This window comes from Eumetopias jubatus, unplaced genomic scaffold (assembly GCF_037043125.1).
Source record: "Eumetopias jubatus isolate StellerSeaLion01/CBP00866 unplaced genomic scaffold, mEumJub1_p1.0 scaffold_8, whole genome shotgun sequence".
Classification (NCBI taxonomy): domain Eukaryota; kingdom Metazoa; phylum Chordata; class Mammalia; order Carnivora; family Otariidae; genus Eumetopias; species Eumetopias jubatus.
In genome coordinates, this window is record NW_028274814.1 from 117,631,930 (window position 1) to 117,875,722 (window position 243,793).

General features: G+C 40.5%; 2 protein-coding genes across 7 annotated transcripts; one reads left to right on the forward strand and one right to left on the reverse strand.

The window, feature by feature from the left end:
* Positions 1 to 52,413: 52,413 nt before the first annotated feature.
* ELK3 (ETS transcription factor ELK3) lies at positions 52,414 to 119,881 on the forward strand. 2 transcript variants are annotated; one of them, XM_028105430.2, is made up of 5 exons: positions 52,414 to 52,784; positions 79,070 to 79,278; positions 101,826 to 102,605; positions 112,602 to 112,724; positions 119,124 to 119,881. In XM_028105430.2, the coding sequence occupies exons 2-5, from the start codon at positions 79,072 to 79,074 to the stop codon at positions 119,220 to 119,222; spliced, it is 1,209 nt and encodes a 402-aa protein (XP_027961231.1). In that variant the 5' UTR covers positions 52,414 to 52,784; positions 79,070 to 79,071; the 3' UTR covers positions 119,223 to 119,881. The 2 variants fall into 2 exon arrangements, with proteins under 2 accessions (XP_027961231.1, XP_087881415.1); XM_088025289.1 differs by lacking the exon at positions 101,826 to 102,605.
* Positions 119,882 to 124,557: 4,676 nt separating this feature from the next.
* Positions 124,558 to 238,570, reverse strand: CDK17 (cyclin dependent kinase 17). 5 transcript variants are annotated; one of them, XR_003609627.2, is made up of 18 exons: positions 238,333 to 238,413; positions 167,978 to 168,124; positions 161,359 to 161,523; positions 157,278 to 157,411; positions 154,133 to 154,258; positions 145,066 to 145,122; positions 143,897 to 144,011; positions 143,102 to 143,196; positions 142,803 to 142,865; positions 141,710 to 141,833; positions 137,645 to 137,765; positions 135,851 to 135,948; positions 134,874 to 134,979; positions 132,937 to 132,979; positions 131,850 to 131,940; positions 130,143 to 130,220; positions 127,378 to 127,482; positions 124,558 to 126,640 (listed from the first exon to the last, which is right to left on the reverse strand). XR_003609627.2 is itself a non-coding variant. In XM_028105429.2 (17 exons), exons 2-17 carry the CDS (start codon positions 168,093 to 168,095, stop codon positions 127,463 to 127,465), a joined length of 1,554 nt encoding a protein of 517 aa, XP_027961230.1. In that variant the 5' UTR covers positions 168,096 to 168,124; positions 238,333 to 238,413; the 3' UTR covers positions 126,898 to 127,462. The 5 variants fall into 5 exon arrangements, 4 of the variants coding, with proteins under 4 accessions (XP_027961230.1, XP_027961229.1, XP_027961228.1 ...); XM_028105429.2 differs by lacking the exon at positions 124,558 to 126,640 and having other exon boundaries at positions 126,898 to 127,482; XM_028105428.2 differs by lacking the exon at positions 124,558 to 126,640 and having other exon boundaries at positions 127,479 to 127,544.
* Between the last annotated feature and the right edge of the window lie 5,223 nt (positions 238,571 to 243,793).

Sequence of the window (243,793 nt, forward strand, 5' to 3'; positions counted from 1 at the left end):
CTTAAAAAGCTGTATCTTTCCGCCCCCTGCCCCCACCCCCACCTCAGCCTTAAGAGTTTCACTTCCTCTTGGGATGGCTCTACTTAGCCCATCCTCACACTCAGAGCCGCGTGGCCCTATCTGGTGGAGTGCCATGGCTCCTTGCACTCTCCTTCACCAGTTTTCGCCTCTTTCAGCCTATTGGCTTCCATTGGCACGAGAACTTGTCATTCCCAAAACACCTGCTCATGCACTATCTTGGTTGATTCCTGCCACACATGTTAGGGAGCCTGAGCGGCCCAATTATCAAGAGGAAGAAAACAGAGGGACAGGGAGGCTCTAGATCACCCAGCTCGTACATGGCTGGGGAGGGCCTGTAAGTAGGGGTAAGCCTTCTGGCCTCACCTCCAGAGCTCGGACGAGGGGACACCTGTTTTGGTTAGATGGCCTTGGCGTTCCTTTTATAAAGTCTGCCTTTGTACTTGTTCACAATCCTGTTTTGTTTCAACATTTCTCCAAGAGTGCTAGTTTCCTGGGACCTCCCTTCTTAAGCTCCTAGGCTGAGGACGTGTTTTGCACTGGGTTGTCACACAAACCATTAATAACGGCATTGTTTTCCTCCTTCAATAGCACCCCTGTGGTTTTCCTTAAAGATGAATTTCTTTATACAGTCACTCCCAGGTCCAAGGAAACCTGTTTTAGCTGCATCCATGCAGATGATCTCTTCTGCACGCGCCCCCGCCCCACACCAGCACCTCCCCGGGTTCACCCCCATCTCTGCAGCCACTAGAGATTTCCTTCCCCTTCTTTCTGGTGCATATCTGGCCCCGCCCCCCACTCAGTGCCCGCACCTCCCAGAGCCCCCCAGCCACTCCTTACCCGCTCGGTCTCACCCATGCCTATCTCACTGCCCTGAAGTGAGAAATGGATAAAACACGGCATGTGAGCTCTGTAGCCCTATACACAAGAAGGGTATTATGACGAATTTAGTATATGATGTGAAAAGGGCATCCTGTTCGCTCAGACCCTTTGTCCCTTAGATTTCATTCCCTTGGCTTTTTCTTGCCAAAACCCTGAGCTCGAAGAACTGTACCTTCCTGCAGCCTGTTTTCTTTATCTCGCTGATTTCTCTCCTTCCTTCCTTAGAACCCTGAATGTTATCATTCTGTAGTCATTTCCACCAAAGTTCCCGGGCATTCTCCTCCAAGATGGGAGAAATGTGGATATGTTTAGGGTCTGAGCAAGACTCAGGAGAGAGGGAAAAGTTGAAGATATGGGAGACAGGCTTACTGAAAGAACAAACAGCAGAGGAGATAAGAGAAGATGGGGTCCCAGGAATAGGAGCACGGACTGAGTTGGGAGGGACAGAAATAAGACGGGTGGATATGTAGACAAGTTGAAGGCAAGGTAGGGAGGACATTTCAAGGTCATAATCTTGTGCAGTAGGAGGCTTAGGGAAGTTGGATGTTGGGTGAGGCACTGGATGACTTAGCAGTGCTCAGTGACCCCAGTGTAGGGTGGAGAGGGGTTTTGGGTGAGTGAAGGTTGGTGGTTTGGAGGGCAGGTGTTGGAAGGAAAAGTTGTGAAGAAGCAGAGCACCCAAGGTCAAGCTGATAGCTGGTAGAATCCAGGCTTGGCAGGAAGGAATTAAACTAAAGAGGGTTAGTAGACTTTGAGTTCTCAGCAAGAGAGGTGAAAGGCTAGACGTTTGTGGTCTGAAGCCTGGAGGTTGAAGATGGCTGACAGAGAACACTGTGAGGTGATGACAAGGACAGTGCAAGTGAGGGCCACCCCACACAGCTGTGGGGACATGCTCTGCTCCCATAATCTTGCTGGCGCACAAAATGGTGAAAACCTCACCTGTCCTGTCCCAGGAATGAGTTCTGAACGACCTGAGCTGTGCCTTGCTTCATCCTGGCTCTGCTAACCCTCCCAGCTGTCAGTTCCACCAGCTGCACCCTGGCCTTGGCCTCTCCTCAGACATCTCGCCTGTGGTTTACTCCACTTCCACAAAAGGCTGTGACCGTTCCCAACAACGATCCCGCCTTTCCATCCTGGCATTCAGATTTTCTTGGGGGATACCCTCTCCTCAAGGATCTGCCTTCTTCCACACCACCTTGGAGCAGGCTGCTTTCTCCCCACTGTCCTTGGCCTCAGGTGGGATGTGGATAGGTCTCCTGGATGTTGAAACCATCTAGACCATGGCAGCCATCTGGGTAGAGAGGAAGATTCTAAGGCAAGTTCTCAGTGAATGTGCAGAGCTGATAGCATATTATTTTTCCCCAATAAACCCAGCATCCTCTGATAGAAACTAGTGGGGCCCAAGGCCACCTGGCCGACACGTGTTCCATCTATGTCGTTCCAGTGTGGCCAGAGCTTTCCATCATTCAAGAGAAGCCAGAAACCTAGGTTTGTGTGTAAAATCTCCTGGTTTTCTTTTCCTTTTTTTATTAACATATAATGTATTATTTGTTTCAGGGGTACAGGTCTGTGATTCATCAGTCTTGTACAATTCATAGCGCTCACCATAGTACATACCCTCCCCAATGTCCATCACCAGCCACCCCATCCCTCCCACCCCCCTCCACTCCAGCAGCCCTCAGTTTGTTTCCTAAGATTAAGGGTCTCTTATGGTTTGTTTTCCTCTCTGGTTTCATCTTGTTTCATTTTTCCCTCCCTTCCCCCATGATCCTCTGTCTTGTTTCTCAAGTTCCTCGTATCAGTGAGATCACAGGATACTTGTCTTTCTCTGATTGACTTATTTCGCTTAGCATAATACCTTCTAATTCCATCCACGTTGTTGCAAATGGCAAGATTTCATTTTTTTGATGGCTGCATAATGTTCCATTGTATATATATATATACCACTTCTTCTTTATCCATTCATCTGTTGATGGACATCTAGGCTCTTTCCATAGTGTGGCTATTGTGGACGTTGCTGCTATAAACATTGGGGTGCACGTGCCCCTTTGGATCACTACATTTGTATCTTTGGGGTAAATACCCAGTAGTGGAATTGCTGGGTCGTAGGGTAGCTCTATTTTCAACTTTTTGAGGAACCTCCATACTGTTTTCCAGAGTGGCTGCACCAGGTTGCATTCCCACCAACAGTGTAGGAGGGTTCCCCTTTCTCTGCATCCCCGCCAACATCTGTTGTTTCCTGACTTGTTAATTTTAGCCATTCTGACTGGTGTGAGGTGGTATCTCATTGAGGTTTTGATTTGGATTTCCCTGATGCTGAGTCATGTCGAGTACTTTTTCATGTGTCTGTTGGCCATTTGGATGTCTTCTTTGCAGAAATATCTGTTCATGTCTTCTGCCCATTTCTTGATTGGATTATTTGTTCTTTGGGTGTTGAGTTTGATAAGTTCTTTATAGATTTTGGATACTAGACCTTTATCTGATATGTCATTTTTATAACTTCTCCCATTCTGTCGGTTGTCTTTGGTTTTGCTGACTGTTTCCTTTGCTCTGCAAAAGCTTTCTTGATGAAGTCCCAATAGTTCATTTTTGTCCTTGCTTCCTTGCCTTTGGTGATGTTTCTAGGAAGAAGTTGCTGTGGCTGAGGTCGAAGAGGTTGCTGCCTGTGTTCTCCTCAAGGATTCTGATGGACTCCCGTCTCACATTTAGGTCTTTCATCCATTTTGAATCTATTTTTTTGTGTGGTGTAAGGAAATGGTCCAGTTTCATTTTTCTGCATGTGGCTGTCCAATTTTCCCAACACCATTTTTTAAAATTTTATTTTATTATGTTATATTAGTCACCATACAATACATTATTAGTTTTTGATGTAGTGATCCATGATTCATTGTTTTTATATAACACCCAGCGCCCCATGCAATACGTGCCCTCCTTAATACCCATCACCGGGCTAACCCATCCTCCCCTCTAAAACCCCCCTCCCCTCTAAGACCCTCAGTTTGTTTCTCAGAGTCCATAGTCTCTCATGGTTCATCTCTCCCTCCAATTTCTCCCCCTTCGTTTTTCCCTTCCTTCTCCTAATGTCCTCCATGCTGTTCCTTATGTTCCACAAATAAGTGAAACCATATGATAATTGACTTTCTCTGCTTGACTTATTTCACTGAGCATAATCTCCTCCAGTCCCATCCATGTTGATGCAAAAGTTGGGTATTCATCCTTTCTGATGGCTGAGTAATATTCCATTGTATATATGGATTTCCTAGGTATCTTATGGTTTTGGGTCCAATGGTAAATGGGATCGACTCCTTAATTTCTCTTTCTTCTGTCTTGTTGGTGTGTAGAAATGCAACTGATTTCTATTCATTGATTTTATATCCTGCCACTAGCAGGGTCGGGGTGGAGTCTTTTGGGTTTTCCACATAAAGTATCATATCATCTGCAAAAAGTGAGAGTTTGACTGCTTCTTTGCTGATTCGGATGCCTTTTATTTCTTTTTGTTGTCTGATCGCTGACTTCTAGTACTATGTTGAATAGCAGTGGTGATTGTGGACATCCCTGCCGTGTTCCCGATCTTAGAGGAAAAGCTCTCAGCTTTTCCCCATTGCGAATGATATTCGCTGTGGGTTTTTCATAGATGGCTTTTATGATATTGAGGTATGTACCCTCTATCCCTACACTGTGAAGTTTTAATCAAGAAAGGATGCTGTGCCTTGTCAAATGCTTTTTCTGCATCTATTGAGAGGATCATATGGTTCTTGTTCTTTCTTTTGTTAATGTATTGTATCACGTTGATTGATTTGCAGATGTTGAACCAAACTTGCAGCCCAGGAATAAATCCCACGTGGTCATGGTGAATAATCCTTTTAATGTACTGTTGGATCCTACTGGCTAGTATTTTGGTGAGAATTTTTGCATCCATGTTCATCAGGGATATTGGTCTGTAATTCTCCTTTTTGATGGGGTCTTTTTCTGATTTGGGGATCAAGGTAATGCTGGCCTCATAAAATGAGTTTAGAAGTTTTCCTTCCATAAAAATCTCCTGGTTTTCAAATGATGACACCTCATTCAAAAGAAAATTTTAAGCACCTTTCTCGCCAAACCACCTCTGATGGTTGAACTTAGCATAAGGGTTGCCAGTTTGCCTGGGTAATGCCGTGGACAGGGCGGAGGGGAACAAGGAGGAAGCTTGTTTCCAGCCTGAGAACCGGGGGACCAGAGTGGGGATGGGGTGTGCCAAGGAAGGAATTCCTTATGAAGAGTCCAAGCCAGGGGGCAATCAAGGCTTGCCCCCTGGCTTGGACTCAAGAAACAGAGTTAAAAACAAATTTTAAGGTTTTATTTTTCTCTCGACATTTCATTTCTTATTTTTAACCCTTCAAAAAGTCTGTTAACCACGCACAGCCTTGGTTGGTTGGTGCTGTTTAGGGAAACTGAGAGGTAGGCAACAAACGGAAGTTAGACTTCCCTGACTGGGCCCTCCTTTGGGGGAGCTGCACGACATTAAGGGGCCAGTAGGCCTGGAGAACCCACAAGGTGGCGGCAGGTGAGTGAGCAGAGGTGCCAGGCGTGGTTGGGAGAGTGAAAAGGAGCAGGAGATGAGAAGAAGCAGCTGAAACTGGGACTGACCCTGCTGAGAACCACAGGACCAGTGATGATCATCCCCGAAGTCGGTGGAGGCTGACCAATGGAAAGACCTTCACCAGATGCTATGAGGTGGAAAAGCCGATCATAAGAAAATATTACAGAATGATCCCTTTTGTGAGAAACAAATGAATAGTTACATGACTATGCGTGCATGGAAAAAGGTCAGAGGAATTCATACAAAATAGTAAATGTGGCCACTACTGGATAGAAGGACAGTGGGTGAGTGGGTAAAGCTTGCACAATCCAGGGATTGCTTTTGCGGTGGGGTATACGTGGGCTAAGACTCTGCAACTGCTGCTTCTCTCCTAAGAGCCTTACGCTTATTCACTGAACTGGTCCTCACTTCAGCCCTATGCACTTGGTACTGTTATTACCCCCACTTTACTCTTGATGGGGAAAAGAAGGTGCGAGGAAATTTAATAACCTGGCCCTGGGTCATGCAGTTAGTAAGTGCTACAGCCCTTTCTGGAGTGATCTTAAAAATGTTACAATGTTTTTATAAAGAAAGAAATTATCTGCACATTCCAGCACTTATTTGGAAATTTGTGTCGTCACCTTCTTTTTTCCTTCTAGGTGGTAGTTAGGAGGTTCAGAATTTCTCATCTGATCCAAATCTAGTACAAACCAAAAGTTTCCTCAAGTGGAAGCATTCAGGACAAGTACATCTGCTTCCTTCTCGATCACTGATGGTCCAGACCCTGTTCTTAGTCTTCGCTTCTTTCCCATTCATTTATTGGCTGGCATTTTATTATGTGTATAAAATCAGTGTTTACCTCTCTTCTTTTATTCTTCTGCTGTTTACCTCAATATATACTTAATTACGAAAAAGAGTGGGTTAAGATTGAGCACCTTTCAAAATACATCTTATTTAATTCTTATATTGCCTTACCGATTAGGTGCTCTGATGAGCCTACAGATGAGGATTATGAGGCACAGAGAGGTTAAGTCACTTTGTCAAAACCACACAGCAAGTAAATGGTGGAGCTAGGACTCAAACTCCAGTCTGTCTGATTCCAAATTTTGTGCTTTTAAAGTTTACAACACTCTACTGCCAGTTCAACTCGTGGTTCAATATGGTAAGTGAATGAACAAGCCTCCTTTGTCCTGCACCTCAGAGTGTGTGTGGACATCCTTGAAGCGTAAGGCTGCCTGCTTTTCCTGCCTGGTTCTATTACTTTTGGCTAAAAACCATGGCAACCTGGAATAACCCAGGCCTCTTCAGCCCACATTCTTGGCATGTTTGCCAGGCCACTATGTCTCACTTATGCTGATTACATCATTGCCCTGGTCCTGATCTGAGAAGTCAGAATCTCCTTCTCTTCACATTTATATATAAAACTTTTCAGTCAGTCTGTCAACATGAGTTTTCCTTTTGCTTTCTTTTCCCTTTGCTCCCATTCTGGCCCTGTCCTAACTTCCCATGTCTCTTCTGGAGCTTAGTTTTCCCCTGGGCTTGGAAAACCCAGGGCTGACTTTGACTCGAAACCCTCTGCTCCCTTGGTCTATGAACCTGCTCCTGAAGACACTCTTCCCTTCCTTTGGGACACAGAAACCTTCCCTCAGATTCCACTCCTCTAGAGGAATTAGAAACATTCTCCTCCAAACCACTTGCACAAAGAGATACATAGGGTCTGCACACACCTTCTCTCTGCTCCAAGATCTGAAGTTCCTCCCGGTGTGTTTGTTCTGATAAGACTGGTCTGTGTCATTTAGGCAACCATGGGATGGAAGACAGATAATATTCTAGAGGAATACATGGAGATAACATGAAGGTGGGTATTTAATCCGTAGCCTTCCAGATCCGTTGAGTGATGGGACCACCCCCTTCCCCCCGCCAAGCCCTCTGATTTTCCGTTCCTCTTCTCTGGTAAGAAAAGGTATGCTCTTAAAAAAGGCTCCTTTGAATGGGCCAGGACACTTTCTTTTTTAGCCATACTCTTTTAGATCCTAAAGACCCCATCCCTCAGCTGAGAACCACTTGATGCAGTAGGAAGAGTACGGATCAGGACCCCAGAGTTGTAGAGCTGGTTTTGCTGGCTAGCTGTGTGTTTTGAGCAGTCATTTAAACGCTCTGCGCCTGAATCTCTTTTTAGGGGAAATGCTAGTGATAATCCATACAGTGTTGCAAGATGAAGTGATTTGGTCAGCATCGATGGCAACACAGATGTAAAGTCATATTATTCCATTGGGTTTCTAGTCTTGAAGACCCATGCTGTAAGATCTTCAAAACTGATACCTTGACTTCCAGGAGGGAAGTCATATTCCTTAAGCAGTTGGTTTTGAGGGTGGAAGGTATACTAGCAACAGGGTGCAGATGAGGGTGCTTGGGACTGCCTTAGCTCCATCTGTTTCATGATATGGACAGTCACTTTTCCCAATTTTTTTTTTTTTTTAAGATTTTATTTATTTGAGAGAGAGAGAATGAGAGAGAGAAAGCACATGAGAGGGGGGAGGGTCAGAGGGAGAAGCAGACTCCCTGCCGAGCAGGGAGCCCGATGCGGGACTCGATCCCGGGACTCCAGGATCATGACCTGAGCCGAAGGCAGTCGCTTAACCAACTGAGCCACCCAGGCGCCCAGTCGCTTTTCAGTCTTAAAAGTGCAATGCAAATGCGCTTTCAAGACCCCACCCCCACTTCCCTTTTAATTGCCACTTTTAAGCCTCTTTTGTATAGAAGTTCTGAAATTACCACAGGTTGGAGTCTATTAAATTGTAATGTGAAATTGATAAAAAATTTAGGTAACATATTTTTACATGTAAGATATCTGTATGAATAGTCATAGTATTCTTTCAAGTAAGTATTCGTAATAATCACTTCATAAGAAATAGCTATAAATCATGAGAAGCAATCATGAGAAGCATTTATAACAAAACAGAATGAAATTTTAAGCTCTTCCTTAGACTTAACTTTTGCACTAATGCTAAGTACAACCCCCACTACTGCACAACAGAAGCATCTCTAGTGTGATAAAGCCAAGAAGTTAGCATTAAGATGAAGAAGGAGTTGTTTGTCACAGGTCTATCAGGTAGGAATGCTTTCAACTACAAGTTACAGTGGGCCCGACAAAGGGTATTATTTACTTAAGTAATCCAGGGTTGATTTCTATACTTCAACAGTGAAATCAAGGACTCAGTCTTTTGCTTTCTTCTACTCAACCATTTCCTGCATTTTGTTCTTACATTTATCACTTCGTATTTGCACGATGGCTGCCACAGCTCCAGCTGTCATATCTCTACATGAAAGCATCTCCATCAAAAAGGGAGGAAGAGTTTGTTATTTCTAAAAAAAAGAAGGATGGAATGAAGAATGAGGAAAAGCTACAAGGTACAAGAAACACTTTTCTCCCTGTGACCCTCTCAGGGGGGAAAATCTTTCCAGAAGTCCCCAGTAGAATTTGCATTTTTCTCACAGCCCAGATTTGTGTTTACATGTCACCTCTAGTCCGATTATGGGTAAAGAAGTTAGGGGCTTCCATTAGGATTCATCCCGAGGACTGGGTGGACTGCAGCCCTAAGTGGCTGTTGGGTAGACAACTAATAGTATTAGCCACAACAAAGTAATCCAGATGTGGGTATACAGAAAGCAAGGACTTTGGGTTAAGTGAAAGCACACATTTTTCAAATGTAAAGTAGATGTATGTTTTATTCATGAGCTAAAAAATAAGAAACAAATATACAAAAAGATGTACTGGGATGTGCTAGGCAGAGTACATAGATCACCTTTAGCAGAGTGAGTCTGTCTGTCTTCTTTGAGCAGGTGAGACTTTTGAGCGGGTAAGACCTACTTAGGTGGAGCCCATGGAGACAGGAAAAGTGATAATTGACAAACAAGCTAGTGGAGATATCTTTAGGGAGCAGAATTGCCATATCAACTGACAGGTCTCGAAGAAAAATGATCACTGTGGTTCAAGGCAATGGATGTCTGCCTAGTAACCATTTCTTTGAGGATCTGCCCTTCTCTCTTCCATGTGAGGCTCTGCTGTGCAACCAATCCCAAGACTCCAACATCACAGCCTCTAGGGTGGTCATGTGATCCTAGTTGGGCCACCTGAATTCTCTATCCTATGCATGTGAACCTAGAGCAAAAACATGGAAATAAAAATGTAGTTGGAGTTAAGTCATTCATGGTACTACCTACAAAATAAGAGGTTCCTGCTACTGGTCATTCCATCTCTAGTCATTCCTAGGGCTTAATTTTTCAGCTCTTTCCACTCGTTTTTTCACCCCGCAAATCTTTCTGAGCATACCATGTATGCTGGACATTGTCTTAGGTTCTGGAGATAGAGCTACAAACAGGAATAACAATGTCCCTGCCCTCGTGGATCAAGCAGTCTAATGAGGAAGACCAATGACAAACAAGTAAACAAGATAATTTCACACTAGACAAGTGCTATGAAAGAAATAGGTAGGGTGATGTGGTGGAGACCAGCTGGGAAGGCTACTTCAGACTCATGGTCATGGAAGACCTCCATGAGCTAGTCAGGATCCTCCCAATTATCCTCTTTCTTGCTTTATGCAACCAACATCAGTTTCTGTTGCTTGCAGTCAAATGCTCCTAGCAGATACTTGGAACAAAAGGAAATCATCAGGTCCTATCACAGTCTGGAAACCCTGGACTCTAGACCATGAGCTTTTCTTATTCTGAATTCATATGCCCAGGCAATCTCTTGATAACTAATTTTACTTACCAAGAAAAAAATCTAGATAATATATTAACATGCATGTACCATTAATCTAGGGAGAAGATGTTCTGAAGAGCAGATGGAAGTTTTCTTGCAACTGCATATTCATAAAGGAGCTTTCTGGTACAAATCTGACTTGTCTGAGGCTGCAGTATGAGTCAGCTCTCCCAAGGTCTGATCTCATCCCTAAATGGGATGATGGCTTCAGACAGAACTGAGAGGCCAGGGCTAGTACCTGGGCCATGTGGCAAGGTACCATAGCCCATGAAGTCTGGCTCAGAGGGTCTGCACATCTTATCCATCATCTTTAAGTAGAAAATTTTGAAGTCATCTGGGCCTCATGGTACTATTGAGGGAACCTAGACCTGAAGAAGCAAGGGCTGGCCAAAGGTCACACAGCTAGTTAGTATGAGGGGCCTGGCAATGTCCCAGATGAGCAACTCTGGGCAGTCATGCCTCAGTGTTTACCTGGGTCAGGAGACAATGTATTTTCAGTTTGGAGCCCTGGCCATGAACCCCCGCTGCAACAATCGTGGGACAAAACATCTTAAGACAAAACATTTTTCATTCAATGCACGCTGACCAGGACTTAGCATGTGATGGGAGATGGGACAAGAAAAGTGGGTTTGAGGGGTGCCTGGGTGGTTAAGTGTCTGCCTTCGGCTCAAGTCATGATTCCAGGGTCCTAGGATCGAGTTCCGCATTGGTCTCCCTGCTCAGTGGGAAGCCTGTTTCCCCCTCTGCCTGCCGCTCTACCTGCTTATGCTCTCTCTCTGATAAATAAATAAAATCTTGAAAGAAAAAGAAAGAAAGAAAGAAAGAAAGAAAGAAAGAAAGAAAGAAAGAAAGAAAGAAAGAAAGAAAGAAAGAAAGAAAAAAGAAAGAAAGAAAGAAAGAAAAAAGAAAGAGAGAGAGAGAAAGAAAGAAGGAAGGAAAGAGAGAGAAAGGAAAGAAAGAAAGAAAGAAAGAAAAGAAAGAAAGAAAGAAAGAAAGAAAGAAAGAAAGAAAGAAAGAAAGAAAGAAAGAAAGAAAGGAAGGAAGGAAGGAAGGAAGGAAGGAAGGAAGGAAGAAAGAGAAAGAAAGAAAGAAAGAAAAAGAAAGAAAGAAAAGTGGGTTTGAGCCACACGGCAAAGAGAAGAGCCTTGAATGTCAGGCTATGGATGTGGACTTGCCCTTAGGAACAGGGCACCGCTGAAGATTTTTGAATAAGGGAAGCGGTGTGCTAAGATGTGTGTTTTGGAGAGTTGAGTCTGATGGGAATGGGAAGGAAGTGAAGGTCTTGGAGCAGGATCAGGAGGTATGAAAACAGTTCCAGATCGTGAGAGATGATCAGGTCTTGAAGCAGGGCAAGGAGAACAGAGAGGAAGAATCACACTTAAAAGGTGTTGCAGTGGTATCGATAGGCCTTGGGGGAAGGAGGAGAGGGAGAGGTCTAGTTTGGGGGTACCCAGGCAGGTGAGGAGAAGGAGGACGAGACAAGTCCTAGAGGAGGTGAGAAGAAGGAGGGGTGGGGGCAATGGATTTCATCTTAGCCTAGTTTATCCTGGGTGTCGATGGAACATTTCCCCAGGTGTGTAACTGGTGAGCCTAATAAACCACAATTTGTACAGTAGCCTCTGATGCTACACACAGGGAGGAGATGCTGTTTCTCAAAATCCCACTGAGGACAAACGGTAGAAATGAAAGAAAAGAAATGGAACACAAGTGGTTTAAATAAAGCTCCATCGAAATGGAGGGGATGGCCGGGGGCGAACAGAGGAGGGAGGAAGGAGGAAGGATTGCAGGAGGGTGCAGGTTCAAGCAAGCCAGAAATAGACACAGGGCCCGAGCCACCACACAGGAAGGAAGGGAGAAGACGTGAATGTGTAGAGGGAGAGCAGAAAGGTGGGAAATGGGAGCCTGGAGTGTGGAAGTGCTTCTCTTTCGGAACGGCTGCAGGACACAACTCTTCTCTGAGTTTCTTTCCCTGGCTCTTCGAACTACTTGCCTTAGTTATCGCTATGCACAGGGTTTCAGGACCAGGAGCCTGCCTGGATGGAAGCTGGGGGGCAGGAGAGGCGGGTGTCTCGGGGCTCACTTGGTGCTCATCAATAGTCTTGTAAAAGACCACCTCTACCTTAAACCATTTTGTTGGGAAAACGTAGAAGGTCTAGAAGAGGTGCAGATATCAGACCTCCTTCTGGTCTTTTTCTTTATCGTCTTCCTCCTCACTTTCCTCTTGGTTTCCCAGGTCAAAAGGGCAGAACTTCCTGTCTGAATTTCAGAGCCTCTGTCGCCTTGATTTTGTTCCTGGCTCAGGGGAGAGGAATTCCAAGTTGAAGACAAACAATTGTGCCTTGTGAACAGTCACCGTGTGTTGAAAAGACCCCAAGTGCTTTTTTGCAAACCTGTCGCAGGGAAAATTCCCAGTGGGGGAGGGCAGGAGGGTCAAATCCATCCTGGAAGGAGGAACTCCAATTGCTCTGAGAATGTAATTTTCTAAGTGAATTCATAAAAGTAAAAAATGTCTAAGAAGAAAAGGGAAGTAACGTTGACTGCAAAGAGAGAAACAGCACTCCACAAAAACAAAAAACAAAAACTCCCTGAGCTGCAATATTTCTTGATTTTAGAAAAATTGCTCACATACATCCGTGATCACTGCTGGCCAGAGTTATGGTCTCTTCTGAATCACGAGAGGCTCAGTTTGAGGGCTTTCTGGTGTTGTGACATACGGTGTTGTGCAGACATACGGGGTGAGGGCTTTCTGGGTAAACTGACATACAGGGTTGTGCAGATACACTGCTTGCCCAGCCTATGCCTCTCACTTAGGTGAAAACCCACCTCTATTTCCAATCCCCTGGTTCTCGAATTACTGCGGAAAAGCAGAGGTCCTGGATCTTGGAAAGGGGGAAAAAATTCTCTTGTAATTCCATTCTCGGGGTAGAGTCTGCCTCTGCTACTATGAGCACTGACACTCAACAAGAAACATTCATTCAGTATCAGTTATGTTGAGACCAGCCTTCTGTGTTCCTCTTGCCAAGTCTCTGCAGAAATTATTTTCCAGAAACGGATCCTCTTTTCGCCTTTGTTCCTGCTCAAAACAGACCCCAAATAATGTATTTATCATCAACAACAAATACTTTGTGAGGGCCTATTGGATGTCATCCAAACTGTGCTAGCCACTCATGTGAAATTGTTTTACAAAAGCCAAAAGTGATTCGGAATTAGTTTTCTTCCAGCTATTTGAAGTCACCTAGTAATGTTGTCAATTCAAGGATAGATGTCGCTGTCACAGGGAGGTATGTTCTTTTTACTTTTTAAAGTAAAACTGTTTTAAGGATTCCCTCTCCATGATATTATTTGGGGGAGTCCTCTGTTAAATATTTATTTAGTTCATCCAACAGGTGTTTGAAGGGTACACTATTTGTCAGGCACTAATCTAGATGCTGACTAACTCAGTGGTAAGTAGTAACAATTATAGTTGGCATATACTGAGTACTTTCTATGTACTCACTGTTTTAAGCATTATAAAAAGTTTATACATATTCATTAATTTACTCCTAAAACACTATAATGTAGGTATTATTAATTTACTATGAATTATTACATACTATATATTAATATACATTTTAAATGAGGAAATATTACATATTATATATTAATATACATTTTTTAAGTGAGGCACAGAGAGGTTATGGTACTTGCCCCAAGTCGCACAGCTAGCTAATGGAATCCAGCAATCTAGGTTCAGAGCCCTGGCTTTTAACCACTTAGAGAACCCCTGCCCTCATGGAATTTACATTCGTTTAATTCAAGCATATGCTGGTATAGATTCCTTTGCAAGCACACAATGGCCTCTGAGGAACCCACGCTCCAGACTGGGGCAACCAATAGAATAGCAAAAATGGGCACCAGACTTTGAGTCACTCTAAAGATCTGGGCTTGAAACTTCAACAAATTATTTAACCCTTTGAGACTCAGTTTATATATGAGATGACGTATGTGAATTTTCTTTGCAGACACTGAAGCACCATATACCTACAAGGGATTGTGTGTCATTAATTGCTTCTGTCTGTGAAGTCACCCGTTGTGCTGTCTATCACCCTGCATTAGCCGCTGGGGTTCGGAGAATCACTACAAGGGGTTAGAATGGCAATACCAAGTGAGCTCCCATAGTCCTCCTTCATCCAAGTTTTAGCTGTGTGACTAGAGAACACTTTCTGTTCACACACTAATGCTTTTCCATGGGAAGAGAAGTTAGGCTCAAATATGCTCACAATTTTAAAATAATTAAAGCTGAACTGTCAAGTTCACCCCAGTTGACACCCACATTAGTAACAGTGGTCCACATATCTATCAGTACAAAGTTGAGGACGTTTCTGGACGGTCTCCATGTGGGTCTAGGAACAGTATTAACAGTATGACATTCACCACAGATGGTGGACTAACCCTTGTCACCTATCAATAAGGACTTAGAGAGCTTTCAAAAAAATCCATAAACCTTTGTTCACAAACCCCTAGAAACTAATCCTTGTTCTCTTTCTAGTGTGCTTTGGACAAATTATGTACCTCCCTAAGCCTCAGCTTCCTCAACTGTGAAATGGGGAAAAAATATTTTCATTGCAAAATTGTTAGGAGGATTTGAGATGATACTTGTTGTACTAGCTCAGGCTGCTATAACAAAATATGATAGACTGGGTGGCTTAAATTTCTCATAGCTCTGGAGGTTGGTAAGTCCAAGTTCAACGTGGCAGCAGACTCCGTTCTTAGTGAAGATTCTCTTCCTGGCTTACAGACAGCTGCCTTCTTGCTGTGTCTTCACATGGCTCAGAGAGAGAGAGGGCAGAGGGGGCAAGCTCTTTGGTGTTTCTTCCTATAAGGACCTCAATCTCATCATAAGGGACCACCCTCATGACCTCATCTAAACCTAATTATCTCTCAGAGTTCCCATCTCCAAATACCATCATATTAGGGCTTCAACATATGATTTTGGGGAGACACAATTCAGTCCATAGCACATGTAAAAAAAAAAAAAACTCAGTACAGTGACTAATAGATTCTCAATAAATAATAAGTAATTCCAGCTTTTGGGGGGGAAATCAAAATTTTCCCCTTTCCCCAGACATCCCTAGTTAAGTCTGGGCTGCCTCTGTTGGGTTCTTGCTGCAAGCAGTTCATACCATGGTTTGTGGCATTTCCTGTACTTGTTCAATGCCTGAATATATTTTAAAGAGAAAACCACTTAAAGAGTTAATTTAAATAATATTTTGACCAAAACTAAGCATAAAATTATATTTAAACTCCTATGCAAATATAAACAAACTGAATTTTAAAAGACTAAAACTGCATAAGCAGTACAATTCAGAATAACATTAGTATGAGAGACGGTGTTTGTATTAACCTAAATCACTGACTATGAGAAGGCACTGGCTATGATCCCCTGGTGCCAGTTCTTTTGTGTGCGCCCCACCCCTCTTTTCTTGTTTTTATGGTATTCTATGATGTCTTTGGCATTACAGGCATCACTTATGAATCACGTAGGAATTAAGTCCACCCATGTTCCTTTCTCATTAGCTGAAGATAATTACAATGGTACCATTTTGTGCCAATATGACAGTGAATGCAAACACAGATTTGGGCACTGAAATCTCACAACAGTCTCTGTTTATGGGATAGGTGATCACCCAGGATATGCTAATACTTACTTCTAAGGCTATCGCTGAAATTAAGATACAAAATCACCAAGTTTTGGAATTATCTTGGCAAACTCTTAGACTTATAAGGATCTATAGACCTTGGTTTAGGAACATTGATGTGATCCTTAAGCATGTGACTTTTGCCATCAGACAGTCTGGGTTCACATCCCACACTACCACATAGTATTTGTGTGCTCTTGAACAAGTTCACTTATTTAGTCATTCAACAAACATGCAGTCAGCACCTACTACATTCCAGGCACTTTTCTAGGCACTGGGGATATAACTGGATATAAGACAAACATGGTCACTCCCCATACGGAGTTTATATTCTAGATCCAGTGAGACAAAAACCCTTAACCTCTTCCCTAAGCCTAAACTTTTATATCTATAAGTAAGAGTTTAACGAGAGGCTCACCGGAGGACTAGGTGAAAAGATGCACATTTAGAACGTGTGCTGGATTGTCTTGTTTGCCTTCTAGTTTCTTTCTCTCTCCTTCTCACCCTACTCTGGGCTTCTGGCTGGGCTCCACTATGAGGACTCTTATGGTAGAGGTCAGAGGGTGGAAAAATGGGGTTGGGGGATTCATTCCCCCAGCTCCTTGCTTGCTAGGCTTCTGCTGGACAATGGCTGCTCACCTCCACTGATGGCTATAGCTCCTGCAATGTGACCCTCTCCTTGAGCTTCTGCCCTTCCTGAAACTGCTCCCTCCACACCCCCATCAGGTGCTGGGGAGTGGCCATTCCAGCTGATGCTAGCTCCAGGTTGCCTCAGGGTCTCTGGCTGGTTTCTCTTAACCCTGCCTCATCTTTGCAAATCATCCCATTCATCCCTCCCTAGTTACTACATTTGAGAATGCCGGCAGTTTCCTGCTGGAGCCCTGCTTCTGAATCATACATAAAGTATGAATCTTATTTCACAACGTTAAACGTGCAAGAAGGGCCATGTCATCTATTTTTGTTGAAGGAAGTCAACTTCACTTCCAATCTCCCATTCCGTTGGTTTGGTAGGAAATACCACGGCAAGTCTCTGCTGTAGGGTCTCGCGAGAAGATGGAACTCCAGTCTACTTGGCCTCCTGCCTCTCACTGCTGCTGCCAGTTTCCTCATGGTCCCATGCCATCTGTGGGTCAGGCAGTGTACTGCATAGCAGTGTCTCCTCTAAGGGTGCCGTTCACGTTAGGGACCCCTATGACTGTTCATGGGAGTGGGTGGGTGGACATGGAGATTGCAGCCTCCTGGCAGAGTCCTGGAGCGGTAAGGTACATGGAGCGATGTGCACACGGAGTAGCTCATCCACACGCTGTCGCTGGCACGCGGGGCTGCGCCCTGCCCCCCCTCATTCCAGCAGTCGCTTCTTTTCCCCACCCACAGTCCTAGGACGCCCTGCAAGGACTATGTGTCCTCTATGCCCCTTCCTCTGAACCTGACCAGCTCTCTTCCCTGACCGGCGGCACCTGTCCCAGTGTACAGTGTGGACATGCGCAGAAGAGTCTCGGTGTGTGAGCCCGCAATCCGGGCTGCGCCCAGCACAGGTTCTGGAAAGACTAACCAGGGAGAGCTCTCCAGACTGCATAGTAATTGTCTTGGTCTGCAGGGGCTGCCATAACAAAGTACCACAGACTGGGTGGCTTAAGCAACAGAACTTTATTTTCTCACAGCTCTGGAGGCTGGAAGTCCAAGATCAAGGTCTGGCAGCGTTGGTTTCCTCTGGGGTCTCACTCCTCGGCTTGCAGATGGCAACCCCGAGCTGCGCCCCCTTCATGGTCTTTCTTTGCCTGCAGGTTCCTTTTGTCTTTTTGTGTGTTTGAATTTTCTGTTCTTGTAAGGACATCAGTCAGATTGGATGAGGTCCCACTTATGGCCTCATTTTAACTTAATCACCCTTTAAAGGCCTTGTCTCTAAATAGACATTCTGAGGGGCTGGAGGTTAGGGCTTCAACATGTGAACGGTAGGGGGGACAATTCAGCCCCTATCAGTAACATACTAACTCAGCGATAAATTATTCAACATGAGGGAGAGAGTATCTTTTTCTAGTAAGCACAGAGGCACCATAGGGACAAGTCGTGGTCCAGCTGGACGTCCATTAAAGCTCAGTGATTCCAGGGCGTCTGTGTCATGCTTGCGGCAGAGAAGCTTTTGCAAGGGCTGGGATCCTAGGGCTTGGGTCCAGCCTCCCTAGAGACACAGGCAAACGCTCGCCTCTGGGAATCTTACCAGTAGCCCTGCTCCAGGGAATGGGGCTCTGTTTCCACCCCGAAAAAGGACTTTCTGACCTTTTTCTTCTTTTCAGTCTGGGGGACTTGCCTCATTCGCCCTCTGTCCCACTTCCAGGAGAACTGGCATAATCTCCTCCACAAGCTTAGCTTTCTTGCAAAAGACAAGCAGATTTGTTGTCTTCAGTCAACTTTGGCTTTTGGCTCTCTGCAGCAACGATCTCTCCTTATGCACGGGCCAATGGCCACTTTCCTCTTGGATTTGGGGATGGGGAGGGGGAAAAGCCATGAGAAAAAAAGTCACCTTCTCAATGGATCAACCTGGCAGACATGGAAAGACTCTAGCACAGGGCCCGATAGAGTGAGAGCTCAACAATGTGAACCATCATCATTATTATTAATGTAATTATTGCTCTCATCACAACCACGTATGAAGCAGCAGTCGGAGTCTATGGCCTGAGAAAAAAGCACCATGAAGCTGGTATCTAAAACAGCACTGTCCAGTAGAACTTTCCACCATGATGGAAATGTTCTCGACCTGCACTGTTCAGTAGGGTAGACATTAGCTACATATGGCTATTGAGCACTTGAAATGTGGGTAACCCAAGTTTAAGTTCGAGCAGCGGTGGAACTAGCTGCTATCTTATTGGGCAATGCTATAAAAATAAGATTTTTATAGCAGCCAAGATAGAGAATGTTCAAGTATTTTCGTTCCAAATGCCATAATGATTCCCACCTCATTTCCTAGTCATGCCCTGAGCTCCGTTGTGCCACTCTACCCACTACAAAGACCAGGGCTGCACCCCCTACTGTTTCTATAAGCAAGCCCAAAAGCCAACATTTGGAAGCCTCAGAGGGATTTTCTCCCATGTCGAAACCTTGACATTCCCAGTTCGTTGTGCACAGTAGAAATGGCGGAGTGATGCCCATCCTCTTGAGGCTGCAGTTCATAGCCTCACCACCCCTTTCCTGAGTTTTATGGGGCATCTATACAAAAAAAAAGATATCAAAGTGGAATTCAAGATCATTTTGATTCTGTGCATTGGTGCAGACTTTTATGCCCCCTCTCGAGACCCTCTGAGGTGCTGTGAGGCACCACTCTCAGCCAGGCCTGGAGGCTGCACATTCCACACCCGGGTCCAGGCTGCCAAGGTCTATGAAAGTCCTCTGAGCACAATTAGGATTTTTTACTAGATCCTTAATGGTGTGCCCACTAGAAATGTGTACCTTGGCACCCCCGGGCCTCCCGGCTCCTGTCACTTTCTTACTGCAACTGGAATTGGCATCGCAGCCCCTGGAAAATGGGCACCTCTCATCTTTACATTCTGCATGAATTGCCCCGTTCTGTGGAGGAGCTGGGCTCGCCTCAGACGCCTGCAGACATAACAGACAGGCTGATTTTCCCGTGTCGGACTTTTCCCAGAGGCTGGAAAGGGGCCGAGAATCTCTCCTTGAGCCCCTGGAATTTTTCCTCTCCTCATTCTCTGCCCTTTCCAAATTATATAATTTCCTTAAAGCCAGATGTTTTTAAAGTCTCCCCTTCACGCACCTTTGCGAATGTTCTCAAATGATGTGTGTGTCTGTGTGTTTTAAAGAAACAGTTGGCGAATGCATAGAGTTGAATGAAATCTGATGGTGTCTCCCTGTGTGAAACATTTCTCTGACGCCCCGTCACTAACAGAATATAGTGCGGGCTCATTCATCATAATAAATGAGGCCCTCTGTGATCTGGGTCCTATTTCTGCTGACGGCCTGTCTCCTTCTGTTGTTTCGTTTGCTCCAGCAATACTGAGGGGCCCGCGGTTCCCCCAAATAAACCCTGCTCTTTCGCTCCTGCATCCCTCTGCCTAAGCTGTTCCCCAGCCCAGGACACCCTCATTGTCCCCCAGGGAACGGTCCTTCCCTGACACTCAGGCCAGGAGGCACCTGCTCCAGACAGCTTTCCCCTGTTCCTCTCTCACAGGGTTGCCCTCTCCCCCTGCACTGTTTAGGTGCCCTGTACCTTACATGTTTCTGGGTTTCACTTGTCTCCTGTGTCATATTTTATTTCCTTGCCCATATTTCTCCGTTATTGAACTGTGAGACTGTTGAGGGCTAGATCTGTGTCTTTTTCATCTGAACTTCCAGAACCGAAGATGGTGCCCAGCTCATAACCACCAATCACAACCCATTGTTGAATTGAAATGAGTAAAAAAAGCATCTGATGTGAAGAGGTTGTATGTTTTCAATGCTCAACAAAGTTTTGTTGGATTGACTTGAATTGACCCGTCTTTGGATACACTTATCATCTGTGCTTTAAAAAACACACACACACACACACAAAAGATGTAAATTATCTTATGCCAAAACTCAACAAATGAAATGAAGTAGGGTGCTTGCAAGGGAGGAAGGGAGGAAAGGAAGAAAAGTAGCTCCATGTGGAAATGTTTATTCAGGGTCTACTCCGTGGGATCAGACTCTAAAAGACAAGCCAGATGTAGTATCTCCACTTAGTTTTGCCCATCCTGGTCCAGGTCCCCAAGCTCTCACCCAGACCTCCGCAGCAGCTGCCTCTCATTTCCACCTGCCCTGTTATGGGCTGCATGTTTGTCTCCCCCAAAATGCACACATTGAAGCCCTAACCCCCAGTACGATGGTGTTTGGACATGGGGCCTTTGGGAGGTAATCAGGGTTAGAGATGAGATCATGGGGAGTAGAGCCCTCGAGATGGGATTAATGTCCTTATAAAAAGAGGCAGACCAGAGCTCATGCTCTGTGTTGTCACGTGAGGACATGACAGGCCAGGTCTGTAAGCCAGGAAGTGGGCCACCAAGAACTGAATCTGCTGTCACCTTGATCTTGGACTTCCCAACCCCTGGAACTATAAGAATAAATGTCTGTTGTTTAGACACCCAGTCTATGGTATTTTGTGATAGCAGCCTGAGCTAAGACACGTCCCCTGACCCTCCATTTTCCACCCAACAGCTAGAGTCAGCTCTGACCTATATGACAGATCAAGCCATTCTGCCTTAATCACCCATTCACCATTGAGTATAACCCTCACTCCTTTCCCCAACCCATTACCTTCTTTCAGTCCCTCCCAGGCTACGCCCATGCAATTCCTGCAGCCTTCAGGATGGCTGGCCCTTCAAAGAAAGACAGTTGTCCTTGAGACCTTGTCTGACCACTGTACCCTAAAGTCATTCACAGCCACTTTCCATCACGTTACCTGTTTCATTTTCTTTATAGCACTTTTCAAGACTTGATACACTTTCTTGTTCAGGTACTCGTTCCTTCTCTGTCTTCCCCAGCTAGGTTCGTGGGCAAAGCAGCCTCACCTGTTTTGTTCGCTGCTCTCTTCCTGGCACCCAGAACAAAGCCCAGCCTGGGTGGTGCTCAGAAATGATGGGTTACTGAAAGACCAGTGTGGGCCTGGCATGGAGCTAGATACTTCCACACACAGTATTTCATGTAATCATATCCAGAAGAGTCTCTTGCAAAAGTTAGCAAGGAATTGTCAATGATTTCCAGTTTTTTGACATACTTGGTGAGTTCATTCATAATTAGTTTCTTTGAAGTAGAAGTGAGTCAGAGAGTGTGACTTCATACCCAAGTCCATCCACATCAAAGTGTTTATGGATGAATGCAAGGGCAGCAAAATTAATGCGCCCCAGCAATGAAGGTGTGGGCAGCTCCAGCCTAATGTGATGCTTTGGGCAGTGGCAGACCTGCCAGGCTCTGCGCTCGGCTCCTGATCACTCTGGCTCCGATGCACCATCAAAGTGGGCTGATGGTTATCCACCTTGAAAGCAGGTTTCGTCCCACCTGTCCACCCTTTCAATGCTGAAAAGATGAACACTTCCTGAAACTGTGAGATTCTCAGAAGCCAAGTTTAGTGTGAAGGTTAGGTGGTGTTTTTAAGAGAGCATGGTCATAAGGAATCATGGAATTTTCTTCAACTTAAAAAAAAAAGCACCAGACTTAAAATTGAATACCTAGATTTGAACCCAAATTCTAGTGCGTAGGAGCTCTGTGACTTTGGACACTTAAGTTCACCTAATCTCTTTTCTCTTCTGGAAAAAGTAGTACTCTGTGTGCCTCAGAAGTTTGTTCAGCAGGTCGAACGAGAACGGCTCCCTGCAGGAAAGCATAAAACTATGAAGCGCCATGCATTGCAGTTTGTTACTCTAATTGTTATCAGGATCTCCCCATGGAATCAGAGAATGGCAGGATATTAGAAATTATTAATCCAAACCCTTTTACATGATATATGAGTGCATGTGTGTTTATATGTTGCATGCATTATAGAAACAACATGCTTTGCGGGCGCCTGTCCGTCAGTTAAGCATCGGACTCCTGATCCCAGCTCAGGTCATGATCTCAGGGTTATGAGCTCGAGTCCTGCACTGGGCTCCATGCTCAGTGGGGAGTCTGCTTGAGATTCTCTCTCCTTCTCCCGCTGCCCCTCTCCCTGCTGTCTCTCTCTCTCTGTGTCTCTAAAATAAATAAATAGATCTTAAAAGAAAGAAAGTGGTTAAAGACACAGACTTCAGACCCAGACTGCTGGGGCTTATTTCCCAGCTGCGCCGCCCAACGAGCCTGTTAGTTCAGCTCCCTGTAAAGTTGGGAAAGTATCAATATCTTCCTCTCAAGGTTGTTTTGAAGTTGAAATGAGGGAGTATATGTAAAAATACTTAGCATCCTGTCTAGCACTTAATAAATACTTAGGTTGTTCTTCTGACCCTATCACTGGCCTAATGAAAATTTTCTCATGGTATCTCATTTCCTACCAAACAGAGCCCACGGCCCTCAGCAGGGTGTCTTCTTGCCCCACCTCTGCAGCCTACAGCCTCGTCTGTTCCTCCCCTTCACTCCAGCCAAACAAATGAGTGGCTCTCCGTGAAACCCTTTGGTCTTCAGGCTTGACTCGGCTTCCCGGAGTCGGAAGTGCCTCCCCTTTTCTCCGGATTCACAGAACCTCCTTGCGGTATCACAACACTCCCTATTCCAGGCTTCAAGCTCTCTTTACCTTCCTCATCAGCTCTTGCATGGCAAGGCTTGTGACTTCTTTGACTTGTATACTTTGCAGTATCTCAAATAAGCCCTCTGACCTTATATTCACTACATGTTTGTTGAATGAACAGCCTGATGTCATCAGAGGCGGCATCACAGAAGTGAGAATTCCCCTGAAGGAAGAACAGGCTTAAATAATTGTTATTACTTATTTTTTTTAAAGATTTACTTATTTGAGAGAAAGAGCGCACGAGCTTGTGAGCACAAGTGGGGGGAGGGGCTGAGAGAGAGAGAGAGAGAATCTCAACCAGACTGCCCACTGATGGCGGAGCCTGATGCAGGGCTTGATCTCATGACCCTGGGATCATGACCTGAATGGAAACCAAGAGCCAGATGCTCCACAGACTTAGCCACCCAGGTGTCCCCCAAGTTGTTATTATTTATTTTGATTGTAGGGCAGCGATTAAGAGCACACAACATGTAGCTGAACCACGTGGGTTCAAATTCCGGTTTTGACACTTGCTATCTCTGGGCAGTTTCCTTCACTTCTCTGTCCTTCCGTTTTCTTGTCCATTGGATAAGGATAATAAAAATATTTCTTCATGGTGTTTTATCAGGAGGACTATCAGAGGAACTTAGTGGCAGCCTGCTCAACAAACGATAGTATTATAACTATTGTCACAAAAGTAATAAAGGCTTCTTTATTACTAAAGAGGTCCAGGAATACAGTAAAAAGTGAGTTCCTTACTCCACCCCAGCAGTCTTACCCCCACAGACTTAGCCACTGCTATTGGCTTAATGAATATCCTTTCCAGAGACTTTATGAACATAAAATATATTTAGCAACATAAAATCATACCACATATACAGTTCAAGTTGCTTTGTTTACACAACCACATATCATGCTTATCTGTCTGTGTCAACACATATCATTCCACTTCAGTCCTTTTAACACCTGCCCAGCATATCCGTTCACAGTCTATGATAATTATTTAATCAATGTCATATTGGTGGCCAATGAGGCTTTCCCAGTTTCTCACCATGATAAACACTGTGCAGCGAATCTCAGAAGTGCAATTTTGTACACTTGTGATAGTGTAGCTACAGGATAAAGTCCTGGGTGTGACACTGGCCCATAGAGGATATCCATACTGATGTTCCAGGCCCGCAGTTGCACACTGCAATCCTTAGTCCATCTCATGTTTTCGTCATTGGTCCTTGCAATGGCCCTCTTGTATGTTACGTGTCAGTCTATGTTTGCTAATAATAACACAATAATCATGTTCTAAAGTTTCACAGTCATTTCTCTGTTGCTATCTGGAGAGATAGTAGCTGTTACAATCAAAGGATTGGATTTAAATAGGCAGAATCATAGTCATTGCTGCTCTTGTTAGGCAAACAGTGTGAGTACTCCGGGTCGTAGGAATAAATAAGGCTTGTTGAGGGTCCATAGCAAAGAGTGCAGTCTAATTTGAAATGAAGACTTCTTTACTAAAGCTGCGGGACAGAAAGTCAGATTAGAGGAGCAGAGCCAAGGAGGTGGGATCTGACACCAGGCCAAAGGATGAATCTCATAACACAAGAGGTATTTTACAAATATCTACCTGGGGACAGTAGTCAGGATGGACTTTCACTATTGTAGTTCACTGTTTAGTGTGCAAGTAGATTTTCACACTAAGGATACCTGTATCAGTCATGAGAGATTGAGTTATGCTGCAATAACAACCCAACGTTAACTCATTTTTCTTCACACCAACCCTAAAAGGGTTTTCACTATTTCCTTTTTACAAATGAGGAAACTGAGGCACAAAAGGCTTACATAACTTGCCCCAAGGTCACCAAAGATGAGAAGTCAGGCAGTGAACCTCCTAAGATGGATATGATTGCTAGGGCAATTGGTAGGAGAAATACTCTAAAGCATTCCCCACTCCCAACCACAAATCCCTAGCTACCATAATTTACCACAAAAATCTCTGTATTTTAATAAGAACTTTTCACCCCCCAGACCCATTCCCATTAGTTTCAGCTAGTATTCAGTCCAGAGAAATGGCACCACAATGAACACTCATGGAGCCAACAGTTCCTTTAATAGACTTGGTCTGAAAATCTTGCATAAAAATCAGTCATGCTGTCACTTGGTTGAAGACCTGCTTTGTTTTTGCTAACTCATCTGCTTTCATGGTCACTCAGAATAATCCCTTGATGTTTGCTTCTTTCCACTTTTTTTTTTTTTTACTCCAAATGCTTTTATAGCTTCACCGTGAAAAAGATCGCATTTTGTGGTACATTTCTTGTCCCCAGATGGTGGTAGCCTTTGAAACACACACTAACATCCCTATACCTTTAAACTTTAAATCTACTTAATACTCATTTGACTTCAGGCTAATTCGTGTCAGTGATGGTGCTCATTCTTGTACTTCTATAATAACTTTTATCTGAGATCTGTAGAACCCTTTATCAACATTAAGCCTCACAACACCTCTATGAAGCAGGGAAGGGCATGGGGAAAATGCAAAGATGAAAATATGTACATGCCATAAATCAGAAGTGACACTTCCATTCTATGTTTTCCATTGTCATCTTTCAGTGTAGACATGATCCAAGAACTTTCCCATTGAGGACTTACCTGCTGTCCCTGTACCCTTCCTTCTCTAGCTTCAAACCTCAGCTCTTGCCACTTGCCCCTTGAGCCCACTTTGTGACCTTTGGGATCTTACCTCTAGACTAAAGGAGAAGGCTTTCCTTAGGGTCTGGAGCCACCCCTACTATGCTTCCTCAAGTGAAGAGGAGAGTGGGTTTATCCTCAGGATGGTCTAATGGCATTAATCACATGGGAGGAAAGAGTTATGAGAAGGGAACCAGACCAGCCACAGGCTCAACCTGGTTCTATCGACCTAGTACCTTGACTCATCCCAAGTGCAACCTCCACCTTCCGGTACTGACGGTGTGGCCTTGAAGACTCCATTTTATCTGTAACTCACTCCATCTTAGAGAAGATGGGGCACAGGATGAGTATCTTTGTAGTTAGGAGAGCTCTATGGGTGGGATAGATGAGCCCATGAGGAGGAGGGTGGTTTGTGTGTTGGAACTGACACCCTAGTGTAGTTGGAGAGATGAAGGTTGTGCAAACCCTCCTGGCTTGGGAGCTGGGGAGGGCAGGGTTCTACAGTGAGAAGCATGAGAACCTGGAAAATCAGGCAATTACCCAAGATCAAGATCAAGGTCAGGTTTTGGTCAGAGGCTAGGAATGCAACACGGGGTAGAATCACCCAAATAGACCACTGGACCAGCTCTGCGGGAAACAGTTCAAAGATGTTCAACATTCGAGAGCAACGTGGTTCCCTGAAGAAGGCCAGAGGTAGCAATACTTAGGAGAGCTTGGATAGAGGTGAGGCTAACCATGATTTTTGAAAATCTTGAACTGGTTCCAGTCAGCTTTTAATTGTAGACACAGGGACTTTTCCTCCCACTGCAAAATCTTGGTCAGGTGCCCAAGGGCCCCACCATCCTTGCTGGGGGCCTACAAGTGCCCTGAGATACTGTTTTTTGGGTTGGTCACATGGGATAAGTCCAGCTGTGACATCACCGCCAAGTTGGGGCCACAGACAGCTATTATTCCTGCTAAGCAGTTAGTGAGAAATCCTCACCGGAGGGCAACCAGTCTAGCCCATGGGCATGGGTGACGCAGAGGGTCCTGTGAGTGGATTACGGGTGGTCTGTGGATGCTGCTTCTGCCCATGTCCATGTGGCCCCTTCAGGTCTTGCCCTCTTGTCCCAGACTTCATCAGTTTTTTCTCTTCCTTGTGGCTCTCTCCAATTCTTGAAGCTCAGGGAGTAGGGCTGGGGAGGCATTTTGTTCTCACTCATGACATTGCTGCCAAATGTTTTGTCCTTTCTGTGGGTCTTTTCCATTTCCCTAATGGCCTAAGCTTTTGAAACTCAAAAGTCAGGAAGAGTCTTTTCCCGGCTGTTTTCCATTGTAACATCCTTTCTCTGAGGCAGTCAGCACAGAATTGCCCAACTGCTTCAAAGGGAGTTAGGGGCATGGGGGAAGCACCAAGGAGAGAAAGGAAATGTTGGGATTGAGGGAAAGCATTGGTTAATACAATACAAGGATGTCAAATATTTTTCTCCCACAAATGTAATCCCATAGAGGCCGATCTAAAGTTGGTTGTTGTACTTGGGTGGAAAAACTATCTGGGGTGGCTCTTGGCAGATCTATCAGACTTCTGTATCTGAAACAGCAGTTGGGCACCCCAGGATGAGCACAGGGGGTGAGTACAGCTCTGATCAAACAGCCAAGGGGGTGGAGGGGCAGGCAGGTCTGGGAGCAGCGGCCACTCCGTGGGCCACCTAGGACCCACAGGAGGAAAAAGTCTGGAGGGTTTCTCCCTGACGGCCAATATCCTCACACGGCAGAAGAGCCACAAACAACTGTCAGCACGAGCAGGGAGTGTGAGGAGCTGGAAGTTCCATGCCTCTTTGATCAGAGGCAGTGTCCTCTATTGAGGATGATGTGGCCTGGGAAAACCAAAACCCCCATAGAGCAGAATGAAATAGCTTTTTCTAGTTCTCGTGCTCCTGGGGGTAGTTAAGACTGGCTTGTTCCATGATTCCAGCCAGTAGCTGTCCAGGTTCTGTGTCTTACCTCCAAAGTGAAGTGCTGACATTGAAAGGGAAGATCCTTCTGTTTATGGAATACTGTGGTTTCTAGAATTCCTGTGTTTCAACTTTATCTATAGACACTAACACAACCAAGCCCCTCAAAATAAAATCATCTGAGGTTGATTTTATATGAAATGAAGCATCTAGATGGACCTTGATTCTTGTCCAAATTGACTGAATTGGCTGAACTCAGTTAAATGGGAAATCCTGGGTCAACCATAGACACAGTAGGATTCTTGAGGAACTGACTTACCTTCTCCTGAGCTCTGCATTGCTCATCGGTAACATATGCTCCCAGGCAGGTGTTAATGTGAGCTGTCCTAATTCATGTGAAACTCTGTGTGAAGGACTTCAATTCTCTGAGTGTCTATACCAGTGATACCACACACACACACACACACACACACACACACACACACAAACACGCACATTTGTTGAAGTCAGCCAAAGTCCACAGCCCCAAAAGGCACTTTACAAAGGGGTGGATTAGAAGATAAAACAAAACTGAGATTCTCTGAGGCAATTTTCGGCAATCACCAATCCCTAGCTCCCCATTTAAATTTGACTCATTTCCAATTTTGAAAGATGTCATTTGTGTAAATGCAGGACACATTTGCTTTAGGGTGAGCAGAAATGTCCCCAACTCCTGGTGGTGGCGGATACATCTGAAAAATGGAATCAAATCAATTTTACTCCCAAGAGGGACAGGTAGAGGACTCCCATTTCCTGCCAAATCAGTTGGAAACAATGAGGAGAGAGAAAAAAAAATGGAGCCCTCCCTTCTCTTTCTGGCCTTAGACATGAACTCTTGATAAGATCCTGGAAAACAAGCAGCATTTTTAACAGCCGTTTGCCCTCTTCAGCTGAGAAAACAGCACGAGCCAAAACTAGGAACTGGGGCCACCTCTATTGTGAATGTGGCCAGGCTGACTTATTGTGGCCAAACAGCAAATCACGAAATGACTGAGATAAGAAATATAATAACATTTTCACATGAACCTTACATTCTTACCTCTTCTATAGGAAAGGATATCCCTGCAGGAAGGAGGAAGGTGGGGCCCTGCCCATGTCCTACAGTGGTGCTGGGACTGCATTGTCCAGGCCTTTTGTAGGGACACAGGAAGAGGGTACGGAAGTTTCTACAGGAAAACAGAGAAAAGTTCAAACATAAACAGCATCCAAAAAAATTTACCAACAGTGAACTAGATTTCCTCTTTGGGCCTTCCATGCTTCCATGCACCACTGGGCTGGCAGATTTTAATCTTGGATTCTGTTCACCTTGGTAACCTCCAGCGTGTGTGATTGTGTTGTTTCCCTACTTAATAAGTTAAGAGGATGTGTTTTCTATGGCATTGGAGACAAAAACAACCTCTTTCCAGAGACTGTATCCTGGCCTGGCTGGAGTCCGTTCTGTCTTTTCCATTTGTCATTTCTGGGGAGGGCACAGCTTCCCTGAAGTCCCGGGTAGGACAGGGCGGCTCCCTTTTAGGAGGCTTTGAACAAAAGCTGAAAGTGGCCAAATCTCTGCTTCCCACAACAAAGCAAGGGTTTGGGTTCAGCTTCCCCGATTTGGCCAGAGATGTGCCTGGAGAAACTCACTCTTGAGGGATGTGAGAAAAGTTGTATCCCCACTCTAGTGAAGGCTGGAATTTTCCCCTCCCCACGCTTCTGCTCTCTTCTACCTGCTAGGGCTCAGAAGTTGCTACGAGAATGTCTGCTGCCCACCCTGAGGCCACAGAGCTCTCTGGTTTTAGGATTGAGTTATGAAAACCACAGTTCTAACCGGGAAAGGTAATTCCATGGTTAAATCTGAAAGAAAAAGCCAAAATGAAACAAGAGAGTGGCTTTGGGGAAATCCCTTCCCCCTCTTCCTGGTCCTTATATAGGAAACCAAAATGACTCCCCTTGGCCTCAAGCTGCAGAGATGGGTGAATGATAGAGAAAATCTTACCAGATCTCTGATGGGAGGCTTGAGAGAGTCTTCTCAAGGACAACCTCTGAAATGCAAGGAGTTGCCTTCCACTTTTCCCACTGATTGAAATGCCTTTAACTCTGGCCAGGAATTGTGGAAACCACTTCTAAACTGGTTTCACCGGGGGCCGCCGGGCACTAAAAGGAGCATCCGTTACTTCTCAGACAGGGCCAATCGCACACTGCAGGAGCAAATGGTTACAGTGAATAGACTGACTTCCTAGATGAGGCCATTATGGGAAATTAAAACACTCCTTACCCCCAGAAAAATAGCGCTTAAGCCCAAGAATCTTTCACAGCCCAGCAGAGGAGAGAGTTCTGAGTGGACTGCTCTAGCTTTTTAGGTGATATCTTTTTCTGAATTGCTTTCTCCAGAACAAATGACTTCCATTATGTTCAGCCAGGGACCAATTCTTCACTTAAGTATGTAAAGCAAAATATGGCTTGTGCTCTCTGGATGTGTTCCTCACAATAGAGAGCTGTTCTGACGGTTGCCCCAGGTGATTGAAGCCTGTTATATAAAAGCCCAGTTAACAAGTAAGAGGGTGACCTTGACTTCTGAAAACAATTTGAAACGCTGATTAAGATGTAGTCAGGATGTTCTGCTGCATGTGAGGGATACCTGCCTTTTCAGAAAACAGTGGACAGAGAGAACTCATTCATGGAACACAGATTTATGGAACAGCTGTTGCCTGCTTTCATTTGTTCGTTCATTCATTCATTCGTGTATTCATTCATTTATATAATAAGGTGCCAAGGATTGGGTTGTATTTTATGGACAATCAGCGGTGGTTTTCAGTACATTTCCCAGCAAGGCATGGGTTCTTGGAGAACTTGCAGGACATTCTGTTGGAGCTCCTCCATGTCTGTGCCCAGTGTTAACCCCCCAGCTGCTGAGTGTATCTCAATGTTTTGGTAACCACTACAGCTGGGCCAGTGCATGTCAGCTGTAGAACAGCCCTGAATAGGGTGATATACTAGACATAGTTCCTCATCTCTAGCCACCAACAATGCAGGGCCAGTGGCTCTAAACTGGGATCAGCTCCCAGAGAGACATGTTGAAAAGGTCTCTTAGTCTCAAGCTGACCTGAGCCTAAAGTCCTCATAGGCTCCACTGAAGGAGACTTCATTCCCACTGAAGGGTAGCAGCAGGAGTGAGGAAAGGCCCTTCAGATCAAAGGCCTGCTGTGAGATGGAGCTAGAACACACACGGGAATTATGTTAAGGATGATGAACCCGGGGAGGGACTGTGCAGCTATCCGTTGGTGCTCTGTTTCCCACCTGGCCCGGTAGGGGTGTAACTGCCTCCGGAATCAGACCCACCACGCTCCAAGATCAGCAGATGCCTGAGCAGGGGTGGGACTAGGGGGTCTCTAAAAAAACCCAGCCAAGCAGGACCACTCAGTTCCAAGTTTCCACCTCAGTGCTGAGGACGTTTTCTCATTGGACATTGAGATTCTATTTTGTTCTATTCCCATGTATACTCCTGGACCTCGACTCCCCGTCTTTCTTCCCCACTCTACCTTCCCAGAAACTGAATTCTGATCCATGGTATCTGCCAGCCAACTCCTGGTTAGCAAACACCAAGCCTGGGTCTCCCCTGGGCTCTAATGTTCTGTGCCTGCTTTCTCCTCCGTCTTCATTCATTCATTCATTCAGCATTTGTGCATTCATTGAATAAATAATTATTGAGTGCCAGTCATAGCCATGTACTCTGCAGGTGCTGGAGATAGAGCAATAACCAAGAAGGACATGACCCTGCGCTCAGGGAGCTGTTAGTCTGGCCAGATGACAGAAAGGTGTCAAACTGTACTTGATTCACTTGAAAATTTCTTCTTACATAATCCTATTTAAATATGCTATTTAGAAGCTGGTGTTCTAGATTGGTGAGATGTTAGATTTTCTCCCCCATTTTCCTTGTTGTCCAAATTATAATGTGTTTCTATGCTTCTATAATTTACAATAATAAAATATAATTTTACAAATAGTTATAGATGTAGTTATATATAACTATAAATCATAGGCCTTGACTAGCAAGCCCATCTGAATGAGATTAAGCCTTCCTGAGGCTACTGGGAATTCCAGGCATGACCCTCAGCTGGTGGAATAGTACCTAAATTAGTACCACTGACAGCATTTATGGAGAGGGGGTTGGCGTGTTTCAGGCACTGCTAAACACTTTATGTGAATTCTCTCATTATCATAACAAGAAATAGTTACTAATATTATCCCCAACTTACAGATAAGAAAACTAAGGCTCAAAGAGGTTAAATAACAGGTTTTAAGAAGACAAACCTTTTACCGGTTGAATCTGCAACTTATTTGGTTCGCTGCAGCTAAGTGCAGAGGTGATAAACAAGATATTTAACAAGCAGTATGGAGTGGACGCTAAGCAATCAGGACATATGTCATGGAGCAGAGTCAGAGGGCCAGGGGTCACTGGGGGAGAGGCTGGGGTGGCTGGGCTAGCCCAGTCATGGATGGGATTGCTGAGGAAAGCATCTGTTCATGGATCAGTATGGCGGTATCTCATTCAATATGTTAACATGTGTTAACAACTCAGCCTACCATACCTCTAGAGCCCTGCCCAGGTGAAATGGAAAGCTGCACAACCCCTCCCCCAAACCCTGCCGTGGATCAGCTGAGTGACTACTGTGTTCATCAGGAAATTGGAGAGTTACTAAGGGTCAGATTGACTTTTACAGCCTATTCTAAACTCTTGATGTGCTTTGGAGTATGCTGAGATAGTGAGTATAATTTTATACAAAGGGTCTTAGGTTACCAAAAGGTTTCTTTCCTGTTTCTAGACCATAATGCCCAAATTGGAAATCTATGAGCTGAATTCAGCCTGCAGATGTGTTTCATTTAGCCCACACAATGACTTCTCATTTTAAAAGAACAAAAACCAACATTTCTGTAGCACTAACTATAGACCAGGTATATATATATATTTTACATATATCAACTAATTTTATCCTCACATCAGACCTACGAGATTGGTACTACAGGACCATCCTCATTTTACAGATGAGGAAATGAAGGCCCAGAGAGGTTGAGTAACTTGCCTGCAGTGGCACAGTTAATCAATGGCAGAGGTGGAATTTGAACCCAAGCAGTTTGGCTCCAGAACGCAAGTTCTTGACCATCATGCTCCTCTGCCTCTCTGGTGTGTTTGAATTATTGGTCGACATTTAAAAATCAAGGGAAGTAAGATAAAAACCCAGATTTCCAGCTTATCAAAAGGAAAGATCAGATGTTGTAATAACCTTGAGTTCACTCCCCTGGGGTAGAAGTTAGCCTCCTTTGCGTGGAGGTGTGTCCCCCCCAGTCCCCACTAGTCCCAGTTGCCTTCCAGCACTGAGGCTGCCCGTCATTCGCCTTTTGTCATCAGGCAGGCACTGTTCTTACAGACACCCTCTTCACTCATGGTTATGTGACCGACCTGGCCCCCGGAGACATTTGTGCCCCCTCAAGTGAAGCCAGGATGAATTTCTGCTCCGATAATATGTATCCTAGGAAGTGCAGAAATACACGAGAGGCTCACTTCTCTTGTGAATTGTTACTAAGTACCAGCAAATTAAAGATGGACATTGAGAAGCAAAGCAATAATGCACAAATTCAAAGCAGCTACTGGGAGAAAGCTTGTTGCAGCGGAGAAGAAACTCCTTGATCGCCCCAGCCCAGATCGTGGAAGACCTAAAAAGGTTTACTTAAAAACAAAAACGAACAATCTTATTAAGCTAAATTCCCTACAACTACAGTTTTCTGTAAGAGTCCGATATTGTACAAAACTATTACTATAAACCAATCTGATTGTCTTTTAAATGCCACCTACTGGAATTTTTACATTCAGATGCAAATCATCACGTTCTAGGTGGTCCCCTTGGAGGATAGGCACCGCTTCCTGTGATGCCCCTGCAAGAAACATTTTGGGACTCCTTGTGGGGGCTAATCTTCAAAGCAATTTATGAGCAGGTGTATGGCAAATGTCAATCTCATTGTTTTATATTCACATCTTGCTTTTTATCCAAAACAGTAACACCCAACTTTTTCACCATTATTCCAATGATATTCCTGTTGCAAATAAAATCCATCAAAGGAAGAATATTTGTTCATACTGAGAATAAAATAATTAGCAACAATCTTGGAAGACAATTCCATGCGTGTATTAGCAACAGTAACATCATTGAAATAAGAATATCGTCTCCCCAGGTGACTTCCTTGAACGGACTACTTATTTGAATCTGTTTTGCTGTGTTTGTTTAAGGAATCTGGTAAGAGAAAAATAAATATCTAATCCTGTTTTTATTATATATGTACAAATAGAAAGCACAATTATGCATGATTTTTTTTTCTTCACTCAACACAATTCAGTGCTTACCAGCACTATGTTAAGTGCTAGAAACACAGTGTAAAGATTTCTTTACAGATTTTTTTTGTTATAATGAGAATGTATGAATTTTGGTAATCATGAAAAAATAAACTATTTCCATTCTGAAAATGACATATCTCTATGGGCTAGATGAAGACAAGGAGAAGGGGAAAGAAGTTCTGTTTCCATAAGCCAATCTAGCAAGGCAACTAGTTCTCTATGAAATCACCTAGTTTGGGTTTAGAGACGTAGGCAAACAAAATGCCATGCAAAGGCAATTGGCTGAATTGGGAAACGGTAATAACTTGGGGGCAGAAAAATGAGAGGTTCAAGATCCACACAGGCCATTATTTCTGTGACTTTGAACAGTATGTTTAATCACTCTGGCCTTAGGTTTCTTCTCCTAAAATAAAAGCATTAGACTAAATGATCTCGATGGTCCCTGACAATTTGGACATTTTATCATTATTATAAATTATATCAATTGGCTTAAATCATGCAACAAAACCTGTTAATCGCACGTATGTGTATTAGGCACAAAGACAACAACAGTCCTGAGCCAAAGAGATTATAGAGGTAGACCTTCAACAAAGACTCACACAAATTACTATAAGAAGTTCTTTTGGGACACCTGGTGGCTCAGTTGGTTAAACGTCTGCTTTCGGCTCAGGTCATGATCCCAGGGTTCTGGGGATCCCAGGGTCCCAGGGTCCCTGCTGAGCAGGGAGCCTGCTTCTCCCCTCCCTCTGTAGCTCCCCCTGCTTGTGCTCTCTCTCTCTCTTACAAATAAATAAATAAAATCTTTAAAAAAAAAAAAGTTCTTTTTTAAAGACATTAACCTGAGGTGGTTTCTGTTTCCTGAAAACCAGGTGGCCCCGGCCCATGAATGGATGGATTCGGTGAGGGTGGACGCGAGTTAGGAGAAAAAGGTCACTGCTCAGCTGTGGGAATCAGACTTGGTTTTTAAATCCGAAAGCAAGTAATCCTAAAAGGCAAACTGTGGGAGAAAGAAAAAGTGTAAGGGGCGTGGCAGCCAGGGGAAGGTGGTGTGGTTCATTTCCAAACCTTACTTTTCCATATGGAGAGGCAAACCTGGATCATGGGCTTCATTCAGCGTGAGCCAAGCATAATCCACAGAGACCGCGTCACGGGTCACAGGGGCCCCTGAGACTGGAAAGAAAGGGAAGACCCTGCTCCACTAGCAGGAGAGTGGAGGAGGAGAAAGACGCGGGTCCCTCCCTCCTGAGCAAGCCTCAGCGCAGGGATGCAGAACTGTCCAGGTGGCAGAGGGGGAGTCAGATCGCAGGAGACTGGGCTCTGCCTTCTGCTTGGACATTAGAGGAAATTCTCCCTCTGGGCACCCCATAAACCACGGGGCAGTCACAGTGGAGTTGAAATGGTAGTGGGTGTGTTTCCACGGAGAGGGCCCTGAGATGGCTCCCCGCTTCCTCTTGGCCTGTGGGTGGCGTGTAGGGGATATAGAAGTTCCTCAAGACATACTCCCCTGGCAGCTGAGAACGCCAGCTTGTGAGCTTGCCCCAGCGAGCCCGAGATGCCGCCTTGCCAGCAAGGGCTGGAGGGTGGAGCTGACCCCCATGTTGCAAACATGGAGGTAATGGTGGCCCAACGTGTCCTGATAGTACCCAAGGCCAGCAACTTTCAGCCTTGAATTGACTGACTGTTTGGGGGAAACAGATTGTTTTAAACTGGAAGAGGCTGTTACTTTTCACTGGCACGTTGAAGGTCCCCTCCCCCCCACCATCAGCAGGAGTGGGAGCAAATGAGACCACTTATAGAAATAAAAAAATTTAGCAAATCATTTAAAAAACCCCGGAGCCATGGTGCCTGTGTTTCATCCCTGCCGGGTAAGTATGTCATCATGACTGAATCCTATGAAGAAAAAGTCCCTAGTGCTTTGAATACATTGAATCAGGGTATCTACCCATGACTGGCAGGCAGCCCTCAGGGACGGTTTCTAGAAGGAAGTGATATTAGAGCCAGGACCTGAGCGAGAAGTTCGGTAAGCAGGGGAGAGCACCGGGTCTGCGGGAGGAAGGCGGGCTGGTCTGCAGCAGCGGGAGGGTGAGTGGTAGCAGGGGAAGAAGTAGGCAGGACCCAGTGCCCCTGGGCACCTTGCGGCTCCTCTTAACAGTTGGAGAATTCACTTCAACTCAGTTTAATGAATGTGAAACACTTCTCTATTTTGTGGGGGAAAACAACAACAGTAACAAATTGTGTGTGAGCTGTCAGGGCAATAGTGAAACGCTTACATAGTCTGAGAGTAAATCAAGTTAGGGACAGCAGGGGCACCTGGGTGGCTCGGTCATTGAGTGTCTGCCTTCGGCTCGGGTCCATGGTCCCAGGGTCCTGGGATGGAGCCCCACATCGGGCTCCCTGCTCTGCCAGAAGCCTGCTTCTCCCTCTCCCACTCCCCCTGCTTGTGTTCCCTCTGTCGCTGTCTCTCTCTGTCTGTCAAAAAAAAAAAAAAAAGAAAAATCTTGAAAGATAGGGACAGCAGGCCCAGGTCAATGGAGTGGGGCTCTACAGGTCAGGCAGCAGGTCAGAGCCAAGACCACCACAGCTGCTGCCCACACCTGCTGCATCCTGCAGTGTCTCAGCTTTCAGGCATTCCTGTGCCCTGCCAATCTCTCCAGACCTCTGCAGGGCTGGCACTGAAGCAGTGCTTCCCTTCTGGAGGGGCTAAGCCAGAAGGAAAGGGGCCAAGGAGACAGTGAGAGACAAGAGAATGCGGGCTGTTGGCTAACTCTGGGTGTTTCTCACCCATAGCACAGGGGTCTCTCCTGGGCATGCCGTGGCGTCGCTGAGCACTCTCCCGGCTGGGTGATGGTTCCGAATGGTAGTGAGAGCTGACAGAATGGAGCCAGGTGCCTCCAGGAGTCTTCTCCCTTTCCAAAGCCAGTGCCTGCTCTCAGCCCCCAGCGAACTTGCCCAGACCGTTGCAACAATCCTGGAACTGGCAGGTGTTAAAGCCATAGAGCACAGGAGAGCTCCCAGGGAAAGCATATGGAACCAGAAGGGAAGAAGGCAAGACCCAAACCCTGGGGGAAGAAGGGATGATGGCGGAAGCAGGACTGGTGAGTTCACCAACAGAAAGAGAGGAAAGAAAGAGCTAGGAGGAAAAATCCCCGGAGGATGCCCGGGTTTAAAGGGCATGTGGAGGGAAAGGAACCAGTGAAGGAGTGGTTAGAGAAATAAGAACTAGAGTCTGGAGAGTTTCAGTTACCCGAAACCAAGGGAAGGAAGACTCCTCTTTCAGAAGGCTCAGTCTTGGGACCCTGAGATCATGACCTGAGCCAAAACCAAGAGTCAGACGCTTAACTGACTGAGCCACCCAGGTGACACCCTCCGCCCACCTCCCTCTTCGCAACCCTCAGGCTGCTGCTTATTCAGTGCCTATCCATCTCCCCAGACAAGAAGGTCCATGAGGGCAAGAGATGTTTTTAACTTGCTTACTGTGATTATCACCTACACAGAGACCAGGTCTCATCACCCAACAGAACGAATGTGGGGATAAATGACTGAATAAGTATTCTCAAATTATGCAGAGTTGAAAAGGTGAAAGGCTATAAATAAGATCTTGGATTTGGCAATTGGACACAAAGGTGACATTTAAGAGAGCAGTTTTATGAACAAGGGTAGCAATAATTCCTATGTCATGTGGTGGTTATGAGAATTACTGAGCTGGTACATGTCAATGCTGAGCCAATGCTTGGATGTAGTTAAAGCTCAATAAATATCAGATGATGATGATGATGATTCCCTCAGCCTTCGTTTTCAGAAGCTGTTCTGGTGAACTAATCCTTGATAGTCACATTGTGTCTAACAGATGGGTTTGCTACCTTTTCAAGATATTCTAGGGACATATTGCTTTAAAAGCTATAACAACAAAGTGCTATTGCATTAAGTGACTGTAACAGAGTCCAGTGAAATGAGCTTTTGCTGTCAAATCTACCTGTGGCCTGCGGGCCCAACAGGCACCCAAAGGACCAGAAGATGGACTGGGATCTCCTTTTCTATTAAGGAGATTCATGGCATGAATGCAGCTGTAGCCTTGGAAAAGGACTCAGTTCCTACATCTGCCACTGGATTGGTCTGCAAATCTGAAGCAGGAAAGCTGAGAAGTGGGGTGCTTCTGAAGACTGGCTCTGTCAATAGGTTTGGATAAAGAAGATAAGGCTGCAGATAGAAGAGGTTCTTGAAGGCATGGAACACTGGATGGAGACGGAGGTCCCCATCCCTCATGTGCCACTAACTCTCTGAATTTGACCAAGTCACTGCAACTGTGTGTGTGTGATGAGGGCCCTGCGTGAGCCTCGAGTCTTCTGCAGTAGATTGTTGGCAGAGATGGCCACGATTTCTTCCATCCCTACATGTTTGTCTCCTTTGCAATGTAAGTTGGCTCCTTCTCTTATCAGGAGGTAGTGTCTGTCTCCCCTCCCCTTGACTCTGGGCTCATGCTGTGACTTGCTCTGATTAATAGAACGGAGCACAAGGGGCACTATGGCTGGGTCTCAGCACTAAGAGGCCTTCAGCGTCTGCTCCTACCCTCTTGAAATGATGCTGCAGCCATGCGAATAAGCCCAGGCTAGTCTCCTTGAGGATGAGAAAGGCTCAGCCAGAAGCCAGCAGCAACCAGCAGACATGGAGTTAGACCATACAACCCCAGTTAAGTCGCCAGATGAACACAGTCATATGAGTGATCCCATGCAAGAGCACAGTGGAACCGCTCTGCTGAGCCCAGCCAAAATCACTGACCTACAGAACTGCAAGCAAATAAAATGGCCATTGCTTTCACCACCTAAGTGGTGCTTTGTTACACAAGACTAGATAGCTGATACAGCCCCTTTTATAGCTGACATTCTAGAAACTGACTTGATTGTTCTGAAAAAGGAATCAGGCTGTATGATCTTTTAGCTGTATGTTAGGGTTTGCTGCTAAGACCTTGAAAGGTTAAATGACTATTTTGTTTCCTCCCCTGCTCCCCACACCCTTGACCCTGAAGGGCCTTCTCTGTGTGGCACTGTTGCATATAGACCCACTCGAGCTTAAACTCTGTGCCACCTTCCCACTCTGTTAGGACTTAGTTTGGTAGACACTGAGCAAGACAGGAAGTGGCTTGGTGATTCAGTGGTCCTTCCTTCTGAGTCACTGAACTGTCAGTGCCCCCTCTCTGTGGTTCCATTCATTCACTCAGTCAATACCTCATGAGCGGCTGCCTTGTGCCCGGCCCTGTCTGGGAAGGAGGCCCTGAGGGAAGGGCTGGCGCTGGAGCGGATCCGAGTGGGTGCCCACCGGGAGGTACCCACTAGTCTCTCCCTCCTCCACTGCTTTGCTGTAGCATCTCATGCAAGTACTTTTCTGGGCTACCACAGAAGTGGCCCTGTCCTAAAGGCACAAAGTTGGGGAACTTGTAAGGCCAGTTAGTTCTGAACTTTTTTTTATTATACATAGGAAGAGACTAAGGCCTGAGGAGTTAAGGATTGGGGTAGCTTGTGGTAACATTCGGCCTAGGGCGCCTGGGTGGCTCAGTCGTTAAGCATCTGCCTTCAGCTCAGGTCATGATCTCAGGGTCCTGGGATCGAGTCCCACATCGGGTTCCCTGCTGGGCAGGAAGCCTGCTTCTCCCTCTCCCACTACCCCTGCTTGTGTTCCTGCTCTTGGTATCTGTCTGTCAAATAAATAAATAAAACCTTTAAAGAAAAAATTTGGCCTAGTATTCAGACCTCTTAGCTTAAAATCCAACCGTCTCTTTATTGCACTGAAAGAAAGGCCCCCTCCAGGCCTACGTTCTTCCTCCTGATTCCTGAGTTTTCCACTAGTCCTCCTCAGCTTTGTGTTTCCAGCATAAAACTAGTTTCCTCTTCCGGCTCAAGATTCAGACATTACCCGAGGGAATCTCTTCTCAGATAAATTGCAGCCATCAATGATAATGGTAATAATTACAACAACAACAGAAATTCAAAAAATACTCATTGAGCACCTATTATGTGTCAGGCATTGTCTCTGTTTTGGGGATACAGTGAATGAAACAAGGAATCTACCTCTGGGGAATTTATATTCTTGAGGGAGACAGGGCAGACAATACTCCAGGAAGCCAATAAGAAAATTTGGGGCTGGCGTTACAAAAATGAAATGGGAAAATGTGCTAGAGTGACTGGACTGAGGGTGTATAGACACCAAAGCCCTCTTTGACCGTATGACCTTTGAGCTAAAATCTGATTGGTGAGGAACCAAGAATTCTTCAGGTAATGAAAAGAGTAAAGGTCCTGAGGTAAACTTACTTATCTGAGGGCAGAGAGGAGGCTTGTGGTCTCTTGGAGGGAGTGGTGAGGGGCGGAGGGAGGCAGAGGCCAGATCATGCAGGGCCCTGGAGGCCACCATATGCAGAGCTGAGAACCCACACGCCTGGGTGGGCACATGGGAGTGTTCTAAGTGATAGGATACAGTTTACATTTTTAAGATCAATAAAAAAATCAGTCTGGCTGCCTGGATGGAGAATGGATGTTGAGGGTCAAGAGTGAAATCGGGAGAGGCGGTTTACTGAATGCTTACTATGTGTGGGGTACTTTGTGCATTTTAGCTCTAATCCTCCCAGTGCTTCAAAGTAGATCGATCTTATTACACCCCCTCTATAGAAGAAGAAACGGAGACTGAAAGTGATAAAGGAACTTGCCCAGGTCATGGAACCAAACTTGAAACCAGGACCATTTGCATCCATGGTGGGAGCCCTTCCCAAGTAGCATGTGGCCTTACTAAGCTGGTCAACCTACCCTTGTGCTAATAAACTTCTCTGATTATCATCGTATTTTGAAGCATGAAATTTTAGAGCTGGAAGCTATCGTTGGAAGTCCCTTAGAGGCAGGAATCATATCTTCCTCATCTTGCCATTTAGTGGTGGCACAGCCCCTGACACCTAAGAGGCACTAATCATATCTGATGAATGAATGAATGAATGAGTTCTAGTCATGAGAAGTTTTCTGAACCACCTCCCACCTCAGGCCCACCATTTTCAAGATAGGAGGCTGAGTGTCTTCCCTAAAATCACAAGACAGGGCTAGAAGGAAAGCCTAGGCTGTTGAATACACGGGTCTCTCCACCAAACCACGCTACCTCCAGTTTATCTGTTTAGGACAGATTTCTTTGTTGAACCCACCATTTTAGCTTGGTAAATCCTCAAGGTCAGGCACGGTGTCTGTTTTGTTCCATGTCAGGTTGGGAGTGTGTGGTGTCTACAGGGAGGTTTGACCTGGGGCTTGGAAGTGAGTTTTCTCTTGGAAAATTAAACTAAACAAATTAACTCTACATGTGAGGGGAAGAAAACGGACAACGTCAAGGCCTCCTAGAACAGCCACTTGACTAGAGTTTAATGTCTGAAGAAAGAATGTTCAGTCCAAACATGGTGTGGTCAAGAATGGAGCACAAAGAGAAAGGCCATCTTTGGCCTGACTGTCCAGCAGAATGTAGAGTTGGGGCAATGTATTTGGGAAATGGGTGTTTTCTGGTTACCAGCGAGCACCCTCTATGATAAGATATTCACTTCATGGTGCTTTTATTGTGGATCACCAAGCAACAAATTCTCAAATGTTAATTTGGCTTTCTGGTTACTGAGGGGGTTCTCTGGCAGGAGAGACAAGCATTTCAGTCACTCTGAGAAAGGAAATGTTCTCTATTATAAGTGAATTCACTTGCAGATATACCAAGAAAATTGTGTCACCAAAAATCTGATCTTCCCTGCAGGTGGGGCCCCTCAAAGTTGAGAAAGGCATAGGCCACGACTATTTTTTGATGTTCTGGGTATATTACAAATTGAACAAATGCTGAAAGATAGTTATAAAACTTGTGGTGTATTTTAATTGTTTGCCTTGGACTAATTTTTACAAAGAAAACACAATGCAAGAATATTGTGCTAGCAAGATATAAATTAGGGACCCACAAAAATATTAGTGCACTTTAAGCTGTGTAGTTGGAGAACAGGATGGAAATTTAAGGATGTGTGATGAATGCCTTCTATCGATTTTGTCTGGCTGTCTCTGTTACTGCATAAGTAAGATGATTTGGTGATACCATCTGAGCTATGTAGGAGGCCTTGTGTGGTGAGGCCCAAGACCAAAGGGCCACACTCAGAAGTATAGACCCACTTTCTCCCCCTGCTAGCTCAGGCTCAGACCATCACCAGGGTGATGCTATCCACAGAGCACTAGCTAAATCAGCCTTTACCTGGTGAACCCCTGGCCATGTCATGCGCTGCCCCCCTTAAAATATCACATGTCCCACCATGAAAAGGATAGCAGCCTGCAACGTACACAAGCGAGTGCTCCTCAAGCAACTTGTTGACTGACCAGCTCCTAAGCCAGTGATAAACCAAGCTAGGGCATTCAAAAGTACCCTTTAAATATTGCATTTGGGGAAGATACCTTCATGACAGAGGTGGGAAGGTGCCTGGGGAGACAGAAGGCATATGTGAAAGCATGAGGAGATGTTTAGAAGGACACTGAGTCACACTCACGCGGCCACATACTTTCCCTTGGCATGACAGCCAATTTTCCTAGTTGCCCTCTCTGGCCTCTGTGATCCTGTCTTCCCATGCTCTGTCCCACCACCACCACCTCTCAATTTTCAGCTTTCCAATCTGTGTGTCATGGCTCATAAGATCAAATTGGTGGGTGACAACCAACATTTGCTAAACAAATAGAATAGAAAATATCAGAAAGTATCATGCAGTAAACACTAGAAAAGAAGTAAAAAAAATTGTTTTCTGAAACCTGTTTCAAGTCCATGTATGTGTGCATTGGGTTCAAATATAAACTTAATTTCCTACCGTAGGTTGGAGTGAAAGTTTTCCATTTGTTGCTCTAGGTGGCAGATGGAAATGCCCCTGTCTTCCCCTGAGCAGATCCTGTGCATGGGCTTCTGAAGCAGAATTGCTTTGAGTTACTGAGATGGGAGGTGAGCTAATGCTAAGAACCATGCAGGACCTTCACAGCATGTTAGAGTCTTAGACACTTTCTGCTCCAATGCACTCAGTTCATGGTTTTCCAGGGGAAGGGGCTGAATCTAAGGAAGGTGGAAAGACAAGTTGGTGGGAGAACCTGCACTTCCAGTGGTTTCCCTGCCTCTCCTTCCTGGGCTCCTTTTCTTTAGGTACTGGGGTCCTCTGTTGTAACACAGCAAAGATTAAGTGGAAAGGATTTAGATTTTTACCAGAAAACCTGGATTTTAATTGCAGTCCCTCATTTACTGTGTGAGCTTGAGCTAGATGATTGAATATCTCTACTCCTCAGGTTGTATCAAATATAACACAGGATTCGTGCTATTAGGGGCCAATTGAGTTCATCTATTCAATGGTACTTTCTGGACTGAGGCATTATATACATTTTCTAATAACAATTTTTCCTCCCTGAGTATCCATGGCATTTATTCAACACATATATGTTGCTATGGGGCTGGCTGAAGGGGGATGGATGTAATATTATCAAGTCTCACCCCTTGTTAAGAGTATTTACTGACATTTTCCAGGGAGGAGATGCTACTCCCCTTCATTTCACTCTAACCTCGATCCTCAGAACCCTCACAGGGCCCTACAGAAGTGGATTAATTTAAAGCTAGTTCAATAGCATGACATCACCCAGCTTCCTTTACGTTCAAACCATGGTGCCTGCTCCCAGACAGCAGCCTGCAGAATGGCGTTTTTCTTCTCCTCCATCTTTGGGTTATGTTCAGAGCCTCGTCAACTTGTGGGGATGCATGAGGCCCCTGGGACCAAGGATGACTCATTGATGACATTGTTTAACCTCTGCCTGCTCCTGTGGCAACTCATCCCTGCAAACACAGTATTCTCCAGCTATTGCTCAGAGTTCCAAGAGTGGTGTCGTGCATGAGCTGGGCAGGTAAACCCCCAGCCCAATAAATACCACCTCTGTTCCCGGTCCCATTTCAGAAACAACTCAGAGAGACATTGGAGCCAGGTGGATGGAGAGCCAAATACAGTCTTACTACTGAAAAAGCTAAACTGGACGATGAACCTTCCATGAACAGGCACAACTGGCTAGATGTTGTCTCATTCCCAGATTAAACTTACCTACCTAGGCCAAGATGGAAAACTGCAGTCCTCCCCCAGCATGGAGAACAGAGACCGTGTGTTCTTGGGACAAGCGGGATCCCAAGAGGAGGAAGGAAGGAGCTGGGCAAAGTATTCCTGTTTTTCTCCTATGCTTGCCAGTGTGACACCTTCCCTCTCTCTTTCCTACTGGACATGAGGGAATCAGCGTGTCCCACAGGGGTCTTAGGAGCATGTTTGCCTGGGTTCTTTATTCTCAGGCTCCCTTGTTCAGGGGCTTCCTCACGACGGCAAAGATTACCAGGTTCAATGCCAATGTGGGGAAAACACCCTCTCCCCATCTCTGTGCTGGGCCGCAAAGGGAGCAGGTGCTTGGTTTCAGAATACCCTGAAGTTTCACGTGAAACAATTCCATTTATTCTGATTTGGTATCCAAACCCTCACGGGGCTCCAGCCTCCCTAGACAAAGCCTATCAACCCAAGCAACTGGCCCCTCGAGAAGGGATTGGATCATTGTGCTTGGCCCAGGAGCTTCTACATGTGCTGAAGACTCCTATTCTACTATTATCTCTGGCAAGCCTGGTTGTGGCCCCAGGCCTTCCTTGGCTGCTATCAAATTACTATTCTCTTTTGAGTTTCAGGGATTTTTAAAAGGTGATAATCAACCTCTTAGCTTTTTCTACCGTTAAGGAGTTAGTTTTGAAACCCCCTGAATAGCCGCTTACCTATCTTGGTCATTACTGCACAGCATGACGTCCTACCCACCGGTGGTTCCTTCCTGGGCCTCCTCTGTCTGATGCTGCCTAAGAAGGACTGCAGCTTCCTACCAAGGCTTATGCAACACCTCGGATCCAAACAAGAGATCAAATACCCTATGTTCTCAATTGACGCATTTAAAATCCAAAGCAGTAGTTTACACGGGAAAGCTGGGTATCACTGAACAAGAAAAGGCCCAAGACCATTTGCATCTTTCTGGACATCACATTTCTATCATGCAGGAAGCGATTTTGACCAGCGGCAGGTCGGGACTGTGTCTCACTCTACTCATTCTGGAAATTACAGCAGTGACTCACAGTTCGTGGAGTTGTGACACCCGAACGCTGTGTTTTATTCTCCCTTCCCCTCTGCTGGTACAGTGGAAATTTGGGGTGAGTATGGAGGTTACAGGGTTAATGAATTTCAATCAGTTTTGAAATTAAAAAAATCTGAGGCTTGGAATCCGTTTTAATGCCCTTCCAAAGTCATTGATTGTTTTCCCTTCTGGTGATGGTTCACATCTCAATCAGTACTGTCCAACATCACTTACAAAACTTTATGGTATATCATTCCTTTTATTATCAGTAAATTGAGTGATCCAACCAAAATATCATTACTGATGAATTGATTGATTCAACAACAACAACAATTTAACATGTTTTGGCAGGCATTGGTGATCTAGAGGTGGAATGTGTGTGGAGGGGACAACAGTCATATGAATAATGCTAAGCCATAAAGTTCAAACACTATGCTCTGGGGGTTTAGGAGAAATGGCCCATGTACTTCATCTGGTGGGTCTTGGAAGACTTCTTGGAAGAGATAGGGTTTGAGCTGACTGCAAAGGATGACGAAAACATTTACAAGGGTTTCATGGGGAGAGAGGATGCCTGGGTGGAGAAATATGGATCCTATGCTCAACCTTAAGACTCTCAGGGGAGCAGGGAGCCTGATGTGGGGCTCGATCCCAGGACCTTGGGACCATGACCTGAGCTGAAGGCAGACACTTAACCAACTGGGCCACCTAGGCACCCCATGTTTTCAACAGTTTAAAAATGTAAATTCTTATGATTCATGATAGCCAAGGGGTGGAAGCAACCCGAATGTCCATCAACAGATAATGGTTTTTAAAAAAGTGGTAGCTACATACAATGGAATATTATTCAGCCTTGAAAAGGAAGGAAATCCTGTCACATGATACAAATGGCTGAACCTCAAGGACATTATGCTAAGGGAAATAAGCCAGTCACAAAAAGATAAATACTGTATGATTCCACTTATATGAGGTATCTAAAGTAGTCAAATTCATAGAAACAGAATGTAGAATGATGGTTGCCAGGGGCTAGGGCAAAGGCTGTGGGAAGCTATGTTTAATGGATCTACAGTTTCAGTTTTGCATGATGAAAAAGTTTTAGAGACTGGTTACGTAACAACGGGAACACACTGAACACTACCACACTGTGTACTTGGAAATGATCAAGATGGCACAGGAAGACCAAGTAGGAGGCTATAGCAATGATCCATGAGAGAGACAAGGGTGACTTGGATTTCAGTGATAACAGCAGAACTGGTAAGAAGTGATCAAATTTTTTCAATATCTGTTGAAGGTAGAGCAAGCAGAATTTGTGGATGGGTCACACAGATATTCTGAAGGAAAGAGAGAGGAGAATCGAGATTAGCTACAAGGGTTTTGGCTGGGACACATGGATGAATAGAATTGCCACTTACTAAGATGAGAAAGTCTATAAGAGAAGCAGGTTTGGGGGAACTTTGAGATGATTTTAGGACATGTTACATTAGAAATGCTTATCAGAAATCCAATTGGTGACATAAAATAGGCACTGGATTTACAAGGATGGAGTTAATGGGAGGGGTCCACGCTTAAGTTATCCATTTGAGAGAGCAGCAAGTAGAATGTGCTTAAAAATCATAAGCCTGGATTACCTTACCAAAGGAGAGCGTATAGATAGAGGAAAGGAAACCCATTACTGCTTTCTAAAGTACTCCACCAAGGGGGGAGTCAGGGAAGTGGGGAAGGAGAACACAAAAACACTGGGAAGCAGTGGTCAGAGAGAGAGAATGCAAACCAGGTACGTGTGCTGTCTAATGGCAAGTGGAGAAATTATTTCCAGGCTGCTGCTGGCTCAAGGAAGGTGAGGACTGAGAACTGGCTATTGGCTTAACAACACTGAGGTCACTGAGACATGAATAGGGTAGTGGGTTCAGGAGAGAATTAAAAAGGAGAACATAGTGATGGCATGCATAAACTGCCCTTTCAAAGAGGAGAAATCAAAATAGAGAAGTATCATGGGGGAAACGAGGTCAAGGTAATTTGTTTTTTTTAAGATTGGAAAAATTACATGTTGGCATGCTGATGGGAACAATCCAGTACAGGGTAGAAACCGACAATGTGGAAGTAAGAAAAGAGTAGCTGGGGCAATGAATTTGAGAAGGTGGAGGCAATACGATGTAGTAGACAAATGAAGGGGTCAGCCTTAAGTAGGAGTGTGGGAAGTTAATCCAAGGGAAGGTGGCATATATGGCTACAAATGCAGGTAGGTAGGTAGGTAGGTAGGTGGGATCCCTTGGGACTTCTCTTCTGATTGTTTTGATTTTTTTCCAGTGAAATGGGATGCAAGGTCATCAACAGGGAGTGGGATGGGATTAGAAGAAGTATTGGAGGCTGAAGGAGCATAGAAAGCATTAAATACTTGTGAGAGTGGAAAGCATTAAATACTTGTGAGAGTGGAAGAGTGAGTTAAAACTTATAGCATTGAATAGTTATTGGGTAGGTTATCCTAATGTAAAAACATTCATCATCCTTTCCTCGTAGTTCCTCCTTTTTTTTTTAAAGATTTTATTTATTTATTTGAGAACGAGAGAGTGAGAGACAGAGAGCACGAAAGGGAAGAGGGTCAGAGGGAGAAGCAGACTCCCCGCTGAGCAGGGAGCCCGATGCAGGACTCGATCCCGGGACTCCGGGACCATGACCTGAGCCCAAGGCAGTCGCTTAACCAACTGAGCCACCCAGGCGCCCCCTCATATTTCCTCCTTACCATGCTTTCCCTGTAGGGGCATTACAGTCCCATCCCACTGATGTTACGCTTGGCCAGATGACTTTCTTTGACCAATGAAATATATTAGCGGAAGTGGCATGTACCACTTCAGAAGAGAAAAAAAAAGAAAGATTTAGGTGGTAAATGTTATGTTGTTGTTGTTTGTTTGTTTGTTTACCACAATTAAAAATTTTTAAAAGAAGTCAATTCTTCTTCACTCAAAGGTCATACAGAAACAGGCAGCAGACCCTGTGGGCTATAATTTGCCAACCTCTTGCCAATGGGTGGCCAGTCTGAGTGCAAAAAAGATGGTCCAAATCAATGCTTCTCAAATGTCCCCACTGAAAGACCTCTAACAGCACAAAAGGAGGAAAGCAGACTCCCACATGGGTCTGCCTACAAGTCTATAAAATTCTTTTAAGTACTCTTTCAAATGAAGTTCATGAACGTCTTTGAATCTTAGCCTATAACACATGTTGTTTTAATGTAAAATTGGCATTCACTGTAAAAATCTGTTCATGCAAGCTCAAAGAAGGTGAGTGGACCTAGTCAAGTCACATAGCTAGAACAAGTCAGAGGTAAGGGACTGGATCCCCAAATTCCTGATTTGAAATGTATACTTTCCACCTGAGCGGGCTGTCTTCCCATCAGGCTTTGGCTCTCCATTCCCAGCCCCTCGCCATATTCCTCCATAACTGATGCAGTCTTCAAAGTAGTGATGGCAAACCACTTTTGAGTTTCTTCCAAAATTTATCGATTCATGTTTAATACCATCGATTCATAAGTTTTATATATGATTTGTTCTGCTATATTCTAGAATATTTTAGTTGATATTTTCTAAAACTCGTTTTTATCTCTTGCCCTAATTATGTTTCCTCATCCATATTTTATTTTTTTACTTTTCATAGCATCCCATTCTGTTATACATTGTGAAATGTTAAATTATGAAGTACCTGACAGATTTGCTATTTTTGTATATCCAGCATCCATTTTTTCTTGTGGTAGATTGTATTATTTGTTCAGAATTCTCCTTTCCCTCCCTGTCCTTCCCCCAGTCCCACTGACTTTGGACTTGGCCATATGACTTGCTTTCCCCAATGGATTGTGAATCAAAGTGAGGGGGTGAGAATTCTAAGCAGAGGTTTAAGAGGCGTCATGTGTCTCCACTCACCTCTCTTGAGCTCCTGCCTTTCTAGAGAACCATATGTCTCAAGTCAAATCTATTCCTTCAGCCCAGGTCCCAGAATGAAAAGATATGTGAGACAGACCAAAACCCAGCCAACCCAGACCCATTTGTTGTAAGTCACTGGGTCTTGTGGTTGTTTGTCACATTGTAGTATCCCTGCAAAAGCTGACTAATACGTCCCTTCTCCTGGAACCAGGGCTTCTGTTTTCTTCTGGAGACCCAGCCCTTCTCCACTTTTTATCCATAGGGTTTGGTTAGGCTGGCCCTCCTCCCCTGGGCCCCAGGACCCTCCGACACATCACGCTGCTAACTCCATCTCTGTTGAGATCTCAGCTCTTCTTATCAAAGCTGAGAGAGCCAAACACTCCCTTGGCCAGTGGAAATGAAAGAGCCTGGGCCTTGTTACTTGCTCAAAAGGGCTCCTAAAGAATTCTTACTCACAGCCCATGCAATCTTAACTCCCATTCATTTTACAACAAAAGCATAGAAAGAAAAGTGTGGATCATACAATCCTAAATGCCACACCTCTTGGCTACTTTTTTATAGTGGGCAGGAAAGCATGGGGAAAAAAAATAGCAGTTGTTATGGCCTGAAAGTTTGTGTCTCCCAAAAATGAATAATGAAGCCCTAACCCCCAATGTGATGGTATTAGGAGGTGGGGGCTTTGGGAGTTCATTAGGTTTAGATGAAGTCATGAGGGTGAAGCTCCCATGTGGGATTAGTGTCCTTATGAGAAGAGACACCAGAGGGTTTGCTTCCTCCCTCTCTACCCACACGTGTGTGAAAAAAGGCCGTGTGGGAACACAGAAAGAGAGGGCCATGCTAGGAAGAGGGTTCTCGCCAAGCACCAAATGCGAAGGCACCTTGATCTTGGACTTCCCATCCTCCAGGACTATGAGAAATAAAGGTCTGTTATTTAAGCTCTTCAGTCTATGGTGTTTGTTATAGCAGTCCAAGCTAAGACAGCAGTTTTCCCTTAGAATGCAAAGGACAGATGCTGGAGACACCTAAAAGTAAAAGTTATTCCCTGTGCCAGGAGGAAGAGCAGAGTCAGCTCTGAATTACTCATTCATGTGGAGAGCTGGGAGCAGTGGTGTGCACAATCTCAAACACCAGGAAAACTTAAGAGGCCTTCATTTGACCAGAGAAACCCTAGGGGGGCCCATAAATGTTTCGGGAGTGCTTTAAACAGGGGCCTGTTTCCTCAAAACAATCCAACTGCCTGATGAAGACATGTACACCTTTTCTGTCATACATATTAGGATTCTACAAAGATTTATTGCAAAAAAATACAATGAAAATCACGAAAGCCACTGGTTTAAAATATACTTGTGTTTGGCTTTGGCATATACTTTTTAAAATAAAGCAATATGGTGTTCTCAATTGTGTGTGTGATTTTCTTTCCTCCCAGAGAAGGCTAATCAAGTCAGTTTACATTCTCCCGGTCCACAGATCACTGGATCACACGGGGACCCGGAGTGAGCTCTCCCGAGTGACAAGGGAAGCCAGCGAGGGATTACAAGGATAATTCCTAATGTGTAAAATTAGCTGTAGAAAATCAGGGGTTGATAAACAGCTCTTTCCCCCATACCTTCTCCTCCTCTGCTCTCCTACGTTGCCCCCAGCTCTCATACCTCATGCTTTCCCACCCTTCTCAGGGATTTGGCAGGCCTCGTCCCACTTCTCCGTGAACTATCCATACCAGCCAGGAAGCAAATGCTGGGAAATGGACTGTCCTATGCCTCAGGTGCTCTGACAGGCACTTAGGGGTGGAGAGCTGGTACAAACTTGAGTAAAGTACAATGCCTACCCTTTAGAAACCCACAGTTTAGTAGACGTGAAAGATTCATGAGCAAATAATCTTTAGAAAAAAATTGCAAAAATAAGAAACAAAATGTTGGGCGAGGGGGCGCAGTCCGTTAAGCATTTGCCTTCTGTTCAGGTCATGATCCGCGGGTCCTCGGATAGAGCCTCATGTCTGGGCTCTCTGCTGGGGGGAGGGGGGAAATTGCTTCTCTCTCTCTAGCTCTGCCTGCTGTGCTCTCTCACTCTGTGTCAAATAAATTAATAAAAAAATCTTAAAAAAAAAAAACCCAAAACAACAAAATGGGGAATCTGACTTGATTGGTTTGGGTTGTGCATAGAGACCAGTAGTCTTCAAAACACTCCCCAGGTGATCCCAAACAGTAAACCCCGCCTGAGAACTGCCCCAGATCTACTGAATCAGATATTCTGGCAGGTGAGGCCCAGGCAACCAGTATTTTAACAAGCCCCCCTACGTGATGCTGGCGCACACTCAAGTTTGAGAACCATAGGTCAGCCTGGCTAGGGCGTGGAGGCACAGTAATGGAGGGTTCCGGAAGGTGAGCAGTTGGGGTTGGAGCAGAGGTGGGGGTGAGGGGCCCTTCCAAAGGCCCCCTCAGCCTCAGGGCAATTGAGTCCTCTGGGTGGGCCATCCCCGAAGGACGTCGCGCTGTGTAGTCCTGCCTTGCGACCACAGAGCCTCCTTCTGAAGCCCCAGTCACTCAGCCCCGGGGTGGCTGCTCATTTCCCGCTGGAGCTCCTTAGAAGGCAGGAAAGGTTGGGCCTGCGGTAGGCCATAGTGAATGGCCAGAAAGATCTCTTCCTGGCGAATCCTGGCTTCCAGTTTATGGCTCCTCATTCTTTTCCCCATAGTGGGCCCCCCTACTCTGAGCTCTGGCTTTTTTTTTTTAAAATCCCAGACAGAAACCGTGCCTCCTTTTCAGCACATCCAACATCTCATCCTAAGCAGTCACGTCCCCACCCACGATAAAAGCAGCCCTGTGCCTAGAGCCATCTAACGCTGCACCCCACTCTCCGTGCCCCACTGCCCCACAACTCAGCCATTCCAGCTAACAGAAAACAGCCAGTCTAGCGGCCTCTCCGCTTCGGGCCTTCCCGCCCAGGCCAACTGGGCAAGGCACGACCCCACTTCAGTGCCCCGCGCAGGGACTCTGCGGGCAGAGGAGGGATCCCCGGGTCCGCCGCCGCCCGGGGTCGCCATCCGCGCCCCGGGTTGGGGTGGGGGTGGGGGCTGCCGCTTCTCTGGGTTTCTGGCCGAGCAGTTCCCCCCCCCCGCCGCCTTGGGGAGGGGCTGCGGCCGCCCGGAGTCGCAGAGGGTCCGGAGGCTCCTCCCCTGGGGTGGCCGAGCAGGAAGCGGGGCGCGCGGCGGGCGGGGGCGCGGCGCGGTGCGGGGCGAGCGCGCGGGGCGCAGGCGGCGGAGTATGCGCGGGCCTCGGCGGCCAGCCCCGGCGCACAGCCGCGGCCGGGGCGCGCGGCGCGGGGCGGAAAAGCCTGTTTACACAGACTGCACACCGCCTGGGGAATAATGCAGTAAAGGAAGTGAGCCGGCTCGGCCTGACTGCTCCAACTTCCTGCTCTCACACACACACCAGAGGAAAAAAAAAGAGGAGCGAGAGAAAGAAAAAAAAAAGGGGGGAAAAATCAGGATCTCATTACAAGAGCAACAGACCGTCTGCAGACGCCTGTCAGCATGGAAAGTCGGGGGCTTTCGCCCGGTTCCTCCTAGAAATTCCCCCGAAGAAGGATCTTGAAAGCTCCCCCACATCTGGGTAGGTAGCAGTGTTTCTGCCTGTTGCTCGGACAGTTGCAAAGTTTCGTCGGGGTGCTTTTTCTTTCTTTTCTTTAGCTTGGTGGGGGTGGGGCTGGTGGGGGCCGCGGGGTGGGCTGCGGCCCTGGGGAGGGGGCGCCGCGGGGATGCTCCAGCGCCCGCGCCGCCGGCCCTGCCGGAGCTCCGCGCCGCGTCCGACCCTGCGCCGGCGGCACCCTGCCCTGGGGCTGCGCTGCAGCTCGGAGGAGGGGGCGCGCGGGGGGGCGGAGGGCACTGTGAGACTTAGGGTCCCTGGGAGGGACGGCGACGGGGCAGGCTGCGTGCCTGGATGCTGGACCACCGCCGACCTTCCAGCTGGGGCCGGGACTCCCCTGGGGTGGCAGTGGGCACCGATGCTCCGATTCGGGGAGAGGATGAGGGTGGAGGGGGAAGCCGAGGGCGTGGGGAGCGAAGACGCGGGGCTGGGGGCCGCGTCCCTTCTCGTTCGGCAGGTGACCCCCCCCACCCCCACCCCCGCCCGGGTCATCGCCCCCAGGCGCACGCCCAGGTGGACCTTTAAAAGCCAGCGGAGTCCTTACTGGACACGATTTTGGCGAAGGACCGGGCGGGCAGCAGACGGTCTTGGAGCCCTCAGCTCTTTAGGAAGGGGCTCTTAAGCTTGCAACTGAACGTTGGCCTGTAATGCTACTGTAACTTTTGGGAGGAGGAATTAAAATTTTGGAGAGTTAAAAAAGACAAATAAGAGGTCTCGGTTTTGTTATATTTTTCTGAACCGAATCATCCTGAGGACAAGCTGCATTTAGGTGGCGGGTGGGGGTGGGAGTAAGAAATGTTATTTCAGAAACTGCAAAAGGGGCTTTTTAGAAAAAAAAAAAAACGAGTGTCGGGAGAGTTTCTGGCTTGTCTGGAAACGGCAAGACTAATTGCCATGCGCTTCCGCTTTGAAACTGGCAGCAGACAGCATCTTGAAAATGACTCACTAGAGGAGCTCACAAAGAAACTGGTTTGCTCCTTCTCAGGTTTATGTATTTGTGCCTTTTACAGTTTCCTTTGTAGTGTTCGAGGGGTCCCCCGCCCCTTCCCCGCCGGCCCCCTCCTACCCTCCCGCTTTTGGAAGCCCCTGGCCGGTCTTTAACTACCCCCCAGCACCCCAGCCAGAAGGGGGCTGGGGGAGGCTGAGTTGTTGTTGGAGTTGGCTGGGGAGAGGGTTACAGGGATTCTGCTGCTGCTGGGGGAAAAAGTGCCCTGAATTTTCCACTGGCTGCTGCAGGAAGAGAGAGCCCCTTTAGTCACTGCTAAGTAATGTCTGCACACACACCAACTAATCTCATTAGGAGTTTCCGCTGCTCGGCACAGGAGGGGTTTTGTGCAACCACTGTCAGCCCCGGGGTGGGGGGGGGTGCGGTGGGGGTGGGGTGGGGGGTGCGCTGCAGAGGGACACAAGTCACCGCTTTATTTACTTAGAGGTGCAGCTGCCCGACAACCTTTTTCAGGGCAGTATCTTGAAAACTTTAAAGTCACTTGGGCCATTTTGGATTTCGGACTTAACAGGTTTTTCTTTCCTGGTTGTGCGTAGGGTGTGGGTGTGTGAGTGTGAAGTTTCTATTGCCCAAGCAGCTCAGACACCCCCATTCCCTCTCATCTGTGTTTGTGTCTTTGTTGGAGGGGGTCTGGGGAATGAGGGAGCCAGAGGAGGTGAGAAACTAAAGCGAGTTCCAGGCATCTATTAATGAGCTCAAATCGATTTCTGAGCCTTATTGCTTTATTGCCAAACAAAATACCCTCTGATCTCTCTCCCTTTTTCTCTGTCTGTGGCACACATTTATTTGGGATAGGTCAGTTATGAGTTTCATTTATGGGGATTATAAAATTACAAATTGTGTTAGGAGGGCATGTGGGTCAGACAGTGAAGAAGACTGTCCATAAGTGTTTTTAGAGTTTCCAGTAATGATCCTGCCTACAAAAACCCTGATGGTCTTTCTATGCCAAATATAGCAAAGGCCTTATGGCCTTACCCTCCCCCCCTTTTTAAACTTTTAAATGTTGGAAATGTGTAGAGTTGCTTAAAAGGGTAAAGAATTTTAAGGAACCTGATTGGAACTGTGGGGTTCCTTTATTGACAAGGACATGCTGCTGGAGGACATACTCCTTTTTTTTTTTTTTTTAAGATTTTATTTATTTGAGAGAGAGAGTGAGCGAGCATGAGCAGGGCAGAGGGAGAAGCAGACTCCTCGCTGAGCAGGGAGCCTGATGCTGGGCTCGATCCCAGGACCTTGAGATCATGACCTGAGTCGAATGCAGACGCTTAACCGACTGAGCAACCCAGGCACCCCAAGGACATACTCCCGAGGGGTTTTGAGGTGTTGGTATTTCTCTTCTGGTGGCAAAGCATGTTCTAAAAACAGCCCACCCAGGATGTGAGTCAGTGGACGTGAGTACAGGATGTCCCTAACACACTGCTTGGCACAGAGTAGATGCTCAATAAATTGTTGCATTGAAAGCTGTGGGTAGGATCCAGCACTTGTAACAAATAGATAAGAAAAAAATTTTTCCAGATTGCAGGAGAGGCCCCTTTGAGTGAACTACAAACCAGTTTGGATGAACAGACTTCGGGGAGTAATTTTGTCCCCCAGGTCACATTTGGCAATATCTGGAGACATTTGGTTGTCATAACCAGAGGGGGTGCTCTTGGCATCTAGTCCGTAGAGAGTTAGGCATGCAGCTACACATCCAGCAAGGTACAGAACAGTCCCGCCCCCAATAAATTTCTAGCCCCAAATGTCAGTAGTGCCCACAGTGAGAAACTCTTATTTACAGTAATGTGATGATGACTCTTTTACCTGTATCCATTCAATGAATAGGACATTTACAAATTGTCAGTTGCACTTTTCTGCCACATATGTAACACTGTGCATGAATTTTCTCTCCCTCGCTCTTTCTTCTTGGTCAGTAATATGCCATAGAATGACATTTAAATGATGAATTGTGATGGTTTACCTTTTTGAGCTGAAATAGACTATCTCTGAACCTCACTTACTTGGTACTAATGCTTTTCAGACTAGAATATCAATAGTCCAGATACGGGAGAGCAGCGATTTTTTTTTCCAACCCCATTTGAATTTTGAAGTTTCTTAAAACATTTATTAAAGATCTCCTCTTCTTATTTAAAAAAAATAATAATTTAAAACCACTAATATACAGTAAGTGTAACTCTGAGATCATATTTTGAAATTTATATTTGTAATAACTTTTTGGAACTTAAATCTTTTCCTGAAATCAGTTTTAAAGTCCTTCCAGTCAGTGCATATAAATTAAAATATTCCTTTCTTAGTTGTCAGATATTCGGTTTTGTGTGCTTTGTGCTACCCAATTATGTTTATACATCTATCTGATTCAAAACACCAATGTTACAAAACATTACCTATTGACAAACCCAAAACTAAAAAAAATTATCCAAGGATGTGACTTCCTGGAGTAGAGTCCTTTTCTTTGGCGGGGCGGGGGGGGGGGGCGCTGATGGTGAATTATTGCTTCTGAATTAATGGCTTTGCTCCTTTGCAGTCCTAGAGAATGATTCAGCCATCTCCCTGTCCCCCAGAACTGGGCTTCCTCATTAAACTTTAAAAGCAGTGGGTTCTCTGTTTTGGCTGCACCCTGGGTGTAGGCAGCTGGCTTCTGCCTCCTCCTAAGGGCCTGCTCCCACCTACCCACCTACTTACACACACACACACACACACACTACACACACACACACTACACACACACACACACACACACGGGTCATTTGAATGAAAGACGCCACTGCTGTCAGATTTTTCTGTATGTTTCAGGCAAGAGCTTTTTATATCCTGGTTATCCATAGCTCCCTTTTATCTTTGTAGGTTGATTTATAACCTATTTGAGATTGCACTAGCATGACCATATTTTATAAAGGTTAGCTAGGTTTTTTTCTGTTTTGAAAAAATATTAATGTGAGTCATGTTAGGAAGATTCAGAAAACCACGAAGAAAAATATAAACATCTCCCATAATCCCACTGTCAACATTTTGGTGTGTATTTTTTCAGTCTTCTAGAATGTGTGTATGTGTGTGTGCACACATACACACACGCACACACATACATAAAACTTTTCATTGGAGTCACACTATACTTTGTTTTGTAACTTATTTTTACTTAACATACCATGTAACACATTTTCAAAACTAGTACCAAGACCAAAATTACTGCACATAGAGCATGAATTTATTGATCTAATAAATGTGTTGACTCAACAGTAGATTGACATAATTTTTTACATGGACTTGTTCAGTGTTTTTGTCTCTGTGGCTCCAAGTAATGTTCTAAGAATGCTGACCTCGTAGAAGACTGAATTCATATGTGCTGTGAAATTTGGGATTTTGATGAGTTTCTCTATGATTTAAGAATGAGTCATGATTTGCAGTAGAATATCAAGATGTAGTAACAGGAAGTCCAGGGCACTACACATCAAAATAGAATGTTAGATGATGAAAAAGAGAAGCTAGGTTAAACTGAAAATGTGTCTTGAACTTTAACTATAAGGTGGGAGGAAGGTGCCTCTTGTACATTGTGAAAATTCTTAGTTATTGCTGTTTCATTTTATATCCGAGAGTTTCCAAACTTTGAAACTGATGTTTTCGATGGCTTTCAGCTCAAGATGACTATTGCCCATGTCCAGTTTGAATTAAGATCATCCAACTTTTTGGTTGAAATCGTGGCAGAGAGACTATGGTTTTGTGGCACAAAACTCTGGTTTTGCCACTTAAAGTGCAGCCCCAGTAAATGGAATTATTTGTGTGTGTGTGTGTGTAACCTTCTGTTACTGAATCCTAAAGGCCTTCAAAAATGGTAGATCATTCAGTCTTTTAAGTAATTGCAGAAATTTGACTCCTACCTATAACCAAAATAAAAATGGCCTTTCATCCATTACTGGAAACTTAACGTATGTGTCAGCAGTTTAAAAATAAACCTTGAATTGGTTATTTCAATAAATTGTAATTTGGCTTGAATTGCCACCAGCAATTATTAACTCATCGATTATGTGTTTTAATTTGTATTTCCTGGAAAGTAATTATTAAATTATTATAGAATTAAGTGGGATTATTTTATAATTTGTCTTTGAGACTTATTTGTATATTTTTAAAGAAATTAAGATGATGGGCGCCTGGGTGACTCAGTTGGTTGAGCGACTGCCTTCACCTCCAGTCATGATCCTGGAGTCCCAGGATCGAGTCCCACGATCGAGTCCCACATCGGGCTCCCTGCTCAGCGAGGAGTCTGCTTCTCCCTCTGACCCTCTCCCCTCTCATGGGCTCTCTCTCATTCTCTCTCTCAAATAAATAAAAAATCTTAAAAAAAAAAGGAAATTAAGATGATGGTTTTACTAATATATTCTAATTTGAGTTAGACTAAAATTAACTTACCTGCTCTAAAAAGAGACTCTAAAGCACATGGTATCATAGTATTTTTAAAGCTACCATATCTAAGAATAATTCCTAATTTTCCATGTATAAATATGGAAATGATGGGGTAGGTATAAAACACACTTATCTAAAACATGACTTCTCTTAGACTAAGGTCAGGAATCCTTTAAACAGTAGAACAAGGAATCTGAGACCCTTGATGTCTTTTTTTTTTTCCTCATTGAGGTATAATTTCATACATGGAAATGGACAGATCCTCAATATTTTTGTATACACCCATGGAATCCCCACCCCTTACCTCCAAATAGAGATTATTTTCATCACCTGAAACATTCCCTAGCTATTTCTTTTTATTATGGCAATTTCATGATTCTACCATGTAGGTTATTAAACCCCAGAACACCTTGATAAGATACTGCAGTATTTTTATTTAATCTGCTTGATTAAAAACAAATCATTAGGATGTGGGGATTTCCTCAGCAATACCATAGGAGGAAAAATCCCTTCTGCATTATTTAATACTGCATAAGCTAACCCAAAGTAATATGTGTGCTGCAGAAAAGAACAGATTCCCTTAAAACCAGTTGTGTTGAGGGGCTATCTCTTAATCTTCCTGAACCTCAGTTTCTCTGGCTGGATGGTGAAGTGATGGAAGTGTAGAGGCTGGGATAATCCCTTTCAAGTCAAAAGTTCTATTGTACTACTATTTTGGAGTAAGGAACTTGAATTCTTCTAAGAGTTGTGAAAATGTGATGTGAATTTATGCTGTCCTCCCCAGACAGCCAATTTTCAGGCATATACAACAATTTAAGCGAAGTATTTTGTGGTGGGAAAAGGGGTTCCCCATAAATTTCCCCTTCAATCCCATTCTGGCCCCTTGTTGAATAAGGAACACTCGAGGGAAGCTTGCTATTCACTGCTGTGCTTCATTTCCTCCTTTTTGTAAGGTTTGTGGCAAGCATCACTCATTTCTAATGGCCCACAATCACCTCATTCTTGGGGACACCAGTGACTGTCTCTGGATTGGATGCTGAGTAGGCCAAGATAAGATTTTGATCACCAGGTTCAGTCCCTCTTCCCTCCTTTCTATAGTCTTTGAAAAGGCTCTCCATCTTCCACTGCTGTGTGTGAGGGGTCCCTCATTCCCTCTGGCCTTCTTCAGTTCCTTGTCTGCCCACAAGCTAGAGTGGTCCTTTAAACACAGGTCTGACGGTGTCACACCTCAGCTTAAAATCTCCCAGTGGCTTTGACCAGGGTAAAGACCAAAATCCTCCATGTAGGTTGCATGCTGTGATTTGGGCTGGCCACCCTGGCTCTTCTTCCATTCCTCACAGGTGTCCTGTGCCCTTTGGCTTTTCCAAATGCTCTTCTTTCTCCTGAGAATTCCCTTTCCTGCCCCCACTCCCATCGATTGTGCTCACTCTACTTGGCTAGTTGGTGACCATCCTCCAAGGCTCAGCCTTTGCTGGGCCCCCAGGCTGGTGCTCTAACCATCATCCAGTCATCTGTCCTGGCCTTCAGAGCCCCTGCCATATTTATTAACAGGTTTCCTCTGTGTACCCTCTCCAAATTCTCCCTCTCCAGATTCTCACTATCCAAACACAGGTACTAATCAGTTTGAGATCTCTATTTCCAGAGATAGGACTGGTGTCCCTCATTATTCCTTAATATTCATTATCCCAAACTCGGGAACGTAGAGTTGATAGCCCAGCCTCCCTTGTTATCCAAAGCCTCTGCCAAACCCTTGAATCCATTTGACTCGGAGAGTGAGAGGTACCTGCCCACTGATGCGTCATGATGTGTTTCGCGTCTGTCTCGGCCCTCAGTCTGGAAGCTCCCTCTGGGCCTGCTGTTTTTCTCACCCCCATATTTATCCCAGCACGTTGTCCAGTACCTGGCATTTATTGAATTATAAACAATCTGAAGGGGGAAAGCTTGCCGTTGGACTTGATAAAGCACCTCATTACCATGCATAAATCCAACCCTTTGCTAGATGGTGAATTACTTGGATTAATAAGAGGCCTATCTCTTGGTTAAATCATAAAGACATCCAGGAAGAGCCTCTATAAGAGGACATGTAATTTTCCAGAGTTTTTGTCCAGACTTGCAAGAACAGTAGATGTACAGAAACAAGTTTGTTAATATCTGAGAGGACAAACGTCAGCCTTGTTGCTACCAGTGTTATACTGGGAATGGTTGGTTAACAGTTAAGTAATTCATAGGTCAGTGCAGCTTGAAAGGATCTTGATGTGAAATTCTTTCCATGTTAAAACTGATCATTCTACAGCAACTAGCATTGGTCTTTCATCAGGACTTCAATTGACCAAGTTTTCGTAGTTCCTTTGGGCTGCGTTCCATAGTATTTGCTGTGAAAAGTCCTTCACTTACACTAAAACCTGTGTGTAGCTTTTGTCTATAACTTCTTATAATTAGTGAATGATGTTTCTGATTGATTTCTGATTGATTTTGAGAATAACAAAAGACTCTGTGTATTTGAAAGGATGACTAATACCTACATTGTTTTTGGTGAAGGAGGGCTGGGTCCGCTGTGAATTTCAGCTGGGTTTTGCCAAAGAGCAGTTTGTTGATAGTCAAACCTTGATTTACCAGAATGTATGATTAAGCAGATTTCTCTCCCTACATTTCACTGTCAGAAGAGAGAGAGTAAAACAACAACAAAACAAGCCCCAGAATTTATTCCAGGATGTGCTCAGGAATTCTCTTTAAGAATTAAACAGCAAGGGGGCACCTGTGTGGCTCAGTTGTTAAGCGTCTGCCTTCCGCTCAGGTCATGGTCCAGGTTCCTGGGATCAAGCCCCGCATCAGGCTCCCTGCTCCGCGGGAAGCCTGCTTCTCCCTCTCCCACTCCCCCTGCTTGTGTACCCTCTCTCACTGTCTGTCTCTCTCTCTGTCAAATAAATAAATAAAATCTTTAAAAAAAATAAAAAATAAATAAAATCACCATAAAAAAAAAAGAATTAAACAGCAAGGATTCTCTTACACTGTCGGCATCTGTAAGCTCTCATCATCCTCAGAATGATGATCCTAAGGCCCAGGAAGATCAGAATGCTCGATTGAGCGAGAAAAGGGGTGTATGGTCAAACGGTTTTCTAACACAGTTAAGAAGAACTCTTCTCTGGTTCATCCTCAGTGAACTAGAAATGTAATCTCCCCACTCTCTCCTTGTTGGAGTTTGGAAGGTTTTCCTTTCGAGGCTAAAATATAAGTCCTGGTTGTTGGAGTTCATTTGAAAGTGAAGAAGATAAGCATTGACAGGTGTGTGTGTGTGTGTGTGTGTGTGTGTGTGTGTGTGTGTGTGTGTGTGTGTGTGTCCGTCCGCATACGTAGGCCACAAGAGGAATGCATGAGTCGTAGAGAGTGGGACAATATGATCTCACTGTTTGCTCCTCCTACCTCCAGAGGGGCTGTTCTCATGTAGGAATTGAGCCCTGAGAGAGGATGGGAGTAGAAGGGAACATTTGCTAAACTTCTCACCCAAAAGAACCATTATTTCACTGTGAGAACTCAGAGAAAACTTGAATTTTTAAAAAATACAATTTATAGGAGAGGAGAAAGTGGAGATTCCTAATTTCAGCAAGTCCCATTAAGAACACACAAGAAGGGAGCAAACCTTTTAGTATTATTTGGAAGAGCATATCTGGATGCAGTACCTCCTTGTGCCATTACGGTTTTGCATTTTGAAATCTTCTGGAATCTAGAATCCATGTGCATTGGTAGGGAAGTTATTTCTGCTAATGTCTCTGTCTGTTTTCCAAGACCTAGAAACTGATCACTTAGACCAGAAGGTGTTGGGTGGTAGAACATTGCTTTTTATTTTTATTGCATTTTTTCTTTTTAAAAGTATTTTAGAACAAACATCTCCAGATTCTCCAGGTGACATTCTGAGTTCAGGATTGGAATGGATTAAACCCCAGGCAGAGACATGTCGTCACATCTTGTGCTGAGCCTCTAGTGGAGGGCAGGAATGCCTGTCGATGGGCCAAACTCATCTTTGATAATAGAGGCAAAAACATCACTCAGGCAGCCCCTTGATATTCCCTGACCTTTGCTTAATTCACTTCTTTGGATGCTTTAGTGCGGATTCCCAATTCTGCATTTATGATACTTGGGTAAATTCAGCAACTTTGAAGAGTGCTAACATTTTCTTAAAGTGAATTACTTGTATTACAAATGCATATGCTTTTAGAAGATGCCTTGAATCAAACAAATGTCCCAAGTACACTGGGGTTCTCCAAAGCTTAGAGTCACTGCTCTTAAATAAGAGCATTGCCCTGCTTTGATTTAAATCAGAGCTGAACCACAAGAACAGCATCCTCTGCCAGCCTTAGCCACATCCTTTGCTTTTTTTTTTCCCTTAACCTAAATATTAAGACCTAATTTGTCTTCAGGAAAAGTAGAAACTTTAAGACGTTGACATAGAAGACCATACATGCTCCAGACGATGAAAATGTAAAAAGGGTGACTTTCTTTAGCTAGGGGGAAAAGATCCTCTAAAGCAGGATCCAGCTGTTTTTTGTTTTTGTTTTTGTTTTTGTTTTTACAGTTAATATAGTCTTGTGGAACAATTATCGGAAAAGTGGAGTATCACGTTGTATGAGACATTTCAGGGAAGGGCCAAGCCACTTTAGTGGACAGCAGATTCCCGAATGGGAAGTAAGGGCCATGAGGGCACTTTGGGGTGTGCATTGGCTGTTTGATGCTGATGTACCAACAGCCAGTCTTTTCCTTCAGATGCTGTTGCAGGCTTCTCAAAGGACCTAGGCGTGCACATTAGCCAGACACAAAAGAAGAAACCATCGGTCTTCCATGTGGTGACCGTGTTCATGTTCTTTTGTTCATTTATTCAGTGCATGTGGGGGGTTAGTAAATAGGTTTGAAATACAAGTCATTGGGAGAGTTTTGAAATCACTCTCTATTTTTGCAACAGTTTTCTTAGAAGTAACTGTACTCACCATGAACACCAAGATATTTTAAATGTGCTCCACTTACTGGAGTTGGTCGACAGGTCAGGCTCGATTTTTAAATAGACATTCGGTGGAAAATGAGATGCCTTTTGTGCGCCACTTTACCGTTGCGCCATTATATTTTGCCTCGTGTTAAAAAGAACTCTATGAGAAGTTATTGAAGTTTAGAAGAACCCCTGCATTTGGTACCATAATCACCATATGTAGCAAAAGGCGCAAAAATGTGAGAGAAACATATGCATGTGGAGACAGTAAAACCATAAAAGGACTGGTCTACCTTCATGACTTGAGATGCAGCTGAAATCCCCCACAGGTGTCCACCACATGAGCAGGTGATGACATCTGGAAGACTGCAGCGTCACTGTTTTTTTTAGATCCCTTGCAAAGTGAGTATATTATCATACCAGATTATGTAAAAATGTTGATGCCTCGCATTTGCATTTCCTAAACCGTGGAAGAGTTCTGCTAAGAAGAGCACGGAAGGAAGGAAGGAAGGAAGGCGCAGCTGAAGTACGCACAGAATATAGAAGCCCTTAGAAGCCCAGAGGAGTCCATTTCCTTGCTTAGCTAGCCGTCCATGTGAGGCGGCACTTGGTGCTTCTCAGCAACCTCTAAAGAAGATGTCCTAGGTACCAGCAGCTCCTAACCATATTTGCAGCAGTGTAGAGCAGGACCCAAACACGAGCTCGTGTCCATATAAGCCCGCTGAATCTTGACCTTTCCAGGAGCCATCCCATTTTGACATATGTTAAATTTCAGAAAAAGGAAAAGGTTTATCTTATTATGAGCCATTCATAAATCGCCAGCTCAAAAATGCTGTATTACAAAGTTTTAACACTGATCATATGCCCCTCAAGAACCTTAAGATCAGGTAACGAGTATCCTTTTTCTCTTAAGGTGGTTTCAGTAGATTTACCCCAGGAGGAGGGAAAACTAACTTTGCCAGGAGTGCTGCTTGGGGGCAGTTTTCTTCGGGGACTTAACCATCTAGAAATGTTGGAAGAGATGATACTTTATTGTTTTAAGTTCTACAGAAGAGACAAGAGAAGTTTCTCTGGGAAGACAAGGACTTCTCTCCCTCTCTGGGCCACTACTAGGGCCATGAAGGAAAGCTGGAGGGGGAAGGTCAAGGGTTCCTAAGATTAGCAGCCTGATGTGTCATGCATGCATGAGAAGCAGCCACTGGGGAAGAGAGACGTGTTCTAATGCTCGTAAATGAGGTAGAGGGACTGAACCACGCATGGGCAGCCCGCGGGACCCACGGTGGCCTTGGTAGGATGGGGGAGCAGAATGGTCACACTGGAGAGCGATTTGGAGGGACCGGAGATGTGGGCCATGGGGAAAGGCTCTGTACCTTTCCCGGGGGGTGGTACTAGGGAGATAGGGTTGCAGGGCAGATATTGGAGGTGGCCCAGCCAGGGAAGGGGAAGGTGCACAGATGGTTACCTTTCTGACCGGAAGTGCCCAAAGCTATGGCGGGACTGGGATGCTGAGCACAGCTGTGCAGATTTCCCGGTCCCCAGGGTCCCTTGGGAATCCTTCTGAGAGGAAGAGATGGTGTCGCTGCCCACACCTGACCCCACCCGGGCCTCCTTCCTCCCCCACCCTGGCGTCCGCTCAGTGTGTGTGCACATGTGTGAGAGACACGGAGGACGATGTCGGTGATCCTGTGGGTGGGCGGCATTTGAGGAACGGCCCCGGGGGAAGAAGGGCCCTCGGATTAAGCAGAATGTGTTGCTGGTTGCCACTGATGGAGGAGAGCAGTGTCCAGATTTTTAATTGGAAGAGCGAAGATGAGAATTTTCTTTGACGAAACGTATTTTATCTTGCATTTTTTTTTTCTAACGTTTCCACTGGGTGGTGCTGCGGGAATTCCTACCTTTTGCCTTGGATCTACCCTTCCCAGAAAGACGCCTCTAGAGCATAATAGGAGGAAGTCCTGATTTAGAAAGATTTTACAGTTTCAACACAATAGAAGGGTTTGGAGGATGCTCTGGCAGGAAATGTTTTAGTTTCTGGATGTGGAAAATCCACCATCATTTTGTATCATGCAGAAGTTTTCTTACTATGCTGGGTATAGACTTTTTGGCCTTCACCAACTTCTTATTCTTTCAAGTGTATCTGAGAGATTATGGTTTCATTCTAGTGGAGGCAGTATGTAAGATTTCCTTCATTTTTGATTTTCGTAAAACTATCATAGCCAAGTGAGCAAACAAACATTTCCTGACATTAAGACAACCATAGATTTAAAAAATATCTCTGCGAAGGTTTGATTTGAAGCGGAAGGCATTGTTCCATTCCCATTTTAAAGAGCATTTGTGCAGGGCATTGACCAAAAGGAGAACTTGGATTTTTATTTTCAAAATCCTCCTACAGAGTTTTTCAGTCTGATAGCACTCCTGTATGCAGGAGGAGAGGGTTGGCCTTATCCCCTTTTCACAGATAAAGAAGTTGAAACAGAGAGAAGTTGACCTCCCTGCCTGAGATCATGCAACCCGAAGTTGCATGCGGCTGCAATGGGATTTATGTTCCGATTTCCAGCTTTCCCCCTTGTGCATAGGATCAAGTTTTCAAAATATGAATAGTACAGAAGTTCAGGTAAAAGATTTTTCATCCAAAGCCCTACAAAACAGAAGAATCACGGGGAGTATGGGAGGAAAAAAAAAGTACCCACTGGTACTGAGGGAGCTCATCAAATGGAAGTTCACATGTAGGGACCGTTAGCAAGATTTTTCAGTAAGTTGTGCTGAATGCAAGACAGCATTTTGTTTTCATGGGCTTGCCACGGTCCCCCACAGAATCCCAAATGTTCCCTTAGAACCCGAAACAACAGGGCCTCCCCGGAGGTGTTTGTTTTTAAAGGGACAATTCTGAGCTCCTGCCGGGTGCCAGGTGCCGTGCTGGGTACGGTCATGTGGTTTCCGTGGGGTTCCCAGTCTGTCCCTATTCGCAGGTGAAGTGTCGCCCATGATTCCTTCTGTTGTTAGGAGAAACGAGCAGGCTAGATCTTTCACATTTCTTTTGACTTTCATACTCTTGTTCCGCTGCTCTGTGTGCCTACATGGAGCAGCAGGATGGTCTCTCCAGCTGAAGGGGAGCTAAGGGAAAGAAGGGACTGCTTCTCATGTCTTGTCTTCACAGTCAAGAGTCAACCTTGATTTATTTAGCATGGATTGAACCTGGAGCATGTCTAAACCAACATACAGATCTTTTTAAAAAGGGAAATCGGTTTTTAAAAAAATGATGGAGGCATGGGTTCACAGTTTCTTTCTTAAAACAGAGCTGGTTGGAATAACTGGAGTCACAGATGAGGCAAAGTCAGAAATGAACGAGGAAATTTCCTGATTTGATTCGTAGTGGGAATGTGACATCTCCCCCTGAGTTCAAATGAGGCTTCTCTCTTAGAAGCAGTGAGGCATATGAGAAATGAAGCCTCCGCTGGAGGAACTCAGTGTGGTGATTAAGGACCTGGACTTTTGGAGCCATATGCCCCTGGATAGGAGTCTCTCTTTGTCCATATTACTCCTGTGACCACGAGCATCTTATTTCACCTTTCAAAGTCATGACTTCCCCATGGAGTATTAAATTTAGATGTGTATCAAACATTGAGCACAAGGCCTGGTACATAATAAATGCTCATCAAATGTTCACATTAAAAAAGAAAAACTCCTATTTAAAAGTAACAGATTGGGGGGGCGGGTTTTAGCCGTTTCCTTGAGAATTCCATGGAATCTCAGTATTTCTGGTCAGGGAGGATATACCTCATATTTTGTTTAGAATAGGGCTCTTTATTTGAGATTTATAAATTATCTTCAGTGTTTTACAAATCCTGTTGAAATTATATGTATTTTGTATGAGTTTACCTCCCCCACCTCTAGAGAATTTCCGATTCTCAAAAGAGTCTGTGGACCAAACATGGGAAGAAGATACTACCCTGGGGATGTGATTGTGTGTGTGTGTGTGTGTGTGTGTCCTCTGTATGTAATTATATGCTTTAAGTTGACTCTATGAGATTGTGGGTATTTGGCTGTTTTGGACCCATAAAAACAATTTCATATAGTTCAACCTAATGGTGATAATTGTTAAGAAATAGGATTTGAAATAGTGTCATAGTGAAAGAAATTATGAGGTGTGAGTATAGCTTTTTTTCATACGTTATTTATCTAAAGCTCATGAGGTAAACTTTGTCAGGGAGCCTTGGACCACTGGTAATCCAATTGATCTAAAATAACTTCTGTGTACAGTACTATAAAATAGTCTTGATTTTCGCTGGGATTTATTGGTGGCTTTATCACATCTAATGAATCATTTTTCTAGCTCCATATGCTTTTGATCCAAATGGCTACTGTTGAAGGAGAATTTGCTTAGTATTTTTTTCCTCTGTTGAATTCATAGGGTTAATTATTCTGGGGAGGAAACAAAAGTCTCAGTGAGTTTTCTTGGGCAATAAGAATAGCAGTGTTCTTCCAGAAAGGAGAGTTTGGCCATCGTGTTGAGGGTTAAAACCGAGCTGACACACAAAGCAAAATGAAACCAGAGCTGCAATTACAAAGTGGGACAGATGTAGGAGGCCAGGTTTCCTGTGGCCCATTTTCCAGTTTCCTGCCTGCAACCTGCAGAAGAGGAAGCTGAATGTTACCAAGTATGAGAACTGAAGGGGGACGTGCTTCAGGCCAGAATTAAGATAGGCACAAAAAACACGGGCAACAAAAAACAATTGCAAAGAAAGTGAACATTTGGGTTTTAGTCCAGAAATGTCTGGGAAGGAACAACCCGTCTGTTTCAAGAAAAGACGTTGTCAGTAGAGCTGTGCTTCCCCAAGAGACTCTGTGGAGAGGGACCTGGGGACAGGTCCAGGTTGTTGGAACCTCTTTTATATTCCTACGCCTCTTTCAAGACGTGGTCTGCTCTTTAAATACAGTGGGTTACCTGAAAAGATTTTTCCCTGCAGTGCCCAGGATTTCTAAATCTGTTTCCTGGGCATGTTGATATACGAGGGAAGTGGATGTGGTTAACCAAGTGGCTATAATGAACTACAGCCTCATTTTGGGAAGGCTGGGTGACCAGTTGGCTGCTTTGATCTAGCAGGCTTGTGTTCCTTTAACTGCCCAATAAAATTGTGTGTGATGTTTTCAAAGAAGAGATTAAATGGTGATGTGTATGTTTAAGACTGCAGAACGCACACTCTGTGTGTGTGTGTGTGTGTGTGTGTGTGTGTGTGTGTGTGTGTGTGTGTGTGTCTACCTGACAAGCCACATGGGGAGAAGCAGGGCTCCTAAAGTCAGAAGACACTGGAAAAGTGGACAAGTCCATCTTTCTTTGGAGATAAAAAAGAGAATAATAGAATTATTCTGTGTGTGGGCTTATTAGCACATTATAGAAGAGTCTCTGAAGTCTGATACTACAATCACCACCTTAAGGGTAAAGAAATTGAGATTCAAAGAAACTTAGATTCACTGCACACCTTTTTATAGAATGCCTGTTGTCTGCCAGGTGCCATGTTGGAATTGCTGGGTGGCACTCCAGTAAGGATGGCTAACACTAAGTAGCTCCACTGGTGGGAGCCTTGTGGAAGGCTCCATGGAAGGCACAGACGAAAACAACAGTAAGCCTTGCTGAAGGCTCATAACGGACAGGGCACTGTGCTGAGCTTTTCCTATACGTGCTGTCACTCAAATGGACTTGCCTCTTGGAGGTACAGAGAAATAGGTCTGTGCTTCTGGGGCGACCAATTATTTATGAACCCTCTGGATTGATTATGGTTTTTTCTTCAAGCCCAGAAAATTTATATAATGAAACTGTTTTTGCCCTTTCTCTTGGACATTGATAATATAATGGTATACAAACACTTAGTAGGTGCTGCTCTGGACAGGAGTGGAAATTAAGAGAATTTTGAATGTTAACAAAGTGTTAATATTCAGCCTCCTTTCTCTAACCATTCAAGTTTTAGCAAGCAAAAAGACATACTTATGGAGCGCCTGCTTTGTTTGCTTCTTACACAGGAGTTTTTCTCCTTTCCTTGAGCCCTCTAATATCTGACTAAAATTGTTATTTTTATGTTGGCCCATTTTTTTAGTTCCCAAATATATAAGCTTTAGAAAATCAAAGAATTCTGTCCCCTCAACTCCCACCTTAATGTAACTTTAAAAATGAAACCAGGAACATGCAAAGAGAAGTGTTAGGTTGCCATCAATAGAAAGAAGAACAAATAAGTTGGTATTTCGACTTCTAAGAATGGCAGCAAAAACCTCATTCTTTGCATAGAGAGTCTGGGCAGCCCCATCTCGCATCAAGTTGTCTGGCGCCACCTTGTGGCAGACAGAAAGAATGCCCACTTCCGAGAGGAGGAGACGCAGAAAGAGGCAGCGCTGAACAGAGGGTCCCCCAGGGGCCCGTCTAGGTTTTGTGGGGCTTGCAGCTTAAGCAGTTGGAAGAGACCGTCTTTGTACCATCCCCTCCAAATTAGAAATACAAAATTACCAGGACCCCTAGCAAAGAGCTTGTCCCTGAGCATTAACTTACACTATTAACTTCACTGTGCGTTGACCTTAGAGCGAGGGTTCCAGGTGCCCAGGCATTGCTGGCGGTGGTGGGTAGAACCGAGTCTTCTCTCAGCCCAGCAGCTGCTGGAGGCTTGGGGGACCCGGAAGGAGCACATAACCCCTGCTCCTGGGTGACTTCTGTTCTTCAGGCTCAAGTAGGGGAGGTTGCCTCTGGGTAAATTGCAGGTGCATTTCCTTCCAGCCCCCCAGCCTAATTCTTGCTTTAGCCTTTGCTGATGCTTTCAAGCCTGTTGTGGGGGACTTCTGCCTCTCTCCTCTTACCCCTTTAAAATTTTACCCACCCTGTAGTTTGAAGGGTGAGTGCTCTCACTCCCTTCCCTAGATAGCCTTCTCCAAAGAACCTAATCCTAATTCTCATGCATGTTCCATGCAGTTTTACAGAGCAGGTAAGGGCACAGGCTGTGGCATGTGCTATCCTCAGTTTTATATATTCATTCACTCATGAAACAAATGTTCGTTGGGTGTCTAGGGTGACCTGTCACTGATCTAAGCTGGGGATATGTCAGCAAGCAAAACAAAGGTCCGTACCCACTGAGTCAGCATTTGCGACCAGTACTTCTCAAGCCATCAGTAGAAAAGAACTAGTTTTTAAAATTTCTGAGACACTGTGGACTGATAATTTTGGGACACACAAGAAAAATAAAAAAGATATCAAAATAACAGCCCAATTTTTAATGATAGATTTTACAGGCATGAAATGACATTTCAACAAATGCAATTAGAATAAGTGTAATGAGAAAAATTACAAAAAACTGCATAGTCATTGAAAGTGCATGCAAAGGCAATTAATATAGAAGATCATTACTAGTACTGGAAACTTTTTGCCATGTAGTAATTTTAACCAAACAAAACGTTTGCAAGTGAGCTAGAGATTCCCTGTATTAAATGCCTATAAGCACACTTTGAACAAACACCCTATTTGTCAACACTGAACTTTTCATGGAGAAAGTTTGCTTCTTGCCGACTAATGATTTAATCTAGGTTGGATACAATAATGCTACCTGCAGGAGATGATGTATCTAAACTATTTTTGTGTTTTGTTTCAATTACACTGGAGAGAAGCCAGTCTCACGGAGGAATGTTGTCCGCACTAGAAAAGAGATTTTGAAACCCCATTTCCACAAACTCAGGATATTAATTTTTTTAACGTTCATCTAAAAGCAAGTATTGCTGTATTTAAAGTAATTCCTTGGTTAGTTGCCAGTTCCCACAATTTTTCCTATGAAGTTATAGTTATATTTAAATCTTTTAATGAAATCAGTGAATTCTAGATTTTTGTATACTTTTGGGTTACAGGTGAAAAACCTTGAATATCACACATTTTAGCGTGGTCCCACTTCATGACTCTGACTAGTGCATCGCCTGTGCTAGTAAGATGAATCTACATTGATCACATATGTGGATATAGTGATAATGACAAATTGCAGGAGAAGTCTCTATACACTTATTCTCGATTTCTGTACTCCTCTTATCATGGACCGGTGACCAGCAGTTAGCACTGGTGTGTTGACCACACACTGAGTAGACTGTTCTAGGGGGCCCCTGCTCTTCCACAGCTGGTCCTCCATTTTCTCATCTACAAAGTGGGAATGGTAAATGTATTTAACTCCTAGAGATGGTGTACGAATTAAATGAGATAATACAGGGAAAGGGCTTGACAGAGGGTGAGGGCTTAATAAAAGTACCCAGTGTGTACAGAGTAGGCAAAGATAAGGCTCTTAGGATTAGAAAAGACAGATGAATGAATGAATGACTGTGTGAGGCAGACCGTGAGAAATGCTGAAAAGCTTCCTGGCATGCGTGTGTCTGCACCATGTACGTTGCTTTCACATGGGAGGCGCTGGGTGGCCTTTCAGTCTCCTTGGCCCATCATGCCTACTGTTTGAGCCCCGATTGGCGGTTGGCCAGTGCGGGTCTTTCCCAGCCCTGGGGAGGAGGCAGCTCTCTCTTCCTTGTGCAGGGTGTTCATCAGACCCCCAGGGGCCAGAGGAAGTGTGCCAGAGGTGAGTTAGTGTGCCGGGGCCTCGGGGCTAGTGCCCTTGACTTGAGGGAGAGCTGTGGAGAGTCTGAAGCTGGGGTAGAGCCATGTGGCCCACGGAGCCCCAGGAGGCAGAGGAGGACACCAGGCTAGTGAGCATGATCGCGGGGGCTAGTCTGTAGCATCCTTCTCTGTGCGGCTCCATCCAGATTCGAGAATGAATCGAGGATATGGTATTTGTAGTCTTCAAAAGCAAAAGGGTTGAAGACACAGAATGGGGGTGGAAAGTAAGGCTCAGTCCACCTAGGTGTGTCTCCCTGTTGCCAGAAGACAGGCCCTTTACTTGTGGCCAGCTCTGCCCCTCTCCTCTCTGCACCTGTTGCCCTGACGGGCCTGTAGCAGTCATAAGCATGTTGTCACAGATGTCCCTTGGGATGTCACTTTAGAACACTTCTCTTTTTCTGACCCAATAGCTCTCATCTGCGTGACTTCTGGCCCTCCCCCCTCCAGGAGCACGAGAAGTGGGGTGGAATTAGCCCCAAGGGAGGTGTGGGCACCCAAGGGCTCATAGCAGCTGGGAGGCCTCAGGCTCAGCATTTTGAACCAATGTTTCTTAAGCTGGAGTCAGCAAGTATGTGCCCAGAGATCCAAGTTTTCTCAGAATTAAAAAATTTTTGTCCTGGGGCGCCTGGGTGGCTCAGTCGTTAAGCGTCTGCCTTCAGCTCAGGTCATGATCCCAGGGTCCTGGGATCGAGCCCCGCATCGGGCTCCCCGCTCGGCGGGAAGCCTGCTTCTCCCTCTCCCTCTGCCCCTGCTTGTGTTCCCTCTCTCGCTGTGTCTCTCCCTGTAAAATAAATAAATAAAATCTTTAAAAAAAAAAATTTTGTCCTTTCATTTTTGATGATAGTCTGAAAAACCAAACATAAGCATATTTCAAGTCACTTCATAAACAGTCACCAAGGAGCTGAAGATTCTCTTTGGATTCCAGTGACTTTATTGGGGTCATTGCCTAATGAACAAAAAACCAAGTGTTACAATATCTAAATGAAGCCTTTGAGCTAGGTGAAAGCCGAATGACCTCACAACATGCTCTGTGAAGAGGTTTCCTTGTTGCCTAAAAAATAATAGTAAACATATCAGTAACACCAGGTAGCAGGTGTAGTTCAAGTGTATTATGAGTAATTTGAGTGATCCTTACAACAGCCTTGTAAGAGAGATACTTTTATTATAACAGAAAGGTTAAGGAACTTAGGCAACGTCCCACAGCCAGGCAGGACCAGTACTTGAACTGGAATCCAGAGGGACTGGCTCCTGAGTCAGTGCTTACCTGCTCTGTAACCTTCCAAACAGACAAAGTGGCTCACTCTCTCACTGCTGCGGGTTGTAGGGAATAATTGTGCTTCAGTGAAAAACTCTGCACTCTCTGGGTGATGTGGTCCTGATTTTCCGGGAAGCTAATTTACAATTCTGTTAATTATAGATAAGTGACAGCAAAGTAGCTATTGTCTATAGACATGCAAATTATGTTCCCTCTCTCAGTGCTCAGTTGACTTCTCTCCCACCCTCGGGTTTGCCCTATGTGTGCATTCATTTCAGTGTTTTTGATCTACAAATGCTTCTGTTGTTCACATATTTTTTAACTTGTTGTAAGGTCTGCCTAGTTCCTTCCTTGATTAGTGAGTAAAATAAAATCTTTACCATGTCTTCATTTTTATGTCTGTATGAGAGCAATGATTTTACCCATTTTGAAAATTGTTTTTTAAAGATTTATTGACAGAGAGTGAAAGAGTACATGCAGGGGGAGGGGTAGAAGGGGAGGGAGAAGCAGACTCCCTAATGCAGGACTCAGACTGGATCCCAGGCACCTGGGATCATGACCTGAGCCGAAGGCAGCCGCTTAACCGACTGAGCCACCTAGGTGCCCCAAAAATTGTTTTAACAAAGGAATTTCTCAACCCATAGCTTCTCAGTGAGGCGCTCCATGACCTTCTGCTCACACCCCGCCCCCCCAGGCTCCCACCCCCTTAACCTGCTCTGGCTGTGTTTTTCCATAGCCCTGTTCTTCCGATGCTACAGTTAATATTCCTGTTTTTGTTGTTGTTTATGGCCTGTCTTCTGCTGGAATGTGAGCTCCATGAGGACAGAGGTCTTCATCTCTTCTGTTCACTGATATCTCCCAAATACCCAGATGGCGTCTTGGCGTAACGTGGACACTCAAAGAAAAAAAAAAAATGAAAGAAGTGGGGAGAGAATTGAATCTTTATAGGGTCTAGTGGTATAAACACATCTTACTCAAAAGGGCTACATTGGCTCAGTCATTGCCATAACCTTTCCATGAATGTGGGACATCTTTGAACAAAGCATCATCTATCATATGTGAAATTACTCAGTAATTTGGGACACAGGAGGCATCTAATTTGTAAACTTCATTTTATCATTATATAAGAATCATAAACCTTGAGTTTATATCCAGTCTTGTTTATATCGAAGGGAGAATATAATAAAAATTTTAATGAAAATATTTGTCAACACGGGGAACCTATTTTTTCCCTCACTCCTTTAAAAGGAAGTATGCATATTATTCAAATTGGACAAGCTGTTTTAAATATCTAACGAAACTCCAGTGTGGCAAGATCTGGGCTGTAAATTACAAAGGGAGAGGAGAGCAGGGGACAACCCACTGGTGGCTTTGTTCTCTGGAGTGGCCTGGAGGTGGGTCTGGCCAGGGTGTGACTGCCGTCTTTGAGGGGGAGCCCGCAGAAGGCACAGTGTCTAATGCTGAGGGGCACCTCTTCTTGTAAGAGCAGAAGCGGACTGATCCTCCTAAATCTCAAAGTGCAGAGTTTGATTTTTGCATAAAGAATGGCGTGACAAGACCAGACCAAACTCTATACACTCAAAATAAGGTCTGGGCAGGGGAAGGGGAAAGAGAAGCATTTTCTTATTAGCAAAAATTTGATTTGGGGAATATTTTTAAAAGCTTTGTAGCAATTTCTTTCATGTGTTCTGTATATTTTAAGCAGGGGATTGTGGGCACGCGGCTACAGGAGGTCAGGCTGATGAAATATTTTAACTTAAAGCAGGTCTCCGTTGGCATAATAATGTATCAAACATCAGTTTCAAGTATCAACACTTTCTTGAACTTTTTGCTTAATAAGAGCCACAGTGTGCAGTCTGAATCACCCACGTTCCTAATGATGGCAGCCAGATAAATCGGACTTTATTGTACCTGCATGTTAAGACCTAGCACTTCATTAAAGATTCTAGGCGTCAAAGAATTAAAAAAGAATTAATTTCAAAGCTTTTTTTCTGGTGATAGAAATACTCATTTGGATGAATTTGCGAATATGTTGGTCATTGTTGGAAGGGCATGCTTCCCGGTCCTGACGTTAGAATCTTTTCCAGTGTCCCAGAGGGGGCAGAATTTGTTGGAGGTGGAGAGGGGATAGAATGTGAAGCATAATTGTATGTGGAAACAACTGTGTGAATGATGAGTAAACGTATTTAATCATAATTAAAATAAATTTAGATTGGAACTAAAAGCACGGTGAGTGCCCTCGAATGGAGAGAACCATCACGGTGATGTCGGCTGGGGCCTCTGTCTCCCGTTGCCCACATATGCTCTTGCGTTTTAATCACCTGGATGGCTCTGGCCAGAGGTGGTGGGAGGGCCCGGAGTCACGTTGGCCCCCCCTGTATCCCGGAATTACCTCGGCCAGTGTAGAAGGGGGTGACCGGTTCGAAGGTGGGATTATAAACTCACAGGGACAGGTTTCTGGGACGTGTGTCTGAGTAGCGTGTGGCTGGGACATCCAACAATAAAGGTATGTGCTCCACAGTCGTCGACACCGGACTGGCCGGCACAGGGCTGGCCAGCAGAGCTGGGGAATGGGAGAATGAAGACCCCAGCCCCGGCTTGCTGTGCTTTCGGCAGGGGTGGCTTGATGCCGAGGTCTCCTCCTGGAGGGTGGTGGCCGTCACGCTTCTAAGGAATCCTCCCGTCCTCAGCGGTAGCCTGACTGTGACACCTCGGTGTGGGCGAGGTGAGAGGGACGGAAGGGAAGGTCCCAAGGCCCACCCAGCTGGGGGCTCAGCGCCGCCCTGCTGGTCTCTAAGCACTTGTCAGAGGTAGCTCTGTGATGCCTAGTTCACAGCCCCATGCCTTCCCTTGGCCCAGTTCCTCTAATTCCAGAAATCCAGGGGGCCCCTAACGGCCCCACACCCCCCACTTGCTCCTCTACTCTTTTTCATCTCCCTTGTCTTTCCTTCCATCCTTCTACCTTTCTCTAAGGCCATGGCCGTAGCACCCACGGTTGTCCCTTGGCCGGCTGGTGGCCCTCAGTCAGCCAACGCCCCCAGCATCAGGCAGCATGATTTTTCATGTCTAGACTCACCTCATGATTGTGAATGCAAGCCCTGCAGTGCAAAGATAATGGCACTCGAGCAAAGAGAAATTTTTAAAGCAAAGACATTGGACGTTGTCATAGTCAACTTTGGCTGCATTGGTGCCACTTAACAAACCGCCCCACACGTCCTTGTTGAACCGCGCCATTTATGTTTCTTGCAGCGAGCCTCAGGGATGCTGCCTTAGCCTGTGGGTCGTGGGCCTGGGCTCCAGGCTTTGGGTTGAGCTCCCGTTGGCTCCATGCATCTCATTTTGGGTCAGTAGCCTCACAGCAGTGACAGGAGCATGAGAGGAAAAGTGCAAACACGTGGAGCCTCTTAGAACTTGGCTCAGAATCAGCATGGTTATCCCTTCTAGTGAACATTGCGTTGGCCAAATGGAATCGTATGGTCAAGCCCAGATTTCAGTGGGGTGGGAAGAAAGCACTCCATTCTCTTGCACTGCTGCACGGTCACTTGAATGGGAGAAGGAGGGAAAGCTCGAGAACATTTCATCCTCCTAAGTTATGCCCAGAGAACATGGTTCTCATACCTGGGGTGGGAGTGCCATGAACAGGGATCCAGGCAGCATGAGAAGCTCCAAGGAGTCCTGGTTGGTAGAAGCAGTAAGTGTAAATACATTCAAATACACGAATAGGTTTCTGTTGTCCCATCTGGAACATGCTGGTTTGAGTCCATTAATGTGCAGGTGGCTGACCGCCTTCCTCCTTGGTGCATGAGCCAGAGGCCCGGCCCACCCCTTCCCTCCAGACCTCCAGACCCACGGGCAGCCTTCTGCCCTTTGGAGCAGGTTCCTCTGAGCATCTGCTTAAAGTTTCAAAGATATTTTAAAGCTTACTGTCTGAAGCCTTTGGCCAAAAGAACACCCCCCAAAATTTGAGACGACTGTTAGCAATTCTTAGTGCCAATGATGAGGAGCAAGCTTGTGGCTCATCCACAAATAATCGGAAGGGTGGTTCATATTAGGAACCCAGGCCAGCAAGCTGCCACACATCATAGCAGCTGTGCTTACAAGACTCATGAGATGCAGGGGCAGTTTTGATCTAACAGTGACATGATTTACTGTCTCACAGACCCAGTGGCCATTGTGGTGAACATTGATTTCTGTAAAGACTGTCTCGTTTAAAGAGCCATAAATAAAATGCCTTATGGGGTTTTGGAGAACATTCCTAATCTGCTTTCCTTTAACTGAAGAGCCCATGGTTGCTTAGAGAAAAAATAACACGTATTCTTTTGGGTAAACGTGTGAAAAGGAAGAAGGAGGTGAATACTTATTGGATGGCGAGGTGCTTTCACATCCATCCCCATGCAGGAGAAAAGTAACTTGTCAGTCTGAAAGCTGCCACTTTAAGAAGAATGCATGGGGGGCATTGTGGAATTAACACAAATATTGGCCCAAAGGGGTCCTTGAAGGAAGTTATGACCTGGCTACCAGGTCTCCTGGGCTCACATACCTTGCTCAGTGCACCTCAGCTTCGGCGTCTCCTTGTTGCTATCATTGGGGGGTGAACCCTAATTCTCTCTGGCTTGGTCCCCACTCCCAGCTTGCCTTTGAAGCTTTCTCCAGCCAGAACCCAATTTTCTACCCTCTGGTTGTCCCTGGCATCCTCAACCCAGCACCCCTCAACTCACTCCCATCCTGCCCAGATTAAGAGCCAGGGCACTTGATGTGTCCAACCATGACAGGTCACCTGAGGTGCAGGTTTCGAGGCCAGACCAACCACCTCTTCTTTCCTCATGTAACGAACGTGTGGTTTTTTTTTTTTCCTTCGTTGAGAGGATTTATTTTTATTTTTTAAATTTTATTTTAATTCCACTATAGTTAACATGCAGTGTTAGATTATTTTCCGGCATACAATATAGTGATTCAACAACTGCAGACACACTCAATGCTTATCATGATGAGTGCCCTCCTTAATCCCTATTACCTACTAACTCAATGACTGTGGATAAACTAAGTGCATTAGTAGTAGTAGAAGAATCAGTACCCATTGCCATGAAAGTCCTCAAATGTCTGAAGATCAGGAACCGACTGGGGGGAGAGTGGGGAAAAATTTCTTTAAGAAGGCTCCCTTAGGACTGGGTCGTCACAGGTAAGTAGGAGTTTACCAGGCTTCAAGGATAGGGAACAGCATTTTAGACAGAAGGAAGAGCACTTACAAAGTCCACACCAGAGTCAAAGGAAAAGAGAGTATTCTCTAATCCTCTCATAGCAGGGAAAAAATGCTTTTCCCGTCGGAGCAGGTGTGGCTGTGGGTTTGATCTGCCGCGTGACAAATGTCTGGGGAAGCGAAGGGCTCTTCACATGGCAGTGGTGATCCTTCAGTTCACAAACCTTTGTCCATTGGGCCCCTGTGACATGTGGGCACTGTGCTCGGTTTCAAAGTCCTGGGGAGACACCGAGCAACCTGACAAAGACCCTTCCCTGAGCAGCAGGGCAAGTAGTTAGGCTGACTGATGGAGCCCAGCCGCCTCCCTAAACGCACTCATCATGGGGTCCAGATTTCACAGCAAATCACGGATGCAGAGACTGACCAACAAAGGACTTGAGAGTCTGAGTGGGAACAGACTCTTGTGTTAAGAGGGGACTCGCTAGAATGGGGACTCATTGTGCAAGTGGGAGGTTCATTAATCCCTCTTGCATGTTCCTCCGATGCCGCAGCCGGAGGGGATGTGTGTCGTGACTGTAGGGATCACAGGGCTTCCCTGTATTTCTGAGTCGTGGCTGTTTACAAAAATGCATCTAGAAGGCACCCGAGTCCGAGTGGCCTGTGGGATTGAAGCTCAAGTGGCCTTTTGTTGGGTTCCCTGGGGGAGGGAGGGCAGGAGCTGAGGCGTGCGTCCCGAGGCCCCCTCCCTGCCATCCTGGGTGGGCACCTGTGCTGATGGCTCTGACCTGGCCCCCTTCCCCCCAGGTATGGAGAGTGCAATCACACTGTGGCAGTTCCTGTTGCAGCTGCTGCTGGACCAGAAACATGAGCATCTGATCTGCTGGACCTCCAACGATGGTGAATTCAAGCTCCTCAAAGCAGAAGAAGTGGCCAAACTGTGGGGCCTCCGGAAGAACAAAACAAACATGAACTATGATAAGCTGAGCAGAGCCCTTCGATACTATTATGACAAGGTAAACCCTTGACCCTCCGGGAGACAGTCTCGGGTGGGTGGCGCGCCACCTGCACATTTCCCTGGTGAAAGCAGATAATCGTGGGCCATGAAGCAAATTAGAAACATCAAATGGAGGCAGTTTTCTGGTAGAGGGGAAAGCTGTGCCATAGGGATTTTTTTTTTTTTTCCTAGAAGCCCTTTGGGTGTTCTGGTGGGTTGAATTTTGTTCCCTCTGCATTTTCCCTTATGGTTGCGGCAAACCTTTGCTAACAACAGAAATGAGTTGTAGAGATTCTCGGGCCTCCCTCATGGTCAGTTGCTTGAGTGACAGAACAAATGTTAAGATCTAGAAAGTCTGTGTGTCCCGTCTGGTTTGTAGTTGATTCAGACGGGTCTTTCCTGGGAATTTGGTAGCTGGGGCAAGTTATTTAACAGCTCAGGGCCTTGGTGTCCTCCTTTATATGAGGAGGATCATAATAGTACCATCTCGGGATTCTTATGAAGATAAACATGTTCAGTGCTTAGAACAATGCTTGCTACCACCCCAGGGTTTTCACCTTCGTGGGAAATTTCCCTAATTAAAAGAAAAGCCATTTTCCTTTTTAAGTCACAGAGAGGAGTCAGAGTGCTTTGTTAAGTGGTAACACAGCCCAGTTGCCAAGCAAGGACAGTTGGGGTGAGTTTTAATGCATTTCTGAAAAAGCAGTTAATGTGCCTGCTAGGGCAAAATTATTGCTATTTAGAGGTAATCATTTCAGGCCTGTAATTTTGGCCATCTCTGCACGGATCTGTTGTTGCTGTATATTTAGCTTCATAGACATAAAGACTTAGAGTCCTAATAAGGGTAAGCTTTTGTTCTGGTTTTGCTGTTCATATTGAAAGGTAAATTAAAAGCTGATTTAAATATTAGTTCCTGATCTATATTTAGTGCCTGCCTTTTGCCAACCTCTTTGGAATTCAAGACAGAAGGATTACACATTTCAGGAAGTGGAGACATCATTAATTATAAAGTGTTCCTTTATATGATCATAATTACATATGATTATGTCATTGAAATGTTAAAGGTGCTTTCCTTTAATGTAGCAATTAATTAGTCCTGGCTTAATGCAGAGTCCTGTGAAGAAGTAAAAGCACTTCTTGCAAATTGCACTGTCTGAAAGACTTGCAGCTGGTTTATTGTTTTGCATTTTCCCCCAGGTTCTAAGTTACACAATGGGAATTGGGGCCCTCTGAAGGGAAACAGTCATCTTGCCTGTTGGCAGGGTGCCTAAAAGCCTGGCTTTGAGACTAAAAAAATGTCATTGTTTTAAATCAAGGCGTCAAAGATAAGGGGCCCTGCCTCAGAATCTGTGACTTGGTTCCACCTCTCCTTGTACCCCGCACACTGGGGCTAAGGATGGTGGGACTTCAGCAGGAAGGGAGATCGTGGGCTGGAAGTGACCCCTCAAAAGACCAGTAGAGCCATTGCTATGCAGACTACACCTGATCTCCCTTGGGCAGGTTTCTGGGGAGAGCAGTTTCAGGGCCTTCAGTCCCCTGGCGTGCTTTTTTTTTTTTTTTTATTATTTATTGAGAGAGAGAGAGAATGGTAGAGAGAGAGCATGAGAGGGAGGAAGGTCAGAGGGAGAAGCAGGCTCCCTACTAAGCAGGGAGCCTGACGCGGGGCTCGATCCTGGGACTCCAGAATCATGACCTGAGCCGAAGGCAGTTGCTTAACCAACTGAGCCACCCAGGCGCCCCCTGGCGTGCTTTGGTACCTTCTGTGTCTAAGGCTCGGTGCTGCGGGGCGCTTCCCACTCTTTGTCCCATTTAAACATAACAGCCCGGAGCTGGACCCACTGCCTCTCCTTTTACACGCGAACACGGGACAGCCGAGGGCCTCGAGGAGAAACCTGCCCAGGCTCCTGCGGCCAGGAGGCCATAGCATGGGATTTGAGCCGGACTTGTCGGCCTGCATTCCTGGCCACAAGGACATGGTAGGGTCATTCGTTTTCTTTGCCCCCTGAACACCTGAGTTGCAGGTAGGCAGTCGGGTAGCACAAAGGGGATTTTCGTTTATTAACAAGCACTTCCGTATCGCAGAGCCCTGCCGTGCACTGTGACTCCGGTTGAGCCCAGGGCCCCGGTGGCCGCTGTGGCCTCCTCACCCCCTTGTCTCTTCCCTCTCCCACCAGCGCTGAGCTTGAGGTTTGGCCGCATGACCTTTGAGCAGCCAGCTGGTGAGAACGGTGAGGGTGGGAGCCGCCCTTGTCCAGCATGTCACGCAGGCGTGGCCACCAAGGGAAGACACTTTCTGTCCTTCCTTCCACGTGAACACAATACCCATGTGTGTACACGGTATACTCACATGTACACAATACACATGCATGGACACTATATGTGCGCGTGCTACACGTATATATCATACGCGTATGTGCCGTGTACACATGCATGCACACAATGTACATATGCATGCAGTATACGTGCACACATACACATTATATGTGTGTACACAACAAACGTGCAGCCAGTATATGTGCGTGTGTGCAACATAGACGTGCATGTATGCGATATACATGCTAATGTGCATATGTGCACACACAATGTGCATGTGAGTATATGTAATATGCACGCATGTGCGCACAGTACACATACATACACAATACACGTGTGCACACGGGCATTTGAATCTTTCTCATGAAATGCTCTCAAGTGATGAGTAAGTGTGATCATTAGCCTCCTGATACTGTTTAAAATACAAAGGGAGGAAAGGAGAGGGGGCAGAGGATAAAGGAGAAGAGAGGAATGGGGGAAGGAGAGGGGAGAAGGGGAGAAATGGCAAAGGTTACAAAAATTATAGGTGATTTTACATTTCATGATGAACGCTTTTTAAAAAGATTTTATTTACTTATTTTAGAGAGAGAGCGCCCGCATGCGAGCAGGGGAAGGGGCAGAGGGAGAGGGAGAGAGAGAATCTCAAGCAGACTCCCTGCTGAGCATGGAGCCCGATGAGGGGCTCGATCCCATGAGCCTGAGATCACGACCTGAGCTGAAATCAAGAGTCGGATGCTTAACTGACCGAGCCCCCCAGGCGCCCCCATGATCAACTCTTCTTTCGACTTTGCCAGTGTTACTCTGGGACTATGTATATACATGGAACCCATAAGAAATTGCCAACATATGATCATTTTTGACCCACAGAAATGGAGTCTCACATGGTTTGGTTTCTAACCCGAGAGGCAGGACGGAGGAGGGTCTGTGAAGGGAAGCTCCTGGCCGCATGCTCCTCCGTGTGCCCCATCCTGCTCCGCAGGCGCTCCTCATGGTTCCCTGGCTCTCAGTGTGACCCTCTCTGCCTCTCAACATCCTCCTCAGTCCCCTCCTCCATCCTCCAGGCCTGTCCGTCTGTCCATCCCCCCCATCTCCCAAAGGACACTGATCCAGAGCCTGCTGTGCATGTGGCATAAAGTTGGTGACTCCCTAACTTGACGGCTGTGTTCTTCTCTCCCGTTGGCTTTTCTGTCCATTGCTAGCTAGCGTCTCATCACCGTTGGCTGAAACTGCCCATCCGTTGGTGTGTCCTGATAGGGAAGTTTTCCTGCAAGAATGAGAATATCATTATTTTGTGTTGTTGTTGTAGGTTATATTTTTAGCTCATTCCAGAATATTAGAAATGGACAGAGGGAAAAAAAAAACGTGGAAAATGTGTGCAGTACTTTGTAGAAGACATCGGAGCAGAATGATGTCTGGGCTAATTGTACCTGCTGGGGGCTGAGACCTGATCTTTCATCATCATTCCTCACCCCCCCCCCAATCCATCATTAGAGCAAAGTGGTTAATAGCATGAACTCTAGGTTAGACTGCAGGGTTTAAATCCAGCTCCAGGACTGTGAGTGCTTTGCCTGATCCCTCTTGGTCTCGGCTTCCTTCCTCAAGTGGGTATGATAGTAGAGCCTGCACCATGGGGCGGTGGTGGGGGTTAGCTGAGTTCACACATGGTCGGTTCTGAGAACCGTGCTCAAAATACAGTAGGTGCTACAGAGTCTTAGCCAGAGGAATGATCCAGATGATATTTTCTTCATCACTAATTTGAAAAATTCAGACCTGTGTACCACCTTCCTGAAGGAACACACCCAGAAGTCAGGTGAGGTCAGATCCTGGGTGACTGAGGATGGATGACCACAGTTTCTTTACCCCACTGTCTATCTTTATATATGGAGGCTCTTCTGAAATTCAATGACTAAGACGCTTGAATATTTAAATGATGCTTCCTTGCCCCTCTGAGGGGCACCTTTCTCTGAGCACCCCCAGCTGTAGCAGCCAGCAGGGGCTTTGCACTCAGCGCTGTCTGGGCTAGAGTCCGGCGGTCCCTCAGCCTCTGAGCGACCATACCCCCGTGGGAAAGGAAGCCTCATAACAGCACCTTCCCTCAGCGGGTGGTGTGAGGATTAAATGTGAGCACATGTACGAGGTGCTCAGCACAGTGTCGGGCACCTGCTAAATACATCCCCAGTGCTTGTCACTTCTGTTATCTGAGTTTATGAAACTCCCTGCATTGTGTGACAGTCGCCTGTTTATATCGCCTCACAAAACCGTTTTCACCGTGGTCGCCCAGTTTACCCCCTTTTGTTGCTCTGGCACCTTCTATAGGGTCTGGTGCCTAGGAGTTGCTCAGTAAATGTGAAGTGAAAGCAATTGGGTAACCTAATGAGGTGGACACTACCCAAATACAAATCACTTTTATAATGAAAGGTGACATTTGGTAACTGCTAGACTTGGAAACACAGTGTCACTGCCTTGTCCTGGATTCGTGTCCTCGGATGGTTGTAACCACAAAGTGTGTGGCTTAGAACAACAGAAATGTATTGTCTCACGGATGTGGAGGCCAGAAGTCCAAGATCAGTGTGTCGGCAGGGCCGTACTCCCTCTGGGACTCTGGGTAGATCCTTCCTTGCCTCCTCCTAGCCCCTGATGGGGGCCATCTGCCCTTGTGTCCCTCGGCTAGCACCTGCATCACTCGTCTCTACCTGGCTTGTCACGTGATGTTATTCCTGTGTGTCTCCGTGTCCGAATTTCCCTCTTCTAAGAACACCAGTCCTACTGGATTTGGGACCACCCTCATGACCTCCTCTTAACTCAGTTACGTCTGCGAAACCCGATTTCCAATGATCACATTCACAGGTACGAGGGGAGGGGGCTAGGACTTCAACATTTCTGTTGGGGGGACACACTTCAATTTGTCATATGTATGTATATTTCAGACACTGCTAGGCTTTCATTTAGATTTTCAGAATTACGATTGATGCCACACATTCTGAAGGAAAACTGCGTGACATGGAAGACAGCTAGACTCAACGACAGGTGTGAAACTAGGTTCTATGACGAGTGCGTCATGCCACACCTGCCACATGCCAGGCACTGGGCCAGGTCCCCAGGGTGGAAGCAAAGATGAAGGAGTCACCTCCTGCTCTGGAAGAGCGAACGACTCAGAGAGAGGACTTAGTTGGGAAGCAAAGCCCACCCTGATGACTCCAATCCTGGCTTAGCAGAGGCTGTGATGGCCTCTGGGGTTCCTTCCTCCGCCTGTGTGTCTGTGGATCGCCCATCACACATGCCATTAGGGAAGGCTGGAGGGTCAGGAGTTTGAAGCTAAGCACTGACAAGGACCTAGGTCCTCCACTTACAGCTTTTGAAGAGGCTGCTGGGCAAACCCAGGTAGAATTCCAAGAAAGGAGTGATGCCCAGGCCAGGACGTGGCATGTTTTATTCCTCGGGGGTGGACCAAAGGCCCCCCGTCAGCTCGGAAACATGCATGTTGAGGGAGGAGGCTGCACCTGAGCCTGTGGCACAGAAAGCAGAGCTAGTTTGAGCCTGCGCAGTTCAAAATCACCCTCCCCAACCAGCTTGTTTCCTGCAGTCACACTGTACATCCTGGGACGTGGCTTTGTTCATTGTAGTTCTGATGGTCGGAATTTGGGGAGGGGGGTACGGTTTGTTTTTCTTTTTATCTCTCTTAGAGTGAAACAGGGTCTTCCAGAAGGTCCTTTTACACTCCGATGTAATAGTAAGGATCTCTTTCAGAGACTGGCTTTGTTAACGAGATTGACAACCCTTTTTCATTCCTTAACAACTCAGACGTGGTTCTTAAACCTCTCATGGTGGAGTGGAGAGGAGACAGGGGTCAAAGCCCAGAGCTTGCCTATTAATGGCCCCATGAACTGCCCACACCCATGGCCCCAAGCTTGAGGGGCATGAGGCGCTGCTGGGATCCCCCGCCCTGTCTCGGGTAGCTTCTGAGAGGTTTTTAGTTCTACATCTCTCTCTAGTAGACATTGTTTCACTCTTTCTTTCACCTCTGCTTTTTTTCTTCCCGGGTTCAGCCATACCTTTGAAAACATACCACCTGCCCTTGGATGGCTCTGTGGCTGGTTGGGGAGACAGACATGCACAGGCAGTTATAACAGAGTGCTAGCCTGGCCATAATACCAGCATCTTCCAGGACAGGGGAGGGAAGTAAAGGCAGAGAGAAGGACCCTGGAGGTCAAGACACCTGCCCGGGCCCAGAGCAGTGAGAATGGGTTTACCGGACTGAACCAAGTTGGGAAAGGATGTGCTGCCAAAGGGAACAGCATGTGCATGAGGCAGGGAGTTTGACTTTTGGCTTCCCAAGGGAGTTCCCAGGGTTCTCCAGGGAATGAGGGGGACATGGCGTGGGAAGAGTGAGGGGGGCATGGAGTGTGGAACGTGTCATGTGGAAGAGTTGGAACTTCATGGCGATGGCTGAAAGCGGGAGAGTCCCGTGGTCAGATTTGCATTTTAGAAATAAAAATCTTTATGTCCCCATGATCTTCTTGGCATTGATGGTGTCCCGCTCCGCCCCCCGCCTCCCCCCGCCCCCAAGCCCTGATCTTTTTGGCCGATTAGCACATACAGATTTCTTGGGGCTGGCTGAGCTGGCCCCGAGCTGGCCCTGTGGTACCTTCAGGTCAGGGCATGTGTGCCCCTCCCGGGATCTGCCCACGGGTGGGGCTGTGGCTTGCACGGCTTGCACGCGGGGCAGCTGACTTCCCGGAGGAAGCTCCAGCCCCAGACTCTGAGCGAGCTGCAGGAGACCTGGAAGCTGACGCAATCCCTCATCCTTTTCCGTCCAACGGAGCTTTTGTCCTTGTTGTTGTTGGCGGTGAGCATCCGTCCCAGGGGGAGGCTGAAAGCTCTGCCAGCTCTCTTCTCATCAGGAGATTGCAAATGGCGATATGATGAAAAAATCCTCCGGTCTCCACAGCAACATCCCGGCTTATCCTCGCAATGTCCCGAATGGTCTCTGCTTAATTGGAAGAGGTTCAGGGGAGAACAGTCAAGACAGAGTCATTGGCAGCATATTCCTGGAAGTAGACCGCGTCACCTTCTTAACTTAATTGGATAATTCATTTTAAATTGGGTGTGCAATCACGACAGGAAAATGTTCGTGTTAATAATACATATCTGAGATCGCCTGCCTGTGCCAAGAAGCCTGGCCCTGGAAGAGTTCTCTAATTCCCCAAAATAAATTTTATGAAGATAAAATGATGTACTGTCTGTCAGAGTGGAGAAAGAACAAAAGTCCAGGAAACATTTGCATCCTGGAACTTTCTAGAAGACTTCTGTTGGTGGTGAAATTCCACAGAAGACCCATCTCTCCTGGGCCCTGCTCAGGAGTGTTTTGTTCATCAAAGCTGCCCCCCCTGTGACCAGCCCTGGCTCTGAGTGTTAAGGGTCTGGTGTTTTTGTTAGGTGTCTTTTTTTTCCCCTTCCTGTCATGTCAGCTGCTTAGCTGGTTTGAAGTACAACAGATGACAACTGCACTTTTGCTTGGGGGCTGAGGGGATAACCAGGGCCTTTCTGGAAGCTTTTGGTCCTGGAAGCTGCCCAGTGATCTGGGGGGTGGCGGGGGGAGCGGGTAGCTGATTGCCTCGTGAAGGTTTTCTAGTCTGGTCACACTGCCCTGGGAGTGAGTGGCTGTGGGGGGTGGGGGGCACTGCATGGTGGTTGGGGGTGCTGCCTGTTTTGCACATGCTTCCAAGCTAGCTTCGTGATGGCACTCAGTGTTCCCCCAAATAGGGCAGTTGCTAAGAAACACCCAGAGTCTGGGGAGTACCTTCAACACTGTGTTGATGGGGCTGCTGGGCTCGGCGTTGTGCTGCCAACGCTCCGGCAGCCTAGCCAAATCCACTTACGTCAGGCTGTTGCCCAAGCCCACACTGGTCTGCCGGCATGGGTGTTCCTGCTTCTGGGCAGCTTCTAGCTGCGGGGAAATTCAGTGGCTGTGTAGACAAACTGACAAAACCCGTACCATGCACATCCTACCGCCCACCGCCCACCCACTGGCCCAGCTGCTCCTCTGGGCCGCCTCCCCCCCCGCCCGCCACCGCCTGTGCTCTGACAACAGTTTACCTCAGCTCCTACCCCCGATCTGTGACATAAGGAAAGGAAGCTCACTTGTATGGAGGATTTGTCTTAAGCCAGCACTGTGCTAGATATTTTTACATTTATTGACTCATTTCCTAACATGTGAAATGCCTATCGTCATAGTTGGTAATGGGCCCATTTTAGAGGTAGGATACTGAGTTTCAGAGAGATTAAGTAACAGATCCAAGATGAAGCCGCTGGTGGGCAGCAGAGCATTCTGTCTACGGCGCTTCGCCCCAAGGTCAATGCTCAGAATCATGAAGCTGGAGGATCACACACCTACAGAGCCTTGGGCCCACCCGTGAATCCCCCATTTCTAATATTGTTGATTATCACCCAAGGGCAGGCAGAGAGAGGAGACCAACCCCTGTTTGTTCAAAATGACAATGGAAAAACGGCTGGCAGCGTTCTCTGAGCCAGCTGAAAATGGGAGGTTTGGCAGCCCCAGGAGCCCCCCCCAAACTTCCTAGATGGCCAAGCGACACTTCCTAAAGAAAGCCAGATCCGAGCATGGCACCCCTCTGCCTGTGTGCCTGCCCAGCATCCTGCAGCCTCCTGGAAAGACTCCAAACCCCCTTACCATCTGGCCCCAACCAGACTGCCTCTCCTGCACCACCCCAGCCTGCCACCCTCTCTCGGCCTCTACTCAGACCTCCTCCTTCCCCAGGCTCTCCCTCTGCCTTTCCTGCCTGGCCCGCTCCAGCTCATCCTCAGGCGCCTTCCCGCTTCTCCTCCACCCCGATGTCTGCACTTGGTGTTGCCTTCACTCTGTCCACCATCCTTGTGCTTGCCTTGCTGATCAGGTGCTGGCCTTCCTTACCGTGCCCAGCTCTGTGCAGCACCCGCAAGCAGTGGTGCCAAATGAATGCAGGATAGATGCGCATGAAACAAGCAAACAGGCTTCCCTGTAGCATAAAAAGAAGTCTGTCATCTCGGAAGGTCAGCACTTGCAAAGGAGCTAAGAAACCTGCCCTGCTTGTCCGTCCTTTAGCAAGTGAGGACCCGAGCGGGGAGGTGAATGTGCAAGAAAATTGGTGGCCAAGCCGGGGTGAGAATGTGCTCTCAGACCACCTGCGTCTCCCAGCACCGCCCCCCCCCCCCCCCACCAACCTGGAAGTGCCTGCTCAGAGTCATTGTGGGCAGCTTCCTGCCCAGCCAAGCATGTGCTGGGGGAACAGTTTTAAATTTTGTCTTATTAACACTCCAGAGGCCTTTAATAAAAATACCCTTGAGTGTTGAAAGCGAGCCAGCAGCGAGACAAGAGTTTCAGTCCAGGAGAAGCAGCCACGAGCCCGGAGGGGGTGGAAAAATGCTCTTAATGTCCAGTCCCGGGTTGGGCGTCCTGCCAGGCTCCTTTTGTGTGCCGGCCTTCGGGATAGCACGTTACTCAGGCAGCAAGGGTGAGCAGCCGTGCCATGTCAGGCTGGCCGAACTTGGAGAGATGGTTCACACTGCAGTCTAGCAGTGCCAGGGAATAAAGAAATCTCAACCCAAACCACAGAGAAACCTCCCCCAGGAGTCAGCCAATTCTAAGACAGAGTTGGAGCTCTTTATTGGCAGCACGTTATTCTTAGAAGCTGGAAGTAGGGTGTGTGTGCATGTGTGTGTGCATGCCTGTGCTGGTGTGCATGCTCCAGACTTAAGCTTCAGACAGAGGACAGCCCAAGTGTCACCTGTCTCGGCGGCTGCGTGCGGGAGGCCAAGCCCTGGGGAAAGGCCGTGCCCCCTGCCCCGCTGGACAGAGTCTTTGGGGGAGGACATGTTTCCTAGTGTTGCCGTAACAAAGTACCACAAACTCGGTGGCTCAAAACAACAGAAATTTATTCTCTCAAAGTTCTGGAGGCCAGAAGTCCAAAATCAAGGTGTCCGCTGGGCCATGCTCCCTTCGAAGGCTCTCGGGGAGAATGCTTCCCTGCCTTTTCCGGCTTCCGGTGGCCCCGGCAGCCCTCACTGTCCTCGGCTGGGGCTGCAGGGCTTCAGTCTCTGCGTCTGTCCCTCTCTTCCTTCTGTGCATTCTTCCCTGTGTGTCTCCCGGAGCCTTTCCTCTTGTGGTGAGGGCACTAGGCATTGAACTTAGTGCCCACCCTAACTCTGTGCTGATTCCATCCCCACATCCTTAACTGGTGACATGTGCAAAGATGCACATTTAGTTTCTAAATAAAGTCACATTCTGAGCTTCTGAGTGGAAATGAATTTGGGAGGGCGGGGGTGGGTACCGTACAACTCCCTGCTGACGGGAAAGACTGGCCCAGGGAGAGGCAGCTTAAGTTGCTGGGTTGGAGTCCTTTGAGGAATGCTCCTTAGGGTGGCAGGTGTGAGGTGAGCCTGCCCACAACAGATTCATAGCAGAGCTCAGTATGGCCCCAACTGCTCTGTGTCCCCATGGCTTCGGATGGCAGGGAGTGGGGGGAGGGGGGGCAGATGCAAGCAGAAGTCACATGCTTCAAGGACACAGGCCGGATTCACTTCCTTTTCTGTTCCTCCGAGCCTAGCAAGGAGCCTTCCATATGAAAGCATCTTAAATGCTGTTGAAAGAATGCTTGCTTGTTACAGAGGAGGAACTTGGAGCATGACTCCTACAGTGAGGACTTGTTCTAACTTTGGAGAGAGGACAGTCAGGTTTTGTGTCGGAAAGAGTGAGTCAGCCAGTGGTCTGGACGGGAACCCAAAACGAGGAGCTGAAGCCAGGGTGTGGCTGGGAACCCGTGGCCTCGAGACTCATCACTGCTACTTTCTAGTTTGTGACTTAAGCTTGGCGCCTCAGGTCCCTCATCTGTAAAATGGGTATCAAAGTGTTGTAAGGATTGCATGACATAATGTGTAAGCCTTTGGGAAGCTATGAAGTGAATATAAGGAATTTAGACGATTTGAGGGGCGCCTGGCTGGCTCAGTCAGTGCAACTCTCTCTCAGGGTTGTAAGCTCAAGCCCCACATTGGGTGTAGAGATTACTTAAAAATAAAATCTTAAAAAAAAAAGGAATTTAGATTATTTGAAGGCAGAATACAATGAAAAGACAGTGTGATATGAGGATGCTATACAATTAGATCATTGCTTGCTAAGCAGAATTGTACTGTGTGAGGTTCATGTTTGGAGGACCTATGTGAGTGGGGCACTGACATATATTAATTTTTTTAGAGAAAAAGACCCTGTGCAGTATTTTTGTTCTGCTCTTAGAGGTGAGCAAAGGGAGGCCTCTAGAAGTTCAGTACCTTTCCCAAGGTCAGAGGAAATAGAGAAACTGGGATTCGGACCCAGGTCAGTTCACCCAGTGCTGGTTCCATTTAACGCCTGGCCCATCAAGACCCAGAGGTGCTGGTCCGTGCTCTCCGTGCTCCCCTATGAGCACTCCCGCTGCTCAGCAGGGGCCACAGCTGGGCTGTGGATGTGGATACCAGCTGCCTGTTATTTTCCCATCCGCCTTGTCTCTCGAATGCCCCCGACTTACAGGTGGGCTTTGATGTCTGCTGCTGTGGAGCTGCTGGGTCCCTGGGGCCTCCTGCACGGCGCTCCCTCAGAGCAGGCACCGCCTCTCCCCCCAGGGTGGACAGAGGCGGCTCTATTTCCAGCAAAGGAACAGACTAGGGAAAGCTGGTCTTCCTCACGAGGAGCTGGAAGGGACGTTCCTGAGCACGGACCTTGCTTCCTTAGCACAGAGCTGGTTTCCCAAGCACTCGGCAGTTACCCCACAATTACTCTGGAACGCAGAGCCCCGGGGTCCTGGCGGACTGACTTGACCAGCAGCTTCTGAGGCAACGGCAGCTGCTTTCTGGGAGAGGGTGTGGCGGTGGGGCAGAAAGGGCTCCCACGTTGGCGTTCGCTCTGTAGAAGTGGTTTAGCTTCAGCTCCGCCTGTGACAAGCTGCGGGGTCTGGGGCTAGGAAGCTTTTTAGAGCCTGCTGCTTTTTTGAAAAGAAAAAAAAAAAGCTTGTTTTGACAACTAATGCATATTAAACGCATATTATTTAACATGAAAACGCAGAGAAGCAAAAGAGAAGTATTACAGATCACTGACAATCCTACCACCTTTACATCTTTTAAGGTTAATTTTTTCTTCTTTTATTCAGTATATATAATTGTTTCATTAAAACAATGGGTGCCTTCTTTGGAAAAATGTTTGTTCATGTCTTTTGCCCATTTCTTGGTTGGATTATTTGTTCTTTGGGTGTTGAATTTGATAAGTTCTTTATAGATTTTGGATACTAGCCCTTTTATCTGATATGTCATTTTTATAACTTCTCCCATTCTGTCAGTTGTCTTTGGTTTTGCTGACTGTTTCCTTTGCTCTGCAAAAGCTTTCTTTCTTGATGAAGTCCCAATAGTTCATTTTTGCCCTTGCTTCCCTTGCCTTTGGCGATGTTTCTAGGAAGAAGTTGCTGTGGCTGATGTCGAAGAGGTTGCTGCCTGTGTTCTCCTTTAGGATTTTGATGGAGTCCTGTCTCACATTTAGGTCTTTCATCCATTTTGAGTCTATTTTTGTGTGTGGTGTAAGGACATGGTCTAGTTTCATTCTTCTGCATGGGGCTGTCCAATTTTCCCAACACCATTTGTTGAAGAGACTTTTTTCCATTGGGCATTGTTTCCTGCTTTGTCGAAGATTAGTTGACTGTGGAGTTGAGGGTCCATTTCTGGGCTCTCTATTCTGTTCCATTGATCTGTGTGTCTGTTTTTGTGCCAGTACCATACTGTCTTGATGATTACAGCTTTGTAATAGAGCTTGAAGTCCAGAATTGTGATGCCACGAGCTTTGCTTTTCCTTTTCAACATTCCTCTGGCTCTTCAGGGTCTTTTCTGGTTCCATACAAATTTTAGAATTATTTGTTCCATTTCTTTGAAAAAAAGTTGATGGTATTTTGATAGGGATTGCATTAAATGTGTAGATTGCTCTAGGTAGCATTGACATCTTCACAATATTTGTTCTTCCAATCCATGAGCATGGAACACTTTTCCATTTCTTTGTGTCTTCCTCAATTTCTTTCATGAGTATTTTATAGTTTTCTGAGTACAGATTCTTTGCCTCTTTTGTTAGATTTATTCGTAGGTATCTTATGGTTTGGGGTGCAATTGTAAATGGGATCGACTCGATGAGGAGAAAGGGGAACCCTCCTACACTGTTGGTGGGAATGCAAGCTGGTGCAGCCACTCTGGAAAACCGTATGGAGGTGCCTCAAAAAGTTGAAAAAAGAGCTACCATACGACCCAGCAATTGCACTACTGGGTATTTACCCCAAAGATGCAAATGTAGTGATCCGAAGGGGTATGTGCACCCCAATGTTTATAGCAGAAATGTCCACAATAGCCAAACTATGGAAAGAGCCAAGATGTCCATCGACAGATGAATGGATAAAGAAGATGTGGCATATATACAATGGAATATTATGTAGCCATCAAAGAGAATGAAATCTTGCCATTTGCAACAACGTGGATGGAACTAGAAGGTATTATACTAAGCGAAATAATCAGAGAAAGACATGTATCATATGATCTCACTGATATGAGGAATTCTTAATTTCAGGAAACAAACTGAGGGTTGCTGGAGTGGTGGGGGGTGGAAGGGATGGGGTGGCTGGGTGATGGACATTGGGGAGGGTGTGTGTGCTATGGTGAGTACTGTGAATTGTGTAAGACTGATAATCACAGACACGTACCTCTGAAACAAATAATACATTATATGTTAAAAAAAAAAAAAGAGAGAGGAAGATAGTAGGAAGGGAAAAATGAAGGGGGGGAAATCAGAGGGGGAGATGAACCATGAGAGACTATGGGCTCCGAGAAACAAACTGAGAGTTCTAGAGGGGAGGGGGGTGGAGGGATGGGTTAGCCTGGTGATGGGTATTAAAGAGCGCGTGTTCTGCGTGGAGCACTGGGTGTTATACGCAAACAATGAATCATGGAACACTACATCAAAAACTAATGATGTAATGTATGGTGATTAACATAACATAAAAAAAAACAACAAGGGACGCATCCTGTGACTGCTGCTTTTTTCACCTAACATGCATTGAAAGGCATGGGGAAATGTTAACGCTGTTTTGTCCTCTAAAATAGCTACGTGGTTTTCCACTCTGAGGCCCTCCCGTTATCTAACCCACCACTGTGGGACAGGAAATTGGGTCTCACCTCCCTCCCCACCAACAGCCTTGACTTCTTCATCTTTAAAATGGGATCCCAGCGCCTGTCTTGCCAGGTGGCTGTGCAGGTTTGGTATTTGGTAGGCACTCATAAATGTTTGCTTCTTTCCCTGGCCCTTTCTGGCCATGGGATCCTTTCATGTGGGGTCTCTACTGTGATGAGATGAATATCCCTCAAAATCAATCCATCCCTCTTCCCCTGCACAGGGATCTTGGTGACGGGCACTCAGGGCCAGCAGCCCGCCCGTGTGGCCCTCCCCCTGGGGCCCCCCCACAGCAGAGCCCGCAGAGCTGGGCTGCTCCCGCCTGTCTGGGCAGTGCGTGTCCTGCTCTGAGCAGTGTCGGAGAGCAGTGGAACCCAGCTGGGGTGTCTGCTTAGTGTCCGCACCACTTGCCGGGCTGGACGTGCTGCCTTTCCGCTAAAGCTGCTGTGGCCTTTGGAGCAGGACACTTGGATTTCACATATGCTGCCCCCAGGGCTGGCCCCCTCCCCTCCCCCCGACGCCTAAATTAATTGGAGTGTGTGAGGTTTCCTTCACAGTGCGTGTCAAGCGCTGGCCACGCTAGGCATGATATACGGTAAGCGTTGTGTCTATTTTTTGTCTGAACCCAACTAAATAAAACATCATGTTTCCCCTGTTGGTCAAGGTATATAAACCAGATGTCATTCTGTCTGCCATACGTCCCAACATGGTACCTAGGACCGTGGAGGAAGTGAAGGGAGTATGCATAGCCTTCTAGGAGGTTTAATTTTGACTATTCACTTGCCACTGGAGTGGATAGGGAGTGGGTTTTTTGTTTTGTTTTGTTTTTGCTTAAATGGGAGGATAAAAATACGAATACTAAGAGCTGCTGTGTAATGTGGGCTTATCGTGTGTGGCTGTATCAGTGTTCTGCTGATAAGCTTTATGTGGAGTATCTCATTCAATCTCAGGCATGTGGTAGATCAGTCCCCATGTTATAGATGGGGAAACTGAGGCACGTGGCTGGTAAGAGGCAGTTGACTCTAGAACCACTCCTTATACTCCCCCTTGGCAACCTTTGTGACAGAGTCAAGCGGGTATTTACGGAAGGATCTACCACTCTCCTCTGCAGCCCCTGCTGCTGTGGGATTAGGAATAGGCCGGGCTGTTAGGAAGAATCTCCTGCACCACCTTTCCTGCTGTGTTAGCGAGCCACTGACATTTCTCCGTTTTGAGACCAAGATAGGAGAGTTGCAGAGTCAGAGGGCAGGGGTCCTGCGGGTCCTGGAAGGTGGGAAAGCCAGGGCACAGTAGCCCTGATGGGGAGCCCATAACTAGTCTGGCTCCTTCTGGGGCCACGAGCAGCCTGGGGAGAAACTTGAGAACTGGGATGAGACGTCTGGGCGCTGGAAAGTCCAATGCATGACCTTAGATCAAAATCGGGGTGCCAGGGCAGAGCCCACACAGGTGGCACACATTTGCCACATACATGGATAGGTGAAATCCAAGTTTATTAAGCTATCACAGGAGGTATGGGGTTGTAGGGTTTTGCTTATGGCCCTCGGTGTCTGTCTGGGAATTTTCAGTTTGAAAATGCCAACCAGAAAGCACATGCAGTTAGACAGCTGGGACACATTCACGGGGCGCGAACCAGCCTGGGGATCAGTCAGTCACAGAAAATTGTGTCTCTCATGGGGTAAAGCCTCTGGTTTCCTGCCTGGGTCAGTTCTCATTATAGTACAGGCATTCATTCAACAAACGTGGAGTTAGGGGCACCTGGGTGGCTCAGTCATTAAGCGTCTGCCTTCGGGTTGTGTCATGATCCCGGGGTCCTGGGATGGATCCCCGCATCAGGCTCCCTGCTCCGCGGGAAGCCTGCTTCTCCCTCTCCCACTCCCCCTGCTCGTGTTCCCTCTCTCGCTGTGTCTCTCTCTGTCAAATAAATGAATAAAATCTTTAACAAAACAAAACATGGAGTTAACTTAGTAGTATTGTCGTAACATCAAAATTAACAAGGTAAATTGAATTCCTCGAGCATCTCTTCATTACCTACCACTGCATATAATTTTTTTTTCAAGATCACAATACTTAATAGACACATTTCTAATTTATGCACCAGAGCGCATTATTTACACAGGCTCCTTCTTTCTCTTCAGTGGGAGGAGACAGCAGAGTTGCTTGTGTGTATATATATTTAAACACACTTACAGGCACCTTTATTTTTGCCAGGAAGCCTGGAACCTGTCAGGGCAACAGGCAAGGGAGGGAAGCGGAAAGTTGGCTTGTTCTCTGTGTTTTCCATCCTGTTAGCGGGAAGTAACGAAGGGAGACTCTCACTGGTCCCTCCGTGGCCAGGGGTAGCCGGTGAGTCGGGAAGGGTTCCTCTGCCCAAGATGGCCGCCATGGTCCTGCCCCTACCAGGCTGCTTGCCCTTTAGGCTCCTGCGATCTCAAGACCCCAGCTTGGAAGTGGCCGTGGTGGGAGTAGCTTCTGCTGTCACCTGGAACTGCCACGGAGGGTGTGTGAGGTGAATGTTGCGTTTCCTCTCCCAAAGTCGGTCGTCCTCGCTGCCTGTGACCTCACATGGAATGTGGGATCAGGAGTCCAGCCTGGTTGGTGATACACACTGAATGGGAAATGACGAACAGGGAGGCTGGTCCCACATGTGTAAAGTGAAGCAGATGTGTGCAACTGTTGGTCTAAAACCGTGCCGGAGAAGTCACTTAGCTCAGCTGGACACAGACAGCATTTGTCAGGTTACCAGGCAACTGTAAGCAACACATACTTGTGGGTCTGGGAAGAAGGGGTGAAAAAACCAACTTTCTGTAAATACCCTCATCACTTTTCATAATAAGAGCCTGTCCCCAAGCGCTCTTGTGTCCTGGGCGGTCTCAGCCCGAGTCTTGTATTCCCCTTCCATTGTGGCCAAAGGCTCTGGAATCAGACTGCCCACGTACTAGCTTGTGGGCACAGGTAATTTATACTCTCTGAGCCTCAGTTTGCCCGTCTCTAAGATGGGGATCCTAATAGTTCCAGTCTCTCAGAGGACTAACTGAGTTAACGGTGGTCAAGTTCTTAGTACCCAGCCTGATAATATGTGCTCAGCAACTACTATCTATTATTCCCCTATACTGTGAGTTTTCTCAGCAAACTCCTCGCAGGACAAACTCTGTTTTTTTTTGTGGGGGGGGGGGGGGTTTGACCACACTTTTTATTTAGTATTCTGTAGTTGCTTAACACACACTTAAATGGTCTTATTGGGGGAGGGGAAGGGAGGTTCTGCTAGATTCCTAAGGAAATGTCAGAAAGGCAAAATATGGCCAGCATTATCCATTTGTTTTTTTGGGTTTACTGGGTGAATAGCACTTTCCTTACATAAGCATCTGATCTCGGGTTTTTCATACTGAGAACATTGAGATTTCAATTTGAAGACACCCTGAAATCCTAAGAGCATACCCCAGCTGCCCTCTAATAGCTAGCTTGTTTGTAGAGGCAGAAGGATTCACCTTTCCATTTTAGATGGCTAGATGTTTGTGGAAGGTCTTAGAATTGCTTTGCCTCATTTACTGGGAAAAATCAGATATAGGAAGTGGCATTTAGGGACAATTTTAACTTGAAAAAATTACAACAGTAGTATACAAGTCAAGTCTTAACACATTTAACATTTAGTTATTGAAAGCAACGTCGTAAAGTCAAATAAGATTAAACAGGTTTTACTTTTTTTTCGCGGGGCAAATCCTTGAAAGGCAATCTCCCTTCAGAGACCACAGAGAGTTAGTTGAATGTACGTGCCACCCATGTGCTCCCAGGGTCTGCCCTGGAAGTTGAGAGGCTGTGATTTCGGCTGCCAGGCATATACCTCCTCTGAGTCTGCTACCGAGGTCTCAGGCTGTGGGCATCCTGGTGGGAGGGCTTTCCTTACCAGCTCCCTTCCTATGAGCAGATTTCCCCCGTGCAGGGTTGGGCTCTCAAACAGCGGGGCTACAGTGCCCTGACCTCCTTCCTGCACCCTCCACACCCCTTCATGCCCAGATTGTCTGGGTAGCCAGATCTACTCCATCTTTCCTGTCTGCCCTGGTTCTTTCCAAAGGTTTCTTCCTCCTTTTGGTCAGCTCCATCCCTGCCACTGTACCCTTTTCCTAAAAAGCTATGGTGGTGTCCTGGTAACTCTCCCCCCACTCCCCCCCCCCCCCCCCGAGAGAGGCAGCAGCTACTGCGGGGCCCCTCTTGCTATGGCTGAGTTCAGTGTCCTTTGTGGAGGCTCCTTTTTTATCTTCACAGTAGGGGTATGGCAGTCACCATCCAGCCATAGAAGGTTCCTACCATCTTCCATTTAAACACGCAAATGTTTTGGATGGACCTCGAGAACATTATGCTAAATGGAATAAGAGAAAGACAAATACTGAATGATTTCACATATGTGTGGAATCTAAAAAAGCAGAACTCCTACAAACAGAGAGTAGAGTGGTGGTTACCGGCCACTGAGGGGTGGGGAAATGAGATGTTGGTCAAAGGTACAAACTTCCAGCCACAAAATGAGTAAGTTCTGGAGATCTAAGGTATGGATGGTGACTGTTGTTCACAATACTGTATTATATACTTGTAAGCTGCCAAGAGAGTAGATCTTAAATGTTACCACCACCACCACAACAAAATGGTAATTATGTGAGCTGATGAATGTGTTAACTAACCTTATTGTGGTAAACATTTTGCAATGTATATACATGCATCAAATCTTCATATTGTACATCTTAAACTTCACAATGTTATATTTCAGTTACATCTCAGTAAAGCTGGAGGAAAAAAAGATTCTCATGTTCTTTTAAAAAAAAAACAGCTTCCTTGAAGTATGATTCATATACCATCCAATGGACCCTTATTAAAGGTATACAATTCAGTGGCCTTCGAGAATATCTACAGAGTTGTGCATCCAAAACCACTGTAAATTTTAGGACATTTTCACTATTCCTCCCAAACCCTTAACTTTTTAATGTCACCCCTCAATTCCTCCATATCACCCCCAAATCCTAGGAAATGACTCTTTTGTCTCTCTAGGTTTGTCTATTCTGGACTTTTGATAGAAATGGAATCCATCACATACGCGACCTTTCTTGCACTTAATGCGTTCAAGGTGCATTGATGTGGTTTCATGCATCTGTACTTCATTCCTTTTTATGGCTGATAATACTCTGTAGTCTGAATATACATTTTGTTTATCCATTTGTCAGTCGATAGTCATGTGAATCGTTCCTTATGTTTTTTTTATAAGAGTTTATTTATTAGAGAGAGAGAGACAGCGGAGGCAAGGGGGGTGGAGGAGCAGAGAGAGAGGGAGAAGCAGACTCTGTGCTGAGCATGGAGCCGGACGAAGGGCTCCATCCCATGACCTTGGGATCATGACCTGAGCCAAAATCAAGAGTCCGCCTTCACTTAATGGACTGAGCCACCCAGGCGCTCCTTCTTTGTTCTTTTTAACACATCAAAGCCCAGCTCTTTGACTACCTTTCAGTTCCCAACCATTTTCAGGAGGAGGGGCCTTTTTGTTATTTTTATCACAGCCCCAAATCACTCCTTGGTTTGCTTATGCATATAATTCCATCTCAGAAGTTACGTTCTGAATACCCATAATAAAATTAAAGGTTTTAAAAAAAAACTTTACAAGAACGTGCCTTGAAGAAATGATTCAGACCATACAGTTTCTCTTTTCTTCTGTGTAATTATTTAGGCTCTAATAACTCAGTCAATTTAGATGGATGTTCAGACTGGCTGAGGACAAAATAAAGTTTTCACCTAGGGAGAAAAATATTAACAAAAGCCAGAAATACTTGAGAATTGTAGCAGCGGAACAGGCCGGGCAAGCGTGCTTTCTTTTTACTGAGAACCCACCCGGAGTCAGGTGGTACCAGTGACACCCTTATTTAACCCTATCCTGCCCGGGAGTGGATTTCTCTTAGGCATGTTGTCTACCCACGCCTGGTGGGACGCCCGCTGAGATGCTGCCAAGGAGGCCCAGGTGGAACTTGTAAGTTTCCCAAATTTCTCTGAAGGTGTGTAAATGGTAGTCAGCTTTGCTAGTGTTCAGTGTGCAGTTGAGGTCAGATGGAGGTAAATGGCATTCAGTGGGTTAAATTTGTAGTCCCAGCACCAGGCTGCCAGGCACTAGAACTGTTCAGCCTCGAATCTAAAGAATCTAACATGCTCAGGGTTGGGAGCCTCCTGTGGGCTGGTGCTGAGTGAAGGTTCGCCAGGATTTGCGTTACTGGGATTTCCGGTGCTGAATGGGGACATTGTGTGTCCGTCCCTTCGATGCCTGCCCGGAGGGATTCTTGCTCAGAAATCTCAGTGGCATAGTAAATATGCCCTCCCCTCCGGATGGCTGGATAAATTCACTTTTGGGATTTGATGATCTGTTTTAAGGAGGAAAACTGCAAATCGGCATGCTGTAATGTAACAAGAGGGAAGGCAAAAACATAATATGCTTATAAACCAAACGATGATCACAGAAGGAACATCAAATTTAATTAAATTTCATCTCTATGGTATATTTGAAAGTTGCTAAGAGGGGAGATCCTAAAAATACTCATCACAAGGAAAAAAAATGTTACACTCTGTGGTGATCGATGTTCACTAGACCTGTGATCATTATGTGGTACACCTGAAACTAATACAATGTTACCTGTTAATTCCATCTCCATTTTGAAAATTTCACCTCTACTAAGGGGTTCTTTGATTCTTTCCACCCAAATTTTTGTGGAAATGTGAAAAAGCTGAGGCTTCAGAAGGAGTAGATCGTGGTGGGTTTTGGGCAGATTACTCCCCATCTCTGAGCTTGTGTCATAAGAGGACACCTTCCACCCTCCAGGAGGGTGAGTGTGAGAACAGATCAGATAGCTTGTGCACAATATCCGGTATGCAGTAGGTGCTCAATAGGAGTTACTGCTTCTAAAGTTCTTTTCCCCCCAGATGATTTTTTTTTTGTTTTACACCCTCACTCACACCCAAGTTTGAGGAGGAACAGTTTGTAAGGAAACATTTTGAGTCTTTTCCCCACAGGATGGTGCTGCTAGCTCTTTGTGCTTGAGGAAGACCATCTTTGTCTCGGTGGAGGGCCTTTCACCCCACAAACATTTGATAGATATTTGCTGACGTTCCAATGAAATAAACCTCAAGAACAGTAGAGAGTCTTTCCAATGAAGTCCGTTCTCCCAAAGGGGTGTGAACAGTTTTGCAGTGATTCTTGGCTCTCACTGACATCCTAATGTTTGAGGACTTGGAGCCATAAACTGAAGAGCCAGAGGTAGATACCAGCAACTTAAAATACTGTAGGAGTGATGTAAATATCAAAGTAGACAAGTTGTTTTTCCTCCAGTGGCTTTCTTGGCAGAAAATTAAAAAGGAAAAAATGGCTACATGACTTAAGAAAACATTGTGGTGGTGGGTGATAATAACTTACGTTTCTATAATGCGTTCCAGCTTACAGAATGCTTTCCCGTTATTATTTCATTGAATTCTCACAAGTCCCAGAGGTAGGTAAGACAATACTGCATTATGGTGAAGGAAATGCTGCTTCGACCACTTACCTACCGTGTGGCTCCTGTGGCTTATTTAAGCGCTCTAAGCTTATTTTCTTAAGTTTTAAAACGGGAGTTGAATCATTAATTTTTAGGTACTGATTACCTTCCTTTTAGGATTACCGTACAGATGCCATGGGATGGTGCCGGGACACTGCCAGCCACGTAGTAAGTGCTTAGCAAAGGGCGACGGCTAGGATGTTATTAGGTAGACTAACCCTTAACTTCACAGGGGAGGAAGCCAAAAAGGACCATCGCTGTGCTAAAGAGCACGCCGTTCGTCACAGCAGGGCTGGAAAGCAAATCGAATTCCGCTGCCTCCCACTCGAGTCCCCTTTCCATGGCACCTTAGCCAAGACGCGTCAGTCAAGAGGACTATTTCCATGCGGCTGCTGGCAGAATTCCCCATGACAACGAACGTCGTTCTCCTCCATTTCTCTGGTGCACTGATCTTTTCACTGTCTCCTCTTGTATTCACAGAACATCATCAAGAAGGTGATTGGGCAGAAGTTTGTGTACAAGTTTGTCTCTTTCCCGGAGATACTGAAAATGGACCCTCACGCGGTGGAGATCAGCCGGGAGAGCCTTTTGCTGCAGGACAGCGACTGCAAGGCGCCTCCCGAGGGCCGAGAGGTGCACAGACACGGCTTGTCGGCCCTCAAAAGCGCAAGCCGCAACGAATACATCCACTCAGGCCTGTACTCGTCCTTCACCATTAATTCCCTGCAGAACCCGCCGGAATCCTTCAAAGCAATCAAGACAGAGAAGCTGGAGGAACAGCCGGAAGACAGCCCTCCCGTGGAAGAAGTCAGGACTGTCATCAGGTTTGTGACCAATAAAACCGACAAGCACACCAGCAGGCCCGTGGTGCCCCTGCCCTCCACGTCTGAGGCCTTCCTGGCCTCGTCGGCCTCAGCCAAGGTCTCCTCTTTAATGTTGCCAAATGCCGCCAGCATTTCGTCCGCGTCACCCTCCTCGTCTCGGTCCCCGTCCCTGTCCCCCAGCTCGCCCCTCCCTTCTGAACACAGAAGCCTCTTCCTGGAGGCCGCCTGCCATGACTCCGATTCCCTAGAGCCCTTGAACCTGTCATCGGGCTCCAAGACCAGGTCTCCATCTCTTCCCCCAAAGGCCAAAAAACCCAAAGGCTTGGAAATCTCTGCGCCCCCGCTGGTGCTCTCCGGCACCGACATCGGCTCCATCGCCCTCAACAGCCCAGCTCTCCCCTCGGGATCCCTCACCCCAGCCTTCTTCACTGCACAGGTAAGAGCCTGTTCCCGCGGCGGGGCTGCACTCAGACTCGGTGGCATAGCGGAAAGGAAGAGCAACCAAGGCAGCTTCCTTCTGCCCTTCAAAAGATCACCTTAGGGCCCATAGACCAAAGTCATGGTGTAAGTGTGAAGGGAAATTACTTTTCCATCCCCAGGCCAAGGTGTCCACAAGAGAAAAGGTTTGAGATATTGGTTACAGTGGGATGCTTCACTGGTTTCTTGCTTTCAGTGGCCGAAGGTGATCATAATACGGAACAGGCACCCTGGTCATCAAAGCAGATCCAAACAATATTTTCCTAGGGAAAGTTGAATGGGCCAAGTGACATTTCAGAAGGTATTTGGGCTTTATGGAAAAAAAAAAATTTTTTTTTAAGAGAGGGAGAGATCGGGCAGTGGAGGGGCAGAGAGAGAGAGAATCTTAAGCAGGCTCTGCCCCCAGCATGGATCCTGACGTGGGGCTCGATCTCACAACCCTGAGATCATGACCTGAGCCGAAATCAAGAGTCGGACGCTTAACCGACTGAGCCGCCTGGGCATCCCTGGCCTTCATGACGTTTTTATGACTGAGTCCTCTCTGGGGGAAACTTGATAAGTAGCCATTTGCTTTCTGTTACTAAGAAGATAGATGTTCCGCCATTGCCTTCGTCTGGGTGGATCTGTGAAACATCAGGGCCACATCAAGCGGTGAGAAAGAATTTTCAGTAAAAGCAGTGCGACTCTGAGAAAACCCAGCAGTAACTCCCACGAGAAGGAAGCCTTTTCCCTTAAATATGATATGCAGATGCTCTTTCTCGTCTGGCTGGCATTTGCAGGGCAAAGGCAGAGCCTGGGCTGGTAAAGCCTATTTCTGCTTCCTCTGGAGAATTGGACGCACTTTGGTGGCAGAGTTAAGCACATTGGCTTTGGGGTGACAGACCGGATTCGGTTCCTGGCTACACCGGGGGGCAGTGAGACGGTGGTCACTTGCTCTCTGAGCCTGTTTCCACGTCTGTGAAATGGATGGTTGGGAGGACTGAATGGGAAAGATGGCCATGGTAGGAGAGCTAGCTACACCTGGCAGGTATCCTCTTGGAGCCGTGAGGCACACGGGAGCTCCGTCACCCGCCCCTGTGCTCATTGCCGTCACTGTCCTTGCTGTAACCATCATGAGGGGCACGTTTGCCGGTTCCTGTTCTAGACACTTTGCACGCACCCCTCCAGTCATTCTTCGTGGCAGGCCCATGAAGTGGATACTGTTATGTCCCATTTTTCCAGCTGAGGTAAATGAGGCACTGAGGTAAAGTAACTCATCCAAGGTCACACAGCTAACAGGTGGTAGAAGCAAATTTGAACCCGGTTTTCCTGCTCCAGAATCCATGCTCTTAAGTAAAATGTTCTTGGCGTGCCCATTGGGAAAACACCCAGTTGTCCCTGATCATAACCACCCGTGGAGTCTGCCAAACAACCGAAAGCAGCTCTTGGCCACTCTCCTCTCCATGGCTTCTCCCAAACTGATTGTGTCCCCAGGATTTTGTGTCTCCCCAAGCTTGTGAGCTGGTGGTAACGAGCATGCCGCCACGGAGGGGAGAGGGCTAAGGGCTCAGTTACTGGTCAGAATGAGCACGTGTGCTTTTAATCAGGCATTTTTGGACCAAACAAAACTGTCCAGGGACGAGGGACTGCTGAGTAAGTGGCTCAGAAACAGCAATTCCTGAAGTAGCTCAGAGAAGTAACTTGAGAAGTGGGCCAGGGTGGATGATCTGAGCATCTCCTCCCCTGGCCTCCTTTGTGTTTACAACCGTAAGGTTTAGAGAGGTCTCAAGCCAGACCGAGGCCAATTCCGATTTCCGTATCTGCTTTCTCTGTGAGCCTGTGTCACCATCTCCGAACAGACGGCCAGTCCTGTTGTCCAGGAAAGCAGCTCAGGCTAGCCCTGGGGTTTTGGATCTGGACACAGTGCCTTTAGGGTGGCTCTGCTCAGTGGGACTGAGGAGGGTATGGCGGGGCTGAGGGGAGGAGGGACCTGGACATGAGGTAGGGATAGAGCACAGATGTGAACAGGGGGATGCTAAACTCGGGACTGGGTGACAGGACTCACCCGAACAGCCTCACACAGGGGAGAGGGAAAGCATCAGAAAGCCAGATGCTTTAAGAGAGGACTTGTGCCTTGGGCAGATGACAGTGAGTGGTCCTCAGCCAAGCTGCAAGAGTAGGACCTTGCTTGTGAGTTGGTGTCAGGAGGTCCAAGGATTGGGACCAGGGCTTCCCAAGGAGAGAGAGGCCAAGGGCAGGGTCTGGTTCCATGACAGGAGAGTAGAAGTAAGGTCTCGGGCTGAGAGTGCCTTTGGATCAAGCTGAGGGGCCCGGGGGTGGCTACCAGGTAATGCTCTGAATGGATTCAGAGGAGTTAAGGTTGGCTTTGGGGGATGGTCTAATCTCGGGACTTCCCTCGCCTTCTAGCAGTGTCAGCCCTGCACCCAGTGCAGTCGAGGTGGCCAACAGGGAGGGAAAAACCAGAGAGCGCAGAGAAAGGGCAGGACTCGGGTGTGATATTCATTCACCCAAGTGGTTTCTCTGAGATCAGACAGGACAGTCACACCTATCTGGGCTTGACAGTTCTCCAGCTCTTTAGGCCTGGAATCGAGGTAGGGTTTGGATTCTCAGAGATTCCTTCCCCCGGGAGCTGGGTGGCTTAGAAACTAACCCTGGAGCCCTGGCTCTCCCTCAGTGGACAGTCAGATGCAAAGTCAGCTCCCAGCAGCTGGCCTCATCCTGAGGGGTGAGCCCATTTCCCTGAAATCCCCCCCAGGGGGCAGGAGTGAAAGCCTTCCCTTTACTTCCGGGTCAACTCTGGGGGTTTCCTCTCCTGAAGGAGACTTGGGGCTTTTCTCTCCCACAGGCAGCTGTGATGTCTTGTTCCCACAGCTCATTGGTTTCCCTCCTACCTGAGCACTTTCGATTGCAGAAATTACTTTCCTCTGTGAAGAGTGCTGTGTGCAACGTGACACTGTTTGTACGTAAACATTTTGTTACCGGTGGGAACCTCCTGTCAACTTTTCTTAACTGTTGGCTTTAGAAGAAATGAAAGGTGTGCTCTAATAACTTGATACCCTGAAAATGAAGTTCCCAGGAATTTAGTTTATCCCAAGAACTGTCTGTTTATATTTTACTAATTTATCCCAAGAATAATTCCCAGTTATTTTCAGATAGAAATATGGCAGAAGGAAGGGTAGGATTCGAGTCTTGGCATGAACAGGGTCATGTAAGGTTACATTTCCCCCCGGGGATCATATTAAACCACCTACCTTGCATAGGCCCAAATTCAGATTTGAAACGTCATCCACAATATGGTGTGCATGAAAAAATGTTCGTCATTCTGCCACTCGTCTAAAACCATAACCTCCATTCCCATCAGAAGTATTTGTGGTGCATCTGCTGTGATCTGTACAGTGCAGTTGAGATTACTCTTGATATTTTAAGGAACCAAGATTACGAATATAGGCAGACATGATGATCACCCAGACGCCCCTCAAGCATGGACTGCGAGGACCTGAAGACAGAGAATGCAAAAGCCAGCTGTGTACCAAGAAGTGATGTAGTTGGAGTTCAGCCACTGAGGTCATATGGGACTGTTGGTAGAAAAGCAAGGATGATCTCTCTCATGGCATGAGCTACAGAAATTGAGATGAGGGAGGAGCCAGGATGCGAAACCCTTGTGGTTCCTAGCCAGGCACCATGAAAGCCTGAACAGCGTCAGCTGGAGCTCCTGATTCTCTGTATGTTCTGCACGTCGGTATCCTCTGTCCCTCTTCCTTCCATTTGCCGCTTCTGTTCATTGTCTCGCTCCTCATCTCTTAGCAATGTAAAGTTAGTTCAGAATTAGGGGTTGGCACATTGCTTTCCCTTTATTCATGCCAAGGCCTCTGTTAATCTCCCGTGTGATGTTTAAGATGCTGAACTTGGATATGTGCGGGCACTGGGGCATGAACTCACCGTCGAGTCTGAGCACGCGGGCCCCAAGGCTGTTGTATTAGCGGCAGCCTTGAACAGCACGAATGAGTACACATAGCTGGCAGCAGACCGAAATGCGAGAACCTCCTTTCATTTACTGGTGGATGTAACAACTTTGGGCCCAAATCATCAGGTGGGGATTTGGAGTAAAATGGATGTGTACGGTGAGGAGCAACCCAGGTATACTGCATCCTGCCCCAGCTCTGGAGCAGGTTCGCATCTTACTGTCTCCTGGGCCATTATCCCAGGAGGAGAAATGTTTTTTCCCTTCATCCCACTCTTTACAACACTTTTCCAGCTTAGCTTCCAGCTTTCTCTATACTGACCCTACAGGGGAGAGGTGGTCTTTTGAGAAGCTGTTTGCAGTAGAAGATGTTGCTGGTAGAGTTTTGTGAGACTTGACGTTCCAGCTGACGGTTCTTCCTTCCCTGGGCTCTGGGCTGCCCAGGATAAAGAAACTGTGGTAGTGCCCTTCCTCTTTCCACCGTGGGGTCTGTCTCATCGCCACCTGTTGCCATCATGGTCCCACTGCCTCCTCCCCAGTTCTGCCCTTACTCCCTTTTCCCCTCCTACCACTGACGACACCTACCTTAGACTCTTACGGAATTCTGCTTTGTGCCCCTTTCGTTAAGATCGGCACAGTCAGTGCTACGCAGACTTATGTGTGATTTAACTTCTCTTTTAAAGTCCTTAAAGTCGATGTTTTATTGGAATTTGGGCAACTCCAGGAGTCTCCAGAGGTAGTTACCTTTTTTGAGGATTTGTTTTTAACCCCAGAATGGCACAGTCATGGATTCTGTTGGTGTCCATGAGAGACTAAGATTTCTGATATTTGTTGGTACGACAAAATGTTAAACGGACATCGTGATTTCCTCTCCTGTATTTTCTAAAGCTCAAAAGACCAAATTCTTTGGTATCTCAAATTACCAAATCAAATAATCTGCAGATACCTCTTGTTGAGCAGCTCATGCATGTCCTTTTTAGTCAGTAAATGGTTACATTAATTAATTCATTTGGGAGATAACCGTTAAACACCTACCATTTAGTTGTGATTGGGGTATACAGAGGCGAGGAAGATAGACAGTCCCTGCTCTCATGAGCTTATAGCTTGCTGTCCAATAGGTGAAGAATATGGAGCAATATAACTTAGGGTGATGTGAAATGACAGAGGTCCCTGAAGACTGGATGAGGAACTTTTAGACTTGTTTTGATAGGAAATTAACAGCTTGCTGGGGTTTTAAATCAAGAGATACAAAAAATTCCTTTTAGAGTCTTTCAACAAATAATTATCAAACATTTTTTGCAAATCATTGAAAGGATACCAGAAGTACGTACAGTGCCTTTTAAGACCTTAGGACCTAGCCAAGACAAGGCATACAGACAGACAGTGGCACATGGCAAGAGTCAAATACACAGTGCAGAGAAGCACCTTAGGAACAGAAGAGGGGAAAGATCATTTAATTCAATTCAACATATAGGAACTGAACACCTGTTATGTGTAAGCTGCTGTGCTTGGAGCTGGGGATATGAACGTCAGCTAGATAAGTCCCTGATTGTTAATAGCTCGTAACTTGCCTTAAATGGTTTAACATACTATCCCAGATCAGTACAAAAGAAATACTAAGGAAGATGGTATTTAATTTTGCTGGGGATGGGGCAGGATGTTGACAGGGCTTCATGGGAGGCATGTTCACACTTGGGCAGGTGTTGAAGGATCAGAAGCAGTCATCTGGCACATAAGGTGAGGAGGGCATTGTAGGCAAAGTAGCATCTTGAGCCAATTCATAAAGATGTGAAATAGCTTAGTATATTAGGGGCAGTACAGTAATTCAATAAGGGATGGAGGGATAAATTCCAAAGGTGAAGGACGCGGTGGGAGATGGTGCACGAGTGACAGAGTTGTGTTTTAGAAATCATCCTGATGACGTAGATTGGGGTGGGGTGAGGCTGGAACCAGTTAGGATACTCATAATATTCCAGATGAAAGACAAGGAGGATCTAGATCTAAGGCTATGTTGGTGGGATGGGGCCAAAGGAAACATCGAAGAGAGAGACATAAGGAATTGTCCATAGACTTGGTGACTAACCAGGTGTGAAAGTTGTAGGGGACAGCCAGGATTTGAGTGTGAGGAGCATGGGAGGAAGATTAAGCTCATGGTGAAAGGTTGGTTACAAGTTCATTTTGGGCCTGAGAAGCCTGTAGGACAGAAAGGAGCAAACATCTATCTACAGCCAGAGCTAAGGAGTTTGGGACTGGAGATAAGTTAGGGAGTCACCAACATGTAAAGGGTGCTTAAAATCATGGAAATGGATGCGATCACCCGTGGAACAGGTCTAGCGCAGGAAAGGATGGGCTAGGTAGTTAGGGAAGTTCTGGAATGAGTGCTAAAGAACTGGCAGGTTGGAATTCTATAGTGTTCTGGACATATCAAGCCAAGTAGGAGGGTTCATATAGAGAAATTAAGGAACATATGAAACCAGGTTATGGGGGAACCTAGAATTGTGGCTAAGGATTTTTTTTTCCCCTTGAAACAAAGAATTTCAAAGGAACATAGTATCTTAGGGTGATTGATTTGGTGGCAGTGCTCAGAATAGATTGGAAGAGGGGCCAGAAGTACGTGGGCTGGTTTAATGGCATTTATTGAATGCCATCTCTAAGGTGATGGGGCCTTGAATGCAGCAGGAAAGGAGATGGGGAAATAAGAGTCAGTTCAAAGAAGGATCCACACAGACCATGCCCAGAGATTGTAGCAAGTGGGAAGTAATTTTGCATCACAGTGATGAGGATGCTGGGTTGTAGACAGGGCTGTAAGTCCAGGGATCATGTCTTGTTTTATCATTGTATCTCTGGCACCTGATACATATCATGCATTCAGTATCTCTTGAGTGGATAAATGGGTGGTATTGTTGACAGAAATGGAGGAGTCATAAGAAATACTAGACTTGGAAAGAAGGTGAGTTCTAGTTTGAACATGTGGGGCATTCCAAGTGGACATATCCAAGAGGTGACATGTGAGGGGATGTACCTAGAGCTACAGATTGCTTCAGCTCATCAAGTATTTAGAAACTGGGTACTTATAGGAGGAATACAGATGAACAAGATACCTTGAAGGCTACTGAATGAGGTATAAGAAGAATATGCAAATTACCATAATATGAGGCAGAAAATGTTAAGGAAAAAGTGGTTATAAAGTGTTATAAGGATTCAGGAAAAAGAGGGAAAAGCAGAAAAGTCTCCTTTGAGGAGGCGGGATTTTGATGGGCAGAGGGAGGCAGGGGTAGGAAGGAGGAGGGGGTCTGAGGGCATGGTACAGGCAGAGGGCCATGAACCAGGGCACTCAGGTGGGGCATGTCCGGGCAATGCCAGCTCACCAGGTTTAGCTCAAATGTGCAGGCTTTGTAGGAGACTGTATTATGTGGAAGAAGAAGTGAGTTGAGGGGGATGACAAGATCCTGGTTGGATGGTCTTTCTCCTTGAACATCAATGTCCTTTGCCTCAGGTCCTAGGGCATCTGCTCCATGCAGCTGAAGGGGTCAGGAACTCCCTGTCTGCCATTCAAAAGGGCCCATTTGCTAAAATATTTTCTGGTGAAGGAAGAGGAAGCATGCATTTTGCTTGTGGCTTCTTTCTTTAGTGTCTAGCCCTCAGGCTCAGCCCACCTTGCCTGACTCCAGGAGATTGTGGAAAGAGGCTCTGAAAACTCACACTGTACTGGAGATTACCCAGGGTGAGCACTAATAGGAACATTCCTTAAAAGAGCAACCAAATGGTTTTTTCTTTACAGCCACAGGATCTTCAGGGAGAACAGGGATGGGGGAGAGAAGAGCGAATGAAGTCATTTCACAATATTTATTTGCATATGTTATAAAAGATATTCCAAATGATTAAACATGTGAAACAGAAGACTACTGTATTCTGAGTATGTCCTGTATCCCTTTGAAACAGATGTGCAAACATCTCACATTCAGACCTGGGTGCACATTTTAGACTAAAATAAAACTTCTACACTTCCATGTATTGCTCAAAGGATTAAAACAGAGTGGGTGTATATTTATGGCCACAAATAAGAGAAAGATAGGTTTTGTAGACTAGAAGACTTTGTTTAAGAGCTTTGGGACCTTCATTGGTAGGTAAACTAGGAGGCCCTGAACACACTGGTTTTTGAACGTTAACTTGCATACTGTGGCTGGAATTTGGTTCCAGAGTAACGTCCAAATATGTTAGTTCTCAGATGACCTGAGTTTGTGGACTTGAGCCTAATATGACTGAGAGGAGCCTTGAAGGTACTGGCGGACTTGATTGGTTTCAGAACATGGAGTACTTTTATACATGCATTGAGAATTACTCCCATGAACAGATGAAATTCACTGAATAAGTATATCGGGTACACTTGTGACTAACACTTCTTGAGCATTTGCTGTGTGCCAGGCACATATTAAGAGCTCTACAGAGATCATCTTATTTCATCTTCCAGCAATCCTATAAGGTAGGCAGTTTTTCCTCCCCATTTTATAGATTTGGAAACGGAGGCATAGGTAGTTAAGTAGTGGTTCTGAGGTTGGAACCCTGGCATGCTGAACCATTAATTCTTAATCGCCAGACCAGATGGCCCGGCATATTTGTGAAACTGCCTTGGATTAGAAGTGGGAACCTTATCCAAAACATGTATTTATCCTAGTCACCTCATAGGTCATTCCACGTGTAGGAAATGCTGTGGAACCAAAGACTCAAGATGGTATAAATTAGTTTACCTTTCAGCAGTTTCACAGTTTGAGAACCTTTGGATGTTTGTCTCCTTTCCGCTGAACAGAGCAGACCTTTCACCTTAGGTTTATGCCAGATATTCTCGATAATTAACGAAGCTGCTGGGGCCAATTCTAGGAAAAAATAACACTTTAGCATCCAAAGTGATGCAATGTGCAATGCTGGCGCCTTTGCTGTGGTTCTTCTTACACAAAGCACCTTATTGACATCACAAAACCACTGTGGGGCTCCTTCTAGTCAGCAAAGGTGCAAAACCACCATGGGCCAGGGAGTTTGCCTCAGCTGAGAATAAAAGCCATGCAGACATACCAGCTGGGGCGAGTTGTTTCTTCTGTCCTCTAGCTAGCTTGCAGGCCAGGATTCCTGCTGTGTGTGTGCAAGCAAATGCAGTCCTTGGCACTCTCCTGGGAAACACAGAGTTTTGGCTTTACACCCAATCTAACAAGAAAGAATTTTTCCCCCCTCCAAACCATTGCCAGGGAGATGAATTCTCATCAGCCCCATATCTGGAGTGGAATCTGGAAAACCCAGTTCAGAACTTTTGAAGAAGCTGCTACAGAGTATTTTAACAACAGATCCTAAACTTTTTTTTTTTTTTTTTAAGATTTTATTTATTTGAGAGAGAGAATGGGAGAGAGAGCATGAGAGGGGGGAGGGTCAGAGGGAGAAGCAGACTTCCTGACTTGATCCTGGGACTCCAGGATCATGACCTGAGCCAAAGGCAGTTGCTTAACCAGCTGAGCCACCCAGGCGCCCCCAGATCCTAAAATCTTAAAGGGCCATTGATAACCATGAAAGTGAAGTTTGAGAGGCCCTTTAAAACAATGTGTGTTTGTAATGGATATCCAGTGTAGGAAAATAAAATATTGATAAAAAAAATAAAGCCCCTTCAGGGAATCCCATTTTGTACACTAAATCTTGTTTAATGTGGGAAGGAAAACAAATTGAAAAAACCACCTGGATGAATGTTGCTGTAAACTTGAGTTTTACAATGTTTAGAATGTTTAGGGAAGGTAACTTGTCCATACTTTTCTCCTTTATAAAGTTGCTAATACAATACAATCAGCATTGAAGAAAGTTAAACTGTGCACAGCCTTGCAGAAATTACACAGTTGTCAGATTTTACTAAGATGGTAAGGCTTGTTTCTTGGTTCATGGCTGGTGTACCTAGCCACACTGCTCAGAATCAGGTGATATCTTTATCAAAATCTGTGTATGTGCTTTCTTTCCCAGACACCAAATGGATTGCTTCTGACCCCGAGTCCACTGCTATCCAGCATACATTTCTGGAGCAGCCTTAGTCCAGTTGCTCCACTGAGTCCTGCCCGGTTGCAAGGGCCAAACACGCTGTTCCAGGTGAGCATTTAGAAATGAATGTTTAAACACTGAGCTTCTAAGGGGTGTGTTTCCCCAATAAATGCTGCAGAGGTAACAGAGTTCTACCCTACATTTGGTTAAAATATTAAGTTTCCAAAGGGAGTTAATGGTGCTGCAAAACCCAGCCTTCAGAGGCAGACATTTTCATCAAGGCAGAAATGGCATATTCATGTCAGATATCAACAAATGGAACAATTAATTCTCGAAGTGCTTGGCTATCTTCATTGACTATGAAAACTGGAAAGTTATTAAGGAAAAGGGACTTTAGAAAATTAGGCAACATATTGACATCACTTGAAATAAACTGAAAAACAAAAATAGTGAAGAATGTCCGTACTGTAATAGAAAAGTTATCTGTATAATCCTATGAATCATAATCAAGTTCTCCTTGTTCCATAATAAGAAAGGAGTGTCCAGGGCATTTGGTTAAAAACTAAGTCTTAGCTGCTTTATCCTGCACAACTCCTGTTACTAGGTAGGCACATTTATTATTCATTCACACACTAGAATCTTGCGGTAGCACTGCTTGCGATCATGTGGTAATCAGTATTTCTTCTTTGAGACGTGAAGACTGTTCCTCACAAAGATGTTACTAAGAGAAAAATACAAAGGGTCCTAGGGACAGGAGTGAAGCAAAACTGGGGCAAGTGAAAACCCCCTCTAACTCTAGCATGTCTCATCTACCCTGAATCCCACGCCTGCCCTCCAGTGTGGCTCACCCAAGCTCGTTGTTCTTTTGTCCCTGTTGCATCTAGCACTGACCACTTTGTATTATGACGGCCTGTTCACCTGGCAGTCTCCTCCACTAGACTGTGGGTCCTCAAGAGGCCAGAACTACGTCTTGTTTCTTGTTTACTATGGTGCCCATTCCCCCACCCCATGTCTGGCCACATTGCTTGGCATACAAATAATGCTCAGTAATTATCACTGACTAAATGAGTGGGTACCTAAGAATTCACCAAGGAATTGGGGCACCTGGCTGGCTCAGTTTGTAGAGCACGTGACTTTTTTTTTTTTTTGAAAGATTTTATTTATTTGACAGAGACACAGTGACAGAGGGAACACAAGCAGGGGGAATGGGAGAGGGAGAAGCAGGCTTCCCGCTATGCAGGGAGCCTGATGTGGGACTCGATCCCAGGACCCCAGGACCATGACCTGAGCCAAAGGCAGATGCTTAACGACTGAGCCACTCAGGCGCCCCTGAGAGCACGTGACTCTTGATCACAGGGTCATGAGTTCGACCCCATGTCTGTTGTAGAGGTTACTTTAAAAAGAAAAAGACAAGACAATTAAGAAATATAATTTAAGAACCTAAGTGTTAAAAAGATCAGGTCTCTGTGCTTTTTTGAGTTGGTCATTTTGCTTGTAAAGGTTGGTATTGAACTCTGTGCCAGGAGCTATACATGCTGGGATTTAGGGTCTCGAAAGAAGGGTAGAGCTAAAGAGGTTTTGATTGCTATCTTGCTTCTCATTGCTATCTTGCTTCTCTGGTTCCTAGTAAGGTTGAGGTAGGGTTGTCATGATGTGACTGTATATCCCTAGGTAATCAGGTTTCTCTTCTGGCCCATCTTCTCATCACAAGAAAATTGAGCTATGGTCATGCACAGCCAACATGTTGATTCTCAGCCCTTAAACTCTGGCAGGGAAGTAAAAAAAACTAGAAGCAGTGAGCAAATGTAGTACTAGGAAAAGTTTTAGGTTAGTACTCTTTTGGTGGAGAGCTGAAAGACCTTATTTCCTCAGAGTATTCACAATGGAGCAGCAGTATTCTAGTATTAGAGCTCCTGAGGAGAGCAGTTGTTTGGTGCCTTGTGTATGGTAAGCTCTATGGGCACAGGGACTGCACTATTACTTTAGTCCTAGAATCTAACACGGTCTCTGGAGGGTTCACTAGATATTTGTGAATAAAGAATGGAATCTCACTTCCCTCCTTACTGGGAATTCTGCCACCTGATTGATACAAGGCTTGGTGATCTCTCAAGGAAGCATGGAGAACTGCTGTTAGGGAGTTCTTTGGGATCCCTTGCCGTGGATACTAAACCTTTTCCAGCCTATCACTCCTCACAGTAATGGTTCGTGTCCATAGTGATTGTATACATTAGCAGGATATTTGGAGCTCTGGGTGTTGGACACACATACCCTTTTTTCTTCAGTCACTACTGTAGACCAGTGGCTCTCAAAGGTAACGTGCAACAGAATCAGCTTGGATGGTATGTTAAAAGATTCTGCTGGGCCCCAACCCCAGAGTTTCTGATTTAGAAGGTGTGGGATTGGGGCCTGATTATAACATTTTTTCAAGATTCTAGTGATGCTGTTACTCCAGGAATCTACTTTGAGAACCACAGCAGACCAGTGGTTCCTAATTTATAACTAGAATTCTTCAGAAGAAATTGCTGCATTTAAAGGCCACCTGCTCAGAATTTTAAATTTCACAATGTACCTGTCCTCTCTACCAGAGCCATCCAAAAACAACAACAAAAACCACAAACGGGAGGTAGAAATGGGGAAAACAATCATGTTTAGATCGTTGTTGGCAGGGCCTTGTGCCCTCTTTCTGTGACTGGGGTCCATGAAACTAAGGAAAAACAACTTTGTACCTTTTAAAACATTACTCTTCCTATGTAAGAGCAGTTGTGATAGTTGAAACTAGCAGTTTTGAAAATAGTAAATAAAACATGGTAAGAGGAATATTCAAAATTCAGATTATCAGCAGTGCCCCTTTTGAACTAATAATTTTCTTTAAAAATAAACCTTTCATATATACTAGACATTGAGGAAGAAAAGAAATACATTTGGGCTACAATAAGTTTTAAATGATGCTGGCAAATTTCCTGTTGTCAGGATTGAAAAGTAGATCAGAATCCTTTCGGTAACAGTTGACAGAGCTGAGGACTTTTTGCACAGAAGGTCCACTCATGTAATTACTGTGGCAACTTACAGCAGATATTGAAGAATTTAAGGGAAGGAGAGAGAAGATATTAGCGCCTTTCTGGAAGAGGTATATTTAAAAATAAAATGAGATGGGTCTGAACAGTTTGGCATTTTGAGCTTATCTACAGGGTGTCTGTTCCACTTCTGAAACAGATTTTCATCAAATTTGGCATAGGTACAGATAATATCTTGAAACAAGGCAGGATTAATTTTTTTTTTTTTTTTTTAAGATTTGATTTACTTGACAGAGAGAGCCAGAGAGCATAAGCAGGGTGAATGGCAGAGGGAGAACTAGGCTCCCCACTGAGCAGGGAGCTCTCCGTGGGGCTCAGTCCCAGGACCCTAGGATCATGACCTGAGCTGAAGGCAGATGCCCAACCGACTGAGGCACCCAGAATTAAGTTTTCAATTGAGGATGTTTTCTGAATGTTTTAATCCAATGAATCTAACCCAGAAAATATTTGCAGTGCTCTGTTATCAGGGACTGTAGGGGAATATACACTATGGGAATAATAGATACATAAACAAAAGGTTATAGGAACCCAACAGGGAATAGCTTTCTAGCTAGGGACTAGATGAAGGCTCCGCCGGAAGACGTGGCACCTGAGCTGGTAAGAAAGGACAGGGTTTTGGCAGAGAGAAAAGCACCTTCTAGATAATCTCCATGATTTGGATATGCAAGTGCACAGTCTGTCCAGGAAGGGACTGGGTGATTAGAAGAGTGGCTGTGTAGGCCTTGAAAGCTATGCTCAGGGTTTTCCACCTTAGTCTCTTGATAACCATGGAAGGTTTTCTAAGCTGGATATAAAAGAACAGATTTAATTATACTATTTTTTTAGATTTTTAATTTATTTGAGAGAGGAAGAAGCAGATTCCCCACTGAGCAGGGAGCCTGACACACCTTGGGATCATGACCTGAGCAGAAAGCAGATGCTTAACCGACTGAGCCACCCAGGCACCCCTAAATTCTCTATTTTAGGAAGATATTGCTGATACCAGTGTGGAGGAAGGACTGAAGAGAAAGCAGAAAGTATAAGGTGCAGGAAGATAGGAGGAATATTTATACTACTGCAAATACTGAGGGAAAAATAATCTTTTAGAATAGTAGAAATAGGAATATATTTAGAAGACATTCCAGAGGTAAAATTGAGAGACTTTTAGTTGGGTTTGAGGAGTAAGAGGTAGTGAAAATTAGGAAGAGGCAAAGATTACTTATGTGATTAAAAGACTGGAAATGCTATAAGTAAGAAGTTAACATTTACTGAGGGCTACTGTATGCTAGACGTCGTTCAAAGCACTCTTCATGGCTTCTCATTTAATACATTTGACCCTTGAACAAAGTGGGGATTCGGGGTGCTGACCTCCCCCTTACAGTTGAAAATCCAATGTATAACTTTTGACTTTTTAAAAACTTAATTACTAATAGCCTAATGTTGACCGGAAACCTTTCTGATAACAGTTGATTAACACATTTTGCATGTTATATGTATTATTATGCTGTATTCTTATAATAAAGTAAGCTAGGTTAAAGAAAATTGCAAGGAAAATATATCTGTAGTACTATACTGTGTTTATTAAAAAAAAATCTGCACACCTGTGTTGCTCAAGAGTCAACTGTACTCCCAGTAGTTCTTTTTGAAAAGATAAGATAAGGAAACTAAGGCCCAGAGATGTTGCTCAGTTTACCCAAGACCACGTGTTCGTAAGTGGCAGAGCCCTGACTGAAGTTTAGGGTCCTGCTCGTATCACCACTCTAACCGACTTCAGAGTGAACACGGAATAACAGGTTTTTGGTGAAGACGCACTGATGGGGACATCTAGCTAACAGCAGGAAAGGATTGTTGAGTATAGGAGAAAGGAAGGCTGAAAACAAAACTTTGGGGGGAATGTTGCAACTTAAGCGAGTGGAGGTGGGGAGTCAATAAAGATGAAACAGGCCAGAAAAGCCAGGGAAGAGAAACTACAACTGAGTGTATAGAAATAAAGAGCAGAGGGCAGAAATCAATAATATACTTTTTAAAACAGGAAGATTAACAAAACCAAAAGCTGCTTCTTTTGAAAACACCAATAAGATGGTCAAAAAACAAAATGAGAAAAGATTGCAAATAAGCTAGGAGAATGAAAATTCAAAACCTGCTCTTCATTCTGTGTTCACTCTTAAGTCAATGGGAATAGTAGTTAGGAGCGTGGATCTTAATAAACTATATGCAAATAGATTTGATAACCCAGTTGAAATGGATAAAATTCTACAAACAACTCAAGTTCCAAAGTGTCAGAAAAGAAACAAAAACCTTGAATATGCCAATGACCATTAAAGAAACTGAAATAGTATTTAAAGAGCACACTCACACCAAGCCCTGCCAAAAATAAGTTGGGCAGTTTGGTACAAAAAGCGCAGGATCTTTCAGAGTTTAAAACTTGGCTTTATTGCCTATTAGTCTTTAACCAATCAGAAGTTATTTGAATTCTGTTTTCTATAAAATGGGGATAACCAAACTTACTTTACAGGCTTCTAGATACCAATTGAAATGACAACCACTGATAAACTGTAAGGCACTACACATAACAGTTACTGAAACAGTTTGAAAATTGAAAAAATATATTCTGTATTTATTGTACTTCTAACTTGTGCTAGGCTCTGTAGTTTGATATTTAGTGTTGAAATTTAATATTAACTTATCTAAATAGAAATTAAACTGGAAGATAGCCCAGGAGATCATTTTGACACATACCAATCTAGACAACAAAAATCTAGTTGTGAATAGTAATGTATTAAAAGGAGGCCTTTAATTATTCTTGTTGAGTTGGGAGTATAGTGTGGTATTTCTTTTAGACCTGAAAGTTATCAAAGCATATACTTTTATCCCATTTATCATCTTATTTACCCACACTACAGAAATTAACTTTACTCTTTGTTTTGTCACTTAAAGGAGATTAGTTTGGTATTATCATTGTAATTTAAAAAAAAAATTTCCTCAGCTCCAAGATATATTCTTGCTTTCTAAGTCTTTTAAGCTAAAACATTCTTCATTTTTAGCAGTTACTAAGAAGCATTTTTTCTTACTCTGGAAAAACAAGTGGCCATTTTCAAAATACAGTATTAGAAATTTTACGTGTGAATCAGTAGAGTCAGTTGTCTGTGGTTTTCAAAATTACTTTAAAGCAAATCAGCATTCTAAGTAGCTTGGAACCTTTTAAAAGGAGTATTTGAACATGCTTTAGCACCATAGGTACATTTTTTTCTAGTGGCTAGGCATATAAAATAGGGACATTTTCTGGGCCTTCTCCCTTGTTTGCTATATGTAACCTTGATCTCATTCTGTAAAATAATTTGCAACCTCTCTGTCCCAAGGGTGATCCACTATGGTCTGTCTAGGAATGTAAAGAATTCAAGTTTGTCCCAATGGGTCTGCAATAATTATTTTAAAAATCTTCTGTCCCCTACAGTTTCCAACACTGCTTAACGGCCACATGCCAGTGCCAATCCCCAGTCTGGATAGAGCTGCTTCTCCAGTACTGCTTTCTTCGAACTCTCAGAAATCCTGATGACATCTGGCCACAGTTAAAGACTTATTAACTGATGAAATAAATTTGTCCCCATGGGCTAGTTTACCTGTGTCATGAGAAGGACGTTGTGAAACCCTGTTAATTTGGTTTGCACTTTTCATAACATGGATGGTCTAGATTTATGTTAGCATTTTTAAAACCTTTTTTTATATTCAAGTATATATGAAGATCTGTTTGGCATTAAGTGATTTTTTTTAATGTTTTTTTTTTATATTCTCTTAGCTCTTAAGTGTTGAACACTGTTGACAGTGAAGAACTTTTCTTAATGGTTTTCAGTGTAACTAATAAGGATGTGAAGCTTTTTTTCTTTCTAATTCCGCATATGCTGAACTATGCTTATAGACACTATAACCAGCTGTGCCTTCCTTTGCATTTAGTTTTATGTAAATGGTTTATATATTTTTTAGTATTAAGAGAAAATGTTTGGAAGACAAAAATTAGTATCAGCTCTCTAGTAGAATCATTATTTTTCACAAGTAGGCAAAATGAAAGCTTATCCATATTTTTCTTTTTCGCTTTCAATTGTATAAGAATTGCCTTAGAACCTCTTTTGAACTGAAGTTCAGTAAATGTCCAATTTCATGTTTTTATAAAAGAAACTAAGCCATATTTAGAAAATAAACATTCACAAAAGAAAATGTTCTAAAGTGCATTTTTTAAAAAATGAAGTTTGAAAGGCTAGCCACCTAGCTGTTTACAATCTTTTAGACTCCTCCCAAACAAAAACCTGAGATGGAAATCTACATCAAGTTCACTCTACCCATTCCCTTGGAATATCTCCTATGTAAGCATATTCTTATTTCAAAAAATTAGCTGTAGTTCTCCCAGTTTTCCACAGCGAATCACACCCCTGATACATTTCCTGTATCATCATGAGTTAGTTAGGGTTTCACTAAACCCCTAGAACTATAATTAACATTTAAACATCCTATGAAGAGGCTCACAGACTGGTTGATGAACACAACAATTCTGTAACATCAGGTATCTTCAGGTGTATAAGGCATAGCCTTGTTTGTGGACACAGGTAGGATACACTGCTTTATGTATTAACTAAGTTTATGGTGAGAATGAAGGAAATTGGATATAAGAAATATATAACTCTTCAGGAACCTCACTGTGGAACTGAACTACTACATCTGGAGCACTCAGCAGTAAATTCTTCTGCGTAGTGTAAAGCAGTGGTAACAGAAACAGCAGGGGCCACTCTAAGGCATTGTTCTGTACATGAAGTAGCAAAGTTCTAATGTGAAGAGAACTGGAAAGTGCCCAGTGCTTTCAAGATCAGATTATCATCCTTAACTGTAAGTAACAAACCAATTTGAAATGCCAAATAACTGATTCCACATTAGGTGTTAAATGGCAAGATTATGAAAAAGGGGTAAAAAATAAAGCTTGTAAAAGCAAACATCTCTTGAGTTTTCAAAGACTCTAAAACTCTGTTATAATGCTTAAAATCTTGAGATTTTCCATTGGAATTGTCTCTGTGTATGGGGAGGTACAAATCTCTAATATACACTTTTGGATATAAAGTAAATTCCAAAATCCAGACACTACTGTCACTTTCACGTAAGCTGAGGATAATTCTGTACTAAAATAAAATAGCTGGTACAGGGAACTGATATTTACCAAACATGAAATGTTAAAGGTAGAGGGGGCCTTTGAGAATGCTTCTTACCACGGTTTCCAGATAAGGCAATTACACAGAAGCAACTGGGAGTTGCCTAAGGTCACACGGCTCATTAAAGGTAGAACAATGATTGGTGCTCAGTCCAGTTCTGTTTTCCCATGCCTAACTATAAGTAACTACTGGCCCAAATCTGTTAGGTAGGAAAAAACCACATAAACCAAAGGAAGTTAATCAATGTACAAAAATCTCAACCCAAAATATTTTTAAATGTATATGCTGATTGGAAATACTCTAATGACTATAAATCCGATTCTTGTACTTCCTTCCTTGACATACTATGATTGACATACATTCTAGCTCCGTTTTTAGAAATGGAAAAACGCCATACATTTTATGGATCAAAAAACTCACTAGGACACAAATACAGAACTGGAGGTATTGAAGTATAACTCATAGCCCTGCCTCATTCTGTGTGTGTGTGTGTATTTTAACAATTTTAGTCAGAAAATAGGTTTCAAAGGACATATTAAATAACTTTTTTTCCTTTTTATATGTCTGCTTCATCAGTGTTAATCTGCTATGGCTAAGGTTTTATAGAACTATAACCTAAACGTTGTTCTCTTTGTACACATCTTTTCTATGATGCATATCTTCATTCATGTTCATATATGTATCAATTTTATTATTTTTGTTCAATAAATACTTTGTGATAAAAGGTGTGAGGAGGCAAGTGGGTTGGTTTACTTCCATTTACTTGGGATGATCCAAATTTTACTTCTCTGTATGGGTACAGTTGGAAAATAAGTCTTGTCATCTAGCCTTAAATATGATACATCAAAACATATTACATATATTTTATATATGTATATATATAAAATCTGCTTTAAAAAGATATTTAAGGAAACACAATTACTGAGGTTGACTTAGGGGAGGGAGTGGGGGAGAATGGGTTTGAAAAGTGGTCCTCTGATCTTTTAAATCTTAAGGTCTACCAATCATTCTATATTGAAATAGGGGTAGGTGAGGAGGAAGAGAAGAAACAAATTATCATTTATTCTTTCAGCTGCAACTAACACCATACTCAATGGTGAAAGACTGAAAGTCCTAACCAAAGTAATTAGGCAAAAAAAAATAAATTCAAGTAATAAAGTAAAGCTATCTATTCAGATGACATGGTCTTATACGTAGAAAACCTTAAAGAATCCACAAAAAAAATAAAGTCAGCAAAATTATAGGATACAAAATCAACGCAAAAATCATTTCTATTTCTACACACTAGCAAATGAAAAACTCAAAAAAGAAATTTAGAAAATAATTCCACCTACAATAACATCAAAAAGAGTAAAATACTTAGGAATGAATTTAAGGAGGCACAAGACTTGTACACTGAAAAACTACAAAACATTGCTAAAAGAAATTAAAGCTATCCTGCATTCATGGACTGGAAATCCCAATACTCACAAAGAATCTACAGATTCAGGGTGCCTGGGTAGCTCAGATGGTTGGGCATCTGCCTTCGGCTCAGGTCATGATCCTGGGGTCCTGGGATCGAGTCCTGCATCAGGCTCCCTGCTCCTCGGGGAGTCTGCTTCTCCCTCTACCTCTCTCTCATGAATAAATAAAAAATCTTAAAAAAAAAATCTACAGATTCAATGCAATTCTTATCATAATCCTAATGGCATATTTCCTGAGAAATAGAAAAACCCCATCTTAAAATTTAAATGGAATTTCAAGGGACCCTGAACAACCAAAACAATCATGAAAAAGAACAAAGTTGGAGGACTCACTTCTTGATTTCAAAACTTACAAAGCTACAAGTAATCAAAACATTGTTGTACTGGCAGAAAAAGAGAAATGTAGACCAATAAAACAGAATCAAGTGCCCCAAAATAAACTCACATTTATGGCCAACTGATTTGTAACAAGGGTGCCAAGACCATTTTGAGAAAAGGACAGTCTTTTTAACAAACAGTGTTGGGAAAACTAGACATTCACATGCAAAAGAATGAAGTTACTTTACACCACATACGAAAATTAACCCGGGGTGCCTGGGTGGCTCAGTTGGTTAAGCGGCTACCTTCGGCTCGGGTCATGATCCTGGGGTCCTGGGATCGAGCCCCACATCCAGCTCCCCGCTCAGCAGAGAGCCTGCTTCTCCCTCTCCCTCTGCCTATTTGTGCTCTCTATTTTTCAAATAAATAAAATCTTTAAAAAAAAAAAAAACCCAAGATGGACCAAAAATTAAAACGGATTACCTAAATGTAAGCATTAAAACAATAAAACTCTTAAATAGGGGAAAATATTCATGACCTTAAATTTGGCAGTTTCTTAAATATGCCACCAAGACCACAAGTAAAAAAAAAAAAGATATGTTGGATGTCTTTAAAATGAGCAATTTTATGTATTAAAAGGACACCATCAAGAAAGTAAAAGACAACCCACAGAATGGAAAAAATAACTACAAGTCATATACCTCATATGTGTCTAATATCTAGAATATATAAAGAGGAGTGCCTCGGTGACTCGGTTAAGCGCCTGACTCTTGATTTCAGCTCAGGTCATGATGTCATGGTCATGAGATCGAGCCTCTCATCAGGCTCCATGTTCAGCAGGGAGTCTGCTTGGGATTCTCTCCCTCTCCCTCTGCCCCTCCCCCTCCTCGTATGCGCTCTAAAATAAATCTTAAAAAAAAAATGAATATGTACAGAACTATAGCTTAAAACAACCCAACTCAGCAACAACAGTTTAAAAATGGGCAAAGGACTTGAACAGACTCTTCTCCAAATCAGATATACAAATGGCCAACAAGCACATTTTAAAGATGCTCAATATCCTACTCACTAGGGAAATGCAAATCAAAACCACAATGAGCTACCGTGTCACAAGTATTAAAATGAGTATAATTTTTTTAAAAAAGGAAAATAAGTGTTGGCGAGGATGAGAAATTAGAACTCTCATACATTACTGCTGGGAATGTAAAATGCTGCAGTTGCCATGGACAATCATTTGATGGTTCCTCAAAAAGGTAAACATAGAATTACTAAATGACCCAACAATTCCAACTCCTATGTATATAAACTCAAAGAATTGAAAAAAAGGACCCAAATAGATGCTTGCACACCCATGTTCATAGCAGCATTATTCACAAAAGTCAAGAAGTGGAAAAAAAGCTCATGTGAAATCAACAGATAAATGTTTAAACAAAATGTACATTTGAAGAATATTATTCAGCCATGAAAAAAAAAATTCTGATACATGCTACAACATGGATAAAACTTGAAAACATCATTCTAAGTGAATGAAATAAGCCAGACACCACTATGGTACAACTCCACTTACATGAAATACCTACAATAGGCAAATTCAGACACAAGAAGTACAGGCATACCAGGGGTGCCTGGCTGGCTCAGTTGGAAGGGCATGCGACTCTTGATCTCAGGGTTGTGATTTCAAGCCCCATGTTGGGCATAGAGATATACTTAAGTAAATAAATAAAAAGAAAACTTAAAAGAAAAATTACAGGCATATCTTGGAGATATTGCATGTTCAGTTCCGGACCATTGCAATAAAGCAAATACCGTAATAAAGTGAGCCAAATGAATTTTTTGGTTTCCTAGTGCATGTAAAAATTATGTTTATGCTATACTGCAGTCTATTAAGTGTGCAATAACACTAAGAAAAAGTACATACTTTTGTGGAAAAAAAAATTCTTTATTGTTAAAAAAATGCTAACCCGTCTGAGCTTTTGGTGTGTCAACAGTCCTTTTGCTGGTGGAGGGTCTTGCCTTGATGTTGATAGCTGCTGACTGATCAGGGTAGTAGTTGCTGAAGGCTGGAGTGGCTGTGGAAATTTCTTAAAATAAGACAACAAAGTCTGCGGAAATGATGGAAGAGTCCTTTCATGCTATTTGATAGCAATTTACCCACAGAACTTCTTTCAAATTGGAGTCATCTTAAACCCTGATATTGCTTCATCAACTAAATTTATTTATGTGATATTCTAAATCTTTTGCTGTCACTTCAACAATCTTCACAGCATCTTTACCAGGAGTAGATTCCATCTCAAGAAACCCCTTTGCTCATCCATAAGAAGCAACTTCTTATCATTACAAGTTTTATCATGAAATTGCAGCAATTCATCACATCTTCAGGCTCCACTTCTAATTCTAGTTCTCTTACTATTTCCACCACAGCAGTTACTTCTGCTCAAGTCTTGGAATTAGCTTCTATCAAATTCCTGTTAATGTTGATATTTTGGCCTCTTCCCATGAATCATACATGTTCTTAGTGGCACCTAGAATGGTGAATCCTTTCCAGAAGGTTTTCAATTTACTTTGCCCACATCTATCAGAGGAATCACTACTATGGCAACTATAGCTTTTGAGATGTATTTTTGTTTTTTAAGATTTTACTTATTTGAGAGAGGGAGAGGGAGAAGCAGACTCCCTGCTGAGCAGGGAGCCCGATACGGGCTTGATCCCAGGACTCTGGGATCATGACCTGAGCCGAAGGCAGATGCTTAACGACTGAGCCACCCAGGTGCCCCATGAAATGTATTTCTTAAAGAATAAGACTTGAAAGTCAAAACTACTCCTTGATCAATGGGCTCCAGAGCAGATGTTGTGTTAGCAGGCATGAAAACAAGATTAATCTTGGTTGTCCATCTCCATCAGAGCTCCTGGGTGATCAGGTGCATTGTCAATGAACAATAATAGTATTTTGAAAACCTTTTTCCTGAACAGTAGGCTTAAAATATTCAGTAAATCATGCTATATAGAGATGTGCTCTCATCCAGGCTTTGTTGTTTCACTGACAGAGCACAGGGAGAGTAGATTTAGCATAATTCTTAAGGGCCTTAGGGTTTTCAGTATGGTCAATGAGCACTGGCTTCAACTTACAGTCATCAACTGCATTAGTGTCTAATAAGGAGTCTTTTTTAAAGATTTATTTATTTCAGCGGGGGGGAGAAAGAGAGGGAGAGAGAAGGAGACTCTCCGCCAAGTGTGGAGGCCAACGCAGGGCTTGATCCCACAACCCGGAGATCATGAGCCAAAAATCAAGAGTCAGATGCTCAACCAACTGAGCCATCCAGGCACCCTAGTCCATCTTTTGAAACTCTGAAGCCAGGCCCTGACTTCTCCTTTCTAGCTATGAGAGACCCAGATGGTATCTTCTTCCAAGAGAAAGCTATTTTGCCTACACTGAAAATCTGTTTAATGTAGCCACTTTCATTAATTATCTTAGCTAGATCTTCTGGATAACTTGCTGCTTCATCTTGTACTTTTATTTTATGCAGACATCTTCTTTCCTTTAAAATCATGAACCAACCTCTGTTAGCTTCAAACTTTTCTTCTGCAGCTTCTTCACCTCTTTAAGAGAACTGAAGAGAGAGAGGGCTTTGTTCTGGATTAGGTTTTGGCTTAAGGAAATGTTGTAGCTGATTTGATCTTCTACCCAGATCAATAAAACTTTCTCCGTATCAGCAATAAGGTTGTTTCACTCTATCATTTATGTGTTCATTGGAGTAGCTCTTTTAATTTCCTTCAAGAACTGTTCCTTTGTATTCGACAGCTTGGCTGACTGGAGCAAGAAGCCTAGCTTTCAGCCTATGTTGCCTTTTGACACGACTTCCCGACTAAGTTTAAATTATTTCTAGCTTTAATTTAATCTCAGAAATGTGTGACTCTTCCTTTCACTTTAATAATTAAAGGCCATTGTAGGGTTATTAATTGGCCTAATTTCAGTACTGCATCTCAGAGAATAGGGAGGCCTGAGGAGAGGGAGAGAGATGGAGGAACAACCTGTTGGTGGAGCAGTCAGAACACATACAACACTTATCAATTAAGTTCACTGTCTTGCATGGGTGTGATTTGTGGCACCCCCAAAACAATTATAGTGGTAATATCCAGGATCATCACAAATCACCATAACAAATATAATAATAATAGAATTTGAAATACTGTGAGAATTACCAAAATGTGACACAGAGACACAAAGTGAACAAATGCAGTTGGAAAAATGGCACTGTCAGGGTTTCCACAAACCTTCAATTTATTAAAAAATGCAGTATCTGCAAAGCACAATGAAGTGCAGCACAGTAAAATGAGTTATGCCCACACATTAGAGGTTACCAGAAGCTGTGGGTAGGGGGAAATGAGGGAGGATTTCTTAATGGGTATAGCGTTTGGAGATGAAATTTTTGGAAAAAGATAGTGGTAATTGCTGTACAACACTCTAATTAATGCCACTATATTGTGTACTTACAATGGATAAAAATGGCAAATTAAAAAAAAACCAAAACAGTAAAAACAGAAGCATACAAAAAAACAACTTTATGAATTGTCCTGGATCCAAAAGATAAGATTATGAAACATGTTAACAAGTAGTCTTTCAAATGCAATAAAGCATCAGATAGAATGGAGCCACTTCTATACACCTAGAGCAACATATTCAGTGTGTGTTAACAACATCACTTGGAAGGAAAACAAAAAAGGCATCCTCTCTTACCTTTAAAACCATGTCAGTTTAAGATGAATTCTAAGTGTTCAAGGTTCAAAATTTCTGAGTTTCAATTCTCTTCATTGCAAAGTTTTCAGGATCTGAATGGTGGTGCTCAAGTATCAAAAAAAAATATCAAATTCCTTAATAAAATGAAGAAACATCCCTAGGACTTCCTAGGAAGAAGAATTTTATATAACTACTGGATATATTTCTTCACCTTTTATATGCAAGAATATCAAACTTATAGATAACTATAAGAAATTTGCAAAACATCATTTATCTAACCTATGAAATGAAAAATCTGACAGCTTTATAACTGAGTACTCTCCTATAAAATTACATTAGAGATTACTAAATAAATGGCCAGCACAAATATAAACTAAATATCATTACTGGCACGGTAAGACTTCATGATCTTAAAAATGAAACCCATAAAGGAAAATGATACCATTTTGCACAGCCTTCTTCCCCCAGAAAGAACTATGACTCAACAAAACCACATTTTAACAACATGAAGATCTTATTATAAATTTCAAAACAAAATGGAGGAATTTCCACATAATATTTATAACCTTCAAAGTACAATATTAATACAGGTCTGTCAGTTAGAAATAACAGCAGTTTGTTAGGCTACAGGATTTAACATAAAACCAATTTACAAATGTGAAAAGCAGTAGTGGTCCAATATTCACCATTACACATGAATCTGTTTCTTCCAGAAAATTTTTTTTAAAAATTAAAATTTCTGTATCATGAAATATTAAAATAACACCCAAACATGCCACAATCACTATTCACAAATAAAGTTAAAATGAAATATACAAAAATTCACTTAATACTGTTAAATAACAATAAACTACAAGATTTCCTGAACAGAAATGGTAGGACCCCTGAATGTTTTACAGTGAATATCAGGAAAAAAAAATTAAGTTATGATTATTTTCATGATATATAAGCCAAAAATTTACATGACCATTTCAAAATATACCAATTAATATTTGTAGTTCGTAAGATGCACTAAATGAACAAATAGTCCCTAAAAGTTAACACAAATGCTTAAAACACTTACCAACACCAAGGTGTGTTTATGATGTTCAAAGAGATGCATAATTGAAACTGTAATATTTACTATCTCTGATAAACACATTAATACCTACAATGCTTTAAAACAATCCTCTAAGTTCTTGTTTCTCTCATTTGTATTTATCATGGCTCATTTCAAAGACATATTACAGCTTTTAGCTGATTCCAAGTGAATGTTATTAAAACATACATATACACACGCAGCCCCCCAAATGAAATAAATGGCTCCCCAAAGAAGTATCATCCCTTCTAATAAAAGAATCGTATTTAAGACAAAAACAAGACCTCACATATTTCAATAGACTTGTATGGTTTAGTTTTAACTAAATTAAAGCACAATGTAAAATAGGTAAGTGTATTAGTATACACATATCCAATAATATGCAGTAAATATTTCTAAAATGAGGAAAGGTAAAAATAAATAATTTTGGTGCTTTAATTTACTGGTATCTAATGTGAGATCCCTATAATGTCAGGTGTTCACTTGCTTGAATCAACTTCTGCATCACATGCTTTCCTAAACATGTGCTCATCAATTTCTTAGCTACTCTACTTGCGGATGTTCAATAAAAAATTATATAGCATGAACTTAGAGTGTTCAAGATGGCTCACTTATTTTACTGTTAATAAGCAAAGCTAAATTTACATTCCAGGAAACACTGCAGTTTAATTTTTAAAACAAACAAGAAATGCAGCAGTAAAACAATTCGTGAGGAGAAACAGATGCATTCACATCTAATAAAGCCACTGCAACTTCTTCAGGCATTTAACTGTTGTGTTAAATAAACAGACAGTAGTTATTTAGCAGCAATGATTCCGCAATAAATAATGCACTGTGTTTCTAGTCCTGCACAAAAATTGCAGCTACAGTTACATCAACAGCTGTAACCTACTGGCTCTAATGGCAGAGAAGACCTTAAAACCAACTGTACAAAAAAATTGTCACACTGTGACAACAAATATAAAAACAATCTGTAGGTCTGAAATAAAAAGACTCCACTGTGAAGAGGACAGTGTAGACAAACGGAGATTCCAAGTCCACCAAAAGAAATAATTGCCTTCAGATCTGAGTCCTTGATTGATAAGAAAGGCTGGGGGCTGGGCTTGAAACCATTTTATCAGACTTAAAAGAGCATGCTCTGTCTTCTGTTCTTCCCATGTCCTAAAATATAAAGTCATTTTATGAGGCAGTTCAAGGTTCAGTTTTATCCCACATACAGTATTTGGTGACTCTAGGAAGCTAATGTTCCCACCAGCAAAAACTAATGTTCCACGATAAGAGTGATCAGCACTGTCTTAAAGACCCTTTTGTTGATGGGGTCAGTCTATAGCTTCTATGCTTCGAAGTGATGAACCTGAAGACTAGGGAAGCACAAGGTGTGTCTTCTGCCTCAGGTACCAGGGATGGCGTGTGCAGTGATCAAGCCAGGCCACTTGTAAAAGGTCTTTGTGCCATCTGCAGCTTTCAGGATCCCTGACTTGACTGAGTCAGATTTCTCTCTGAAGAATTACTGAGCTGCCCACATCATACAGAAAAGTGAGTACGTGCAATGCTAAACATACAGTTGTGGAATGCACTGTACATTGGTTTTTACATCAATAATTTTACTGATCAATTTATAAACCAAAAACGTGGTTCCACGCAAAATTTCATGATCGACACGTGAAATGGTTTATGACAAACACACCTGTCTCTGGATAAGAAGAGTTTCGAAAACCCGGGTCCTTTTGCAACTGAATCTCTTTCAAACTGAATATTGATACACCTAAAATGCATAGACAAAAACTGTCAGGTAAAGGTCTAACATTATTAAAACAAATATAACCCAACTACAGACAGAATGTTTAAAAATGTATATTGATTCGCAGAGCATGTTAACATAACAATAAAAAAATTTAAAGAGAAAAAAATGTATATTGATTCAACATGAAACATTTATGCTACATTTACAAGGTTACAGCCCTACTGAACTATTTTCCCCTTTGTCCCAATGTTTTGAGAAGGAAACCAAACAAAATAATCTCCCCTCAAAAACTTTCCCCTGCAACTCTGCTTTGAATAATGCTTCTAATATGTTTCTCCTCAAATATGTACATATAGAGAATATACACTGTCTCTTTCTAGGACTTACTGGGGTTGGGAGACCTAATCAAAAGATATTTCTTGACTTTTATTCTCTCTGTCCTTTATGTCTCCTTATAATGGCAGAAGGTATCAGGGCCTCAAAATAACTGCAGATTTTCAGAAAAAAAAAAAAAAACAATAGGTTTGTACACAACCATAATTGCCTACCTCAAACTATGAAACTTGGTGTTAATAATGAAATGTAAATATCATCTTAAAAAAACACTTGTAATTCATCTTTCTCATTTCCATCTCTGCCAGAGAGGTAGTCTTTCATTAAAAAATATCCAGGTAAGTTCTAAGTGAAAAGTCTTAAAGATTCTTGATTCCAGTTAGCAAACCTCAATGAATTAATATTCTTTAGTGGTAAATGAAATGGGAAATTAATGAAAGCTTTTGGAATCTCAGTTCCTAAATATTCTAATTCCCCATTCACCTTACTCAGTTTTAAAGTAAAATGTTGGGGTAATCTTTTAAAAGGTTATGAGTAAGATGAAGCAGTTAACTCAGACATGAGAAATCAGCTCTTTTAGTGACTGACAATACAATCACCACTGTCATGAGGATAGTAAAGTCAGTGACCATAGCAAAGAAAAATCATCTTTGCATCTTGAAAAGGAAATCTACTTTCACAAGAAAACAGTTTTATGTTTTGGTTGTGTTTCATTACTCTTTGCCTGAAATCCATTTTCAGAAACTCTGAATCAAAGCAATCCAGAATGGGCCTAATGACAACGTCTATCATCAAAACGCATTTCCCAATTTAAGTCTAATAAGATTAATAACCCATGCCTAAGTACTATTGATTTCTTACAGAGCAGTGGCAATGTGTTCAGTGTTAAAAGAAACAAATTAAGGGGGTGCCTGGGTGGCTCAGTCAGTTGGGCATCCGACTCTTGGGTTTCAGCTCGGGTCAAGTTCTCATAGGTTGTGAGGTCAAGCCCTACTCGAGCCCCACTTGGGCTCCAAGTTCAGCAGGAAGTCTGCTCGAAGATTCTCTCCCTCTGCCCCTCCCCCTACTCACAGGGGAACGTTCTCACTCACTCACTCTCTCTAAAATAAGTCTTAAAAAAAAAAAGAAACAAAATGAAAACATATGCAAATCAACACTTCCCTTCAAAGAATTCTGATCTGGTTATAAAAAGACTAAAATTTTATGCTTAAAAACCAACAACAATCTCTCCCTAAACCCCTAATTCACCCCAGTCTCCAATACTGGACAAATGAAAATGGTGGTGGTGGGGGGGGCAGACTTTAGAATTTCTCTTACTTTCAGGTAAAGTATGTATTCTTGGTCCCAGACTTCGAAAGTATACATGTTTCATGGCCTCTTCTGCTGAAACCCTTTTCTTAGATTCGTACTGTGAAAAAGCAAAGAACTGCTTCATTAACTTTTTCTCTAAACATTATGAGGGGAGGCAGATTAGCATTTAGAGCTACTTTTATTTGTAATACAATGACTGCTTTTTAAGAACCAATTTGGAGTACACCAGATATACTCAAATGTGAGTTACTATTGAGATTATGTAGTAATGACTATATCTCAGTTCCAAATTTCCAAGATAAAGCTGGATATTCACTAAAAATTTAGATTCCCTGTATTTTCTGAAGTGATTAAAAAAAAATTAAAATATCTGACCTTTGGCATTCCTTTTCCTCATGAACACCAAAGGATCATTGGAAATATATCCAACACTTTTATGACAGACATTATTAAATTACCTACTGGATACCCATTTCCCTTTTTTCCTTGATGAGATAATCTAGATTTGTTTAAGGGGTCCATGCTTCCAAATCCAGCGGATTAATCATGAATCATGACTGTTTTAAGTTTAGGCTAACTATGATAATCTTGCTCGCAATTCCCAGCCTCTCTTACAATTAATGTTCTGGCCAATGAGACTTAGGATGAAGCTTTGCAGGGGTTTCTGGAAAAGCCTTTGCTTTCCAGATACAAGTGGGCGATAATGGCTGACACCCTTATCCTCTCTTCTTACTGCTTTGAATAGAAGATATAAATGGTATTTGTAGGTGCAGCAGCCTGTAAGGCTGTTAAGTATAAGGAAAAGAAAAAGAACTTAAGAGACTATGAATTGCAGAGAACATGGCCCTGACATAGTTGATCAATGCCAGAAGGTGACTACCTCAGAGTTCTAAGTCACAATGAGAGACCCATATACATTAAGAGAAACCATCATTTATTATTTTTTTACTTACACATATGCCTTAAGCATGCCAGATACTACAATAATCTTATTTAACTATCATGACAAATACTTAAGCATGTTATTATTGATCCCATTCTATAGATGTAGAGAAACTGAGGCTTAGTGATTACAAAGTAAGATGTAACTTACCTGAAGAAACTTTGTTATTAACTCAATTCCCTCAGAGTCTAACCTAAAAACAACAAAAAACAAGTGGCAATTTATTCATCTTAGCTGACAGCAACTTTTCAAATAAAACTATTTCCCTAATGTTTTAACCTGCTAACTTCAAGTGCTCTAAAATAGCCACTCTTGTTGCTTTCAAATAGACTCAAATCTGTTTTATCCTTAAAAACTTATCTTGCCACTTGTTTAAGAAGAAACTATAAAAAACTGGGCTTTGACTCAAATTTTCAATAATGAAGAACAAATTAGATAATTAAAGAATTTTTTAAAATCACCATTCTGTCTCAAAGTAACCCTTATTATCACAAAAGCTGAAGTTACATGTATCATTTTCATACTGTTCCACTATACACAAGATACAAAATCACCATTTTCTTACTGTATAGGTGAAATAAAGACAAGTAACTCAGAATGTATCACTGTGGTTCACAATAAACACAGATGACTCATTCAACATGTTTTTACAGGGTAGTCTACTGAGAACTGGGTACTAGAACCTATAAAGTTCAATGTACATATGCCACAATGACATCATAAAACTTAATTAAAAATTAGGGCTACAAAATCAATGAGGTAGTCAATAAAGATGATAATTATAGTGATGAAATCCATTTAGTAAGTAAGCAGAGGGTTTGGGGACTATTTTAATGGGATAATCTCTTGATCAGAAATCACAGGTTCTATTTTGCATGCCTTTCACTGGCAAAAAGCACAATTATGAATAAAGAAATATTCCCAAGTGCTCTTAGTGGGTATGTGGATGCTGTAGCCTAGACATTCTCCAGACTACTCCTTTGTAGTTTGCCATTCTGACAAATATCCAGAGCTCCTTGGGCACAGACAAACTAGGGGCTAAGGTCATGGAGAACCTGCTTTAAAGAAGAGATTCAACCTTCTGCACTGGACACTACAATAGTAAGCAACATATAAATGACAAAAATAGGATTTATGCTATTTAGAAGGAAGAGATACACACAAAAAGCCCTGCATATAGTATTATTCTGCCTAAGAAAGTCTACTTAGAATGTTATTAGTTGCTATAGTAACAATAAGAACATCAATTCACATAAATATTTTAAAAATATTTTTGGTATCAGAACTGTTTTTTCTACTCTCTCTAGCTTGAGAATAAATGAACTAGAGCCAAGTGTGTTACGTCGTGAGCAATGTTAATGGCTTTTGATTAAAAGACATTGACCTTATTTGGTATCTGAGTATACTCTATTTTTTTAAAGGAAACATGAAAAAAAAACAAAGGGGTTATTCTTTGTTACTTACTGAAAATGTAATAATTCCATAAGTAGAAATGTTCTGACTGAAATTTTAATGGGGGTTTTAAATGGACCTGGGGGTAGATCTGAGAAACATTAATGAAATGACCAACATTTAGGATATGAGGGGTCAGAAAGAGTTTACATTCTTCAAATACAAATCATGTCATTAACATTGGCCAAATACTGATGGATCATCTTGGGTGAGAGTCAAGATTTTACTTATAACGCTTAGGTTTTTGTAAGTAAATACAGAATAATTCCATAGGAAGCAAAACAAAAATTTTATCACGGTCCTCATGGTACTGAATATGACATTAACCAATGTCTTCTTTCTGACAGAGGGAACAATCTACATAAACTCTAGAATTCTAATATGGATGTTCTATATTCATCTTATTTATAGCTCGATTCTATGATTTATGTATCTTGGTCTCTGAATTATAAAATTAATCTGACAAAAGGAAGAAAGAAATTCATTCAGATTCAAATCAGATCCTAAAATATTTAAGAACTCTGTATGTGTATTATATATTTTTCCCTGAATCCTTACTGCGGCTAATGCTTCAAGAGACTAGAAAGAATCATGTGGGTTTTCCCCCTTTAACTTAAAGAAATGAAAAAAAATACCTGGGTGCATGGTTAATGAGAGGCTGTGGTTTGTATTTTGGAAAGTTGTAGTTCTTGAACTCATCATTTGAAGAAACACCTGGCCAAGTTTCCTGAGATGGTGTTCCTGAATTTAAAAAAAAAAAAAAATTTTTTTTTTTTAAAGATTTTATTTATTTATTTGAGAGAGAGAGAGAATGAGAGATAAGAGAGCATGAGAGGCAAGAGGTTCAGAGGGAGAAGCAGACTCCCTGCTCAGCAGGGAGCCCGATGTGGGACTCGATCCCGGGACTCCAGGATCATGACCTGAGCCGAAGGCAGTCGATTAACCAACTGAGCCACCCAGGCGCCCCAAAAAAAAAAAAAATTTTTATTTGTAAATATATAAAAATTTATACATACACAAATATATAAAAATAAGGAGAACTAAAAGTGTCTTAAAGAAAAATTTACATTTAGTAGCTGATTTTACTATTTCAACTGAAAGCAAAATGACAGAAATAGTAAACACATACTGACTTTTTTGGGACTATGCAATCATGCCATAAAAATGCCATAGTGCCTAATTGATACCTAACCTAGAAATATTTCCTAATAATATGCTAAAGGTCAATTTTCAACAATATTTCTCTTCTCTGTTCTTGCATACAATTTTTAATGCAAAGGCAGAACTTAGTAAATGAAAAGGAGAAGTTACATAGAAGGCTCTATCTTTATAATTATGCTAATTATAACTCTTTTCTTTGTAATCAGGTTTTTTTTAAGATTTTATTTTTAAGTAGTCTCTACACCCAACATGGGACTTGAACTCACAACCCGTAGATTACTAGTCACCATGCTCCACTGACAGAGCCAGCCAGGTGCCCCAACTAATTATAATTCTTATAACAGCTATCTTAGTCTCAGTACCAAATTTTTAAATATAGTTTTTTAAATATATAGTCTTATCTAGCTAGTCACAATTGCAGGAAACAAATTACTGGGAAAATATTTGTTACCTAGCAGTCGGAAAATCAAGTGCAGTTCATCTTCCACAGTTGATCCTGGAAACAGAGGTCTTCCAGAAGCCATTTCAAAGAAAATGCAACCAACACCCCTTTAAGATATATCATAAAAAAATGATGAGCAATCCATTTACATATTATGAAGGACAATTATCTTTTCCTTAAGATTGCCTCTGGAGATGGAGAATTTTATATTAGTCTGCTAGAAAACCTCCTACAGAGATTTTTTTCAGCTCCAACTAAGCTAATTTGTTAATATGTATCCTATTTGTCTCCACTTCCATGTTGCTAGATCCATTCCTCCATCTCCCCTCTTCTGCCCTGCCTTAAAATGTCCAGCTTTCCTCTGGATGACCCTTGAAGAAAAACATACCAATAGCTAATAGTGATTTAATGCCTATTATGTCTTAGTGGGTAGCAGGGATAGGAAGAAGCAAATAATTCAAGATACTTTTATGTCGGAAGCAGAGATAGAACATACAGGTGCAGGGTGGTGAGTGTGTATGAGAAGGAAAAGAAATGTATGGGGATTCAGTGAATAAATACTACCTTCTAGAATCTGTGTCAATACCCTTAAGAAACAGTCCCTTCTGTTAAAGGGCTCACTATCTAACCACTGTATGTAAAATTTTACATATTAAAATGGTATACAAAAAGTTACAATGATGGAGCCACTATGGAAAATAGTATGGTTGTCCCTCAAAATAATTTAAAAGAGAATTACCATATGATCCAGCAATTCTACTCCTAAGTATATACCCAAAGGAACTGAAAGTAGAGTCTCAAAAACATATTTGTCACCTAACCTATGTCTATAGCATTACTCATAACAGCCAAAAGGTAGAAACAACCCATATGTCCATGAAAAAATGGATAAACAAAATGTAGCATACATATACAATGATTATTCAGTCTTAAAGATGAAAGCAATTCTGACTATATCTCTACAACATGGATGAAACTTGAAGAAAATTATGCTATGTGAAATAAACCAGTCACAAAAGGACAAATACTAGATCATTCTACCCATATGAGGTGCTTAGAAATGTCAAATTCACAGAGATGGAAAGTAGAATGGTGGCTGCCAGTGGCTGGTGGGAGGAGGAAATGGGGACTTGTCTAATGGGTATGGAATCTCAGTTTTGCAAGATGAAAAAAGTTCTGGAGCATTAAGGTTGCACAACAATGTCAATGTACTTAATGCCAAAGAACTGTACAACTAAAATGGGTTAAAATGGTAAGTTTCATATTATGTATATTTTACAATTTAAAAAATAAGTTTAAAAAAATGTTATACAAAATTATATACAATTGTTCAATGCAAGACAACAGAAGGAAGTGTATGACTTATCATTGCATTATATAGTCAATAAATCCAACCACAGTAATTTGAATAAGGTCATTACATAGTTATAAGTGGCAGAACTGGTAAACCTAAGTAATCTTACTCATGTGTCAAAACTTTTAATTATTGCTTATATTGTCGTTTTTTTTTTTAAAGATTTATTTATTTATTTGACAGAGAGAGGGAACACAAACAGGGGGAGTGGGAGAGGGAGAAGCAGGCTTCCCGCTGAGTAGGGAGCCCGATGCGGGGCTCGATCCCAGGACCCTGGGATCATGACCTGAGCTGAAGGCAGATGCTTAACAACTGAGCCACCCAGGCACCCCTATTGTTGCTCTTTAAAATATTATCTCCTTAAAAGTCAAATATCTCTCAGTACGCCCTGTGTGAACAGCTACATTCTTTCAAAATTATAAATGGCAATAACATCTGTATGTATTTACCACATGTCAATCTGTGTTGAGTACTCTGAAGAACCGAGAAGCACATCAGGTGGCCGGTACCACAGAGTGACGACTTCATTGGAGTAGGTCTTCGTGGGAACTGACTTGGCTCTGGCTAGCCCTTCATAGGGAAAAGAGAACAATTAAGAAATGGCTATAATGGATTTCCCAACCCTTATCTTCACCATGACTTCAGTCACAAGTTTTTATGTCTGAGACAGCTACTCTCTAGTTTCCTGAAGTTTAAAAAATCAGTTTTATGAATTTTTTTTTGAGTGTGCGTGGTCTTGGGTAAGCAAATCTTTATGTAATTAAATAATAACAATTCCACAATCAGAGACTATGTTTATTTTTATGCATGTGAATGCACCTGATACAGTGCCTGGGTTAATCTAAACTTAAGATACTTGCTTTCAATGAATCATGGTGCCAAAATTATTTCCAAGTGGAACTTAAATTAATGCCAAATATGCCAATGAGACAGAGTTTCACTTCTTATAGCTATAGGCTTCTGTTACCTTTTTTAACCTGATTCCAACTTTCATTTGCTATACCAATTTTAGTTTTCTTAGACTAAAATTACACTGCTATTGTGTACTTTAAGTTTTAAGTTATATTTAAGGATAATTTTAAATAAAATGGACCATGCTGCCTTTGGCTATTATTAATGTAAATGATGAAAACCCTGTGCCACTCCTTTGCCAATTGAAAATGGAATTCACTGGTTATCCAGAAATAAAGGCAAGAGTTACAACTTCATCTCTTGAGCCACCCGCATGAGAGTTGTTTTTTTACTATCTCTAAGCCTCCAAATTCTGATCACTTGAAGAAGCAACTCTAAAAGATACCTGAAGAAATATAAATTTATTCTAACATATAGTTTATTTCAAATAACACAGAATAGTTCATTTTTAGGCTGTGATTTGTTATGTATAACTTTATATATTTGATTAAAATATTAAATATGAAAAATGTAATAAAAGGATAATTCAATACTTTATTAAACTGGATAAAAGCACTAAAAACCAGAAACTTAAATAGTTAGGCAGCACTCATACTATTTTTGTTTAGTATAAACAAAAAGCTAAACGGTATTAACTGGAACAACGTTGATACTAGCTTATTTAATTACAAGTCTTACTCTACCAACCCAACTTGATAAAATAAGTTCAACAAATTATTTTCCTACCAACTTTGATAATTAGCAAGATGTGGAGAGCTTTCTAGTATCTCTTCCTGATATTAACAGTGGGTTATGTGGGAACAAAAGACAGGGCCACAAGTTTGCTTGTTCTATAACCTATAAGCATAGCATCAAAGCAACTGCAAGTTACAGTTTCCTCAGTACCTTACTCTCCTGCTCCTGAGAGAATTCTGAACTAGGGTGCTTGTTCAAACAGACTCCTGGTTCACAATTAGTATTTCAGTATTGGTATGAAATGAAATAATCTCTTTCAAACCAAATAATTGTGATATGGTATAATTATAGAAGCCATTTTCTATTATTAATGAAAATGTTTGTCTATATTAGTACTTCCCTAGATCTGAATTTCATCAATCACAGGAAAAAGGATAGAATTTTCAAGATCAATTTACAATAAAATACTCAAAGTTATATGACCCTCCCTTACTTGCGGTCCTTAAGTATATTTACTATACAACCAATAAAAAAATAACTAAAAGCAGAGACAAAACTGATTGTACTATCTCATGGAATAATCAGAATTTCTCGTTGGCGTGTGAAAAGATAAATTTGCTTGGTTTGCTTTGTTAGAAGCAAAATTTAAAGCACTTACAGCATTTCCCCCAAAAAGTAAATTTTTCATTTCTAATAGCCAAGCAGGGCTTCTCTATCCCTGCTATTCATTTTAGGATTAAGGAATAAGGACCAGTAAATGCAGCTCAGCAAAAAAAAAAAAAAAAACAAAAGAGAGAAAATAACAATTATGAGGAAAGTAACAACATAAACTGTGCCCAAGAGACTGTATAATGTACATGAGCATATGCAAATAACTCGTAAGTTTAAACACATGTGACCTATACCCATTTCCTTTTTTTAAGGAAGGAACAATATTAACCTACTTTCAAATAGTAAAGTTAAATGAGTAAAAGTATAGGAATTTCCTGAACAAACTCACCACTTAGTGAGTTTTTAATTATTAACAAAGCAATACTTGAAACATATTTTCAAATTTAGTGCAATACTCCAAAAGTAAAACTACTATTATCACTTATGAAAAATGATGAAGTGCTAATTGTAAAAACTGCACTGGCTTTTTAAAATCACATTCTATTAGAGTACTGAAACTCTCAAAATGTGGAATATTAAAAAAAACAGAAACAAAAAATAAAGCTACTATAGAAAGTTTCTTTAATGTAAAAAAATTTACTTCCTAGAAGCAAAAGGAACATGTAATCTCATTAAAATTGGGTTAGCTAAAGAGAGACAGATAAATAGCATTCATTAATTAGTTAATAAGCATATAAAATACAAAGTCATGATGGCAAGAATATTAAAGAACCACCTTTCACAGTAGTGGCATTTAAACTCTTTAGTCACAGGACCCCTTTTACTAAAATTTAAAATTACTGAGGACCCAAACAGCTTTTATTTATATAGATTGATATTTGCCATATTAGAAAAACTGAGAAAAATTTAAAACTTATTCATTAAAATCACCACTTATTATATATTAACATGAATTTTTATGAAAAATATTTTTTCTAAAGGAAAATAAAAATTAGTACAAATGGTCTTATTCAAATTTTTGTAGTCTATTTTAAAAGAAGACTCTTAGATTCTCACAACTGCTTTTGCATTCAATATGTTGTGATATGTTGCTTCGAAGTATAGGGAGAGAATCAGATCTCACACATACGAAGTTGGAAAGGGGAAGAGCATTTAAACAGCCTTTTCTGAAAATTGTGCATATTCTTCTTTGACACTACATCAGATTTAATTTCTTAAACATTATGTGGTAACTGAAATTACATTAGTAAACTTCTCATACTCTTGGTACATTAAAATTCACTGGTCTATCTTGTACTTTAAGTGGATCTTTTACCCATGCATGATTCTGTAGTATCATGTAAGTACTAGTCATTTGGAAAATATTGATTCCCTAGGTTATACAGATATTCCAAATGCTTAGATTTCTAAACATATCAAAAAAAAAATATTTGTTAATATCACCACTGATCTCACCAGTAAAGTCTTTTAAGTATGGGAAAATATCGAGCTCAAAGTGGCAGATCCAAATTTCCAAAATTTAATTTTTGCTTGAAAACTCAAACCTTCCTATTGGCAAGAAATACTTTCAGTTGTTTTCCTTGAAGTGACAGGCTCACTTATTCCCAAGAAAACATGCGCCAAAATACCTAAGTCTGAGTACCCATGGTTTGTCCGTCAGTCATTTTTTTTAATGAAAATGATGTTCTTGAAAAAAAGGGTTAATTCAGTTTGCATTCACATAAACACTATTCCTTGAGAAAACCATAGTATTTCCATGTACAGCAAATAGGTTTTATGTATACTTCTCATTTCATTACATAAAATACTAAAAAGACATGTACTTAAAGATGGAGATTTAATAAAATTACTAAGTTTTACTGCTTCATCAAATATCTTTTTATATGTAACTGACACTTTTTTCCTCCAAGGGTATATAGTGGTGAAGAACATGATGACTACTAAGTACAATTTGGTGCCACTGCCTTAACTTATATTAATGCACCAACCAGTAGCTTTACCCCTTAGTGCTTCTGGACCATCACTGCAAATATTAACACAGTGAAAAAGGCAAGTAACATTTAGTATAATTTTGATAAAATACACCTTTGGAGATGCCCTGAAAGGGTCTGAGGATGCTTAGGGGTCTAAAGACCATACCTGAGAACTGGTGCCTTTTGGCATTCATGAACATAACTCACCCACCAAAGTTTTATCAAATATCTTATTCCATGGGCTACAGAGAAAATTTCCAAACTCACATAAAAGCAATCACACAGTTGTTCTTATAAATGTAACCACCTGGAACTACTTATAAATATCTTATACATCCATACCAAAATCTGCTAGCTTTAATTCTCCTTTTTCATTAATGAGTAGGTTCTGTGGTTTCAAGTCTCGGTGCAATACCTTTCTTCTGTGGCAATATGCCAAACCACGTAGAATTTGGTACAAAAACAGCTACAGAAACAAATGAATAGAAATTAGTCTTACAAATAATAAGACAATGCTTTGGTAAGCATGTTATGGTAAACAAAAAGCAACTGGCCTAGAAGAGTTAAAGAAAAAAAAACTCGCATCCTTAAGTACAAAGCCTTTCCTGATATAGTTGGTTCTCTGAATTTTACAATTTATTTTATTTTTTTATGAAAATAAATATTGAAAAGAAAGTGAAATGAAACTCTGCATAGTAATAGTCCATTTGTTATAGAAAATGATTTAAAATAAATATATCCTCATAAGCTCACAGGCCTACTAAGGCTTACAATCTGATTATGATATTCTGGCAAAACAACTAACCAACATCTACCCCCACCCGCCAAAAAAAACCTGATCTGGGACAGTGTTGTTAAAATAAGGCATTGGAACTGGTGGTTTTATAAAAATTCTGAGGTGTCAAAGAGAATGGTGCTGCATAGCTCTGGCAAATTACGTGCTATAAAAATAACCTAAACCAGCTTCTATCACCCACCCTCTGGGTACTTTACTTTCTGCACCTCCTACTCAGCCTTCGAAATCTGCTATGATTCAGAAAAGGGAATTAGCACTGTAGAGCTCTGAATGACTCTCTGAAAAAAGCAATTCCTATAAAGCTAATGGTAGAATTTTTTGTACATTTTGGTAGAAAAGGGGATGTGGAACACAGAAGGTCTTCAATTCTCTGGAGTTGACGAAAAAGAGCCTCAAGTACAGAGGATTCAAGAATGTATCTTCAGCTTACATGTAGGTGAAAAATAGAGCATTAGGACATTAAGAATAAGCCAAGGCAGGAAGCTGAACAACAGGCCTGAAAAAATTCTAAGCAGCAGTTTCCACACACTACATATTTATATGTTTTGAAAACTCTAAAATTACTATTTCTATATATTCCTGTTACTTTTTATGTCTGAAAAATATAAGCGCTATTTAAAATGACACACTAAAACATACCTTTACATTGTGCATACTCATGATGTTTCCACAGTCATCCATGTACTGTTTTAGGTCTTTATCCTGAAAAAATACAGTACTTTACTATGTGATACATACTTCTCAGAAGGCATGGCTGATTTACTTAACAGTATATAATTTTTAAAAGTGTTTTTTTTTTCTTGGAGAAAAGATATTGAATGCACCACACATAATTTAATTCAATACCAATAACTAAACAGCAATGCCCTGGGGCTGTGAACTCAATTTCCTGTTTTATTACAGCAAAAGTAAATACTGAATTTTTGTTAAATGCTTACCAGATACTCAAAAACCAGAGTCAAAGATTTATCTGTATGAACAATATCATGTAAGGTTACTATATTTGCATGTTTTAGATCCTTTAATAGTGAAACTGCAAAAAAGAAAAGAAAGTCAATTATTTAGTCTGTGGTAGCCAGACTATAAAAACCTGAAGTTTAACACATGAACTGAGTGTAAGATTCTCTTAAGTGTAAAACAAAAATTCACCAATGGGATCTGTAGTATAAATTTTAACAGAATCATTTTTTCTTTTATTTAATGGCTTTGGGCTTGTTTTTAATATTTAAAACTATTCCCAATGTTATAGTAATATTCTCCATAACATCATCTTCTGTTTTTTTCAAATATTAACTTATTGAGACTTACAAGATTAATTTAGATATAGTTTAAGATACCATTTTTTCCCTCCAAATTGCTCATGAGTTGCTTTTCAAGCCATTTTCTGGATAATCTAGCTTTTAAAAAAAAATGGTATCATGGTATTTACATTCTGCATATATCAATTTATAGTTTGCTTTTCCCCATAATATATAACATTTCCCAATGTCAAATATTTATCCATGACAATAATTTTTAGTGACTTCATAGTATCTCACTATAAACTATACAATAATAATACTGTTAAATATTTTGACTTTAAATATTAGTTCTAATGTCTAAGTATATCTCCAGTCCTCTATATCTGAGCTCTTTCTACTTACAAAAAAATGAACTCTTGTTATGCAGCTTTGGTTTTAAAACATTCCATATAGACTCTTTCATACATTTTGCTCACAAAGATCAAATTTTACCTTCTCTTATTGCTGTGCAGGGTGCACCTTCTTCATGTTCTAACCGGATCTCTTTTAATGCCACCAAATTCTCTGTCAATTTACTTCTTCCTTTATATACTGTCGCATATGTACCCTATGAAATATATTTTCGAAAGACACATCAAAATATCCTAAGAGTCTGTCTATAGCATCTATTCAAAAAAGAGCCCTAACTAAATTCCTAATTTGTAAGCATATGTTAAAGTCCATTTTTGCAAGGAAAACTCTACCATTGTAGAGTTTTAGTCTTGGTTTTCTTACAGCTAAGAGGACTTTCAGTAGTACCATATGCAGAGCCTCCATATTCTTATAACCCTATGGAATGCCTCAAAGTATGAAAACATAGAATATTTAATTTACTTTTTGTACTTTTTATCAGATTAACAACGGGATCAGTAGCTTTAGAGTCAAAGGTACTTTACCTACAGTGGTATGCGGACTTTGAGGCAACTAAGTGAGCATATTAACTGAAAACTGAAAATGTAACTGACACAATGTTAAATTAGAAAAATTTTATCAGTTCTCAGACTTTTCAGAATTTGTGTACCTTCACTCTCCTTTAAAGAACAAATATGTTCTACAGGAGAGTTCTTCTACCATTGCCAAGATAGCCCACAAATTCTCTTAAGCTTCCCTGTTAGCTAATTCCATTATTTTCTGGTTGGCCCTCTCACCCTGGAAGACAAACCACTTCAAAATCAGTCAGTACTAGTAACAAGTTCAAGAAAACCAAGGTCTTCTTAGCCAAAAATTTCCTTAACCTTCAATGAGATGTGTTTTTATCTTTAGAGATAAAATTTTGATTTTTCGCAGGTTTGAACTCATTCAATTTCCCACATGACGGCCAGGAGGCTAATAGATGCCTATATTGTGTTACCAAGAAAGCACAATATTTTTTGCTTCAATAAAAGATTACAAGCTATAAAAAATACTCATTTCCTCTCAAATTGATGGCATAATTTCAAGAATTGAAGGTTTTCTTCCTTCTAACATTCTGTTGCCTTTTTGGTACAAGATATAATCTTTTAGACAATAGTGCTTACGTTTTTTTTTCTAGGTTGGTAGAAATGGTGGCCTAACTGTGGAGTTTGGATAATGAACAAGAAAAAAAAAGGTGCTTTATATTTTTGAAATAAGTATCTGCTTACCTCTCCAAGCTTTTCCAATTTGATATAGGTTTCCATTTTTCCAAACCCAATTTCTGACTGAAAGCAAACAATAAATTTAGTATTCTTAAAATTTCAATCCATCTCTTCCTCAATTTCTTTTTTTAGATATTATTCTTTTTCTTTTTAAAGGAGTGCACTTTATTTTTATTATTTCTTTTAAGGTAAGCTCCATGCCCAACATGGGGCTTGAACTCACGACCCCAAGATCAAGAGTCGCATGCTCTACCGACTGAGCCAACCAGGTGCCCCCCTTCACCAATTTCTGAAACTTTCCTGCTCAAGAGTGTCTTGAATAGAAAAATCTGATTACAATTAAATTGTTGAACATCTGTCAAGTTTTAAAATTTACCCAATGTTGGAACATTCAAAGGTTCTAAAACATCAAAGTTCACAATTAAAACTGCTGAACCATCTTTTTATATAGATTGGTTAACATTCTAAGAAAAAATGTTTAAGGCCCTGAGATTTTAAGATACTAAAGAATTTTATAAAAGACAACTACATGATTTTCTTTCTAGCAAAACTGAGAATTAAGTAATTTTCCTACATATGTTATTCCTTCACCAATTTTCGACTTCTCTAGGACGGCCTGCAAACAATAAAATACTACTTGTTTCAGGTTTTCTAACCAAAATGCAATGAAAAAGACAAGTGCAAGTCACACTCCATTACGGATCAGGAAACACAGAAGTAGTAAGTCTAAATCTGACACCCCCACACTTTCCCAAAAAGTCTTTAAAAGTAGGTTCTCAAAACCACTGCTTTTAAACTTTGAGCTTGTTTGCCTCACTTCTGTATGGAGTCAATAAATGAAGTAGATGGAATACACCCAAATATGTAATGGAAACCTAATATTTAAAAACTAAAAACAAAAAGCCTCAACACAAAAGATTTAACAAAAAAAATACAGAGATGAAAACTTAGGGATTGAGAGAGCAGCAACAGAAAAAAGATAAACAACAGAGGAGTAAGAATCTTCTTAAAATTGCTTTCTCGTACTCCTTTGTAGATCATGGAAAAGGCAATAATCTGAAGATTCACTTCTGAGTGTGGTGCTCATGCCCTTAAATGAATAGCCAGTGAAAAGAAACAATGTTCTTTTATACATAATTTCAGCTCTCAAAGTTATATAAATAATACTGGATCCTTAAATACTGTGTTTTAGTCCAACTGTGAAGGTTCAAATATGCAATTTTTCCAGAGGTGTTGAATAAAATAAAAATGGTACTTGACAATTTGACTTAACATTTTGAACAGTAAACTGCCCAAAGTTGAAAGGCCAAAAATAGCACAGGTCCCTCAAATAGACTTTTTTTAATTAAATTTTATTGTTTTTAGTAAAGCAAAGTTGACATTTTTTATCCTTTTGTTATAATGATTTATATCCTCTTAAAAGCCAGGAGGAAAACTGTATGTCTTTTAGTACTTAATTCAACTTTGCTAAACTAGTAAAAACTTCGCTCAGAGGTGGTATTAATGGATGACTGCAAAAATTTGGGGAATCTTTAAAGTTTTTCTCGCTATGTGGTATTTTCAAGCAATTTTATCTAAAAAATGTGATTTTGGAACTGTCACACACCATCCACCGATGTGCATTGTCTTATATGTGACTGAGAGATACTAAGAGATGCTTTCTATTATCAATAACTATGGAGAATAATAAGGTGAAACTACAGTAGGTAACAGTTTCCAATTACAAATGGAGAAATGGAGTTTTTTAACTTTAATAGGGAAAATGTGGCAAATAGCCCACTATTTGGTACATGAGAACCTGATCCTGAATAATCTTTTACTATATGTATAATCTATTTATAGCCTATTTAGATAGGATCTTAAATAACTACTTTGAAAAAACGCTAATTGCCAGTGTCACATAAACTATGGTAGAATGTGTTTATTTTCTTATACCTATCTCTAGAATTCATTAAAATCACAAATATGGAACTACTACACTTCTGCCATGAATTTTAAGTCTTGTGCCATATCTTAAATGAAGGGAAAAAAACTGTATTGATAGTAAATGGAAACTAGCATAAAGAAAACAATCAATGTGCTCAGAAAAATGAAAATATCATCTATAATAATGAGAACCACAAAGAAAAATATGACTGCAAGCTCATTAAGAGCTGGGAAATTTTCTTATTCATTCTTTTATCTTAAGTAAACAAATACTAGCACTCCTTTAAGACATCAAATATACTTTGGTCCAATAGTCCAGTGGCTATGACAAGAATGCTGATATTTGCTTTAAAGAGTATGTAAGTGGACTACAAATTGACTGTAAAGATAAAAATGTTATAGAGATTACTGTATCATATGAAGTATATAAGGAATAAACTAAGGGATGATCAAATATTAATATCATAAAGTCAGTCTTCAGAGAATGACATTTAGTGAGATCATTAAAATATGCTGAAAGTCTACTTTTTATTTTATTTTTTAAAAGATTTTATTTATTTATTTGACAGAGAGACAGCGAGAGAGGGAACACAAGCAGGGAGAGTGGGAGAGGGAGAAGCAGGCCTCCCACTGAGCATGGAGTCCAATGCAGGGCTCGACCCCAGGACCCTGGGATCATGACCTGAGCCGAAGGCAGATCCTTAACGACTGAGCCACCCAGGTGCCGTGAAAGTCTGCTTTCTAAAAAGGTAAATACTGTACTATAATTATAAAGTTTAATTTAAATTTGAATAATCTATAAGATAAAGAGCATTACTGAATTTCATCATGCAGGCAGGCAGAGAATTCAGACAAAAGGCATAGTTATACTAATGAAATTATCTGCCAGAATAAAGTGTAACCACCTCATTTAAAAATTTCCAGCCTTAAGGCTTTAATAATTACATGTAAATATTACTTAATCTTTAAATGAAATTTTTAGAAAATTTTGCTTGCATTTTTATCTGCTGAACATGACAAGATTAACAATAGATATAATGACTAGCTTGTTGACATGCTCTCCTACAGAAATTATTCAGAGGACAGAGGACAAAGTTCATTTATCCAGCATTTACCAAGTACAATGCTAGGTACTAGGGATATAGTAAAGAAGACAGAAATGATTCCTGCTTTTGTGAGTTCACAATCTAGACTGAGTTCCATCATTAGATTATTTTAAAATAGTTTAAAAGTTTTATAAAAACAAATAGCTAAAGGAATCAAACAGTAAGCTTTATATTTTATTTTTTAAAGATTTATTTATTTTAGGGGCACCTGGGTGGCTCAGTCGTTAAGCGTCTGCCTTTGGCTCAGGTCATGATCCCAGGGTCCTGGGATTGAGCCCCGCATTGGGCTCCCTGCTCAGCGGGAAGCCTGCTTCTCCCTCTCCCAGTCCCCCTGCTTGTGTTCCCTCTCTCACTGTCTCTCTCTCTGTCAAATAAATAAAATTTTTTAAAAAAGAGAGACTTATTTACTTTATTTTTTTAATAATTTTTTATTGTTATGTTAATCACCATACATTACATCATTAGTTTTTGATGTAGTGTTCCATGATTCATTGTTTGTGAAGACTTATTTATTTTAGAGAGAGAGACAGAGTGCAAGCACGAGCAGGGGGAGGGGCCGAGGGAGAGAATCTCAAGCAGACTCTCAGCTGAGCACAGAGCGGAACTTGGAGCTCAATCCCATAACCCTGAGATCATGACCTGAGATGAAATTAAGAGTCAGATGCTTAGCCAACTGAGCCACCCAAGTGCCCCAACTTTATATTTTAATAAAATATAAAAATCTACTTAGTTATACTTTCCAAACAAATGAAGATAGTTTTTTGTTATTTCACTGCTCCAAGAGAATACCTGGCTTTTTTTTGGCAGCCCCAATCAAATTCCTGTTCAGATGACTCTTATGGCATAAGCACATGAAAACTTTTTAAAAATCCAAAATAAATTATAATTTATAATAGCCTTTCTATAATTAAATGTAACCTGCAAGTGGTATTGAGCATTGTGGGAGATTTCTGGATTACTCTGGCTCTGCCAACATAATCACTGTATCATGGTTGTAAAGATTTTTTTTCCCAAGTTTTTATTTAAATTCTGGTTAACATATAGTGTGATATTGGTTTTAGGAGAATTTAGTGATTCATCACTTACATATAACACCTAGTGGTCATCACACAAGTGCCCTCCTTGAGAGGTATTAACATGCTAGCAATGCAGTCTGAGCTTAAAAACAAATGAAGTATGTGCAAAAGTTCTATAGATGCCATACTAAAAGTGAATGCATATATAAGAAACACAGGCACAAAGGGAGATTTTTTCAAACATCCATTTTCCTCCTTGTGAGATTATGGAGTTACTGTTACTGTTAGAAATGTCCGGGGCAGAAAAGAGATTGAGAACCTTTATTCTACTTGCTAATCTTGTGTTCCAAAAATTGCTGTTACCATCAGTATGATATGATCTTAATTCTGTACATAATATACCAAAGGTAAATTAAATTGTGAGTGGACTTTGAGCCTCACTTCCACACCCCATGATATATTTACTATTTCTAAGAGACATCAGGACTTGATACACTACTTTTTCACCTACTCATAGAAATAAAAAAGGACTACATATGATATATATTGCTCAAGCCATGAATGAGGAATCCAACTCATTGTTAGGAACAAGCAGATTCTGTAAATGTGTAAAACCTATAATTTCAATATAATGAGGTAAATTTTTTATATAAAGACTCTCAATCTACTAGAGCTGCACTTAACAGTCACAAAAATTCCACTGGGCATGCCATCATTCTAAGTGAATCAATGTTCTAATGAATCTTGACTACTGGCATGTGGGCTTTCCACTAATCTAATGTGTAATTAAATATGTTAAGAGTTAGAACATCTCACTTCTAATCAACCATAATGAATATTAAACAGCCTTTCACCAGTCCAATAACCAATATCTTTAACATGAGATAAAACAACTAAATGTAATGTGGTGTCCTAGATGGGACCCTGGGACAAAAAAAGGGCATTAGCAGAAAACTAGGGAAATCTGAATAAAGTATGGAATAGTAGTAATATACAAAATGCTGATTTCCTTAGTTGTGACACACTAAAGTAATGTAAAATGTTAATAATAGTAGTAACTGGGTATGTGTATAGGAATTCTTTATATTATCTTTTAAATTTTTCTGTAAATCTAAAATTATTCTAAAATAAAAATAGGAAGAATTTAGTCAAGAGAGGGAGACTGAATATATACAAGTGTACAAGGATGACAAAAATATTCTAAAGCATCCTGAGGAGATGGGATAGGAAGAAAGACAATTCCTCAATATTAAAAGAGGGTGCCTGGGTGGCTCAGTTGGTTAAGTGTCTGCCTTCGGCTCAGGTCATGATTCTGGTGTCCTGGGATCAAGTCCCGCATTGGGCTCCCTGATCCGCGGGGAGTCTGCTCCCTCTGCCTCTCTCTCTCTGTCTCTCATGAATAAATAAATAAAATCTTTAAAAAGAAAAAGAAAAAGAAAAAAAAAGAAGGATGAAAGAGCAGAATGAGTATAGGTGTAGATAGATTTGCACATCTGTTATTCAAAAAATGAGGGGGTTTCTGGTTATGGCTTTTCTCTTCTTTATCATGTAGGAAAAGAGATCATCTGCGTATATTGAGAGGGGAAGGGTTAACCAGAGAAAAACAATATAGGGTAGCCAAGCAATTCTGAAGGTTCATTTTAGGCTGATGATGATGATCATAAATTTATAGAAGAACCAATTAGCCCTACTGTAGGTCTTTCTTCATCAGAAGTTGTGATTTGTTTCTTAATTCCTACTCAAAGGATGTATGTTATTTTAACTACTCCATGTGTTATACATTGCTCTTGAATATGCAAAAATATAAAGTTTTATACTTTTAGAAAGACAAGGTTAAAATTTTATATTTTATCTTGAAAATATTATTTTATTTTTTTAGATAAAGAATACATTATCCAGGGGTGCTGGGGTGGCTCAGTTGGTTAAGCATCTGATTCTTAATTTTGGCTCAGGTCATGAATCAGGGTTGTGGGATTGGGTCCTGCGTTGGGCTCCGTGCTCAGCACGGAGTCTGCTTGAAACTCTCTCCCTCTCCCTCTCCCTCTGCCCCTCCCCCCACTTGTGTGGGCTCTCTAAAATAAATAAATCAATCTTGGGGTAAAAAGGACTATATTATCCATGGAAACATGAGCTCTAACACATGTGAAGAATATATTTCTTCTCCCATCTCCTTCCATCCACTCCCTAATCCTTCCCCTTCATACATAGACCTAGGGTAGTGAAGAATAATTTTCTAATATACTTCAAAAGAAACCAAATGCTTTAGTTTAGCAAGGTAGATGAATAATGAAAAGGGTGCATTAGTAGAAACCAAAACACAGCTGGCATAATTAATCTGAAATCTATAAACCACTTTAGATCAAAAACCAAGGAATATGAGTAGGAATACTCAATCACAATAAAAACTCCATCACTTAACATTCATTAGAGGGCACTGTTTTCCTTAATTTCATGTAGACTGAAAAAGATAGCTCCTAAAGAATAGCTTTAACAATTATGTGGTGATTAAATCATACCTTTAGTTCCAATCTGAACACTCAATAACTCCAAAATTTATCTTGAGTACTAATCTTAGATAAAAATCGATAGCCAAAGAACACTTTCAACCAGGTAATCAAATGGCAAAGCTATTTAAATAAAAATGTCTTAGGCAGTGATGCAAAACTATGATGATCATAAACCTGTATACCAAAATCCAGTTGGCGCTATACTTTTACTTTATTATACACTGATGAATGTCAAATTAACAATGTGCTCATGTTATATACAGCATAAGGTAATTTTATTCTTTAGAATATGTAACCCAACAGAAGTTTTCGGTGGATAAAAACATTCCATGATATAATATGTAAAAAGGAGAATAACAACTGCTAGCAATCCAGGAATCCTCAACTGCTCCTTCTTCAGACACAAAGTTCAGCTGAGTACCAGAGGTCCTGCCTATTTTATCTCTACATGACCCTGAGGATCTGGATTCTACTTCCCATTTCCACATGACTGTTGCATCATCCCTAATTTTGAATAAATTCCTAATCCATCTTCCTGCCTCTAGTCTTTCTCTCGTCCTACTTCATTTACACTTTTCCTGAAGCCACTGTTATGAAACAAAAATGTGATTACATCAGCCCTTGTTTATATCAATACCTCTGAGGCCCATTACATGGGATGAATGAAGTTCAGGCTCCTTGCCTGGCCTGGTAGCCAAAGCTTTTCACAGTCTGGATTTATCCTATTCTTTCAAGCCTTATTCTTTAATCTTATTCCACATTTACCCTTCATATCAGTTATAATTTCCCCAACATACCTACATTCATGCTTGTGGGTATTAGTACATCAAGTTTCCTCTGCTTAGACCACCCTTCTACCCACTGTCAACCTGAGAAGTTCCTACCCGTCCTTCTAGAGCCAGCTAAAGCACTATCTCCTCTGTAAGCCTGTGATATGCAAAGTCATTTTACTTGCTATCTTGTCTGTTATCCCACAGCACTTTTTATGTACCTCTACTATAGGACTATAACCATCCAAAAGAGATCCTTACATATACAATCACCTGAACTTATGTCAAAGGTGACACTGCAACAGGGAAAGCTGACCTTTCAATCAGCAGTGCTTAATGCAATTGCAAGGGTCAACTGGTGCATGGTAGAAGATATTTGCAAGACATATAACTCACAGTTTCTTTATATAGAATGTATAAAGAATTTCCATAAATCAATAAGAAAAAGGCAGAAAAGAGAAGAGACGACAGACTTCAGCAGTTAACTCACAAAAGAAGGTATATCTAAATGGCCAATAAGCATTAAAAAGGTGTTCAGCTTAGTCATCAGAAAAATGCAAATAAAACCACAAAAAGGTAACACTACACACTCACCAGAGAAGTTAAAAATTTTTTAAAAAAGAGACAATATCAAAAACTGGCTAAGAAGAACAAACAGAACTGTAAAATACTGATTTGAGTGTAAATTGGTATGACCCACTTTGGAAACTCTTTCGACAGTGTTTAGGAAAGCTGAACATATGCACACAATCCGATCCAACAGTTCCACTCCTAGGTATGTATTCAACAGAAATGCTTACATATATTAACCAAAATACATGTACAAGAATGATGACAGAACCACTGTTTTGTAATAACCAAAAATTAAAAACAACCCAAACATTTAAATGTCCATCAACAGGGAACTGATAAAGTATAGCATACAATGGAATACCATGCAACAGTAAGAACAAATTAACTATAACTATATGCAACAAACTAGATGAAACATGAGCATAACATTCAGCAAAAGAGGCCAGCCAAAAAAAGAATACATACTCTATTCTTCCATGCATATTGCACAATATAAACTTGAATACACATTTTTATATATTTGTATAAAATGTATTTTAATAATTTATATAGTCATAATTCAAGTTCAAAAGTTTAAATATGAATAATCAGAAATAATAAAAGTATTTTTAAAATAAGAATGTGAATGTAAATGAAGATTTTAAAAAGTCTTTTGCGATATTAAAATATACTACAAGCATTATATAACCAAAACAATGGGAAACAGGTAAATCTAATCTTTGGCATTAGAAAGCAGGGATGTGGCTACAGTTGAGGAAGTAAGAGTAGAAAGTAAACAGAGAGGGTGGCAGGAAGGGGATTTTGGGACTTCGGGCATTTTCTTTTATTGATTTGGGTACTGGTTACACAGGTATGTTAACTTTGCAAAAAATACACTGAGCTATATACCACAATAGTTTATGTACTTTTCTGTATCTGTAGTATATATTTAATACATATTATATACTTCTAGCATATATTAATAAAATTTTTCCAAAAAAAACCCAGAATATAGCTTAAATTGTATTCCAACATGCATCTTTAAACCCTTAAGAACTGGAAAACAATAAAATCCTAAAAGCAATGTAATAAAATTTAGTTATTAAAAAAGCAAATATAAAAATTAATGTAAAATGTTTACACCCAGAATATCCAAACAGATTTGATGGCATAGATATAGGAGACTGAAAACTTACTAAAGAAGCTCTACGAGACCTTCGGCTCATTGGTTGATCAAACGGTGGACTGTTTATCTGCAATTTTTCAAGATATCCATCAGGTATTCTGATATCTGCAGGCAGTGATAACCGCTTATTTAAATCCTTTATTTAAAAAAAGGGGAAAAAAGGTATTTGTAGGTAATCACAAATAGAAGAGACAAGAGCATTTCATTTTTGAATTCATGGGCCCTACTATATTATTTATTAATGATTAGTGGCTGTAAGTTTTATTACAGTTTTAAAGTTATACATGTTGATTATATATAATATCTGAATGCAAACGCACTTACTGTAAGCAAAAGTATACAACATAGTTCTACAGAAATGGTACCCTCAAACCCAGTTATTTCTGAGTCCTTTCACTGGTAAATTCCACATGGAATTTACTTAGACATTATTATACCATGTAGGAAGATGCAAAGACTACCAGAAAATGTGACCAGTTTAATAACTAACCAAGCAGATATTGTAAGGTTTTGTATGCAACATAGTGAGACAACTGAAATCTTTTATTAGTGCTGTATCAACAGAAAGAAGTAAAAAGCAACAAAAATCTCAACTAAACAACCTAACTTTACACCTAAAGAAACTAGAAAAAGAACAATGCCCAAACCTAGTAGAAGGAAGGAAATGATAAAGATTAGTATAGAAATAAATGGAATAGAGATTTAAAAAAAAAAAAACAAAAAGGAACAGATCAATGAAACTAGAAGCTAGTTCATTGAAAAGATCAACAAAATTGGGATGCCTGGGTGGCTCAGTTGGCTAAGCATCCAACTCTTGATTTTGGCTAAGGTTATGATCTCAGGGTCAAGGGATCGAGCCTGGTGTTGGGCTCCGTGGTCAGCAGGGAGTCTGCTCAAGATTCTCTCCTTCTCCCTTTGCCTCTCCCCTGTGTGTGCATGTGCATGCTCTCTCTCTCAAGTAAATACATCTTTAAGAAAAGGATCAATGAAATTGATAAACCATTAGCCAGACTCATCAAAAAAAAAAGAGAGAGAGAGAGGACTCAAAATCATAAAGGAAAGATGAGAAATAACAACCAACTCCACAGAAAAGCAAAGGATTATAAGAGAATATTAGGAAAAATTATAAGCCAACAAATTGGACAACCTAGAAGAAATGGGTAAATTCCTAGAAACATATAACAACCTCCCAAAACTAAATCAGGATGAAATAGAAAATTTGAAAAGACCAATTACCAGCAATGAAATTTAATCAGTCAGTTATCAAAAAACTCCCAACAAATAAAAGCCCAGGACCAGACAGTTTCACAGATGAATCCCACCAAAAATTTAAAGAAGAGTTAATACCTATTCTCCTCAAACTATTCCAAAAATAGAAGAGTAAAGAAAGCTTCTGAATTCATTCTATGAGGCCAGCGTTACCCTGATACCAAAACCAGATAAAGACACCACAAAAAAAAAAAGAGAACTGCAGGCCAGTATTTCTAACATAGATGCAGAAATCCTCCACAAAACATCAGCAAATCGGATCCAACAATACATGAAAAAAAATCAGGGGTGCCTGGCTAGCTCAGTTGGTAGGGCATGCAACTCTTGATCTTAGGGTAATGAGTTCAAGTTCAATATATTTAATAAGTATTAAATATATTTATATAAAAATATACAAATATATATTTATTATTATATTAATATTTAAGTGGGATTTATTCCAGGGATGAAAGGGTGGCTCTTAAGGGGGGGGGCATTTCTATTCCATTTAGTTATAAAATGTGAACTGGGAGAAATTAGAAGGGAATCTTGCCTATATTGTCACACCAAGAAACATAAATCCTATAAAAAATAAATCCTTACTATCTGTAACAGTAACCAAACCATAAAACAAAATTGAGATGTATAGGGACTATGTAAACGTTTAATGAGAAACACATAACTCAAGTACAGAAATATATACCATATTCCCAAATGGTAAGACTAAGTAATGAAAAGATAATCGTTCTCCCATATTAAATGTTTTACATTTTACATAATCCCAAACAAATCACAATAACTTTATTAGAACAAAATATTTAAAATTTATCTAGAAGAATACACAGAAAGTAACATCCAAAAACATTCTAAGTAAGAACACATATGTGTGTGCAAGATGTGGAAGATGTTAAGAAAGAAGTCTTTCAGCTATTATAATATACAAAAGTAAGAATATCATCAAGGGACTGTCACCTTTGGGGCAAAAAATAAATACAGCTCAATGGAAGAGAAAGTTCAGATAAAAATCCTAATAGTAAAAAAACTTTTAAACATATGATAGAAGAAAAATATATTTTATTATGATATAATTATAGTGATATGAACAGATACCAAGTTGATCTCAAGAGTTGAAAATATTAATTTATCATTTAGAAAACTGATATTGTTTTTTAATTGATTAAGAAGCAATCTTTTATCAATAAAAATGCAATCAACCAACGGGACAGATACCCCAAGCACTGTAATCTCAACTCAAAGGCACCAAAAAAAAACAATATTCTTAATTCAAAACATGTTCAATTGTTTTGGAGAAAACTATTTTAATCTATAGTATATAGTGAAATAACATGCATTATCAACTTTGATCTCAAGGTTATATATGAGCCATTAATTTTTTTACATGAAAACATAACTTATATGTTCTACAGAAATTAGTAGGTATAATAAGCCATAAAGGAAATGATACCCATATTTATAATATAAAGCAAAAAAAAAAAAGCTGGTGCTTATTTTATGTATACATTTTGAAATCTGAAATAAAATATTTATAGAATAAAATACTAAGTATCCGGATAAACCTCAAAAATATAATTAAAATCATATTTTCTAAAAAGAAAACTTGGCTAAAGTATCATTCTGAATTTCCAGTATTTTTGAAAATTCACATTTCCCTTACAGAGACCCTACATGGTTTTTGCGGATTGTTAAACATAATTAATGTATACTTGCCTTGGGATAGTATATAATTAGAAAGAAGGAAATATTCACAAGACTATTCATTACTAATGCAAAGAAACAATTTTCTTACAATGTCATCTGCCTTCATGAAAATTTTCAAATGGTCATTTACTGTTTGATGTGTATGTGTATTCATACACACAAACACACATACGCAGGCATATGGTTACCTCCATTGAGATCCGTCTATGTATACGATTTCTAAGACAAACGCCTGTAGGTGACTGTACTTCATCAGATGATGTCCCAGAAGCTTGGTCACTCTCACCATCTGATCCCATTTTTAGATTTTCATGAACAATATCTGTATCACAAAATGAAACACCATTTATCTTCAAAGACATGCATTATACCTTACTATATCACATAATTTATTATCACTACAAATAAGATATAGATAGCCAACACATAAAAATCATAAAAGTTTTTTACATTCTGGTTGCTCTGTGTAGCTAATAGATCAAAACATAACTCAGATGTCTTGAAAGAGTAGTGACAAACCTTTCACACTCAGATTATGAAAAACTATGAAAATAATTAACATCCAAGTTATTATCAAGGGCTGAATAATAAAATTACAGACTGGAAAGAACATGAGGATTATTTAGTCAGTTCTCTGATTTTCCAGATCTGGGAACTGAGACTTTGAAAGGTTAAATGATTTTCAAAGGTTACACAGCTTAGAGGCAGAGCTAAAATAGAAACCTGGTCTTTTGCCTTTTATTTAGTTTACTATTTTTTCTGTAAAATAATGTGCCACTGGGTCTACAGCCAAATGATCTACTACTTTGAATATTCTTAAAAAATAAGTTTTTAAAGCCATTAATGGAGCTTCCCCTCTCCACAGTGTTAAAAATTTAAAAAAAAATCAAAAATTATTCACTGAATATCTATTTAACTACAGAAACAAGCTTGTGAATCTGTATGGAGGAAAAAATATATTTAAATTACAAAACAAAGAGGTGTCGGGTTTTTTTTTTATTATTAAAGATAAAAGTTAAATGGGAGTAGAGAGGAGGAAGATTAATTCCATCTGGGAATATTAAAAACAAACTTATATAACTTGTATAATACCTGCTCTATATTTGCATTTGTCAATCATCCTGTAATTCATCTAGCATGAATTGCACACCAGAAACAAACAAACGCTAAATATCAAACACATCTCTTACCACTGGTTCTCTTTATACAATTATTCATTCCCCCAAAAGTATCATATTGTTTCATGCTACAGTGCTTTAACACAACACACTTCCCCCTCCTTTTACCCATAAGAGATGCCTTTCCCCAATTTAACAATTTGGTGAACTCATACTTATTTTTTCAAAACTATATTCATTTGTCATCACTCAGTAAAATCTTCTCTACTCCCAGACACAGATGACTATTGTGCCCACACCTACCACAACCACTGCACTGAAGTGCATTTTTTGGTTTCAGATGATTTTATACCAAGTTAGGAGATCCCTGGGGGGCAAGATTTAGCTTACTCACTTTTATATTCCCCACACTGAACAAAGTACCTGGTGTTTAGAAAGTGGTCAACAAATAATCCCATAAATTAAATATTAACTAAAAATCAAAGAATGCACTAGGTAACTATATCTCTTCTTTCAAATGAAATGTTATATGAAATACCAACATGTAAAAAAAATAGTATTTTATAGTTACAAATTTGTATTTTTAATGAATGTTTGCTGATGAAAATGAGAACCATTTAACAAAAAACTGAACTCAAGGATCTTATCAAATCAGTCTTAAAATTTCTATATTTTTGTTTTTTGTCTTGATAACACATTATTTTTTAGAGAGAGAGAATACATGTGCATGAGTCGGGGGGGGGGGCAGAGGGAGAGGGAGAATCTTAGGCAGATTCCACACTCAGCGTGTAGCCCAATAGGGGGCTTGATCCCACAACCCTGAGATCATGACCTGAGCTGAAATCAACAGTCAGATGCTTAACCAGCTGAGCTACCCAGGTGCCCCTTGATAACACATTGAGAAAATTCTTACACTGATAAGCAGTTGCAAATATGATAGTTTTTAATAGACTGATATGTAATTTAAGAGTATACTTCAATTACATAAAGATTTCTGGAGAAATTTTATACTAAGATCTGAACAAAAAATTAACTTGGCAATAAAAGTCAATGTATTGGTAACTGATTGCTAATCTGATGGTATACAACACATCTGAGGTCAAGTATTCTTTTCTGTCACACTTTTAAAATGTTAAAGATAATTTAACCATGCCTTCTATTTCCAGCAAAATCTGAAAACCTTCCTTCCTCAAAGAAATATTGAATAAGATGTAATAATATTTTAAAATGCATAGCTGAGTATGAAAGAATATGTGCATGATACCAAGGAAGCAAAGACAAAGAGAACTGAGAGCCAAAAGATGTTATGTATAAATTGACTCCGTTACTCTCTCAGGGAGGGGTTGTTGATCTTGGTAAGAAAATGCTTGGGTTTAGCTGCCACACTAGGACAAAAGAGGAAGCGTCAGGTGTCCAAGGTACAAGTGAGAGTTTCCTAAAGAAAGGCACAAGACTCTTAAAGTACTATAAAGGGCAGACTTAAATCTGTTCTACTGCACAAGGACTACAAAGGAGCATATGAATCTCAGACTATAAATAAATACTTGAGTACCGTCGGACTCAACCAAGAAATTGTTCATGTCATTAATGAACAAGTGTAGTTCCAACATGAGTATCCGTATTTTCATTTCCATTATTAACACAAAAGTGAAACAATGAAGACCATGTCAAAACTTCACTCATTTGTCACTGGTGTGAGCAACTTCTTTGCTGAATCAGGTAATAGTTTTTGAGTACTGGAAGAATATTTACTTCTCAGATGGCTCAATTTTGTGCCACTCACAACTGTAAAAGCTACAGATACAACACACTTTTAATCTGCATTACTAACATTTTCAATATTACTTTCTTAACTTCAGACCAAAGATCAGCAAATGTGACCTGTTTTTGTAAAGTTCCTGAGCTAAAAATATTTTCTGCATCTTTAGAGAGTTATTTTAAAAAGAAGAATATGCAACAGAGATCATATGTGTCCCACAAAACCTGAAAAATTTACAATCTGGACCTTTGCAGGAAAGTATGCCAATCCCCAGTCTAGACAACAAAACAATATATCAAGTCCTGATCTGAAGTCTTTTCCAGTTTCTCTGAGGTGAATACTCCCTCCATGGCCAAGTTCAAGCTACAACATGACCATCACTAAGCATGTAGTTGGGAAGAAATGTACATACTATTACATAAAATTTTGACTATACAGATACAACAGAAATAACCCCCAAAGCAGAGGTAATAGTAAAGTGTAGTAAAATAATTTGAAAATAATGACTTTTGAGGATTCGTTACTTTTGTAATTGGCTTACTTAATTATAGGTTTTTAACACTTAAACTTTAATAATGGCTATATTTAACAACCAGCTTGGAAAACTCCTGAAAATTTAACAATCATCTCTCATGAACCAGTGTGAGACAACTATAGCACACCATTCTGTAGGTTTACACCTATAGGGATAAAGGCTACATACATTTCCCCATAGGTAAAACCCCACTATAGATAAGCTCACACTCCCCAAATTAACAAAACACATGAGGAAATAACCTGCCAAGGAAGCAGATTAAGCAAGGAGTAAAATAAAACCCTCAGAAACTTCAGTAAATATGTCATGAGACTATAAGATCATTTATGCTTAAAATGATCTTAAAAATCAAAACATGATAGTAAGATGCTATCAAAAAAGGCCAGAGGAAAAAAAGACCAGAGAAATAAACAGAAACTGGCAGGCATATATTTTTCCTAAATATTTAGAATGACATAGTGATGTAAGAATAGCAACTCAGGTGACAATCATGTATATGAATCATTGCACTGGACTATCGTATGGTGATAATCCGCAGTTACCAGGGTATGACCCTAAATTAAGCACCATCTTGAAATGCCATTCATCTTGAAATCTTGCATCCATCTCCTAGGGGTTTTGTTTTCTTCCTGGTGGACAGGTTTTCAAATGTTACTCCTCTGTATTGTCAACACTAGTACCTCTCTAGAGCCTTCCATCTTTCTGCTATCTCTGTTATTTTCAATTTGATTTTTATTTTATAAAAAAAATCAGATAATAAAGGCTGGCTGACTTCCATACCACTATAACAATAGCTACTACATGTATGACTTACAGTCAGAAAGTTTAAAAAAAAAAAAAAAGGACTGTTAAATTACCTAATCTGCTTCCATTTCTGGGCATTGCCATGAAGGATCCAAGGCTTCCTCCAATAACGCTATGTGGTCTCCGCAATGGGGGCTTCTTGAAGGACCCTGTGTACTGATGGAGGAAGGAATGCATACTGTGAGAGGTTGGAGGCCTGCCATTCTTCACAATAGGCTCTGTGGTTCACAGTATCCAAAATCATTCCATTAACAGCCCAAGATCCAGGATCACATGAAAAGGATTGAGAAAGCAAAACAGAAAACAAAACAAAAGGTTTATAAGATCAGTAACATTTAAGAATTCTTTGGCTATCTATACAAAGAACCAGAATTAAAATAATTTCCATGAAAAAATACTTACAGAAAATACTTTAATATTTGAAATTGGTCTAATCACTTAAGTAAGTACTTCTTATATAACCAAAATTGATTAGCAATCACAAAACTACTAACCTAGCCCATAGATTTTATCCATTTGCTTATTTTAATATATCCCAAGTTTGTTTCCAAACTACTCCTACATTTACTAACTGTCTCATATATGCCTTATAATTAGGCATGCTATAGAATATAAAAGACATGGTCCTGGCCTCAAGGAATTTATATCCCTATTTGCTAGACATTCAAAAGGTATGTCAGTTAATGGATAAACACAGAAGTACTTAAGCATATATCAATATAGAGGTTCTGAAATTTCTTACCCAAAATTTGGGACTTTTAATATAAAGAGTTTTTTTTTTAAAGAAACCTCAGACTTATAAACAAGCAGAAACATTTAAAAAATACAGAATACTTAAGTTATTTAATTATAAATGGGAGAAATCCTGTTTTGTAATGCTCATGAGGAATTTCATGATTCCTTAAGAAGAGCTCTAAAATAGGTTAAAGACACGATGAAGTCTTCTATGACAAGTAATTAGTCTTTTGTATTAGAATTATGTTTTACTGGTAGCAGCTAAAGAATTTTAAAAGGAATTGGGCTTCTCTGAATGCCTTTTCTCCTCTAAAATGGAGCCAGCTCTTTTGCAGCTGATAATCAGGAGTAAGAATATCTACTGATGTGGTTTCCCCTACCTGTTAAGGTTTATCAGACACCAAGAACAAGAAGACCACGTGGCCTGCACCTCTACTAATAATGGCTACATAAAAGAAGATGGGAAAAGGAGGATGGGGCCAAAGGGCCCTTGGGGCTCAGAGAGAGCCCAAGTTATCTAATTTGGGTAGAACACCAGACTGGAAAAAGGAAAAGTGCCTAACTAGTAATAGATAATATCTGTCCAAAGCTTCCTATGGCTTATACATTCCTTGGCAATAGCTGGCTGATCAAAGATTTGGGGGATCTTAAAATAACCAATGATTTAAGAATGAATGGGGAAGAGGTATCTGAAAAAGTGCAAAAATTAAATAGTCAAACAGTGTAGGATACAAGTTAGAACATATAAGAAAAAATTTTCTCTTTCTAGGTTATACTATTTCCTATCTAGAATCATAATAAAATACAGAATTATTCTGCCTATAGACAACATGTTTTAGTTGCTCTGTAAAGTTATCCTAGGGATTAGAGCTTTACAGTCTTGAGGAATATAGGAGAAAAAAAGGAGATCATAAAAAACATTCAATTATTCAGAGGCCATTTATTTATTGTGTGCCTACTATTCCAGGTCCTGGGCATCAACAGGTGAACAAAACAAGCAAGGTACTATTCTCTAAGATTATAAGATCTTATGGAGGGGAAACAAATAAGAAACTAATGAATAACAAAAACATCAGATAATGATAGGCAATATGCAGAAGAGAGATGACGGAAAATAAAGGAGTAGCTATTTTACACTGGATACTGAGTAAAGTTCTCTCCGTAGAAGTATTTTTGACAGAGATATAAATGCAATAAAGAGCCAATCTTGGGAAGATAGGTGATGGTGAGTTAAAAGATAGTCCAGAGGGTAAAGCTACTGCAAAAGTTGACATGTGGCAGGGGTAAAACTTTAGCATGTTTCAGTATCACCTTCAGAGACTTGTTAAAATACAAGATTGCTGGGCCCTACCCACAGACTTCCTGACTCAGATCGGACATGGAATCCAAAAATTTGCATCTCTAACAAATTCTCAGGTGCTGCTGATATTGCTGGTCTAGGGGTCAAACTCTGAAAACACTGTGTTAGAGGAACACAAAGAGGGCAAGTGCTGTACTATATATATGTTACTTAGTGAGGACAGAAAGATAAGCATGTTTGTATGTAACCATAAATGTTCCAATTTTATTCTGAGATTGGAATCAGTTATGGTAGCTTTGAAACAGGTAGTAATATGATCTCATTCATGTTTTAAAAATATCACTCCTAGGGGTCAGGGATGGTTGGAGATAAGAGGTGGAATAACTATAAAGAGGTAGCATAAAACGGATCTCTTTCTGGTAATGGAATACATCCTTATCCTGATTGCAGTGGTGGTTATACGAATCTACACGTGATAAAATGACACAAAACTATACTCACACTTTATTCCAGTGTTAATTTCCTGGGTTTGATAATGGTTTATAGTTAAGAAAGATGTAGCCAAGGGAGGGAACAAAGAAAAGGGCACAAGGAACTTCTCGGTACTATGTTTGCAACTTCCTTTGAATCAATAATTATTAAAAATTAAAAATTTGGGGGCACCTGGGTAGCTCAGTTGGTTAAGCGACTGCCTTCAGCTCAGGTCATGATCCTGGAGAGTCGCAGGATTGAGTCCTGCATCAGGCTCCCTGCTCAGCAGGGAGTCTGCTTCTCCCTCTGACCCTCCCCCACTCTCATGCTCCCCCTCCTTCTCTCTCTCTCATTCTTTCTCTCTCAAATAAATTCTTTAAAAATAAAAAAAAATTTTTTAATTAAAAATTTTAAACATCACTCTTGGTACTGCTGGAGAACAGATGAGAGGGAATCAACAAGAGGGGAAACAGAAGGAAGAGACTATTATAGTAACCTAAACAACAAATGGTGGTGGCCTGGACTAGAATGGAGAGAAGTAGGCAAATTTAGGATATATTATAAAGACAGAACCAAACGGTTAGCAGACATGGCTGCAAAATTACTTTCATATATACTCTCCCCCATCCAGCTTTTAGTGAGGACCTATATTAAAAACATCTATCTAAAGAAAAATTTTAAAGCTACAGCAGAGCCTCTGTTAAAAATAAATAATACATAAAAGGACAATAGCTGGAAACATGTTATCAAGCATATAAATTACTATCATTAAAGTGAGTTTTTAAAAATTATTTACATTGTAAATACACAGGAAACTAGAATGGCAGAAGAGGGGAGAAGGGGAAACAGAACAGTGAAGGAGAAAGAAAAATCAAGGATAACTCCTGGGTTTTTATTTTTAAGTGATTCAGGTTAAATGAGGAAAGTTGGAAAAGAATCAGATTTGGGGGGAAGGAAATCAAGAATTCTGGTTTGGTAATATTAAATTTGACTCTTATTAAACATCTATGTGGAGAAGCCAACTAATATTTGGATGTGAATCTAGAGATCCAGACAAAAACCCTGACTAGAAATACAGATTTAGAAGCAGTCAGCATATACACAGTAGCTGAAATCATAGGATTGGATAACGTCAGCCCATGGAGAGTGTACAGAAAAGAGAACGGGGCTCATGAATCGTAAAATATCCCAACATTTGAAGAGTATGATAGCAATTGACTGGGCAAGTCAAGAAGATAACATGCTGCATTTTAAAAAATGGAAACTTTAAAGACATCATGCTAAATGAAAGAAGTCAGATACAAAAGGACAAATATTGTAGGATTCCACTTATATGAGGTACCTTGAAAATTCATGGAGACGGAAAGTAGAACAGTTGTTACCAGGGACTGAGGGAAGGGGAGAACAGAGAGCTACTACTTAATGGGTATAGAGTTTCAATTTGGAATGATGAAAAAGTTCTGGGGATAGATGGTGGTGATGTGATGGTTGCACAACAATGTGAATGTACTTCATGCCACTAAAACCAGAAATTTCAAAATGGTTAAAATAGTAAATTCTACATTATGTATAATTTACCACAATATTTTTTAAAGTAATGGAAATCTATATGAAAAACAGATCTTTCTTATTCTATAAAGTAGTTAGTTCAAGTAAGACTTCCCCATGATTTTTAACATCATAACATGGCAATCACTATGATTTTATGCATCTTATTCATTTGGGTCTTCTGATTATGTGAACTATTCTGATTAGAAACATGCAATTTTTTTTTTAAAAATTTTATTTATTTATTTGACAGAGAGAGAGACAGCGAGAGTGGGAACACAAGCAGGGGGAGTGGGAGAGGGAGAAGCAGGCTCCCCGCTGAACAGGGAACCCGATGCAGGGCTTGATCCCAGGACCCTGGGATCATGACCTGAGCCGAAGGTAGACACTTAGCGACAGAGCCACCCAGGCGCCCCAGGAACATGCGATTTCTTAGCCCACCCTGGACTCTTTGTCATTCCCTACTCCTAATCCCACTCTTATAAACACTATTAATATCTGATCCTAATCATACCCTACATACATCCATAGTCTGTGCTTTCAACCTCATCCTCTCATGGACCTTTGCTATTTGTAGGAGTTAGCACTACTTACAACCTCCTATATGTCATCCACTACTGTAAAAAAACTGTCACTGCTATCATGTAACAGATCGTCAGAAGAAAGGAAAAAACCTGGGAGTATGACAACGTTTCACAATATCCATCAACTAGGCTTGCTGACTCTAAACAACATAATAAACTGACCCAGTGCACAGACTGAGTAGTAAAGAAAAGAAACTGGAATAGCTGGAAAACTACATCATTTCAATCTTTGCCTTTTAAGGTTTCTTCAGATTCTAAATAATCATGAGAAGTGGCATTCTGTTAAGTTTACATAATAACATAAAGATGCAGTTTTCTTAGTTGAAGAATTTCAGTTGTCAAAAAAAGTAATTTTTGTTGTAGCTGCAGTTGAAAGGTCCAAATAATATATATAAAATAAAACTCATTTTTGCTTTTTTTTTTTAGTGTAACTGTGATCTATTTTCTCCCTCATATTTAAATTGCCACCTATTCCCCTCATCAAATTCAGTAATTTTAATATATCTTCTCTTTAGAGTAAGGTTAGCTACTTAGACAAGATCCTGAAATAACTTTCTGTGATATGTTTAAAATACTATTAAGACATTTATTGGGGTGCCTGGCTGGCTCAATCGGGTGAGGCATCCAACTCTTGATTTCAGCTCAGGTCATAATCTCAGGATACTGAGATTGAGCCCCACATTGGGCTCCACACTGGGCGCGGAGCCTGCTAGGGATTCTCTCTCCCTCTCCTTATGCCCCTCCCCCCGCCCTCTCTAAAAGAAACAAAACAAAACACAAGGCTTAATTAAAATACCAAGAATTCAAAGGGGATTTGAGAGAGAATTAAGGATTTTGCTCCTGGCACAAAGAAAAAAAGTAAGACCTAGAACTGTCTTTGAGTTTTGACCCAAATGCAAAATGTGTCCCCCTCCGACATAAGTTATATCCAAATTATTATTTTTTAAATTTTCTACTCATCTATGTCTCCTCTCCCCTACTACAACTAGCCAGATAAACTTGAGTAAATGATGATCCTTCTGAGAAAAGAGATAAACTGAAGCTTGAGTAAGATAAATTAAAGTCATATAACTAATTAATAACGGTATAAGTGTGTTAGAGTATCCCAAATTCTAATCCATGACTTTTAACTTAAAGTTCAGAGCCCTTTATATTATACCTTTCCCTCTCTCACAACAAAGACATATGCATTCAACAGAAGTGGGTAGGGGTATTCATGTTTGAACCCACTGCCACAAATTTCTAACAGAAGAATTTCAGGTACAGGAAAGAAAGGCTTCCCAGACAATGTGTACTTCATGACATACTAGCAGTCATTCCTATAACTCCTTCCTGGTTATTATTATGACATCCCTAGGGTTACTTCAGTTTTGAATATGTAGCCTTGTTCTATAAATTTCATCAGGATTTTACATTTTAATCCACTCAATTAAACAAGTTCTCTTCATTTTATATCAACCTCTGTGTAAAGAACTATCAAACGTGAAATGCTGTATGCCTACCTACTTAAGTGCTCTCAATATTATGGATAGACTCTGCAGTAAATATAAAATAAGGAAAGAGTAAGATTCACTCACATCATGAACCTTCTCATCTATAGTCCATATGCATATATAATGTTATAAAACTATGATGAAGCCTCAAAAAAGAATTTCACAAACTTACCACACTTTTAAGCTGTATTAACTTAGGTTAACTCAAAAACAGTTATTTAACAACTAGGATATTATATAAGGTATTCTTATTTAAGAGACAATAAAAAATAGAAAGATAAACGGGATAGGAGAATCTGTAAGGGTTAGAGACCGGGTACAGTAACACTCCTGGAATAAGAGTGAAACATTCTAATAATTAAGTAAGCAAAAGTCACATAGTCTTCTGTTTCCTAAGAACCAGAGAATAAGACAAAGAAATAAACAAAAGGAAGCTATTAGGAACTTACCAAAAAAGTAAATTCACATTCAATTTATAAAGTAATTAAAAGGCGGAAGCATCTCTCCTTCCCTCCTCCCCTCCCCAGCTCCAAATACTTACCATTATCCTTGCTGCTATTTTCTTCAATAGTCATTTGTTCCGCCAATTCAGACAATGATTCATCAATAGTTTGGCTTCCCCGAAGAGTGAGGGATAGCCTTCTCTTAAATTTTTTCATCCTATCAACTGAATGTGACTTGAAAAATCCTAAAAGAACAGAACAGAATGAACACAAAATTAAAGCTCTAAATATTTTAATGCTCAAGAAAAATGTCATTCTGAGTTTACTGGGAACCTTCAAAATAGGAATATAAACAGGAATTCTCATGGCAACCAGCATCACAAAATCCAACCCCTTCAAGATTCAGTCACTTTGATTAATGCTGTATTTATGCAGTATCATCAGTAGAGCAGGGATTCTACAAAACTAAATAAAAATGGAGGTTTCAGCATCACAGCTGAATTTTGATTAGAAATTTTCCTAAAATTTGCTTTTTAAAAACCAATATAGTAAAAATATCAACACGATTTTGATGCATAGGTCACATCATTATAAATATCAATCATCACATTGGAAGCTGTCAGTGATATCTTTATATATAAATGGGGGTACAGGAGAAGTGAAGGGGGCTGGAGAGAGAATAAAGAATGATGTTTGACACTTTATTAAATAGCTCCAACAGGAATGTTTTAAGTTCTTATTTAACCAATACATTGCATTTTTGTTTTGTTTTTTTTTCCCCTGGTTAGCTGTTAGGAACCTCTTCCTGTTATCTTAACAATACCAAGTTTTAGAAGGAAGAAATGAAAGCCAAATTCATAGTATTAAATGCATACCCAGTACTACAAACTTTCATATCGCTTAATTCATTTAGTCTTTTTAACTCTAAAGACTAGACTATCTAAAGCAGCTATACTACCCAATTTTGACAAATAAACTAACAGCTTCAAAGAAGTTCCCTGACCGAAGTCAAATGAACAATAAATGATAGAACGGAGATTTAAAACTAGGATCACCTTTCCCCCCACATTTTAACCTCTCTGAAATTAGAATGTAGTTTATAATTAATGGGATGTCAAAATATAATTGACAGCCTCTTTTTCTTAGTGGTACATACAGCAATGGTATGATTCATAGTAGAGTCTCAAAATCAAACAAGGTATTTGCCGCCAAAACAAATACCTCAATAATTTACTTGCAACTTCTTTTCTAATTTAGTAGTTCTTAGTTGGGATGAGCAACTTTACCAGATTACAAACATATTATAACCATTAGCCCAACTAAAAGTAAGAGCCTTGTAACTCCCCTATGCTAAAATACATGTTTTACCATCCAGCTCTGGGTGACTACTTTGAATCTCTAAGTATTTTGCTTATTTTCTCATTCTATTTTCGTGAATAGATTAGTTATAGTACTCTAAAGCTCTTGTCTGTAATCCGGAGTCTGCATAACCTATTTCTATTGTTGATTTAACTCTGTTGGTCCCATGTACGCCTAGTAATTTTTAATTGAATGTTACACATTGTATGTAATGACTGTATAAAAATATGTATGAAAAAGTGTAGAGGCTCTAGATTATGTTACCTTCTTCCAGAGATGATTTAATTTTTTCCTAGCAAGCAGTCAGAGTAGGAGCAGATCACCGCAATCCAATCAAGGACTGAGCTGGCATGAGACTGGGTTTCAAACACCATTAACACCATTAAAACTGGCCTATCTCTGATCTGTTCCCATTCCTATGGTGTGCCCCCCTTCAAAGGATTCCAGCCACAAACGCAGGGCTAGAAACAACAAAAAAACTACTGAAAGCTCCACTCAACTTCCTCAGTTGCTTTTTGCTCATCTCTTCTATAATGCTCAGCTTTTATCGTCTTATCCAAAATAACTTGAGCTAGAAAACGCCTCAAGAGGAACACCAGCACAGAATATATCTCTCCCTTCTCTCCTGAATCTTGACTCCTTAAGGTGTGACTAACTTCAAAGCACTACGATGCCTTCAAACTCATTTCTCCCCCTACATGTCAAATAGTTCTCTGCAGGATATTTAGTATAATACAAGTTGCTCTATCATAGGCAAAAATGGAGATTTAGGTGTGGATTAAAAGCGATAATATATTTGTGACAGCACCATACTGTTTGATTATTACAGTTTTTTTTTAAAGATTTTATTTATTTATTTGACAGAGAGAGAGACAGCGAGAGAGGGAACACAAGCAGGGGGAGTGGGAGAGGGAGAAGCAGGCTTCCCGGCTAGCAGAGACCCTTATGTATGGGTCGATCCCAGGACCCTGGGATCATGACCTGAGCCAAAGGCAGACACCTAATGACTGAGCCACCCAGGCGCCCCCTCTAGTAGATCTTTAAATCTAGAATTGTGATACCTCCACCAGCTTTGTCCTTCTTTCTCAAGACAGTTTTCACTATTCAGGGTCTTTTGTGGTTCCATACAAATTTTAGAATTATTTGTTCTAGTTCTATTAAAAAGATGGTGTTGGTATTTGGATAGGGATTGCACTGAATCTGCAGACTACTCTGGGTAGTATGGACATTTTGACAATAGTAATTCTTCTAATCAATGAGTATGGATTATCTTTCCCTTTGTTTGTGTTGTCTTCAATGTCTTTCATCAATGTTTTATAGTTTTCTGAGTACAGGTTTTTCATTTCCTTGGTTAAGTTTAACCCTAGGTATTTTATTCTTTTTAGTGTATAGTGTATTTCTTGCAATAGCCAAGATTTGAAAACAGCCTAAGTGTCCATCAATAGATGAATGAATAAAGAGGATGTGGTATGGGGGCACCTGGGTGGCTCAGTCGTTAAGCATCTGCCTTCAGCTCATGATCTCGGGGTCCTGGGATCGAGCCCCACATCGGGCTCCCTGCTCCATGGGAAGCCTGCTTCTCCCTCTCCCACTCCCCCTGCTTGTGTTCCCTCTCTCACTGTGTCTCTCTCTGTCAAATAAATAAAATCTTAAAAAAAAAAAAAAAGAGGATGTGGTATGGAATATTACATAGCCATAAAAAAGGATGTAATCTTTCCATTTGCAACAACAATGGATAGACTTAGAGGATATTATGCTAAGTGAATTAAGTAAGAAAAAGACAAATACTGTTTAACTTCACTCATATGTTGAATCTAAAAAACAACTGAATAAAAAAACAAAAAGCAGAATCAGAACTACAAATACAGAGAACAAATGGATGGTTACCAGAGGGAATGGGGGGGCTGCAAAATGGGTGAAGGAAAGTAGAAGATACAGGTTTCCAGTCATGGAATAAGGTTGTATGGTGACAGATGGTAGCTACACTTGTGGTGAGCATAACATATCATAGAGAGATGTTGAATCACTATGTTATATATATGAAACTAATCTAACATTGTGTATCAACTATATTCCAATTAAATTTTTAATACAAATAAATAAAATAGATAATATATGTATTTCACCAAGCAAGGTGAATTTATGGGAGGCAGTAGTAAAATGTAAGAGTTGATTCCAACTAAGAAACCTGTTACTGTAGGGCTGTCCTACATGCTAGATTCTTTACTTCTTGGTCAGCCCTTATATAGTTCTACCTTGTTAGTAATCCATGCCCCTTGTTAGTAATCCATGCCCTTTGTTTAAAACATATTAGATATTTAATGTAAATTGAGCTATGGCCAATCTCATCTACCTTCTGTCACTGTAAGAATTTATACTAGAGACACACTCTCCTATGTAAGGATCCAAATCACCCTGCGCAATAAAGGGGTAACTCTACAAGGCTGGTGCAGGGTTGGGGGGGAGGGAGCTCAAAGTCTGCACATTCCAAAGAAAAGACTTAACTGTGATAGACTCCTGAGAAGTAACTTTGAGCCCCTGGAATATCCTGCCTGGTAAGTCTCTTTGTTTGCCTAAGATCTTGGGCCATACAGTAAATGTCTGTTTTTCTATGCCTACGGTTTGAGCCATACTATCAGATGGACCTTGGAGGAGAGGAAGCATAAGGAAAGCTGGTGGAGACAGAGTAGCTAAGATAGTTATATGGGTACTTCCGTGCCTATGTAACTGATCCCCAGTGAAAACCCTGAACACCAAGACTCAGGTAAGCTTCCCTGGTTGACAACACTTTGCACATGTTGTCATACAAGGTAGCTGGAAAAAGGAAGCACTGTCCATATAACTCCACTAGGAGAGGGTAACTAAAAACTTGTACCTGGTTTCTCTTGGACTCCATCCTACACACACTTTTCCCTTTGCTGATTTTATTCTGTTTCTTTTCACTGTAATAAATCATAATCATGAGTTTTTTCTCTGCTTTTCTCTGATTTGTGTGTCCTTCTAGCAAATCACCAAGCCTAAGGATGGTCTTCAAGAAATCTGTATGCCCAAACAGAAACTCTTAAAGAGCTGGTAGCTCACAACTACCAAGTTTTCAACTCCAATATTCTCAAACATAGTGGCATGATCACCAATGTCTACTGAACTGTATAGACATCACTTTTGAATTTTGCACATCATGTTTAAAAGTTTGCTGCCTCTTGTTTCAGATGACACATAAGGACTGAACAACAAACTACAACAGAATGTTATTACAGAATTAATTCACACAGTACACCCCATTCTGACCACTTGAGAAGTGGTCAGTTCAAACTACCTTATACTGTAAATGTAAAATACAAACTGTATTTTAAAAACTTGGTATTTAAAAAAAAATACTCAGGGGCGCCTGGGTGGTTCAGTCATTTAAGCATCTGCCTTCAGCTCAGGTCATGCTCTCAGGATCCTGAGATCGAGTCCTGCATCGGGCTCCCTGCATCAGTGGGGAGCCTGCTTCTCCTCTGCCCACTGCTCCCCCTGCCTGTCCTCTCTCTCTCTCCCTCGTTGACAAATAAATAAAATCTTAAAAAAATAAAATAAAAATTTAAAAAATACTCAGTATTTTTTTATTTTTTTAAAGATTTTATTTATTTATTCGAGAGAGAGAGAGAATGAGAGATAAAGAGCATGAGAGGGAAGAGGGTCAGAGGGAGAAGCAGACTCCCTGCTGAGCAGGGAGCCCGATGCAGAACTCGATCCCAGGACTCCAGGATCACGACCTGAGCCGAAGGCAGTCGCTTAACCAACTGAGCCACCCAGGCGCCCAATACTCAGTATTTTAAAAGAATATAAAAATCACTCATTAACTGTTATATGGATAACATAAAAAAAATTCCAAACATATTTGGTTATGTAAAATGTATTACTAAAACTAACTCTACTTTTTAAAAAACATTTTTAAATTAAGTATGGGGGCCACATATTTCTACTGGACAATGCTGGTATAGAGCACCTAACAGATCTTGGTAGTTTTAAGTGGGTACAATTTAAAAAAGGAATCACATAACTTTTAATCTTTTCTTCGTAAAATGCATTTGAACAATATATTAAGAGATATTATATGTTTTTTATAACAGAATATTTTCTATCAAGATCATTCTGGTCTATAAAATAACTTTAGGTATTTTATATTCTATCAGCAATAAGAAAACCATTCATTTCCAGCTCATATTAGCAAGAGAAAAAAAAAAAAACACTTCATTTATAAAGCTAAATCTTTACTACAAAATTTTCAAAAACCACATCTTCAAATGATTTATCTGCCATGTATAACTGTAACCTTTTTATTAAGTCAAAATGATCAGTAAACACAGAAGTTAAAGAATTTCATTGTCACAGTCTAGATCAGTATTAAAGAAATAATACTCCCAAATTAAATAGACCCCTTGACATTTCTCATTACCTTTAAGTAGAATTACACATGTCAACATTTTCCCTCATTAGGTGAGGACAAAAACACATAAAATGCTATAATAAAAACACCTTTTAAGAAGTAAAAATTATTTACATTATCTTTAAGGTTGATTAGTCTCTACTGTAATGTAATAAAGCAGTGCTAAATTACTGATTTCCTGAAATCAAAACCCTCAAGAGTTTGTCTAAAATATTTTACCTAGTTTAGTAAAAACTTTCATTTGGGGTTGTTAGGATCTTAATCTACCTTAATATTTCTGAAAATGATAGTATAAACAATGTGATTTACGGTAAATGCCTAAATTTTTAGTTTAATATTTAATTCATGACATTGAAAAAGCTATTTTCACATTAAAAGTAAATGTACTGTAATTTAAAAAAAAAACCTAAACAAAAACTCCACAATTGTTTTGATATTTTAAAGACTTAACTACATAGTAAACTATTATAAATGCTCAAATTTCAGCATGTTAATCTCCAGAGAGCTTTTTCCTGACTCTGACCCTCTCTATTCCTTTATTCTTAGTTTTTTTTTTACTCACTGTACTTATCACGTATATACATGTACACATATATATTCCATATATATACACACATATATATCTCCATTCAAATATGTACATACATATGTATGTGTGTATACAATGCAAAATGTTTATGGTTTTGTAGCTTTCAAATATATCTCAAGCTTTCTGTCATAGCTAGATCAAATTAAAAAGGTAGGGGCGCCTGGGTTACTCAGTCCGTTAATCGTCTGTTAAGCGTCTGCCTTCAGCTCAGGTCATGATCCCAGGAATCCCAGGGTCCTGGGATAGAGCCCCACATCAGGCTCCCTGCTCAGCAGAAAGCCTGCTTCTCTCTCTCCCTCTGCTGCTCCCCCTTGCTTGTGTGCTCACTCTCATGCTCTTTCTCTGTCAAATAAATAAAATCTTTTAAAAAAAATTAAAAAGGTAAAAGGGCAATAAATGTTACTCAGAATGACAGCATGTAACACTACATATATACATATGAGCTGAAAAAGTTTAACATCAGTTTCCAACTACAAGTGCTTAAACCTTACTTTATCACCTGGGGCTAAAATGGATCTGGGACTGTCGGCTGTTAAATTAAGAAATTTTTTTTTTTAATTTTTTTGTTTGTTTGTTTGTTTAGTGGAAATGTAACCATTCTGTTTACTTACAGAATACAGAAAACCATTCTGGAAAGCCAACTCAGTTTTGTCCTAAGAATGGGAAACATACACCTTTTTTTTTTTTAAGACAACACAGCTATAAAGTTGTAAACATTCCCAAACTAGATCCTCTAGTGTATTTACCTGCAAAAATGGTGTCATATTGTGGCTCTTTTGGCATATGTGGTAAGAAATTCTTTAGATGTAAATTTATCTTATAATTCAAACTTCTCTAATATTAAAGGATTTATTAGAGTGGCAATTATCTGCTTATGTCTTTGAGATATTCTCAAAACAATTTGTTAAAACTGCACAAAAAGTTGAGGAAAAAGCTGAAGAGTGTTTTTAAAATACCTAAAGGTAAGGAAGCAAAATTTACAGATAGAACAATTCGAGCATTTAAAGCTTGGATTAAAATCCAAGTTCTAATATATCAAGTAGAGTAACATGACTTCACAATAAAGACAGTTTCATTTATTTCTTTATAACATTTTCTGTAGTGACTATGGCTTTTAAATTAAACCTATTGCAAATAAGGTAAACTCATTAAGTGGCTTGTAAGCAAATTTTCTATTATTTTTCCTTCAATAATTAAATCGTAATGAACATCTAATGCTTTCTAGGATATGTAAGCTAACCACTTAATGAGGAATAACTAACATTTAAAAATTAAGTTTTTTCACTAGACACATAAATTTCTTATTTACACAAAACACAAAGTTACTATACAAAACACTGACAGAGCACTGAAATAAAAGTTCACTCATGCTTATAGGAATTTTTCCCCAAAACACTTAAATATCTTAATCCTTTATGTGTTAAAATCTGAAGGTAATCCTTTTCTTTTCCTTTTATAGTATAAATAGTCAAACACACAAACCAGAAAAAAGAAACCTATCAAGGATTTTCCTCTATTCATAAACATTACATTAGAAAGCCAATATAAGACTACTGTAACACTTGAGATGAAAAAATGTAGTAGGAAGCTATTGGGGTTGGTCCCCCCACCCAAAACAACCAGTAAACTGGAAAAAACAACCAGAATCAACTATTTCAGAACTCTGGAACCTGACGGGACACACAACAACCATGAGTGTTTGCTAAAAGGGCGAGGCTGCTAGAACCACATGCGCAAACCAGTTAACACTGCCCATTCCTCAGCCCTGTCCTGCATTCCTGGAGCAGCTGGTTGGTGCCAGGGGAACCTTGATATCAAAAAATTGGAGGTTGCACATTTGATCAGTCTGGCAGATCAGAGATTCACACAAGGCAGACAAACTTGCCTTCCTTAAGGCCCTTTCAGGCTGCAAGGGCTTCCCACAACAACTACTGGAAGATTAAAGAGACAGCAACATTTTTTTTTTTTTTTTTTTTTTTGTCGTTTGAGCCAGATATTAAAGAAAATCTTCATCAGGTCACTAGCGAACTGCAAAGATAATGGAAAAGAAACTTCAGTGACCACACACAACCAAGAATACATATTTGCAAAAATAGTTTGGGAAAGTCACAAACAGATGGCAGCAGCCTCAACAATAAACACCTGTGAGTCAGAGAATCTAGCTTCCGGAGTTACTACATTATAATGCAATGTCCGGGTTTCAACAAAAAATTACAAAGCACACAAACAAAAAAACATGGCCCATTCACAAGAAAAAAAGCATTTAACAGAAACCATTCCTGAAGAAGTCCAGAATTTGGAATTAGTAGCCAAAGATATTAAATCAAGTGTCCTAAATATGCTCAAAGGGCTAAAGGAAACCCAATGACAAATAAATAAATTAAATAAATAAAATAAGGAAAACAATGTATGGGAAAAATGAGAATATCAATAAGGAGACAGAAAGTATAAAAAGAACCAAACATCTGCCTTCAGCTCAGGTCATGATCCCAGGATTCTGGGATCAAGCCCATCATCAGGCTCCCTGAAAGCCTACTTCTCCCTCTCCCTCTGCCTGCTGCTAGCTCCCCTTGCTTGTGCACTGGCTCACGCTCTGTGTCAAATAAATAAAATCTTAAAAAAAAAAAGAAAGAAAGAAAAGAACGAAATAGAAATTCCAGAACTAAAAGGTATAATAACTGAAATGAAAAATTCACTAGCAGGGTTCAGTAGATTTAAATAGGCAGAAGAAAAGGATCAGTGAACTTTAACATAAGAAAGTCAAAATTATCCAGTCTGAGGAACAGAAAGAAAAAGAATGAAGAAAAACAGAGTCTGAGGGACCTTTTTACCTACACAGGCATCACAGGAATCAAAGAAATAAAAAGGAGCAAAAATAATGGTAATTAATGAAACAGTAGCTGAAAACTTCCAAAATCTGATGAAAAACATGAATACACACATCCAAAAAATCTCAACAAAACTCCAAGAAGGATAAACTCAAAGAGATCCATGTCAAGATATTTTATATTCAAAGTGTAAAAACCCAAATATAAAGAATCTTGAAAGCAGCACGGAAAAAGTAACTTCATACATATAAGAGACCCTCAATATAATAACAGCTGATGCCTCATCAGAAACCATAAAGATCAGGCAACACTGGGAATGATGTGTTTAAAGTCTAGAAAGAAACAAAAATCTTATCTGGCAACACTATCCTTCAAGAATGAAGGAGAAATTAAGACATTTCAAGATAAACAAAAGCTGAGGAGATTCATTAGTAGACCTGCCATACAAGAAATGCTAAAGGAAGAGCTTCAGCCTGAAATGAAAGGACACTAGAGAGTAACCCAATGTTACAAGAAGAAATAAAGAACATTAGTAAAAGTTCATACGTAGTTATAAAAGATGGTATAAGTGTATTTTTGATTTGTAACGTTTTTCTCCCTTTTCCTATATGATTTAAAAGGCAAAGTTACACATATAAAAAAATGATAAATCCATGTTAATGGGCATACAATGTATAAAGAGGTAATCTTTGACAATAGCAATATAAAGGGGGAATGATAGTGATGTACAGGATCAGTATTTATATGCTATTGAACTAAGTTGGTATTATTCAAACAAGGCTGATGTAAGTTTAAGATGTTAATTGTAATTCCCAAGTAACCATTAAGAAGTTAACTAAAAAATATTACAGAAAAGGAAAAAAGGGAATCAGAAAAGTACACTACAAAAAAATCAACTGTGCAAAAATGCAATAATGGAGGAACTGAGGAACAAGAAACAAGATATATACAGAAAGTAACTAAATCAAAATAGTAAACCCTTATTAGTAATTACTTTAAATGTGAGTGGATCAAACTCTTCAACTGAAAGGCAGAGATTGGCAGAATGGATTTTAAAAATATTGTCTATCTACATATTGTCTACAGAAGACTTAATTTAGATACAAAGACACAAAGAGATTGAAAGGAAAGGAATAAGGTATTCCATGCAACAGAAACTAAAAGAGCTGGAATTACTATATTTTTGTCAAACAAAATAGACTAAAATAGGAAAAAAAAACTTACTGGAGATAAGGAAGGGCACTCTATATTAATAAAGGATTAATATATAACAATTATAAACACATACATACCTAACAACAAAACCTGAAAATATATTAAGTAAAAAGTAACAGAACTGAAAAAAGAAATAGATGGTTCTATAATAATAATAATTGGAGATTTCAATACTCCATTTTCAACACTGGATAGAAGAACCAGACATAAGATCAATAAAGAAATAAAAGACCTGAACAACAAAGATACCTAGTGTACTAGACCTAACTGACATATATAGAATGTTCCACCTAACAACAGAATACACATTCTCCTCAAGTACAAACAGAACATTCTCCATGATAGACATTAGTAGACCACAAAATAAGTCTTAATAAATTTAAAAAGATTCAAATCATGAAAGGTATGTTTTCCTCACAATAAAATGAAATTGGAAATCAGTAATAGAAAAAAAAAAAAAAACCTGGAGGGGCACCTGAGTGGCTCAGTCAGTTGAGCGTCTGACTCTTGGTTTCAGCGCAGCTCAGAATCTCAGTGTCGTGGGATCAAGCCCCATGTCTGGCTCCATGCTCAGCAAGAAGTCTGCTTGGGATTCTTTCTCTCCCTCTGCCCCTCCCCCTGCTCTTTCTCTCTCTCTCTCTCTCTCTCTCTCTCTCACACACACACACACACACTCTCTCTCTAATGAAATCTTTAAAAAAAAAAAACTGGAAAATTTACATATATGTGGAAATTAAACAGCATACTCTTAACCAATGGAACAAAGAAGAAACCACAAGCAATATTACAAAATACCTTGAAACAAATGAAAACAAAAACACAACATATCAAAACTTACAGGATACAGGGAAAGGCAGTGCTAAGAAGAAATTTACAGCTGTAGAAACTATAAAAAAATAACCCAAATCAACAACCTAACTGTATACTTTACAGAGCTAGAAGAAGAGCAAATGAAACCCAAAGCTAGCAGAAAGAAAGCATAAAGATTATATTGTAAATAAAATAGAGATTAGAAAAAAACAATGGAAAGTCAACAAAACCCAAGGTTGGTTCTTTGGGGAAAAAAGTCAACAAAATCAACAAACTTTTAGCTAGATTAAGAAAAAAAGAAAGGACCTAAATTACTAAAATGAGAAATGAAAGTGAGGACAACCTACCAATTATACAGAAATAGAAAGGATTATAAGAGATTACTATGAACAACTGCACACCAACAAACTGGATAATGAAATGGACAAATTCCTGGAAACATACAAACTACCAAAACTGACTCAAGAAGAGAGAGACAATCTGAACAGACCCTCAACAAGTAAGCAGTTTGAAACAGTAATCAAAACACAACAGAGAAAAGCCCAGGACCATATGGGTTTACTGGTGAATTCTACCAAGTCTTTTAAGATTTTATTTATTTATTTGAGAAAGAGAGAGAACACAAGCTGGGGTAGCAGCATAGGGAGAGGGAGAAGCAGGCTCCCCACTGAGCAGGGAGCATAATACAGGGCTTGATCCCAGAACCCTGGGATCATGACCCAATCTAAAGGCAGATACTTAACCCACTGAGTCACCTAGGAGCCCAAATTCTACCAAATATCTAAAGAAGAATTAACAAAAAACCTTCTAAACTATTCCGAAAAACGAAAGAGGGGCACCTGGGTGGCTTAGTCGATTGTGCATCTATCTTTGACTCAGGTCATGATCTTGGGGTCCTGGGATTGAACCTTGCATCAGGTTCCCTGTTGAGTGGGGAGCCTGCTTCTCTCTCTCCCTTTGCCCCTCCCCCTGTTTGTGTGAATGAACTCTCTCTCTCAAATAAATAAAATCGTTTTTTTAATTAAAAAAAAAAAAAAGCCTAAAGAGAAGGGATCACTTCCAAATTCATTCCATGAGGCCAGCATTACCCTGATACCAAAGCCAGACAAAAACACTAAAAGAAAATTACAGGATACTACTAATAAAATACTGAAACTAAAATAATAAAATAGTAATACTAAACAGTAAAACTATTAGTATCCTTTATCAATTGCAGAGTAAAAATCCCTAACAAAATACTAAGAAACCAAATTCAACAACATACTGAAAGACTCACTTATGACCAAGTGGGATTTATCCCCATAAGGCAAGGGAAGGTTTGATATGAGAAAATAATCAATGTAATAACACCACACTAAGAATGAAGGACAAAAACCACATGAACATCAACTAATGCAGGAAAAGCATTTAACAAAATCCAATACCCTTTAATGATAAAACACTCAATGAAGTAGGAATAGAAGGGAACTGCCTCAACATGATTAAGGCCATATACGAAAAACCCATAGCTAACATTATATTCAATAGTAAAAAACTAGAAACTTTTCTCCTAAGATCAGGAACAAGACACAGATGCCCATTTTCACCACTCCTATTCAATACAGCTAGAAGTTCTAGCCAGAGCAATTAGAGAATAGAAATAGAAATAAACAGCATCATAATTGAAAAGGAGACACAAAACTATTTCTATTCACAGATGACAGAATCTTATATGTGGAAAACCCTAAATGAATTCAGCAAAACTGAATGAAAGGACATTTACATGGCATAAAAAACAATGAAATACTTAGGAATAACTTTAAACAATGAAGCACAAGACTTGTATACTGAAAACTACAAAATGTTGCTTTAACAAAAAGACCTAAATAAATGCAAAATATCCTATATTCATGTACTGGAAAATTTAATATTAAGATGACAATGTTACCCCAAATGATCTATAGATTCAATACAATCCCTATCAAAATCCCAATGGTGTTTTTTACCGAAATAGAAAAACACACGGGGCACCTGGGTGACTCAGGTCATGATCCCAGGGTCCTGGGATCCTGCTTCTCCCTCTCCCTCTACCCCTCCCCCCCAGCTCCTGTGCGCTCTCTCACTCACTTGCTCTATCTCAAATAAATAAAATCCTTTAAAAAAAAATCCTAAAATTTATATAGAATTCCAGCCAAAACAATTTTGAAGTAAAAGAACAAAGCTGAAGGAATCACACTTTTTGATTTTAAAACTTACTAGAAAATCACAATAATCAAAACATTATGGTACAGGCACAAGGAGAGACATAAATATCAATGGAACAAAACTGAGCCCAGAAATAAACCTTCATCTCTATGATCAATTGATTTTCAACAAGGTTGCCAAGACCATTTGGTGGGGAAAGGATAGTGTTTTCAAAAATGTTGCTGGGGTGGAGGGGAAGAGTGATGCTGGGAAGGGGTGTCTGAGTGGATTGGTCAGTTAAACATCAGACTCTTAATTTCAGCTCAAGTCATGATCTAACAAGGGTGGTAAGTGTGTGTGTGTGTGTGTGTGTGTGTGTGTGTGTGTGTGTGTGTGTGTTCATTCATGGATCAAAAGCCTAAATCTAAGAGCTAAAACTATAAAACTCTTAGAAGAAAGCATGGGAGAAGAGAAGTATTCATGATGTTGGATTTAGCAATCATTTCTTAAATATGACACCAAAAGCACAGGGAACAAAAATAGATAAATTAGACTTCATTAGAATTAAAAACTTCTATGCATCTAGGGATAGCATCAAGAAAGTGAAAAACAACATGGAGAATGGAAGAAAGTATGTGCAAATCTTATCTTTGGTAAGGATTTAATATCCAAGATATATAAAGAATTCTTATAACTCAATAGCAACAAAAAACGAACACGATTAAAATTCAGGCAAAGGCCTTGAATAGACATTGCAAAGAAAATTTACAAATGGCCAGTAAATGCATGAAAAGAGGCTCAGCATTACTACTCATGAGAGAAATGCAAATGAAAACCACAATGAGATACCACTTCACACCTACTAGGATAGCTACTATAAACAAACAGAAACAGAAAATAACGAATGTTGTTCAAAAAAATAGAGAGAGAAAGCAAATAACAAATGTTGGTGACGATGTGGACAAAATAAACACTGGTGTGTTGCTGGTAGGAACATAAAATGAGCAGCCACTGTGGAAAACCATCTGGGGATTCCTCAAAAAGCTAAACACAGAATAACCTTATGACCCAGCAATTCCACTCCTAGGGATATACCAAAAAGAACTGAAAACAGGGACTCAGACATTTGTATACTTGTATACTAATAGCAGATTTAATCATAATAGACAAAAGGCAAAAACAACATAAATGTCCATTAACAGAGGAACGGATAAAATGTGAAAAGACACACACATAGAAGAAAACACATTTCTGTCGTAAAAAGGAAAGATGTTCTGACACATACTACAACATGAATGAACCTCAAAAACATGCTGGAAGAAATAAGTCAAACACAAAAAGAACAAATATTATATGATTCTACTTATGAAATATCTAGAATAGGCAAATTCACAGAGACAGTAGAATAGAGTTTACCAGGGGTAAAAAGGTGAGAGCAATGAGGAGTTGTTACCTAATGGGTACAGTTTTTGTTTGGGATGATGAAAATGTTCCGAAAATAGACAGCAGTGATGGTTTCATAACATTGTGAATGTCAATTGTACAATTTTATGGTCTATGTATTTTACCTCAATAAAACTTTTATTTTGTCAGCACACATTTATAATTATATCGGTTTTTCATCAAACCTAAATATGGCCAATACCTTATTTTAGTAAAATTTTATTAAAAGAACTGGCTAAATAATTTCAATGTTAACTGTCAACCTATACCAATTATTTTGAACACAAGAGACTAAATTCTTGGATTACTGCTTATAGTTAGGATGCAGAAACCCACAAAAGACTACCGTTGCTCCCACCTCCTCAACAGGAAGAACAAGCCAGAGAGACTATAAAATCATAGTTTTTAAAAAAATTCAGAGAGGTGAGATGCAAAGAAACGTAAGTGAACTAAATTCCTGTAGAAACAAGCCCTTTCCAGGAATCTAAACATGGCTGGGGTCATGGTGAAAAGAAGAGTGAACCTGCTACAAAAATGGAAAATTAGCCCAGTGTTTAACAAACTTTTACGGGGAGCATAGGGACTGGCAAAACAGATTTAGCAGCCACATTCCCAAGGCAAATCTGTACTTTCTCAAAAGGGTTGCTGGAGGGGAGGGGGGTGGGGGAATGGGGGTAATTGGGTGATGGACATTAGGGAGGGCACATGATATAATGAGCACTTATGTAAGACTGATGAATCACTGAACTCTACCTCTGAAACTAATAATACATTATATGTTAATGTAATTGAATTTAAATTTAAAAAGAAAAAAAGGATGCTTTCCAAGTACTGGAGCTGCAAGAGGGGAATGGGGAGGTAGGGCTGCAAAATGCTGGGAACAGGGCAGCAAAGCTAAGAGAAAACTGTCCCCAAGGGGCACAGGGCCTTCACCTGTGCCTTCACAAGTGCAAGGCCACACCCACTACTGGACGCCTTGAGGGTATTAGGTAAATGCTTTCTCCAGGAGAGAGAAAAGCTAGGGGTGGGGCTAAAGAGAAAAGAAAACTTCTCAGCTGCTCAAAATACCAGCAGCTGGGCTGTGAAACAGAGAGATCTCTTACAGTTTTATTAACTGTCGGCTGGGCTATAAAGTATGAAAAGATTTCTTGAGTCTCACAAGTGCTCAGATCCCAAGACATAATGAAGGGAAAGTCATAATGAAGGGAAAGTCTTGATTCTGCGCTCAAAACATCTGATACCAGTGGTGAACTAAGTAAAACTAAAGCTGTAACAGAGTCGGGACCCAAATTAGGCTGTTTTCCTTCTAGTACTGTATTTCCGCTTTTCTCCTTCAACTATGTCATGGAGATCTATTTATGTAAATGAATGTAACTACACGTCATCATTTTAAATGACTGTACCATGCAGCAGAAATGTTTTATACTACCTTTTTTATCACACAGAATATTAAGACATGTATCTAAGGGGCGCCTGGGTGGCTCAGTTGGTTAAGCGACTGCCTTCGGCTCAGGTCAAGATCCTGGAGTCCTGGGATCGAGTCCCGCATCGGGCTCCCTGCTCAACAGGGAGTCTGCTTCTCCCTCTGACCCTCCCCCCTTCATGTGCGCTCGCGCTCTCTCTCTCTCTCTCTCTCTCAAAGTCTTTAAAAAAAAAAAAAAAGACATGTATCTAAGGATAAGATTTAAGAAAATTAATGTATTTTACTGCTTCCTCAAAAACCTTAAGTGAAATTGTTTCCTTCCCTGCAAATGCAGATAGGGGACGAATGCCAGTGCTGTGATCTGAAATAAGGAGCCAGTAGTTGTATACACCACTGCATACGTACCATCAGAGCAAATGTCCACAGTTTTAAAAAGTCAACAATGTTTTAGTATTATAAAAATTAAGTTTTGATCTTGCAGGCTGCCTGAAAGGGTTTCAGGATCATGGATCACACTGTGAGATCTGCCAGGTTAGTTTCCCAAACTTAATTCCAATTAACTTATCTTAGCAAACTGAACATTAGTAATTAAATAAGGTTAATGATCACCTATTAATAATAGAAATCATATAACCAAAACTACCAATTGCGAAGCACAGGAAGAAGAGCAAGTTTAGGAGAGAGAAAATGAATTCAGGATTGAACTTACTGGAGCAAATTTAACAAATTAATGAATTTAGCGAATCTAGAACTCAGAAAAAAGTCAGTTTAAAGTATAGATGTGAGAGTTTTATTTATAAAACTGATTAAAGCCAGGAAGAATATGGATGATAAGAGGGAAGGTCAGAAATATGGGGAATGCCTATAATAAGTGGATAAAGGGGAAGTCATCAAAGCACTTCCAAAAATAATGAAACAGACACAAATTGTGACAAATTTTCGAAAGGATGTTAGAGACCATCAGGGTCAACCAATTCATTTTTCTGGTTAAGGAAACAGAGCTTGAAGAGGCTCAAAAAAATGATTTGGCCAAGTCTCTGAAAGTGAGAGCATCAGGCCTTAAAATGCCGCTTTAGGGATCCCAATTCGGTTTTCTTTCCATAGTACCAAATTCCAGAGTTAGGTAGCAATTCTTTCATACTTTAGCTAGAGAATTAAAGCCTAGCATCAGGAAGAGAAATCAAGAAAAAATAACACACGTATTTCTACTTCCTCTAAACCTTGCTTCTCTTAACTAGCCTTACCCCACTATCAATGCATCACCCAAACCTGTAGGATCTTCCTTCAAAATATATCCAGTCTGACCACTTCTCATCACCTAAACTGCTAAATCTTAACCCAACCCTGATCATCTCTATGCCCAGAATATTTAGAGCATCCTACCTGGTCTTCCTGCTTCCACCCCACCACCTTCCCCTCACTCACTACTGTGTATTTTCGACACAGCAGCCAGAGCAAACAGACTAAATCATAAATAACATCATCCCTCTTCAAAATCCTCCAACTACTGGCACTTTACTCAGTAACTAACCCCAAAGTCCTTAAATGGCTTACTAGGCCTTATATGACCTGTCTTGCCATTCTCCTTTTTTTAACCTCATCTGCTACTATTCTGCTCCCACCTACTCTATTCTAGCAGCACAGCAGTCTCTTTGCTGATCCTGCCTTTGTACTTGTTCTTCCTTGGCTTGGAATGCATTTCTCCCAGATATTCTCACTTCCATCTGGGTTCTACTCAAACAGCACTTCCCTGGTCACCCTGTATAAAAGTGACAACTCCGTATCCAGGTTACACTCTATCCCCCTTCCTTATTTTAATTTCCCCTATAGCCTGCCTGGCTTGACATTCTAAATACTGGTTTTATTGCTGATTTCCTCCACTAGAATGTAATCTCCTTTAGAACAAGGACTTAATGTTTTGTTCATTATTGTATTTAGTACAAAACCCAGCATTTAGTATAAAATCTGGCACTCAACAGGCACCAAACTTCTTGCAGGAAAGAATGAAAGCAAATAATAGAGATTAGTAATCTTTTATAACTAAGATCTTCTTATTTAAAGTCAATCTATTAACTGGCAAAGTTTTAGATCACTGTCCCATTCTAATGGTTCTGCTTCGGCTTTCACTTTTATGTTTAAAAGTTTTTATTTATTCATTCAACGAACATTCACACACATGTCCTATCATGTCCCAGGCAATATGAGACACTGAAGGCAGAAAGATAAATAAAACATGAACTCTGCCCACAAGAAATTTAGTCTTACAGAGGTGTTATATCATTTCCAGAACAATAAAATTGTAGTACTGCAAATGAGGGTAACTGCGGTTTAATACACTATATGTTGTTAAAATCATTACAAAAGCCAAACAATTCATTCAACAAAGAAAATGCTCAAAATGTACTTTTCATGAAAACCGCTTCACCAATTTGACAACTTATATAAAATTTGATTGGCTAAAAAGATCAAGACATTTAGTTCACTGTATTGGAACATGAAATGATATCCCCCTTATTCATCTTTACTCATTATCCCTTGGGTTCAGCAGCATCTTAGACAAAACCTAAACCAGTCACCAAGAAACTTGTAACAGGCTTACTAATGTTGCATCTCAATAAATAATCCTCAAATCCTTCTGGCTTTTCACTAGAAGTTATTTTAGTTATTTTCTTTAAATGTATATTTTTGCTGGGGCGCCTGGGTGGCTTAGTCAAACGCCTCTGCCCAGGGTCCTGGGATCTAGCCCTGCACAGGGCTCCCCGCTCAGCAGGGAATCTGCTTCTCCCTCTCCCTCTGCCCCTCCCCCACCTCGTGCTCTCATGCGCATGCGCTCGCTCTCTCGCTCCCCCTCTCAAATAAAATCTTTTTTAAAAAAATGCTTAAACTCGGATTTTCATTTACATTGTCAGGCAATACTTGAAAATTCAAAATATGATTAAAATCTGATTTTTAAAAGTCGCTCAAAATGTAGATATTTTCATCACAAATAACAATAAATTGATCTGCAGATGATAAATGCCCACAGAAAGGGCATTTGTCTGAAACAGCTGTTTGGTTTCAGTGAATTCAGAAAGTCATCTATTAGAAATGTCATATGATGTTTTTGATAATAATGGTCTTACTCACAGCAGAACCAAGAGAGCAATTGTAATCATTTGAGGTAGTGCCTCATTCTGATACACAAATGGTTATATACAAAAAGGGAAAGGCCCACCGAAAAAGCAGCAAAGATTTGAAAACAAAATGGTATCTGAAAAATGTAAGACTTCATTAATTTTTATTTATTCTTTCATAAATGGATCAAATTATTTTATTATTTACTCAGGTAAATTAATTTTACCAAATTCTCCATGATTAAATAAAAAGCTTTAAATTAAATTACAAAACCAGGGGTTGCCTGAAAGATACAAACTGTTTTTTCCTTTTTCTTTTTTTTAATTTTAATTTTTTAAATTTTAAGTAGGCTCCATGCCCAACATGGGGCTTGAACTCATGACCCAGAGATCAAGAGTTGATGGCTCTACCAACTGAGCCAGCCAGGTACCCCTAACAAAGTGTTTTCAAAACACTTGCTCTGCCAATTATCTCCTACACCCTTGAAAATCAATCATCTTTGATAACTAGTGAAAAATCACTACTGTAAAAAAAATTTAAACTTCCCCACTGTAATTCAAAAGCAAAGAAAGCAATTCAAATTGTCATTCTATATCTCAGTTAAGTGATGAGAGCTCCTAATTATGGATTTGCATGTAAGTACTGTATTTCTCAAAGCAGAACTACAGAAAGATTAAAGTAGACTGATTATTCTGGACTTCAAATTACTTAGTCCCTTGAAAACTAATACTTTTAAACAATACAGGAAGCACTGGGAGTTTACAGCTTTGTGTTGTACCTGACCTATCTTCTTTCTAGAGTAATCCAGCTTATTTTATTTGGTTAAGAGTCAACAGTGATAATATTTTAGGACAACAGTTTCAAAGTCCTTCTTGAAGAAGGTAGTTTATATAAAATGTTTCCCAAGCATTAGAGGAAAAAACAGTATCTCTAAAAGCTTTATTTCTAAATAATAGAAAATAATGGCACTGAAACTAATGAAACAAAACTGATCTAGGCACTTTTCAATTACAAGATCAGACAAAGTAACTATATTTACACTCCTGATTCATATACAGGCCAGAAACTCAAAGATCATTCTTTACAATTTCCATTTCCTCAAATGCCGTATCAAATTGGATCATCAAATCAAACTGTACTACTTTCATATCCCTCACAGTTCCCAATCCCATCCCCCTGTATCTCCACTGCTAAGCCTGAGTTTAAACCATAATAATTTATTATCTAAATCATTACAACAAGGCTTATAAATAGCTTCCCTGGTTCTTTCAAAACGTTGAAAAAATAGGTAAAACTCTGGCAATCCTGGTCAAGAAAAAAAAAATTACCGCATAGTATTATTATAACAACGGTGGAAATTAATTAAGTACCCTTTTGTAAAGTTAAACACTACATTCCCTATGAGCCTGTAATTCTTCCTCTGGCTGCATATCTGAGAGAAATTTTAACACATGTTTACCCAGAAATATGAGTAGATGCTCAAAGCAACATGTCTATAATAGCAATAATACCGGAAACAACCCAAATGTCTATAGTATGGAAAATGGATCAATTATGATAAGTTTGCAGAATGGAATATTAAATACAGTGGTAAAAATGAATGAACTACAACTACATGCAACAAGAATGAATATTAGTAACACAATATGTGTCAAAAAAACAAATCCAGAAGATTACATTTTAGCATATTCTTTTTATAAAAACAAAACCAGGAAAAAAAATACATTGTTTAGGTAAATGTATTTATAATAAAACTTTTATAAAATGTAAGAGACTGAAATACAAAGTTCAGAATGATAGCTACCATTTAGGAAGAGTCAAGGAGAACACATAGGAAGATGTAAGTTATTGGCAATGCCTGAGAAGTTGGATTCACAGATACTATTTTACTGAAGTATAAATAGATCCTATATGTAAGATTATGCACAAACCAGCAAGAATAATGTGTCAAGAGCCAAGAATTGTGATTAACACAATTCTGGGCAAATGGGTGGAAAAATGTTAATTAAGTTTAGGGGGAAAAATTAGGACTGAAAGGCATAATTAAAGATTGAGTGGATTGGGGGCGCCTGGGTCGCTCAGTCATTAAGTGTCTGCCTTCGGCTCAGGTCATGATTTCAGGATCCTGGGATCAAGCCCCACATTGGGCTCCCTGCTCAGTGGGAAGCCTGCTTCTCCCTCTCCCACTCTCCCTGCTTGTGTTCCCCTCTCTCGCTGTATCTCTCTCTGCCAAATAAATAAGTAAAATCTTAAAAAAAAAAAAAAGATTGAGTGGATTAAAAATCTTAAGAGAATAAGTGAAATGTTTTAATAATAAAAAGGACATAGGGCTGGAGTCAAAAGGGTTGATTTTATTCCCCCCAGTCCTGCCACTAAGTAACCGAGTAATCTCAGGCTAGTCACTTAACTCACTTAACAGATACACTTCCAAAATAGACTATGCTCAGATGTATTTCTTTCTTTTATTTTGTGAAACAAATGGCCTGTATTTAATGTTATCAGGTATGAAATCTGGTCACTTCTGAAGGACTTACCATTCCATTCTGGGCTTCCCTTCTTTTCCTGGCCTACCAGCATTATCCAATACCTATCACTACACATGTGCCCACAAAAGAAAAATAAAGCACCTAACTAATCATCCCAGCAAATTCTCTTTGTAACTTCTACTGATATTACAACCACTTACACTGAACTTCAAAAGATACACCCTGGGAGAACAGTTTTCATCTGAAATGTGTTTGCTCAATAAATGTTCCTACAAAAAAGTCGTATTGATTAACACCAATTATATAAGTCATGTTCGAGTAGGTTATGCTACAATAACAAACACCAACAAATGTTGGTGGCTTAAAATAACTAAGATTTTATTATTTTATGCTATATGCTCATTGAGAGTTGACTGGAGTTCTCCAAGTCTTCAGGGACCTAGGCTAAAGTAGCAGCGCCATAGGAAGGAGACAGTGTGGAAAAGTATATACTGACTCTTAAAGCGTCCTTCTAGGAGTGTCACACACTACTTTTACTCACACTTCATTGGCTAAATCAAGTCACATAGCCATGCCTAATTTTAATTTGGCAGGAATACCTACCATATTCCCAAGAGAAGAGTAAAAATATATGTGAACAATTTTCACAATTTCACAATTTGGAAACATCCAATGAAATGTTAACATACTATGATGTATTAAAAATTCAAGAACAAAGAAATAATCAATGTACCCAGTTTTGAAAAGATTAACCAACACATATATGCGAACAAACTGGACAACCTAGAGAAGATGGTTAATTCCTAGAAACATATAAACTACCAAAACTGAAACAAGAAATACAAAACCTGAACAAACCAATTCCCAGCAAAGAAATTGAATCAATAATCAAAAAACTCCCAACAACCAAAAGTTCAAGACCAGATGACTTCACAAGCAAATTCTACTAAACATTTAAAGAAGAGTATGCCTAGTCTTCTCACACTATTCCAAAAAACAGAAAAGGAAGGAAAACTTCTAAATTCATTCTATGAGGCCAGCATTGCCAGCATTGCCAGCATTGCCATGATACCAAAACCAAATAAAGACACCACCACAAAAGAGAACTATGGGCCAAAATCCCGGATGAACACAGATGCTAAAATCCTCAACAAAATACTTGCAAATCAGATCCAACAATACATTAAAAAATCATTCCCCACGATCAAGTGGGATATATTCCTGGGGTGTAAAGGTGGTTCAATCTTCACAAATCAATGAGTGTGACACATCACATCAATATGAGAAAGAAGGGGCACTTGGCTGGTTCAGTAGAAGGAGTGTGCAACTCTTGACAAGTTTGAGCCCCATGTTGGGTGTATACATTAATTAAAAAAAAAAAAGTCTTAGGGGCGCCTGGGTTCTCAGTCGGTTAAGCGTCTGCCTTCGGCTCATGTCATGATCCTGGGATCTAGGCCGGCATCAGGCTCCCTGCTCATTCTGCTTCTACCTCCCCCTGTTCTTGTGCACACACTCTCTCTCTTTCCCTCTCAAATAAATATTTAAAAAAGAAATAAAATCTTTAAAAAGATAAGAGAAAGGATAAGAACCATATATCATTTCAATAGACGCAAAAAAAACATCTGACGTGGGCGCCTGGGTGGCCCAGATGGTTAAGCATCTGCCTTCGGCTCAGGTCATGATCCCGGGGTCCTGGGATCGAGTCCCGCATCGGGCTCCCTGCTCCTTGGGAGCCTGCTTCTCCCTCTGCTTCTCTCTCTCTCTCTCTCTCCCTCTGTCTCTCATGAATAAATAAATAAAATCTTTTAAATAAATAAATAAATAAATAAATAAATAAATAAATAAATAAAAACATCTGACGGAGTACAACACCCATTCATGATAAAAACTCTCAACAAAGTAGTTCTAGAGGGAACACAACTCAACATTATAAAGACCCCATATGAAAAATCCACAGCTAAGATCATCCTGAATGGAAAAAAAAAAAAGAAAAAAGAGAGCTTTTTCCTCTACAGTCAGGAATAAGACAGGGATGTCCACTTTCATCACCTGGATTCAACATAGTACTGGAATTCCTAGCCACAGCAATCGACAACAAAAAGAAATAAAAGGCATCCAAATAGGTAAGGAAGAAGTAAAACTTTCACTATTTGCAGATGATATGATACCATACATAGAAAACCCTAAAGACTTCACCAAAAAACTGCTAGAACTGATAAATTCAGTAAAGCTGCAGGATACAAAACTAATGTACAGAAATCTGTTGCATTTCTATATATTAATAATGAAGCAACAGAAAGAGAAATTAAGAATACAATCCCATTTAGGGGCACGTGGGTAGCTCAATCCAACTCTTGATTTCAGCTCAGGTCATGATCTCAGGTCATTAGATCAAGCCCTGCACTGTACTCTGAAAACTATAAAACACATGAAAGAAATTGACAACATGGAGCACCTGGGGGAGCTCAAGGGACTCTACTGGTTAAGCTTCTGCCTTCAGTTCAGGTCATGATCCCAGGGTCCTAGGATCGAGCCCAGTGTTGGGCTCCCTGCTCAGGGGGGGTCTGCTTATCCCTCTCCCTCTGCCCTCCCCCCAGCTCATGCTCTCTCTCTCAAATAAATTATTTGGAAAAAAGAAAAAGAAAAAAAGAAATGGAAAAACATTCCATGCTCAGGGACTAGAAGAACAAGTATTGTTAAAATGCATATGCTACCCAAAGCAATGTACATATTTAATGCAATCCCTATCAAAATACCAACAGCATTTTTCACAGAACTAGAGCAAATAATCCTAAAATTTGTACGGAACCACAAAGACCCTTAATAGCCAAAGCAATCTTAAAGAAGAAAAGCAAAACCAGAGGCATCACAATTCCAGACTTCAAGTTATATTACAAAGCTGTAGTAATCAAAAGAGTATGGTACGCACACAAAAACAGACACACAGCTCAAGAGAACAGAATAGGAAGCCCAGAAATAAACCCACAATTACATGGTCAGTCAATCTTCAACAAAGCAGGAAGGAATATGCAATGAGAAAAGTCTTTGCAAATGGTGTTGGGAAAACTGGACAGCTACATGAAAAAGAATGAAATTGGATTGCTTTCTTGCACCATACACACAAAAAAACCTCAAAATGGATTAAGGACAGAGCACAGGCAGTAATTTTTCTGACACTGGTCATGGCAATGTCCTTTTAAATAGGTCTCCTGAGGCAAGGGAAATAAAAGAGAAAATAAACTACTGGGACTACATCAAAAAAAAAAATCTCTGCAAAGCAAAAGTAAAAAAGACTAAAAGACAACCTACTGAATGGAAGAAGATATTTGCAAATGACATGTCCGATAAAGGGTTAGTATCCAAAATATATAAAGAACTGATACAGCTCAACACCCCAAAAACCAATAATCCAATTAAAAATGGGCAGAAGACATGAACAGACATTTCTGCAAAGAGGATACACAGATGGCCAACAGACACACTTAAGACACATGTAAGACACATGAAAAGATGCTCAACAACATGCATCATCAGGGAAATGAAAAATCAAAACCACGATGGAAATCATGTGAGACATGTCAGAATGGCTAAAATCAAAAACAAGAAACACCAAGTGTTAGCAAGGATATGGAGAAAAAGGAACCCTTGTGCAATGTTGGTGTGAATACAAACTGGTACAGACACTGAGGAAGACAGTGTAGAAGTTCCTCAAAAAATTAAAAATACAACTGCCCTACTTAGTTGGTTAAGTGTCCAACTCTTGGTCATGGCTCAGGTCTGGATCTCAGGGTCATGAGCTTGAACCCCGCACTGGGCATAGGGCCTACTTAAAAAAAAAAACAAAAAAACTGCCCTATGATTCAGTAATCATGCTACTGGGTATTTACCCAAAGAATACAGAAACACTAATTTGAAAGGATATATGCACCCATGTTTATTGCAGCATTATTTACAACAGCTGAACTATGGAAGCAGCCCAAGTGTCCACTGACAGATGAATGGATGATGGATGGATATATATATATAGAGATATATATACATCTATAACTATATATATATAATGTGTGTGTGCACGTGCACGTGCAATGGAACATAATGGAATATTATTCAGCCATAAAAAAGAATGAAATCTTGCCATTTGCAACAACATGGATGGAGCGAGAGAGTGTAATGCTAAGCCAAATAACCTAGTCAGGGAAAAACAAATACCACATGATCTCAATACCACATGATCTCACTCATATGTGGAATTTAAGAAACAAAGGGGAAAAGTAAAAGAGAGAGACACAGAGAGAGAGAGACACACACACACACACACACACACACACACACACACACACAAACACAAACCAAAAAAACAGACTCTTAACAAACAGATGGTTACCAGAAGGGAGGGAGGTAGGGAAACTGGTGAAACAGGAGAAGGGGATTGGGAGTGCACCTGTTTTGATGAGCACTAAGCAATGTACGGAACTGCTGGATCACTATAATGTATACCTGAAACAAATATAGCACTCTATGTTAACGACACTGTAACAAAAAGATTTAACATAAAAACTCAAAAAAGCAAATAAAGAAAAGGCCAAATGACCAAACACCCATCAAAATTCTGAAAGATGAAGCAAAACAATCCATACCCCTCAACAAGTATAAATACATTTCGGGGAAATACTTACTTTTTTCCCTAAAATCTCAGTATTGTAGGCCAAGACATTCAAATTGTCCAGTTAGCTGATCAACAGATCCTCTACTACAAGTAAGTAGGAATAGAAAGATGTCCCCAAATCTCTCATTCTGGAAAACAGTAACTATAGATTTAAATTCTTTACTTTAAACTGAGGGGGGAGGTCACCTACACTAAAGATTGTAACAATAGGAATGACATGGGTACAAATAAGGTGTACCATGATGGAGGTAAGGGTCTGAAACTGGGATATTTGTAGGTCAGGATGACCCCACTAAATACTGAAGAGAAAGTGTACTGCAATCAAAATAACTAGAAGACTTGGAAACCCTCTGGGTGGTCCGGTATCAAGCATTGATAATGCACTAATAACTAAAAGTACAGTGAAGTACAGGGTTCACTCCATGAGCACAATGAAGGTACAAGGGAAAGGCAAGCTTAAAGTCTTAATTAAAAGTGAGACATGACAGGTGGAGGCCTGATAACCTGAGAAGTATCATGATGAATGGATCTGGATTCTTCCCTAGAACAGAGCTATATAAGAGTTGGTGAAAATGTAGTTGAGATAAAGCACATTCAATCTCACAAACAACTGAACTAGAACAATTGAACCAGAAAACCCAAATCAAGCCTTAAGTATGTGACTTTTAGAAGAGTATTAAATAACCTTTTGATGCCATATTAACATCTGGTTTAAATATCTCAGTATGGGTGCCTGGGTGGCTCAGTTGGTTGGGCGACTGCCTTCGGCTCAGGTCATGATCCTGGAGTCCCAGGATCGAGTCCCACATCGGGCTCCCTGCTCAGCAGGGAGTCTGCTTCTCCCTCGGACCTTCTTCCCTCTCATGCTCTCTACCATTCTCTCTCTCTCTCTCTCCATAAATAAAAATCTTTAAAAATAAATAAATAAATAAATAAATAAATATCTCAGTATCTGAGGACCTTCAGATGCCAAAAATAATCAAAATAAGATCCTTTCTTTTATCAGATAATTTTTGTCATGACTTCTGCCCTTTATAACCATACCTACAAGCATGTTCATTAATTAAAATATTTATTGAACATCTAGTTTATACAAATATTGTGTTAGGAACTAAGGACAAAGAAACAAAAGACATTATCAATTGGCCTTAAGGTGAGAAATATAAAAAAGCAGGCAGTGACAATGAAGTGTAATAATGACATATTCTCAAGCAGCTCTGGGACCACAGATAAGGGAGGACATCTGACAGAGAATACAGAGAACAAAGAAAGGCCTAACACATTGCAGAGGTCCAATAACTACTAAATGAAGAATGTCCTAATGTGATCTTCAGGACTTTGGTTTGCAAAGGTCTATTATTTAGACCAGTCTATTAGTCAGGTATCAGTCAAAACACAAAAATCACACCAGTAATTTTAACAGAGAATTTGGTGTAAGTTGTTAACCACAAATTGGAGAAATGGAAAGGCAAAAAAGGGACTCATTTAATCACAAAGAAAGTAATTACAGGAAGCAGCTATTCCCCAGAGCCAAGGGAAAACAAAAGGAAGTGAATGGAATTATTGAAACTCAAAGGTTTGGAGAAACCCTATAAAACTGGAGCCCAGATCTCTAAAAATAAAGCACTCCTTGAAGAACACGAAGAACCAAGAACTTGAGGAGGGTCCCTGCAAAACTGGGACACAAATCTCTGAAAGGGAACAAAAGGCTAGTTGATGTTATCTAGGAGGGATGTAATGAGAGTTCTATGAGTGTGGAAAAATGCAAAATGGAGCCATTTGCCACTACTATTCTTGCCAGGGTGAAGTCCTATTGCTGTGAAGATACTGATAGGAACAAGTGAACATAAAGGAGCAAATCCCTTGCCCCTCCTCTTGCTTTCCTATTTCCCATCCTCCTACTGGCAGAATTTAATACAGAACCAGGTGGTAAACAAGAAATATAGTTTGTAGGGTCTCAGCTCCGACACCACAAAAAAATTTAGAAGGATGAGTCTGAAGCTGATAAAAAATACCTTAAAAGCCAGCATCACCTATGCAATGTCTCCTCTCTATATACTTAAGGTAATATTCTGTAAATACTTAGAATTACAAAACTCTAAATTCAGCAATTTTTTCTCATGCCTTCTGAGGAAATTATATAAATAATCAACACTAAAATAAGGGCATCTATTTTAACACCCCAAACTTTAAAAGAACAACAATCCATGCTATACTCTATAAATTAGGCAATGCGCAGATCTTCAAAACTAAATCAGAACCTCAAGAGTCGGAAACAATCTTAAGGCTCAAATTTAGTGTCTACATGAAAACTTTAAAACTCTCATGTATTCAAAAATCATCACAAGATTAATGTGGATTAATGAAAGGCCTGAACTGCTAAAATTTTAGATGAACGCTATTTTATTACTTCGAAAATTAAGTAGCTTTTCCTTTTAGACCAAATCTTTTCCTAGTGATTAATTTTAATATTTTTATTGTCTGAAATGTTTTGAATCTTCCTCTGGAATAGCTGGCTTACGAATACATCATTTCAACATACATATTTCACGAAATTTAAGATGCCATCAATTATAGAACACAACATTATTGCATAAATCACTAAGGGGAAAAATGCTGTAAGTTAAACTATGACTTCATGGGTTCTTTCATGGACTCTTAAAAATTTCTGAAAGAACTCTACCACATTAATAATCTAATGTACTGGGGCGCCTGGGGGGCTCAATTGGTTAAGCGTTTGCCTTCAGATCAGGTTGCGATCCCAGGTCCCGGAATGAGCCCTGAGTTGGGCTCCCTGCTCAGCGGGGAGTCTGCTTCTCCCTCTCCCCCTCCACTCGTGTCCTCTCTCTAATAAATAAATAAAATATTTTTAAGGGGATTATCTCAGAATATATTTTAATAACTTTTTTATTGCCAATTGCTATTATACCAGTTCTTAGAGTGCATATAAGTATTTTGGTTTAACTTTTATTTTTATTTCCTTTGTAGTTTTATCTTTTTATTTACTCAACAAATAGCACAAATATTAACCTTAGTTCATTTCTGCTATTTCCAACTGGTGGGCTAAATAATTTCATTCAACATTTGCAGGGCTAAGGCAGGAGATGGGAGAGGATAGAGAAGAATGGCTGTAAGGTTTTTTGGGGGTGGTCACAAAAATGTTCTAAATTAAATTATGGTGATGACTGTACAAATGTAAATATATTAAAAATCCCTGAATTATACATTTTAGAGGGTAAGCTTTACACTGAAATTATATTTCAACAATGCTGTTAAAATTATATTTATGATAAATTCTACTTTCTTACATCAAAACAGTTAAAGAAAATATTTACAGAATATTCCTGAAATAACTGTAAATAAATATAATAGAAGATTCTCTAGTTCAGGTGTCAGCAAACTTTATCTGCAATTACTCAACAGTAAATATTTTAGGCTTTATAGGCCACATACACAGTGTCTGCCAATTTTTTTAAAATAACCTTTAAAAATGTAAAGCTATTCTTAGCTCTAGAGCTATATAGCTTGTTGACCCCTAATCACATACTACTTTTTTTCTGGAAAAAAAATTTTTTTTCCAGAAAGCAAGCAGTCAAATGTAACCCATAATGATGACAATATTAACGAGGAGACACTAAACAACAGCAGTTTTAGTCTTTGAGAAATTCATTTCACTTCTCATGTACTGCTGCTGTAGGGGACATAGGGGAGGTAAAGACTAACAAAAATTATTTTCACTCTAGAAATCAAATGTTCTAAATGTATCTTCTCAGCATCCAAGGTACATTAATGGACGAAGCCAGACTTTAGACATGTATCATTAATAACTCATGTGCTATTCACCTCCAAAAGATTTGAGGGGACAAAGACTCACAGATGTATACACTATACATCTAAGCAAAATCCACATTATTTCCAGTTTTGCAAGGAAATAAATATGTTATCGATTAGTATTACTAATTAGAACTCCCAGGACAGACTTTTTCAACTGGGGTTCCACAGAATCCTAGGGTTCCATGAAGCACTACTTATTCAAGAGATCGTGACTTAAAAAATAATTAACAATTGTTTTTTGAACTTTGCACTTTTCAAAGAGAGGTCAAAGTGCTGCAAGGTAATCGAGCAGCTCCATTAGCAGCTTTGTGTCAGCTCCTTAAGGTAGTACATTCTTTAGAAATTCCACATAAAATGGAGTTATGTAAGAGTAGTATTTACTCTTACATGCGTGACTTCTTTACTCAGCATGACGAATCTGAGATTAATCCATGTCGTGTGCATCCACAGTTTCTTGATGTTGCTGAAAAGTATTCCACTGTATGGATATACCACATTTTCTTCATTAGCTTGTTAATGAACACTTGTTTCCAGTTTCTGAATATTGTGATTGAAGTTCCTAGGAATATTCTTATACAACTCTTTTTTGCTGGGTCATTATAGTAGATGTCTAACTTTCTAAGGAATGGCCAGTATTCCAAAGTGGCTGTAGAAGTTTTATATTCCCACCAGCAATGTATATGTTCTGTTTACTCCACATCATCATAAACACTGGTATTATGTTTTAATTTTAGCCATCCTGATGCATCTGTCATTTTAATTTGTGTTTTCCTAGTGACTAATGATGTTGACCACCTCTTTCATGTGCTTAAGATCCATTCATGTAACTTCTTCAAATCTTTTGTCCACTTTTAATAGAGTTGTCTTAAGACTTCTTTAAGTCCTTTGTCCGACATATGTATTACAAATATATTTTTCTGTTCTGTGGTTTGCCTTTTGTTCTCTTTTGTTCCTTTTATGGTTGGTTCTCTTTGCATCCTAAAATTTTTGGTACGAGTATACCACAAACATTTTTTCTGTTTTTTCATCTTCAAGTTTTATATTTTTATCCTTACAATTTAAGACCATTAACCATTTTCAATTATTTTTTGTATTTGGTGTGAGGTAAAGGTCACTGTTCATTTCTTTCCAGATTTTTTGGTCTACTTGTTCTATCAGAGATGTCTGTGAGAGACGTCTACTAAATCCATAACAATAGTGGACTTATCTGTTTTTCCTTTTAACTCAATTTTGCTTTACAAATTTTGAAGCTATGTAATTAGGTGTATACAAATTAGAACTGTTCTATCTTCCTAATGAATTGGCCCTTTTAACATTATCCCTTTTTATCTCCAATAATGTTTCTTGGCTAAAGCCACTGTATCTCCTATTAGTATAGTCACACAAGCCATTTGTTTTATTTTTATTTTTTAAGATTTTATTTCTTTGACAGAGAGAGACACAGCAAGAGAGGGAACACAAGCAGGTGGAGTGGGAGAGGGAGAAGCAGGCTTCCCGCGGAGCAGGGAGCCCGATGTGGGGCTTGATCCCAGGACCCTGGGATCATGATCCAAGCTGAAGACAGACGCTTAACGACTGAGCCACCCAGGCGCCCCTTAGTTAGCATCTGCATGGTACATTGCTTCCCGTATTTTTACTCTGAACTTCTGTTTATGCTTTGTAAGCAGCATATAGTTGGGTTTTGCTTTTTTTGATTCAGCCTGGTAATCTGTCTTATAATGGAAACATTTAGTCCATTTGCATTTAATTACTGATGTAGTTGAGTTTAAGTCCATTATCTTTCTATTTATTTTCCATTTGTCCCCTTGTTCTCCGTCCTTTGTTCTTCCTATCCTTCCTTTTCTATTAATCAACTATTTTATTATCCTATTATCCTATTTTATGTACTCTACAGGCTTATCTTTTAGCATCAATTTTTCAGTGGTTACTGTAAAAGATACAAAAACACATTTTTATTTTCTATCTTAAATTAGTACTCTTACCATGTCCCAAATGAGAGATTCTTATACTTTACCTCTATTCACTTCCTCTTTTTGCTACTGCTGTCATATAATTACTTCTACATGTTATGCTGTTTTCCAATATAACATTTCCAATGGAATACTGGACATTGTTAAAACTACTGGTTTAAGCAATTAACAGCCCTGCCCACCGTATTTAGCTATTCCAGTACTCTTCATTCCGTCATGTTTCTACCTCAGAATTTTTTTCTTTAGCCTGGTATACTTCCTTAATATTTCCTGAAGTGTGGGTATGCCGCTGATGACTTCTCTTAGCTTTTGTTTACCCAAGAATATATTTATTTCATTTTTGGTTTTGAAGGATATTTTCACTGGTTATCAATTTTTTATTTCAGCACTTTAAATGTGTCATTCCACTGTCTTTTGACTTAAACAGTCGGTTAAAAAGTCATCTTTGAAAATTCTTATTATTTCTCTGTAACTAACATGTCTTTTCCCCCTTTTGTTTTTAAGATTATTCTATTTATACGTAGGTTTTAGCACTGTGATCTGGAACTATGTGCTGAGGGAAACATACCAAGAGCAGGCAGACACAGTACTACAGACTCCTACTTAATAAACAGAATCATTAATTATTTCTTTTGGCTTAGTGGTGCTATGAAAAAGTTTCTATCAGTGAGATCACATGATACATGTCTTTCTCGGATTGACTTATTTCGTTCAGCCGAGGAATTCTTAATCTCAGGAAACAAACTGAGGGTTGCTGGAGTGGTGGGGGGTAGGAGGGATGGGGTGGCTGGGTGATAGACATTGGGGAGGGTGTGTGCTATGGTGAGCACTGTGAATTGTGCAAGACTGTTGAATCACAGACCTGTACCTCTGAAACAAATAATATATGTTAAAAAAAAAAAAAGAAGAAGAAGATAGCAGGAGGGGAAGAATGAAGGGGGGGGAAATTGGAGGGGGAGATGAACCATGAGAGACGATGGACTCTGAAAAACAAATTGAGGGACCTAGAGGGTGGGGGGGGTGGGAGGATGGGTTAGCCTGGTAATGGGTATTAAAGAGGGCACATTCTGCATGGAGCACTGGGTGTTATACGCAAACAATGAATCATGGAGCACTACATCAAAAACTAATGATGTAATGTATGGTGATTAACATAATAAAAAAAAGTTTCTAAAACACTAAGGGTAAGTGTTTGTTATTTATCCTGTTTTGGGTTCACTGAGCTTCTTCCATCAGTGGTCTTAACAGTTTTGAAAAAAGCCATTATGTCTTCAAATATGGCTTCTGTCCCTTTCCCCTATCCATTTCATCAATGTCTTAATCTGCTTGGCTGCTATAACAAAATACCATAGACTAATCAGCTTATAAACAAGAGAAATTTATTTCTCACAGTCTGGAAGCTACAAGTCTGAGATCAAGGTGCCAGGATAATCATATGAGGACCCTCTTTTGTGCTGCAGACTTCCTGCTGTGTTCTCACACAGTGATAGGGGCTAGGGAGCTTTCTGAGGATCTCTCTTATATAAGCATTAATTCCACACATGAAGGCTCCACCCTCATGACCTCAGCACCTTCCTAAAACTTCACATCCTAATACCATTAAACTGGGCATTAGGATTTCAACATGAAATCTGGGGGAACAAACACTCAGACCATTACACTTAGGAACTGCAATTATACATACGTTAAATCATCTGGTTATGTTACTTGTTTTTTATTTTGTTTTGTCTCTTTCCATCTTGTTTCCTTAGTGCTTTAAACATATCTTTGCAATAACCCTCTCAGTGGGTACTAGAAAGAAACACTGCAAGTATTTTAGGAAATCATCTCAGTATGCTTGGTCTACATTACTTCCTAAATGGGAAAATGAAAATATTTTCCTCTATGTTTCACAAATAAACTAAAAACTGCCTTGAAAATAAATTAAGATTAGCAAATTACTCCTCCCTTTTAGGGAAAATGCTGCAAATTCAGGTCTACCTTCAGTCTCATCCATGAAAGCTATTAAATATGTTCAAGAACTTAGGCGGTCATCAAAAACAGGAGATAGAACAAGGTATACAAGGAAGGTGCTTAATTTGCAGAAAGTATCACTTGGTTATGATAAAATCTTTTTCAGACACTGAATCTTTGTCTATTTGCCACAAATACTTTTTATTTTTTTAAGATTTTATTTATTTATTTGACAGAGAGAGACACAGCGAGAGAGGGTTAGAACACAAGCAGGGGGAGCGGGAGAGGGAGAAGCAGGCTTCCCGCTGAGCAGGGAGCCCGATGCGGGGCTCGATCCCAGAACCCTGGGATCATGACCTGAGCCGAAGGCAGACACTTAACGACTGAGCCACACAGGCGCCCCTGCCTCAAAAACTTTTTGCTAGTTTAATAATCCTCTGAATGTCTATATATTGTATTATTTATTATTTATCCATAAAAATTTTCAAAGCTTTAAAATTATCCTTAAATATATCTAAATGAAATTACTTTTCCACTATTTACTTAGCCCTATGGAGTTTATAAGCAGTCTCCACTTATTTGATTCTTAAAATGATTCTATGAGGTAAAGTGTAATTATTTACCATTCCCGTTATACAAATGAGAAAACAAAAGCTCAAAACTTAAGTGATTCACCAAAGAGTCATTAAGCTACTAAGTAAATCCTGATAAAATAGAAATTTAAAACCTATGTGCTCCTTCCATTAATCTGCTCAAAAATAAATTGGCCCATGTGCAGATAACAAGTGAAACACAAACTGCCTTTCCTTTTAATTTTTGTACCATTCTTGAGTAAAATTAAGTCAAAGCATGCATGATTATCTTTTTCAAAAGAAAAACCACACCTTAAAGCAATTTTAGCAGTATCAAATTATGTGTAAGTCACCAAATTTCATTTACTGTTACACCAAAATGTACTTAACAAATTATTTCCTAAATGATATTTTAATTGACAATTTTTTAAAGTATTTTTAGAACTAGATTTATACAAAGTAGATTAATATTATAAATATTACCTTTGCAGGAGACCTGTAAACATGCCTCTTTCCTCCTTCAGTAGGCCTTTGAACATTTCTCCTTGGGGAGACTCATAAATACAAATTCCAGACTCAATACCACAAATGGTTAGGAAAAATTTTCAACTATTCCTGGTTTTATTTCAACACTTCTAAGAGGTTTCTGACAAAGTGAAGGACAAAAAAACCTCTAGCAAACCCTCCACTGCCATCCAGCCCTTCTAGATTAGCTGGTGTGTGTGTGTGTGTGTGTGTGTGTGTGTGTGTGTGTGTGTGTGTGTGTGTGTGTGTGTGTGTGTGTGTTCTTTATCTGTGATGACCAACATATAAAGGTATATGCTGTATCAAACTTTAAACTTCACATTACCCATATTTTTCTTAATCGACGGATTTGGCATCCTTTAGCCTGCCTGTGAGAAGAAAGTCCTTGATTTCTTCCATTTTGCGAGGCATGGCTATGAGGGGTGCAGCAGAATGTGCAGCTGGCACCACCCAAAAGACCTACCCAGTATATTTTTAAATAAAGTTATTTACAATTATCAATAAACTCTTTTTGAGAATAGTACTGTCAAGTGTTAGATATTCCATCAGAGAAATGGCCACACTCATTTACTGTATGAACACAGATGTTACTTTCCTACATAGCAAGTCATTTCTGTGTTACTCTTATGGGCAGTATAATCCAGTCCTTCAAATACGGGAAAGAAAAATAAATATCCATATGAAAAGTCCCTTAGTTCTAAGAATAATAAACCACAGCCACTAATATGTTAAAGTAACATTATATAATATCTGTTCTTATTCTACTGTATTGCAACATATAGGACAAACAAGACATGAAGAAAATAAAAATCATCTCTGAAAAATAAGTAGAATTATAAGCTGCTATTTAAATTCAACTATCCAGTGGCGCCTGGGTGGCTCAGTAAGTTAAACATCTGCCTTCGGCTCAGGGCATGATCTCAGGGTCCTGAGATTGAGCCCCACGTAGGGGGCTCCCTGCTCAGCGGGGAGTCTGCTTCTCCCTCTCCCTCTGCCTCTCCCCCCTGCTTCTGCTCTCTCTCGCTCACTCACTCTCAAATAAATAAATCTTTAAAAAAAAATTTAAATTCAACTATCCGAAAAAAGTCAGTTAATGGTAACTCATGCTTGTTTAAAGTAACTGGCTATGGCTAAGATCCATAATTTGATCCTTACATAAGTCAATTAACTTTGTGCTACCAGGAATATCACTTATTTTTTTTTAAAGATTTTATTTATTTATTTGAGAAAGAGAGAATGAGAGACAGAGAGCATGAGAGGGAAGAGGGTCAGAGGGAGAAGCAGACTCCCTGCTGAGCAGGGAGCCTGATGTGGGACTTGATCCCGGGACTCCAGGATCATGACCCAAGCCGAAGGCAGTCGCTTAACCAACTGAGCCACCCAGGCGCCCCCCAGGAATATCACTTATAACCCTGGACACTCAGAAATAGTCAATATATATTACTGGTCTTATGAAGATTTAGCCAAGATGATAGGTGGTTCAACGCCATCAATCATTGGGAAGGTAGGTCCTGCTGTTTTTTTTCTGAGTAGAAAAATACTTAAGTCAACAAAATTATAATACTTATAAAACACCTCAATAAATTTTATTACCTCCATATTTCCTTTTTTCCTCTCATTTCATGACATTTTTTAATGATTTCTGCTCTTCCTCCTTCTTTTGTTCCAACTCAATACATCTTCCAAGAGTCAAGCACAGAGACTTCTATCGTGGTGGGTAGGTAGTTCCTTTCGTATCAGGCAGACTTACAAAGTAAAACAGTAGTTCTCAATTCTGTAGTTAATTCTTGAATTTGAATTTCTTACTAACAAAGTAAGAAATATGTAACTGTACTTAATGTACTAGAGTAGATTTATGTCATTTCCAAAAATGAATGGGATAGAAAATGGCTTTGTAGTTTATGAGATAGAAATTGCTCACAATTGGGGCGCCTGGGCAGCTCAGTCGGTTACATGTCTGACTCTTGGTTTCAGCTCAGATCATGATTTCAGGATCCTGGAATTATGCCCCTGTTGGGCTCCTCACTCAGCATGGAGTCTGCTTGTCCTTCTCTCTCTGCTCCTCACCCTTCTCTCTCCCAAATAAATAAAATCTTTAAAAAAAAGTTGCTCACAATTTTCAGTCCCTCTTATCTACCAGCAACTTAGTCTTCCATATATGAAATTATCTATTCTGTCCTGTGCAAAATAGCAGAAACAAAGTTGAGATCTCTAGAAAATAAAGCTCAATAAAATCTGGTTGGAATATGTGGAGAATAATGGGAGGCCTAGATTTACCAAGAGCAATGACCTGAAAATGTGTATATCAGAAAACAATGATCTGCTGTCTAACACAGACAAAAGAGTTGTCACACTCTTGGTATGCTATTTACAAACACAGTCCCAGGTCTATTTCATCTATGCTGCATCTATAGGAATGGTCTAGAAAGATTTCAATAGGAAAAAAATAAGTAGGAAAGGGGAGGGATTATTTCTCTGTACAACAAAGAACAGGTTAAGATTATTGTTTCTTTTATTATTCTGAATCCATCTGTATAAAGGGTAAAGAAAGTCAAAAGGTCACAATCTTTAGATGTGGCTATATGTTCCCATGCAATTTTGTGGTTACAAGTTAGGGAGTGACTAGAATTGTTCCTGTTTCAAAGGTAGGAAATGAGAGGTTATCCTGAGGTCAGGATCTTCTAATGTGGCTCTTGATCTAAATTGTGTTAACTTGCTCTGCTCCAGGATGAAAGCAATTATGACCAGATCAATGTGCTCTGCATCTGGTTAGTCAGCTGCTCCAGAGTAGGCAGCCAGCAAGACAGCTTTGGGGCCCTCTCTGGGCACTGTGCCTCCTAAGATTTGAGTATAGGCCAATCCTGTTGCCCAGTAATTCTTAAAAGATATTCTCAGATCCCTAAGATAAGTAAAATAAACATAAATAGGAAATACCCTCCTTTTAATTTTCCAAGTAAGCTGTAACTGAAGTGTTGCACATTTCTATCTAATATTCACTAGAAAATGAAATATTTTAACGACTCTATATGAAACCTATATACTGGCTCAAATGTCTGCCTTAGAAAATCAACTGATTCCTTGGAAGAGGAAATTTAAAAGGAAGCCACTGTTTTTGTTTTTGTTTTTTTTAAAGAGGGGCAAACAATGCTAGAAAGGAAAAGTGGGTCCCAAAACCTAAGTAACTACAAAATCTTCTTTAAAAATGGCTTGAATACAAAATTTTATAACTGTTGCTATAACTACAAGTGATCTTAAGTACAAAATCCTACTCTTATTGCAAATTCCATGTTAAAGTTTGAAAAAGTGCTTCAGTCCCACAATTAACTTTCTTCCAAGTTAGAGTTCAAGAAAAATGTCTGCAATAGAAGGTACGTTCACTGAAAATAAGAACTGGTGAATCAACCAGTCTGCTAATCAAGTTGGTAATACAGGGAATTACAAAAGGGAAAAAAGTACACCTATGTACTCTAAGCATTTTAGCTTGAAACATTCAAATGTGCTTACCAATCTTTTGCTATGAGACCAAGGCCATTACACAGATTCCTTAAATAAACTATGTCATGCCAACATGGACTCTACAATTTCTAGGCAATTTCTTTAAACATGAAGGTAAAAGTTAAAAACACCGGTAAAGCAATGAATGCCAAACTCTTCGAGATTTGTATGACCTTTACAGACTTTTAGATGTTTTCCTTACATCCTTTATCAAGTCTTTCCCAAGTTTTCACAGAAATGACTCTCCTTCAATATTTCTCCATTAATATTTCATTGGTTTAGGTAATATTTGATTAAATTATGTAATTACAACAAAGCTGGAATACAATTGTTAAGAAAATGTAAGTTCCAACTAAAGAAAAGCCTACTAGCTACCAGTTAGTATTAAACAAGCCATAGCCATCAGTCAGTAATCTTACAGAGGGAATGAAGGCCAAATTAGTCAGATCTTCTACTACATACCCTCACTTGCTTTCTTAAATGCTATACAAAATTCTCTGCAAGCATGCAACCATCTATGACATCCTAAATACTGTATACGTTAACAAATTTCTAAACTGCACTATAGGATGATTTGAACTTTCCTTTTTAAATGGAGTGATGAACTATAATAAAATTTCCATGCAATTTTAAGTAACATTCTTAACCTAGAGAAGAAACAAACAGATAAAAGGGAAGAACTAAACTCAGTATTAGAGTTAAATGAAAATTTTGTCACATAATCTTTTTCTATTAATCACTGGACCTCTTGTACCTTTTTATATCACAAAGATCACTTTGTTATCTTTTAATTCCCTTCACCTATTTTGCTTATCCACACAACTCCCCTCCCCTCTGGCAACCACTAATTTGTTCTCTGTATTTATAAAATCTATTTCTGGTTTTCATGGGTTTGTTCATTTGTTTTTTTTTTTATATTTCACATATAAGTGAAATCATATGATATGCGCCTTTCTCTGTCTTATTTCCCTCAGCAGAATACCTTCTAGATCCATCCATGTTGTCATGAATGGCAAGATCTCATTCTTTTTTAAGGCTGAGTAATATTCCATTGTATATATTTACCACATCTTCCCTAACTGTTCACTTATCAATGGGCACTTAAGGGGAGTAAGTCGGAGGGGGAGACGATCCATTAGAGACGATGGACTCTGAAAAACAAACTGAGGGTTCTAGAGGGGAGGGGGGTGGGGGATGGGTTAGCCTGGTGATGGGTATTAAAGAGGGCACATTCTGCATGGAGCACTGGGTGTTATGCACAAACAATGAATCATGGAACACTACATCAAAAACTAATGATGTAATGTATGGTGATTAACATAACAATAAAAAATATTTTTAAAAAATGGGCACTTAGGTTGCTGCAAGATCTTGGACGTTGTAAATAATGCTGCCATAAACAAAGGAGTGCATATATCTTTTTGAATTAATGCCCAATCATCTTATTAGCCCATCTCTGTGAATGTGATATCTTTTTTTTAAAAAAATAAACCTAAATTCCATATGAAAAACCTTCCCAGGGTGCCTGGGTGGCTCAGTTGGTTAAGCTGCCGGCTCTTGATTTTGGCTCAGCTCATGATTTTAGGGTCCTGGGATTGAGCCCCACATCAGGCTCCACACTCAGCGAGAGTCTGCTTGAGGATTCTCTTTCTCCTTCTCCCTCTGCCCCTCCCCCTTGCTCTCTAAAATAAATCTTAAAAAAAAAAAAGAAAGAAAACTTTTCCTATTTCACTCTTACAATATTGTTTGAAATATGTAGGTGTCTAAGATTTGATTATTTTATAGAAGTTAAAAATAAATATTTACTACAGGATTTGATCTAATGCTTAAAAATCAGTTTGTTTTTTTTCATGCCTTAGGACAAGGTTTATAGTGAGTTCCTAGGCACTTGAATACATGTTCATTTATATGACTGCTTTCATAACAGCAGGCTAAAATTCTGATTAAAACCCAAGTCATTAGGTGTGCAAACAATAGGAAAGAAAACCTAATGGTACTCACCAAGGCTCTCCACTACTCATGAATAGTAAGAGACAGTAAAATGGGTATGAATTAATCATTACTGAACTCCAGAATGTATTTTACTCTAATTAACTTTACTCAAATATTGGGGGGTAGGGAGAGAGAAATCATCATGAAATTACAGTGAGTGAGAATGTTCAAGGTATTAGATTTAAAAAGTGCCTAGAGCATTAAAATTCTTCTCACTGAGTTCAAAATAGACCCTCTTTGTGGTTCCAACTGCTTCCAAATATATGGATTCTTTTACCAAGAGGAAACAAAAAGGTCTTTTTTGACTCTGAGATTTGATTTTTACCTGGAAATTAAAAAGTGGCAGCATTAAGTCTCTTGTTTTAAGCCTATCACTCCAATTAAGGTTTTCCCTGGAGCCCTAATGCGTATTTACTTTCTGTGTACACATTTCGTTAGCATTAGTATCTATCTCTCTGACATCCTAAGTGATACAAAAGGGCAGAGAAAGTTTTCTAGTTTTTCTATTCTTTCTGTATACAAAAAAGATTAAATTTAATGATTTTCACTGATGGTTCAATAAGACTTAGCTCTCAATAATCAACACCCTAGAATGCAATAATATTTATAGTTTATTATAAAACCCGACACTGGTTTTGACACAAAATTTATTAAGGACAACTTGAGACAGATTTATTTGAGCAATCTCTTAATATTAAAATATGAGCAACCTTTTGTTTATAAAGTTAACCAGGCAATTCACAAGTTTATGTCCCTATATACTAGCAACCATGTCCTTCAAAAATGATTACAAATGTACATAAAATGACTAGTACCTAATGATATCAACAACTTTTTTTCCTCAAATGAGGTTTAAGTTTACGTACTTCCCTACCCATTAATTTCTCTAGCAACATCATGTAAGAAGGTGTCTATCATGAATTTAAGGGGGGGAAAATACTTTTAAAAAATCATTAATGTGAATTTAGGTAAAATGCATTTTAACTGCTAAGAGATCTGTTTTTATCAATTGTCTCCTCTTATACAAGTGAAAGCACTAAAATGTGCTATAACAATAACAAGGGAATAAAAACAATTCACCTTCCACATTATATAATTTTTCAGCCATCATTTTAAAATATAAGATCTCTATAAGACTACCAGAAGTTAGTATAATCAAGGAAATAATATCTTTTCCCCTTTTTATGTAATAAAGTAGTAAATAGAACTATGTGCCAATCTGTTCTAGCACTCTACTTACATTAACTCTTTTAACCATCATAGTAACGCTATAAAATTATTTAAATTATATACTCATTTTACTTATCTAAAGAAATTTAGTCACTGGTGAGTTAAAAATTCACTGTTACAGCTAGTAAGCAGAAGAGCCAGTGGGAACCCAAACAGTGTAAGGCCCTACCCAAGTCCATGTTTTTACTGCTACATAACATCACCCATCTCACACACAGACTAACTCAATAAATAAATGCCTGGCTGCTTAATAATTTTTCTTCTAGGAGTTATAAAAATCAGTGACTGAGAAATAAGGTACAAATTAATCCTTTTTCCTTGGGGCGCCTGGGTGGCTCAGTTGTTAAGTGTCTGCGTTCGGCTCAGGTCATGATTCTGGGGTCCTGGGATCGAGCCCCACATCAGGCTCCCTGCTTGGCAGGAAGCCTGCTTCTCCCTCTCCCACTCCCCCTGCGTGTGTTCCCTCTCTCACTGTGTCTCTCTCTGTCAAATAAATAAAATCTTTAAAACAAAACAAAAGAAAAAAAACAAATTAATCCTTTTTCCTTTCCTTTTCCTACTTCTCTACCTACAGAATTAGGTATTCCTCACACTATGCTCTCATAATCTTTACGCATATCTTTTATATAGCAGCTTCCTACCTAATAAGTTTAAGCACATGATTATAAACACTTTCAGAGAAGGAAGGACATGTTGCTGTTTGTGTTTTGAAACCCCACTCATTTCCTTGTGCAGGGCCTAGCTTTAAGAAGGACCAAGTACTGGACAGAACAGAACAGAGGGCAGTGAAGAAAAAAAAAAAAAGGCACTCTTTAGAATAACTTATAAACAAGGGAGACCCACATCTTATTGAGTTTAAAATATTTTGCATATTTAATCAAATAGTCCAAAATGTATGCAACAAAACTGGAACATTTTCCAACAAAATTGGAAAAACTGTTTTTCACTAACTTCTAGTAACATTAAGGTTTTATTAGCAACTGAATATAACTCTTATCATTTTTGATCCCCATGAAAGCCTTATGAGTTGATACTGCTCTGCCCATTTTACAAATGAGGAAATAGACTCAAAAATTTTAACAAATTTACCTGAGATCACATGGCTTGCAAGTCTGGCCATTTCCAATTGATAGTTCCAAGTGACATTAAAAAGGAGGGACGGGTACAAAAGAACCAAAGCCTATAGCTCTGAAGCTATTCAAAGTAGAAGATACCCAGGAGTAGATTCCAAATTAGAATTTGTTGAGTTACTGGAGCTTAACAAAAATTGCCCCTAAGAATATCCAAGTGAGAGAGGAAGGTCAAGTGCAGGATTAGGATCCAATTTCATTTTGATCTAAAGCAGAGGTTCTCAAAGTGTAGTCTGTGAAATCTTTACAAGAGGGTTGGGTCCTGAGATCAAAATTATTTTTACAATGATTCTAAGAAGTTATTTGCCTTTTTCACTTTTCTCTCAAGTCTTCAGTGGAGTTTTCCAAAAACTACACTGCATGGAATATTGCAACAGACTGAAAAGCAAAAGTAGATGTGAGAATCCAGCTGTTTTCTATTAAGCTAGACATGAAAGAGATTTACAAACATGAAAAACAATGCTAATATTCTTGCCATGTTTTTAAAGTTATTTCTTATTTAAAATATGTGCTGTGATATATTAATTTGTAATGTTTCTTAATTTCAAGTAAATTAACATTAAAGAACATAAAGTCCAGAAACCAAAAAGGTTGAAAAGCTGCTGCTCTAGATTGAGGATGGAAGATGGTGGCACAGGATGAAAACCCTAGGCTCACCTTGTCCCATGAATACAACTATGTAACTATCAAGTCACCCTAAATACCCCAGAAACTGACCCCCAAGACTGGCAGAACAAACTCCACAACTAAAAGTAGAGAAGAGGCCACACTAAGAAGGTAGGAAGTGTAGACACAGTTTGGGAGAGAAACAGATCTTAGCCACTGAGGTGGGAAGGGAGACACAGCTGCAGAGAAGGGTGAAAGACAGCCCAGTACCCAGGGGAGCACACAGGGAAAATCAATCCCTACAGCAACTGGCTTGGAAAGCAAGAAGGGCCAAATATCCTGAGTTCTTGCAACTAACAGGGTTAAAGCCTGGAATTTTAATGGTCAGCAGGCTTGGCTGGGATAGAGCCCTAAGGGCACTGTGCTGTGCTTGGAGAGAATGTAGGCAAACAACCCATGGACGTACAGCATGGAAACAGCGATCTTAAGAGCTCCTGGGGCACACAGTGGGAGTTTATTTGCTCATCTTGGAGCATGTCCCAGAGAGGCAGCCTTCATGGAGAGGCTACATTTCCCTCCCCCACACTTCAGTATAAGCAAAGGCCCCCTGAGGAGATCAGTGCAGTACCACCACTGGCTACCTAACTTGCTTACACCAAGCCCTGCCCTCCGATGCTCCAGTGGAACCGCCCTTTCCAGTCTCACTTGCCTCAGTCTCAGCAAGGTGGGTACCCTCCCCAATAAGACCAGCCCAAATTCCTACCCACACCCAGTCTCTCAACCTAGGAGTTTTGTGCGGCCTCAGTTCTGGCGGCAGTGGCAACAGGTCTCATTTCACAAGCAGACCAGAGTACACCTAGTTAAAACTCACCACATTCTGGTCAGGGACAAACACTGCCCACAGCAGGCAAGGAAAGCTTCTTCACACAACTGACCTGAAGGATAAAACAGCCAGAACACAACAGCAGAGTGCACACAACACACACTGGAGGCACTCCCTAAAGTGCCAGGCCCTGGGAAACAGGGGACACTACATAGCAGGGCATTAGAGAATCTCTTTTCCTAAGGCCATTAACTTTAAAAACAGGAGACCTAAGCTGACTTTCCTAACACAAGAAACAGACACAAAGACTTAGACAAAATGAGAAGACAAAGAAAACTGTCCCAAATGAAAGAACAGGAAAAGGCAATGGCCAGAGATCTAAGCAAAACAGATATAAGTAACACACCTGATGCAGAATTTTAAAAAATGATCATAAGGACACTCACTGAACTTGAGAAAAAAGTGGAAGACATGAGTAAGACCGTTAACAGAGAGATAAAGAATAGCACAGCAGAAATAAAGGGTTCAATAAACAAAATAAGCAACACTTGATGGAATGAATAGCAGGCTGGAAGAAGCAGAGGAACGAATTACTGACTGAGAAGACAGAGTAATGGAAAGTAATGAAGCTGAACAAAAGAGAGAAAAAAGAATTATGCAAAATGAGAATAGACTTAGGGAACATAGTAACTTCATCAAATGTAATAACATCCAAATCATAGGAGTCCAAGAAGAAGTGAGGAGAAAAAAGGGGACAGAAAATTCATTTGGATAATAACTAAAAACTTCCCTAATCTGGGGAAGGAAACATATATAGGAGGCACAGAGAACTTTGATCAAAATCAACAAAAGCAGATTCATACCAAGACATATTGTAGTTAAATTGGCAAAATATAGTGACAAAATTTTAAAAACAGAAAGACAAAAGGAGGCAGTAACTTAAAAGAGAAAACCCACAAGGCTAGCAGGGGATTTTTCAGCAGAAACGTTCCAAGACAGAAGGGCCTGGCATGATACATTCAAAGTGCCGAATGGGAAAAATCAAGTCAAAAAGACTATTAGCAAGGCTATCATTCAAAATAGGAGAGATAAAGAGCTTTCCAGACCAAAACCAAACGAAACAAAATTAAACTAAAGGAGTTCATGACCACCAAACAAGCCCAGCAAGAAACATTAAAGGGGACTCTCTTGAGTGGAAAGGAGAGACCAAAAGTGACAGAATAAAGGTAGGAAACACAAAAGCAGTAAAAATGAATATTTCTGTAAAAAAAAATCAGTCAAGAAACTCACAAAATAAAAGATGTAAAATATAATAATATATACCTAAGATGTGGGGAGGAGAGGAATAAAGAATGGGTTCAAACTTAAATGACCATCAACAATACAGACTGCTATATGCAGAAGAAATTATATACAAACCTGATGGTAACCATATATCAAAAACCACTAATAAATATGCAAAGAATAAAGAGAAAGAAATCCACATGTATCACTAAAGTAAATCAGCAAACCATGGAAGAGAGAAAGACAAGAGGTTCACAAAAAATCTTAAGAAAAAAACATAAAACAATAAAATGACAAATATGTATCTATCAATAATTACTCTGAATTTAATTGGACTAAATCCTATCAAAAAACACAGGGTGACAGAATGGATAAAAACACAAACAAAAAAAACAAGACTCATCTTAAAAATGAGACTCATTTTAGACCCAAAGACGCCAGCAGATTGAAAGTGAGGGGATAAAAAAACATTTATCATACAAATGGATGTCAAAATAAAGCTGGAGTAGCAATAATTATATCTGACAAAATAGATTTTAAAACAAAGACTAACAAGAGACAAAGGACATTATATAATAAAGCAGACAATCCAACAAGAAGATATAACAATTGTAAATATTTATGCACCAAACACAGGAGCACCCAAATACATAAAACAGTTTAACAAACATAGAGGAATTAATCAATAATGATACAATAATGTAGGGGACTTTAACAGCCCACTTATATTAATGGACTAGATCATCTAAACAGAAAATCAACAAGGAAACAATGGCTTTCAATGACACATTGGACCAGATGGATTTAACAGATACATTCAGAACATTCCATCCTAAAACAGTAGAATATACACTCTTTTCAAGTGCACATAAAACATTCTCCAGAACAGATCACATATTGGCCCACAAAACAAGTCTCAACATATTCAGAGCATCAAAGTCATACCATGCATCTTTTCTGACCACAAGGCTATGAAACTAGAAGTCAACCACAAGAAAAAAATCTGGAAAGAGCACAAATACATGGATAAAAAACATGCTACTAAGCAATGAATGGGTCAACCAGAAAATAAAAGAAGAAATAAAAAAAGTACAAGGAAACAAATGAAAATGAAAACACAATGGTCCAAAACTTTCGGGACACAGCAAAAGCAGTTCTAAGAGAGAAGTTTATAGCAATACAGACCTACCTCAAGAAGCAAGAAAAATCTCAAATAACTTTACACCTAACAGAGTTAGAAAAAGAACCAACCAAAACCCAGCAGAACAAAGGAAATAATAAACATTAGAGCAGAAATAAACATAGAAACTAAAGAAAACAACAGATCAATGAAATCAGGAACTGCTTCTTTGGGGAAAAAAAAATCAATATAACTGATAAACTTCTAAACAGACTTATGAAGAAAAAAAAGAGAAATGGCCCCAATAAATAAAATCACAAATGAGAGAGAATAAAAAAATACCACAGAAATACAATTACAAGGGAATATTATAAAAAACTATATGCCAACAAATTGGACAAACTAGAGAAGATGGTTAATTCCTAGAAACATATAAACTACCAAAGCTGAAACAAGAAGAAATACAAACCCTGAACAAACCAATACCCGGCAAAGAAATTGAATCAATAATCAAAAAACTCCCAAAAAACAAAAGTTCAAGACCAGATGGCTTCACAAGCAAATTCTACTAAACATTTAAAGAAGAGTATGCCTAGTCTTCTCACATTCCAAAAAACAGAAAAGGAAGGAAAACTTCCAAATTCATTCTATGAGGCCAGCATTGCCATGATACCAAAACCAGATAAAGACACCACCACAAAAGAGAACTATGGGTCAAAATCCCGGATGAACACAGATGCAAAAATCCTCAACAAAATACTTGCAAACCAGATCCAACAATACATTACAAAAATCATTCCCCACGATCAAGTGGGATTTATTCCTGGGGTGTAAAGGTGGTTCAATCTTCACAAATCAATCAATGTGACACATCACATCAATATGAGAAAGAAGGGGCACCTGGCTGGTTCAGTAGGTGGAGCATGCAACTCTTGATAAGTTCAAGTCCCGTGTTGGGTGTATACATTACTTAAAAATAAAATCTTAAAAAAAAATAACAGAAAGGATAAAAACCATGTATCATTTCAAAAGATGCAGAAAAAGCATTTGACAAAGTACAACACCCATTCATGATAAAAACTCCCAACAAAGTAGTTTTAGAGGGAACATAACTCAACATTATAAAGGCCTCATATGAAAAACCCATAGCTAAGATCATCCTAAATGGGGGAAAAAAACAGCTTTTTCCTCTACAGTCAGAAATAAGACAGGGATGTCCACTCTCATCACCTGGACTCAACATTGTGCTGGAATTCCTAGCCACAGCAATCAACAACAAAAAGAAATAAAAGGCATCCAAATAGGTAAGGAAGAAGTAAAACTTTCACTATTTGCAGATGACATAATACCATACATAGAAAACCCTAAAGACTCCAACAAAAAACTGCTAGAACTGATAAAACAAATTCAGTAAAGCTGCAGGATACAAAACTAATGTATAGAAATCTGTTGCATTTCTATACATTAATAATGAAGCAACAGAAAGAGAAATTAAGAAAACAATCTCATTTACAATTGCACCAAGAAATACTAAGATACCCAGGAATAAATCTAACCAAAAAGGTGGGGAAAGACCTGTATTCTGAAAACTATAAAACACTGATGAAAGAAACTGAAGATGACACAAAGAAATGGAAAGATATTCCATGCTCAAGGACTGGAAGAATAAATATTGTTAAAATGTCTATACTATCCAATCTACACATTCAATACAAACCCTATCAAAATACTAACAGCATTTTTCAAAGAACTAGAACAAACAATCCTAAAATTTGTATGGAACCACAAAAGACCAAATAGCCAAAGCGATCTTGAAAAAGCAAAGCAAAGCTGGAGGCATCAAAATTCTGGACTTGAAGTCACATTCAAAGCTGCAGTAATCAAAACAGTATGGTACTGGCACAAAAATGGACACATAGAGCAATAGAACAGAACAGAAAACCCAGAAATGAACCCACAATTATATGGTCAATTAATCTTTGACAAAGCAGGAAAGAATATCCAATGGAAAAAGTTTTTTCAACAAATGTTAGGAAAACCAGACAGCAAAGTGCACAAGAAAATAACTGGCCCACTTTCTTGCACCATACACAAAAAGAAATTCAAAATGGATTAAAGACCTAAATATGAGGCCTGAAACCATAAAAATCCTAGAAGAGAACAAAGGCAGTAAATTCTTCAACACAGGCCAAAGCAACATTTTTCTAGATATGTCTCCTGAAACAAGGGATATAAAAGCAAAGATAAATTATTGGGATTACATGAAATTAGAAAGCTTTGCACAGCAAAGGAAACACTCAGCAAAACTGAAAGGCAACCTATGAAACGGGATAAGGTATCTGCAAATGACATACACAATAAAGCCTTAATATCCAAACTATATGAAGAACTTAAAAAGCTCAACCACCAAAAAACAAAAAATCCAATAGAAAATGGGCAGAAGATGCCTGGGTGGCTCAGTCAGTTGAGCATCTGACTTGGTTTTGGCTCAGGTCCTGATCTCACAGGTCATGGGATCTGACCCCGTGTCTAGTTCCATGCTTAGTGTGCGTCTGCCTGGGTATTCTCTCCCTCTGCCCCTTCCCCTGCTCATGCGTGCTCTCTCTAGAATAAATAAATCTTAAAAAAAAAAAAGAGAAAGAGAGAATGGGCAGAAGAAATAAACAGACATTTCTCCAAAGACATACAGATGATCTATGGACACATGAAAAAAAGATGTTCATCATCACTTAACATCAGGGAAATGCAAATCAAAACTACAATGAAATATCACCTCACACTTGTCAGAACAGCTAAAATCAACATCACAAGAAACAACGTGTTGGCAGGGATGTGGAGCAAAAGGAAACCTCTGCCTTGTTGGTGGGGATGCAAACCAGTGCAGCCACTGTGGAAAACAGTATGAAGAGGCCTCAAAAAGTTAAAAATAGAACTACCCTATGACCCAGGAATTGCACTACTGGGTATCTACCCAAAGAATACAAACTAAATCAAAGGGATACATGCACCCGTATGTTTATAGCAGCATTATTAACAATAGCCAAATTATGGAAGCAGCCCAAGTATCCACTAATAGATAAATGGATAAAGAAGTGATATACATATATGTACATATATATAATGGAATATATATATATAATGGATGCATATATATATATAATGGAATATTATTCAGCCATAAAAAAGGATATCTTGCCACTTGCAACAACATGGATGGAGCTAGAGAACATAATGCCTAGTGAAATAAGTTAGTCAAAGAAAGACAAATAACATATTTTACTCACATGTGGAATTTAAGAAAGAAAACAAATCAGCAAAGGGAAAAAGAGAAAGACAAATCAAGAAACAGACTCTTAACTATAGAGAACTGATGGTCACCAGAGGTGAGGGAGGTGGGGGGATGGGTTAAATAGATGATGGGGAATAAGCAGCACACTTGTGATGAGCACTGGGTGGTATGTGGAATTGCTGAATCAGTATATTGTACACTTGAAACTAGTATGTATGTTAACCAGCTGGAATTTAAATAAAGCCTTAAAGAGCCAAAAACATAAAAAATAAATAAATAAAACACACTTGGATTAAAACAGAAAAAAAAAAAAGCTGCTGCTCTAAGGACATTCTCAACCAATCCTCAAATCTAAAATCTGGTCTTCCAGGGCGCCTGGGTGGCTCAGTTGGTTAAGCGACTGCCTTCGGCTCAGGTCATGATCCTGGAGTCCCTGGATCAAGTCCCGCATCGGGCTCCCTGCTAGGTGGGGGGTCTGCTTCTCCCTCTGACCCTCCCCCCATCTCATGTGCTTTCTCTCTCATTCTCTCTCTCTCAAATAAATAAAATCTTTAAAAAATAAAATAAAATCTGGTCTTCTAAATTGATTTATTCACCAGAATTAAGTGGGTTATGTAAATGTAAAGTTCCTGGGTTTCACCATATTATAAACTCCTTAAGGACAGAAATATTTAAATCTTTGTGTCCCTCCCTACCCCCATCCTATCACTCATATCCCCCCAAAATTGGCTATATCAAGCCAGATTATTTCTCACTGCATCTTTCTAAATTAATGCTATACTTTATCCTTAAGCATATTAAGGATTCTACAGTCCCACATCATCTCAAAATGAACTGTACAGGAAACTGAAAAGATGAGACTTTACCACATGGTGACGCATGATGACCCAATATAAAGATACCCTGTGAGGTTCAGCTAGTCATTCACTCTTTTAAACACCTCCTAACTCCAACAATAAGAAATTTAAAAAGCATTATGGGAACTTCAATAGAAAGAGGTAAAAATATTTAGATATTTAAAAGGTCATATGACACATTTTTCAATTACCACAAAATAAAGGATTATTTGTCTTCTATAGATTTTCAAAGCTCAAATCTCACAAAATCTCCCACTTTGTAAATATTCATGTAGGTTCACTGAAAATGTTCTTAGCCATGCCCAGTACAAGGTAAATATGAATTTGCTCTTAATGTTAAAAAAAAAAAAGCATGTAGGCAACTTTATAACTTTTCTCACCAAAACATATCTCAACAACTGAATGTGCTACTCTGTCACTGATGACACAATAACAGTTTATCACATTTTTAAAAAACTAGCTCTTTATTAAACTTTTCATAAGACAAATCCTACTGAATAGTGACCAACTTTCCTTGCAACAGTGGAAGACTTGGCAAAATGTTAAAAATGCCAGGACTCTTCCACTTTTTGGTAGTTTTTGTTTCTATGAAGTGCTAAATTAGACTAAGATGAAATGAAGAAAAAAGAGGGCAAAATGTGCATACCCATTAATAATGACTTTTTAAAAAAGATTTCCTATGAGGATAGAGAAAAATATTTAAAAACAGTAATGTCTGAATTAACCAGACTTCTGTCAAATAGGATACTGTTCTTCAACCTGAATTGCTCCCTTAAAAGGAATTAAATGGATTCTAGTTAATCAAAGATTGAGTATACGGACCTAGATCCTTTCTTCTTTGTTTCACTATTGCTTAATATCTGTTAAATCTTGTTCCTCAAAAGCTGAAAGGTAACATATTCCTACATTTAATTAACATCTGGTAAAATGTGAATTACATACAACCGCAGCATTGGTTGACCAAGGGTTTGTAACATACAGGAAGTCCATTTGGTTCAGCAAAAATTGAGAATAAGCCTAATTCGATTCAAATCCTGACTCCTTCATATAGACACTGGGGAAAGTGAGAAGTACGACACTGAGAAATCCAACCTTAGTTATTCCCTCTTTGGAGAAGGAAATAAAAAACTACCTCAAAAACATGTGAGATATAAATTAGAATGTATGGACTATACCTAGCACACTGTAGGCATTCAACAAATGTTACTTCTTCCACTAAACACTCCCGAAGTATTAACACCAAATACATGTACTGTATATAAAATTGCAGTCTATATACACCACTGACCTCTCCTCAATCACAGTCAAAATGAGAGATTAACTTTTATGGGGTAATGTGGGAGCAAGTTAGTAAAATTATTTGTAAGAAAATATTCTCAATTTCAAATAACTACCCTGCAAACAGAATTTCCCATCAGGCAATTCTTATGTAAAGAATGTCATGATAAACTGACTAGTTCTGTGAACAGTCTGTATTTTGTACAAGCACAGAACTATTGAATGAAAATTCATCACTGGGGTCAATAGGTCTTTCTCCACCCAGACATATAAGGCCTTCGTGTTCTGACCCCACTACTTTTCAGCCACGTCTTCAGAGATCACATTACAATATCCTGGTTTTCTTCCAACCTCTCCAGCTGCTCCTTTACAGGTTTGCACACGCATGTGCATGCACACATACACCCCACACATAGCTATTAGGCACTAGAACTTCTAAGGCCAAAGTATTTTTCTTCTCACTCTATACTTCTTCCTCAGGCAAACTCATCTAGGTACATGGATTCAATATAAACAGTAACTCCCAAATTTCTATCTCTGATCCTTTTATAGCTCTTTTCTTAGCTGCAGGCTCCTGTATCCTACTGCCTACTTAGGTGTCTCAGACACCTTAATTATAAAAGTTAGGCCTCATTCTTTAGGGGAAATCATTCAATGTCAAACCCCTCACCAAGGGAATATATTGTCTGAGTGGCTGGTCCTAAGAATCATACTTTTTATAATTACATTTTCAAGTTTATTGTAGTTCTGAATGGTAGTGAGAACTGAAACCAACTAAATCCAGAGTTTACAGTCTACATTAACATCACTATTCAGTTGTCCTGGACAACATGACTTTACTATTCCAGGAAACTCTTGTCCAGGCAGATAAGAGTTGCAAATAACTTCATTGTTCATTTCAGGAACTTCCCCCAAAACCCCATATAAACCAACAGCAGACTATTCAACTTTTTAATAAATAGCGAATGATTGTTCACTTTCCAAGACACTTTGAAAATCTCACCTCAAAACCCTTGCTTTGCTATATCTATCAATCCTAAACTATTATATCGTGATCCTAATTCTAATCAGCTCCTGCACTGAAATAGCTCTCTTAAAGACTCCAAATCCTCAATAAATATCCCAACTTTGCTCTCCCTTCCTATTTTGCTCTTCTTTTCATTCACATACCCTTCCCTTCCCCTAGCAGATCCTACCAACTCTGTAAAGGTAGTTCTCTCCTTTATGCAATAAATTCACCAGGTGGTTTCTGGTGCTATTTTCTAAGAGTCAACATTCCACAGCACTACCAGATAGTTTCCCAAATATCTGTAAATTCAGTTCAGCAATATTAGTTTCATCACAAGTAATGTTAGGAAAATATGAATGCCTTTATAAAAGGGCATAAGAAATCATCATCTACATTAGGCAGCATCTGCTGACACTATTAGTTCCATTTTCTTAATGAGTTAAAACAGATATTTAGCCTACAAATAAAATTTCTAAATAATACCAAATAAAGAGATTACTATCAGAGCAGCCATAAAACAGTAAGGAGTTCTGAGGACAATAGGAGGTAAATCACAGACAGGTTTAATAATTGAAGCAGAAGTCTTAGGAGAAACAGGATGGGGAATAAACTGAATACATGAATAATCCACAACACTAATAATCAGTAGAAGAAAAAAATACTGCTAAATTTACTACAATTTAACAGTAAAAAACTTTAAAGCAATTTTCATTGCTGTAAAATTATTTTTAAACCATGATGTGGGATTAAGACACAATACATTTTCCACAGTTGAGACTTTTTATCCACCAAGAGTAAATGTATAAGCATTTCTTTTACTATAAATCATTTAAAGCACTTATAAGCCCACAAGGATGCTTACAATGGAGTAATTTGAAAGAAAATTAAGCATTTAGAATGCCCCAATGCTTGGGAGGAACTGAAGGATTCAAATATTAAGATCTAAATGTAAAAATTAAATCTACCAGGGGAAGAAAATATAATTCCTTTATAATCTTGGAGTGTTGAAGACTTTCTAACTAAGTTTCAAAGTCCAGAAACATAAAAGAAAAAATAATATCACCATATAAAAAAGGAAAAATTTTGCATAAGAAACATTGTAAAGAATGAAAAAATATATTTTTTGCAACCCATATTACAAAAAGGGCTAATCTCTCTATAGAGAACTCCTGAAACCAAGAAAAGGCCAAAACCTAACAGAAAAATAAACAAAGAACATGAGTTCACAGAAGGGAGAAAAAAGGTAAAATGTCCATTAAACATATAAGAAAATACTCAACGTCATTCATAATGAGAGAAATACAAAAGTCTGAGTTACCCCAGTTCTAATCTATCAAACAGGCAAAATTCCAAAAGTCTGACAACACATTCAGCTGGTGAGAGCATGGGAAAATAAGCCTCTCCAATATTTAGGTACATAATGGCAATATGACTGACTACACCTAACAGAATTACAGAAGCATCTATCTTTTTTAGAAAAATATAATAGTTTTAGATTTTCAGAAAATTGCAAAGATAGTACACACAGTTCCTCTACACCAAACACTTAGATTCTGCAATTAAGATCTTATATTACTATGGTATAACTGTCACAATTAATGAACCCAAACTGATGCATTATGGACTAAAGTCCACCCTATTCAGATTTCACTTTATCGTATTGTCTGTCACCTCTTAAGCTCTTCTTGGCTGTGACAGCTTCTCAGACTTCCCTTGTTTCAGATGACCTTGATAGTTTTAAGAAGTACTGTTCAGGTAGAATATCCCTTGATTAGAACTCACCTGATGTTTTTCTCATAATTAAACTGGGGTTATGGTTTTTTGGGAAGAAGACCTTAGAGGTCAAGTGCTTTGGTCACCACATCATATTATCAACATGACTTATGACTGCTGATATTAAGCCTTAGTCTGTTCAGGCTGCTATAACAAAATACCTTACACAAGGGTGGCTTAGAAGCAACAGAAATTTATTTCTCACAGTTCTGGAGTCTGGGAAGTCCAAGATCAAGGTCCCTGCAGATTCAGTGTCTGGTAAGAGCCCACTTCCTAGTTAATAGATTGCCATCCTCACTGAGTCCTCACATGGCAGAAAAGGTGAGGTAGCTCTCTGGGGTCTCTTATAAGGGCATTAAATCCATGGCCTCCTGATATAAGCACCTCCCAAAGGCCCCACCTCCAAACACCATCACATTGGGGACCTGGTTTCAACATATGCTTTATGAGGGGATACATTTGGTTTATAGTATTAATACTGTATGTTTACAGTATTTATAGTATTAAACCTTGGTCACACAGCCAAGGTAGTGTTTGTCAGGTTTTTCCTATGTCAAGTTACCTTTTTCCATTATTTTTCCACTCCTTAAGAGTCTTGTTATACCTCTTTGAGGGCTGAATAGCTACATAAATCATTTAGAATTCCTCTGCACAGAAGATCTGTCTATTCTTTACCATTTATTTATTTATATCAGTATGGATTCATGGATATGATTTTATAATTGAATTATAATCCAATTTTTTAAATTCTATTTTATTTTGTTGTTCAAATTATTCTATTATTAGCCATTGGGAGTTGAGTTGGCTCCTGTGTGCCTTTTACATACCTCATTCATTGTTTTTGTTGGAGTACTTTCTAACTTTTCAGCATTATTATACTTATTTCCTGGCCCAGTACTAGAATCAGCCATTTCTCCAGAGCTCTGGTTCCTTTTATGGGAGAACAGTATTAGAAACCAAGATCTGGGCACTAGCTGTGCTCACTGTGATTGGAGTGTCATTTTCTTCTAGACCCTCCCAACTGACGCGCAAGGAAACATGTGTACAGATGTATTAATCACTTGATTGATCCTTGTTCTTTGAATCTAAATCATGCATTTGCTTATGTAAATACAAATGTTGTATGTATATTATTCATTTGGTATTGTAATAGCAAAAGGTAAGGAACAAGCCAAGTGTCCACACAGGACTGAGGGACTTAACTACCATATATCCACAGAAGTAAAATTCAGCTATTAAAAATAAAGGAAGATCTTTAACTAGACATGGAAAAATCTCCAAAATAAAACATACATGTATTTGTTTATATTTGCAAAAAACACACTGGAAGGATAAATAGGATACAAAAGGAAATGTCTACCTATAAAAGGTATGGGAGGAAAAACCGGTTGGAGAAAGCAAAAGGGAAAACAAGACTTCTCTGTATCTCTATACAGTTCTAAGTTCTTCATCATATCACCTATTCAAAAAAATTAATTTTTTAAAAAATGTTCAATGCCTACAAAAGTGGAAGGATTTGAAGAGTTCAAATTAAGAAAGGAATGGGGCAGGGTGATAATCATTTGTGAAGAGTAAATACAATGAGAAAAGGTACCTCCATCTTAGGAACAATTATGTATCAAAAATTCTTTGTAAGCATTAGTAAAATAGAAGTATAGCTGACCCATGAACAACGCAGGGGTTAGGGGCACTGACCCCTGTGTGGTCCAAAACCTGTATTTAATTTCTGACTCCCCAAAAACTTGATTACTGATAGCCTACTGTTTACTGGAAGCCTTACCAATAACATAGAGTCGATTAACACACATTTTGTATATTCTCTCTCTATATATAATATATAATATGCTGTATTCTTACAATAAAGCTAGAAAAATGTACAGTACTGTAAGAGTATTTTCTCTTAAGATTTTTTTCAATAACACTTTTTTCTAGCTTTATTGTAAGAATACAGCATATTATAGATAGAGAGAATATACAAAATGTGTGTTAATCGACTCTTTATTCTTTTTTCATACCCCCCGACAAAAAATCAGTGTATAAGTGGACCAGTGCAGTCAAACCTGTGAGGTTCAAGGATCAGCTGTACTTTAAAGTCGACTTTAAAGTACTGAAACACTGTAGCTGCTAAAATTAGCCTATTCTTGGTACCTGCATATAACTTAACTGAATTACTGTTAAATGGATAGTGTTACATGGTTACCTATATTAGCACAGAGGTAAAGTCTAAAGAACTAAATAATCATTTGTAGAGGCACAATTAATATTTGTATCCTTCACTAGTATGCTGATATTCACAGTTAAATAAAAGGACTGTTTCAATGTCATAAATTTACTATTTTTATCTATTTCCCCGACAAAATGGTGAAACCAATTTCTAACATGTGGGATCGCTTCCTCATTGGAAGATAAAAATGGCAGGTTTGCAAATACACATTTCTAAATGCTCCTAAGAGACAACAATTTTCATGTCTCTGAGGTGAACCAGAACAGAAAAAAAAAAAAAAGGTTCAAGTAGCTCTTTTTAGCATTCCCAAAGTTTAGCACTCCCAATCCTTTGAGGCTGTTTCTGAAAGATCAACATATCACAAAAGGTTGTCCATTCAACATCCAGAAGTAGCTCATTTTAGCTGTTCACAAAACTTTCCCAGTAACTTCAATGTAGAAAAGAGGACATTCTGCCTAAAAACTGTTCAATGGCTCAATTCTATAAATGAATAAAATCCAAGCTTAACTGGTATAGCTAGCTCCCTCTTTGATTTCATCTACCACAGCTTCTACATGCAACCTCTATTTCTCTATTTCTACTAATGGAAATACTTAATAGGCTGGAGGAGAATTACAATTATTTTAAAAGAATGTAAAATCTTTTTTCTTTTTTTTTTTTAAGATTTTATTTGACAGAGAGAGAGAACGAGAGCAGGAACACAAGCAGGGGGAGTGGAAGAGGGAGAGGCAGGCTTCCCACTGAGCAGGGAGCCTGATGTGGGGCTCGATCCCAGGACCCCGGTCATGACCTGAGCCCAAGGCAGACGCGTAACGACTGAGCCACCCAGGAGCCCCTAAAATCTTTTCTCATACCTCCTTTTTTACATACTGCTTTATCCTCGGAAGTGCTAAAGCTAATTATCTTTAGCATCATCTCCTCCAAGAAATCTACCCTTGGCTGAGTATCATTCCCTCCTCTCCAGGACAACTGTTGGGATGCCTGGGTGGCTCAGTCGATTAAGCGTCTGACTCCTGATTTTGGCTCAGGTCATAGTTTCAGCGTTGTGAGATTGAGCCCCACATTGGGCTCTGTGCTCAGCAGGGAGTCTGCTTGAGATTCTCTCTCCTCCCCACTGAGCGCATACAAGCATGTGCGCACTCTCTGACATAAATCTTTAAAAAGAAAAAAAAAAGGACAACTGTTAAGTCCATCTTCGGTGACAGCACAAATAAATGGATAAAATCATAGGTTACCTAATTTTTACTGAGATGCTCTTTACATGACAGAACCTGGACAATGAGAAAATGGAAGTCTACCCTGATTCCTGATGCAACTCTTACAGATGCACTGACATATCTGGATTGCAGTTTTATAGTTGGAGACCAGCTTGCAAGAAAAAAATGGAGACACCTATTCTACATCTTTTTTGCCTGCTGTTTAAAAAATATATAAAAGTAGAATAAAAATAGATATATAATCAAAATTCTTTAGAGGAAAAACTGTTTGCCACAGCAGATATTAAGATATATTATTACAAAGCAGTGATAATTAAAATCAGCTGGAGTTAGAATAAGAACAGATGGACAACCAAAACAAATTATCTCAAATTAAGAAAAAAAACCAAAACCCATCTTATACATAGCAATAGGATATTTAAAAAAAAGACAGTATCACAAAATAATGAAAAATGAAGCTGTCAGGATTCAGAGAATGGTAATCATTACCTCCTAAGCAACCCAAGGGGAGAATACAGAATAAAAAAAAAAAAAAAATCCAGCAATCAAAGAAATCCAAACACAAGCAATGACCTCCTTCCACAAATTATCTAAAGCAAATATTTTAGAGTAGACGTGGCACATTACTACAGCACTGTCACAACAAGCATTACCTGAAAAGGTTTACAGGTTTGATGTGGGAATTCCACTTCTGTATATCTAGTTACCCTAAGGAAATGTAAAATGGGGTGAAAGGATGGTGTGGTCACATGCTACAGCCTGTCCCAGCACAATTTAAAATAATGAAAAATGAAAAGTAGTTATGTTAATAATTTTCAAACAGTATGAAATGCGTAAACTTTTGATAGTTTGCTATAACAACCGAAAATGATAGCCATAAGAATTATTTGGTAACTTAAAAAAACTGATATTATAAAAAGGATCTTTTTTTTTTTTAAAGATTTTATTTATTTATTTGACAGAGACACAGTGAGAGAGGGAACATATGCAGGGGGAGTGGGAGAGGGAAAAGCAGGCTTCCCGTGGAGCAGGGAGCCCGAGGCGGGGCTCGATCCCAGGACCCCAGGATCATGACCTGAGCCGAACGAAGGCAGACACTTAATGACTGAGCCACCCAGTTGCCCCTATAAAAAGGATCTTAAACAAAAATATTAAACTCTACATATGAAAAAAGACAAAGGGGTATTTGAAGATGATAACCACTGCTAGGGAATTTAGATTATGGTCTATTTTCTACATTATGTTCTAATATTTAACAAATAATTTTCAAAAACATAATAACTGAGGGGCACCTGGGTGGTTCAGTCAGTTAAGTGTTGGCCTTCAGCTCCGATCATGATCCCAGGGTCCTCGGATCGAGTCCCATGTCGGGCTCCAGTCCCATATCGGGCTCCCTGCTCAGTGGGGAGTCTGTTTTCCCTCTGCCCCGTCCCTGCTTGTGCTCCGTCTCTCTCTCCTTCTCTCACAAATAAATAAAATCTTTAAAAAATAATAACTGAGACTGCACAGATAGAAAACAATAAGACACTCAAAGAAATTGTTATTAAAGTATTAAATAAGAAGGCCATCAGACTAAAGTGGCTCCAATGCCTTGGCACCCGAGGTAAGCAAACCAAAACCTAAGCGAGAGTCACTGCCCAAGAATCTGAGAAAACAAAACTTAAGAACAACCAATCACAAACAGCCAACTAGGCTTTCCAAATAAGACAAATGCTTAAATTATCACCAATCAAATAATTCCCTTTGCTTCTGTGTCTTCTCTATAAAAACCTCCCCCCTCTCCCAGCTCCTGTTGGTGGACAGGTAAAAACCTCTGGCTTGGTGCTCCCTGATTCAATCAATGTATATGCTCATTAAACTTCGAAAAAAACTTTTAACATGCCTCAGTTTACCTTTTAACAAAACAAACTAAGAAAGCAAAACAGAAAGATACTAAAAGGATAAAAAATAAGTAATTGGAACATAGGACTTCTATACATAAAGAAAACCCCCAAGACATAAAACTACAAAATTCAAAAGAATAAAAAGAGAAAAAAATAAGATGCAATGATGTAAAGTTTTAATCACTTTGCCTTTACTTTAAATGTAATTTATATGCATGGTTGCTCCCTTTAACACTATGCTAAACCTTAAAACAGTATTTCTAAACATTGCCTTTAACATTTTATTTTATTATTTGAGAGAGAGAGAGAGAGAGAGAGCGCAAGCACAAGCAGGGAGAAGCAGACTCCCTGCTGAGCAGGGAGCCCAATGCAGGACTGGATCCCAGGACCATGGGATCATGACCTGAGCCAAAGGCAGAGGCTTAACCAACTGAGCCTCACCCAGCTGCCCCGCCTTTAACATTTTAAAAAACCAAGCTCAGAGATTCCACTTCAGTTGTTCTGGGACAGAGCTTCAGATTTTACATCACGTACACACGTACACACATGGAGGCATCTAGTTGGTTTTTGTTCATTTTTTTAAATCACAAGAGTGCCTCTGAAGTTCAGGTTAAGGCCACTGACCTAGAAGAACATAAGATAATAAAAACCTAAAATAATAAATAGTACATACCCAAGCAGACTTTATGACAAAAAATAAAATGCAAAACCATTTTTTTTTAAAGATTTTATTTATTTATTTGACAGAGAGAGACAGCGAGAGCAGGAACACAAGCAGGGGGAGTGGGAGAGGGCAAAGCAGGCTTCCCGCTGAGCAGGGAGCCTGATGTGGGACTCGATCCCAGGACCCTGGGATCATGACCCGAGCCGAAGGACAATTAACGACTGAGCCACCAGGCGCCCATTTTCTTTTTTTGATGGATAAACTATATGACCGATTACTCTATTTTGGGACTTCAGAATACCTGAGTCACACATAAAAGTCATTAACAAGGAAAGCAAATACTGTCTAGACTGTTAAGATGTCAAACAAGCAGTACAGCATAGGTCTAAAGAATGGAAACAGGGCAAATGGTTTTAAGAAAAATCTGGTTGGTCCTAAGGAAAAGCTTATCAACATGCTTATTAGGAAGATTATAACAGCTTTATTCCCAATGGGCATTAGATAAGAAACAATGAATATCCGATATTATTTGGTCCAGTAATCTATAGTATCCTCCTCCCCATAATGTACCTAAAGGATGCAACACACACCAATTAGTAACACTAACACTGATTCTCAAATTAGGTGGGAGCAGGGAGGCATTTGAGAAAATCCAGGACGTATGTAATTTTAAAAGTCAAAGAGATGATTTTGATTCAACTGTCCTTGTGAATCACTTATTTTACCTAAAGGAATCAACCTGAAGGGATAGATCAGCAAAACATTTCTAGTACCATTACCAATAATTCTTCCTATTATATCAAAGAGTAATATAAAAAAAATTGCCAGCTGTGAGTGCTAAGTGCAAGGTACTTTGCAAAGTGCTTTACACATATCATTTAATTCCCACAACCCCATGAAGAAGGTTCTGGCATTTCCCAATTTTACAGAAGAAATTGACCCTTAAGAGTTTAAGTAACTAGCTCAAGATCACATGATTATTAGTTACTACTGAAGTAGTTTATGGAAAAAAAATGAACACGTATAACCAATTCTAACTTCATATAATAAAAATGAGAGTTCACACTTTTTTCCAAAAAAATTCTACATAAAATAAAAAATTGTCAACAACTTTGTAGTTTCTTGGGAAGAAAAGGGATTAGAGGAGAATAGAAATGTAAATAAGAATATTTGGAGAAAGAAGGGAAAAATCTATGCTCAAGAATTTATGGCGGGGGCACCGGGTCAGTAGAGTGCAACTCTTGATCTCAGGCCCTACCCTGGGTGTTAGAGCTTACTTTAAAAAAATTTTTTTTAATTAAAAAAAGGTTTATGGGGGGGCGCCTGGGTGGCTCAGTCGGTTAAGCGTCTGCCTTCGGCTCAGGTCATGATCCCAGGGTCCTGGGATCGAGTGCCACATCGGGCTCCCTGCTCCGCGGGAAGCCTGCTTCTCCCTCTCCCCCTGCTTGTGTTCCCTCCCTCGCTGTGTCTCTCTCTGCCGAATAAATAAATGAAATCTTAAAAAAAAAAAAAAAAAAGATTTATGGGCAAAAAAATCTACTGCAAAATACAGTGCTGACTCCACTGTTCCTAAAATGATAAAATGTCATTTAAAAAAATCATGACCATGAAAATGTAGCTGATATAAAATGTTTTAATGTTTTAAGACCATACAATAAGTTGAGAAATATGAAAAGGCATGGAGTCTTACAAATTGTGAAAAATTCATTTTTAAATGTCACATCGCAAGATGTCATCAAGCCATAATCTCTGATTTCTTAAAATAAATCAGTTCTTACACTGTAACTACAACAGAGGTATAATTTAATTTTAAAAAATGAATAAAATGTCTTTAAATTGTAAAAACAGACCATAAAGCAGTTTTTATTTAATTACAGTAATCGCAATAAAAACAAAATTCCTGGTGAAGTGTATACATAAACTATCAGGGTAACAGGGATGACAATAAATGCACTGTTCTATCCTTTGGGATGCAATTTTGTACTTTACTTCAGTAAATGCATTTAACTCTAGTACTACATAGCTAAAGAGCTCAATTTCATTAAGGATGAAATTTTATCAGCTAAACCAAATTTTACTCTTGATATTGACGAGTTTTCAGATCTTCTGAAATACGCATTTTATTTACATATAAATATTGTAATTTTATATTTCCAATTTGTCTAAGATAACAAGTTAGTACAATTCATATGAAACTAAAAAGGCCCAATAATGCCAAGTTACTGCCTCTCCAAGTTCGCCTACAAACCGCTTCCAGATTGCTCACACACAAATACCACCTACATGTAACAATAAAACTCAAAACTTTTGATGACTTTTTATTTTCTCCTGTATCAGAACTGACTCTTGACTCTTTCACTCGATGACTAATCTGACCCTAATTTATCAGTTCCCCTAATCCCATCACTTCCTCATTCAATTAAGCAATACCTAATTTGGAGGGAATACCAAAAAAGCATGGTCCCTCTGGAGCACAAAGCCAACCAGAAAAGAGAGAGATTTAAAAATAATTAATTACAAAACAGTGTGTTAAGTACTATGGTAAACATAAATGCTATAGTAGAATCACCATAACTCCACCAGAGTAGATCAAAGATGACTTCAAAGGAAGAGACATTTGTCCTCAAAAATGAGAATTTCTCTCAAGTGTCACAGCACTAATACACCAGTTTCCTCATCTTTCTTTATATCCTAGCACTGACCATAAATGCTAGTATAGAACAGACAAGCGCACTTTAGACATGGATACGTGGATGGAAGACATGGATACGGACAGACGGAAGGAAGGAAAGCAAGGATAAAAATATATATATAAATGTAAAGAATGAGTAACTGCTAGGTTAAAATGGGCAAAATTAGATGGAGTAATTCAGATCAGGCATTCCAAAACCCTGACATATGAAAGCAACAACAGTAAAAGATAAATCTAAAGGATATTTAGGAAATAAAATTAACAAAATTTGGTGTGACAGACTGGACTAGGGGAGTAGAGCATAACAGAAAAGATAATCTGCCAAAGATTTTGGCTTTAGTGTCTAGGCTGATGGTGGTGCGCTACTGTTGGCTGGGAATGGAGGTAGGGGATAAAAAAAAGGTCAGCTCTGATAAAGAAGCACTAAGAGGCAATATCTGGGAGGTAGCTAGAAAGGAATTCAGGAAGAGGTCTGGATTAGAAATAAAGATGTAGAGACCCTCAATATATAGGTAATAAGAAAAAAGCACTAAATATAGATAAGATTGTCCAGGGAACATGTAAAACATGAGAACAGGGGCAAGAGCAGAATATTCTAGTCAATTAGCGTTGCTGTTATTTCACATGTCACAAAACTACCTCACAATACCACCCCTTATATACCATATGCAATGACTAACACAATGCCTAGGACACAACAAATGCTTTAAAAATACTGATTATACATACCGCTAAATTGAAAATCCAATATATTAAGCATAATAAAGTCATAAAGGATCATTTCTTAAAAGTATTTCAATAAGAGGTATCTGGGTGGCTCAGTCGGTTAAGCAATGGACTCTTGATTTCGGCTCAGGTTGTGATCTCAGGGTGGTGGGATGGAGCCCCACATGAGGCTCTGCAATGAGGATGGAGCCTGCTTGGGATTCTCTCTCTCCCTCTCCCTCAGCCCCACCCCCTCACGCTTCCCCCTCCTCACTCTCTCAAACAAAAAAATTTATTTTTCATTAAGACTGGCTTGAGGGAGTAAAGGCTGCTTAAGGAATCCAAAATTTACTTCAAAAATCAATAAAAAGCTTCCTTCCCACCAGAAACAGCAGTACAATAAAACATTAAAATCTGGAATTACAAAAAAGGTTTATTTTAAACATAATACTTAAAAGTACATATTAGCTAATTTTTTTTACATATTAGCTAATTTAAAGGATAATGCCTCTAAATTTGGAGTAATAAGAGCTTCAGTGTTGTTACCTGATTTTTCACAAATATTAATTTTTACCAACCTTTAACATTAGCTCACACTATTAACAAATATTAACCATCAATTATAAGACTAGAAGGACTAAATATACGTTTAAGAAAACCAAAGTGAGTTAGTAACTAACCCAGAATATAGTGAAATTATTCTTGGGTCCTTTTCCCACTGTTTACAAATATGCATATAAAATTTCGAGTATTCTTGAAAGTATTTACACTAACAAGTACATAAAAAGAAACAAGGATGTGTTATTAAAAGGTTGACAAGGGACACAAGCGTGGCTCAGTTGGTACAGAATATGTGACTCTTAATCTCAGGGTTGTGAGTTCCAGCCCCATGTTGGATATAAAGTCTATATTAAATAAATAAATAAATAAATAAAACCCACTGACAAAAACCTTTTTTAAATTAACTTTTATGACAACAAAACAAAGCAAATCTTTGTTTTTCCACTTTAGCGGACTACCTTGAGGTCAAGTCAGTAAGTTTCTATTCTTCAAATGGAATAAGAGATAGGATATATATCAACAACACTAATTTGCAATATTTTCATCAGAAGGGGTGGCTTTCAGTGTAAAAAATTATTGCCAAAAATATATAATCTGATCTAATATTTCCATTTTTGGTGGTATACAGCTACCAATAAAAACACAAGATCAAAATTTATGCTTTCCTTAAACAATACCAAAACCAAAAGACAATAGGTATTTACATGTGTACAGATATAGATAGAAAATTTATCTACCTTAAGGCAAAATTTTCACCTAATAGTGAAGCAACCTATGCAACATGCATCTGGACTGTCTTCTCTTTTATGGCATATGCGTAATGCAAACTAATTTTAACACATGTAAAATCAAAATGAGTAAGTAAACATAATGGTAAAAATGAGAGTAAATATACAGTATAATTATTTTTGCTTTTCAGTACCTATATTCATTTTATTTTGTGCCCAAACTGACTGATAAATCCATGATTAAAAATAAATCTACAAACATTTTCAGTATCTTTTTAGTACCTTTAAATTCATTTTGAGCTATAAATATGTCCTCTCTTACACATTTTGTATAGATCAATTTTTTGTGTGTGCAGTAAACCTAATTCAATGGAATTTAAATCTAATTTTGATGAGCTTTTTAATTTACCCCTTTTTAGTTCTTGCTACAGCAGACACTTAACATGAACTTTTTAACATCACATCCCCATGGAAGTGTTGTAATAAAATGGTTTGAACACCAAAACTGGAACCCCAGCTTCACCATAGAGGTAGAACCTAAGATAATTAATCTAAGGCATCTGTGTCTTTATTTGAAAAATAGGCACAATACTTATATGATGGCCTTACTATGAGGATTTAACAAAGTAACACCTGGCATGGTACACCTAGCAAAAGAAATAAGTTTAATTTCTTTCACACACTTTTATCAAAAAATAATTTTAAAAGGAGACTTTGGAGAGCAAGATAATTTTCATTCATCCCAATATGCCACGGATTTGTAAATCTACCTCCTCACATACAGTATTATCATATGTTACTGCAGAACGTTACTGATAGGAGACACCCCCCCCCCATTAGATTTATTGGTAGCTATTTACTGGTTTTCCAAAAGTTGGCCAACAGAGAGAGGAAACAGGCTAGGAAAGGTAAGCCACACTCACATACATTCAATACATTTTCCTGGCCCCTGGCAATTACGCTTTCCAGTGAGTATTTTGCAGATATGAAAGTAGCTATCAACTAAAAAGGCTGGGACCAAAATAATGACAAAGAATCCACTAATGACGGTAAGAATTCTTGGCTTAATATTGTAAATATCTCATAAAAATGAAAAAAAAAAGGTCCTCCCTCCAGTTCAAAGAAATTGCCAACACTGTAGGTTGAATGCTAGTCAACTATACCAAGTTTCCTATTTAGGCAATTTTTTAACCTCACAAGTACTATATAAAGCGTAATTTTAAATGCCATAAGCCTATTTTATCTTCGTCATTTAAAACACAAAATGCCGTATCAGTTTATAAAATGCACTTTAAATAACTTTCCCATTTAAAAGTTTAAGCAAAAATTACACATTCAAAATTCAAAGAACCTAAAACTAGTCTTCCTTCACATATATAAAAGGAGGCAATTTTTAAAATAGATAAAATATCCTAATGAATATTTTTATAAGCTGAATTTAACATATAACGTCCTTTTTCTACAAGACAGCAACACATTCACTAAGTAATTATCCTCTGTGGAAGTATAAAAGCTATAAAAAAAAAAAAATGCCATGACATGATGCTGCAATCTTTATAAAGATTAGAGAACAGTAATAAAGATTCAAAATGTAATGCCTTATAAATACTCAGCACTATTAGACAATAACAAAGAAAATAGCAGGGAAAATATTTTCTGTTCACAGATAACTTTTCCTAATATTAAAGGAAATCATCTTCACTTCTGAATATCTTCCTCAGTTGCCATTATAGTTTCTACTACTCACAACAGTTGCAGTTGTTTAGTAGTATTTCACAAATAAAGAGAAAGAAGAAAAATATTGCTGAAAATAATGGGAAAAACAAAAGCCTCAACAGAGTAAATTACTTTATATAAAATAATTTGGTGGAGCTCTCGTTCCACCATAATCATAGAACTGGAGCAATATCTGAAAACTATATACATTAAAATCTGTTTAGTCAACACAACTATTCTGCAATACAGAAAATAAAATTTATTTTTTCCATTTTTTGTAAAACCAATGACTTATTAGAACAAGATTACGGATATACAAAGCTACCACCATATATTGGATAGCTACCATACACGGAATCAATTCTTCCACTTTCATCTTTCCTGACTATGTATCTTTCTCCCTTCAGGTAACCAGAGCACATCAGGCAGGCTGCACTATTTCAAATAACTAACACTGACTTTATTGGGCCTTAGTTCAAGGATGAGAATAAACTATTTTATATTAGTTTCTTCTAGTAATAGGAAAATTAGGTTATTAACAAGGCTTCATATTTCATACACTTTTTTTGATTGAAAATGAATGTAAAAATTTGGAAAATACAGAACTGTATTTTTATTCATCCATAAATACCACCACCCAGAAATCTTCAGTAACTTTTTAGACTTCCAAGAATTAAAATTCAATAATCTAATTAAATACCAACAAATATGTAGAAAGAAAAAAACATTGTACCTTCCTTTCGGCCTTTTGATAACTGTTACATAAAACACTGATTATTAATGATATGACCTGTTAATTTCACAAAGATATCTGAAAAGTGTTAAGTGGTGAGAGTGGGGTAGGGAGTCCCACAATTCAGATACTGGTCTCTAGACTGAAACCCCTTTTACAATTTTTATAGCGTCAACATTTTAATGGCAGCAAGATATGATTGTTGTGAGAATGATATCAATAGTAACTTCGCTATATCAAACGGGCTTTACTTTTAATTTCTTTCCATTCAAATTCAATGTCTATTTTCGCTGTAAAAAGTATTTTAAAACAGCTTAAATTCAAAGACAGCTATTTTCTTTGAAGTCCAGCATTCAAAACTGTTAAGTGTTTCTGGCCTATGAGACAGTCCACCAGATAAAAGAGTAACGCTTTTATATGCCAAAATTCTCCGCAATAAAAAGACTATTCCTTAAATACAGCCACATTTTTTCTTTTGTTACAACCGCTGTTTATGGAAGTATGCAGATGTTAGAATTACAAAGACTGATATGACTTCATTAACCAAAAAACCAATGATACTACTGCTAGCGAATTTTTTTTCTTCAAATTTGATCGAACCTTATCTCTAGCTTCAACGGAGGCTTTCGTTGACTCAAGGGATCAAATATCTTAAAATCCCATTCATCTTCTTCTGCCCAATGGTTAACAAAACAAGTCTAAAATACAGTAACTCAAATTTGTTACTTGGACCTTCTTACACAAGCGCCTTTTAAAAGAAATCCCTCAACAAAGACTCAAGAATCAGCAAAGTTTGAGGAAAGAATTGTCTGTCTTTAAGTCAAGCATTTCCTGGTAAGTGACAGAAGGTCTGGCTGCCAGGAACACACTTTGCTGACCCTAGGAAGAGCCAAGACTTGAAAAAAATTTGCCACTTTTGTTATCTAGAAAATTTATTTGGCTAAGAGGTGATAAAGCATAACCAACGACGTGTCTTTAGTGGACGAATCAATATAAAGGAGAAGCGCCACGGATTTCAGCTATGCTTTTGCCATTTTTGAAGAAAAGCTAATTGTTAGTGGCCATGTGACATTATAAGATCCCAGAAAGGAAAGGGTGGGAGGAAGAGTGAGGAGTTCAAGGCAGTTCAGGGTCAGAACAAGCTCAGGCATCCTGTCATTAGCAAACGTTCCCCCAAGCTGAAGGCAAAATACTGCTTACCCGAAAAGGAGTGGGTGAAAAGTGAAAAGAATGAGGGGAAAACCACAAGAGAGTCAATGTGGCAGTGAGGGGGTGACAGGAGGCAGGGAATCTGGAGCTATCCAGCTGAGTTGGGGAGCAAAAGCATCGGGCACAAAAATGCTGAGAAAAGCAACTGCAACGGAGACGACAATACTTGGCAGCTCCCCATTCTTCCCCCCTCCCCATCGGCTCTTTGAGTTTCCCACACTCCCTCCACCTCAGCCCTTGACCAACACTCAGGGGTGTGACCCGCCAGCGGGAGGCTGCGGTGATCTTTGTCTCGGCCGGCTCCCCACGCGAGGGCTTCTCCTCCTCCTCGGCGCTCGCCACCCGCTCACACCCCCGGCGTCTCCAAGGAGCTGCAAGCGCCGCGGCCGCCACCGCCTCCTCGCCCACCTCCCCGCGGACTCGCGCCCTTCCTTCCCCTCAGCCGCCCGCGCCTGCGGCTCCACCCCCGCCGAGGGGAATCTTTGTGTCTCGGGGGACTTTCTGCCTCTTCCCTCGCGGGCCTCGCGGGGAGACCGGCCTCCCCCGGAGACCAAATGGGCAGCAAGCACCGGAGGCGGCGGCGACTGCAGGGCCTCCCGCGAAGGAGCCGGTCAGATACAGCACCCCACCCCACCCCCGGAAATGCCTCGGCGACCCAGGGTTCGCGCTGGACCAGGGGGGCGACAGGCACTCGGAGCTCCCCTGGCTGCGCCTCCCTCTCTCAACTTCCCGGCCGGGCCTGAGCCTCCTGCGCCCACAACAGCGGCCCGCCCCGACCCTCCGTCCCAAGCACCCTCCCGGGGTCCGCCGGGCAGCGGGAAAAGCCCCGCGCGGTCGCCAGCCGCCAGCTCACCAGCAAGTGCGGGGGCCGCGTCGCTAGGCGAGGCGCGGAGGGTAAGCGGCTCCGCCGACGCCCGCGGCGACCGGATGCAGGTCCGGGTCCCAGCGGCTGGCAGACCCAAGGCGCCTCCGAGGCGCAGGCCTCCGCTGCCGCCTTCCGGCTCTCGCCTAGGGTCCGGAGCCTTCGGGAGGGGCCGCGGGTTCCTCACACGTTGCCAAGCCCCCCGGACAACATGGCTCCCGGGCCGCCGAGCCGCGAGGGCAGCCCACTAATCCCCTCGGAGGAGCCCGGGCGGGAGCGAGGCTGGCAGGGAGGTGCCGACGCCCGGCTGAGGCGGCCCGCTCGGACGAGGGCTCCTTCTTCTCTGCTGCCGGACCGTGAGGAGCTCAGGAGACCGCGGGCGGCCGCTTTCGTTCGCTGCGTGTGCGTCGCTCTCTCACTCGGCGGCTGCGGATTGACGCCTCCGCCTGTTCCCCGGAGGAGAGCGAGCGAGCGGAGAAAAAAGACTTTTATTGAAACGATCCAACCAGCAGCAGCGGAAAAAAGCGACCAGCCTCGGAAGCTTCCCCCACCCTCGCCTGAGCAGCTCGCCGCGGGCAGCGCGACCCCTGCTGGCGGCGGCAGCGGGGCGGAGCTGGCGGTCCAGGGGCGGGGCCTAGAGGGTGGGGCGGGGTATCCCCGGGAAACCCCCCGCCCCGAGGTGGGGGCCTTGTTCTCTCTGGGGGGAGGGAGGTGAGCAGGTTGAGATGGTTTGGTAGGGCCCCTCCACAGCGACTGGGAAAGAAATTATGCGGGTAATTCAGCCCCTTCATCTTTCTCCCACCACCCAACAAAACAAAACTCTTGCTTAAATTATCCAAGTAATTATGTAATTAAGACACCAATGCCGCAGTTCTCTACTGGTTTTCTAGAGAGCTGATGTCAAAGGGCCCGCACCTGAGCATGTTGTTTGCAACTTTTCTCCTTTATTATGGGGGCGGTAGCTGTGCAGCAGTCATTCACGCACGCGGCATTTATTCATTTTATTTCTTTACATTGTGTTCTTGGCAATACACCAGGTCCTCAAGGGACTGAGAGTCTAACTAGGATGAAAGATATTCCGTAAGCAGTTATAAGAAAATTCTGAACTTTATGAGAAAGGAAATACAAGGTGCTATAGAACAGAGAGGAACTACCGTTGCCCTTGGTTAGGTTTTGTTTTCTTGGGGAGAGGGGGCGCCAAGAGGTTGGCCCAGTTTCTGTAAATATTTTTACTTTGTTCTTTCCCAGAGGCTAAAAGCTGGTTCAGGAATGAACAGCAGAGTGAAAGTGAAGACAAACTAAAGTAATACTGACCCATTTTTCCCCCCACTAATAAGGATAAAAGCAGAAAGTAAAAACAAACCCCTGAAGGGAGATAAGGAGAGGATAGAAAAGACAAGAATGGGGACCGGATGTGGACAACCTAAACAAGAAAAAATTTTAAACCACATAAAAATCTAAAGTGAGATATAAATATTTTTCCATTTCAATACTCAGAAATAGACTTTGTAAGTTTTTAATGCAATTTCAAATCACATTATGTCCTAAGGACTTCTGATAATTATCTTCTTGGATTCCTGGATGAATCCTTTCCCTCTAAAAATAATGCCTCCTGACTTCTTTCTCTTATTTTGTTGGGAAAAGTTGAATGTATCTACTGTAATATCCAACAAAAATCATACATTTCAATCAGGCTTCTCCCATGTCTCTAAAATTACCAGGATCCATAAATTAGCAACATTTATGCTCTGTACATGTTTTACACTTGCTTATCATTCCTATACGAATGCAAATATAGAACACAACCTTTCCTTTAGAACAAGTGTACTTTAAAAAAAAAATACCGTCAATGGTGCTCTTTCGATTTGTCCAAATCAGAGAACTTTGTAACATACCAAAAATATAGCATCAGTGTTAGATAGCATCATTTTTAGAGGTCTTTTAGAGAGTTAGAAAAATTGGTATTTATATAAGGCCTACTTACATGCCAAGCATTTTTCACAAACTTGTCTTATTTAAAAAAATGTCCTTTTTTGGTCCCTTAGTAAATATTAAAAATCATAATAAAAGTGAGTCTACAAAACAACATCCTGAGTTCCACATCAATAATTCCCCTTATAAATTATTAGATTGGAATTATTCCATTAGAAATCCAAAGATTGTCCTAACTGCCTCAACTAACGCTGCTAAAGAGCAGACTTTCTTCTTCCTATATCTTTTATTACCATAACAAACATTTCATAATTAAAACTGAGATAATGATTGTATTGATTTACTTATTCTTTACATCAAAAAATATTTCCTGACTGCATATGTTGTGCCAGGCACTGTTCTAGGCACTGAAAATATAGACGTGAATAAAACAGATAAGATATTGCCCTCATGGAACTGTTTTCTAGTGGTAGAAACAAGCAATAAACATGTAACTCATTTAAGGAATTCCTAAGAACTTATAATCATGAGAAATATACAGAAGAAAATGAAAAACTAATGGAAAAGAAATTGGGCAAGAGGAACAGGACTTAGGGGGTGAGGTCCAGAAAAACCTGATGAGCAGCAGAGGCTAAAAGCCTTGGGTTCTTTCTTTATATCCCTCAGTAGGTTATTTGATCACAAAAATGTCACATGAAAAAAGAAAATGTGGCATATACACACAATGGAATATTATTCAGTTGTAAAAAAGAAGGAAGTGGCACAAAAACATGGATGAACCTTGAGAATTATGCTAAGTGAAATAAGCCAATCACAGAAGACAAATACAGCATGATTCCATTTATATGAAGTATCCCAAACAATCAAACTCAGAAGCAGAAAGTAGAAGGGTGAGTGCTAGGGGCTGAGGAGTGAGAGAAATGGGGAGTTGATGTTCAACAGGTATAAGGTGTCAGTTGTGCAAGATGTATAAATTCTAGAGATCTGCTGTACAACACTGTGCCTATAGTTAACAATATTGAAATGTACACTTAAATGTTATCTGATCTTATCACAATTTTAAAAAAAGAAAAAGTCACGCACAATCAAAATAATGAGTACATTTATTTAGTTACTCTTCTAAACTGATTTAAAATTTGCCCATATTGTTTTTGGCATGCTAAGTTGGCTTTTCTCCTGAGTTGTAATATAGACTTTTTTAACCTTGTAAAATAAATTATAAAATTACTTAAGAATTTCCCGAACTATGGTTAATAAATATTCCCTAGCACATGATGAGAGAGAGGGTTGAAGAAGAATTCCAAGATCAAATCCACTTGGGAAATGCCACATACTTCATCTCCCTTTGGGAAATTCACCACATACATTTGCATATTAAAAACTCTGAGAAGTTCTGAGCTGGAAAGTAATTTTCTTTCCAGTTAAACCAGTGTATCCCAAAATATTTTGACCATAGAATGGCTTCATCACAGGATGTATATGAACATATTGAGGGACACATGTGCTGATGAGCACGATTTGGGAAACTGCTCTCTTGGAGCATTAGGCATTTACTCTCCAGCCTTGGGAAAGGGGATCTTTGAAGGGGGAGAATGTGAAGGTCATTGAACTCTGGACAGAGAGAGTAGAAGGGGATGTAGTCAGAAAATCTTTGTTGTGCTTCACACTTTGGGAATGACATAAGCCTGGGAAACAAATGTGAAACATATCCAGTTAAGATATGGAAAAGAGACACTGAAGCTTGTTTTCAGTTGCTCTACATTAGTGGTTCTCAAACAATGATCCCTGAATCAGTGGCCCAGCAATATCACCTGGGAATGTCTTAGAAATTAAAATTCTCAGGTTCTACTCTAGACCAGTTGAATCAGAAACTCTGGGATTGAGCCCAGCAAAGTATTTTAACAAGTCCTCTAGAAATCTGCTACACAGTACAGTTTGATTGAGAACCACTGCTCTGTACAGCACCAATACACAGCTTCATCTATTTACAAAAACAATTTCCCACATGTCTGAATTTCTGGACCATTTCCAATTATTATTAGCTGTAAAAAATTCTCAAAGAAATGAGTTAAGTTACCAAATTGGGAAAAAGCTTTTTGTCTGGTTTTATTTGCTATTTTGTTAGGCTGAACCATATAATAAATCTATTTGTTTGCAATAAGAGTGAAGCAAATCAAACTAAGGGCAGCAATGAACTATCTTCCCTGTAATATCACTTGAGCAAAATAATTTTACTTTTAATAAAAATGAAACTGTAGATGAGAAAATAGTATCAAAGGATTTTTTTAACCTGCTTTGAAAACAAAACAGGTCGCCTTACCTTAACATTTATTTTTTTATAAATATTTGTACCATCCCAACTTTTGAAAAATAACTTTATACCATTGCATAATGATACAGCTGTAACCCATCACTTTCAAGATTAACTATAGAGGTTTTACAGACCCAGCTCTATTTAAAAATCATTATCAAAGTATCTCCATAGATACACAAGTTTCAAATTTGGGCAGAGAGATTTCTTTACTGTCTACATCTAAAATTTCTAATTTGCTGTACTAGATTTATCTGTAAAGGCTTGGTAACATCCGAGAAATTTGGTGCAGTCCAGGGAGCATTATAAAAAGCTTTCAGGAAAGTGATGTCATGTGTCCTCACAAAGGAAATGAATCCAGGAACCAAACTCAGTCTTGGCAGTTAAGGAAGACATAATTTTCAAACATTATATTTCAAAATGAAGTTGTTCTCTAGTTGTTGACAAAATGCTCAGGGAGTGTTAGTCTCCAGGTTTCCAGTAAGGCTCCCCATGAGTCTCTTTTAAAAGACTAAGGAGGGATTAAATTCTTTTTCTTTCTTTCCTTTTTAAACCTTGTGATATTAACTGTTCTTAACTAGATTGATGTTCTGCCTCCTGAAAGAAATCAGAGGTGGGCTCTTTATCAAATAAAATATATTTAAAGCTGATTTGAGCATCCTGAAAAATGAAGCACAACATGCAGCCATCTTCAGACTTAACAAATTTCTCTCTTTAAAAAAAATATTGTTGAAAAGAGGGAGCTAGGGCAGTAAAGGTTTTTTCCCTCTTAAGCGTGTTAAAAAGGAGGATGTGGCAATTAACCATTTTCCCAGGGGCTTGTCAGAATGATCACTGGCCTTTCATCCTTTTAAAGAATCCTTTAAAGAATCCTTTAAAAGAATGAGAGAAGGGAGGGATCAGCAGAGGCCTTATGATTTTGTCATCTTCAAAATTTGCCCCAGCGATTTTCTCCTAAGAATGTTCATCAGACTGATGTGTAGACGTAATCCTAATCTTTAGCTATTAGTTCAGAAGGGCAAGTTTGTTAGTAAACTAACTTTGCCTTGCCCAAGTCAACATGACCCTGGGATCACCCATGAAGAGGAGAGTGGAGCAAATAGTTGGTATTTAACATTGAAAAAAAGGAGAAATTAAAAATGAAAAAGTCAATAAGAAAGGTAAAAAGCAGGGGCAGAGAAGGATTAAGTCTTAGAAATATACTTTTAT

Bases quoted from the DNA above. Each gene is read 5' to 3' on its own strand.
- ELK3 (XM_028105430.2), top strand. From the start codon at position 79,072: ATGGAGAGTGCAATCACACTGTGGCAGTTCCTGTTGCAGCTGCTGCTG. The intron at 102,606-112,601 runs GTAAGAGCCTGT...TTTCTTTCCCAG, and splicing joins CAGCCTTCTTCACTGCACAG to ACACCAAATGGATTGCTTCT. The intron at 112,725-119,123 runs GTGAGCATTTAG...TGTCCCCTACAG, and splicing joins GGCCAAACACGCTGTTCCAG to TTTCCAACACTGCTTAACGG.
- CDK17 (XM_028105427.2), bottom strand. From the start codon at position 168,095: ATGAAAAAATTTAAGAGAAGGCTATCCCTCACTCTTCGGGGAAGCCAA. The intron at 157,412-161,358 runs GTAATTTAACAG...TTTGTGATACAG, and splicing joins CAGAAATGGAAGCAGATTAG to ATATTGTTCATGAAAATCTA. The intron at 141,834-142,802 runs GTATGTTTTAGT...TTGTTTCTGTAG, and splicing joins TGAGTATGCACAATGTAAAG to CTGTTTTTGTACCAAATTCT.